The 243,793-nt window shown below is 43.1% G+C and overlaps 1 protein-coding gene and 2 non-coding genes across 3 annotated transcripts; 1 reads left to right on the forward strand and 2 right to left on the reverse strand.

The window, feature by feature from the left end:
* Positions 1-76,014: 76,014 nt before the first annotated feature.
* TRNAG-UCC (transfer RNA glycine (anticodon UCC)) lies at positions 76,015-76,083 on the reverse strand. The gene has a single exon. It is a non-coding gene; the product is annotated as a tRNA-Gly (tRNA).
* An 11,994-nt stretch (positions 76,084-88,077) lies between these two features.
* On the reverse strand, positions 88,078-88,148 carry TRNAG-UCC (transfer RNA glycine (anticodon UCC)). The gene has a single exon. It is a non-coding gene; the product is annotated as a tRNA-Gly (tRNA).
* A 13,804-nt stretch (positions 88,149-101,952) lies between these two features.
* Positions 101,953-222,774, forward strand: PTCH1 (patched 1). The gene is made up of 25 exons (XM_084834108.1): positions 101,953-103,922; positions 105,607-105,799; positions 149,035-149,224; positions 150,735-150,804; positions 150,914-151,005; positions 153,287-153,485; positions 158,585-158,706; positions 160,885-161,032; positions 161,996-162,127; positions 162,614-162,769; positions 163,599-163,697; positions 164,688-164,813; positions 184,630-184,748; positions 186,744-187,146; positions 189,082-189,391; positions 191,892-192,040; positions 196,450-196,624; positions 196,773-196,781; positions 199,681-199,961; positions 205,167-205,304; positions 206,192-206,334; positions 210,464-210,563; positions 212,743-212,997; positions 216,252-216,783; positions 218,695-222,774. Exons 1-24 carry the CDS (start codon positions 103,554-103,556, stop codon positions 216,780-216,782), a joined length of 4,509 nt encoding a protein of 1,502 aa, XP_084690234.1. The 5' UTR covers positions 101,953-103,553; the 3' UTR covers position 216,783; positions 218,695-222,774.
* The last annotated feature ends 21,019 nt before the right edge of the window (positions 222,775-243,793 follow it).

A 243,793-nucleotide genomic window follows, 5' to 3' on the forward strand; every position in this document is an offset into this window, starting at 1 on the left:
TGTCTTCTGGAACCACTGATGCATTTTCTATCTAGAATTAATTATCCTTAATCTGCTTAAATATTCTGTTGTTCGCTTATAATTCTCAAACTTGGCTGCTTGCATTTTCTACTCCTCCAATTTCATCTGCAAGCAGCTCAAGGAGTGGGTGAAATATGTGTAGACATAAAACATCATTCAGTGTTCCTGTTTGTGTACGTTTTTAAATTGTAAGTGAAAAAATGTATGCCCAGACAAGATGCTCCAGCCAACAGAAAACACATAAGACTGGATTCCAGTGGCTCACACTTGAATATTTTATACTTACAGTAATGTCAAAGAAAGGTTGTCTGGGCAGGAATATCATACCCCAAATTAGATCTTACTGACAGGTATGCTTGTGCTCTAGCTTCATCTTAGACATTCTGATTTTTCTTTTTCTTTAAGTTTAAAAAATAGGGGTGGAAGAGAGGATAAGCACTTTTGAATTATTTGCCAGGGAGAGAACTGCAAGGAAAGTCTTGAAAATATGCTGTCCTTAGACAGTATTTTTATCTTGCACTTCACCTTTTTTTATCCTATTCGCTTGACACTTATTTGTTTGCAATTATCTTATTTTTATTGCTTTAAATTATAATGAAGAATATCCTGCCTTCTTAGTGTTGTCCCAAATGCTAAACCAGTTGGCTGATGTGTCAAAGATCTAGAACTACTTCCCCCTGCTGTTCTGAAGTCGCTAAGGTGACGGAGAAGTATTTTCCTGCAATAATTTAAACCTCTCTCCCCGTCCCCCATCCCCGATCTACATTTCTAAACAAAATCTACATTTTGTTCCACATCTACAAGTTCATATGCAGCTCTGCTTTTTACACAAGTACCCTCGTTGACTGCAGAATTGATGTCCTAAATGTTTCCTGGCCAGGAGATACAATTATTATTAAATCTAAAATTTCTGAGTGAAAAAAATAAATACCCCAGACATGTTCTAAATATCATTGGGGGCATATTTGTCACAAATCCAGCCTTCTTTTTATCGTGTGAAGCAAGCATAGGACTTCATCCCCTCAGCCTGGTATCTCTGTCAAGCACAAAATTAAAACTTGAAAAATGTATTAAGGTATATTAAGTTTCTTATTGCTGTTTGTTTTAGCAAAATCCACACTCAGTTTACCTCGGCTTGTTTGTTTCAGCTCATAAATCTGTACTGCTATAGGTGCCAAATCAAATACTGCCTTGGGAACGAGAAAGTTATTACTATATCTCTTATCCCAAGAGCTGCTAGCAACAGTGATGCAAAACTTCTAATCCTCCATAGGTCTCCATGTGGTGTCTCAGGTGAGAAAATGAAGATGGAAACAAGCATTTTATTGTATCATTTTATCTTGTAAAAATAGCTGTCATTGGTTAAGGCACTCTAGAACCACATACAGTGTGTTCTGTCTCCCTGATCCAGACTGCTTTGTGCATTCTGGGCCACAACAGACATTCCTTTAAATTTGTTTCTAGCAGCTACGACTTGTTTAAATTTTTACTCTGGAAATCTTTACCCTGATCCAGATTGGGACCCTAGTGTGGGAGGTAGGGGGCCTTTTAAGATCCAGATTGGGGGCCCTGTACCTACTCTAAAGTAAAAATGAAAAAAGGCATAGCTGATAGATGAGGATTTAAAATAATGTCTGTTTTGGCTTTTAGATGCACACACAGAGTGGTTGAATGTGGAGACTCTCCACTGAAGTGAATGGGAGGAGGCCATCCCGTGCACTCAGTGGGATGTGTGAATGGAACACTTCTCTCCAATCAAGTGAGGGGCTGGCCCTCACTGATGGCAGAGGGATAAGCATGTTAGAATTTCCATATGCATATTCGAACTTCACACACACATGCTGTCATATTCTCTTTGTTCTCATTCCCCCTTTGGCTCAGAGGAAGACTCAGACCCCATCTACATGAGTCTTTTACTCTGGGGTGGCTGCAAGTCGAGGTCCCTCAGGACAGATGACATAGTTGTCACTTTGCAGCCATCCGTGGTTTTCTCCCGGAAACTGCGGATTTCCAAGGTGGCATTTTGCTGCAATTTTGGGGGGTTGCTGCAGATTTCCCCATTGTTGCCATGGGGAGCCATCTGTCCCTTCCCTAAACTGACTTTGCATTTTGCGGTGGGCATGTTGTAGGTGTGCACAGTGCTTGCGTTGCTCTGTGATGCCCCTTTACTCTCCCCATCCCTTCACAGCTGCTGAGTTACAGAGGCACAGAGAAGCGTTTTCAGTTATTTAATCACACTTTCGCACATTTTTGCAGTTTCGTTTCTTCGCAACGGTTGCTTTTGGACTCAGTGCCCAAGGGCCAGGGAGGGGGGTCTTGGTCCAGCCACCATTTCAGAGTGATGGGTAGTCACGTGCCGCTCACGCTTGTGAGTGTGAACCATCACGAGAGTCTCAGGCTGAGGAACTGACAAACAGATGGCATGAAAATGAAGGAGCACAGAACAATCAATTTTTAACTAACGAGAGAGGGAAAGACACAACAGAACCCATAAAATACAAAACAGCCAATGAAGTGTTGCGCCCCCACAGGACTGCACAGCTGAGCATTTAAGTATAATGGCAAAAAAAACCACAAAAGTCACAGAGAGTCTGTTACGGAAGTGCACAGTAAATCGCAAGTTTATCGCAGGGGATGCTAATTTGAAGCCGCATTGCTGTGCAGTTTCGACGGGGTGGGGGGTAAAAGTGGTGCCATGTAGATGGGCCCTTGGTGGTGAAGGAGGCATCATCTGGTAAGTCATCATCTCCTACTGTAGGACCTTCCAGGATAGAGGACATAGATTTACTGGATGCCTCAGACTTGGAGAGTACCCTCCCAATGCAGTCCTCACTACCCCGACACTGTAGGTGGGAGTGGCTGCAGAATCAGGCAGTGGCCCTTTTAGGGACACAAACAGCTCATCAGAGGGGTCCAAGTTAATAGTGGGTCCAGACCAGCATGCTTCATAAACTCTCAGAAGGCCTCTGCATTTGGCTGAGACAACAGCTCTTCTTGGGTGAGCTCCAGCCAAAACCTGCCATTCTAGCCCAGTCTCTTTTCTTGTGTTATGGTGCCACATAGCCTTACATGACTCTGTTATATCATATGTAACTCTGCCTTTTCAGTAAGTGCCACTGTTTCGAACCAGCCTCCCCTGAGAGCCTTGAGCCAAGCTAGGACAGGACATGGATGCACATATACATATACAGAGTGTAAATTGCTAGATTAAGGTGCATGTTCCAAAGAGAGATTAGACTAGAACATACAAGATAAAGATGGGAAAGGAAACTATCAGTCCTACAGTGATATTTGGATTGAAAGATGATACAGTGATACTTGGACTGCAGAAAAACTAAAATGTATTTTATACAGAGACATGTTTTATATAGAAACAGGGCTGGCATTAGGGGTCAACATCAATGGGCACTTGCTGGGACCACTACGGAACCCCAAATCCTTCTGCTCCTTCTCCTCATTGCTGTCATTGCCTGTTTGCCTGCCCTCTCCAAACATGTGACCCCTGACAACAGCAAGGAGGCGGAGCTTGTCTTGACCTCTCCTTCTGCACAGTGTTCAAGATTGGGCCCAGACAGAAAAGGCAAGTGAATGTGCAAGAGTGGCAAGGAAGTGAAGCTATGGCAAGGAGAAGGGCTTATTTGGGGAGGGGCCCCACTGAAGGCATCTTGCTCAAAGCCCCCCCCCCATCTGGAGCTGACAATGCATAGGAAGCTGCCCTATACTGTGTCAGAACATTGGCCCATCTAGTTCAATACTGTAGACACTGATTGGCCAAGGCTCTCCTTCTGTTGTATCATCGAGCTATTGCCCTTCTCTGTGTGTTAAATATATTTTATAGAGGAATGCACTGACCCCTAGATTTGACTCAGTCCCCAATTCTGTGCTATGGCAAACAGCCTGATTCTGCTTGGACCAATTTCAAGGGTATCCAGTTCTATTTGTGTACTGAACCCAAGCCAAAATTTGGGAATCAGAGTCTTCATGACTCCCATTGCCTATAATGGGAAATCAAAAAACAGTTGCAACGTTTTTTCCCCCTCTTTGTCAGAATTCGATTATATTTGCAGGCATAGTAGCCACTTAGGAGGGGATTATGCCTGCCAAACGTAAGAAAAATCAATGCAGGCCTTCTTGTCCTATGCACCTTTATATTTTGATTTTTTTTTTAAGGGAACTGCTGATAATTTCAGGCTTTGTTGGAATCCAGTGTGCACCCCTAGTATTTTAATACTACTAACCAGGGGCCAAAACCCTGTCATATTCTCATTTGGTTGTGGGCTGGAAGTCAGAGAGGATTTTGCTCCTCAGCAATGCCACCTCTCCTGGGGCCAATTACTCTCTTTTTCTTATATTGCATTGCTAAGCATGGCCCTAGCTAAATGGTGGCAAAACAGTGACACCAGTTGGAAGCTGGCCAGAGGCCAACCATTCTACAGGTGTAGATGTTGTGGAGATCTGAGTGGTTACCTTTAGTACTCTTTTGTTCTCATCCAATCACTGATGAATGTGTCAGATCCCACCCCATTCGCTTTCCTATTAATATCATAGATGTAGTAAATCAATGGCAAAAGCTCTTAGTACATTAAGACTGGCTTTCACCCAAGAAAGCTGAACTTGTTTTAACTTCTACTAAACCTGATGTGATCTAATTTTGTTTCAGGTATAAATATTGTCAATCAACGCTTAAAGTGGCAGATTAATGCATCTAATTCCAGGGCTGGGGTGGTGGGGCTGGTGCAGAGTGATAGAGTTTCCTGGTGTTTTTTTTAATAGTGCAGCTTTCCTTTTAAGGGCTCGCTTTATCTCAGATTCTGTAAATTTATAGTCCTTGTCATCTTCATGAAGACTGTAAGGAGATCACATTTTACAGATGAAAAAATAGATGTATGGAAATCACAAACGTAGCCTAAGGCTACACATGATGTCTCCATCTGAGCTAAGAAGAAGCATCCCTCCGCATGTGTCACAAAATTGTCAGAATAATCCTTCTGAGTAATCAGGTTATCATCAAACAGATACTAATAGAAAAAGAATACACTGTGAATATACCAGCTTTCCCCAACCTCGTGCCCTCCAGATGTTTTGGACTACAAGTCCTAGTATTCCTGAAGATTGGACATGCTGACTGGGGTTGATGGGAGTTGAAGTCCAAAACATTTAGAGGGCACCAGGTTGGGGAAGGCTGGAATATACTGTGACATCCACAAACCCACATACTGCTAAGTTTCCAAGATAAGCCAACTGCCTGTAAAATCTAGAAAACTACTGTAGGACATGAAACAACACATATCATTTTCAGCAGTGTACAACAATAATTAACTACGTTCATACAGGAGGAGGGTCACATGCAATAAAATCAATAAAGGGTGCAATCCTATGTATGTTTAGACAGAAAAAAGGCCTACAACTCCCAGCATGCCCCAGCCAGCCATGGGGCTGGGGCATGCTGGCTAGGGCATGCCAGGAGTTGTATGCCTTTTTTCTGTCTAAAATTGCATAGGATTGTGCCTAAAGTTGATCATAAAATCTATCATAAAATCAATAAAATCTATCATTAAAACTCATTAGGGCTTTTGTGTTCAAAAACCATATTATTAAAACGTATATTTCCACAATTCTGCATGGGTTTTGATAGGTTTCTCTTCTCATCCTGTTTTTTAATAAAGTCGGTAAAGGCATACCATATTTCAGGAAACATATCCGATTCCATTTGTTGTCTTTGTGCTCAGACTTGTCTAGTCAATTAATCTGCTAATAATAATTGCCCATACACTGTTATGTATTTACCAATAGGTCTTTAGAATCCCTCCAGCATTTTACAATTAATAAACTTGCTCCTACAAACAAAAAAGTAAGCATTTCCTTGTTTGGAATGTGGACATTTTGGCTGCTAAAAATTGATAACAGGGCTAATTTTGGATCAATTTGTATTTCTTTACTGTAAGACTACATTCCTTAAAGATGTCCATCTAGAATCTTTGCACATGTTGACATTGACACTACATGTGGAAATAGGTCTGTCACATCCCAAACCTTCTAGGTCTTTTACTTCAGATTTAAATATGCATAGATATCATACACAGCACAATTCTAAGCATGTTTACTCTGAAGTAAGTCCTTCTCTGCTCAATGGGATTTATGCTCTGGGAAATGTGGTCTGGACTGCAGCCTCAGTTAGTTAACTGCACATCGAATATTCATATTAAGGAACTCACTGTCAGAAATGGCCATGTTACGTGATGGTCATGTAAACATGAGAGGTCAACACTTTACACAATGTAGGACTCAGATGCCTTCAGAACTGTCCCCTTCCACATGAACCTGCCTGTGCCTGAGTTTTGTGGTCATCCTTGGAACCCCTTCTCTATGTCTTTCCACTAGGTAAGGAACGGTGAGATGGGTGATGACTGGGGATATAAGGCCTTCTTGGTTATGGCATCCTGACTCTGGGTCTGTCACCTGAGGGAGGTTTGCCTGATGCTTTGTCTGTTTTCTTTTGTTGTCAGGTGAAAACCTGTTTATTTGCCCAGGTCACTTATTTATTTATAAAATTTATATCCCACCCTTCATCACAAAACAATACCAGGGCAAGTCATATAATACACAATATATCATTATAAAACCAATACAAATGTACAGCAGTCAGTCAGTACCAACATTTCATATACACCACCCATAATGATCTTGCTATAATACATAGGCCCAACCATATAATCAAAAGGCCTGCTGAAATAGGATTGTTTTTGCCTAGCAATGAAAGCTGAATAACCTCCAGGGAGAAAGCATTCCACAGCTGGGATGCCACCACTGAGAAGGCCCCATTACAAAGGGCCCATCTACATGGGAGGTTTTCTCTGATGTTGCTGTGGCTTAAAGTTGTTAGTGACACATGACATTGTATCCACTCTGCAGCCACCCCAGAGTTTACCTGGGGGGAAGCCGTATTTTTGCAGAGTACTTTTAGTCTCTTGCTTTTCTTTAATTCTTCTCCCCTGCAGTTCAGCTGTTGTGTGCCCATCCCTCTGCTTTAAATTCAGTATGATCAGGGCATTCATAGGGGTGTGTCTTTCACCTGGTTGTGCCCTCCATAACCTAGGTAACTAAAGTAACTTAGATTGTGGGTTTATTGCTACAGTGCTTATACTCCTGTGCTTTTAATGTTGAGCAGAACAATTCCTAAGAGGAGAGGGAGATTCCATAGTGAAGAAGCTGCCACTTCCTAAGCCCTACCAGTTTTTATTGAAAAGTGAATATGTTGAAGCAGTTATTCAGTGGACTCAACACATGGCAAAGTCCATTTAAGGGTGCAATCCTATGGAGATAGGTGGCCGCCTCCGAACTTGGAGGCGACCACCTATCCAATGCAGGGCAGGAGAAGCACAGAGGGGATGTTTCCCTCTGTGCTCCTCCTGCCCTGCATTTGCGGCTAGATAGCCAGTGCTGGCTGTCTAGCCACAGGAAGGCTGAGCGAGGGAGGAGGCTACTGGACAACAAATAGGATGTGTTGTACCAGCATTTCTGCCCTCCCTGCCCCAAAACACCCCTTAGAATGCCCCATTTTGGCCGCTCCGCACTCCTCTGCTGAGTGCAGAGCTGCCCTGCGCTGCCTGAGAGGCAGCACAGAAGGGGCAGGAAGGTCAGTTTTCCAGGAACCGACCTCGGAGTGCAGGCTCCAAGGTTGGTTCCCAGAAAACCAGATATCTTATGGCCGTCTAGCTGCTGACTAGTGGCCATAAGATTGCTCCCTCCATTGACTTCACTATATCCATCAAAAATTAGTGAAAATTGTCATGACCATGAAATTTGTGTTGCATAACACATGCTGTGCTCTCCAGCTGATTTGATTTCCCCCACAACCCCGCCCCACCCAGGAACCTTTCAAAATATGATAAGAAAGGATTGGCCTTTGGACAGTTCACAGCACTGGAAAGAAAGTTGGACTGTGTTGATTTTTCCAGTTGCTCTATATCAGTCTTCCCCAACTGGTTGCCCTTCAGAAGTGTTAGACTATAGCTCCCATAATCCCCACCCAGCATGGCCATGGGAGTTGTAGTCCAACACATCTGGAGGGCACTTCTTTGGGGAAGGCTGCCGTACATCCTCACAGCTGCTTAAAAATTATCGCAAAAAAAAAACATTCCTAGAGTGTGTTCTCTGATCTTTGATCACCTGCTCAGCCAATTAGGTGTTGTTTGATTTATAAGAAAATGATAGAGGCTGGGTTGTTTGTGTCTGAGATGCTTTTCAAGCTCTGACTGGTTTAGTAAAGCACAGTGGAGTCATTACATATACTTTGACATTCAGCCCTTGATTTTGCTGAAGAGTCTCATTCCATGTTATTTTGACTAGATATTTTCTCTTCCAGCTGCTCCCAGCACATTTCTTGGCACATCTTCCTTTTGCTTCCATGGATCCAGAAGCTTGAAAACTGTGTGGAGTTGTCCCCACAAATACTCAACCACAGGCTGTCATACGCAGCTGATCCATTCACTTCTTATGGGAATGCCATGCTCACATCTGGTACCGGTGCAATGTTGTGCTTGCTTAAGTTGGAAAGTGTGTGTGTTTTAAAGCAACACCAAATGTATTGAGGACCTTAAAAAAAAAAAAAGCATTCCATAAACAAAAATACTGCATTTGATATGACATTCAGAGTAATGTTATAGCCACGTTAGTCTAACGTTCCATTCTTCAACATTTTCAGACTCAAGGTTCACATTTACCCCAGACCACAACATGAGAACTACTTTTTTACTTTGTTTACCATATTTTTTTTTCTCCTCTCTCCTTTTTCCTCCCATTCCTCCTTTCCCTCCCTCCCTCCCTCCCTCCCTCCCTCCCTCCCTCCCTCCCGCCCTGTCTGTCTGTCTGTCTTTCTTTCTTTCTTTCTTTCTTTCTTTCTTTCTTTCTTTCTTTCTTTCTTTCTCCTTTTCTAAAAATGTAGTGCTGCCACTGGTGCAACTCCACTATAGGTTCAGACACAACCCAGTGGTGGACCCCAATCCAGTGAAGACCAATGGTCTAATGCAGGGATGGGCAATTTGTGACCCTCCAGATGCTTCAGCCTAGAACACCCACCATCCTTCACCATTGGCTATGCTGGCTTGGGCAAGTTGCCCACTCTTGGTTTAATAGAACAATACAGGATGGATTTAGACATCATGATCAAGTGAGGAAAGCAGAGATATTAGTCATCTACTGGGCATCTACTTTTTCTTCTGGTATAATGTCTAAAGGAGGGAGTTAACACATTTTCCCCATGGAGAGATATGTTGGCACCTAACGCGTGGACAGATCACTCTAGGCAAGATTTATGATATCCAATCAGTGCCAGCTCCAGGTTTTGGAGGGTTCTTGGGCAAGTCACCTTCAATGGGCCCCCTCCCTCAGTGAGTCTACCTTCTTACCACCATTGTCATCAGCTACTATTGCTCCTCATCTCATCCTCTTTGTTAGCATTGTTACCACCTGGTTACTGGACAGGCAGAGAGCCATTGAGCAAGTAGGCTGTGGGCATCCACTGCCCCTCCTTCTTACCACCCCCATTGTCTGGGCCAGAGCAAGAGGCAGGTGAAGAAGCAGGTTGCAATGGTGAACAGGAGGAGCAACTCCAGGGGGTTCTTGTCATTGGGCCCGTGCTGAGGTGAAAGTGGATAGAGAGTTGTTTGCATTCATTGATCATAATACTAGAACCCCAGAACATACAATGAACCTGAATGGTGGGAGATTCAGGACAGATTAAATGAAGTCCTTTTTTACACAGCAGATAGGTAGATGATGGAATTTACTACCACAAGATGTAGTGATGGCCACCAACTTGGATGGCTTTAAATGGGGATTGACAAATTCATGGAGGATAAAGCTATCAATGGCTACTAGTCATGATGGTTATATATTACCTCCAGTATCAAAGACACTGTGCTTCCCAATGCCAGTTGCTGGGGAACATGAGCAGGAGGGTGCTATTTCACTGATGCCCTACTTGTGGGCTTCCTATGGGCATCTAGTTGGACACTGTGGGAACATAAGACTGGACTAGACAACACTTTGGTCTGATGCAGCATGGTGCTTCTTATATTCTTAAGTGTGCAAAGGATTGCAGCCTTACATTGCAACCCTATACATGTCACTGATTTCAATTGGACTTACTCCCAGATAGGTGGATATAGGATTTCAGCCTTACATTGCAATCCTAAACAATTATGTCTTCCCGAAAGTATGTCTCATTGAGTTTGCTGGGGCCTATCAGGTAAGTGGATATAGTTTGCTGGGGCCTTACTCTCAGGTAAGTGGGCAGTCTCAATCAGCTAAGATTTCTTTAATTGAGTGACAGTCTTATATTTGAGAAACTGCCTAGGGAGGTCTTCTGCCCTAAAAGATAGCCTAGAAAGATGTTCAGTAAATAAAATAAAAATCACACCCATATTTTTCATTGCTAAAGGTGTTGATGGATGACACTCCTTTACATTCCTGATTAATTAAGCAATGATAAAGGCTGTTCATAACTTTTCATCTGAACTAAGTATCGAAAGATCAGGACAGAGTTTTTAAAAGAGAAGTTGTGGAATACTACTCAGAAATGCTACTCAGTAGCACCTACTGAAATGCTGTAGAAATAATGTTTGCATCTCCAGACAGTGGAGGCTGGAAGCTTGGATGTCAGTGGGATGGTGAATCCACTCCAAGTTTCAGTTAGAACCAGTCAGAACTCTAAAGGAAGTTCTGGAAGCAGAATTCACCACCCCATTGACATCCAAGCCTCCAGCCTCCACTGTCTCCAGATATTATGTATGTTAAACTACACATAATGTACGTTTTAAATGATGGTAACACTGTTTTTAAAGCATAAGCATTTGGGTATCTGAAGACTGCCCACCATTTTTTAAAAACCATCTAAGATCAAGCTGCCACAAGCAGTTTATATATTTTACGATAACCCCCACTATTTATTTTGGACCGGGGAGGGCGGAGGGTGGGGGGAGAGGATTGGTCTGCTACAGCCTTCTGTGACCTAAACAAAGACAAGCAAAATCAATAATTAGCCTGCTGTATAGGAAACTTGCCACTGTATATTTCACAGAAATGCCATTTGTCTGACAGCTCGAAAAGTGATGAATCGCAGTTAACAAAAGCAAAACAAAAAGTTCAGTATTTCAGAGCAGATAATTGTAAGACAGACACATCTTTCTATACTTCCAGAGTTTTCTTTTAAATGAAGGGCAGGACTACATGTTACAAGGAAAATGCAGGTGTCTCCATTCCCATGTTTCCCTTGTAATGCTAATACAGGGGTGAGAGAACTGGCAGGCAAAAACTAGCAGGCAGGAGGAGAGGGGGTGCTTAAATCATCCCCTGCCCAGAATGGTTCTCCTCTACCAAAAAATATTCTTTCCCCACCCACCCTGGCACTGTTTTTTCCCCCAGCCAACCTCTGAGATTAGAAGAAGCCTGACTATGGGGGTGGGGGGAATCATCTCAGGAAGCCATTCGCAGGGAGAATCTGCAGGTGGAGAATGGTTTCTCCTATTGGCATCCAAGTAGTTGGTGATTAAGCTGGATTGGACTGGATAACTATTAAACCCCACTTGAACACAGAATGCGTACTCTTAATCGAAGAGGAAGATTTTGTGCAAATAGTTGGCAGAGCTATAAGCATCAGTACAACTGGTGCAGTCTTCTAGGCATCTTGTCTTCTGAGCCAGCACGGAGAAGGGAGGCAACCTTGAGATGTTCATGACTTCCAAATCATTTTCCAAGCATCAAGTGGGCAACCAACCACAGAGTTTGCTAAACTATTCCTATACTTATGACCTAGGTAGAAGGTGGGTCACCTCTCCACACACAAAACATCCCCATGTCAGCAGCTAACCAATCACATTTGAAAGCAGAGGCTTCAAAAACTGGCCCCTAATTTGGGTACAATCCAGTTAGGATGTTATGGAACATAATTGGTGTATTATAAAAGCCAGTTAATGATATCATATCCACACGTCGTGGTTCTGGAATCTCAGTCTCTGTTAACTGGACTCATTTTTTCATGTCATGGAGGCCTTGACCATTATTTCACTAGTCCCGAACAGCTAAGCAAAGCTTCTACTGTGCATCATCACCGGTCTGACACACATCACATGCGCGTGTGCACACACACACAGACTGGGCCTCAGCTTCACAAGATGGTTCCTTTGCACCATGATGGCTGAGGCCTCGTCCCAGCTACCAGAAGCAAGCTGATGATGACGTAACCCCGTCCATTCATATTGTTACTTGCATACATGCCATGTCCGAGCAGTGAGGAGCTGTAGGGATTCCAGCACCTGCCTAGGGTTAGGAACACCGGGAGCTGCCTTATACTAAGTCTAACCATTGCCCCATCTAGCCCAGTATTGTCAACGCTGACTGGCAGCAGCTCTCCAGAGTTTTAGGCAGGAATTTTTCCTGCCCTACCTAGAGATGCTGGGGATTGAACCTGGGACCTTCTTCATGCAAAGCAGGTGCTCTACCATTGAGCCACGTACCCTTTCCTAAGGAAAGTGACCTTTCCTTAAAGGAGGGCACTGGAGGCTTCTCGTGTTTCTGTGATATAAGGTTTATTTACACATATATACAGGCTGAGCATAAGAGTTCACAGCCTATAGTTCCCCATCAGGCTTCTAGGGAGCCTATAGTGCTGTAGGATTTCCTGCAGAGAGCAAAGCCAGATCTCTGACCCCTTTTCAGACCCAGTTCTGGCACAGATTGACTTCCAGCTGTACACACAGACCTCATTCTCCCCCTTTGTCAGGTTTTAAGAGGTATTGCCTCAAGGCAGCCACACTGATAACTCTGCTTACAGAAGTCTTTGAGTGAAGAATTACAGAGTTGGATAGGATCCTGAATCCCTTTATAATCATAAGCACTAGGCTGTAAGGACCCCTGAAAGGTCATTCAGACTAAGTCTAACCCCATAGTATTGATTGTCAGATACTTGTCAGAAAACATGTTTTTGCCAATATAATGTGCAATTCTGTCCTAAATCATGAACAAGATTGAAAACGCAATTGTCTCTACCCTCACCAAAAAATCACTTCTGCTAAACTGCAGTGAAAATGGTCTATAAAAAGGTATGTATAAACTCTTGCTACTTGATTAGGACTATAAGTCTTGTCCTCAGTGAAACTAGATTTGAACTCTATATACCCAAGTGATGTTTTGACCTGTAAAATATAGTCGACTGAGTTGCATGAACCATCTTGCTGTTATGTGGTTGGCCTGACCATGAGGCAAATGGGCTGAAAGCCTCCATATCAGGCAATGAACTTGCATCCCAGTTTGGTAGTTATCCATGGACGTTGCAGCAGAGGTGGTGCAAGAGGAGTAATAACAAGATGGTAGCAAGTATATGGACAAGGCCGGCCCTTACATTAGGCAGAGTGAGGCAGTCACCTCAGGCAGCAGATGTTGGGAGGCAGCAGCAAAGTGCTGGAGAAGAGAACTGCACACCAAGCAGCCTGCCCTGTGCCCCATAAGCTAGCCTGCTGTCTTCAAGTGTGGTGGAGGAGGGTAGTATTGAAGAAAGTTTCAACTGTCGGTCCAGTTGGCACTTGTACACAGGAGGGGTCACCATTTTGTTCTTTGCCTCAGGCAGTAAAATGTCTTGGGCCAGCCCTGCCTATTGAGGAAGAGATGCAAAGGGAAATCCCACAAATGGAGATATTGCAGATGTTATCTAGCTGATGCAAGATTCCTAGATTTATGAAGACTAGTTTGTATGCAAGAAGGTAATGGAAGAGGATACTGTATAATGTTTAATGAATACTACAATGTACTCCAACTGTTCTCTGCTTTCCAATGGTTCACAGAAGTTGGAAGGTGCCAAAACCTTCATTGAGTGACTCATCCAATCACCTGCTGCAGTGCTGGTTTGTCCACACCTCAACCTTGTGTTGATCAATCCATGCAATACAGTCCACAGCTGGCCACCCTTTTATATATGCATCCAAGCAAACCAGTGTCAAACCTTTTCCTAGTTCTGGTTGTTCTGATCCCTTTGCTTGAAGTTTATTTGTTAATTTATATACTCCATTATTTTAAATTGCACCCCAGCATAAGAGGATTGTGTTATTCAGCTAAAACTGGAATGAAAAAAAATCTAAAATGAAGAGCAATTAAAAAATAAAAGAAAGGTACTTATGAATTAAGTAGCTTGAGATTAGTTGCACAGGTAAGCCAAGCCACACACTGTACAGGAGGAGAAGAGAAACTTACTGCCAAGTTAGCCTAGGGAGAAATTCCTTTCCAATCCTACCATGGCAATCAGACACAAGTGGAGGCTGGTGGTTCCGATGTCAGTGCGGTGTTGAATCCGCTCCAGGTTTCAGTCAGAATCAGTCAGAACTATAAAGGAGCGATCCAAGATATAAAGCACCTCGGATAGCTCCTTTAGAGTTCTGATTGGTCACTGCCCCACTGACATCAGAGCCACCAGCCTCCACTGAGGCAGATCTGAGAATGAGCAAAGTATATCCACTGAGGGACTGCTTCTTATAAGGCCTTTCTTTGTACTCGGGTATAGATACAGGAAAATGGCAAGGAGGAAAGGATTGGACCTCTGTGGATTTAAAGGAACGTGTGTGTGCTCTTCACAACTGATGCATTATGTGTCTATTTTGTAACTGGATATCTATAATTGAGTATTTTGTGACAAGTGGCCAGGTTAAGGGTTACCTCACAAATGCTTGTTCATCACTGGATGACTGCAACATCAACAAGCGATGGCATGCATCTTTGAAGGAGCCATCAGATCTAATACTATATGTCATATTTACTGCATATCATGTCACCCAGTGTCATCTCAAGCACAACACTTTTCAGTGGCATCTCAGTTCTCTACGGCGCCTCATTTCTCAGGTGATGAGAAATGAAGTGATGTGGATGCATGTGTAAACCAGACACCGTCCTAAGGGAAATTTAATTGATCACATCTCCATACAATCCAGCATCCTGTCATGGGATGTTGATACAAAATAATAATTGCTGGAATCTGAAATGGTCCCACCTTATGATGTTGCCCAGACACAGGAAGTGGGAAATTGGGCAATAATTGATGAGGCTATTTGTTTTAACTGCAGGCGTTCTCAGATTCCAAAATGTTTGATAGACCACAAACTCATAATAATGTGTGTGATTACAAAGTCTTATGTTTGTAAGGGTGTTTTTTCCCCCCCATTTTTAGCCCAGGTTTACAGAGTGCCACAAAACCCAAACTAACTCTATAAAATGAGGTTGGCTGAGCTATAAACCCTGCAGGATCTTACATGGAACCAATTGTCACAAAATCTTTGTTACACAAAACCAAAAGGTTAACAAAATCTTCTCAGCCACAAAACAAAACAACAATCAATTTAACTTCAGGACTCGGTAAAAGCTGAGGATGTAATAAAATGTTTCTGAAAGCATGACTAGCCTTGGCTCTGAAAAATGTGAACCTAAATGATTTGTGAACTTTGTGCCCACATTTTTGCACAGTTCATGCCCATGGGAGTGTGCTAAATGTTTCACATTGACCAGTATTGTGTCTAAACACACAGGATGTATGAGAGGCTAAGCAAAATCTATCTGGATCTGATTTTTCCTTTAAGAATACATATATTTAAAAAAACAACTATCAAACTAGGGGATACACATACATAATCCCACATAGAATAAACACTATAGAAACAAAATTACTTTCTCAATGGAAACTTTGAAACAGATCCAGGACAATGGAAAATAACTTGAATACCTTTCCCTATATAACCTTGGCTACAAAATATAATTCAAATACAGGCAAACATTTTGCGGTATAACATCCTGGAGAAGTGAGCAAGATGATTCAGAGATAATTGCAGTTATCAACTTTCTCCTTCCGCCCACAAAAGTGACATCACCCTTAAACACATAGGCTTGAGACCAATAAAATTTGCCCCAAATGTCCACAGCCTCTGACCAGAGATACCTCACAAAAAGGACATTTCTTTTTCCATGTTATTGCTGCAGTATACTCCTATACCGGGGTGCAGAACCTCAACCCCAGGGGCAAATCTGGCCCACCTGGGGTCCCAATCCAGCCTCCAGGGTTCCACAGATGGCCACACCCCCTTCCCCTTTACCCCAACCACCGATAGTCTGGTGGATTCCTTGCTTTTGTGTAGCTTTTCCACATTCTAAAAGGCTGGAGCTCTTCTTCTAAGGCTTAGAGCCTTTCTACACAAGGCATTTATTGTGTGGTCATGATTCCTCACTCATGGTAGTTTGCAGGTGTTTTACAGGACGCCGTCATCCTCCAGGGCCCCTCCTGTGCTTTGCAACCATTTCAGCGTGTGTGTTTTTCTTCTAAAGAGGAAAGTCTGGTATATCCTGAATGGTGGCATGAAACCCTTGTGTATTTGCACAGTTCCGCTATACCACTGCACCAATATGGTTGTATAAACATATACTATGGTTGTGTAATGGAATATATAGAAAGACAGAGAAAGAAAAACCCTGGGGAAAAAAAAACATGTAAAGGAGCTGATCTTAATCCCACAAAGAGTCTTGAAGCAGAAGCCTTGGTAAAGATATGGGTTAAAAGCTTCATGTAGAAAAGCCCGTGTTAAACAGCTTTAAACAAAAGTATACTGGCATTTTTTTGTATTTTGGCCCCACCCCCACTTGCCTTTAGCTCCACCCACCCCAAGGGTTTCTCTGAAATGGACTTTGGTCCACGGGCTGAAAGAGGTTCAACATTCCGTCCCTATACCATGTTCCTAGTTCTCACAAGTGATGGCTTAGTGCTGAACACTCACTCCTGCGGTGAAAGCCAGCCAGTGACCTAGGCCAGGATAAGGAGGAAACAACATTGCAATTAATAAAATGTTCATAATAGTAGTTGATGTGTTAATAAGTGGCTTAGTAGCTGAAACACCAACCCAGAAGCGTATTTTTTAAAAGAGACATTTCTTTCACCAGGGGTGTGTCTCCATGACAACAGAAGGAGAAGCGGATTGTGGCTTACCTGGATGTTTCAAGGAACCAGCTTTGGTCCACATAGACTCCACAAATGAGCGCACCACTCCATTCTAAGTCACTTCACAGGAACATACTTCGGGGGGGCGGGTTAGAGTGAATGTCATCAGACTAGCAGGAGCTGCTCAACCAGTAAGAGAGGCTCCCCCACTTCCAGGCTCTACCCCCCTGTCTCCTTCCCCTGAAACTCACATAGTGTGAAGTTTCGAAGCTTCACATTAATTACTTCCTTACAGCAACAAAGCACACAATAAAGAAATGCAACATTGATAGTTAGGGAACAAGTCTCATTGACCACAATGGGAGTTACTTCTGAGGAGACACCTGCTTCCCCAACCTATGCCCGATTCCGCCAATTTTGTTTTTATTTCTTTCCCTCCCCTATCTCACTATCATGGATTTGCCAGCAAGTCCTATAGCAACTATCTCAGCATCTCACTAGTGTGCAATTGTGCAACAGTGGGATACTGGTTATTGCTGGCAAATGTGTGATAGTGAGATAGGGGGTGTAGGTATTGTCCAATGAAAGTGCTATTTTGCTTTAATGCATTACTTAAAAAAAAAAAAAAGAGCCCTACCTGGAGCACACCTATACTTTGCGGGGATGGCCACCAGAGTTTAGTGGTAGGCAAGGTGAAGTAAATGCCATGAGATAGCTCAAGAACTCTGCTGGACAGCCCTGAAATGGCAGAAACATCAGGGAAACACAGGCAAAGAAAACATTGGGGAAACACCCCTTGACGGGGTCAATGAGGTCACAGCCAGGTGAAAGACATGCCCCTGGGCAGGGAAATCATGCCAGAGTAAATGCAGAGGGTGGTGCACACCACAACAGAAGCGCGGACAAGCCAAATTAAGGAAAACAATCAGACTAACAGTTAGTCTCAGAAGAACTGTTTTTTTGGCACAAAACTCTGGGATGGCTGCAAGATGGCCATGATGTCATGTGCCCCAAATGACCTCCAAACACCGCAACCTCACAGGAAATCGCTTGTAGAGACACCTTCCAGGTTTTGCAGAACAGGATTTGCTGATACACTGTGTTCTCATTTATTTAAATTACTTCTTATGGCATTTAGTATAGGCGTGGGCAGCTTGTGGCTCTCTGGTTTTGGCCTATAACGCCCATCAGCCCTAGCCAGCATAGCCAGTGGTGAGGGATCAAGGGAGTTGTAGGTAAAAAAAAATATATGGAGGGCCACAACTTGCCCACCCCTGGTTTAGTGTAACAAAAACAAGTCCGTGCTTTTTGTCATGATGCCCATAAACAGGAACAGTATGGGAACATAGTATGTACTGAGGATGCACATCTCCTCATGGTTGCAGGCTCACTTCGCATGGAGAATAGAGCTTCTCTGGAATATCCAGAGGAAGCTTCGAAGTGGCCAACACTCCCTATCTCAGATCTGGGAAGCCTCAAGTTCAGGGCCATGTCCAGCTCTCCTAGAGTCTGAATCCAACCCTCTGGAATTCACCAAAGGACCACCACCCCTTCCCCAGGCTCCACCTGCCTTCTCCCAACCACTGACTGTTGGGTGGTTTCCCAGCCTTTCTGCAGGTTTTCCCCCCATTCTCAAAGGTTGAAATGCCTCTCCTAAGGCTTAGTTACTGGCAATAAGAGATTTAAGCTACAATATACTGGAGTTTTATTCCTTTTTAAATTTTTGGTCCCACCCCCTTTGCCTTTGCCCCTGCGCACCATTGGAATGTGGCCCCTGGGAGGTTCTCCAAAACTGAATTTGGCCATCAGGTGAAGGAGGTTCCTCACCCTGCCCTAACTGGTACCATTCAGGGAAGGGAACCATGAAACAGTGCTATGGTTCGAAGGAGCAAGGAGACTGGGAGAGTCGTAGATCATCTTTCTTTATCTTCCTTTAAGACAAAATAGAATCTGTTTTTCCTGCTGCAGTCACACACGGAGATCTTCTGTGGCTCCCTCACCCGAAGGTATGTGTGTGCTGCTATCACATTTCAAGCTGCTCAGCCCTGTGTCTTCCTTTTCTGAATAACTGGCATGTGCTTCTGATGATTTAACCCCTATCTCAGGTGATAGGGAAATTGTCTGTCTGGATAATGTTGTGCTGATGTTGCCTTTTTTATTGTTCTTCTGACAGCACTGCTCTGACACTCTTGCCTTCAGCGGTGTTCCGTGTGTTCTTTTATTTGCTCCAACTTGCAGCCCTCATGTAACAGCCATAGGTGTGGTCCCTTGCCAACATTTTTGAAATGATAGAAATATAGGTTGGGTCCTCTAAATGGGCTTATACATTGTATGGGTAGATTGTTACCAATACCTGTGTGTACAGCTCATATTTCAGGCACACCTAAAGCACTTATTCTTGCTACAGGGCAGCCCAGGAAACCAACTGATAATTATGCCATTCATGAAGGTGCAAAAGAACCCATCTTTCACTTCTGGTAAGAGCCACAGACAAGTCCCCCTGAGACTCATGTTGGCCTTGTGGGCAGTGTGTATCACATTATGCAGACAGTTAGATGTTGGTCCCATTCAGCCATGATGCCAAACGATAGTCTGACATTATGAGAATGAGTCCTCAGGATAGCAAGTCTCATGTGCTACCTCCTCCCTCTTCCTTTCTCTTCTCTCCTTGTGGGCTAAGATCAGTAACCTTCAATCTGGTTTGTTTCGCAGTAAAGCAAACCATAACCTTCAAGTTTGTCCAAATGAGCAAACAACAGTTTACATGTGCCTGCAATTTTGACTGCAAAGCAAACTTGATCCTGGTTTGCAGGCAAGCACAAACCGTAGTTTGCTCATTCAGATAAACTGGCAAAATATGGCTTACCGCTAAACCAAGGTCACATATTACCAATCACAGACAGCATATGAGGGGGAAGAGGGAGAGAAGCCAATGTGAGAGCCTGAGATTCCTCAGGGCTCATTATTATAGCTTGGTATTATTTTGGAATTAAACTTTCATCTCTGGTATAGTGTCAATATCTCACAAGACTTTTAGTCAAAGCATCCTTTAATGTCCAAGGAACCATCATTTGACATTATCAATAATATAATCCATGTTTATTAGGCTCTAATGCAGGGGTGCAAAAAGTGTGGCCCATAGGCCACACACAGCCTGTCAAGACATTTCTGGCGGCTTGCCAGAGGTCCCTGGATTTGCCACAGTGGCAGCAATGCCTGGGGTTCCTCTTGCTTGTGCTAGTAAGAGAAACCCAAAGGATTTCCTTGCTCGCACTAACAAGAAAAACCCTTCTCTTATCTCTCATGACAGATCAGAGGTAAGGGAAAGGATTCCATTGCTAGTGCTAGCAAGAGAAACCCCAGGCTTGTGTGCATATTTGTGTATATGAGCATGCTTGTGTATACACATGCATGTGTACCCCCTGGCACTGCCTGATCTGGGCCTTCGGGCCAAAAGATTGTGCACGCGCGCCCACGCACGCACACACACACACTTCTCTAATGCATATAGATATGACATATTCAAAGAGTACAAATAACACATCCCCCTAATGGAAGCTAGGGCCATTTTAGCAGATGGAAGAGGAAAAGTGAAATAAAGAGTGTCACATATTGAGCTAATCCCAGAATTAAATGATGCCTTTCTAAATACTTTGATATTGGATAGGCAATTTCATGCATGAACCCCTTCAGGATTCTGAGTAGACCCTCTTGTTCTAAATAATAAAGGACAATGTACATGCAGGGCAGGGTTAAGCAGTTCGCTAAGTATGCTAAAGCACAGAGTTCAAATTGGACACTCTTCTACAGTGGGATTATCTAACAGGCTGGAGAGCGTGCATGGCTAACTCCCTGCACTGTTCCATTATCATATGGTAGGGAAGCAGAGGCCTTGTTCCCAAGGCAGCCATACATCTCATGGTGTCCCTCATTGCTAATAAATTATGTTTATCCCTGTCTTTCTGAGGTGGCTTTGGAAAGACCCACCTGTTCCTACCTCTCAGCTATCCAAGCCATTCACCATTTGGAGAGCAGATGGGACTCTGCCAAATGCAGCCTATTTATCATAATAGATGACACTTCAGAGTGTATGTTCCCAGTTGTGGGGGAAATTTAGCAGCTATTCTCCCAGTTGTGTGACCTAACCTTACAATATAGCTCAGTGCAAGAACGCCTTCTCACCCTCTATATACCTATACTCAGCTCAGCCAAACCACTCATCCCCCTTTTATTACAAACGTATTTCTGTCAGTCTAGTGATGGAGAGAAATAAGCACTCTGCAATAATATTTAAGAACCACAAATGTAAAGCAATAGGGGCCAAAGGTGCTAAGCACAAGTTAACACACCAAAACCTTCATATGACCAAGAGCCACAGAATGTCTATAGCTATCTCTGTCTCTCTCTGTCTCTCTCTCTCCAGTAGCTGCCACCACAGCTTCCAACGATGCTATTGCTCCTTGCCACCCTCCTCCAGCCATCCCACAGTGCCTGGGGACTAGGCTTTGCTATCTCCTCTGGTTTATTGATAGGAAGAGGGAGATCGGGGAATGCAAGGAGAAATAATTATTTATTGCATATGAATGCAATATCTATTGTATTCATATGCAATACATATTGCATATATTTATTTAATATAAATTGCATATATAGAGTTATCTAGTGTAAGTGTAAATGCACATATTAGACTTTCAAGGCTTTTGTTGCTGTTGAGAAAAGCAGCTTTGAAGAGGGTGGCTGAGAGCGGAAAAACAGCCTCCCCTTCCACATTCCAAATCATCTGCCCTAGCAATCTATTAAACTTGCAGTGCAAACCCTAGAGCAACAACAGGGAACAATACATTGGCCAGGTTCGTACAATCAGTGGTGGAAAACACACAGTATGGGTTGGTTCCCCAGTGCTTGCCACTCACACACCTGGCATTTGCTTGATTGCCCACTCCGCATCGCAGGTTGACATGTTGTCCAAACCTGGTGTGAGGGGCGGCACGGGTGGCTTCTAACCCACCGCACAGCCTCTACTACAAGCCATGGGTCGTGGAGTGGGTTAGAAGCCACCCCCGCCACGCTGTGTGCTGGGTTTGGATGGCACTGCAACCTGCAGCACGGGTGATCAAGCAAGTGGTGGGCATGCACAGGGCCGAGGCAAACAACCCATACTGTGTGGTTTCCCCCGCTGATCATGCGAAACCGTCCATTGTTGCTGGGAAAATTCATTTCCCCCCAGCTACTGTGAGGACTGCAGCTAAGCTCAGATGGAAAAGGGGCATCTGAGGGGGGGGTGGCAGGTGATGTCAGCATCCCTGCTAATAAAAAAAAAAGTGCCACCACTGCATCCCTGCAAGCCCTGGCTCCACTGCCCCACTGCCCCCACCTGACTGCATCCCTGCAGTTTCCCATCTGTGATCAGAAAAACAGCAGGGATCCCACCAGGGGGCAGAGCTTGGAGGCTCCACATGGCACATAGGAACCCTCTCTGGCCCAGATTAGGCCTACAGGCTCGACATGCCCCTCCCATGGGCTACAAGGTAAAAAGCTGCGGGGGGGGGGCAATTTGGAGCAGAGAGAGGGTTAAGTGTCCACTCCTCCTCTGCTCTCAGTTTGCTCTCTATGAAGCTGCTTTTCTGAAGAGTAACAAAGTAGGGGCTCTGATACAGGCATTTGCATGCAGGGACTTTTGAGCCCTAGTTTGGCCTGCTGTGGTGGGATGGTTCCTGCAGTCAAAACATTTCCCTATGTATGTGTATAACCCTGAAGAGCTGTGTATGCTGAAGAGCATGGTATGGGTTGGCTGTGTGTTAATATACTGTACTTGCATTTATACATTTAATGAGTGTCAGATGTTTTTCCTGTCATAGCTGCACAAAAAGCACTGTTTCTGTAATCATAAATTTTAAAACGAGAGAGAACAGTGGTTTACTGTTACTTAATAATTCACTGATTTTAGCCTTCCTTTCTTGCCCTGTAATGCCCAACATCCGCTACTAAATTCATGCCATCAGTTATGTCTCTCTTCCCACACAGCTGAGCCAGTTCTTAACAAGGGTGTGGCAAGAAGCATAAAATGGTCCCATAACCATATTAAAAAGAGAAGCGCCATGCTTCCTGGTGTTCCCCCACTTCTCAACCTTAGCCAGCTTCTGTAACCTCTCATTATGTACAGTAATTGTGTCTAAAGCTCTCCATAATAACAATTCACGATGCCCACGGTGAGCAGATGCGATGTCCATTTTCTTGAAAATGGAAGTATTCAGCAGCAATCAAGACTCACTCCTTCTATGCAAAGGCTACAGCGCAGTGGTAGGGCACACGCTTTGCATACGGAAGGTCCCAGGTTCAATTCCTGGCATCTCCACGTAAGGCTGGGAAAGACTCCTGTCCAAAAGCCCAGAGAGCTGCTGCCAGGTAGACAATATTGAGCTAGACGGACCAAAGGTCTGTCTTTGCATCAGACAGTTTCCTATGTTCCTATATTCCTTCCTGGAGATGACATTGACTTATTGACATTATTATTGTCTTATTATTGTCTCCCAATTATTGTCTCCCAAAGCAGCACACATCAATAAAAAGAGAGACAGACTTATAAAATAGAATGACAAGACACACAAGGGAGGAAGAGTGGAAGGAAAAAGTAAAGGAGGCAGATCAGTTTTTCAAAGCACGAACAAGTTAAGTAGAGACTGGTGGCTCCGATTTCAGTGGGGCTGTAAATCCATTCTGAGTTTCAGTTAGAACCTGCCAGAACTCTAAAGGAGCTATCCAACCTAGTTCAGCACCTCGGATAGTGCTGGAAGTGTGGGTGCAACTCAGCTAGCTTCAAAGAGAAAAGAAGTCTGATGTCCCTGGATGGAAAAATGATAGAGGGGAAGACCTCCAAGCTTCCTAGACTGTCTTCTGTTCTGTGCTGACCTTCCTTCCAGTGCTAGACTGATACTCTTAAGTATCAGTCCTCACTTCCTATGGCCCTACTTCGTCACGATCTTGCCTCTCAGAGAGGAGACATCTCTTTGGGTCTTCCTCCAACTTGAGTTGGGGACCCTCCTATACAACATGTATTTCCTGCAATAAAATGCAAGCTTTCTTATTCCTTTGACCTAGGGGTTTCTCTGTGACAATGGAAGGAGATGGAAGAAGAAGCCAATCATGGCTTACCCAAATTTTTCAAGGAGCCAGCTTTGCTCTGTGCAGGGCTCCACGAGCGAGTGTATCGCACCAGTAAAAGTCGCTTCACAGAACATACTTCCAGGTAGGGTGGGGGATTGGAGTGATGGGCAGGGGATGCTCAACCAATAAGAGAGGCTCCCCCCTTCCAGGCTCACCCCCCCTTTCATCCAGGTTTCCTCCTGTCACTACATAAATCTCTCTCTCTCTCTCTCTCTCTGTCTTCCCCCACCACCCCAGCATTATTTACTCCGTTAAAGAACAATCTCTAAAGGAACACAGTGTGCTCCTTCCAGTGAAAGTGACGATGCTGGGAACAATCTCCTTTTCCTCCACCCCCGGGTGCCCTCAGCATTATTTACTCCCTTAAAGAACAATCACTAAAAGAACACAATGTTCTTTCTGCCCTGATAAGTTGATGTTGCAACCAATAGAAGCTTTAAAGCTTTGACATTAAGGCACCTACATGTGTTATTTTGATTCATGGGAATCTAGTAACTCCAGGTGTGTGCATTTTGGGGGCAAGCCACATTGACCACAATGGGAGTTACTTCTGAATAGACACACATATGTTTGTGCTGGGAAAGATAAGAGGGGAAACAAAGGGATGGGGAAACAAGCCTCCTTTCCAACCCGATGCTGTGCAGGATCTGGTGATCGAAGGTGGAAGTAGTTACTTCCGAATGGCAATAAACCAAACAGAGAACTGCACCTTTGGGAAAGAACTTCATAGCCTTTAGGGAATTAGTGCTTTAAAATCTGCTTTTTCAGTTGAGGGGGATCTCTATAAATGCTGGTGTGTGCATTCAGGGGACAAGCCTCATTGACCTTAATGGGAGCTACTTCTGAGTAGACACTAATTGGTTTGGCTGGGAAACACAGGGACAGCAGACATCACTCAACCAGGGTCACAGTGAAAGGCACACCCCTGGGCAGGGCTAGTATACCCAAGGGAGACGCAGGGGTTGGGGCACATAGCAACTATACCAAGGGGAACCCAACTTAAGGAAAAGAAGCAGTCTCAGGAAATCTGGTTTTTCCATGATAAGATCCGGGGTGGCTGCTGGATGGCCATGACATCACATATCCCTAACAACCTCCAAACGCAGCCAGCTCAGAGTAAATTGCTCATGGAGACCCCCCCCCTCAAGTCTCCAGTGTGATTTATCCAGGGTACAGTGTGCTCCTTCAGCTAGGGTTCTACACAGCTCAGCCCTTGTCAGGTTCTCACTGTTCTGCCAATAGATACGTCCTTTAGAGTTCTGGTTGGTTCTGACTGAACCAACCGGCCACCCAATCAAGGAGAAGACGAGGATGAAACTTTTGAAAAGCAAATAGCCAAATGTTTCAAGGAAGCATGATGTAGTAATGGGGGACTTCAATTTCCCTGATATTTGTTGGGAGACAAATTCTGCAAAATATGGACCCTCCAGGAAATTCCTGACTTGTGTGGCGGATAACTTCCTCCTACAGAAAGTAGAGGAAGGAACTAGAGGATCAGCTATCCTTGACTTGATCCTAACCAACAGAGGTGACTTAGTGGATAAAGCAGCAGTTACAGGAACTCTGGGGGAAAGTGACCATGTTATACTTGAGTTCTTAGTTCTAAAGGAAGCAAAAGCCAAGTGTACCCAATGCGTACCCTGGATTTTAGGAAAGCTGATTTTAATAAACTCAGAACAATGATAAATAAGGTCCCATGGCAAGCGACTAGTGAGAAAAGGAGTCCAAGATGAGTGGGTGTTTTAAAAAAAGGAAATTCTCAAGGCACAATTACAAACAATTCCAACAAGAAAAAAAGGTGGAAGACAACAGAAGAAGCCAATGTGGCTTCACAAAAAGCTTAGAGATGACCTGAAAACAAAAAAGGACACATATACGAAGTGGAAGGAAGGCCAAGCAACAAGGGAAGAGTACAGGCAGGTAGCACAGGATTGCAGGGATGGCATCAGGAAGGCTAAAGCTGAGAACAAGCTGAGGTTAGCAAGGGATGCTAAAAGCAACAAAAAAAGCTTTCTTCAGCGACATGTATAGTAAAAGGCAGAGGAAAGAAATGGTGGTTCACCTATTAAATAAGGATGGCAAAATGATAACAGATGACAAAGAAAAGGCAGAAGTGCTCAATTCCTACTTTGGCTCAGTCTTCTTCCAAAAGAGGATCTATGACCCCCCTGGAAAGGCGAAGTAGAGGCTGAAGAGGTAGGATTGCAGCTTGAGATCGATTGACATATGGTCAAGGAACACCTAATTACTTTGAATGAGTTCAGATCTCCAGGGCCAGATGAACTGCATCCTAGAGTAATAAAGGAACTGGCAGAAGAACTCTCAGAACCGCTGTCTATTATCTTTGAGAAATCATGGAGGATGGGTGAAGTGGCAGATGACTGGAGGAGGGCTAATGTTGTCCCTATCTTCAAAATAGGGACAACATTAGCCCTGGAAACTACAGACAGTCAGTCTGACACCAATGCCTGGGAAAATTCTGGAGCAGGTTATAAAGCATTCCATCTGTAAGCACCTTGAAAACAATGCAGTGATTAATCGAAGCCAACATGGATTTAGCAAGAACAAATCCTGCCAGACAAATCTGATCTCATTTTTTGATCAAGTGACCTCCCTTGTGGACTGTGGGAATGCTGTGGACATCATATATCTCGACTTCAGCAAAGCTTTCAAACAAAGTGCCCCATGATATCCTGACGAGCAAACTAGCTCAAAGTGGGCTAGATAAAATAACGATCCGGTGGATCCACAGTTGGCTACAGAATCAGACTCAAAGAGTGATTATCAATGGCATCTTCTCAAACTGGGGAGAGGTAACGAATGGGGTACCACAGCGCTCAGTCCTGGGCCCAGTGCTCTTCAACATTTGTATTAATGACTTGGAGGTGGTGGTGCAGGGTATGCTGATCAAATTTGCAGATGACACAAAATTGGGCAGGATAGCTAATACTTTGGAAGACAGAAACAAAATTCAAAGTGATCTTGATAGACTGGAGTGCTGGGCAGAAAACAACAGAATGAAATTTAATAGGGATAAATGCCAAGTTCTGTACCTTGGCATTTATCACAAGCTGAATATGAGCCAACAATGTGATGTGGCTGCAAAAAAAGGCAAATGCTATTTTGGGCTGCATTCATAGAAGCATAGCTTCCAAATCCCGGGAAGTACTAGTTCCCCTCTACTCAGCATTGGTTAGGCCTCATCTGGAGTACTGTGTCCAGTTCTGGGCACCGAACTTTAAGAAGGATGCAGACAAACTGGAGAGGGTTCAGAGGAGGGCAACAAAGATGATCAGGGGACTGGAAACAAAGCCCTATGAAGAGAGACTGAAAGAACTGGGCATGTTTAGCCTTGAGAAGAGAAGACTGAGGGGAGATATGATAGCGCTCTTCAAGTACTTGAAAAGTTGTCACAGAGAGGAAGGCCAGGCCAGGATCTCTTCTCGATCATCCCAGAGTGCAGGACACGGAATAATGGGCTCAAGTTACAGGAAGCCAGATCCTGGGTGAACAACAGGAAAAACCTCCTGACTGTTAGAGCAATACGACAATGGAACCAATTCCCTAGGGAGGTGGTGGGCTCTCCCACACTGGAGGCATTCAAGATGAGGCTGGACAGCCACTTTTCAGGGATGCTCTGCCCTGGATTCCTGCATTGAGCAGGGGGTTGGACTTGATGGTCTTGTAGACCCCTTCCAACCCTACTAGTCTATGATTCTATGATTGAAACCCAGAATGGATTTACCGCTCCACCAAAATTGGAGCCACCAGCTTCCACCAGTGAGCATGCACTTCAGGTCAGGCTGATCTTCCCTTCTGGTGTCCCTGCTTGGATAGCAATTGGTGGCTCTTGTTCCATTGGCTGATGGATGGGGCCAGAGTGTTCTTTCCCCTTCCTTCTTCAGTTCCAGGGGGCAACTGACAGTTGGAGCTGAGGGAGGGGGAAGGAAGTGCCCTGCAAGTGCTCCTTCTCTGACCAGTGGATGGGCCAGGTTGGTTCCTGTGCCCCAGCTGATGTTATTTCTGGGAAGCAGAGGGTGCAGCCTCCAGTGCCCTTAGGCTGCCTGGCTGATGGCTAGACACTTACCTCATTAAATGAACAGCAGTCTGACCGTAACCATGTTAACCTTGGAAGCAAAGGCCACTTCAGATACTGTGCTTTTAAAGTGTACACAGTCAACCCATACAGCTAAAATGGAAAGGGTGGATGCAGCGAACACAATCATTGCCAACATGTATATCATCCAGATATATTCCTCAGAGAGCTGGGATTGGCTGCTGCATATCCTCAGTGATGTACCTGAGTTTATTATTGTTGCTGGATAATGTGTAAATTCGCCCATGGGTAGAACTACACATTATCTTTGCAAATGCATGTTCCCAAACCTGTATGTGCTGAGATATCGGGGGGGGGGGGGACACACACACACTTACAGAGGAGAATCAGTAGATGGGACATGTATAGATTCTCCACTGCAAATGCCCCCACCCCACCCTAAACTGGGTTTACTGCAACCCCTTCCACATAAACTGCTGCACATATCCTTCTGAAATTTTGCAGGTTTCTTACCAAGGGCCACCTCGATGCCATTGGTCATTTTCAGAAGAACGGTCCACAAGGAACATAAAGGGAATAAGTGTGCCCTTTTTTGGATACCCACATGTAAATGCTCTTGCACAAAAGCCTCTGCACCTATTCATCTGAAACTTGGCTTGATCCCTTCAGAAGTGGCACTTATCCCTGCAAACATCAACCAATTCTTCCAATAAATAAAAAAAGTTATCAGCAATTCCATTTTACAAAAAATCTAAATATAAAGGTGGATAGCACAAAAACTTCTGAATCTATGTTTCTGATATATGGCAAGTGCCATCCTTTCCTAAAGGGCTACTAAGCCTACTAATTTTATCTGCTTTTGACAAAAAGAAAAAAAAAAGTTAGAGCCATTTTTTATTTCCAGTGATAGTCAGCGGGAGGCACAAAGCCTCGGATTTCTGAATCTCAACTCGGGTTTGGGACCCAAGTCGAAGCAGGCAGCCTCCAAATTGGTCTGAGCAGAATCAGTGCATTTTCACCAAATCAAGTTCCAAGCTTAATATTGTTGATGCAGACCTCTAATGTTAAATGTAACGTGTACTTTAGCTCTAACTATGTAACATGTACTTTGCGCCAAAGTAGACACTACATGGGAGATTTGTGATCCACACAGCTGCTTTTCTGTCAAATTAAAAAGGGGTTAACTTAAGTGGATATTGCAAAAAGTTGTGTAGTTTGGCACTTCGTCTCCAGGAAAAAGAGCTTGCTGGTTTTAAAGGGTTTGTTTGTTTATGAAGACAGTGGTTATATGGATATGTGATGAATGTGTAAAGATTATTTTTGGATCATGACCTGAACTTCATGAATAAGGCACGTGCTGAAATGGGTGGCAGTCTGGCATTCCATTGGAGTACAGAGCATAGAGAGGAGACCATCTCGTCAGGAGTAACTCCCACTGTGGTCAGTGAGGTCCTCTGGGTTAAAATGGAGGGCTAGTTTCCCTCTTTGTGTCCTCCCCCCCGCCCCGCCCACTCCCATTGTGCTCAGTGAGGCTTGCTCCTGAGATGCAGGTGCATCTGGACTTTCAGGGGAAAGGAGAAAGGTGTGTGTGGGGGGAAATGGGGAAAACCTCTCTTCACAGCAAAGCTGATTCCTTTTTAAAAATCCTGTACTCCTACATTAGCTTCTCCTTCCGTTGTCCTGGCCAAGGAGGCGGGAGCACTGATGAGGTAATCAGACCCAACCCAGACTCCACTCAGACTCCACCCAGCCATCAAGAAAATAATTTGATTAGAGCTCAGTGGAAACAGCCCAAAGCCCCAGGCTACAGCGATGATAAGCCGGGTCTTTAAGGGCTGTGGTAACTGGAAAAGGAGAAGATGCGATCGGGGAGGCATCGCAACCAAGTTGCAAACAGAGTGAAGCCGATAGCGCGGAAACATGCCCCTAGACCTCGGCCTGGTTTTGAAGAAGGACAACACACTGGAGCTTTGTACTTTTTGTACTCAGAAATAATACAGCTTGCTACTTTTGAATAACTGTGCATCATCATTTATTAGGTGTGGCATACATGGTTTCCTCCTCCCATTTGATCCTCACAACAACCCTGTGAGGTAGGTTAGGCTGAGAGACTGTGACTGGACCAGGGTCCCCCAGTGAGCTTCCTGGCTGAGTAGGGATTTGAATGGGGGCATACTGATGCTTTTGCTATTTGTTTTTGAATTTAATATAAGTTGCTCGCCCTCTTTTTTTCTTTGAGTCATGTCTGAAGGCAGTCTTTTTCTCTCCTCTGATTTTTCCTGTACGGTACCATCAGTACCTGGTGCTGTCATAGGGTGGCCATGTGTCCTCTTTTACAGGGGACAGCCCTCTATCTGAAGGGCTGTCCAGTCTAAGTCCGGTATAAAGATATAGCACCAGAAGAAGGAAGAGCTGGGCCTTGGTGTTGTTTACCAACAGCATTTGGACAGGAAACTGAGCAAGGCACACAGGCCACCGGGTCACACTTTTCCACATGAAGGGTTTGTATCCAGTGTTAGCCCTTCTTAGAGTAGATCCATTTATATAAACATGTAGTGTTAGTTTGGAGTGCAATTTGATTGTTTTCTCCTGTATTATATGATCACAAGTGGGACCTACAATAAAATATTGCCATGTGGAGTGCTCCTGTTCAGTGTTTCAGTCAATCAGACACGCCTTCCTCTCACATAGTTTTCCTTTCTTTGGCTTTCACAATTAAATGCCACATTTCCCCTGCTCTAAAAAAAACCAACTGAAAGTGCTGGTTAGATACAGGAGTGAAACTGGAGGGTCACACCGTCAGCTACAGAACCCATAAATGTCCGTGACTAGGGAATGACAAAGGTACAATAAATGCCTTGTGTAGAAAAGCCCAATCCGTATGACTGTCCTAAGGGAGAGGGCAAGTCAAGTGGAGGCTGCTACTCCTGCTCTCTGTTTTTGTCACTGCTGCCCACTCACTTGGAGAGAATGGTGAAGAGGCAGTAACAGCAAAGAGGAAGATGCCCAGGGGGCTCTGGGGGTCAGCTGTGAGCCCCCTGCTAGGGTGTGAGCCCCAGCAGCTACCTAACAATGCAGACTGCTGATGCTGGCCCAGAGGCTATGCATTCTGTGTGAAAGAGAAGCAATGAGGAAGGACCTGCTGCGCTGTAGTGGTCCTGGGGTATAAAAGCTGCACACATCACCACATCCTGTTGCATGCCCTTGACTGACACACTTTTGATCCAATCAACATGTGTAAAACTGGATTCTGTGCACATGTTGATGCAACTCCCATGACTACTGATGCACATGGTAAGTACCAATCCATGCATCCTAATGTGGTTGGGAATTTGCACCCTGACTAGCTAAACCAAATACAAAATACAAGGTATGTTTCTGTGATGCCAGGAATGTTTCTTGTTATGAATGCTGTGGAACCAACAGATCAGTCCACCCATCAAAGAGAGAGAGAGAGAGACTGACAATGAAGAATCAAATAAAAACCAAAAATAACCCAAGCTGAGCCTTGAACGGCTCTGTGCTTTGTACTAAGCTAATGCAATTAAATGAACTTTAAACAGACCAACTGTATGCAAACAGCTACATTCTTCTATAATTTAATGCTTTGGGAATTCATTTGGGGAGAAGAAGAAAAAGAGGAGTAACCCATGAGCTCTCTGAATGCAATTAAGTGCTAATAACACTGAATGACATCATGCTGTATGACTTCTTCAATTAGAAAACCAAATTGCTGCTCCCTTAATCATTCCCACTTGTTAATTTCTTCCCTAGAAGTTTTAGCACACTTAAACCACTTTTTTTTGCCTCTGGAATGGAAGTATTTCTAATTCTTACATCTTTTAAAGAAACAAAATTTTGTTCAAATTCAAACTGTATTCACAGGAATGGGGAGGAGACTGTTCTGTGAAAGAACTTAATGTTGTCCAGGCAAAAAGAAAAAGAAACCAATAAAAATGGCTATGACACTTAAGGCGTAAGATCTAAAGAAAGGCCATGTGCATGCAGGAAGAACCATATACCCAACAAGAGACTTACAGATTGTTTTGCTACTGTACTTCCCATTGCAGAAAGCTCCAGATTCCCATGAAGCCTTACAAACAGTCATGAACATAACCCCAGACAGAACTCACTACAGTAGGATCACAGAATCATAGAGGTGGCAGGGACTTCAAAGGTAATCTAGTCTGACCTCCTGCCAATGCAGGAAATCCATTGCTACAGAATCCCTGATGAATGGCCATCCAGCCTCTGCTTAAAAGCCTTCCGAGGCAGATTGTCCAACAGTTGAACAGGTTGTACTACCAGGAGCTTCTTCCTAATGATTAATTGAAATCCTCTTCCTTGTAAGTTGAACCCATTGGTTCAGGTCCTACCCTTTAGAGCAACAGAGAACCAGTTTGCTCCATCATCTAATGTGGTGGCCTTTCAAATATTTGAAGATAGGCATCCTGTCACCTCTGAATCATCTCTTCTCCAGGTTAAACATAACCAACTCCTTCAATCTCCCCTCGCAGGACTTGGTCCACTACTAGCAGCAATCATGGAGCCTTGATGACTGACATGGTTATATGGCACTTTTATAGGTGGGAAAATGAGTTGAAAGTTAAAAATGAGTTGAAAAGACAAACTAGGCCATCCATGGCTGAGAAGGGATTTTGGCTTAGGTCTCCCAAGATATAATTAATCCAATACAGCATGATCCACTGGATTATTATACTGGCTAGGAGTGGAACTGATGTTGCAAAACTGTCTTGAGGATGCAGCTCTTAATCTTCATATCATGGCATGTCTTGCCACACAATCAGATTTCTTGAAAAATAAACGTAGAGATTTTACATTTACAGTTGTTAGGAAGTATCCTCATGCCTTACCCATGAAGATTGTATTTCCATTTCAGGAATGTTGCATTTTCAAAGGACTCCTCTGAGCTCTTGAATCTGTGATAATATGACACTTCCACCAGATGGTATATATTCACTGCCATTATGCATGATTGTAATGTGGTTGTGTGTCACAAGCACCTATTTTACATCTCCTGTGAGATTATTAATGATGACCAATACAACTCCCAGTTCCTGTACCATTTTATGAATTCTTTGGTTACTGTATACTCTCCCACGTTCTGCAATGGCTGTACAATATACACCAGGCTTATGGTGTTGCTGGGGCACACTGGGACAGGGTCCAGGTGCTTGCCCAACAGCCAGTGCTCTGACGTCACCAACTGGGGCAGCCCCTTTTCCCTTTCCCTCCTTACTTTGTGAGCTGTGAGCTAAGCAACAGATATCACAGTGCCCACCTTTTTTGCTAGCTGAGAGAGCTCTAAGCCAATCCCACCACACCTTTCTCCGGGACCGTGTAAAAGCCAGAATGGAATGGAATAGGCTGGAATGGCCCCTTTATTAAAAATAATAATAATAACATGCCAAAAAATCACATGCTTTAGAGACACTTGAGAACAATATTTTAAGAGTGAAACCCTTACAATATTATATTATTATTAACTCCATAATGCCCAGAACACATCCAGACCGAAACAGAATGGCCTGGAACACCAATTTCCAAGTGAGCCAACCCAACCAAATTCACCAGTCACACGTGAATAGATGTGAGTGATATAATAAGCCACACACCTTCCAGAGAAACCATTTTCCAGTATCTGTTCCGGGCAGTAGTCCATATTCTGGAAAACAGCCTGGAACATCAACTTCCAAGTGAGCCAAATGAACCAAATACACCAGTCACACATGACTGGATAGTAGCGATCCAATAAGCTACAAAACCTCCACAGAAACCACATTCCAGTATGCGTTCCAGGCAATAGTCCAGAAAATGGCCCAAAATGGCAACTTCCAAGTGAGCTAATTCTCTAGCCACACATAAATGTGTGGATGCAGTGAACCACCAAACTTGAACAGAAACCACATTTTGGCACCTGTTCCAGGCAATAGTACATATTATGGAAAATGGCTGAGAACAGCAAATTCCAAGTGAGCCAAGTCAACAAAATTCTCCAGCCACATAACTGGATGGGCGGGATGCAATGAGCCACAAAAGTCCACAGAAACCACATTTTGATACCACGTTATGGGCAATAGTCTGTATTTTGGAAAAGGGCCTTCAAGAGCAACTTCCAAGTAAGCCAAACCAACCAAATTCACCAGGCTCACATGACTGGATGGGAAACATCCACTGAAACCATGTTCTGGTATCTGTTCTGGGCAATAAACAGTATTCTGGGAAAACAGAATGCCAATTTCCCAGCAAGCCAAATCAAACTCACTGACAATGATAAGCCATAAAACATCCCCAGAAACTGCATTCTGGTATCTGTTGCAGGCAATAAACCATGTTCTGCCAAAATGGTCTGGAATGCCAATTTCCCAGATGGTAAAACCAACAAAATTCATTCATTGCACCTGACTGAAAATTATCTGTGATTTTAAATAAACTCGTTCTGGGCAATAGGCAGTTTAGGAGGTCAGAAAACCTGTTTGCTATGCATCTTTGTCAAGAAAATTGGCATACTGTGTTGAATCATATGGGAATATACAGCCTGAAATGTTCAAGTTTAAAGTCCCCTAAACAATTAAACTTACCACTATCCCACTTACACACTCACGGAAAGATTAGGGCTACATGCTGCAGTTGTTTTCAGTGGTAAATTAGTCAAATTACAAGGGCACAGGAGTGCACCTTTAGTTGAGTTGCAAAACAAAGGTCCCGCCATTATTAGCCTCAAAATTCTACTGCTTATAAAAATGACACTTTTTGAGCAACTAACATGGAACTTTGCATTAATGATCTACCTGATGAGATACATCAGGTACTGCCCCAAACAGGTACTGGAATGTGGTTTCTGTGGAAGTTTGTGCCTCGTTGCATCATGCCCATCTAGTTATGTGTGGCTGGTGAATTTGGTTTATTTGGCTCACGTGGAATTTGCCATTCCAGGCCCTTTAAAAAAAATAATAAAGGGGCCATTCCGGCCTGCTCTGTTTCAATTTTTACACTATCCCTCTTTATTCACCTCTTCTTCCTCCTCTCTTTCTTTCATTTCCACTTCGCTATTGGCTACTGGTGAGTCTGCGCAGTGTAAAAAAGGGACTCATTCTGGCATAGCCTGCCACCACTGCACCAGCAGCACTGGCTGTAGCTGTGAAATGATGCATAGGCATTTATTTATTTATTTATTCATTCATTCATTCATTCATTCATTCTTTCATTTCATTTCTATACTGCCCAATAGCCGAAGCTCTCTTTTCTCAAATTTGTGGGCCAAATTCTCCAGATAGAACTCTTCAATAGTGCAATCCTATGCATGTCTACTCAGAAGTGAACTCCATTGAGTTCAATGGGACTTACTCCCAGGAAAATGTGTGTAAGATTGCAGCCTGAGCAAAACTTAAACCCTGAAGTGGGGCAGCGGGGAGGGGAGAAGCTGGCTTGATTCTATTTTAGGCAACAGCTTTTGCTCTGCCGCTTTAAGAAGTTGGGTTCCATCTGGGACATATCCAAATCCTGCATTCACGGAACTCTGAGCAAGGCAAGAGATCAAAAGTTCATTTTTATTCTATAGTTGTGGAAGGGGTGTGTTATAATAGCTCCTGAACTTCAGAATTTATCACCTCACCACTGATGTACACTCATCAAGAAACATTGTATTTTAAAAAGCAGCAAAGAGCCACTAGGGTACCTCCTCCTCTACTAGCACCACCACCACAATTTTGTGAACCATTAGTTTGTTTGTCATTCTTTCAGGTTGTGAAATCCCCCCTTCCTGTGCTCAAGTATGCAACACAAGCTTGTTGTTGGGGCATAGCTATGCTCTGTATGCATCATGTGCAGATGTGATAGGTTAATATCATTGTTGGATCAGGATTTGCAGCAAAGGATAAAAATGTGCCCAGAGCATACTTTGTTTGTGCCGAAAGGCCCTGACAACAACTTCAGTCGGCTGCTAATGTCAAAAGTAGAAGAATGCATGACACATTCACAAGTGATCTGAAGTCCTCAGTAGTGTTTAAAATATAGGGAGGTGAACTGTAAAATGTTACAACACAGCCATTGTCAATGGCTTGAAGGCAGTTTAAATGTGAAGGAGGTTTTATTATATACAGTATTATAAGAACTTGGACAGGCTATAAATACAAAGTAGGTGAACTGGTTTTGATGAAGCAGGAACATGACCTGAAATTGAGTTTTGATCACATTTTACATCTCCACATAGTTTTCACCAGAAAGGGGTTATTCCCAGGTTATTTCCAACCTAGTCAAAACAAGATTTCCTGTACTGCCTTGTAAGGAAACCTATTTAATGAACAGCAACATTTTTTCTACCTTGTACTGAAGATTAAGTAGGCTGGGTTTGCAGTTTTCATTTGAGCTACTTGATCTGAGGGCCAGTTTACACTGCATGCAAATGTCAAGGCTGGCCCAAGACATTTTGCTGCTTGAGGCAGAGCAGTAAATGGCACTCCCTCACCCACTCAAGTCAAGGTGTATAATACTCAAAGCCAACCATGTCATTTCGGCACTGGAGGCAGAAAATCCCACAAGCACCTCTCTCCATACAGGGCAACAACAAAAATACAGTAACAACAAACTAACAGTTTTCTGCCTTTTCATGCCACCCAAAATCTGCTCCCTCAGGAGGCCACTTCACTCAGTCTAATAGTAGAGCCAGTCCTGGTGATTGAATATTGATGTACATCAGAGAAAAAGGAGCCAGAAAAACATGAGGGAGGGAGGGAGGGAAGAAGAAAAGCTCAAGAGAAAAAGAGGAGCAGGAGCGGGAAAGAAGGAAGGAAGGGAAAAAAGAAAGAGGAGCCAGAAAGAATTTACTTATTGACTTTCAGCAACCATTTGGCTTTACAGAAGATGGACATGTTCGTCTGCTTGGATTCTCTGTATTTATTAGTGTTTTTAAATGGTTGTTTTAAATCAGGGGCAGGCAATGTAGTACTCACAGATACCAATGCACCCCTGGATATGCATGAATGCACCACTAATTTCCGTTGGTGCTGAAAATTGTGGGTTCAAAGGCGTCATTTAGTGCACTGGGGCTCAAACCCCTACCTCTGCCTTGTACACAGTCTTTGAGGCAGGTTCCTGGTCCTTTGCCACACCTCCCATTGCAGCCTGAACCTAGTTTGCTTGACTTTCTGAAGGACCAGAGCAGTGGCTGAATTGGAGGTAAAGCCCTGGAGGCCCTGCCTTGAAACACACCCTTTAGTGCTTTATGGGACTTCCCAGACTGAAAAATGGGATAGATGCAGTGGAGGCTGGTGGCTCTGATGTCAGTGGGGCAGTGAATCTGCTCCGGGTTTCAGTCAGAACCAGTCAGAACTCTAAAGGAGCTATCCAAGGTGCTGAATCCTAACCACAAAATAGATTCAGCACCTTGGATAGCTCCTTTGGAGCTCTGAATGGAGCCCAGAGTGGATTTACCACCCCACTGATATCAGAGCCACCAGCCTCCACTGGATAGATAATAATAATAAATGACATAATAATTTTTAAAATAGGACACAGAGACACAAATTTAGCTGGCTCAGTGGGTATCACTCCAAATTATTTTTAGTTTAATCATTTCAATTCAATCTACGGTATAAAGTGCTTCGCTGGGAAAGATTGAAGGCAAAAGGAGAAGGGGCGGCAGAGGATGAGATGGCTAGATAGCATCACCGATGCAATGAATATGAACTTGAGCACGCTCCGGGAGAGAGCGCAGGACAGGAAGGCCTGGCGTGCTATGGTCCATGGGGTCACGAAGAGTCAGACACGACTGAACGACTGAACAACAACAACAACATAAAGTGCTTCATTGTTTTTCAGGTATGGTACTTTATTGTGGAGGGTAGGGTGGGGTTGTACTGAACTGCAATTTAAGAATTTCACTCTTGGATCCATAGCTAATTGTGAGAATAGGACCAGGTCTTCCAGGTTACGGTTTCACATTAACAACTCTGACATTTCCTTTTGCCTTTTCCAACTGTGCGTCAGACATTTGTTGTAAAATATACAGTCAAGTCAGCAGAGTTACAATGGGTGGTGACTTCATCAAATCTTAGATGTTAAGACCCACCTTTAAGATTTATAAGCATGAAAACACAACATACATAGAACTTTGGCAAGGTTTGTTTTTTCCCACAGAAATGTGATAGTTTGACAATATGTCCCTAATTTGTAGAGTAAAATTTATGAAAAGGTTAAACTTTCCAGAGATGCTCAGAATCAGTAAACAAAGGTCATGAACTCTTCTGGCCTGAGAACAGCTGCATGTGGACAGTTCATCGGAGGGTGCTGTAGAGACTTCCTGTTTCCTTCTCCTTGGTTGATGTGCCTCAAATAGGGCTGCACCAGTTTTTTGAGAATGAATTTTTTGAGCCAATCCAGGGGGAGGGGGGAGGAATGAAATGTCCCCCTACCCCCCACCCCCAAACAGTAGTGTTTCATTGTTGATCACAGTAATCTGTGGCTCTTCTTTCCTTGTTTTCCTGCTGCTTCAGTACAATGTGGTTTCCCAGGCTTGCTTCTTCACCAAGTAATTCCAGTTAATCAGGAATCACAAAGATCGCTGTTCCACCATACATCCTATTCTGGCATTCAGTCAGACAACTAACAATTGCATGGAACAGGAGAGCAAGGCTGCACCTGCCGGCCCTACTCCCACCATCGCATCTCCAACATCCTCATCTCCTCACTGTCCATGCTTTTGAGGGAATGCCAACGTATGTATCATCTGTTGGGAATACTGCAGCCTTGTCTGCAAGTTACAGGAAGGGGGCAGTTTTGCAGTTAGTTAGTTAATGCATGGGAACTTTGGGCATAGCTAGCCCTAGGAACTCTATAGCCTACAATGTGGTTTCCTATGATTTTGCTCCTCCCCACCCACACCCCCGCTCTCTGACCTCCTCCATTGCTGAGAGCACAGGTGCTTGTTCTCTCACACTCCTGCCGGTGTTATAGAACACAAAGAAATGGACTGAACAAACTCTATTTGAAACTCTATGCTGTGCCTGCATTTTTATGCAAGAAACTGTGAATAAACCATTTTACCTTTTCTTCACTCAGGAAGGGTGTGGTCTTTCTATTTTCTGTTTGTTTGTTTGTTTTTAGCATTGTTTCCATGTGACACTGGTAAATGCTCATTCTGTTCTGCCTTTTGTTTTTTCACCGCTAACTGCCTTTTTAAAAGGAGGCAGCAATACCAAATAATTCCCATCAGCTTCCCCCAGTGATGTGGATCCCTGAGCGGTCAGAGTTAAACATCACAGGGAGAGCCTATGAAGGTAGAGCAGGTGCCCCACCTATGGACATTCCTCCCAACACATGGACGTCAGGGGAGCAGGGCCAACAGAAATGTGTCAATGGGGCCGGCAGGCACAGCCCCAATCTCCCACTCCACGTGAATTTTAATAGCAAGACTGACTGCCCAAAAAATAGGACTATAGTCAGTCTGTTTGTGCTACATGATAATGAGCCTTTTTACCTGAGTGATTTATTGCACACTCATTATTGGCCACTCACAGAAATGAATCCTTTACATGATGTCGTCAAGCTCCAGGACATGCACCACGCTTTCCCTCCTTTATCCTGCTTTCAAAAAGATCGGAGATAAAACAACAAGGGATGTTAATCTGTTCTGTCAGCCGTGTGCAAAGCACTATTATCACAGCACCAGTTAGTGGCTGTAAAATGAAACATAGAGAAACATATAGAATTTGCTGAAAAAGGACTTTCCTTGATTCAAACCATGACTGCCCATAAAGGAGCCAGTCGTAATCCTGCAAAGAATCTAGAAGCAGAAGCCCCAGTAATGTTGCGGGGTAAAAAACCCAGTGTGGAGAAGCCCAATGAGCAAATGAAAATAATGTATTTCTCTCACTTTAAATTGGTATGGGGAGGAGTTGGAATGCATCCCAACAATTTCTGCCCACTTCTCAAAGATCAGTATAATGAAAGATACCCCTCCCTCACTTCAGCTCCATCCTTAGTTCTGTGAACTGACCATTACCCATAATAGGAGGCCAATATGCTTTTTGAGATATTCTTTGAAACTAGGCTTTTATTGCACTTAGCCTTTATTATTTACCTTTCTCCTTACCACAGAAAGGAGGAAAAGACAGGATAGCTGCACAATGCCTTCTGAGTGTTGGTGCTAGGAACCCCCTGCCAAAATGCACCTCTGCTTCCCTATCAAACCCTCCCTCACCAATCCAGGGATGTCCCAGAGTTTATGTTTAAGATCTGAGCTCAAGTAAAATTCCAGCCAGAGTCCTGAGGTTGGAAAAGATGGAGATGTTCTGGTGGTCCCTGGGCCCAGAAACTTGGTGTACAAGCTGTTCTGGATGGGACTACACTACCCCTGAAAGAGCAGGCGCACAGCCTGGGAGGGCTCTTGGATTCAACATGGTCACAATGTCCAGGTGGACTCAGTGGCTTGGAGTACCTTCATCCATCTTCTGCTAGTTTGCTCCTAAACAGCGATAGCCTGGTTACTAGGATACATGCTTTGGTAAACTCCAGGTTTTGATTACCTCAATGCATTTTAAGTGGAGCAACCCACGAAGATGCTTTAGAAGCTTCAAGTAGTACAGAATTTGGCAGCTAGAATTCTGGCTGATTTGTCTAGGGCAGGGGAGGGCAGCATCCAGCCCATGGGCAGCATCCAGCCCGTGGAGGTTGTTCATCTGGTCCCCGGAGGCTTGTCTCACCCCCTCCTCTCCCCAGCCCATTCCCCTCCCCCAGCCCTGCCCCCTGGCCTGGAGACTAACTGTGGGGGTGGGGGGTTGTGAGGAGACAGGAATCCCTTTCTTACCTCTGCTTTGTGATCAGAGGTAACAAAGGGATCCATGTGCATTCCTCTTCCCCTCCTATTGGAAGGCAAATGGCACCCAGGGGATTTCCCTTGTTACTTCTGATCACAGATTGGAGATAAGAAGGGGATTATGAGAACACTGGCTTCACCCTCCCTACGTCCTCTCCCCCAGTGTGAGACCCATGTGCAGCAAAGCCAGTTCCCGGTGGGCACACCAGGAGAATCGCCCTACTCACATGCCCGCCAGGGACCAAATGCCCTGTTCCCTCTCCCCAGTGAGGGAATATGCAGGGCAGGCTTTGCTGCACACAAGCCTCCTCCCATTGGAGAAGACCCACGCACACTGAAGCCCAGTTTCCAGCAGATGCACCAGGAGGATCATCCTTCCGACATGTCCACGGGGGACCAGATGACCTCAAGGGGCTCAGCTCTGCCCCCTGACATCACTTGTCCAGCCGAGAGCTGGGTGGGGAGTCATTCTAGTTGCCTGCCCTTGGTCTAGACTTTTGTTTTAATTCCTCTTAATTGTACATGGATTGATGTTTCATTGTGTTTTTATTATAACATATGTGTAATTTTATGTTTGGATACCACGGTGGAATTCACTTTGGTGGGTGAAATGTGGACTACACATTTTTAAAATAAATAATAAATAAAACTTAAGGCACTAGGGGCCTCTGAGGTTTGGTTTTTAATTCCTCCCATTAAAGGTTTTGCACCTGCTATCAACGAAGGTCTACTTATAGCCATATTTTGTTGCACATAAGTCATTTGAGAAATTCTAGCCCATTACATTAGGTAGAAATGTTTTCTTTTTGCAGAATTGTCCCTCTGAAATGCATGTGACATCTCCAAAATAACTGGTTTGATGATGGCTTCTCTTTTTGCTGTGATAAGCCACTGATGTTTTGCTGTGGTAAGCAACTGGGACAGTACAGAGGGTGAATGATTGCCTCTTGACTCATCATTGGCCCGAACCCCACCTTGTAGCTAACAAGAGCCTTTTAGTCCCAGTCAAACACCTCATCATACCTGCCTTCAGGAAAAAGGGGGATTTTTCAGAAAAACATAAGCTGCAAGGCATATCTGTTTTCTGCTGACTCCCTCTCACTCCAGGATAAAGTGACTGGGTTCAGACAACACAATAATCCACACTCAAGGATTGAGTATGGGTTGAGTGAGGGTTGTTGCTGAACCATGGGTTGTTGAAATGTGGGTTATTCTGTTGTCTGAACCCAGCTGCACTAACAAACCATGGTTTGTTAACCATGGACAACCCATGAAGAGAACCCATGGTTTGTTGCTGGGTTGTGAACTGTGGGTTTTTCCATGGTTACCAAACTATGGTTTGTTATACAGGCTTCAGACAACACGATAACCTATGTTTCACCAACAACCCATGGTTCAATGAAAACCCACACTCAACCCATATTCAACCCTTGAGTTTGGGTTATCATGTTGTCTAAACCCAGCCAGTATGTTCTCCTGGGCTTTGAGTCTCAGCTGGCTATGAATTAGCTATCAGTGAGGATGGCTTCTGTTTTAGCCTTTATACATTGTTTGTTCTAGATTGGCCCCACCAACAAATCTAGTGTCTGAGTGCACATCCTGTATATTAATAGCAAAGTCATACTCCAAGTGTGGATCCTTATGTAGCCAGGTACACCACCACCCCACACACAAGAGGGAGATACCAGCAGGCTTAGGGGATCCCAAGATTTGCAGAAGAAGAAAAAGAAAACATTAAAGGGGAACATCCAAAGGAGGCAGGAATACCCAAAAGCCCAATGAGGACTGAGGGTGTCAGTGGATATGGAATGCTAACTGGCTTTTGGAGAAGAGGAATGGAATGGAGTATCCTGGAAGAGACATGGTTGGCTGGCTGGCTGGAACCTGAACAAGAACATTCCATGCTGCCACATTTTGTTGCAGTTCCCACTTGTATTTTTAAACTCTGATCATGAAAGGATAGAGAATTATATTAGAACTGTTAGCATCCACTTAAGGCTAGGTTCCCTTAAAGGTGGGCATGCATAAAAGGAACCACGCTTTTATGCTGGGAATGGGGGGGGGGGCGTAATCTTCACAACAATGGAATGAGAAGCGCATAGGAGTATTACCCGCATTTTCATGGAATTGGCTTTGCTCTGTCAGGGACACATGAAGCAAGATAAGCCGAATGTAGCGTACCTTTAAAATCTGGTTTTCAGGGGTCATACAATCCTGGAACATACTTCTGGGTGGTGGTGGCGAGGACTGAATGTTATCAACCTAGCAGGGGCTGCTCAACCAATAAGAGAGGCTTGTTTCCCACCCCTGTCCAGGCTCACCCCTGCTACTAAGTTATTATGAATGGAGAGCAACTAATTTTCCCCACGTGAGCAGATTTCCCTGAAGAAGCCAAAATCCCTGGTTCTCCAGTGCAACATCTGATGGCTCCTGCTGAGAGCTCCCCCCCACCCCAATGTTGTCCCATTCCAGCTGGGAATAACTCTGCTGCGGAGTTATTGCTTCCACCACCACCCCCTTTTTCCTTCTCCCTGCTCACAATAAGAAGCTCCTGTAAACCCAAAAGATCGTTACTGTGATAAAGCAGAGAAGGGACTTTTCATAACAACAGAGACACTACAAAACATCAAAGAAGCACAACATCGCAATAGCGATTTAAAAGAGCAGGGGAGGCAAAAGAGCACTTTAGGGTGAGTTGCTAAATTTAGCTTTTAATCCTTTCACTCAGGGGAGCAAGATTTATTTCTTACGTCTGAGTAAACATGCACAGAAGGGGGAGTTATGTTAATGATTAAAAGCAGGCTACCTAAGGTGAATGAGTGTCCCCACTACTGCAGTAATGTGAGGGGTCGCTGCTGTGCTCCTGGGGATTTTTTCAAAGGGAAAAACTATTTCCACTGGGGAAACAAGAGGGAATGGGGCATCCCACCCCCTTGACCACATCACTGCCAGGTCATAGAGACCAGGATTTAATGTGCCCAGGATTTAATGTGTGTCTGGGGGGGGACATGGCACACTGTGGTAAAACCATCAGGGAGCTGCTTTCAATTAAAAAAAAGTAGTTTCAGAAAATGTGGCTTTTCAAGAGGGAAGCGGCTGGTTGGCAGCGGATTGGTGACAACATAATCTGTCATGAAGGAATTCAGACAGCTCTAACTTCGCAATAAATTGCTCGTGAAGACAGCCCCTGGTTTAACTGTAAGAGCAGTTACATATATATTTACTGAGCATAATGAGAATACAATAATATTAAATTTTCCCCTTCATGGATCACTGCCTTGTTGTGGCGAAGGGGCTTGCGTAACTCAGTGAAGCCATAAGCTATGCCGTGCAGGGCCACCCAAGACGGACAGGTCATGGCAGAGAGTTCTGACAAAATGTGGTCCACTGGAGAAGGAAATGGCAACCCACTCCAGTATTCTTGCCAAGAAAACCCCAAGGAACGTATCACAAGGCTAAAAGAGATGACACCGAAAGATGAGCCCCTCAGGTTGGAAGGTGTCCAATATACTACTGGGGAAGAGCAGAGGGTATTTCCAAGTAGCGCCAGAAAGAGTGAAGCGGCTGGGCCAAAGCTGAAAGGACACTCAGATGTGGATGTGTCTGGTGGTGAAAAGAAAATCCGATGCTGTAAAGAACAATATTGTTTAGGAACCTGGAATGTCAGATCAATGAATCAAGGTAAGCTGGAGGTGGTCAAACATGAGATGGCAAGATTGAATATTGACACCTTGGGAATCAGCGAACTAAAATGGACAAGCATGGGTGAATTTAATTCAGGTGACCATTATATCTACTACTGTGGGCAAGAATCCCTTAGAAGAAATGGCGTAGCACTCATAGTCAATAAAAGGGTGGGAAAAGCAGTACTGGGGTACAATCTCAAAAACGACAGAATGATCTCAGTACGAATCCAAGGCAAACCATTCAACATCACAGTAATTCAAGTCTATGCCCCAACCACTGATGCCGAAGAAGCTGAGGTTGATCGGTTCTATGAAGACCTACAACACCTTCTAGAACTAACACCAAAAAAAGATGTCCTCTTCATCATAGGGGATTGGAATGCTAAAGCAGGAAGTCAAGAAATCACTGGGATAACAGGCAGGCATGGCCTTGGTGTACAAAATGAAACAGGACAAAAGCTAATCGAGTTTTGCCAAGAGAACACGCTGATCATAGCAAACACTCTTTTCCAACAGCACAAGAGGCGACTCTACACATGGACATCACCAGATGGTCAATATCAAAATCAGATTGATTATGTCCTTTGCAGCCAAAGATGGAAAAGCTCTATACAGTCAGTAAAAACAAGACCTGGAGCTGACTGTGGCTCAGATCATGAGCTTCTTATTGCAAAATTTCGGCTTACATTGAAACACGTAGGGAAAACCACTAAACCATTCAGGTATGACCTAAATCCTATCCCTTATGAATATACAGTGGAGGTGGGGAATAGATTTAAGGGATTAGACCTGATAGAGTGCCTGAGGAACTATGGATGGAGTTCCATAACATTGTTCAGGAGGCAGCAACTAAATCCATTCTAAAGAAAAAGAAATGCAAGAAGCCAACTGGCTGTCTGATGAGGCTTTACAAGTAGCTGAGGAAAGAAGGGAAGCGAAAAGCAAGGGAGAAAGGGGAAGATATATCCTACTGAATGCAGATTTCCAGAGAATAGCAAGGAGAGACAAGAAGGCCTTCTTAAATGAACAATGCAAAGAACTCGAGGAAAACAATAGAATGGGAAAGACTAGAGATCTTTTCAAGAAAATCGGAGATCTCAAGGGAATGTTTTGTGCAAAGACGGGCATGATAAAGGACAAAGAAGGCAGGGACCTAACAGAAGCAGATGAGATTAAGAAGAGGTGGAAAGAATACACAGAAGAACTATACAGGAAAGATCTGAATGTCCCTGATAGCCATTAGAGTGCAGCCACTGAACTTGAGCCGGACATCCTAGAGAGTGAAGTCAAGTGGGCCTTAGGAAGCATGACTAACAACAAAGCTAGCGGAGATGACAGTATTCCAGCTGAGCTATTTAAAATCCTAAAAGATGATGCTGTTAAAGTGCTGCACTCAACATGCCAACAAATTTGGAACACTCAACAATGACCAGAAGACTGGAAAAGGTCAGTTTACATTCCAATTCCAAAGAAGGGCAATGCCAAAGAGTGTTCAAACTACCGTACAATTGCGCTCATTTCACATGCCAGCAAGGTTATGCTCAAAATTCTACAAGCTAGGCTTCAGCAGTATGTGAACCGAGAACTACTGGAAGTAAAAGCTGGGTTTCAAAGAGGCAGAGGAACTAGAGATCAAATTGCCAAAATTCGCTGGATCATGGAGAAAGCAAGAGAATTCCAGAAAAACGTCTATTTCTGCTTCATTGACTACGCTAAAGGCTTTGATTGTGTGGATCACAACAAACTGTGGCAAATTCTTAAAGAGATGGGAGTACCCGACCACCTTACCTGTCTCCTGAGAAACCTGTACAAGGGTCAAGAAGCAACAGTAAGAATCAGACATGGAACAACCGATTGGTTCAAAATTGGGAAAGGAGTACGACAAAGCTGCATATTGTCACCCTGCTTATTTAACTTATATGCAGAGTACATCATGAGAAACACCAGGTTGGATGAATCACAGGTCGGAATTAAGATTGCTGGGAGAATTATCCACCACCTCAGACACGCAGACGATACCACCCTAATGGCAGAAAGCTAAGAGGATCTCAAGAGCCTCTTGTTGATGGTGAAAGGGGAGAGTGCAAAAGCTGGTTTGAAACTCAACATTAAAAAAACGAAGATCATGGCATCTGGCCCCATCACTTCCTGGCATATAGAAAGGGAAGAAATGGAAGCAGTGACAGAGTTTATTTTCTTGGGCTCCAAGATCACCGCAGATTGTGACTGTAGCCATGAAATTAAAAGACGCTTGCTCATTGGGAGAAAAGCTATGGCAAACCTAGACAGCATTGTAAGAAGCAGAGACATCACCTTGCCGACAAAGGTCTGTCTAATCAAAGCTATGGTTTTCCCAGTAGTAATGTATGGCTGTGAGAGCTGGACTATAAGGAAGGCTGAGCGCCGAAGAATTGATGCTTTCGAACAGTGGTGCTGGAGAAGACTCTTACGAGTCCCCTGGACTGCAGGGAGGTCAAATCAGTCCATCCTAAAGGAAATCAACCCTGACTGCTCATTGGAAGGACAGATACTAAAGCTGAAGCTCAAATATTTTGGCCACCTAATGCGAAAAGTCACTGGAAAAGACCCTGATGCTGGGAAAGATTGAAGGCAAAGGGAGAAGGGGACAGCAGAGGATGAGATGGCTAGATAGCATCACCGATGCAATGAACATGAACTTGAGCACACTCCGGGAGAGAGCGGAGGACAGGAAGGCCTGGCGTGCTATGGTCCATGGGGTCACGAAGAGTCGGACACGACTTAACGACTGAACAACAACAAATATTAAATTTATGCTTTTTGACTGATAAATATTGGACAAAAATTAATCAGAGACACATTTCTTTTGTGTCATTAAAGTGGTTAGGGATTCTGTTAGGAGTGCTTTCTATGTGTTCCTGGAAAGCATGTCAATAATACTAAATAAATATAATTTATGCTAATCTTTATTTGAATTGTAAAGCAACGGAAAGCAATGTAACAAAGGGATCTTTTAAAAAAGAATTTCAGAGAAAAAGTAGGCATTAGTGGTTTATTTGAACAGGACTGAGCAAATAACTGCAATTACTTTGAAGGATTTTAAAGAAGCAGGCAGGAAAGAGTATTTGTAAGGGGAAAGTATTGGTACAATTCAGTGTAATCATAAATGCTGTAAAATTTCACAGAGTTGTAATTGTTAGCTAAAGCTGCGATCTATACTTTCTTGGAAGTAAGCCCTACTGAGCTAAAGATATTTACTTCTGTGTAAACGTGCGTAGGAGTGCTCTGTTTTATTCACCCTTGAACATACTTGTCTATAGAGCACACACTCACAGATACATTTGTATTTTGGATACACTGCTGTTTTTACCATGACTCGCATATAATGATGAATGGGTATTGAAGCATTTGATTATGAGTAAGATCACGCTTGGTTTTTAGGCAAATGTTAACAAAGCTACTTTAAAAAGTCCAGTCAAGTCCTAGCAAATCACTGAAACTTGTCTTCTTTGCAATGACTGTGGGTGGGCAATGCTGAGCTGTTTATGTATGCTGGCCAGGAGACAACACTCGGAATTCCAACTGCTGGGAACCAGATGAGAAGGTACTACGTATTGCAATCAGACCACGGATGAGGAACTGGATAGAAAGCAATGCAAACAAGAAGGACAGATCACAGTTATGTATTATGGTAGATTTAGAAACCTGCACACATAGACACACAAGATGGGCACAGTCCTGCTTTTGTCATTATTTGTACAACCATTTCCAATAAGCTTCATTTTTTAATAAGGTTGAGGTAGTCCTGTAGGGTGTGTAAGAGAGTGTAGCAACCATGGGAGGATGAACGAGGGCAGCCTTCCTCAACCTTGTGCCCTCCAGATGTTTTAGACTACAGCTTCCAGGTAGGGATGTACAAATATTTCATTTCAGTTTGAAACAATCGGAACTTGCCCTGTTCGCAACCCCGAATGGGAGCGCATTTTTTGGAAAAAGCGCACACGTTGCTGAACTTGCAATCACATTTGTAAAATGTATACTTAAAAAAAAAATAATTGCACTTTGAAATGGGCATTTTAGTCAATGGGGAAAAGTGCTCACTTTTGAAAAATATGCATGGGGGTGTCATGCACTCTTGCTGTTTGAGCTAAAAAAACACACAGGTTGCACATGGAAATGGGTGCTTCCGCATCTCTGCTTCTCCCATCTCTACTTCCAGGATTCCTGACTGTTGGCTATGCTGGCTGAGCCTGATGGGAGTTGAAGTCCAAAACATCTGGGAAGCACGAAGTTGGGGAAGGCTGTACTAGAGTATCTACAGTATTATCTAGACAGCATTTGGTAGTTAGTCTCTTTCATTTCTTTGACGTAGACTTTCCAGCTGATAGACATGGGGGAACAACATTTTACATTGCCATGTTGTGAGGATGCGGTTGGCAAAGAAAAGGTGTCTGTGGAAATAGAGGGCAGGGAACAATTAGGCTTCAGCTATTAACTTACCACCTTACACTGAGTCAGATTGTTGGTCCTTCCAGTCAAGTATGGTCTTCTACTCAGACTGGCACCAGCTCTCCAGAGGGCAGAAAAGACCCTTTCTCCCATAGAAGACTCTCCTCAGAAAAGACCCTTTCTCCCAAAGAAGACTCTCCTCAGAAAAGACCCTTTCTCCCAAAGAAGACTCTCCTCAGAAAGGCCCTTTCTCCCACAGTTGCCTGCCACACCTTGCTCAGAAGGGGCACCCAGCGAAGGGCACCTGAAGAAGATTTCACAATCCAAATAGGTACATGTGGAAATAGGCAGTCCTTCAGGTGCCCTGGTTCCGAGCCATGAAGGGCCTTAAAGATCAAAAACAGCACCTTGACTTGGATCCAGAAACAGACTCGGAGTCAGTGAAGACTGTGAAGCACTGGCATGATTTGTTCATATTGCCCAATCCCAGTAAGCAGTCACCTATGTAGAAATCTCTATGATTGCCATAGACTCGAAGCTATAAATCTTAATGAAGTGAACATTTTTGGAGAGGGATATAAAACCTCTGAACTAATGGTGGAACATTAGAAAAACTTCCAGAGCTAAAGCCATTTTCTAGCCCAGGGGTGGGCAAGTTGTGGCCCTCCAGATGTTTTGGCCTATAACTCCCATCAGGCCTATCCAGCATAGCCAATGGTAAGCGATCACGGGAGTTGTAAATCAAAACATCTGGAGGCCACAAGTTACCCATCCCTATTCGAGCCAAATAGGATTACAATGAGATCTTCATAGGAATATATGTCACTCCGTGATTATTGGTGATAGTGGGACATGCTGACCACAGTTACACTGTGGTTTGAGGGTTCAGACATTTGAAACCTCAAATATATCATACATACCATTTGTCCTTAAATTAAGCAGCTTGAACAGAATTATTTTCAAAAAAATCAAAACAGAAATCAAAGTAAACCTCCCAGTTTTCTAAAGCACACCCTTTTTTGTATGTAGTCTTTGACTGCACCAGTATATTACATTTTTGAATAGTTCATGTTTCACAGGGAAATGAAAATACTTCACTTAGGAGTTACTGGCAGCAAATAATTTCCAAGGGTCATTTGTTAGGTCAATTTCTAGGTATATGCTCAAGAGACTTTTAAAACAGTTTGTAAACTGTAAAAACCTGACAATTGTAGCCTTCACTTTACTGGGATTTTTTCCTTCTTATGACCCAAACAGCATTCAGAAATCCCATTCTCATTCACCAAAGGAAGAAATCAATCAATCATATCCCAGGATTGTTTAAGAAAGAGTGAATTAAAAACAGGATAAAAATAGCTCTATAGGTCATAGAAGCAGAAGAATAGCTGAAGTTGTAAAGGAATTGTTTGTCCTCCTTATAAAAGTCTGATTTACAAATTTTCTGCATTAGCATGCTTAACAAAAGCTGGTAGAAAGCTTAGTGATATAAGGGTGCAATCCTATGCACGTTTAGACTGAAAAAAGTCCTACAGTTCCCAGCATGCACCAGCCAGTATGGCTGGCTGGGGAATGCTGGGAGTTGTAGGGCTTTTTTTCTTCTAAACATGCATATGATCGCAGCCTAAAAGGGTGCTTCCAGAATGAGGGCTCCTACTGTGAACAATCCAAAGCTATTTTGCTTCTTCCTTAACAATTTTTTTCTGGTAAGAAAAAAAGATGGAAGAAGTAGTGAGAAACATGGGAGGATTAAAAATGGATGACAATTATGTTTGGACTTCCTGTGAATTCCATGAATGAGGTAGGGCAACTGCATGATAAAAGCCTAATCTGGAAGCATCCTAAAACCAGAAAAGACATCTGACACAGAGGCAGGCAGACTGGTACCAGCTAGATGTTTTGGACTATAACCCCATAAATCCCAGCCAGCATGGCCAATGGTCAGGGATTATGGGAGTTGTAGTTCAAAACATCTGGAAGGTAACAGGTTGCCAATCTATCAGAGATTATGTTATTCCAAGAGTTAACTAACCTGTTTCAATGTAGAAAAACAACAGAGTAAGTCTGTAAGTCTTTTCTACCAGGTCTCCAAAGGAAGATAATTTTTCAGGATAAGAAGCATCCATGCTTCACAAAAACTTTATGACCCAGCAAGTTTATGATGAAGCTATGCAATTTAAGACTCAATTTATATTTACAATGGGTGTGTTCCAGGGAAGCTCCTCACACACACACACACACACACACACACACACACACACATGCTCCTGGGGGGTTGCTGTCTTTATATTTCAGCCAGCACCACTATTTAACCACAAACCACTTTTTAAGCACAGGAGAATTCAGAATATTGTATGGCGGTCTGCTGAATCAGAAAGTCAACAAATCTTATGTATGGGACTTGGATCACAGCCCTTGTCTTATAAGGCATTTTGCCACCACATTCATTAGCTTTTTAAACATTTAGCCCACTCTTTCCCAAAGGCCCTCGATGAGCTGCAACATTTTTAAAATATCAAAACAAATCATCAACTAATAACTATAGATGCACAAGGAGATTATGAAACTTAGAATCCAAACCTCCCTCTTCAACCCAGAACCAAGTTCAAGCCAAGCACATTCAAATTATTTTGATCTTATTAAAACATTAATATCCTGCCCCTCTGGTGCAAAAGCACCACTCAGCTTACAACATTTAAAAATTAAGTTTTCTCAAAACAAGGATATAAAACAATCAATCAAGGAGACAAGAGTCAGAAGTTAAAACCAAAACATACAAATCTTCTCCACCACAGATAACACACGTTTGGACAGCTCTACCAAAAGCATCCAAAGCAGGGTACAACATAAAACGAAAGCCAAGAGACTGAATGTTAGTTGGAGTCTCTGAGATGTTTCAGACCCTGTAAAATAGGTATAAAAGCTTTACACACAGATGCTAGCCATAGCATATTACACTTTTTAAAAGCCTTGCAACAGCAAATTATTTCAAAGACCACTTGTGATTCTGCCATCCTTTGAAGGAGGGCTTTCCTAATTCTTTTATATAGAGTTAAAACTAATCAGAGTCTAAGGAATGAATTCCTAAAACACATAACTGAAAAGCTTAAAATGCAGAGGAGACGTCTGTTCAGCACTGGGCAAGGAACAGAAGAGAGCTGGGTAGCTGTGATTATTGTTGGTGTATGCAATTTATTGGATTATTTTGGTATTAATTTCCCATTGCTGGCCCCTGCAGAACATGCTACATTTTCATTTCCAAATTTTGAAAGGGTTAGGAAAGGCTTTCTGACTATCTTGATAGTGCAGCATGCTACTACTGCTTCATAAAATTGCTGTAAAAGTTGTTCAAGATTAGAGAGAATGAAATACCCAATTTTATGACTTAGGCCCTTTGTAAGTGTCTATAAAACATCACAATATACAGCTAGTGAAGTCCGGACAGGCTTCCTTGCCACCCGTCTTCCTTGCTTTAAAAAGGGAAGCTGGAATCATTTAACATCTGTTTTATTTTTGTTTTCTAGGAAACAACTTTATAACAAATGATTGAATAAAGCGATTATAAACCAGGGCAAAAAGAAGAAAAGAAATTCTTCCTACTTGGAATATGAAAATAATAATTTTGGGGGTAGGGAGAACATTGTTAGTAAGTATATCACGTATGTTCTTTTCTGTGTCCTGGAAAAGAATGTTCCTGATTGTTCCATGATATAACTACCCAGAGAATGTAAAATAAATGCAGCACAACTTCTCTGAAAACCTAGCAGGGTATCTTTAAGGAGAGAACTGTGTAGATATATAGATGAATTGGTGTATCTGGATACATAAACATTCAGCAAATGTAATTTGTTTCTCATGGTTGCAATCCCAGCCTCAAGTAATGACTGGGATACCAAGTTCAAGGAAGTGGTTCCAGAGAGCTCAGGGGACCCGCTAGTCCTGCAACATTGGGTACTTCTAGACGGGGTTTGTAGCACTAACAATCAGAAGACATTATGCCACTATTCCATTTTTTCTCCCTTAATGGTTTTTCCACAGTAAGAAACAAGATGGAAGGAGTGGTTGGTAAACATTGGGAGGGTGATTATTTATTTATTCATTTATTTACAATATTTATATACCGGTCCACATCAAAGATTTTGGAGTGTTGAACAAAATAAAATAATAAAACCCCATAATTAAAACAAAACATTTCAAAAGAACAGATTCTGAACTTAATAAACTGTACCTGGTAATTCAGGGAAGGCCTCTTGAAATAACAATGTCTTCAGGAGATGCCAAAAGCAACACAATGTTGTTCCCTCCAAAGGCAGGGAATTCCACAGGAAGGGGGACACCACGTGAAAGCTCTTTTCCTTGTGGAGTCCAACCAGACCATAGGTCCATGTGGAACCACCAGCAGAAGAATACACCATCTAGACCCCCAGTAAAATTGTGTAAATGAGGCAGGGCAATGGCATCATAAAAACCTTATCTGGAAGCAAAGTCCACAGAGGAGCTGGATATGGACCAAAGAAATCCCTATGGCTGGACAGGTTGTTCCAGCAGTTTTTGCTCCAACACGGAATGGAGGTTCTCCAGGAGTAAGTGGGCCAGCTGGCAACTGAAAAGAAAGCCCCGTAAGCCTGATTTGAAGCCACCAAAACTGCTAGTGAATACCCAACTTGGTTGTTTATTTATTTATTACATTTCTACACCGCCCAGTAGCAAAAGCTCTCTGGGCAGTTCAGAATAATTAAAACCATAAAATACTACTTGGTTCCATGACTATCAGTCTTGACATTGAAATGAGACCATGCACAGGCGAGGTAGTGGTTTCTGCAAACTCAGGGGACTCCCCAGGGATGCAGAAATATATTTGTTTGTAAATTTAAAGAAAAATCCCAAGGAACAGCCTGTCAAGAACTGAGCATGCTCCAACAGCCATAGAATGTAGATAGCATTTGAGCATCAGTTGAAAAGAAGGGGGCATGGGGGGCAGGAATTAGCTTGCTCAAGCTCCTAACAGCTTGCATATCATGATGTTCAAAATACCCCCTTTACTATATAGGGAGACTTCAGAAAGGGGACAGAAAAAAAGGATATCCTCTTCCTTTCACTTGCCAGAAATATCCTGCCACCCACTCCCACCCCTCAATGTATAGTAATAAAGCACTCAGGTTCAGGCTAGATGGCACCCCAAATCCTGAGCCCCTTAGCTGTAAAGCACAATCGAGGAAGTTTTCAGCAAGGTAGAAAAGAAAAAGCATGTCCTTTTCCCTTCCCTCCTGAAATCCCTCCCCACTGCAAGCCCTGAATAGCACTTTAAGTCTCCTGTTCCAGACTGAAAGGAGCCCTGAACATGGTACCACTCTGTTGCAAGTCCCTACTTCTTTCTAATACTAGACTTAGTGATCCCATGACTTATCAGTTTGGCAGTGAAACAGGGCCACCCACAAACAAAGTAGGGGTTTCTGCACACTCAAGGGACTCCCCAGGGAGGCACAAACAGAATTATATTTGTTTGTAAAAGGAAAGGAAAGGGAAAGGGAGGGGAAGGCCCTAAAATGGCCTGAGGAAGGCTGAGCACGCTCAGTAGCCTCCAAGAGACACAGGATGGTGGGGGGTAGTTGAGCATCAGTTGAAAAAAAAAAGACAGAGGGAAACAGAGGTGGGAGAAGGAAGGGAACTGGCTTTCTCAAACCCATAACCATTTATTATAGTATCCTGGAAGGGGTGATTACAGTGAGCAGGATGCCAATTGTGTGCTTTAAAACCCTTTTTCTCTTTCCTATTCTCCAGAACCGTCCATTCCCCTGCTTCTTAACAATAAGATACTCAAGAGTCCTTTATTGCTATACAGCACATCAGGGAAGGTTTGGGGCTCATGGAAAAGGGAAAGAAGATATACTTCCTTCCTCTCTGGCTTCCTGAAACATCCCCCTGCCCTCTCTGCAAGCCACAAATAGTGCAAGACTCCTAAATAAAAAACATTTCTGTTATAGGCTGGGGATACAGGGCATTACTACGTGAGACTTTTATTGTGTGATTGTCATTCCTCACTCGCAGTTGTTTACCTCCAGTTTTGCTCCTGTTTTTTAAGAGCTCTTCCGTGCAGGATTTTGGAGCAGAGAAAAAGTACTTTTTTTTCTTCATCCCAAAGCAAAGTGCAAGTCCTTATAGTGTAATTATGTTATTCCACTACACCACAGGGTCACCTAGAGGTTATGTAGCAGAAAGTACAGAAAGGCAAGAAATCTTTATGTGAAGATCTGATCTCAATTCTGTGATGAAACCAGATGTAGATACAGCGGGTCAACAGTCTCATCTAGAATAGCTCACAGTGAAATATTTTGTTGCAGGTCACCCTCAGTGGTGCACTTGGATCATTTTAGACTCTAGACTTAATGGTCTTACAGGGCGGGGGGGAGCTCTGGACGGTGTTCTTACTGAGGCATCCCTCCTGAGTTGGGTTGCATCCAATAGCGTCTGTCCTCCAACAAAATTGCATCCACTAGCAGAACGGATTCCTCTTCCCTTCACAACTTCAAATCTTCGAAGATCATGCCTGAATAAGAAAAGAAAAAAAAACATTGCAGAGAAACCCCGATTCTTCGAGGATAACGCCTTAATTTTAAAAAAAACATCCAGAGCGGGGGATAGGAGGGGGTAAAACTTAGTCTCATTTGAAGGGATACAACAACCCCCTGCTCAGTGCAGGAAGCCTGATTCCCAGACAGTCGCCCATCCAACTACTGACTGGGGCCGACCCCGCTTAGCATCCGAGATCAGACAAGCGCGCGCAGGAAAACAGCAGGAAAACAGCACAGCGCGCTCGAGTGTGAACCAAGCTCGTGCATTCAATGAAGCACTGCAATGGGGAAAATGGGTGAGTGTGAATAATCACGTTTTAATGTGAGAGCATTTAACCCGATGGGGCACCAAATTCATTGCGATTGTGGGCGCAATGTAGATCAGCCCTCGGTCTGACTGAAACCCAGAGCGGATTTACCACCCCACTAACATTGGAGCCACCAGCCTCCACTGACCTGTATTGTTTCACTTACCTCAAAATGTGGCAAGTCAGCCTGGCTGTGTTTGGGGGCCCTCCTGCTCATTCTGCTGAGGGGGGCCCGGACAACCGCCCAAAAATCCTGCCATAAGTGAACCTCTGTCCCCGCTTGCTGTTTTATATTCAGGGGAAAAATGCATTTTTAGCATCACCTCATTGTTGTTGTTTTTAAAGAATAGAATTGTACGTTAGAATTTTAACTAAGGTTGCAGTACTAAATACTGGATGTAAACCTTCAACAAGATTTACTTAATTTCTGAGTGAACACATTTAAGATCCAGCATTAACGTAAAAATAAATACAGATGATGCTGTTCGGGAAGGTTTAATATGCGAGCTAGATTTTGCAAGCCCCTGCAAAATCTTCTTTGCCCAACCAAATATATTTTTTCCCTAGTGCCACCAGTTTACCAAATGAAGGAGGAGAAAAGCTTTAAAGTTGAAAAGAAACTCAGAACAAATACACTTTTTGCAGAAAGCAGTCCTGGTTTCCTGGGATCATAGAAGGTTTGCGGTGTACAGTAGCTGATTTGTTAATGAATGCCGAAAGGAGCTGCTTTATGAGAGGCATCCTATAGTTAACACTACACTTTATTTTGCAACTGTGCATAAAGAATAAGAACCACTTAAGCTGGTTGTTCTCTCCTCAGACACCAGATAATCTTTGAGAAACATTTTATGGGGCATCTTTTGAAGGAAAGTGCATTAGTCTCTTTGAAGGAAAAATTGGGTGACCTTGAAAATAAGTGTATTCATGAGAAGTATGAGCAGAGGTTTTCATTATTCCTTAAGCCCTCCCTTCAGAGAGACAAAACATCCACCCTCCATTGCAGATCCACAATGCCAAGTTGCCAGGCAACTGAGCTTTTATGGTGGGTCGCCAGGACAACTGATATAAACAAATTCATAAATCCCATTACCTAGTTAAATACTAAGTCTGTGATATAAAAAGGAGAATGAGTCGGAAAAAGTATAATACTAAATGGAGGGTGTCAAGATTTCAACAAAAAAATGTTATGATGATAATGTAGGTTTAAAGGATTTTGACTGATATTACTACTGAATGCAGGATGTTACAAATAATCCCATGGGCTGAAAGATAAATCATCATTCAGTCCATGTATTTTACCTATATTGATCTCTGGGAAATGGACACACTAGATCTGTTACTTCCATCCCTGCTCTTCTTTTCTTTTCTTTTTTTAATTGTTTAGCAGAAACCTTTGGACATGGGATGAATTTTTAAATATATATATAAATAAAGCCATCATAATAAAGCCAAATTCTCCTTGGAAGAAACTGCTTAGCTGAATGCAATGCCATTAAAATATAGATGCACCAAAAGCAAAATCTCTATATGCACACTCTGCACCAGTGGTCTGAGACTTTTGTGAAATCTGTTCATCTTTGTTTTGCATTGAGGTTGTTGGTTTTTTAGCCAAAGTCAACAAGGTTTTGGTAAAATAGATGAATAAGTCCAGATAACAACAGGACACATTTCCCCACTCCTGGACACAGGAAAACAACCTCCCCTGAGTTGAAGGCTGCAGCAGCAACTGGGAAAACAAGAGCAACCGCAGCTGAGCATTCCCTCCAGGACAGTGGTCTGTGTGATCTCTCCAAAGGACTGGAGGATTCTTACAACACAACAAAACTGGAATATGAGGAGTCTCTTGCACAGTGGAATCACACAATGGCTCAAGATGGTCCCTCTTGTCCATGAGATTTTTTACACCAGCTTCCTCCAGCCTGGTGCCCTCCAGATGTATTGGACTGTAACTCCCATCATCCCCAGCCAGCATGGCTATTGACCCTATTGTAAATATTTTCTGTTGATAATCTGTTAATTTAAGCACATCATCTTGAAATATCTTCCTTGCACTTAGAAACTGGAATCTTTCTGTCCTGGATTCTCCCTCCAAGTTTTCAGACATATTTATCTGTTTTCTCTACTATTTTTCACAACTCTGTGAAATGCTGTTTATTCTGTTCCAGACTGCATTTGACTTATGTTAGAAATTCACTTCTGCCTTATCAGTAAGACCAATGGGGAAATAGATTTATTTTATTTATTTATTTATTTATGTCTAATGAGAAATTGCAAACTGGGGCTTTTCTTTTAAAATGTTTTGGCTAGCCATACCTCCTAGTTCAATAGTGTTAATAATGAATATGCAGGAACTGTCAGTTTTTGTACTGGATGAGTTACTGCTTCACTGTTTATGCCCATAGCTGGCTGTGATCAAATAGGGTTTTTTTTAGCCCAAGTTGGATAAGTAAAAACTGATTTACTTCCATGCATTTTTCTTTGATTAAAACAACAACAAAAAAGAGCGTTTCATGCCACACGCTTACAGCTCCTTTCAAAATGTCTTCCAATTTTTAAACAGTGTAGATAGCAAAACTAGACACAATATGTCAGTTAAGTTCAACTTCTCACCGATTTTGATGTGCAAAATGCATCATAGCTCATTTTGTTAATCATTGGGCTCTTTGTTCAGGCTTCATGTTCCCACTTTTCACTAAGCCCAAGTTTTCTGGTAGGTGGGCCAGGGGGCATTTGCAGATGGGTTCACCCGTTGAGGGATAGCAATGGAAAGGCGATGGAAGAAACAGCATAAGAAACATCACAAGACTTGGTGCTGAATCCAAATCTCAGAGGAGGTCCTCAGAAGAGAATGGGGTAGAAGAAGGCTAGGGCAGTCATCCTCATCCAGGAACTAGCCAATAGCTTGAGGGATCAAATTAGCCACCTACCAGCCTAATAATCAGGCTACCTGGAAGTGAGGTACAGACATTCCAGCAAATACTGGATGTGGATTCCAGACACCACCACAAGGGGGAGTGCTCAAATGTGAGAGGCAGGAAGTGATAGGTGACAGCAAATTGCAGGGCATATTCCAAGAACAATTCCACTCTACTTAAAAATGGGAGCAGAGCACTTAAAAGTATAAATATATTTACCATACTTATAACCGGAACTTACATGAGGTTGCCAGTGGTCTTCCCTCCAAGGGGATCCACACCTACTTAGCTCCAGGATTGCTGTGGCATCAAGTACTCCAAGACTGGGCCTGAGGAGGTGGGGGTGCACTCATAAGCATAAATGGCTCCTGTAAGCCTTGATGGTGCCCCCTTTCCACAAGCAAGTACAGCTTTAAAGCAAAAGGCAATGCTTAATAAATCACTGATCCCTCATTCTGTTAGGGGTGAAGTGCCAGATGTGGAGGATGAGGGCACTAGAGAAGACAAGAACATAGGAAGCTGTCTTATACTGAGTCAGACCACGGATCGCTCTAGCTCAGTATTGTTAACATAGGCTGAATCTACACATAGCAGTTATACCATTATCATACCATTATCATAACTATTGGTGCCCATTGGTGTCATGTGTACCAATAATTATGATAACGGTATGATAACTGTATAACTGCTATGTGTAGATTCAACCATAGTCTGGCAGAAGCTCTCTAGGGTTTCAGGTGAGAGTGTTTCCTGCCCTACCTGGGGTGCCAGGGATGAAACCTGGGACCTTCCACATACAAAGCATGTGCTCTACCACTGAGCTACGCCCTCCCCATAAGATGTGGGACCCCAGAACTGTGTATAGTTCTGAACACTTATTGCATTGTTGGCTAATCTATCCCTTCCTGGAAGGATGGAGCCTTTCTCAGCCCTTGTAATTGAAACAAACTCATTTACTTAGCTAACTTGGATAGCTTTAAAAGGGGATTAGAGAAAGTCATGGAGAATAAGGCTCTCAATGGCTACAGGTCATGATGGTGATATACTTCCTTCAGGGCTTCCCAGAGGCATCTGGTTGGCCATAGTGGGAAAAAGGATGGTGGAGTGGATTGGCTGTTGGTCTGGTCCATCAGGGCTCTTCTTGTGTTCTTATGTTACTTTAGACCAGGGGTGGGGACAGCATGGCCCTCCAGATATTGTTGGACTGCAATTCCCATCAGACCCAATCAACCTAGCCAATAATGAGATGATGGGAATTGCAGCCCAACACCATCTGGAGGGCCACGTTCTCCATCCCTGCTTTAGACCCATTTCAGAAAAACACAAGGCCAGCAAATGACAAGTTTTAAAATATCACTTTAAAAACACATTTAAAGCAAACATCCACTTAGGTCCAAACTAAACCTTCAGCTAATCTTGCATAGTGGAGCTATGTGTCATATTTTTCATTACCTTCAATGTAAATGAACACAGCCGTGATTTAGATCAGGACCACAGCACTCTGGGAGAGGAGTTAAACCTTCCCCACAACTCATTTTTCCCCAAAATCCTCCCCTTAGGGGTTGGGGTAAAAGAAGACGAGGAGAATCCAAATTGGCAAGTGTTCTTGTTGAGCCACTCGTACAATTCTGAATCAATAATTACAAAAGAAAATGTTCAGATCACTGAATCCCTAAGATAAATAAGCCCATCATTTCAGAAAAACCCTTTTGTTATCTCAAAGGAATGTCACAATTTGCCTTACTATTAGCTTAAAGCAAGAGAGGATAGAAGGTAGTTTGGGATCTACTGGTAGATCTCTGGGTGATTTTCAGGTCAGAAAGGCTTTTTGACTCCTACACACCTGACAACAGCAACAATAAATTGACTCCCCTCGCCCCCCAAAATTAGGCTGTGGAAGTGAAGAGTGCCTGAGGCAGGAGTGGATTTTATGTGCAAGGACCGTGAGATCCATTCAGTTCTGGTAATCAGTACAAATCCCTGTGCTTACTCAGCAGCTGCTCAGAGGCACACTGGTCCCATCTAATAGGGGATTTACTCCAGCCGTACTGTAGCTCCCTGACGATCATGGCACATGACATATACTCCTCTGTGCAGCAAGCACGTGTTTTAATGCTATAAACCCTGCTTATTCGCAGACTTGTTCTGCGACCGATTTTCCTGTTGCGGCAGCTTCAGTGTCGTTTGGGAGTCTGTGTGACTTCAACTGGCTTTGGCGTGGACTGGAAGTAACTCATTGCCTTCAGTTGCACTTCACTGAGCATTGGAGCAGTCTGAGGGGACGAGATAATTCCTTTGCCTGTTGGTTTAAATCTTCGCTCATCTGGAGGTGCACAGAAGGTCAATAAGTTTAAATGGTGATCATCCCCTTAGTCCCACAGAGAAACGGTGGAGGCAAGGAGAGGAGTAGGCTAAATTTGTGCACTCGGAAGTAACTCATTGCCTTCAATTGCACTTCACTGAGCTGGGGCTGGAACCAACCCATGGACCTTATTCTGAAGTCTTATAACTAACGTCCTCCCCAATAACATCCCATGCTAATTTGTCTCTCCCTTCACCCCCATTAGACAATATACTCCGTTTGCTTTGCATTGATGACTTTAAACCAGGGAGGGGCTGGGAGCAAGGCCCCGCACATTCGCTGCACCACACCTACACAGTTGATGCCGTTCCCTTCTACTCGTGGGACTCCACCCACCCAACCCTGAACCAATGCAGCTTCAGGTGCCGTTTGCCCCATGAACGTTGGTTTTTGTCAATGTATACACCGCTTTACCGGCTCCGTGCGCTGCAGAAGGAGCTAATTCAATTTCTTGAAAATCTCCTTTGAAATGGAATCATGTTGGAAAGCAGCTCCATGTAGATGGGGACACTGCTCTTTAATTCCAGGTGTCTGTATTTTGCACCTGGCTCCAACTGGTGGATCTCGGGGTTCTAGTAAAACATAAGTAGATCCTGCAAGCCTGAGGTTTGTCTTTCCCTGGTTTAAAGTCATCAATGCAAAGCAAACGGAGTATATTGTCTAATGGGGGTGAAGGGAGAGACAAATTAGCATGGGATGTTATTGGGGAGGACGTTAGTTATAAGACTTCAGAATAAGGTCCATGGGTTGGTTCCAGGATCTGCCTTCTGTGATAGAAAAGACCCTCTGCCCAATTTTTGTGAATCCCCCCTCCCACACACACCATAGCTCACCCACTTCTGCAGGGTCTCCTGACTCTCTGGGTAGTATTTTCAGAGGGCTGGAGAGGTTGCCATGAGAAGGAAGGGGCAGAGAAGTCCACTTCCACCAGCACAGTTGATCCAGCATAAATCTGGTTCCAACCCATTGTGAATATAATTTCAGGCTTTTCCAAATTTATAACCACACAGACACTCAAATGATGGAGACCGCACAACACTTCGATGAATTTCCCCAAGCTATTCTGAAGCCACGGCATTTCCCATGGGCTTCTTTCTCTCTGCCACAACCATTGCTAACTAATCTAACACAGAATTGTTTGCGGGGTTTTTCACTGTACTTTTCATTGTTGGCATATATTATTTATCTTCCATTTTTCTCATGCTCTTTAGAAAACCAAGTCATAACTGAATCAGTCTTACAGATATTTTACCAAAGTGCTTCCATCTGATTTCCCAACAATAGCACGAATGGCTACAATTTATTCTGGCACAATCTTCTGATTCTCCCAGCTTCACAAGTCAGGCATACATGATAACAAATGGGGTGATGGGCTGTGTAAAAAGAACTCTAAGCAGACTAGAAAAATAGAGGTAACTAAATACTTCACATTTTACATCCTTAATGTTGTTTGGATAAGAATAAAGTGAAAAGCCCATAGTTCTAACTGGCGTTTGTCCACAGAAATAAACCACCAAGCAGTTTGGCCCAATTCCGCATGTGCTGGGTTGTTGTTTTTTTCCTCCCCTGCCCAGAGGCCTAGTTACAAATGCATTAGTGAACTAGTGCAAGAAAGTTTATATTGCAAACTGGCACAAAAAGGGTGAACATACGCTCTCTTTAACATCCTCCTCCCCCTTTTAGTAAATATATGACCAAGGAATATTATATATACTAACCATGAAGAGTTCTTGCCCTGTTCCTAGTTGCTTCCTCTGATGTAGGGTGCTTTTATTGGGAGATCACCCTGCCTCATTCATGGAATTTTACAGGGGGTCCAGACATCATCATCTCCCATTTTGTAAACCTCTCGTGTTTTCCACCACTTAGTCAGTCTTGCCACAAAATATCCATGGAGGAGGAAAGAATGGAATCACTGACAAAACCTTTTGATTAGTAAAACTAGGAGCCCTCTGTCTGGAAGCAGAGTTAAGTATAAATTGACTTATAATTGATTATAAGTCAATTTGGGGACAGGGGTATTGAATAGCGAAAGCAAGAGAAAGGGGCTATGTCTATTGAGCATCTTCCCAAAGCTGTTGTATGGTATTGTGCCCACATGTTTTCCATTAGCTATAGCACAAGCCACCTGACCAGAAAAGGGGGTTCTTTTCTCCATCTGAGCACTATTTCACACACTGTATTTACTTACTTACTTACTTATTTACAGCATTCGTATACTGCTCCACTTCAGGAAGGGAGAATAGAAGTAAGATGGTAATGTCACCACATACTAAATTTACTTCCTCTGAAACCAAAATACAAGTTTAATTAATAGTTTCATTTTTATCCTCCTCCTACAGAAAGCTTGAGGTTCCCCTCACCCTTGTATCCCCACAACAGCCCTTTAAGGTAAGTTAGGCTGAGAGATCATGGCTGGCCCAGGGTCTTTCAGCAAGTGGGGATCTGAATCTAGTCTTCTTTAGTCTTAGGTTGCTTTCAGATGGAGGCTTCCTAGCACTGCCAGTCTTACGACATTGTGCAGCTCTTCTGTCTTTTCTTCCTTAATTGATTTTTTATGGTAAGAAAAAGGAAAAACATGAGAGGATTATAAGTGGAAGACAATGATGTCTGAGTACAGTGGTGGTGAGAAGGGTGGGCCTAGGCAAATAGGGAACCCTAACACTATTGAAAGAGAAAAATAAAGGTTTGGTGTGAGCTTGAAAGTGGGGATAAGAGAAAGGTTTTCACGGAGGCTTGTCCAAGCAACCGGTGGTGTGATCAGGCTAATCCTAGTGCACTGTTACTATAACAAAAAGGGATGGTGAGATGGGGTTACCTGTAGCTAAATATGCATACACACCCATTCCCTGCACTTTGAGGGTGATCCCTTCCCCTTAGGGTGGTTTGGTGTCCTCTTCTACAGTCCTTTGTAGCACTGCCAGAGGACTATCTTCTACTTTGAAGACATCCTCTGTTTGAGGGCTGGCCTGTCCAAGTCCAGTATAAAGATAAAGAGCAATCAAAAGGGAGAGCTGGGCCTTGAAGTGGCCCACTGACAGCACCTGAGCAAGGCACACAGGCTGCGTGGTCACATTTTTCCATACAATAGATTGTATCCAGTTTTAGTCCTTCTTAGAGAGTAGACCCATTGAAATAAATGGGACATAAGTTGACTAACGTGTAGTGTTAGTCTGGAGTGCAACTAGATTCTTTTCTCCTGTATTATATGGGAGATATTGTGTGTGTGTGTGTGTGTGTGTGTGTGTGTGTACATATATATATATATATATATATATATATATATATATATATAATATTATTCCACAAGTGGGACCTGCAATAAAATACTGTAGTGTGGAGTGCTCCTGTTCAGTGTTTCAGTCAGACATGGGGTGTTTCTACATTGGAATTGGTGGGCGAGTCTTGCCCTCACGCCTGTCAGATCCATTCCCATCCTCAATGACTTCGTCATCCTGACCGCATGCATCCCCAGCAACTGAAAACAAACGCCCACAGCAGGCAGACACAGCGGTTTCTCCCGCTATTGGAGAATTTCACGGGGAGGTCATGGTGCTCCTGTTCCGTGGGCTGGAAAAAATACCACATTTATTGTGTTTGGGGAAAACATGTGATAGGCTGGGGAAATTGTGGGAGACACCCTGGAGGGTAACAGCGTCATCTAAAGAGCCCACAAACTTCCGTGACAGAGCCATCTCAATAGCAGGATAAAAGCTCCATGTGAATTACCTCATGCCCTCCTCCACATTAATCCATTCCACTCCCCCTCTCACAGAGTTTCTTTCTTACCCTAGGCAAGTAGCCTGTGGGGATTCTGAGCAAAAGGTGGTGGAGCAGAACAACAGTGTTCTGTGCCTTTTAGTGATTCTATCTGAGCTTACACAGGCCAGCAAGGCAACCAGATCTCTCTAGGCTTGTGGGGGATGAACAGAGGACATACCAGGCCACAGAACTATGAAGTTTGCCACGCTCCCAAAAAACGGGTTGGAATCCTGCTGATGGTGGGAGAATAGGAGAGTAAGGTGGTTTCAGTAGCTGTGGTCCCAGTATGTTACTGGTACAACAGCCATGAATGGAACTGATGTAGCGAACTGGCACACTGAGGGCCGTGGGCTCTCTTCAACCATTTTGACAAAGGCTTCAACATCACAAATGATGTCACAGCCAACATAACAAAGCCACAAAGTGGCTACAGGAAGGGAACATTTGGATGCAAAGTCGAGTCTTTATTTTGCCTTTTAGGGAGGCAAGGCAAATGTCAATTGTTGCTCAGGAACCCATCAGAATATCTCCAGGAGATATCCATATTTTGCCTCTCAAGAAAAGCAAACATACTATAAAGTTTCTACAAGGGACAGTTCCAAAGTGTAGCTGAGACACAAATTCCATCCAAATTTTTAAAAATCCTTTTATTTCTCATTCCCACCCCCACTCCCTATTCCTTTCCATTGGAATGAAAAATTGAAACAGCCTGGAACAGTCTGTACAGGTCACAGGAAGGTTACAGGAAGCAGGGAAAAGAGAAAGCGAGCAGTTAGTCTGATTGTCTTTTAATTACTTATAAAATAGGGAACCTTTGCCCTATCTATCTGAAATTCATCAGGTCTCATACTCTGATGGGTAGTAGAATTCTTGAAAATGTCATGCCTTTTGGATGGAAAGCACAGATGTTACAGGCAAGAGAAAAGCTGTTGGGTCACTCATTGAAAACAATGGAAATAGGCTGTGTGCCTTTTAAAAGTACCTTTAAAATAGGGACCCTTTGTCCTATCTGTCTTAAATTTGGCAGGTCTGATGCCTTGAAAGATTAGTAGAGTGCCTGAAAACTTCATGAAGTTTTAATGGAAAATACCAACTTTGCAGGCAGCTGAGACTGGCTGGATCTTCCACTGAAAGCAATAAGAATAACAAAAAATAATGAACTAGTTCTGGATCAGATATGAAAATGGATAAAAAAGCAAACAAATGAATAACAAAACAAACACAACTTTTAATAACGAAAATGAATGAAGTAATTTTACCAAAGTTGTAATTTTTTTTTCTTGCACACCCTAGTAGTAAATGGTCCCACCTGAATGAAGTATGACAATGTTCATGTGCTGATTCATCATGAGGCCTACAGCATGTCTCGTATAAACCACATGGACATTTAAAGCAATTTATTGCCACACTCTGCACAAAAAGGAGCACATTTCACTTAGTATGTGTTAAACAGAAAGAAAAATAACTGTGATGTTTCTACAAGGCTCCTATTGTTTTTCCTGTACAGAAGCAGAGTGATTCCTCAAGGTTTGGTTTATTTGCTCACACTTCAGGAATTCCAGAGCCACCATGGGCCCAGGATAAAACCCAAGAGAATAGATATACAATAGACAACAGAACCGAATAACACTCTGCTTACAGACAAAAATTACTTGGTTACTTGGTGTGAAATGTAAATAAAATGTCTTCATTTGTATGAAAAGAGCATCTTCAAAGGCATTTGATGCTTTGCAACACCAACACAAAATGAGATGACAAGTATCTTTCCTTTTTTTATCAGAATCATTTTGCTGTGCTGTCTAAATAATAGTAGTTAAAGAAGATGAAAGCACACAGCATCTATTGGCTCCAGGAAATGTTTGCGGGAAGCTTATGTATCTTTTATCTAACATTTATTAACCTTGGATTAGAGGAACAGCCTCTTGTCATTATGGAGGCTGTTCTGTTTGTGGCCATCAGCACTGAAGCTAGTGAAACTTTCAATTACAGGATGACCACCCGGGAGTACACACACTGCGTATGTCCCCATCTCTTGGGGCACCACCCTGGGAGGATGGTCTGAAAACATGACGTTCAGTTCAAAAATACACATCATGTGCATGCGCGTGCGCAGACACACATACACAGGAAAGAAGATCTATGCTTTTAAGCAACCAACTACACAGACATTTTCTGGCCCTGGAGTGGTTTCAAGATCAATAAAACCAGGGTGGCCTCAAACATAATTTTAGTCTACTGGAAAGTGGGTGGTTAGTAGGGTTGCTATTAAACACCTATCATCCTGGTGCCTACCTCAGATATATCCAGCTTTGATCTCACAAATCAAACTAGAACTCTCAATTTTGAGAGGCTGCCCAGAGGTGGAAAGAAAAGCATTTCTGAATATATTTACGTTGCCTCTTGACTTCCACCACATGCTCTGCTCATGCTCTGCTCTCAGCAGGGTGTTCCAGAGCCTTATACTCAGCTTCTTGGCCAAGTTACTTGCGTCTGAGCTTGATTTCAGGCTGACTTCTGTGAAACTGGTGTTGGAGCAGAAAACTGTGGATTCTTAAGAGTGGTTTTGTGTTTGGGAGGCTCAGATCCAGTGCCCGCTTTAGGTTTTCTAGGGACCATGGGCAAGACATCCTCAACAGGTCCTCTCGTCAGTGAATCTACCTTCTCACCACCATTGTCATCAGCTGCTTCTGCCTCTCATTCCCTTTTCGTCACTGATACCACTTTCTTGCTTAACAAGCAGAGAGCCAGGGAGCAAGTAGGCCGTGGCGTCTACTGCTCCTTCAGCAGCACCATTGTCTGGGCCAGGGAGAGAGGCAGCTGACCAAGCAGGTTTCAATGGTGGAGAGAAGGAGCAACTCCAGGGGGCTTTTTTCAGTGGGTCCCTGTTGCCTTGTACTTAGGTTCTTGGGCAAGTTACTTTTCATTTAGTCTCACCTGTTTGCCTTCTGGAAAATGGGTGTTTAGTGACTAGCCGCAGCCACTATGGCAGCCATTTTGTTACTAGCCACAACACTCTCAAAATTCCAAAGATGCCCACTGACCAAAAAGGGTTGGGGACCCCTGACCTATTGAGTCCCTGGTGGGTCACTCGACAAGGCTTACAGGTTGTCTTTCAGCTTGCTGGTTTATAGTTTGTGCTGACCTGACATAGGGAAGCACATCTTTACACTACTAGTTGAAAAACTGGAGATTCCAGTATCAGCTTGGAATCGTACTGCAATCATACTGGAACTAGATACAAGTTTCTGCATGAGCAAATGATGTGATGTCTCACAATAACTTTGCTACATGTACAGTTGCAACTGTACAGCTGCAACTGTACAGCTGCAACTGTACAGCATTCACAACTCACAAAACAGGGCAGTATTCCATTTCACTGTGAATCTACAAACACATTCATTGTTAATCTACATTTTCCCCACATTTGTGTGATATCCCTGGCCAACTTGCAGACAATCCTAGGAAAAATAGGGGGACATGTGGAGAAATTTGTTTTCTGACCATGAAAGGACCACACACAAGGTCCCATGTGGAATACACTCTGGTCCATCTTCAAAACATAAAAGGCATTTTTTCTGCTATGCTTGCAGGCTGGTTTAATTAAACATAGGCACTAGGAAACAAAATGTGGCTGTTCAACACTGAAATACTATTGTACTAGTAAGCACTACATTGTAGCAACTGGGGCATAACCGTTTTAAGAATCTATGTATTAGATTGATATTTTGGCTTCCAAACTGTTACAGCAGTTACTGGATTGACTGGCACTTACAAAACCTTTTACAGTGTTCAGTCAAACATTTTGTAGTGGTGTTATGTGATGCCAGAGCTGACAAGTACATCCTCTTATGTGTTTGATGTGTCTGTTATGAAATTACACTTGTATATTGGCAATACTTGCTAATGAAACTGTTTCAAATGTAAGTCTGCAGGTCTTTTGCCAGTAAATGTGTAATAATTACTAATTACAGGAAGACCAGGTCTCTTGCCCAGGGCTTCACGTAAACTTAAAGCCAAGTCTGAGATTCTCCTCAGTTCATTCCTTTGAGGTATACAGAACATGATAATAAGGGTTCAGAAGGCCGCAGTAGCTTACAGGTCAAAGTTGTACCACACCTGAGTTGTACCCTGTTCCTATTTTCATAGAGGGAGCAAGAGCAGAGGATGCATCTGTAAATCTAACTGGAGAAATTTGGTGAATGGCATCTTGAAAACTTGTCCTTCAATTATACATTGTACCTTGCCAATGATTGCTGTGCAAACTGGACTTAAATGAGGTAGCAGAGCTCACTCAGACTCATCCCCAGAACAGTTCCACAATGCCATGGTTCGGTCTTGGAATATGTGAAGTAGCAAGGTTGGGCCAATACATTTTGCTGCCTGTGGTGGAGCAGCAAAGGGTGCCCGAGACACCCAAGTCAAGATGAAGAGTACCCAAAGCCAGCCAAGTTATTTTGGCACATGAGGCAGAAAACCCCTCAAGCACCACTCCTCATCCCTGGCAGTAAAAATACAATAATAACAAAATTAAATAACTAATAACTTGCTGTCTTTCATGACACCCAAAATCTGCTACCTGAGGTGGCCAGCCACCTCACTTGGCTGAATGGTAGGACCGGCCCTTTGGAGTGACAATAAAGAGAAGGAGTGCTTCTAGGGAGAAATTTATTTCATTGTTTAATTGTATTTTTATTATGGTATTGTATTTATTTACTGTTTTTTTGCAAGCTGCCCTGGCAGGCTACAAATGTCTGAAATAAGTAAATAATGGTGCAATCCTATGTATGTTTAGACTGGAAAAAAACATGCAAAGGATTGTGCCCTAAACTACACATGAATCCCTGTCTTTCTGCAGGTTGGCACCAAACACCTGTAAAGAGGACAATTGGAAGTTTCAAGTGGGAAAAAATGTGCGAGTAGGGTACTGAATCCTTCCTCTGTCCACCACTTTTCTTCCACAGCAACTCTCCCAAGTCATTCCCCCCACCCACCCCAGCCATGCTAATTTCTGGTCTCAGTCTGACAGAAAAACAGCTGTGGAGAGGAGGCTATGGGGAGAAGTAATGGTCTGAGGAAGGGCAGAAGAAATAGCGGAGAGGAAGGCTTAAAATATACATTTCCCTGTTTTACAAATGTTTTGTGGTGAATTTTAAGTATCTTCATCTGCTGCTGTTAATGCATAATACCCTCTCTGGCCTTGAAATGTATAGTCTACTTTTCCCTAACCATTAAATAGCCCAGACGTGGCCAGAAGATAGATCTGGTTCTACTGGTAGATCTCTGGGAGATTTGCAGTAGATCTGCAAGGATTTCTGACTTCCAATTTTATCATAACAGCAGCAACAAAATGACTCCACACTGCCCTAAATTATACTGCAGAAATGAAGAAAGCTGGGTTCAGATGACACAACACATTGCAGTTGCTCCTTGAATATTCAAACTGACCGCCCACATGCGTCGCAGCTGGGGATGTACAGAAGTCACTTACCTGTTCGCGGATTATGTTGATGGTGGGGGGGAGGCGTTCCGTCCCTCCCCCGGAATCCTCGCCGGCGGGGGAGGCACTCCACGCCTCTGCCCCGGAATCCTGGCCGGCCGGCTCCGCTCCACAGGGATTCTGCGGAGCTGCCGGCCGGCTCCGCCAGCAGCCGGACATCCGGCCGCTGGCTAGCAGGGATGCAAATGGCGGCGGCCGTAGCCACCGCCGTTTGCGTCCCTGCAGTCAGCCATGATAGGCTACGTAAATGTTTATGTAGCCTATCACGTCTGACTTAAAAAAACAACAACACGCGTATGCAAATTTGAGTTCCTTATTTTGGCACGTCTTAGTCTACGTCAAGATTTACAGACGCTACGCTATTTGTGTTCCCCTTATTTTCGCCGTTTTAGTCTACGTAAATCTTGACGTAGACTAAGACGTGCCAAAATAAGGAACGCACATGGCGGCGGCCGTGGCTGCCGCCATTTTCGTACGCACGGGGTTTTTTTTTTTAAAAGTCAGACGTGATAGGCTACGTAAACATTTACGTAGCCTATCACGTTTTTTTTTTTAAACCTAGCCGTGATAGGCTACGTAAATCTTTACGTAGCATATCACGTCTTTTTTTTTTTTTTAACTGGAAATGTCGGCGGTGGCAGCCGGTCAGAAGACCGGCCACCGCCACCGCCACTGCCGCAGCCGCCGCCACCCGGAAGATCTGCCCCAGGTAAGTCTCGTCCCGGGGGGGCGGGGGGCAGGCTGTTCCGCCACTGATTTTGGGGGGCCGAATGTGCTGGCATTTGGCCTCCCCGAGATCCGTGGCGGAATTCTCTGACTCGCAGCCCGCCATGGCTTATTTAGCCCACCATGGCTTATTGTTTGATCATGTGAACTGGCCTAAAGTCTGGCTTACACACAGCTACTTTTGATGTAATAAATGTAATGTGTAGCCAGACTCTGCGTTTCTGATCATTTTATTAACGATGTGATACCTACCACTGAACTGATTCAGCAGTAAAGGAGCTGGAAGGAGCAGTAAGGGACTTTCTGCCAAAGGCATTTATACTCTCTAAATAAGGTGGACAATGCAAAAGCAAAAGGGTCCAGAGATTGATTAGTACCAGGCAGAATAAAATATATGTGGCTGTGCTGATCCAAAAAGTCTCTCTTGACCAGGGATTTACAGTTGCAGAGGGAATGGGAAGTTTGTATGAGGTGTGCAACTGACAGTGTCAATTGCCCAGTGCTCTGCAGAGGAGGCCTTCCTCAGAGGCACAAAAAGAGTATTTTGGTATAGTCTAGCAGGGCAACATATCTTCTTGAGATGATTTTGTGCCCCTGAGGAAGATTTCCTTTCCAGTAAAATATGTTGGGCAACTGACATGTTTATGAAAGTTCCTCGTATATTTGGGCACCATTTTGAGACTTGCCTCAGTTGTTGTTTTGCTGTTGTGATTTTCTTTCTTTCCCCAAAGTAATAAAGTCATATGAAACTTCTGACCAGGCAGCTATCATCCACCTTTATATGCACTTACATATTTTATTTAGATAAATATTTTATTTATGAACCAGAAAGCTTAAGCATTTTGGAATTTGGTCCTGAAAGCAAATGTGGTTTTCATTCACTGTATGTCTTGTATTATCTACAACCACAGCAACATCACCCGTTAATTTGGTTAAGACAAAAGAAGTCAAGAATTGGGCTTAATCAGTTTCCATTCCTCATCTTTATCATGTTTATTAACTGAAGACTGTTAATGAAATAATACTGCATAGATCACTTAGGAGTCAAGTCTGAAAGGGACTCATTAGTTGACAAGGATTTATAGAGAACTAGTACAAAAGAAATGCATTTATAAATGAAACAAGCTTATAAAACTGTAACTGGCACTAAAGGGGAACACAACCATTTTGTAAAAGGAGGACTTGCATGTGACCCAGTGAGCTCATTTCCTAAGGAAATTGTTGCAGGGGGTGTCAGCAACAGAAAACCATGCTCTGTTTTGGACATCCAGACCTGGCAGCAAGTGCAATCATGAATGAGTGCTAAGCCAACAAAAGGAGACATATTCACATTAGTATTTACAATATGATCCTTCAGTGCATGCAGAGATGTTGCCACCTTCAGTCACCACCTCTAAAGCCTTTCATTTGAAGAAAAACCATAATTGAAGAATGTAATTTGGGATATGCTGTCTAGTACCATAATTGCAGAGAATGGAGAGTTATGATGAACGTTTAAACAGGAGGCATAATGTTCTTTGCTAAGAATTATACCCTTTTGTGAACTCTTTTTCAGCTGACATTTGAAATTTTCCTTTATACTATATGGATTGAAGGGAAGTGCTTACTTTAACATTAAATTAATGTAAATGACTTAATAGCACTCAACTTTGGCTGGATTGGGCCCTGAGTTGTTATCCTTGCGGATTTGGGGAAAAGTTAGTGCCTATCTTTTTCTGTTGGTGCTTTCAGACGGAGGGCTCCTAGCCCTAACAATCAAGAAGGCATTGTGCAGCTATTCTGTCTTTTTTTTTTTTTTTTTCTTTAACTGTTTTAACATGGTAACAAAACATGGGAAAACATGGGAGGTCTACAAGTGGAAGGTGATGTCATCTGGATCACCCATTAAATTTTTTGTGAATGAGGCAAAATGATCATAGAATAGTCATAGAATAGTAGGGTTGGAAGGGGCCTACAAGACCATCGAGTCTTGTGATGGCAGAGGAGAATAATCAGGCTGGCCTTCGTACATTGTTTGAGGCTACAGACTACTGCCACTATGCATGCTGTGTTTTTATGTGGCTATTGTGTGGCTATCCATCATACGTTTCCATTAGAGGTGTGCAATGACCCCTCTGCCCCCAGCCACCTTGAACTTGGACCCCAATTTGGCACTTCAGAAAACAGACTAATTTTGCTCAGAATGATTCAGATTTCATCTGCTTTGTGTGTGTGTGCATGCGTGTGCATGTGCATGTTTTAATATCTATAACTGGGGGGGGGGTCCTCTTAGTCAGAATTGGATAATAATTTCAGACACAGTCACCCCTTGGGGGGGGGTTACCTCTTCCAAGTGTCAGAAAAATAGGTGCAGGAGATTTTGTGCTACATGCCTTTATATTTTTTCAGGGGAGCTGCAAATTATGTTTCTATTTCTTGGCAATTTTGATATAAACTGCAGGAATAGTTGCCCCTTCTGAAGAGATCAAGCCTGCCAAATTTCAGAATGATAGCTGTAGTAGCCTTGACATTTTCAGGATCTCCAAAAGAAGACACATTCATCCCCTTATGTTCCTTGTGAACCACTGTTCTGAAAATGACAGACAACCTAGAGGCATCCCTAAGTAAGAAACCTGCAAAGTTTCAGAAGGATAGGTGTTGCAGTTCATGTGGAAGGAGAGTACTCCATTTGGTGGGAGGAGTGATTTGCTCCCCCCTTTTCTCCCTCCACTGGTTTGTTTGTTTTTGAGGGGGTTTTGGCAATTTGTATGAAAATAGCACACATCCTCGATGTGTCTTCAGGCAAGAAACCTGCAAAGTTTCAGAAGGATAAGTTCAGGGGCTAGGGAGGTATCATGCTTTAAAACCAGTTTAAGGCTTTTTTCATAATGAAGCCAGGTGGCATTGGAAGAATGGCCATCTCACAGTCCTATCCTTCCCCTAGCCCAGACAAAACCTGAAGCCAGGGCATCCCACCCCAACACACAAGAAAAACATATCAGTTCACTTCCTACTCCCAAGCAACGACATTGTAGAACTGAGAGAAATGAAAGGCAGTGAGAATTGTATTCAAACATTCAATTCCTCCCCCAAAGCGCAGTGATTGGAGACAGAGGTAAAACATGTCCTAGAATGAGGACTTGTCAGCCACTCAGCTGCACTCCCTCCATCCCCCTTCCCCTGCTCAGCAGTTTAGAGAAACAAAACGTAAAGATGCTATACTTTTGCAGAGGACCAAGAAAAGGTCCCCACATCTCCCATGTCTTTGAAACATGAGACACTAATGAAGCCTCTTTCTGGAGCAGATTTGGTTCTGTAGCCTTCAGAGGGAAGCCTGTTTTGATTCAGGAACAGAACCAGATTGAAGTGGGCCAATTCTGCTTATGCTTCATCCAGAACCGATGCACACCCCTAGTTTCTATGCCTTCTTAGTCTGGTTCATCCATCCCATAAAGAAAGCTGCTGGCTGCAAAACCATATGTCATAATAAATCAGTAACAGCCTGATCCTGTGCATGATTACTTGAAAGTAAATCATGTTGATATCAGTGAGACTTCTGAGTAAACAACATATAATCAAATGCATACCTCAAAGCTGGTATAACACTTTAGTCCAGGGCTACCCAGATGCCCACACATTTACTGAATGTGGGTGGGGTGGGGGGAGGAATGGAATTGGGCCATAAGCAAAGCCACACTGAAGTTGATGTCTCTATGCCCTCGGCAGCTGTGCATTCAGTGTCAAAGTGAAAGGAGGCTTATTTGCATACAGATGTGGGCGTGTACAGCTATTCCATAGAGCAGGAACCCAGGCCGATCAGGGCATGGCTTCCTGACCAATCAGGGTTGCTACTCCTTTTGAGGAGCCCTCCTACACATGTACCTCTATACTTGCCTAGACCCCATTTCACTTGCCCTGAACAGGTGCCCACTAGGGGCTTGGCCAGCAGCTTAGTCACCATTCCTTAGCCAGCCCACCTATTTCCTTGAGACTTGTAAACTTCTGGAATCCTTCTGTGTACTGCTATGTGTTGGCTAATAGGGAGGAAAAATCACCTTGGGGGCTAACAATGAAAATTCAAGCACACTTGCAAATCGGCACAGGTAGTAATCCAACTAAGAGGTTCTGCATAATTAAAGGAAGTCTGCAAGCAGCCAGGATTGGTCAGGACTTGGAGCATTTCTACGCCAGGCTAAACTCCTGCAACTTTACCAGGGCTTTCTGCTTCTGTTTTCTTTGCAGGATTTGGACAGGCTCCTTTACAGAGTGAGCACATGATGTGGAATTGAAAACTTCCTTTCCTTGTGATGCTCTATATGTTCAATGAAACAGCACCATCTGGTGGCTGAATTATAGTGCTAGGCTGGCATTACATGCTGCCAATATTGCACAATTAAGGTATATTACAGCTTATCTCCGATCTTTTTGAAAGCGGATAACTGGGGAAAAGTGCAGGAGACATCCTGGAGGTTGACGATGTCATGTATACAACCCACAAACTTCCGTGAGTTGCCGATCATGAGCATGCAATAAATTGTTCGTGTAGAGAAGCCCTTGGTCTGACTTCTGAAACAACTGTACATCATGAAGGTATTCGTAACTTATGAAATTACTCTATTTAGAATATACTAGGAACATAGGAAGCTGCTATACATTGAGTCAGACCATTGGCCCATCTCACCAGTGTGGACAACAAAGTGGATCTCCAGGGTTTCAGGAGGAAATTTTCCCAACCCTCTCTCTGGAGATGCCAGGGATTGAACCTGGGACCTTCTGCATGGAAAGCAGGTGCTCTGCCACTGAGCCACGGCCCCTCCCTGTTAAATATTTAAAGCTAACAGTTATCTGATTCTGGTTTCCTTTAAGTGGACTCCACCCAAACAATACACAGACAACCACTCTGCTTTAACTCAGAATATATTTTCTAACACAGAAAAAGCAATGTCTGTTCAGAAACTAGGTTGTATCCAGTGTTAGTCTAACTTCAGTCCCATCCATTTCAACAGGTCTACTCTAAGCAGGATGAACTTTAGTTAGATTTTCTTAGAATTGGAAGGGGCCATTTAGACCATCAAGTCCAATCCCCTGCTCAGTGCAGGAAGCCAGTTTAAAGCAACCCTGGCTGCTGTGCAGTCTCTGCTTGAATACCTCCAGGGATGGAGAGCCCACCACCTCCCTAGGCAGTTGGTTCCATTGTCCGACTGCTCTAACCATTAGGCAGTTTTTTCTGATGTTCAACCAAAACCTGCTTTCCTGTGGCTTAAGCCTGTTACTTCATGTCCTATAGTCTTGGATGAAAGAGAATAGGTTGTGGCCCTCTTCTGTGTGACAACCCTTTGGTACTTGAAAAGTGCTATCACATCCCCCCCTCAGTCTTGTCTTCTCAAGGCTAAACATACCAGTGCCTTCCATCTTTCCTTGTAGGACTTCATTTCTAGTCCCCTAATCATCTTTGTTGCCCTTCTCTAAATGCATTCCAATTTATCTGAATCCTTCTTAAAGTGTGGTGAGGGCTGGCCGTAGGATAAACAGTACCCTAGGTGAGGAATGCTTTTGGTACCTCCGTAGTCCATTTTGCAGGGCCAGAGAGGATTTATGGGGCCTGGTGCAGGTGTGATGTCCATTGACAATGACATTGCTCAAAACCTTGATGTCTCAACCATTGTGCTACACTTTGCACAAGCTACATTTCGAAAAGCCACATTCTGAGCAGTAGTAGTGCACTATGCAACACAGCAGAACTATCACAGGTTTGACTTATAATATTTTTTGTTTTGTAGCAGTTCCTATCTTTTGCTAAGTATTCTTTATTTTAGAATATCCATTTGTGAAGGTTTGAGGCCTACAGAGGCAAGGAGGAAAAAAAAGTCAGGCCTAGAGGCCTGGGGGTTTTTTTGTTGGGAGGGGGTTACCCTGAAAAAAGGAGTTTCATTTCCCCAGTTAAGTTTCATTTTCCTGAGTTAGGTTTCATTTCTCCAAGTTTCAAACAGTACTTTCAGTTCTGGGAAAGGAGGGGATAAAAAGGGAGAGCGAGCCAGTGAGAAGGAGAGAGGAAGACCAGAGCATAAAGAAAAGATAGGAAGAAGCCACCTGGAGAAGTCTAGATGCAGCTAGGGTAAAGGAACTTGCATTTTTGCAGCTTTTATTTTCTCTTAGTGCCTTTTGTATCACTCAGCTTTATTCTGTAAATACCTTTAGATGCAATTTGCTTGCTTTAATTTACCAGTAAATTGTTGGGGTTAAAACCTAAGTGTCTGAAGTGGTAAGTTTACCGCCTAAACCCCATGTTACTGGGAAGGGGAAGTTTAAAAGAAGGAAGGGGGGACTCTCAAGGAGGCAAGAGATACTTAAGGAGTTGCTCAGGGGGTGCAGCAGGTCATAAGGGGAACCCTGACACCATTATTTTTATCTTTAAAAATAATAAAGAAAATTTATAAATAAAAGGGTATCAAGCTGACCTATTACCACCTACAGCTTTATTTTATTATTATTTATATATAGTGTTTATAGTATTTGAAGTGCTAAGTGCTTGGTAATGTTGCCTCAAAATAAATCTGTGTTCCACTGATTTTTACCTAGCACAAATGACACCAAAGGGGAAACTGAAAAAGAAACATACGAATTGAAAGATCATTATGTAGTTAGTACCCAAACAACCTGTAGAACCTTGAAAGAAAGGTTACAGACACTTGCTTTTTGCCCTCACTCACTGCAGACAGTACATTAAAAAAACACAGCCACTGAGCTTAACTTCGTGCCCCCCTCAGTTCGGTGCCCTGGGCAACAGCCCAGCTTGCCCACCCCAAAGGCCAGCCCTGAGTGTGGTATCCAGAACTGGATACAGTGTTTGAGGTAAGGTCTGACCAACTATTGCTTCCCATGATTTTGAAACTATACTTCTGTTGATGCAACCTAAAATTGAATTTCCCTTTTTTGCAACCATATCACACTGCTGACTCATATTCAACTTGTGATTGAGTACAACTCCAAGATCCTTTACACACATACTATTGCCAAGCCAGGTATCTCCCACCTCATACCTGTGCATTTGATTTCTTTTTCCTAAATGAAGAACATTGTACTTGTCTTTGTTAAATTATATTCTGTGATTTTCTGCCCAGTGTTCTAACCTATTATGATCAATTTGAATTTTGTTCCTGTCTTCTAAGGTATTAGCTGTCCTGCCCAATTTTGTGTCATCTGCAAATTTGAAAAGCATTTCACCCACCTCTTCCTCCAAGTCATAAATACAAATGTTGAAGAGTACAGGGCTTGGACAGAGCCCTGCAGCAGCCCTCTGCATACATCCCTCAAGTTTGTTGAGGAACCATTGATGAGCACTCTTTGTGTATGGTTCTTCAGCCAGCTGTGGATCCACCTAGTAGAAGTGCCAACCAGCCCACACTTAACTGGCTTGCTAATTTTGTCCCTGCCCAATCCCTGTGATCGTCAGAGGGAGTACTGCTGAGGGTGCCACATGTTTCTGAGGTTCGCCTCTGGAGCACTTGCAGTAGAGCATTTACTGCATCCACCCTCTGGAACACTTCACCAGTTGACATTAGACACCCCCCCCCCCCAGTTCTCATGTAAAGACGTATTTTAAAACTTATCTATTTACACAGGCTTTCCCTGAAGCCAGCTATGGTTTGTAGCACACAGTAGAGAATGCGGTTTTATTGCTTATTAATTTGTACTGTGTTGTTTTTATTGTTATATTTATTGGTGCTTTATGTCATTGCATTTTATGTTCACTGTTTTGATACCTTTGTGGAATGTGATATAATAATAATAATAATAATAATAATAATAATAATAATAGGATATCCTGGGGCACTTTATCAAATGCCTTGCTGAATTCAAGATATATTATGTCCACAGCATTTCCACAATCTACTAAGAAAGTTACCTGATCGGAAAATAAAATAAGATAATAAGTCTGGCAGGACTTGTTCTTGACTAATCCATGCTGGCTTAGTGATCCTTGTGTTAATGGCAAGGCGTCTACAGATCAAATGGTTTATAATCTGCTCTAGAATCTTCCCAAGTATTGATAATCAGATGTTTTGGATTACAACGCCCAGCATTCTTGACCACTAGCCATGCTGGCCAAGGCTGAAGGAAGCTATTCCAAAACATCTGTAGGGCACCAGGTTGGGAAAGGCTGTGTTAGATCAATAGATGCCTTTGAGGTTCTTATATTGAACTAATGAAGGATACTGGTGTAGTTCCTCTTAGAATCATAGAATACTAGGGTTGGAAGGGGTCTATAAGACCATTGAGTCCAACCCTCTTCTGTGAGATCCTCCTGCACCCTTCCTCCACATGTTCTTACGGGAAGGCCTAACTTTCCACCATGAACTTGCAGGAAAAAAGGACAAAGACATTCTTTCTTTCCCATAAAAATAATATTTTTTTAAAAAAACCTTTAAAACAATTTCAATAACATTCTATTAATCCCACATTTATTTCACCACACTGTCCTTTCAGTAGGGCTTTATGCCTACTGACTGTTAAAAAGCAGCCTTTACCTTACAAAGCTGCAGTTTAGTTTCATAAAGCACTAAGCTGAAGCAACTGTTGAAAACCACTCAACCACTGTTAGCCAAATATACGCATTAATCAGAGCTATTTACCTCTTAATGTCTGGAACTGGAAGTCCTAAGAAGATCCTGGTATATTTTTTGTTTAGTTTTGCTTTCCCACCCATTATTGTTAACCCATAGTGTCTTCTGCTTCTTCACTGGAGAAAACTGTGTCCTTGAATTGTGTCAAATCCCAAATTATTATACACACTGCTGACTCCAGGTTTTGGAGGGCCCTTGGGCAAGACACAGTCAGTGAGTCTACCTTCTCATCACCATTGTCACCAGCTGCAATTGTTCCTCATCCTCCTTCTCATCATTGCTATATCTTGCTTGATTGCCAGGCAGATTGCTAGGGAGCAAGTAGGCAGTGGCATCTATTGCTTCTCCTTCTCACCACTACTGTTGTCTGGGCCAGAGTGAGAGGCAGGTGAACAAGCAGGTTGTAATGGTGAAGAGGAGGAGCAAGTCCCAGGAGGTCTTGTCAGTGGGCCCCTGTTGGGGTAGGGGCCCTTAGCAGGTGCCCAACCATGCCTATGCTTGATACCAACCCTGATCGTATCAGTCCCAAGGAACAGATAGGACAAGCCCTACCATTAGGTAGAGTGAAGTAGCTGTTTCAGGTGGCAGATTGCTGGGAGGTGCAGAATGGATATTGCTCTATGTGCCATGTGACCTACTCTGTGCCCCCTAAGCTAGCCTTCAGGTGCAGTGGAGGACCCTGTCCTGTCACTACTGTTGAAATTAACTGCCAGTCAGGTCACCTTTTGTACATTGACCTGGGAGTGGGGGCACATTTTGTCCTTTGTCTCAGGCAGCAAAATGTTTTGCTCCAGCACAGGCAACAGGCAAAGCCTAATAAGTGCTCCTGAAGGTTTCAGCAGTTTGGTGGTTTTTGTTTTCAACTTTTGATAACCTCCGAACATCCAGGTTCCTGCTGGGACAGGAAGTGTCTTGCTGAAATGTAATTGAACCGAACACACAAGTTCAGTCCACAAAGATCTGCTTATACTTTTTCATGTAGTCCATGAAAGGCAACCTGATATTTTGGAGTACAACTCCCATCAAGCCTACCCAGAATGGCCAATGATCAGGAATATGAGCATTGTAGTCCAAAACATATGGAGAGCAATGAGGTTGCCTACCACTTATGGTTCTGAATGACATGGAAGCAGGGGATGTTTCCAGATGGAGGACTCCTAGCACTACCCATCAAAAGGTACCATGCACCTATTCTGTTTTCCTCCTTAATGTGTTTGTTTTTCCTCATATGAAAAAAAGTTGGAAGAACTGGTGGGATAACACAGGAGGGTTACAAACTGAAGATGTCATCATCTGGACCCCATGTGTGAGGCAGGGCAACTGCAGGATAAAGACCTTGTCTGGAAGCACCCAGTATTTCTAGTGTTCAACTGTTCCTGTGTGTGGCCAAATCATACCTAAAAAGAAAAAAGCACATGAAAAACAAACATGAATGTGCACATAAACACATTTGCACAGGTTGCATCAGAACAGACCTAAGGTTACTTCATCCCTCGATAAGCTGCACCTGGCTTGGATATTTACTGATGTCTCACATGAGAATACATGTGTGAAAGCAGACATTTACTCTCAAAATCTGTAACACAGGAGTTCGCTACTGGCAGGATCATGTGGAGAAATTAATGTATGAAGCTGCCTTATGCTGGGTCAGACCTTCAGCTTTGGCTACTCTCTGACTGACAGTAGTTCTCCAGGGTCTCTGGAAAAGTTATTTTTTAGCGAGAGATCTTTTTAAACAAAGAAAAGAAAAGGAATTGAACCTGGGACTTCATGCATACAGATGTACTCTACCATTGAACTCTGAGACTTTCTACATGACGCTTTTATTGTGCGCTTTTGATTGCTCGCTCACAGTAGTTTGTGGGTCCTTTACATGTCATCCTTCTCCAGGGCCTCTCCCATGTTTTGCAATCATTACTGTGGTTTTTTTCATAACAAAGAAAGTCTGGTATCATTTAGAAATGGTGGAATGCGCATCTCGTGGAATTGCACAATTCCACCATACCAAAGCATCATCTGCTGGTTGTATGATGAAATGTATAGAAAGGCAGAGAAAGAAAATCCATGGAAAAAAAGCATGTGTAAAGGAGCCAAGCTTAATCCCGCAAAGAATCCAGAAGCAGAAGCCTTGGTAAAGGTGCGGGATAAAAGCCTAATGTTGAAATGCCTTTTGATTTCCTGTAAGGCAGCCTTCCCCCAAATGGATGCTCTTCAAATGTGTTGGAATACAACTTCCATCATCCCCAGCCGGCATGGCCAATGCTGTAAGGAACGGGAAACTAAGGTTTCATTGCATTATCAAGCATTAAGTTTGGCAGTATTAGGTCTGGGCAGGGGTTGGGGGGGGAGGAAGTATAGCAGAGCAGAATATCAACGTTCAAGAAAACCCAGTGGGCTTGAATCATAACATTAGGACTGTAGTTTGATGCACAGCAAGAAACAATGGGATGATCTGGAAATAAACAAGAGGATTCCAGGCCAAGCCACCCCTTGCCAGTCAAGAATGAGTGTTTTCTGCCTTTTGCCTGGGTTCACATGCAAGCACGGCTGGGATTGCTGAAGGGAGATCACAGTCACATTTCTCAGGTACCCCTGAACAAGAGAAGATCCTAGCATTATTTTTTGAATTATTTATGTATTTTGGGGATTGTAGTAAATGAAACAAGAAGAAAATGTTTTATTAAATTAAATCATGAAAAACCTGTTTTAAGCCGCAAGATTTATAGTGTTGTGTAAAAATAATGGGAAAACTAGAGAACCAGGAAGCTGATTTGTTGGTGATCCTCCTGGGGACATCCCAAAGCATCACCACAGGGACCACCACAGAAAAGGCCCTTTGTTATATTCTAGCTGTCTTGTTGACAGGACCTAGAATAGGGCCTTCAGATGCCTATTGAGCTATGGAAAAGCCATTCCCAAACAATCAGTACTCCGCCAAGAGGGAAGTGCAAAATACTCATGGATCTTGAACTTGTTTATTAATCTATCTATCTATCTATCTATCTATCTCCAAACATAACCTTTCTTTCCAGTAATGAAGCATAACATTTGCTTTTGGTTTCTGCTCCACAGTTGTTACTGTTCTTTTGTTTGTTGATGTTTTAAAATAATTTAAAATGTTGTTTTGTACACTGCCTTGAGGGCTTTATGGCTGAAAGGTGGTCTATAAATATTTAAGGAATAAGTATGAACTTGCAAGTTCTTACAGTTGAGAAAAACTGTCCCTTCCCTTGAAAAGTGCATTTCACAGAGATTTTGAATATCTATCCGTCTGTATATCTATATCTATGTTTCTATGTATCTATTGATTATTTAAAGGCAGGCAGATTGTTTTGACTAAAATTGTTTAAACAGTTGACAGTTGGTTTATATAAAATTTACTTCTACATAATGTGCTTATGATCAAGATGCCAAGATGATTTCAAAGTAATTATTTCAAGCTATAGCCTTCTAACTACTTGTTTAGGGTACGAGAAGGTTATTTTAGAGCAGGGATGGGCCCTGCTTCCCTCCCTCCAGAACTGGCTGGTGGCGGTGGCACTGCAGAGAGGGAAATTGGCAACTGAGGGACCAGATTACCTGTGGCAGCTTCCAAGAGCCACAGATGCCCCTCCTGCTGCTGTCATCACCAACACCAGCAGCCAATTCTGCTGGGACACAGGGTGCCCAGAGACATGCAATTCTGCTGGGAGTCAGGGCATGCAGGGATGGCTGTCCTCACATACCCTGTTTCTCCACAGCAATCCTGATCAAGATTGCTGTGTGTGTTTAGAGAGTGAGGCTTCAATAGCACCAGGAAGGCACTCAAGAGAGTAGTGGAAGCCCAGCTCCAGGCACACTTAAGGGAAATTGTTTTTCTAGACCCATTTCTGGGTTCAGTTTTGGTACCAAATTGGTCTTGGCCGCCCTGATGAAAGACCTTTATTGAGAGATGATAGGGCAAATGCAACCTTGTTACTCTTGATCGATCTCTCCATAACTTTTGATACCGTTGACCATGGTATCCTTTTGGACAACTCCATGAGCTGGGAGGTAGGGGACGCTGTTTTACAGTGGTTCCTTTCTTACTTGTGAGGCCACTTGCAGCAAGTAGCATTGGGTGATTATTTTTTGCCCCCCTACCACTTGTGCCAAGAAGTGCCACAAGGTACCATCTTGACCCCAATGCTATTGAACATCTGTATGAAGCCATTGAGAATGGCCATTAGAAGATTTGGATTATGGTGTCATCAGAGCTCCTGGTAAAATGTGTCCCAGTATTAGAAGGTGGAAATGTCAGTCACTCAATTGCACTCCCTCCCTCCCCCCCTATAGTGGTTAGAGAAATAGAAACAAAAGATGCTATTTGGAGACATAGGGCTTTTCTACATGAGGCATTTATCATGCACTTGTCATTCCCTCCTCATGGTTGTTTACAGGTTTTTTAGATGACAATGTGACCCTCCAGCCTCGCTTCTCTGTCTAACCAGCACTTTCCACAAGTTTCTTTAGAGCAGGAAAAATGTGACATTTAAATGTGAAAGTGAAAGAAAGCACAATTTTCTCTTTTGTATTTGCAATATTCCACTATACTACAGTGCCACCTAGAGGTTATGTAGCAGAAAAGCAGGAAAGGAAACACTCCTGTGTAGTGCTCAGATCTTAATTCTGCAATGAAACTGAAAATAGATACAGCAGATTAACAGCCGATTAACAGCCTCATGTAGAAAAGCGCATAAAGTATGGCATGTCTCCAGAACAGAAGGCTCTGACGAAGCTTCATTTTGGGGCAGCTTCTGTTGGCTTTGCAGGGAAACCCACTTAGCTTCAGGACGCAAGATATCGAGACCAAAGTGGCCTGCTTCTACTCGGGCTTTGGACTTTGTCCAATTCTGATGCACAAGAGTGGTATACCACTTGCTTCACCTGTGTAGTGTCACAAGACACAATGTAGAAATGACATAACAGTGGTGTCCCAGGTAGTTATAACAACATGTTGTAATACCCCATGCATCTGATGAAGTGGGATATCATCAAGGGGTGAGCAGAAGGTAGATCTCCAGATGTTTTGGACTTCCCAGCTGAACAGAGCAGAGCAGAGGAAGCTGCTCCAGCTGGTCTTGGGACTATAGAAGCAAGCAAATTTCCAGAGAGCGAGAGAACAGGGAGAGCAAGCAGGAATTGGCCAGGGGAGTTCGGCAGGGTCGGCCCCTAACATTTTTTTATTTTTTATTTTTTATTATTATTTTTATATTTATTTATTTATTTAAATTTCCCCCCACTTTTAAAATTTTTTATATGTTACACACACTTCCATTCCAGTGGGACTCTGTTTTTAACCTGCAGTATGTAGCGGACCAGGCACAGGCTACTCTAAAACAACCAGAAAGCTAGACACAAAAAGGGGAAAGAGACTATGGAAGGACAAGACTCTCCAGTGGTGGTGACCTGCAAGGTGTGTGCCATGTTTGTTTCCTTCCCAAAGCTTCTTTGAAGCTTTGGGAAGGAAACTCAAGAACTTTGGGGCCCAGATAGTTTTCTCATCCATCCTTCCAGTAGTTAGAAGAGGGATAGAAAGGGAAAGAAAAATACTCTGGGTGAATGACTGGCTATGAAGGTGGTGCTGACGAGAGAGATTTGGATTCTGGGACCACAGGCTATACTTCCTGGAAGATGGACTGTTGGCAAGGGATGGGTTGCACCTCACAAAGGCTGGGAAGAATGTGTTTGGCCACAGCATGAAGAACTTTATCAGGAGAGCTTTAAACTGAATCCTATGGGGAAGGGAGATGTAAAGTTGGGTGTAACAATGGACAAAGGCTCACGCACTGCAATGGAGAGAATTGCTCTAATAGTGCTTAATAAAAGTCTTCACAAACATGTAGGGACAAAGCCAGACCATGAAGCACATGGTCTTCAGTGTCTATATACTAATGCCCAGAGTATGGGAAACAAACAGAACCAACTTGAACTCTTAATACAGGAGGGAAATTATGACTTGATAGGTATAACTGAGACTTGGTGGGATGACCCTCATGACTGGAATACAGCAATTGAAGGATATAAGTTGTTCAAAAAGAACAGAAGGAACAGAAAGGGAGGTGGGGTTGCACTATATGTGAAAAATACATATCCCTGCACAGAAATACAGGAGGATGATCTTGGTAGCCCCATTAGGAGCGTCTGGGTTAAAATAAATGGAGCAAAGAATAAAAGGAACCTGGTGGTTGGAGTCTACTACCGGCCACCCAATCAAGGAGAAGACAAGGATGAAACTTTTGAAAAGCAAATAGCCAACGTTTCAAGGAGGCATGATGTAGTAGTAATGGGGGACTTCAAATTCCCCGATATTTGTTGGGAGACAAATTCTGCAAAACATGGACCCTCCAGGAAATTCCTGACTTGTGTGGTGGATAACTTCCTCCTACAGAAAGTAGAGGAAGGAACTAGAAGATTGGCTATCCTTGACTTGATCCTAACCAACAGAGATGACTTAGTGGATAAAGTAGCAGGACGGGTGAAGTGCCAGATGACTGGGGGGGGGGGCTAATGTTGTCCCTGTCTTCAAAAAGGGTAAAAAAGAGGAACCTGGGAACTACAGACCAGTCAGTCTGACATCAATCCCTGGGAAAATTCTGGAGCAGATGATAAAGCAATCCATCTGGAAGCACCTTGAAAACAATGCAGTGATTACTCAAAGCCAAACAAATCCTGCCAGATGAATCTGATCTCATTTTTGGATCAAGTAACCTGCCTTGTGGACTGTGGGAATGCTGTGGACATCATATACCTCGACTTCAGCAAAGCTTTCGACAAAATGCCCCATGATCTCCTGATGAGCAAACTAGCTCAAAGTGGGCTAGATGAAACAACGATCCGGTGGATCCACAGTTGGCCACGGAATCGGACTCCAAGAGTGCTTTTCAATGGGATCTTCTCAAACTGGGGAGTGGTAAAGAGCAGGGTACCGCAGGGCTCAGTCCTGGGCCCAGTGCTTTTCAACATTTTTATTAATGACTTGGAAGAGGAGGTGCAGGGAATGCCAATCAAATTTGCAGATGACACAAAATTGGGCGGGATAGCTAATACTTTGGAAGACAGAAACAAAATTCAAAGTGATCTTGATAGACTGGAGTGCTGGGCAGAAAACGACAGAATGAAATGTAATAGGGATAAATGCCAAATTCTGCACCTAGGAAAAAGAAAGCAAATGCACAGTTACAAGATGGAGGATACATGGCTCAACAATACTACAAGTGAGAAGGATCTTGGAATTGTTGTCGATCACAAGCTGAATATGAGCCAACAATGTGATATGGCTACAAAAAAGGCAAATGCTATTTTGGGCTGCATTAATAGAAGCATAGCTTTCAAATCCCAGGAAGTACTAGTTCCCCTCTACTCAGCACTGGTTAGGCCTCATCTGGAGTACTGTGTCCAGTTCTGGGCACCGTACTTTAAGAAGGATGCAGACAAGCTGGAGAGGGTTCAGAGAAGGGCAACAAAGATGATCAGGGGACTGGAAACAAAGCCCTGTGAAGACAGACTGAAAGAACTGGGCATGTTTAGCCTTGAGAAGAGAAGACTGAGGGGGGATAGGATAGCGCTCTTCAAGTACTTGAAAGGTTGTCACAGAGAGGAAGCCCAGGATCTCTTCTCGATCATCCCAGAGTGCAGGACACGGAATAATGGGCTCAAGTGACAGGGAGCCAGATTCCGGCTGGACATCAGGAAAAACCTCCTGACTGTTAGAGCAATACGACAATGGAACCAATTACCTGGGGAGGTGGTGGGCTCTCCCACACTGGAGGCCTTCAAGATGAGGCTGGACAGCCACCTGTCAGGGATGCTCTGACTTGGATTCCTGCATTGAGCAGGGGGTTGGACTCGATGGCCTTGTAGGCCCCTTCCAACCCTACTATTCTATGATTCCATCACCCCCTGCCGGCATGGCCAATGGTCAGGAATGCATTTCTACATTAGTACTAGATCATTTATTTAGACCCAACATTTGTGTTTGTTTGCAAAGTTTTTGTATAAGAACAGGGTCGAGACTGACTAGACACCCAACAGAGCCATAGGAATATTAGAAGCTGCCTTGTCCTGAGTCAGACCATTGGCCCATCCAGCCCAGTTTTGTTAGCACTGACTGGCAGCAGCGGCTCTCCAGGGTTCCAGGCAGGATTCTTTCCTTGCCCTGCCTGGAGATGCCAGGGATTGAACCTGGGACCTTCTGCATGGAAAGCAGGTGCTCTGCCACTGAGCTATGGCCCTTCCCCACATGCCAAAACTATTGCATGGGTCTGAGCTGTCACTTCCAGCATGGCTGACCCATGCAAGCAGAGAGTGCATCCCAGAATTCATGGCAATAATGCAGAAGGTTCTGGGGCACCCTCTCCATTCATGTGGCTACCTGCACCCAAACAATAAAAGAAAAGCTTGTGGTGGCATTGTAGCCGAAGGAACTTCCCAACTTTTTTCTCTTTCGGCAACGTAACCTTTGTTCTCTTTTACAGATGGAGAACCGAGGTTGAGAGAATCTTCCATTTTCCCCATCATCACTCACTGCCGCTTTCTCTTTCACAGAGGCCGTGGGGACTAACTGTTCTGTTAAGAAGAGCAGCAGGATCTGTTCTGAGGAGCCTGTCATCTGTTCAAGCCCCCCCCCCCGAGGCTTTTCCTGCTGTGGTGATAAGAAGCCAGCAGATTCCAACAGTGCCCAGGAGGCTGACGCCCCAGCCCACTCTGGAAGGCCAACAAATTCCAGCCTCATTGCAGCCACTTCCACAGTCAGGGTGCCGGACTATTCCTCGAAGGCCCTCCAAGGCCTGTTTCTGAACTGTGAGCAGCCCATGGCAGCAATTCCATCTGCTCAGACCAGAGTGTCATCTTGTAACTAAGATCTAGTGCCTGTGCTTGCTTTTTTCCCTCCTCAGTCCCAATCCCTTTTCCTTTTGTGTCATGTCTTTTAAAGTCCCTGAGGGCAGGGACTGTCTTATTATTAATCTTTGTAAGGTCATCCGGGAGCTTTTTCAGCTGAAAAGTGAGGTAAAAACGCTTTGATTGGTAGACAGGCAGACAGACAGACTTGGCCTAGGCTACCTAATGAAAGGACTTCCGCCTGGGAATCCCTGTCCAGATATATCTACAGGATTCAACCAGTTCACTGTGAAGGACTTTGTTACTGCCAATAACAATAATTCAGCAACATGATGCTTACAGAAATCTTCTCAGAACAAAGCTTTATGTTTTCACATTTCTGAAACAGCAACCTTCCACATTTGAGCCACAGAGAGATTTTTATAACAAGGATGTTGCTCCTGTTGAACAAATCACGTTAAGTTTGTTGGCTGTGATCAAACTAACAGGAAACATACTGCTGAAGTGGTACCTCAAATAATTCCTTCCAGATTTCAGAATGATACATTGTTAACTAGTTACCTCAAGACAGTTCTGATTCCCATATTTGCATCTGTGAAATAAGATGTACTTTAAAACACACACACATCCTATCATAACACTATTGTAACCTCCAGGTTAGATTACTGCAAAGCACTCTATGTGGCACTGTCTTAGAAGATGGTTCAGAAGCTGCAGCTTGTGAAAGTGTGACAGCCAGATTGATAGCACGTAACAGGGACCAGAAGGTCCGAACATATAACATTGATTCTGGGCCACTTGCACTGGCTGCCTATAAATTTCCAAGCCCAATTCAAAATGCTGGTTTTGTTCTATAAAGCCTTACACAGGTAGGGACCACCTCTCCCAGCATGAACCTACCCATATCTTTTGCTCATCATCTAAGGCCTTCCTCTGGGTATTTCCTCTGAGGGAAGCTTGAAAGGTGGCAACAGGGAGAAAGCCTTCTCAATGGTGCCCCCCGCCCAATTATGAAATGATCTCCCCCATGAGGCCCACCTGGTGCCAACATTGTTAACTTTTTGGCACCAAGTTAAGACCTTTCTCTCAGGCATTTGGCAGCATATGGTAAGGTTTTCAGTTGGGTCCTGGGATTTCTTAGTGTTGATTGTTAAAATTGTTTAGATATGTGTGCAGGTATATTGTCTGCTTATATGTTTGTATATCAATGTGTATGTGTGTGTGTATATATATATATATATATATATAATGTGCAATATTGTATTTTTAAGGTTTTAATCTTTGTAAACCCCCCAGAGAGCTTCCAATTTAATGTTAGGCAATGTATACCATACAATATACGTTTCTTCTCTCCCCCACTCTCAAAAATCAAAACCATAAATGAATTACTGTGGCTGAACAGACAAAAGTCATGATTAGATAGATATCTTCTATCACTGGGCTAGTCATTTTTCTTTGTATTATATGTTTGCCACCTTGGAGGCAATACCTTCCTAGTGAACCTTAGGGAAAAAATGGCAAGGATTAACATAAATCCTGCAGGGCCAAACATTTGTAAACCACGCACTGTGTGGAATGGGTAAACATTTCAGCAGAGGGAAAAGCTCTGGTCCCCCTTTTCTCTTCATTTTACATTCAACCCTGTATTTATTTTAACAAGGGGACTGCATTCCAGCACCTGCCCCCCCTTTCACATCTTGCAAGAAAAAAAGGGGGGGGGGAAACCCAGCACATTATTTTGCTTCTCAACTGGACAAGAAAGGAACTGATGAGGCTAACATGAAGTATGCACAAGATGAAAGAAAATCTGTATGTTCTGTTAAGATGGGTGATGATTTCAAATGAACATAGAGAGAAAAAGAGAGAGACAGAGAAAGGACTGTTGGGGAGGGAGGCAAAGAGAGAGAGCCTGTTGCGGCCACTTTGTCGATTTCATGCCCGGGACCCGCTCCAGGGACCGTCTCGGAGAGGCCGCCTCCCTGTTTACCCAGGAGGGGCTGTGCTGATAGCACGTTACTTTGGTTTACTTTGCTTTCCTTGAGTTTATTGTAAAAAGGGTAAAGTTTTTCGGATCCATCACGTGACCCTGACAGGTCCTGCCTATTGAGAAAGCCAAGACCACCCACATGGAGAGGACGATGGAGCGCTTAATAGAAACAGGCATGCAATTGTGAGACTTCTCCGCACTCTGCGGACTGCCTGCAACCTAGAAGGATTATTATTATTATTATTTTACACTTTCTGTTCCTTTCGGAGACGCGGGGGGAGGGGGCACGGAGTGGCTGGGGAGAGGTTTGAAGGCAAGCAGGAAAGGATCAGGAAAAAAGCAATTTGATGTACTCCTATCAAAGCCCTCTGCCTCGGCGGCGGCGACGGCAACACTGAATGAAATTGACCAACCCCACCAGGAACTCACCCTGCCCCATCGAGGGGCTTAAGGGGGAGATGGTAAGTAAAAGATGCAACGAAGAACGATCGCGGGGGGCGGCCTCTGATCCGGAAAATAAGACGGGGGGGGGGGATCCGTGGATGTGCGCGTGAACTGAGGCGGAGATCCTGGCAGATGGCAAATCCTTTAGCGAGGTGGCATCGGATTCAGTGGTGGAACTGGTGGGGAGCTGTGGGGGGGGGGGCGGGTGGAGGAGAGAGAATGTAACAAGAGGAAGGAAATCCAGGGCGGCTTTTTGCAGGGAAGAGAGACTGAGGGGATGCCTCGCCTCACTCCTGTCACCGCGCGCGCGCGCGCGCGCACACACACACACACACCAACTTCTCTTTTTCCGGTGGCGGTGAGGGCTGCTGCCGCTGGGGGGTGGCAGGGATGGAATTGATCGGTGATAATTCACGTCCAGGGGGGTCCCTTGGATCCCATTTTCACGCTTGGAAAGGTCGCCACCTTGCTTTCCGCTAACCAGTCCCCCCTGGGCTACTGATTCCGGGCGAGAAAGGGTGTGTGTGTGTGAGAGGGAGGGAGGGAGGAACAGACGGAAAGAGGGGCTCCTTTATGGAAGTGAAAATTGTTGAACTGAGCTTTAGATTTTGTTTTGTTTACGGAGGGGGGTGGGCTGGAAAACAAGTCGTATTATCTCTTGGCTTTGCCTTCTCCTCCATCCGCCCCCGCCCTCCAATAGTGTTCGTATTAGGTCTCTGCCTGCAGAAGACTACAAAATGTGTACTGGCCACTTTGGGAGACCTTTCCCATGAGCTAGCATCAGCCCCTCAGACCTCGGTGAGACGACTCCAGGGTAAGCAGCTTGGAGCAGCTCGCTTTTGTCTTTGCCAGGGACGCAAATCCACAAACCACGCGTATGGAAATCAGATCCATTCAAATCAGAATGAGGCTTGAGGACTGAGGTGCTGCTGGCCATCATCAGACAAATATTATTCTGGTCCTCTTTCCGGATGTGTGTTCTTCGAGGGCACTGTGAGATCAGCAGAGCTAGTTAGACGCGGGGGCCGGGAGTGTGTGTGTGTGTGTGGGGGGGGGGAGGTTATCCAGCCACGGTTCACTGCTCGTTAGTAGCAGTGATCTTTTGAACTTCATCTTTAGGAGCCTCCCATGTTTTACAGCTTAGTACTTAACAACCTCCTCCTCGACAGAAAGGAGCATTTCATCGTGAAACCTGAAGCCAAAGTTTGTGAGGTAATACAAAACCAGAGATTAAAAGGACATCCTTACTGGTTGTTTGAATTCCTCTTATTTAATACCTGATGCCCTACTCGCCAACCTCCAATCGGCACGTTACATACATGAGATTCATATTTTATATACCTTAGTCGTGGTAACATGTGAAAATGCGTTTGTGAACAGCGAGGATACAGGAATAGGTGGGAATTGGGATCCCCTGTAGCAGCAGCAGCAGCAGCAACTCCTTTAGCAGTGTTGAAGTTGGCCCTGAGATGAAAGGGTCTTGGAGGTTAGACATGCCTTGGTTTTTTTTGTGCAACCTGATCCTATCTGTGTCTGCTGGGAAGCAAGTCCCATTGTGTTCAATAGCACTTACTCCCAAGTAAAGATGAATAAGACTTTGATAGTGAAAAGTGCTTTACAAATACAATATGGTATTTATTTATTTTATCCTTACAACAGTCCCAATAACAGGTCATTGTTCCCATTTTACAGATGGGATACTGAGGTTTGGGCTGACCATCTAAGCATACTTGGTAGACAGTCAATTCTATTGAAATCAATTAGAATTCCAAGTAAGTATGTTTAGGATGGAGTGTTAGAGACAGTGACTTCTCCTGGGCCACCCAGTGAGTTCTGTGGGTGCCCTCAGGGCTTGGAGCCCGGTGTCTCCTGGGTCTTTGTCCAGCTCCCTAGACCACACTGTCAGTCCGGGTGGTTTGGGAACCATTTAAAACATTCTAAATAGTGGAGCCTCACAACCAAACTTTGGCTTCAGTGCAACCTGTCTTCCTTCTTGGCTGTTGGTATCACTGCTAGAACAGGAAAGTTTTTAACACGGACTTGTATTCCCATCCTTATTTTTGTTTTCCTCAAGCAAACTGAGTGTCCACAGTTTACAGGGCCCGGTGTGTTCAGTGGGTGTACCTATGTTCCAAATCCATCAGAAATCAATGGATGTTTTGTCTGTAGAAGCTTCCATAGGACAATCTGGGCTTTCTTCCTGGAAAATGGATGTAAAAAAATACATCTGGCATTACAGATTCAAAGTAGTTAAAAATAAAACCAGGTCAGGGGAGCATCCTCATAGCCTTGGGTTAATGGACAACATGCACATTCCTAAGTAAGGGTCTCTTTAAACAAAGCTTCTCATTTCTGGGATTGTTTATTTGCAAACTGTGACATGGGATTCTAATAATCTTACAAGGGATTGGAAAAGGAGGTTCATTTTGCATGGGAGCACTGGGGGGGGGAGAAACCCCCTTCTTTTTTCCCTTTTCCTAATTGTTTTCAGGACACAGCAGATTGAAAATGACAAGGCAGATCCCTATGAATTAAAATTTCTCAGTCTTCTCTGATGTTATCCTTATCATGTGTGTGTTTGTGTGTGTGTGTGCGCACGCACCTACCTTTTATTTTTTCTGCTTTTACCACAGTGTATAAAGCCCTATTGAGAGATGGAGGCGTGATGTGTAAACCGGATTAGCAGCGGTATGAAAGAAAGGCAGACACTGAGTCTGAATTGTTTTACTTCCTTTTCATTTCCAATGCCTATATCTCCAATAAATGTGTTGATCCTGCAGTGAGTCAAAGGGATTGTGTTGTTAGGGGTCATCCCCATCTTCCCCAAATATGACCAGACTCCATGAAAACTAATAACCCGCCTTCTGCCAAATGGGAGGCAGGGTGAGTGAGCAAGATAGTGACTGTCCTCAGGAAAGTGACTACCCACTGGCTGGTGTAACTTCCACCTTCTCTTTCAGCCAAGCACAGATCTACTGCTGTTAGGCATTGTTAAGAGAGCCACAAATCCTTCTTCCCCCGCAGTTTTTGTATCTGCAAACCTGCTGCAGAACATGGTACTAAAATTCTAGGCTGGATTGTTCCAGACTGCAGGTGAAGGCAGGAGGCAGAGAGAAACATCTCTCCTCTTTTTCCTCCTAATTGCTTCCAATGCAATTAAAAGTGCAGTTCTGGGGAGCATTAAAAGTATGAGCACCACCACCCCACCTGCAGTCTGAAAGTATACAAAATTCTGTTCACACTTAATTTACCACTTTCATTCTGTGTGATGCACAGCTCAGCTCTAGGTGGTGATTGGTCCCAGGAATATAATGTGAGCCCACCTGCCTTTCAGCCTGTGTCAACTGATGAGGGCCATTTTAACTTATGCATTCAGCAGTTTAAAGCAGCAAATATTTTCCTGGCTACAGATTAAGGGTGTTCAATGTTTGAAAGCTTTGCTACCCAGAAGAAAACAAAGAGGAGAGGGGAACCCACTAACTTTCCCTACACACAGAAAAATTGTAAGGGGGGGGGAGATGGGTGTTCCCATCACCTTGACATCTTAATTCTCTGTATGCAGTGAGTTTTTTCCATGGAAAAGCATCAACAATGTGATTCCCCACCTATAAATCAAAGTGGTACAGTCCAGGAAATAAAAACATTGCTATTTAATTCCCATGATCCTGATGGTGCTAGAAAGCAGTGTATAATTTTCATAGGCTTTTCACTTTACTAGGGACTCTAATGTGGGCTTTGCTTCCTCCCTCTCTCCCTTTTCCTTTCATTCTTGCAAATCCAGGAGATAAGTGACTGCCTGACATCAGCTAAGCCATCATTATTTAACTTACACTTACAAGCATTTTATGGCTCTTCATTTAGGGAGGCCCACAGCTATAACGTTTAAACTAGACAGAAGATTGGATCTACCTCTCTTCTCAATTTTATTCTGGTGTGTCTGAGTGAGAATATATGAAGTTTTGTCACACCTGAGGCAAGCAGGGATAAAGTTAGAAATATTGACTTTGGACTTGGGTTGGCCAAATATATGCCCATCCCGCAAACCCACACATTTTTCCATGGGTTATATCTCAGTGCTTATCATGTGAAGACAGATAATGTGAAGGGTTTAAAAAAAGAAGCAGAAAGAAACAGTGCCTCTGAGAATGTGCAGAACACCAAATAACCACACCCAAGTAGCCAAAACCAACTTTTGGTCCTGGAGGTTAGGGAAAGGAGCTCCCAAGCCAGAAGGCTAATTTCCAGGAAGACTTGGGTCTAGTTCTTCTCATATTAAAAACAACAACCACTGTTTATTTCTTAATACAGTCTAGAGGTTGTAAGACTTTTTTTTTAAAAGACTGAGCTTCTAGTCCTCATTATAGTAAGACCATTTTGTGTAAGGCAGAGTAGCTGAGGGAGGCCTTTGCACGTAGGCAGAAGGTATGCCCCTGTATACCAGCCCTATGGGGGATTACACTCTAGAGTAGCACCTCTCAACCTTTTCTAATCCCATCCACCTTTAATCCCAAACAACATGGGCCCCACTGTTTTGTTAGAATATCTTTCTCCTCCTTCTCTTTGTAATCACATGCAAAGGAGGACAGCACTCCTGTACATTAAACATTGCACAATAGAGTTGATTAGGTCTGGTGCAGCATGTTAGAACAACTACAGTGGCCAAAAATCCCATCTAATCCCATAATCTAATACAAAGGAGCCGTGTCTTCCTTTCTATCTGTAACTCTTCCACTTCCTCCTCTTTTTTAAAAAAACATCTAAACATCTTGAGGACTAGAAGCTCCATTTTTCAAAAATAACAATCCAACACTCTCTTGATTATATGAATATACACATTGTGATGGTTTTATTGAGAACAGCCAATCTCAAACCTTCCTGGAAACCCAGCTTAGATCAGAGTGAGACCCTCCTGTAGATACCGACTCACCATCCCTATGGGTTCACTAATAGTCATCTCCACCTTAAGGCCTTCTGATGCCATTTCCCATGCTCCTTAGCACAGGGGCCTCCTATCCTGATGAACCCCATCCTGCCTTTCGGTGAACCTGTGGCTCTCTGGGACTTTGGTGGCACATTCGCCCACAGATCTCTGCAGGGTGACATGCCTGCTCCCCTGTGTGTATGTGCTGTAGATCCCTCATTTGCTCCTTTGTGGCATGCGAAGCAGCTCTCTATTAAAGGAGATCAGGGGTAATTAGCCGCATTATTTTGACAAGTTGGCTCGAGCAGTTCCCTTTCTTGCACTACCAAGGAGGGGACAGAGAAGGAAGGTGGGAGGGGGTTAAGCTGAGTGTGGCTTGATTCATGCAGTTTGGGGGCCTTTCCCAAGCCCTGGCTTGCACTTTGCAAAATGCCTCTCTTGAAACTGCATCTGCTGCTGCAGCAGCCACTAAGAATGCTGAAGTAGAAGCCAGCCAAACAAAGGTGGGAGAGGCAGCCAATGTTTCTTAACCTAACAAACAACAATAACAAAAATTATTTGGACTGTACCAGTCAGCTTTGTTCAATGATACTAAAAAGCAGTTATTTGCACTGGAAATGTACACATATGTGTCTTTCTCTGTGTGTACATATGTGAACAGCAAAAACACACATGCACACAGAGGCATATCTAAAACTGCCCAGTACAGATTTTGTCGTCTTAAGCCCATTATATTAGTATGCATGCTTATTTGGAAGTAAATTCAATCCTAGCCAGTGTGCCTTGACTGGGGTGGTGTGGGGGGCAATCAAATTTATTTGGAATCAATTTACTATTGGAAGAGTGGGACTTGCTTCCAAGTAAACAGGCCTGGGATTGAGCTGCCAGAGTTGCACATTTGCTAGGGTACCACCTTTGGTACCCTAGTAATGGGTAATTGGAATGCTTGAATGTTTTTACTCCATCAGGCACTGATATTCCCTTATCTAGTTTCTAATTTTTATTTTTTTTAATGAACCATGTTAGCTTGTAGCAGGAAGACAAATAGCATGCTGCTATATAAATGATGTGATGGACTGGGGCAAGAGCTTTTCTGAACAACAGACCCTACTTTGTCCTATGCCTTAAGTAGATTGGGGGAATGGTTGAGTCAAGCCATGGTCACTGCCAGGTTCAAACCTCACTAGAGAAACACATCTACTATCTGGAAGGCCTATCCACACATTCCAGAAGTATATATAGTAATAGGCAGTCCCAGTTTAGGGTCTGAAGACACATAATGCAGCATTCAACCTGGGTCTGACCAGTGAGAGACCACCTGGGATGGGAACCCATAAAGAAATCACAGTGAGAGAAATACACTCTGCACATGCTTAGAGGAACTTTGGTATTGATTATCCATTCCCAGGTATAATATCTTCACTTAGCCCAGGGATATCCTGGAGTTGCCTGAGCTTTGACCAACACTGGCACAAAGAAACCCCCAAGAGGAAGGAAAATAAACTGTTCATGAGGTGAGAGGCCATATATTCCAATATTTGTCCCTCTCTCTCTCTCTCTCTCTCTCACACACACACACACACACACACACAGGCATTTAGTTGACCCAGATCTCTCTTCAGTCCCATCTCTGCCAGGGACCAACTGGCTCTATTACTATGTCTTAGCTCTAGTCCCCTCAATAAGTGGGAAGCGGGATTTAGCTCTGGGTTGTTGTAGTAAGAGGCAGGACTTTATTATTATTATTATTATATTTATTTCTATACTGCCCAATAGCCGAAGCTCTCTGGGCGGTTCATAAAAGCTGCCTGTAGGGAAAGCTTTGCAAATTAGAATGCCCTATTTAAATGTTAAAGAGAGAAAGAAGGAAAATATACATTAAATAATATAAATAAAGAGCAATCCTACACATGATTTAATACAGTGGGCCTAACTTCCAGTAAACATAGCAACTGGATCAGGTCTCCACCTGCCTATTAAATGGTACACAATATACACAAGCACAACCAAAAATATATAAAGGCGCTGTAGTCACTTGACTTGTAACTGTTTCATGTACTGCCTCCCCCACCCCCTATTAAGGCAGGTGGTTTATTTCAATGTCGTCTCGTGTATGAATGTAACCGGATGCTGAAAGGCCCTGCTGCAGCCTTCTTTATGCTCTATCGAAACCCTGGCAACACCGAGCCACCTAGGAGGACTTCTCTATGGTGGTACATGTGCGTGCGTGCGAGCGTACAAGACGTTGTTTATTTGCGCGCTGCTGGAAGGGTGATTGTGGCGCCAGAGCTGGTTTCTAATGACCTGCAGATCCTGCCCTACAAGATGATATATAAGATCTGGAGCGGGAGCCCTGCGAGAGGAGGCCTGCTGGAGAGTGACCGCCGTGTATGCCTGCCCTTGGAGGCTTTCTTTGCAGTCCTCCGGCCACGTGGAAGGGGGGCAAGGGGTAAAGAACGCCAGTCCGAATCCGTGCAACCAACGTGTTCTTCGAAAGGCCTCCGTCCCTATATTTGTGCGCGCGCGCGCGCGTGTGTAAAGGCGGATCTTTCTAAAATCCGGAGAACCTGGTGATTCGTTGAAGTCGGGGGGGGGGGGGGGAATACCCTGCTGTCCAGGCGCAGCTACATGCATATTAAAGGTAACAATGCATACAAATGTAAATAAGGAGGACAGATTGATTAGGAGCAACATTATCGCTGTGAATACCGCAGCCCCCTTTCGCGTGCATCAGCAATAAGGAGAATTGGGGGCATTCCCCCCCCCCCGCTCTGACCACCCAAGTTGAGACGAGACTTTTACACTGACACTTCTTCCTTTGGAGAGAGGGAGAAAATATCACAGAAACAAGGCCAATTAGATCCCTTCGGTAATTCATCTCTTGTGTATAAAACGAACCAGACCACAGGGAGAGAGGGGGCCGGCGGGGCGGATATTAAGATAAAGCTTGTTAAATCCGAGCCTCCAGATTGAGTTTTGGAACCAACTTTTTTTTTTTTTTTTTTTACACACAAACACACACAGGAAGAGGGCTTTAGAAAGGCAGGAAGGGGCAGAAAGGGCCCTGCGATGTGGAGCCACGGGGAATGAGCCCAAGACGACAGAAGCGTGCGTGCCCCAGTCCGGCTTTAGAGCTCGACGCCTATATTTACTCTGAAGTAAGTCCCATTCCAGGATCGAGAACGTCTGGATGCCTCAAGACTCTTTGTTGTTGAGGATGCCTCTTGTGACCCGTAGAACAAAAAGTTACTAAAGAGTCCGACACGGGACGACGCTGGTGACATCACCTAATGGATGCAAAGGCTGGTGTATTCACCCTCCCATGAGATCATCCTGCCTAGTGCAACTACACACGACCAGTTTTCTCCCCCGGATTCTTCTGCATCTAGCCAAATCTCCGTGTCGTCGTTATTTTGTTTGTTTTTGTCTTCCCTGACTCTCCCCACCCGCCTCCACCCTTCCTGCGGTTTTACTCCATACATCAAGTCTTGGACAAGAAGATTGGGAAATACCCTATAACCACAAATCGCGTGATTTCCACTGCACGGAGCGGTCATTTTAATCCGCATTAAGTGATTGACGTACAAGAAACTGGAATATTCCACACCACTTCACTCAGAATAAAAGGCCGCTACCTTGTGCATTTGTCCTATTTAGCTTTGCTCTTCCTTGCCACAACGCTTTTCTTATTCGCTTGCTGTAACGCACAGGCAGCTCCTTATTCTGGCATAAGTGCCCCGAGTCCATTCCATCCGTGTGGTTCCCAGTCAGTATTTCCGATTCAAGAAAGGAGTTTGTGTGCAGCCGTTTAGGAATTGTTCGCTGGAAGACGGCTGTGTGAATGCAATCCTCAGTGTGCTTACCTGGGAGTAAGACATAGGAATAAACCACATAGGAAGCTGCTCTATACCAGTCCGGACCATCGGTCCATCTAACTCAGCAATTGTGTCGACACTGACTGGCAGCGGCCCTCCAGGATTCTTTCCGGGGATTGAACCTAGGACTTTTTTTTTTTGCATGCGAAGCAGGTCCTCTACGGCTGAGCTATCTCTCTTCCCCAATTAAAACCACTCTGGGGATTCTTGTAGAGTCAGTGCGAACAGGATCGGGCTGCAGACCTGCTGCACTTCGCAAACCACTTACTCTGCATTAATTCCGTAGACTTTATATGGGACTCATCCTGATTCCAGTAGGCATAGACAACCGGCAGATTGTTAAGTGTCTTTAGTCCACCACGGTGGTACTCGCGACTTCGCCGTTACTTCGAAGTAACGCCGTTAGTAAAGGTGTAACAAGCACACCTCTCTCTCCAAATCAAGTTCCACTGGGAGAACATTGCAGCCAATATTAGCCCTACTTCAGTGGAGGCTGATGGCTCCGGTGTCAGTGGGGCAGTGAATCCGCTCCGGGTTACGGTCAGAACTCTAAAGGAGTTACCCAAGGTGCTCCACACCTTAGATAGCTCCTTTAGAGTTCTGATTGAAACCCGGAGCGGATTCATCGGCCTGCTGACATCGGAGCCACCAACCTCCACTGCCCTACCTAGAGTAGACCCACTGAATGGGACTTAAGTCAGACTAACACTGGAGATAACTAACTCATGGGGTACAACCCACTGTTGCTGTGTCTGCTCCGGAGTTAGTAGTTTGCGGATCGTGGCCTTAGTCTGATTCCCACCGCGACGTTAATGCTCCTCTTGAGACGTTTGTACAACAGTAGCTGGACGTGATCGTTTGTGTGTGGCGAGCAGCTGGGCTGCCGCCTCTTCTCTAGGCTCACAGGTGCCTTTGGAAGGAACTAAACTCCTTTGGATCTGAGCGCGCTTTTTACGCGTCCGCGCTGGGTGCTGAAGCAGGCGGAGCGGGAAGGATGAGACCTCCACCAGAGAGCCTTCGGCATCTCCACACCGATTACACTGCAGAGAAGACGGCTAGAGTGAACCCACGTGTATTTTTGAGAGAGGCGGCGGCGCGGGGGGTGCGGAGGGAATCTGGTCATCCGGGCACGACTGCCGGGCTGGCTAATCACCACCCCCAAGATGTAGCCCAGAACTGAATGGAAACGTCCTTTCCCCTCCCGCCATTGGGCAGCTGGAATAGACGCGGTTTGCTATTGGGCAACGTACAGAGGAGAGACCTCCTTCAGGAATGTACTATGGCTTGCCTGGTATTTTCCTCTCCTGGAGGGGTGGGGGGAGAGAGACGGTTAGCCGCGGCTCCCTTCCCCTGCGCTCCGCCGCTAAGCCCGCGCTCTTGCTCGTAGCTGGATTAGGCGCTCGCAACTTCCTCTGCCTGACTTCGGCTCTGTTTGGGCGCCGCTACATTAAGGGGCGGTAGCAGCGCCAAATTTCGTGCGGAGGGGAAGCCCGGCCTTGTTTGCACAACCCACAGCCAGCCAGTCACGTGAAACCCTTGGCCCGCCTCCATGGCCTTCCCCTTTTCTCTGAATGTGCGGTCCTTTCACTCCCCCCGCTCCCCCGTTTTTCCTTCAATGAATACGCACAAGCTTTCTCCTTAAAGCAACACTCCCCCATTTCACTCCTTCAATCAACACCAAACTCTTGTAACTTTTCGGAGCTGAAAACTGGGGGGGGGGGCGGGGGAGAGAGAGAATGAACGAACTGAGGGAGAGAAGGAAGCTAAGGAAGGATGTGGGGGGACATACGACACGATGATCTTGCATTCTTCAGGCAGAATTCTTTCCACCACGCTCTTAAAAATCCTTCCACGGGAGGTGGTGAGGATCAAAGAACCAGGACAGGGACGTGCGAAATTTCGCTCATAAACAGCAGTATACATTAAACTTTTGACCAAAAATGGAAAACGCACACACACACATATATATATACTCGACATCATTTACGGGTACGGTAATCGCGTTTCCACTGTGGGAAATTTAAAGTTACACTAAACTCTTTTAAGTTACACTAAATAAAGCGCACGCGACCAGCTTTGATAAAGTCTGTTTGGAACGCTTAAAACAACAACAGTGGTTGATTTTAAATACACAGAAATATAGTTAGTGAAAACTTTCTAAAATGGTCTAGCGTTTTAAAGTATCCGCCAGCTGCACTTTTGCTCTTAAGGATTATTAAGCTGGAATTCCTCTTGGGTCTAAGCGAGCAACTTGGCTACTTCAGGTTTTAAATCTCTTATTTCAAGTATTAAGGTTTCATTGTGGTCTTTTTCTTAATGCAGCTGGTTGTTTTCTTGTTCGGGAAGGAAGGCTTCTCTTTGGTTCAAAAAGGGAGAGGGAGGGAGTTCAGGCTGTGCGCACCGCAGTATCAACCACCCTGTCATTATTTGTGCAAGCCTGGAATTCAGCTTGGACCTCCCAGTATTCGTTGCAGCTTGAGGCCAAAGTGCCTTCAAAAGGATTTTCTTTTAAGGGCTTCGGAAATCGTTTCTTCTCTCTATCTCCTTCTCCCACCCCACTTCGTCTTAATGAAAAAATAATCTATATTTTAGTATACGAGTCGCAAAGAAATTCTGTAGATCTTGTCGAAGAAAATAAAAAGCGTCTCCCTCTCTTTCAAGTTCTTCTCCTAAAACACACACACACACACACACACACACACACATCCCAGCAACAACAACAACAAACCTTTCTTGAAAAGGAAGGAGGGGGAGAAAAAATGAGGGGGGGGAGAAAAGAGAAGCATTCCTTAATAGAAGTATTGCATGCAAAGAAGGCTGGATCTCTTTAAGGCTCCCCCGAAGATGCACACACAAGGGTTGCCTGCCTGGGTGGTCTCTCTACTTTGGTGAGCTGTTGCTAAGCAGCTAATAATAGTCATGTTTGCTGAGTAATTTCTGCCCTCTTTGAGCCAATCGCAGCCCAGAAAACCAAGCCATCTGACAGCCCCAGGGGCGGGATTTCAGCTCTTTTCTCCCCCCCTCTCCCGTTCACCCCTCCTCCTCCTCTTTATCCAAATGGAGAGAGTTCCTTTTTTCTCTCCCCCTTCTTCAACTCATCTATTGAAGCGAGGGAGCTGCTGCTGCTAGCTGCTGCCTACCCGCCGAGTAAGAAAGAGTGAGCGACACACGCATCGAGAGGGAGCCCGGAGCGAGCGTAAGAGACAGCTCTGCACCCAGACAGAATGATACAGCAGCACGCCGAGACGGAGCAGCAGCAGCAGCACTGAGGTCAAGGCTCGCTCCAGTCCTCCTTTGCTTTGGCGAGAAAAAGCGACCGGGGGGGAGTCTGGGTTTTCTTCCAGCGGCCGGACGGTGAAGAGCCTGGAGAACAATTCACGCCGGAGGGGCGGAGAGGTGGGGGGAAGGCGAGCCCGCTGAGATTCCCTGGCCCCGCTCTCACTTTCGCACACTGGATGTGGGACGCGGCCGCGGCGGAGACCTCCGGATCATCGCGAAATGTTGCAATGGAAGGCTCGGGGACTGACTCGCCGGGAGCAGCTACAGCAGCCGCCGGAGCAGCCAACGCGGTATGAAGAGGTGTTCTGTCAGCAGCTGCAGCAGCAGAGAATCTCCGCCAAGCCCGCCAGCCCCCGGTCCCCCTGGATCCCCCCGAAGCGGCAGCTCCAGCGCGCTGGGGCGACCCGCAGAGGACCCAGCCCCTGGGTCGCCGGAACAACAGCGGCGGCTGCCCCGGCTGTGCGGCGGCAACATGGCCTCAGCTGTTAATGCCTCGGAGCCGGAGAACGGCTGCAGAGAGCCAGATCGGCCGGGGAGAAGCGGCAGCAGGAGGCGGAGAAGGGCCGGCGGCGGGAGCAGACGCGCCGCGCCGCCTGATCTGGAATATCTGCAGCGGCCGAGCTACTGCGATGCGGGGTTCGCCTTGGAGCAGATAGCGAAGGTGCTTGACCGAGCTCTCGCCTCTTCCTCGCCGGAATTTCTTTTTTTCTCCCAAACGGTGGCGGCGGCGGCGGCGAAAAGGGACGGATCACCAGTAAAAGGCTGGGGGAAAGTTATGCATGTGTGCAGGGGGTGTGTGGATATCCGCGTCTTCTTAGTGGTAGAGACGCCAGCCCTCCTTTTCCTCCTCCTCCTCCTCCCCCCCCTCCTGTGTTGTACCCGCTTTTCCTGGAGTGTGTGTTTGCGCTTTGCAATTCTCTAATTAAACTTAGCCGGGATGGCTTCTGTGTGTGTGTGTGTGTGACTGAGACAGAGAGAGTGTTGCCCTCTGTTACCCCTTGGTGATCGCTGGGTCTTTTCTCCCCACCACTCCATTTCTTTCTTTCTCTCCTTTGATTCCCTTCGGCTTTGATTTTCTGTCCAAGCGCTGCAAAAGTTTCGAAGAAGAAAATGAGTCTTGACGCTTCGCCTTCCTCCGCGCCAACCCCCACTTTGCTCGTATTCCCCGGGTTTCAGTGTAAGAATCTGCCGTTTCCTTAGGAAAGCAATCACACCGAACGTCGTGTTTCACCTCCAGCGGCGGAGAGGAGGGTGAAAGTTGCAAACGAATTGCTACCTTAAATCTTCCCCATTCTGGTCAAGAGTGAACATCTCTCTCTCTCTCCCAGCCCCCCCCCCCCCAACTCGGCTCCCCGCTTCGCCTTGATCCTCGAGGAAAGTAACAAGTCTGGCAAAGTTACCTTTTCAGGAGACAGGGAAGACCAGAGAGAGAGAGAGAGAGATGTTCAAAGGGGACACCATTGCTTTCCTTCATCGATAGTTTTGTTTCAGTGAGCAGAGCTTTTTGTTGTTATTTAGGCTTGGGGGGGGGGCGGGGGAGCAAAAAACCCAAGTGGCTGCCCCCTTCGGTTCGCAGCGATTGTCGTAATTTAGATGTCTGCTCTGCTTTCCTAATTCAAATCACACTGCGTCTCCCAACACGTATGGCAATACATAACTATAGCTTAGGATATTAACAGCCCGGTGGACCACGTGGGGACACGCATTTACTAGGAAGGTTGGGGCTCAGGAGCCGGGAAGACAAGTAATGGCTGGAGACTATTTGTGATTAAGTAGGCTTACCATTCCCTCCCCCAGTAAGCCCTCCCCTGCCCTTCCACCCTACCAGCTTAGCTTGACAGGTCTGTTTAGATTCGCGTGTTCTGTTTATTCCTCCCAACGTTCGCCCGCTTTTTCGGCTCGAATGAAATTTTGACCAATGGAACCGATAGGGGTGACTTGGTCAGGAGGAGGCAGTGATAGGTTGCTTAGATAAGGGAGCGTGTTCGGCCTGTCTTATTCAAACCGAGCTCCGGCTGTGATGTAATCCAGCAGTCTGTGCTGATTTATGAATAAGGAGAGCCATCAGCAAAAACACACCGTGTTTCGCTTTGCACGTGAGCAACCCCGTGAGTGAGCAAGTGACTTGGAGCTGCAACTGAGATTTGCAGCTATGACTACCAGATGCCCTGGTCTGTCATGTTACTGTCAGTACAGTACAGTGCACACGAAACACATCCTGTTTGGTGCGTGCATATTGTTCTAGTTCAATTGCAAAACGCGCGCGCGCACATAGAGGCCAGCATGTATTGTGTATTTGATGCTTCGCAAGGCCCTTCGTTTATAAATCTTTCCTTTCATTGCAGGGAAAGGCTACTGGAAGAAAAGCACCGCTGTGGCTAAGAGCAAAGTTTCAGAGACTGTTATTTAAACTGGGCTGTTACATTCAAAAAAACTGCGGGAAATTTTTGGTGGTTGGCCTTCTGATATTCGGGGCTTTTGCTGTGGGATTAAGAGCAGCCAATCTCGAAACCAATGTAGAGGAGCTTTGGGTAGAAGGTAAGGTTTGATCCCTGTCCTTATTGCTTATTCTCCCCAAACTGCAGTGTATTGACTGTGTGTTTTAGTTTGCACCTTTAAAAAAAAAAAAGTCTTCCCCCACAAAGGGGGAATGGCTGGTCGTTCAGCAGTGTTGGCTGGAGGCCAGATGGACTGCATAGAGAGCTGTAATCCATTCTGGAGGGTAATGTTTTGTGAGGTGCAATTGGAGGGGGGAGAGGGAGGGGGAAGTACAGTGTGTGGTAAAAGAAAAGAAAGAAGACACCCTCACTGTGTACCCCACAAAATGAGTCCACCACAGTCTCCCTCTGTCTCTGCCTGTGTGTCCTGTGAGAAGAAGATCATGGTGTCAGGGCAGAGGGTGGGTTGTGTGAGTTGACTATTTCTTTCCTCTCAACTGCATGAAAGGAAAGTCTGTCTGGAAAGTAGCCCACCCCGTCCGCCATTTTGTGTGTGTGCGCGCGCGTGTGTCCCGTTAGCAGCAGCAGCAGCAGCAGCAGGAACAGGCGGAACGTGATCAGCACAGCTCGGTAGGGCTGTGCTTGTGTGTGGTCCTGTTTTTTTGGACAGCTTTCAGATTTGAGGGGGGGAAAACATTTGTCTCAAGGTAAAAAAAAATAAAAAATTGGAAAACTGAAGCACAGACTGGAACACATGTTGGAATGTTTGCAAAGCAGATTACTGGTCTCCCTCAATGGGGGTGGGGGGCTCAGTTAATGGAGGGGGGGCGTCATTTTTTATTTTTAAAGGTGAAAGATGATTTTTAAACAAGAGAAATAATGCTGTTTTGGAGGTTTAAAAATGTTAATTGATCTATATCAACATTTATTTATAGTCAACAAGGCAGAAACGTAGGCTAGGTTAAGAGTAAAATTGTTACATTTATTTAAACTTCACTGATTTTCATGAGTGGCATTTGCGAAGTGGATTGAGAGACTGTTTTGGTGGCCTTATCCTCTGAAGCTTTTCATGGCAATATTTTTAAGAAAACATTTTAAGGGATTCTTTCCTCGGTTAGAGTTTTACACAAAAATAGGTATTTGGGATGAATGCCATTTTTTGGGATTTGCATCACAGGAAGAGAGTACAAACTCTTTAAATGCAATCCGAGTATTTATTCAGAAATAAATTAAAGTGGATTCAATGGATCTCATTCCAAAGTAAGTGTGCAGCCCTGCTTTCTCATGTTTAAGTAAAATAGTACTAGCTTAGTAAAGACATGTGCTGTGGCATGTGGTATTAATACTAACTCTATTGATCACCATGAAGTTTATTAAAATTGATTGATGAAAGAGTTTGGTAGTGCACAATGATAATATGACAGTCTTTGTAATGATCATTACAGAGGGGCTATATGTATGTTCAGAAAGCTAGACCTAGATCACTAGGTCTTAAAAGAATATCTCCCCACATCCTACACCAGACAAAAGGAAGCCTTGCTTGCTTCATGAAGAGCGAGGACAGGAGAGCTAGATTCCAATGGCAAAGGTACCATTGAGATTAACAAGAACCATTTTAAAGAGTTTTTAGAAAAGGCAGTAATCTTGTAGATTTATGCATAAGGGATCTTATGTGTACATTCAGGCAATGTTAGCTGTAATTGATCAAGTACTGCAGGCCTAGTAAAGTGGCTAGTTAATGTAGGTGTTCTAGAATTAATGAAGAAATTAAATCAAGATTTTCCAAAGCTTGGTGGTTGACAGATATTTCCTTCCCACTTGTGGAAAGGAACATGAGAGGTGAGAGCAGTTAGGAGGACATTGTAGTGGCTTGGGTACTCTATAGCAAACCCAATCCTAGTTGCATGAATGGCAAATAGTAGATAAAATAGCGGAATCCTGATCAGATGTTTGTGTGGGTAGACTGTATGAACAGTGTCTTACACTGCATGAGAGTGTCTCACACTGGATCTGTAAAGGGCTATGAGGGCATAAACGTTGGGAAGTCTTAAGTGAAAAGTTAAGATGTGGACATCCTCCAATGATCCAGGGGTAGGGATAATTATTGAGGTGGGCCAAGTTTGCAGATGACACCAAATCATTCAGGTTGATGAAAATCCAAGCAAGAATGCACGAGCTCCAAAATGATATTTTTCAAACTGGGTGAATGGGCAACAAGATGGCAAATGCATTTCAGCATAAGTCAGTGTAAAGTGATGCACCTAGGGGCAACCGCTCCCTCACTTTACCTATAAACTGATGGGGTCTGAAGTGGTCATAACTAACCGTGGTGGTCACGGTGGATGAAGCTCAATGAAGCTTCAGTGAAGCTCAATGAAGCAATCAACCCAGTATGCAGCAACTGTGGGAAAAGCAAATTCCATATTTGAGGAGGGGTGGGGGCTTCATTAGGAAAGAGATCAGAAATGCAATTGCCAGTATCATAATGCTCTTAAACAAATCTATGGTATGGCCAAACATGTTGGAATATTGTGTATAGTTCTGGTTGCTACAACTCAAAAAGGATATTGTAGAGGTGGGGAAAAGTACAGAAAGGACAACCAAAATGACCAGGGAACCGGAGCACCTCCACTGTGAGGAAAAGCTACAACGTTTTGAGCTTTTTGGTTTAGAAAGCCGGGCAGCTTAGAGGTAGGGACATCATATAGGTTAATAAAATTAAATATGGTATTGAGAAAGTATATAGAGATATTCTTCCCCCACTCTTATAATACGAGCACCCTGGATCATCCAATTAAACAAGATTGGCAGGCGATCCAGGAGAGACAAAAGGAAGCCCTTCTTTGCACAGCACAGCGTTACTTTATGGCAGTCTCCCCCATGATGGCTGGGAACAGTAGTGCAGTGGCAAATTCAGAAGTGCAGGATCCCCTCCTGACAGTCACAGCCACGCCCCCTTCTAAGATTATACAACCATGTAAGATATACAGCTGGGATCCAAAAACAGTGCAGCTGAGAGTAAGGAAGTGGTATTTCAATTGGATGCCTGAGAAAAAATGCAGGGGTGTTAAAATATTTTTTCACTCACTCAAACACAAACATTTTAGGTTTTCAAAATATGATACTCAAACTTCACCCTCTCAGTTCAGCCCTCATGGACAGATCCTTTCTCATTTAAACAGCCCCCTTGCACATTCCCTTAGCGCCCCAACATTACCCATTAGCCTTCCCTAAGCTCCTTCATTATATCTCCCCCTCCCCCTCCAACAGAAGCGTCCACATACTCAGCTGGATTGAACTACACACACACACACACACACACACACACAGTGGTGTAGTGGTAAATTTGGAAATGCAGGCACTCATTGTGACAGTCTCCAAGGGCAGTCCAAAAATTTCAGGCAACTGTGTCGATCCATATCAACAAACCAGTTCTAGGAGTTTTCATCTCCACCAGCAGCATGTCTTCGGTAAAGCAAATAGGTCTTAATTGCCCATTCCAGTCCAAGTCATCCCAAAGACTTTGCATTCCAACATGGAACAATATATTGTTGCTTGAAAATTCATTCCCCCCACAGCTACAGTGAGGATTGCAGCTAAGCTCAGAGGGAAGAGGGAATTCTGAGGGGGTGGCAGATGATACCAGAGCCCCTGCTAATGAAAAAGTGCCAGGACTGCATCCCTGTGAGCCCTGCCTCTACTACACCACTGGCTAGGAATGATGGGAGTTGTAGTCCAGCACATCTGGAGGCCACCAGGTTGGAGAAGGCTGCTTTATAGAATTCACTGCCACAAGATGTGGTGATGGCCACAAGCTTCGACAGATTTTAAAGTGGATTAGACAAATTCATAGAGGAAAGATCTCTCAATGGCTACCCGTTGTGATGGCTATATGCAATCTGAAATTGATTGGGAGCAACAACAGGAAAGGACTATTGCCTTCATGTTCTGCTTGGGTTATCTGAGAAGCAACTGGTTGGCCACTGTGGTGAAACTGGATGCTGGAATAGATGGACCGTTGGTCTGATCTGACAGGACTCTTCTTACATTCTTATGATTATTGTTTGCATAGAAATGTGGATGTGGAAGCCACGGTAGCAGATGTCCTTAGATGCTGATTGAAATGTTGCTCTTATTATCAGTTTTCATAGTCTGTGCTTTTTATTCAGCCCCCTTCAGTGGAGCTTGAACAAGTCAATTCTTTCCGCTCTTAATTTACAGTAGGTTAATATCTTGGCCAAATGTTAAAATGCTATTTCTAGCTATTTTAGGCTGCAGTCCTGAACTAATTTGCATGTTCATAAATCTAGCTGACTGCAAATGGGCTTACAAGAATGCAAATAGATTTAGGTCTGAAGTCGACTTGTCTTGGCTGACTTGAATAATTCATCATTTAAGATTGATGGCCCTATCTCTTACCGCCTACTTTTCCTGACAGTTTAATGCCTGCAACGTCCTGATTACTGTAGTGACAATTCCTCTGTGATGGAATGCATAATATAAATATTACTCTTGGGAGAAGAAGAAAAATATGATTCACAAAATAACTGCTTGGTTTGCCACTGTTCTGACCTCTTCATGTTACTCCTCCACTTCTTTCTGTTATCAAAGCTAGATGAAGTTAACCTCAATAATTTCTATTATTGAATACACTTAAGGTGCAATCCTATGCATGTTTAGACAGAAAAAAAGGCCTACAACTCCCAGCATTCCCCAGCCAGTCATGCTGACTGGGGAATGCTGGGAGTTGTAGGACTTTTTTTGTCTAAACTTGCATAGGATTGCGCCCTTAGCCAGGATGTTTTATGCAGTTTATTAAATCTCAAAATGCCACCCAACATAAAATGTGTAATTCTAAATTTAGAAGTCCATGTGTCTCTAAGGGAGCAATCCTATGGCCGCTAGACAGTGGCTAGATGGCCATAGGATATGCTGTTATCCAGGAACCGACCTCCAAGCCCGTGCTTCGAGGTTGGTTCCCAGAGAACCGAACTCCCCCCACGCAAGAGGAGCATGGAGTGGCCGGAAAGTGGCGTGGCTGGGGGGCGTTCTGGGGTGGGGACAGCATAGCTGCCTGTATGACACATCCTATGTATCGTACAGCAGCCTCCTTTCCTGCTCTGTGCTCCTGCAACTAGACAGCTGCAATCAGCTGTCTAGCAGAAAAGGCAGGGCAGGAGGAGTGCAGAGGGAACGATCCCCTCTGTGCTTTTCCTGCCTTGCTTTGGATAGGTGGTTGCCTCTGAGTTCAGAGGTGGCCACCTAACTTGATAGGATTGCGCCCTAAGAGGGTTAATTAAAACAGTTAGGCACTTAATTTAAATTGGTTCCAACTTTCTTTTAGCCTACAGTGCCAGAGGCAGCAATAGCAAAATGTCTGGTGATATTGTGTGTGTTTGTCCTCAGCAGAGAGCACTATATAAACATTATGGCCATGAGCAGGGGTGATATGCAAATAAACTAGATGAGTAGCAGTTGCATATTTCCATGGGTAAAAGTATAAACAGAAGAAAGTACAAAGTGGAGAACTGAGTGGGAGAAGTTGGCTTGGAAAATACGGCTCTTACTTTGTGTAAGTGCTGAAAATGAGAAAATCCATGTTTGTTGTTGCTGTCTGCATGGATGCAAAGCATCTAATCCAGCCTTTGCCAACCTGGTGTCTTCCAGACGTTTTGGACTTCAGCTCCCATCAGCTCTACCTAGCATGGACAATGGTCAGGAATGCTTGGAGTTGAAGTCCAAAACATCTGGAAAACACCAGGTTGAGGAAGACTGGTCTAATGCATTGGGAATGTCTTGAGTGCAAGCTCCTCCCAGGTGAATGGAATTTCTTGCATAGTGTCTATTCTTTTGAGCAGGGCTTGCATTGGAGATGTTCCAGTATACTGTGTAATATGAAGGAGGTCATGCCTGCGTTAAGATAAAAGATGGAAGTTTTGTGCTTCAAATGCCCAGTGAAGCTGTTCTTTTTGTACAGGCATTATAGTATCACTAAATCAGTATTGGACGAAAGCAGCATACTGAAGATCACAGGGTGACTTCACACATTACAGGGGGAAGGGAGTAGGAGAGGGAAGTGCAAGTGCTTTTAGGAATGGCTGCTCTCCCACATGGTAAGATGCATGACTCCAGATGTAAAAATAGCTCATTATTTCACCAAGGAAAAATGAAGAAGTTATTCTTTTGCATCAGAAGTCTGAAAAGATGAAGCATAGTTTACATGTATGTTCTCCATGTCTGTTGTTGCTGTCTGCATGGATGCAGAACATCTAATCCAGCCTTTCCCAACCTGGTGCCCTCCAGAAGTTTTGGACTTCAATTCCCATCAGCTTCAGCCAGCATGGACAATGGCATGCAATACTAGTTTTGGGGAAGCTTAGTTAGCCCTTAACAGCAATATTATATTCATAGGAGAGTTTAAAGGATGGAATTTTTTCACCCTTTTTCAATTGTTGCTGTTGTGGATTCGAAACCCTACTTTCCCCATGACTGGGTGAGCATGGAATAAGGGGATATGGGGACCGTCTGCATTAATTGACCCAGGCATATGGAGTATGATGTTGTGTAGAAAGAGGAGGGCTGCACTCCTCAAAAGCATCCTAGTCCCACTGAAAACTCTAGAATAATCCAATGGGTAACCATCACATCCTATTAACATTATCTCTGAAGGAAGCTCCATTCATTTCAGTGGGACTTCTTCCCAAGGCAGTGTGCATAGGATTGCGCTGTGAATTGTGTAACCCTGTAGTGACTTCATAGGTACTATGGGACTAGTCTTCTCTAGATTGCTGTCCTTGAGTCAATTTAAAACTATGGGCAGCAGCTGGTTCTGTCAGAGTGAGTGTGGCTTATTGTGTTGTGTGAATCCAGAGTGAGAAAGTATTACAAGGCAGTGGGTGGGGGGGAGAGAAACCCCAACCCCATTTCCCCTGACCTATTACTATCACTGCTTCTCCCCTCCCACTGCCTGGAGTTGTCTTTTACCTCTTGGTTAGCAGTTGAAAGGCAGGGGCACCCCAACGCCTTAGGCCCTGGGACTGGAAGTTTCTGACCTCAACTCTTTACTGGAGAAAATGTATTGAGGCTATTGATCTCTTTTCCCTGTCTGAAAGTTTGAATATGCTGAACAGTATTGGCCAAATAAGGTGAATGCTTCAAATGACTTAAAATAGATGTCCATGGCCGTTGCAATAAAGACACTTTATTTTTGTTGTTAAAGCTTTTTGAAAATTATTGCCTCTCAAGAAATTGTCAGTATTTATATTAGAGAACAGTCTGTTTCGTGTAATGTCTGATGGACTATTAGGGAACATGATGTCAGAAGGTATCGCACCCTTAAAGACTGCTGCAAGTGAACTATAAGCTTACAAAATCCCAACTGAAACTTCATTGTGAGAATAAAGTTTGAATGAGTTTTAAGATCCTCCAGACTCTAAAGTGAATGATTAGCAGTGTATGTTTAAAGCTATTAGAGTTGAAATATTTATATAAGGGCTACAAAAACCCACCTGGTGGGTACGTTCTCAGAAAATGGTGGTGGGGGAAGCAGAGACCAAAAAGAAGCAGTACTCAAAATCATTCTTCTAATGTTCTTTTCCTACCTTCCAACTTGTGCCAATACTCTTGGACTTCTATAAACCTAGTGGTACTGAGTGGCTTCCTCCTGAATCACTTCTTGGCAGTGTCTTGCATGAAATATATAATATTTGTTTATATAATATTTTAAGGAACCCTTTTCTTGATCTTAAAGCTGCCACTCAAAATATTTCATTTTCCCCCTGCATGCCCCAAGGTTGCATTTAGTTTGGGCTGCAATCCTAAACACACTTGCTATGGATTAAGCCCAACTGGACACAGTGGGACCTTCCTCTGAGTAAAAATGCATAGGATTGTTCTGTCAGTCACATTGCCATTTGGTATCTCATAATTCAACATTTCATAGTTCCCCACATTAAGAGATCATTTTACCTCCCATCTCCTCTCACACTATTATTAAATTTTCTTCCGAGACCTTTAGAAAGTTTAATCTTAGAAAGATTTATGCAAGTATCTGCATTTTTCCCTTTGAAAGCCTTTGTATTAATTAAGAGTGCTTCCAAATGCTACCTTCTCCCAGTGATGGTAGTCTAGCCTTGACTACTGCAATCTGTTGTACTGGGACTGATACACACTGTGTGTGTGTGTGTGTGTGTGTGTAGGCTGCCTTTCAGTGTTACCCTTACAAGGCAACTTGCAGCATGTAAGAACACAAAATTGAAGACCTTTCAAAAATGTCAGTTGGTTCAAAAAGGAGTGGCTGGGTTACAGGGAAGACTTCTTGTCAGTACTGAAATGGCTACATTTCTTAGCTCAGTTCAAGTTAGTTGGTGTTACCCTGTTCCTAAGCTGTATACAGCTTTAGAGGATATCTCAAGGACTGCCCACTCCCATATGAACTTGCCCCCAGATTAAGTTCATCCAGTGGGACCCTTCTTTGAGTTCCTTACCTGCTGAGATATGGGGTTGGGGATCAGGCACCAGGCCTCTATTCTGTAGTGCCACCTTGTCTGTGGAATGCCCACCCTACCTCCATATGCCTGGTGTTGACACTTAAATCCTTCTGGCATCAGGGGGAAAAAATGTTTTTTTCCCTGGCTTCTAATTCATTATGAGCCTTTCTGTATGAGGTTTTCTTGTGTGCTCATGATTGCTCGTTTATGGCAATGTCCAGGTCCTTTACATGATGTCATCCTCCTCCAGGGCCTCTTGTGTGCTTTGCAACCATTATCGCTTCCCCCCCCCCCCCGCCACAAGGAAAGTGTGGTGTTCTTTCTGAATGGCGTTTAGAAGCCTTGTGTAATTGTGCAATTCCACTACACCACAGTGCCACCTAGCAGTTGTGTAATGCAATATATAGAAAAGCAGAGAAAGAAAACCCCTGGGGGAAAAAAACACATGTAAAGGAGCCTATCTTAATCCCACAAATAATCCAGAAGCACAAGCCTCGGTAAAGGTGAGGGTTAAAAGCCTAATGTAGAAAAGCCCTATGTCAGTGTATTTTGTGTTTTATTGCTGCTGTCTTTTATTCTTTAATTATATGGATTTTTATTTCTGCTGTAACAATGTTATATGTGAGTACTTGTTTGGAAACCTGCTGGGCAGGGAGAATGTATGTGTGGGGGGAGGGGAGAGAAAGGGATGTCCATGGCAGAACAAGAGAAAGAAAAGTGGTGCCACCCACTTTTGGCTCTGACCTCATCCACTGTCAGCATGCACTTCCCAACAGATTACTGCTGAGGTAATGCAGCCTTTGACAGAGAAAAGCTTCCCCAACCCTGTCAAGATCCACCTATTATATTATATATTATATTATTTATTTATTTCATTTCTATACCACCCAATAGCCGAAGCTCTCTGGGCGGTTCACAAAAATTAAAACCAAACAACACACAATAAAACAATTTAAAATATATAGAACATTAAAACCACAATATAACAATACAATCACAATAAAACCTAGCAGCAGTGCAGGAGTTTAAAATACAGATTTAAAACAGCAAAGATAAAAATTTAGAAAGCTAAAATGATAAAATGCCTGGGAAAATAAAAAGGTCTTCACCTGGCGCCGAAAGGAATACAATATAGGTGCCAGGCGAACCCCACTAGGGAGCTCATTCCAGAGCCGGGGTGCCACAACAGAAAAAGCCCTCCTCCTAGTAGCCACCCGCCTCACTTCCTTTGGCAGGGGCTCACGGAGAAGGGCCACTGATGATGATCTTAAGGTCTGGGCAGGCACATATGGGAAGAGGCGATCCTTCAGGTAACCTGGCCCCAAGCCGTTAAGGGCTTTGAATGTTAACACCAGCACTTTGAATCGGGCCCGGAAATGGACTGGTAGCCAGTGTAGCTGGAAAAGTACTGGCGTAATATGAGCTCGCAGGCCAGTCCCTGTTAACAATCTTGCTGCCCTATTTTGGACCAGCTGAAGTTTCCGGACCGTTTTCAAAGGCAGCCCCACGTATAATGCATTGCAGTAATCCAGACGAGAAGTTATCAGAGCATGGATAACTGTAGCTAGGCTATCTCTGTCCAGATAAGGGCGTAGTTGGTATACCATATTACCAGTTGGGCTCACTGGATATTGGAGCAAGTTCCCTTTTCGTGGGGTGGGACAGAAAAACCTGACTGTTCTTGGTTTAAACTGCATTTTTGCCTAGCTTTCTGTAGCTATTTCAGAAGCTTCCAGTGACTTAGCAGACAAGGAGGAGGGCATGCTGTCTGAAGAAGAGATGGACACGGCTACTCCAAATGCGAACAGACTACTCCCAGTAGACTTGTCCGCGGTCCTTCTGCCAAAGGTGTACTGCTGCTGCACCTTACAGCTCATGGAAGACAAGCTGGAAAGTGAGTCTAGTAGCCACCTTTGTCTGAAAGGGGCAAGGCAGTGTTTCCCCACGGAGCTTCAAAGAACCAGTCCATTCCTTTCTCTGAGTCCTTCAACAAGATCTGAAAGGCAGTATGGGCTAAGCCAGCCAGGAGCAGGACATCCAATTCCTTGACTAATAAAATATATTTACTACCTTGGACCATCATGGACCAGCTTAAGGTGTGCCTGCTGGACACCATGGATTTGGAAGATGGGCCAAAGTTGTGAAAACAAGTAGGGGTAATTAGAGGCCACAGCAGTTGACTTCAGGGTATCTCTCACAAACTCTGTATTTGCCAGAGCTGTTTAACTTTGGGTGGAAGAACTGGCAGCATCCAGCTCTGCTTCCTTCGCTAAAGGCTCCAAGAAATGACAGTCCTCCTGTTGCTAGTCAGGTCTATAAAGGGCTGACTTCTTCCTTTTGCACATATATGGCAGAAGACTATCTCAGATGCCTGGGTTCAGCAATCAGTTCCCCAAGGCTATGCACTCAAGCTTGAACGTTGCTCTTGGAACAAATTCCTGGCCACTCTGAAGTCCAAGAACTCAACCAAGCACTGAATATTTCAGCATCTACTGGACATTCAGGCTAAAGAGCCTGTTCTACAGGACCAGAGGAGAGCAGGGGTTTACTCAATTTTTTTCCCTTGGAAAAAAAAGAATGGGGACATGAGAACTATTTTGAACCTGAAGTGGCTAAGCAAGTTCCTTCTCAAGAAAAGAGAACTTCAAATCACAATTCTGAAATCCATAGCAGCAGCAGATTCAAGGAGGACTGCTTAACGGCATAGAATAGAATCATAGAATAGTAGGGTTGGAAGGGGCCTATAAGACCATTGAGTCCAACCCCCTGCTCAATGCAGGAATCCAAGTCAAAGCATCCCTGACAGATGGCTGTCCGTAGACCTCTTTAAGTCATACCTTCATGTGCTGATCAGATCCAAACACCAGAAGTGTCTACAGTTCACATATCACAAGAGGCATCTCCAGCACAGAGCAATGTCCTTCATACTCATTTTGGCACCCAAGATCCTGATGCCAGTAGTGGCTCAACTAAGACAGATGGGAACCTGGACAACATTCTAGCCTGATTCAAGATTAGAAACAAGGCATTAAGGGATGTTTAGTTTCTATCTCAGGGAACAGAGGTTTTTAGTCGATGTGTCTCAGGGAACACAGGTTTGCAGACAGCCCAATGAGCTCTTCTGCAAGCTATCACAGCATCAGGAGCACCTGGGAGTGTCCCTGGACATAGTAGAACAAGACAGGTACCTGATGAAAGATCAGTAGATCAAGATCTGCCACCTAGCCTTGGAAGCATGGAGAACACAAAAGATGGACCGTATGAGCCTAGCTCAACTCTAAGGATTGATGGCACTCTGCCAGAAGTTGGTTGTGAGGGCTTAATTACACACCAGGCACTTACAGTGCTCTCTAATACCCTTTCAGGGGTAGCATGCAGGATGCACATCAAAGTGCACATCTCCAAGGACCTCTGAATATCCTTGGATTGATGGCTGGCACTTCATTGATTTTCTTGGAGAATGTTGCTCTTGACTCCAGAAAGGACTGTCATCTTGCCAGTGGTTCTGTTTCACCTGGCAGGTTTTTTATGTGTTTTTATAGCAACATTTTAAATGCGTAAACTGCTCTGAAACCAATTTGGTGAAGTGCATTATGTTGTTTTGAAAACACCTAGCATGTTGTAGCTTACCCATTCAGTTTCCTTCACACTTCTATACAATACAGGAACGATGAGGGATATTTTCCCAAGACAGTTGTAACACAAATATTTCAGTTAATTTAATCATTTTGGTTGCACATTTAAGGTATCAGATTTGATAGAAAGCCGTGGGTCAGGGGAAGAAAAAGCAAGTAATAAATTACAGAAGTTGAGTTGTCAGAAAGCACCCTTTATCATCCAATAATGGAAAGATGTTCAGCAATTTATTAATATTCATATGCTACTTAATATAATAAAATCTCTAAGCGATTCACATATAAACATTTGAAAATGTTGAAAATTCAATTCGTTAGCTCACGCAAATTATCCCTGTATGCTCAGAGTACAATTAAATTTAAGTGTCAGGTTCTTAAGATCCATGTATCTTGTCTTTTTTTAACGTATAAATGGTGTTCAGCAGTTGTTCTCTGCCCTTTTGGAATTAATTCTGAAAGAGAGAAAGGTGTCCCTTGTGCAAGTGTTTTGAAACAGTTGGCTGCTGCAGCTGGAGAAAGTTTTATGGACTGACTTAGTAACAATACTGGTTTAATAAACCATAGTTTATTAACCTAAGAATGACTGTCTGCATTCTCCCATGACCCTTTCCTTACCTCAACCACATAGCCCTGCATGGTTCGGTTTAGATACTCCACTAACTATTTTGTAATATGCAAAAATGTAGCTACATAGTTAAACAACAAGTTCTATGTGCTGTGTGTGTGTGTAGGTAACATCTTGCTACTTGTGAGTAGCAAGGAAGTTTGCAGCTGCTGTGGATAGAAACTGAGATTAGATGTACAAGAAGAAGCAAAAGGAGAAAAGTGTGCTGAAGATTGTTTGCTGAGGCTGCACTGTGTTGAACCATGTGTAGCTCTGTCCATAGTGCTGTGAGTGATGTAATTTTGTAACATTCTTGGGCAGAGTTGCTACCCACTTTCATCAACAATGTGCCATCTGCGTCACACAGGGCTATAGAAGCTATAGACCTCCAGTTAGGTCACTGGAATCCTTACCCCCCAATCCCTTAGGATTATCTTGCTGGGTAAACCACACACTCACCATTTTATAACTGTTCACAGGTGATATGGAAGTAAAAATTCAATTACTACATGAGAGATGCTGAGCATCAGTCCCTTTGGTGTTCCTAATGTGGCCAGTGGCACGTTTACCATTCTTCATGCAAGTTATTGAACTATTTTCAGGACTAGGGAGCTGATTCCCATTGTCGGATAAAGGGGCTGACTTGGCAGTGGTTAGGCTAGGGAGGTATGAGAAATTCATTTCAGTTCATTTTAAATCAGGCTTTACCCAGTTTTCACCTCCTGGAGTGCACACAGCTTGAACGCAATCTGAGGTTGAAGTCTGTACACTTCCATGTTTGCAGTGTGATTTGCAGACCAAAAAAAGTGCACTTGACAGCCTACGTACATTTGAAAAATGTACATGAAGAAATGCATAGTTTTCGAAAAATATGAACAAGCATGCTTTAATCAATGGGAGAAGTGTTTGTATGTTTCAAAGATGCATACAATTGATGCATACATTTGGGAAAATATGCATGAGAATATGCAAAAAGATTCATATGAAAAGAAAAAAGATAGCAACCTGATCTGGACACAAGATGGAACGAGCTTTGAAGTGGAATCTGGAGCTCGAGTTTTGCTTGTACACACATCCCAGGCTAGGCACTTGTCTGTTGTTGATCTCTCCCACCATCCCTGTTCAGATCAGCAGTGTAGATGTAGGAGTATCAGAGTACAGAAAAGTGGTGTTCAGCACCTTGCAGCAGAGTAGAGTGTTGAATTTACCATATGCCTATATTTTCAGTATCGGAAAGATGGTGAGAGTCACTGACTAATGCAGAAGACTTGGATGACATAGATGTTTAGGCTGTCTGGGCTGGGATAAGGAAAGCTGTTTTGGCTTGCAAGAGGATTTCGGAGGGCAAGCAGTGACATATGAGAAGGGGAGCTGGGAGCTCAGGCTGAGGAAGGGCAGGGTTCTGTTGGATTTCGGGCAAGATATGAAAGGGTAGCAATTGGAGTTGGATGGTAATGGGCATCTTTAGAAATGGACCAGTGATCTTCCTGCTTTCCTTGCCACCAAAAATCTTAACTGTGACCCCAGCTGAGGGTGGAGTTTGGTCTTCCAACCCATTCATGTTTGACATGCCTGTCCAATACCAGATGGCATTGAGCCATTAACCAAAAGCTGAGTGTGTGCAGACAGTTTCCCCTTTTATATTCCAGATCAGCAAATACTGACTGTGCCAAACAAGTAGATACTACTTATGTAATTGGTAAGACTGGAAACAAATGAAAGAAATACATAGATGTGCAATATCCTGGCTGTTCAGGCGGGCATTTGGGGTGGGTTAGGGTTTTTTAGAGCAGTGCTGGGTTTGTTTGTTTGTTTGTTTTTTGTTCAGTTGATTATGTAAATTTTTTATTAGTATTGTACGCCACCTAGAGTGGCCGGGTAGCCAGCCAGATGCGTGGCTAATAAATCAAATACATAAATAAACAAATATTTGAGGTTCCCAGGTTCTCTTCCCCTCAAGTACTGCATCAGATGCCTCCAAGCCTTAAGAATCCAAATAAACAGGGTTCCACAATGTCACTTGCCACAGTGAGTGCTCAGATAGCCTCTGATAAGTGTGATGAGCCCTAGGCAGCACCCCTGCCATGGAGCTGTAGTGCAGAGGGGAATTATCAGAGGAAGCCTGGGCTTTCTTTCAGGTCTGTGTTTGTTGGGTCTGAGCTGGAGAGGGAGAGGTGTGTCACTTTGGCTCTGTACTTCCCAAGCGCATGGCTAGTAATGACAGAGCCAAAGAGGGACGAGGGCTTGGTTTTCTGCACTCTGTGCAAGTCCCCCACCCTCTTCCTCATCCTGAAGCTTGGAGATGGACAGGGGAGCCCAGGTTGTCCTTAAATTTGCAATGCATTTTGGAGGGACAAATCCTCACCCCCTTGGGGAAAGGACACGGTCCTGGCAACAACTGTGCTTGGATTGGCTGCTAAGCCTAGCTGAAATGTGTGGACTCCCTGGAAATATATTTTCATTGCTTTGGGTGTTTGTGGATAAGTGATGTTTGTGGATAAGTGATGTTACGTCTTTCTATATAGCCTGAGTCCCTAAAGATGCAGTAAGTACCCCCGAATAACCACATTGCTTTGTTCTTAATATTTTAAAAGTAAGGATTTACTTCCTTGAAATCAGTAAAAAGTAAAGCAGCTTTTTGGCTTCATACAGGTTCAGTCCCACCCCTCATGTCACAACTGAATTTTATTGGTTGGAGAACATTAAAAAGGGCTTCAAACCTCTGCTTTAGCAATACAGCTTGTTGAATAGGCTTGGGCTAATCACTGTGTCTCAACCAAATCCACATTTGTGGATGAGATGGAATAAGAATGGTAAATCACTATTACATAAAAATACTGTACATGATAACTACTACTTCTGTATTCAACCTGAACTGATGGACTATTTACCAAGTGGTAATTTACCATGACTTCTAAACTTATTTACTGCATATATATTCCCTGTTTTCCTCCAAGTAGCTTAAAATGGCATACATGGTCCCCCACCCCACCCCCGTTTATCTTCCTAACAAACTGTGCAGTAGGTTAGGCCAAGAGACAGTGAACTGGTTCAGACATAACGACAATCCAGAGTATGAGTTATTGCCTTACCCAGAGTTTACCCATGAGTTTTGTCTGCCAGACGATCATGCAAAGTTCAGGTTATTTCCATTCCTGGGTTGTTTGATTCCCTCCTCCGTCACCCACTCCCTCCCTCTGTGCTAAATGCCTTTGCAGTGCTGTAGTACTAAAATGTAGAGCAGTTGAGTTGTTTCCTACTCTTGCTTGCCACCTCTAGCCTGGTGAAAAAAATCCATGAACATTCCATGGTTCTGGGTTTGCATGTAACAACAACCAGAGTTAAAAAAAAACCAGAGTTCACAACCCAACAACAGGCCATGGGTTCTCTTTCTTGGTTGTTATTAACAACCCATGGTTAACCCATAGTTCTGGGTTTCCACGTAATAACCACCCAGGATTCAACAAGCCATAGTGAACCCATACTCCGGATTGTTATTATGTGTGAACCAGGTCAGTGAGTGGCTCAAGTGGTAGGCCTGTTGTTCTTAGTGTCCCACAAATTGCTGAGAATAATTTTACCACACATCTACTGACATTCAAAAAATGGGTCGCTTAGGATTGAGGCAGGGGGGGCAGTTTACATGCAAATTGTGGTAAATTATTTAGAAACAGCACAAACACAACTGTATTTATAGGACTGGTAGCTGGCCACAGGGTTGCATGCTCTCTTTCCTGAGCCATTAATTACTTAAGAGGATTGATATCTCAACACTTATTGTTTGTTACGGATTTCTATACCACTCATTAACCAAAAATCTCTGGGCAGTTCATAAAATAAAACTTCAAATCATAAAATAGTAAAACATATTATAAGAACTATATGTTTAAAGCAGAATAAAATCAAAGATAAAAACCAGCTGCAGTGCAAAGATCTTAAAACTAATGCAGCTTTTAAAGTTGAAGGATTAAAAAGCATGGTAAAACAAAGTCTTCACCTGATGCCGAAAAGACCACAATGTAGGCACGAGGTGAGCCTCTCTGGGTAGGGCATTCCACAACCAGGATGCCACCACTGAAGAGGCCCTCCCCTTAGTAGCCACTTGCCTCACCTCATTCAGTGGGGGCACCTGGAGAACAGCCTAGAACTGGAACAGAACTGGAGATCATCAGTAAGGATGATCTTAGGATCTGGCAGGTATATATGGAAGGAGACAATCCTTCAGGTAACGACTTTAGGTGGCTGCTAACATAAAGTTTAAAAACAATTTTAAAAATCTCTATCTTCTTCCCATATGAATTCACTGCTTCCTCCCCTTTATAGCCTTATGTTTTAGTTCTTACATCTGCATCTATAGTCCTATTCACATGTAGTGCATTTCGGTGTTGAATCAGGAGCACAGCCGTGCTTTTAGCCTCACCCCTGAAGTCACGTCTACTTCTTCCAACATCCACATGTTGAGCGCAGTTGGCTGCAAAGGAACCCCAATGTGTAAGCCACATGTTGGGGTTCCTTTGCAGACAACTGTTCTTAATATGCAGATGTTGGAGGAAAGAGACACAACATCAGGGGTGGAGTTAAAAGCATGGCCCCACTCCTGCTTCACCATGGAAATGCCCTCCACATGCATATTGCATGAATAGGGCTTATGTTAACTGTGGTTAACATTAACCAGGATTTGAAGTTGGTTAAAAACCCTGGTGAAATGTAGACCCTTCCCAGTGTTAGCTGTGGTTAACTTCAGTGCAGGCATATCAGCCAACTGTGATTAACATGAGAAGGTGAAGGATGGCGAAATTCAAATGTGAGAGGAAAGGGGCTGGAGTAGGGAGCATGTGATCTCATGTCCACTAGGTCAACTAAGATATGAAAGGGAATATAGCTCGTTGGTAGAGCACATTCTTTGCATGTAGAAGATTCCAGGTTCAGTCCTCTGCCATTAGAGGATCAATGGTAGCAGGGTTCAGAAAGACCTCTGTTCAATACCTTGGAGAGTTCTGTTAGTCAGAATAGATAGGACTGGGCTAGATGAGTTAATGGTCTGACTCGATGTAACGCAGCTTCCTATGTTCATATGCTAGGAGACAGCTGCACCAGCCATTGGTAAATGACTGCATCAGCCATTGGTAAATGATCTACAGTTTACAGGTGGCGATTTTTTTAATGGATCATTTACTTCCACCATTTTAAGCATCTGTTACAGGAAATTACTTAACAAGGAGAGTTAAACTGCAAGATGATATGGTGGCTATCATTTAAATTTGAAAATGTGAACGTTTTTTATTTTCTATGTCTAGTGTTCTGTGGTCAGTTTCTGGAACAGACTGGGTTGATTTCCTTTTCTGCTTTCAGGAATGTATTCATAGTTGTTTATGAAACAGAGGAAAGTAATATTACCTTCAATGCATTCCTTCACCTCCACTTTCTGTGCTCCTGTATGTGGTACTTGTGTTCAACAGAATGTTTGCAGAAGGCGATTGAGAGGGTACTTTGTTACTGAGATCTAACTTGTTTAGTGCATATACCAGCTGGTTGTTTTTTGGTTCTGATGCATATCAGCAACATAATATCTGCTTGGTTACCATCCCCCCCCCCCCGCCCCCAATGCAGCGGTCTTCTCTCTCATGGATTCTCCCATGGAGGCTTTGTGAAAAACACCTTGTCAGATGCACATCCCTACCAATCTCATCTTCATGCATTTCCTCCCTTGACACCTTCTATTACTAAACAGTTCTTTTTTGGTGGAGTTGGGGATTAGGGTACTTCTCAGTTCATTCCTACTAGAGTCTTTGACCAACAGGTTTGAAAGTGCAACTGGATCCTTTGGTTATGTGCTCAACTGTTAGGAGACTCCAAAATATGACAACTTCCAGATGTCTGAACTGACTGATCCTTTTGTTTAGATTATGCTCCAAAGCTGATGCCTAGATTAGTGCTGGCTGGATGAAGCTATGGGAGATTTGTCTGGTTTTCACAATGCCATGTTTATATTTCACATGGATTTCTCCTTCAAAGCTGACCTTTCTGTGACCTGCTGGAACCATGTTCACTAGGATGCCAACTTGGCCACAACAGCCTTCTTTTTCACATCTGTGGGTAGATTGGGGACTCATGGTCTTGGATATGTTACCCCACTGATATAAGTTGCATTTCTAAACCCATCCCCAACCTGTTGAGATTATGTTGCTGTAGAGACTCACTTTTCCTTGGATTCCATATTGCACCAAAATGCTGATAACCTTTCATTTGACAAGTTTGCAATACACTGAAATAATATGAAGTTGCACTGGACTGGTTGTGGGAGATACTAAAATATCTGGATAATACAAATCTAATATCAGATAAAACCTCTTGCTGGGTTATGTGGGCAGGAACTACCAGGTGGTATATAGTAAATTCAAATAGTTGACTGCATTCAGGTATTTCGGAGATGTATATAATGGAGGGTTTGATAATAAAGTCATGTTCTGCTTTACATTTTGCTTCTTTTGATTATTTCCTTGTATATTAAGCAACATACTACTGTTTCCACTTTGTGTGCATCATATAAGTTGCCTTGTTGGCAAAGCTTATCTAAGCAAATTGTCTCTTCTTTGTTACCAGATTTGCTTGTTACTTTGTATGCCAAGAGTAGAACAGCCCCTGTTTACACTATGGCAGGGGTAGACAACCTGGTGTCCTCCAGTTGTTTTGGATTACAACTCCCATTAGCCACAGCCAATATGGCCAGTGGTCAGGGATTATGGGAGTTGTAGCCCCAAACATCTGGAGGGCGATGGGCTGCCTTCCCCTGCACCATGGGCATGATCCAGACAAAGTTGAGTATTTTAAAGTCTCATTGATTGCAATGGGTTACTTAGGATGACGTTTAAATATCTCACTGAAATGGGACTTTTTTCTCTTTTTTAAATTGCTGTATCATGTCATGTGTTTCTTTTTTAGCAGACTGATTTCATCCATATCAGTCACTCCATGCATTTTGATAGGAAGAATGAGATCTAAATTTAGCAAAAAGTTGGAGATGACTGGTGCAGGGTGATATATCAATTTAGCAGATTGGCGAGGGACCAGCTTGAGTTGATAGAACGACTATACTGGTGGGTTTTTTAGTTCTTATTTTTGTTTGGTAATTTCAAACAGTATAGTTCAGGTCTTTAAACAAATATACCAGTGGGGACAGATGAAGGGAACTGGCCATAACGGCTACAGGTTTATTGAACCCAAGACATTATTCCCTCTTTAAAAATACAAGTTTTTCTCTGATGTCTCTGAGACTTCCATGTACTGTACAAGCAGGTATCCACAGGTAGAAGCGGATGTTTTTAAGTTGCATATTCAATGGCATGCACCCAAATACTTGTAAGCCCTTCTTCATTCATTGGACAATAAAAATATATCTGAAAGAAATAGACTCTCGGTTCCCATTTCTGTTTACTGAAGCAGCATATTTGCGCTAGTTCAGTCAATAATCAAAAGTGAAGTGCAGCACATCAGGAATGAGCACTGTTAAGTCAACTTGCAGGGTTTTCCCCCTCCCCTTAAATCATTGCTTAAGGGCTTCTGGCCTCTAGCTCAGGAATCCTGCCCAAAAATGCCAGATGTATTACACAGTCAAGTCTTGCAATGTAAACAGTGCTCTGTGCCATGAGAGCAGGGTGGTCCATCTCTCTCTCTCTCTTTTTTTTTTTTTAAAGAGAAGGGGGAAAAATCTCTCTACTCTGAAAAGAGCACAGTAGTTGTAGTGTTGTTTGAGTTCTTGGCTGCACAGCTAGGTTTCTGTAGCTGCAAAAGCCCAGATAAATTAATACTTTGGACTGGCAAGGAGTATCAACTGAAACCGAGATGCTGGAAAGCAAAATGTGGCATTGATCATGCTCAGTTAATTCAAACAATGATATTTTTAGGAATTTTTTTAGTAATATAAAATGAATTAACAATAAATAAATTAACTACTTAAAATTGTTATTACAGTGCAGATGTATGTGTAATCATAATGTATTAACTCAGCTGCAGATAATAAGTAAATGTAAACAACACTGTTCCATTGGAGAGATTTTATGTGGTGGCAATGGGCCCATATTGAGCCTACCCACAGAATCAGAAGACTGGCTTTTGCCTACATCAGTTAATTGTAAAGAAGAGTCCTGCTGGATCAGACCTAAAGCCTGTCTAGTCCAGCATTGTGTTCCTCACAGTGGCCAACCAGATGCTCCTGGGAAGCAGTAGTTCCTCAGTGATTGGTATTCAGGAGGTTCCATCTAGCCACCACAACTGGTTGCTACTGATAATCTTATCCTCCATGAATTTGTCCATCCTCCCTTTAAAGCCATCTAAATTGGTGGCTGTCACCACATCTAGCAGTAGCACACTCTTCCATAGTTAAATGCATGTTTCTTTATTTCTAAGAAGTCCAAGATTTTTTTCCATATCATTTTAAAATGAGGTTAAACCAATATAACATATTAAAAACAACATCTAAACAAGTGAATTGTTAGCACTGTTCCTTTTGCCTTACTGTGAATTAGAATTTTAGTAATTTTGGAAGGAGATAAGGCAACATATGGGGAATTGGAAGCAGCAGAGTTGTAGGATTTCTCACAGCCTCATGCCCATTGAGAGAAACCTTGGATGGATTACTGCATAATCTGGATCTGGGACCTTATTAAGTAATCCATGGATTAAAAGATTGATGTCTCACCTTGAGTCTGAGAAAGACTTCCTGCCTCCAAGATGGCTAACAGTTTAAAAGACGGGTGCAGAACCTCAGACCAGGTGACAAATCCCAGGTTGGGTTAGCCAACTTCCCCAGATGGCCATGCCCCCTTCCACCGATCAGTTTTTGGTTTCTGAGCTTTTGTGCAGATTTGTTCCCCTATTCCAAAAGGTTGAAGTGCCTCTTCTAAGACTTTATTACTGGCAGTAAGTGCTTTAAGCTAAAATATGCTGGTGTTCTGGTATTTTGGACTCATCTCTTTTGCCTTTGGCCCTGCCTCTTTGCCTTCAACCCCACCCACCACTGGAATGCAGCCCCCAAAAGCCTCTCTGAAATGGAATTCAGTCGTCAGGCAGTCCCCTGGTTTAAAACCACATCCACAAATCCATTTGCCAAGGGCGAGTGCCCCCAGTCTCCTGGGAAGCAACATCACACCAGATCCCCATGCTGGAGATCCCATTTCCACTGAGTTTTCAAGGAGAAGAAATGGCAAGAGTCCCTTCTGAAGAGCAAGAGAGCCTCCTGCAGTTTGTTACCTGGAGTTTATTCCCTTCTGCATATCCTGCACAAAGGTGAGATAGCCCTGTCTCTCTTCCCCAAGCTCTTAGTGCATTCTGTAGGGCACAGGGGAAGAGATTGGTGATGATCACAAGTAATAGCTGGCTAATCAGCCAAGCCAACATTTGTGAACCCCTGACAACACTAAACAGCTACAGCTAATAAGAACCTGCAACACATCAGGATCTTCATAAACCATAAAAGACAACAGGAATACAAGAAAGCAATATCAAACAAGTACTCCCCAAATACCACTGTGGTGTGATTGGTTAGAGTGTTGGAGTGGGACTTGGGAGACCCAGGTTCTAGTCCACACTCGTCAACTTTGGGCCTGTCACTGAATCTCCACCTAACCTACTTCATAGGGTTGTTGTGAGGATAAAAATGAAGAAAAGGAGGACCATGTAAGCCACCTTGGGCTCCCTGCAAGAGGGAAAAAAGGCAGGATATAAATGTAATAATAAATACATATAAATAAATAAATGCTTCACAAAAGAGCCATGTCTTAAGCTACATGGCAAAAGGCCAGCGGAGATGGAGGTACAGCTGTGGTGCCATGACAGGGACAGTCCTGTCCCACAAACCCACCCACTGCACCTCAGATGGGGGAGGGACCATCGAGAAATGCCTCTGATGTGGATCTTAGTGTTTGGGTGGGCATATATGAGTGGACGTAGATCAGAAGCTATCTCAGTCCCAGACCATTTAGGGCAGTCCTCCCCAACCTCATGCTCTCCAGATGTGGGTTGGACTGCAGCTCCCATGATTCCCAGCCAGCATGGCCATTGGCTGTGTTGGATGGTGATGATGAGAATGATAGTCTAACATATTGGGAGGCACCAGCTTGGAGAAGGCTGATTTAGGGTTTTAAAGGTAAAACCATCATTTTGAATTGGGCCCAGAAGCAAATTGGTAACTGGGGAAGATGGTATAGTAATGGAGTAATATGCTCCATGTGCCTCACCCCAGTCAGGTACTCTGATCAGGGCTGGTGTCAAGGTTGAGCATGGCCAGGCACCTGCCAAGGGCCCACACCCTAGCAGGGGCTGGCTGACAAGATCTCCCTGGACTTGCTCCTCCTCTTCACCATTACAACCTGCTTGTTCACCTGCCTCTCACTCTGGCTCAGACAACAGTGGCGGTGAGAAAGAGGGGCAATAGATGCCACTGCCTACTTGCTCCCTGACTCTCTGCCTGTCTAGAACTATTGCATGAATTTGGGTGCTTGTAATACAGTGTCTTGCCTTATTAGAGAGCTGATGCAGAGAGTAAGCAAATGCCCAATACATACACCTGGGGAAAAACAACCAAGTGTGGAATCATTTTCAAAGCTAGTTTCGGGTTATCTAATGGGAAATCTCTAGTTATATCAGAGCTTCCTTTGGGGAGTGGAAACATGAATGGGTTTGTTAGAACATATTTGTATGTGATTAATAATATTAATTACCTGCAGGAAAGGAAGCCAAGTGCCAACTAGGGTTTAGTCATCTCAGATAAAGACAGCTTTGGAGGAAATTAGACTTCAACATGAAATAATTTTACCCTGGTTTTCCCTTTCTGTCACTGTTACCATGACTTCCAAAAATGTTACACCAAGTTTCAGTTTAACCATGTACAAGATGGCTCAGCAGCCTGTATTTCTATTGTGAAAAGGAAGAGTGCCATTATTGGTGTGTGAGTGTCCATGTTTTGGTCTTGTGTAATTGTTGACTTGCATCTTATTCCAATTTCACTTCTTTTCATATTTAATTCTGTTTTTAATTCATTCGAGTTTTGCACCAGCTTCAGTCAATTACCTCCTGGGAAGTTATTCCTAGCTTACACTAGTACAAAAGGCCCTTTATGGTTGCACATTGGTGCACTCCAGGAAAGTAAATCCATGAGAAATGATACTGTGGTGTCAGTTTGAAGCAAGCGTAAGGTTTGAAAACAAAAATAAAAATCACTTGGAAGCTTGTAAAAAGTATCAATTCAGGAGAATTCTGATCTGGCTTAACTATCTATTAACTATTTTTTTCCCTAGAAATTTGGAAAACTAGGATGACCTCCCTTCCCTTCCCTTCCCTTCCCTTCCCTTCCCTTCTTCCTTCCTTCCTTCCTTCCTTCCTTCCTTCCTTTCTTTCTTTTAAATAGGCTACAGTTTCACATGGCTTGCAAAAGAAATCTCTCTCCCGTTTTGTTTCCCACACCAATTGATTTATCATTTTGCTTGCAAGCAGACTCAGAATGTTAGGGCAGGAACACACTCACTTTTTTCTCGTAACTTTTTTGTTGCAGACCGAAACCAGTTGACTTGAATAAATTTTTCTGTGCACTGAATGAAGCCAGCAACGTGGAAAAATCTTGCCGTTCAGGGCTGTCTGAATGTACATTTCAGCCACACAGTAAGCTGCATTTGTAGGCAGTGGACTGCTAAATACAACCATTTTTTCGCAGCAGAGAGTTAGACAGGTGATTAGCATAATTAGCACAGAGTAGGCTATACATATGGTAATGCTAAGTGTGTAAATGCCAGCTGCGGTGTAAAATTTATGTCAGGGGTCGACAGGGCTGTGCGAAAGTATTGTGTTACAGCTGCAGGTCAAAGCTTGCATTGCTTGGCTCCTTTTCTCCTGTTGGTGAATGTGCTAAACAGAGGAGAAAGACAGGCAGAAATATAACAGATAAGGCTTTGACTGAACAGCCTAGTTCTGTGCAAGTGGCGGTTGCTCTTTAAAAAAACGCACACGTGCACAGCACACACACACAGTCTCTCCACTTTTTTCTATAAGGTTGTTGTTGGTCTTTGCTCTTCTGCATACAGTTTTCAGATATGTTACTGGTTTCGTTGTGCCATGGCTTATGGTGGGGGGGGGGGGAATGAAGAGAATTTCATAACTGTAGATTTAAACATAGCTGAATGTTTACCTTCCTCCCCTGGCCCTCACATTCCAACCATCACTTTCTCTCTCTTTAAAAGAAGTCTGTGGTAGTTATTGCACTTAAGGGGCTTGGAATTAAACGGTCTTGAAGGTGACAGCATTATATGCAATAAAATCTCAACAGTGCAACAATCTTCAAGCTCCATGACTGGATTTTAGAAGGAGTGCCAAAAAAGTTCCTCTGTGGTTTTGTGTGTGGGTTGCTATATTTATTCCCCAGGTTCCTCCCACCTCCTAAACCACTAAATTCTTTCTAAATTAAAAATGACTAATGCAGGTTTTGTGTGAATGTGTTTTAAAAATTATTAAAGGAAACCAGTCCTGATTGCATACATATCAAAAATGGCTGATGGGAAAATCTGTAAATCTCTTTGTTGCTGTCAGCTGTTTCATTCACATATTTCTGATTTGCAACTTTCTTCTTTTGTGCCTCTTTTTTGTGTAGTTGACTATAAGGAGTGGTGGTGTTGACAGAATATAGTTCACACCACACTGACCTTGTGATGAAACTTCCTCACAGCCACAGGGGGTCCTTATGAATCGGCCCCTAATCCAGCTAATCCTGATCGCAACAAAATCATGAAAGTGGCTCCCAGTGATGTGTGTTTCCCTGCACAGATGCAGAGAGAAGGAACAGTGCTGAAAATAAATCAGTCCAGTGTGATGTTCCTTGCAGGCTGGGGGAGCCTGTGTGTGAAGCTGAAGACTTCCATTGTGTTCTGCCCCATGCGGCCTCAAGTGGAAAGCCAATGAAAAGGGGACTTGGCTGTATAATGGTGAGAAGAGTGCTTAGAGCGAAGAGGTGATGTCAGTTCCACAGAAGCTGAGAGAAGGGAGCTGGGGTTAATGTTATGCAACAAGCTGAATGCTCTGGCACAGTGTATATGAGTACTTGTGATTTGTGTGTGAGAGAGACAGAGATTCTAGAGGTTGCAGCTAAGAAATTTAGCTTTGTATATTTTGCCTTTACAGATTCCAGAGCTGGGTTGCATACTTTGTTCTTATAGATAGGTGGATTCATTTAGTAAAATAAGGGTGGAATCCTATGCATGTTTAGACAGAGAAAAGGGCTACAACTCCCAGCATTCCCCAGCCAGCCTTGCTGAACACATGTTGTTCTACAATTAATATTAGGCTGTCTTAAAATGCATCTGAAAAGAACTTCTGAAATACACTTTGCATTAATTATCACACGCACACATTGGTTCGTAAAGTATGAAAAATGGGTCCTTTGACAGAAACAAGCTCCATCCTGGGAGATGGTGCCCAAGAAGAAAGATCAAGATGGAGGGAGCTGTGACAGGCCACAGGTTTGGGGGTGGGAATGGGGGTGGGGGACTGCTGACCTGACCTGATTGTGTCCAACAGTGAGAGCAGTTCTGCTTCAAAGCCATAAAAAAAAAAAAAAGCTGCTTAGGCAACAACAGATGGTACAGCAAGCAGCTGGTAGAGAATAATTGAAAGAAACTGTACCATAATATGCTCATTCCTTTTCATTTCGATGGATGTTAAGTTTTCCTGTGTTTTTCAAATGCCTTTTTGGAAATAGTTATAGAAAGAAAGAAAGAAAGAAAGAAAGAAAGAAAGAAAGAATCTTTGCATTCTACTCAGGTACTATGCATCTTTTAAAAAGTATTTTCAAAACCTCTGCTATTTGCTATAAGTATCCTGGTGATACAGCGTAGAAGACATTCAAATACTGCTTTTAACCATTCAATAAAATAATTACACATTCACAGAAAGGCTACTCAGAGGTTAACTGAGAAGTTGGGTCTAGGGGGAAGCTTATTGCCATGGTAGAAAGCAGTATCTTTCCCGTTATTTTCCCAGAAGGGTGTGTGTTTAAAAATTTCATGTATGGTAGAAAGGATTAATCCTTCTTTGCTCTTAAGTTCTCCCGGTAGTCAATGAAAACATTCTTCAGTGGGATTTTTCCCCGTTAGAGGTGAGGATTTCACATGTAATTGGTTGCACATATAAGCTTATTGAAATTAGTGTATTTATATACCAGGAAAACGTGATCTCAACTTGCTGGTCAAAAAAATCTAATTGACTACAGGGAGATTTTAGAGCAAATAAGATGAATCTTTGTACCGCATATGAAGCTTTTTGTTTAATTTGTAAAGATTTCTTAACTGCTGTTCCACTAAAGAAATGGAATCCCCAGTTTCTAACTACTGTACCAGAATCCTCTCCAGTTATCCATTCTATTATGCCTTTATTATATGTCCCAATATGTACCAGCATTAGGCACAATATGGCCTGACTACCACTGTATTATAATATCCCTCTCAGTCTGCTTCATGGTCATTTTCCCCTACCAGAACAGGCCAACTCGAATGGGACCCTTCTCTTTGGAAAAGGAGAGTTTGCTCTTTGTGATTCTCTGTTCATTCTTACTTTGCTCTGTATCTCCAAAGCATCCCCAAGTGCATCTGAAGTGCACACACTTAGGTGTACACTTTGGCTTATGCAGGAGGCCTAGCCATGCTGTTGCTGAAGATATAGGCAGGCCACAGGAAGCAGAACAGTGGAAGAGTCGGAGTGAAGATGTTACACCTAGATAATCTCTTTTGGAGGACTCACCTTTGCTGGGTAAACTGTAGTTTCTAGGGAGAGGCAGGAGTGGGTCTCTCTGCAAGAGTAAGGAGGGATTGCTGGGAGGCGGGGCATTCTCCTTCACTCAGTCACTGCCTCACTCATTCATGACTGATTATGTAATTTATATCATGCCTTTCTGCCAAAAATGGAGCCCAGTCTTAGGTCATGTCTTTCAATGCACAGATACTCAATTTCACATAGGTCAGCCATCCCCATCCTGGTGCCCTCCAGATGTGTTGGACTACAAGTCTCAGGATTCCTGAACATTGGCCATGCTGACTGGAGCTGATGGGGGTTGAAGTTCAAAACATCTGGTGGGCACCAAGTTGGAGCAGGCTTGCATAAGCCATTGGAAATGTGATCAGATGGTGAATATCTTTTGGAAATATTTGTTCCTTCTTGAGTCTTAACCGAGGTCATCTTTGCAATGTCTTATCATGGATGTGAATAGTCTAAGCCAGGGTTCCCCACCCCGTTTGGACCCATGGGCACATTTGGGGATTTGAGAAACTCCTGTGGATAATGACTCTCATGGCTCCCACAGAAGATGCAGCTAGTCACGTAATGGCTGCCGTGGGGGCCTGGCTAGTCAAAAGTGAGCTAAAGAGGGACAGAGAGAAATAGTGAGGCTAGAGGCTGGGCGGGGGGAGAAACAGAATGGTTGAGGTGGGGAGAGAAATAGCAACACTAGAGGCTGAGAGGGAGGGGGAAACAGCAAGGCAAAGGGGTAGAGAAAGAGCAAGACTAGAGGTGAGGAGGAGGAGACACAGTGAGCTAAAGAGGAGGGGGAAGAGCAAGACTGGGAAGGGAGAGAAAGAAGGCTGCCCTGAAATTTTCCAACATTTTTCTTAAAACAATTTTTTGAAGGGGTCAGGAAGGAGAAAGCTTCATGAGTGCTGTTGGAGGGTCCCCACAGGCATCATGGCACCTGCCACACTGGGGACCACTGGTCTAAGCTTTTAAAAACATGTTATGAACCTTTGTAATGTGTCATGATACCCTGCAGAACCCCAATCACCTCTCCCTGCTCCCTCCACCGGCAAAATAAAAAAGTAAGAACTGGTAATAAGTCATTTATTTAGCAATTACAACATATAAAGGCAAAGATTTATACCATTTAATAATTATAGTCTAGAATATGAAGTGCCTGGGGTGGGCAGTTGTAAAATGTTGTAAAACCCATGAAAGTTTATGCCAGAATAAATGTGTTAGTCTTGAAGGTGCCACAAGACTCTTTGTTGGTTTTTCTGCAATAGATTAACACAGCTACTCTCTGGAAATTGTTATCTTCTAATTTCCCAGACTTCCCTGATCTCAGAATGGCATAGGGCGGTATGCTGAAATTTGGGTAGTTCAAAAGAGGTGACACTGCAGAAAGAGAGGCAGTACAGCTTTCTTGACCTGCACAGTTTCACTTTTATGTAGCTCCACCGACTTTCCCAAGTTCTCTGCTTGAAGACTGCTTTAAAAGAAGTTTTCTCTTATTCTCAAAAGGAAATAGTCATGTTACCACTGAGCAGGAGTTACAATGTCTAGTATTGTAGACGTTGCAGACATAGTCCAAATTCTATGTAAGAGCTCTGCCTGATGGAACTACCTGTTTTTCTGTCAACCTGTGATTGGAAAGTCTAGGTGCAAAGCTGCACTGGAATGAGATGATTTGCTGGGGAGAAGGAGCAGACAGGAGAAATGGTGCTTAATCCCTTCCCACAGCTGAAGCTGTCTACCTGGGGTTCCAGATGGCATGTTTCTGCTAGCAGACCCCATCAACAGGTTAAAATGAAAAGCATAGTTCTGCATGTCTCTCTGAATGTCAAGCGAAAAAAACACCCTGAACTACAGACCTCCCCTTATAGTTCGCTGTACCTGTGCTTAAAGATGCTACAAACAGATGTACCTACACAAAGCCACAAAACATACTGGACTCCAGTATAATGTCCTGCTACAGGCAAATATTTTGGAATCATGCTGCCAGTCGCTTTTGGAAACCCACGTGTGGTAGTTTTCTGCACCTACAAACATTCAGAGAGGGTAAGAGGCCCCTGAGAGCTTTCACTGGGTGACAAGTAAGAGTTTCATGCAAGAAATGCAAATTAGCTTCCAGATATTAATGGTTCGATCCACCTACATGCAATTGCCTGTGTATTTTATATGCATCTTCAGGCACTTCATTGATTCATATAACAAGAGCCAATACAAGACACCTGAAGAGAAATACTCCAGTTTTCTGTTAACATAAGCTGGACAAATTAATTAGCAGTATATTTTTGTTTTATCAGTCAATTGGTGATTCAAGGTTAAGGTTTAAGATTGCATGAAGGATGATTTCCCCCTCACACACACTGATTTGTTCTGTCCATAGACACCTCTGGCTTTTGCAGCATGATGTCAACTGCTTTATGGCTTTAATGCTACATAAATGCTTGATAAGATTTGTGAGGCAGCTGGAACTCTGACAATGAAGAATGATACAATGTAAAGGAGGAAGAATTGAGAATTAAATCACTTGAAAGGCAGTGTCAATCTGGCCATTTTCAAATGATCGAAGAGAAAATATAAAACCAAAATTACTAGAGCTTGTAAATGTTCTGAAATTCAGGATTTTGTTTATTCTTTATGATCAAATATTACTTAGTTTTGTGTAGGGTGCTTCCTGTTTATGGTATTGAAAAACACTTTTTATGCATCAGTAAGGTACAGAGTGTGGCTGTAGGGCTTGGTAACGGGATACAGAGCCTTTCACCTCTAGGTCACAGGTTCAAATATGCCTCAGGTTAGAAATAACTAAAAGCTGTTGCCACCTGGCAGCTGTTCAAGGGCCTGGGAAATAATATGATGGTCTTAATGCAACCTTTTGTGGGCAGGTGTCCACATCAGAGCTAGTAATCCTTGTGCTTGTTGTAAAAGATAAGGGTGGTATTTAACAACTGGGCCTCCTTTGGAGATAGAGGACTATGACTGGTTATGGTGGTAGGAGATGGAGTTGAAATAAATATCACTTATATTATAATAACAGATTATCAGTCATGGATGTACACGACGTGGTTGCTTTTGAGTGCCAGTTGCTCAAATATACTTGTAGAGCAAACCAGAAATTTATCTGTACTACTCTGAACTAGTGTGAGGCAATTCTGTGTATTTTGGGCATGTACATGCCCCATTTACACACAAAGCAAGGCTGGAGTGTCTACATCTCACATAGAAAGGAGCAGGTGGAGGGAGGAATGAAACACAGCCCCTCTCCCAACTTACTAGCTGCGCTCTGCTGCTTTAAGTAATTTTCTTCCTGCTTGGCTCACTTCTGGATCAGGGCCTGCCCTACCATTAGGGAGAGCGAGGAGGCCTCAGGCAGCTGATTTTGGGTGACTTGAAAATGCACCAAATTGCTTGTTAATGAATTTAAGATTGCTGTAATTTTACTGCAAAGGAAATGGAAGAGGGCTTGTAGATTTTTTATTTTTATTTTTTGCCTCAGGTGCCATCCCTCAAGGGGGAAAGTCTTGCCCTGGAGGCTAATGGATTTGGATGGATTCCAGAGGGTGATTTGCTGCCTAATGTGGTTGATCCTTTCGTCAAAGCTCTGGTTGACCTGTGGAATGCAAAGATGTCCTGGACTGTTGACACAATAACTCCAGTTACCTTTCTTGTTGGAGCAGAGCCTGAGCAGCTCCTTGATGTGCACCTGAACTGAGGGCAATGAAACCGGTAGATACCTATAACACAAGTGAAGGAAAACTCATGACAAATCCAATAGAGCTCATACTCAAGTTCATTATTGAGTCTACTTTGTGGTGATGAGATATGGTGGTGGTGTGTCCTACTTTAGAGAGGACAGTCCTCTATTTGAAGGGCTGTCAGAAGGCAGTCCTCTGTTTGAAGGCATCCTCTGTTAAAAGAGTCATCAACCAGTCCAAGTCTGCTTTAAAGATAAAGAACCATAAGAAGGGAGAGCAGGGAAATACCCATCAACAGTTAGCACCAACACTTGGTCACAATCTTCCCTAATTTGGAAAGTATTGTATTAAATTATAGGAATTATTTCTATCTATCTATCTATCTATCTATCTATCTATCTATCTATCTATCTATAGATTAGCATATATAAATTTTATGCAAACTGGTGTCCTTTTTTGTCCTCTTTTGCAGGGTGTGTGTGTGATACATTTCCTCTTTTTTTGGTGATGAATAACTGGCCGCCCTACAGTGAGAGGAAATTATTTCTCTTGACCACCACTGCATCCTCACAATGTCACCCAGCCGAGCTTTTCCAAGTGGTTCATGGCCTTTTAAAATATGGCCCAAAACATTTTTCCAACCTGTGTTGGACTGCAGTTCCCATAATTCCCAGACAGCATAGCCCTCAGCTGAAGAAAATTATGGGAATTGCAGTCCAACACATCTGGAGGGTGTCAGGTTGGGGAACACTGATGCAGTTGGACTCTTGGTAGATCACTGTGATGTGTTTGTGAGACATTTTGAAAATAGCTTGCATCTGCCATGTTTTAGAGTCCACAGTTATGGAAGATCAATCTATGGAGGTGTCCAGAGTACTGTTTTATTGGCTAGCTTTCAGTTTGTAAGGCCTGGTAATGTGGACGAGGTTTGGGTTCATAAATCATGTGTTCAGTGGGAGCTTTTCTACATCAGTCTGTTAATCACTGTATCTACTGTCAGTTTCATCGCAGAATTGAGATCCAAGCTCTACACAAATAACTTTTCCTTTCCTGCTTTTCCGCTACATAATCTCTAGGTGGTGCTGTGCTATAGCAGAATAGTGCAAATACACAAGTCGTTCTTTCACTTTCAGAAATAATACCCCATTTTCCCTGTTCTAAAAACAAACCAGGAAAGTGCTCTCAAAAAACAGAAGCGAAACTGGAGGATCACAGCATCATCTAAAGAATCCATATGCAACCATGAGTAAGGAATCAACGAGTGCATAATAAATGCCTCATGTAGAGAAGCTCTGGATCCTTGCCCTTCATAGCTTATTACATACAGCTGGCAGGAATATAACAAGTAAGTGGATCCAGGAGGTGTTAAATTTCTCTTTGAGAGAGGGAATGATCCCAGCATCTTTAAAAGAGGTGGTAGGGCAACCATTCCTAAAGGAACCTTCCATGGACCTGGATGATCTTACTAATTACAGGCTGGGAGGAAATGTTCCATATAGGGTGGTGGCCACTCTTGGATAACATTGATTTTCTGGAACCATTTCGGTTGGAGGTTAGGTCTAGTCATGGCATTGAAACTGTCCTGATCACGCTTTGGGATGACATTTGATGGGAGAATGACAGGGAGAATGTGACCCTGTTGATTCTCCTAGATCTCTTAGTGGCCATCAAACTTGGTATCCTTCTGGGATGGCTGTTTGAATTGGGTGTGGGCAGTATAGCCTTGTGGTGGTTCCACTAATATCTGGATGGCCATTTCCAGAAGGTGGCTGGGGGATTTCTGCTTGAGCCCACAGCATTTGTGGTTTGAGGTCCCACAGGGTTATGTTCTATTTGTCTTCATGAAACCACCAATGAGGTCATCCCTCAGGGAGGGGCTGTGGTTCAGCAGTAGAGCCATGCTTTGCATGCAGACCATCCCAGGTTTGGTCTCCAGGTAGGGTAGTAAAAGCTGCTGCCAATCAGTGTCAACACTAATGGGCTAGATGCACCAGTGGTCTGACTCAGTATTATGTCACTTTCTATGTTCCAATTCTGGATTTTGGAGTGTGACGTCATTAGTATGCTGATGGCATGCAGCTCTCTCTCTCCTTTTCATCTTATTCAGGTGAGGCAGTGGGAGTGCTGGGTTGGTGTTTTGATGACAGCCAACGCCCCCCCCTTAATCCAGACAAGACAGAGGCACTATTAGTGGGTGGTTCTTCTGTCTAGATGACTGGCATTCAACCTTGGGGGGGTTGCATTCCTTTTAAAGCAGGGATACATAACTGTTTTGGCCCTGTGAGCCACATGCAGTGTCTGAGGGCCTAGGGGTTGCACATGCATGTGCAAGCACACACACACACACACACACACACACTCATTCACACAATATCTCTGTCTCTCTCTTACTTCTCCTCAAAACCCAGAAGCAGGTTCTCTCAGTGCTGGTTCCCAGAACATCCTCAGCAGAAACTAGATGGTAATTTTGGCAGTGGTGGTGTGTGGGTCATGTAGTCCACAAAAAATGCCTTGGGTGGCTGCATGTGGTCCATGGGCCACGGGTTGTGCACCTCTGCCCTAAAGGATTGGGTTTCTAGGTTGGGTGTACTCTTGGATTGATCAGTAGAAGTGCTTGGACTCAGAATAGTTCACATGTCTGTTTTACTGTATAATACATATTGGATACATTAGGGCTGCAAATTATTATGGAAAGCACTAACATTACAACCTGGCCATTACTGTACATGAGACCTTGAATGGATATTAGGATAAGCCTGTAATAACCAATATAATCTGTCAAGATGAAATATTTGTACGTTAGCAAGATACTTTGGAGCACTTGTTTAGCTTCCTTCTGTGCTGTAGCCATGAAGAAGAGAACATCTGAAATGTGGTCTCAAACAGTATTTACTTTTTTCAAGAGCTCTGCATTCAGGATTGATCAACATGACCAAGAGGCATCTGGTGACCTCCAGAAATCCACTTGAAAGTGTTGCACATGTCTGCCTGCCACTAGTAAGGCAGCAATGTATGGGGCCACCATGCCTATGTTTACAGTTTCAGTCCACTCCCACTAACCTTCACAAAGGATGTTTTGTGGTGATGTGAACAAGCAAGATCCAGTGCTTGCATGCAACTGTCTCACAATGTGAACAGCAATTTCAAGCCTATTTCCATCAGTTACCACATGCCTCTTAATTATGAAAATTATACATATGAATATAGAATTATATCTGAGAATAAACCTCCCCATCACCCCTAGGCATACATGTAAGCCTGCTGAGATATTTGGGTGGGGTCCTGTTCTATATGCTTCTGAAGTCAGAAGAAGGGCTGATAGCAACATGGCTTGGGACCCCAAGACTATGGATGTCAGAGAAATCTGCAACAGAACCAAATGAGTTTGGATTTGCATGCATCCGACCCACAGATTCTGCAGCGGACCAGCTTCCCCTCATTGGACAGATTCCATGGACTTGCAGACCGGTTTTCTAACTTTCCTGAATTTTGCAAAAATTTCATTGTAGAAAAATATGCAAAATAAAAAACCTAGCCAAAATGTGTATTTCCCTCATAGGCTAAAGGGTGAAAAATATACCTTTGGGGGGATTTGCGTATTTTTGCATTTGTGCAAATTTGGAAACAAAAAAAAAATCTGATTCTGTTGATGGGCGGATCATGGAATGAAAGGCACATGACAATCCACAAAAAACTGGTGTAACGAATTTTACGCAATCCATACATCCCTACCCAGCACCTCAAAGAATGTATGAGCCTACCTGGTCCCTGAGGTCAGCTTTAGAGGTCCTTCTCCGTGTATCCCCAACAGAAAAAAGTTCAGGCAATGTCAGTTCAGGAACAGTCCTTTTCTGTGATAGCCCTGCATTCCCCAAGTAATGCTTTAACCAAGGAAGCTTGCCTGGTACCAGGCAAAGATGTACTTCTTTTCCCAGGCATTTGGACATTAGTTATGGACCAATTGTTGTGGGCTGGTTTTGTGGTGTTCGTTCTAGACTGTGTGTGTATGTGTATGGGGTGGGGGTGGGTGGCCGGATTTTGTGTATTGTGGATGAACACATTTCATATTGCATTGTTTTTAGATTATGTTTTCTTGTTCATATTTTTATTTGTATTATTGTGCAGATTATGGTTTGATTTTGGGTTTTTCTGTTATATTATGATTTCTCATTTGGGACTGTAAGTCCCTTTGAGTCACTTTCCTACTTTTTGCAGTAGGAAGCAACACATTAAATAAAATAATAATAATAACAACAACAACAACATAGGAAGTAGGACCTTCTCAGTTGCAGTGCTACACTTATGGAACTCCATCTTTAAGGAAGCCCACTATACTTGTCTCTTTATTTTTTATTTTAATAAAACTTATTAAAACTTTCTAGTTCTTCCAGACTTTAGTCATTTTTAAGTCTTCTCATGCGGCTTTTATCAATGAGTTCTGTTATTGGCCCACTGGTTGTTAGCATTTGAATTAGCTACTGTAAGTTTTGTTTAAAACTGTGTGAGTTACCTTGAAGTCCCAAGAGGGCCAAACAGGATATAAACTGAAATAATAAAATCAGAGCTAGTTTTCTCCAACCAAGTCTTCAATTGGTTTACTGATAGGGGAGGGCAGGATATTACTCTCCAAACTTGTTCAGTAAGGGATTGTAGTAGCTTCTGAAAATTACCTTTTTTGCTAACAGAGTAATTAACACTGTGCAGCCAATGACTAGAAAGCAATGGTTTAAAGCCAACATGATGTGGTGGTAATAATATGACTAATTCAACTAGATGTAAATGTAAGATGAGGCTGCAACCCAGTGCTGGGTCCAGGTTTTGGTCAGGGCCCTTGAGCAAAATACCCTCAATGGGCCCCCTCCCATTTTTGTGAACCGCCCAGACAGCTTCGGCTATTGGGCAGTATAGAAATAAATAAATAAAATAAAATTGGTTAGTTCTTGATCTGCTCCAAAGTTAAGTGGGCTGTGCCTGTGCCCTAAAGTTACGAGGACTCGTGTAAAGATGGCTAGGATGCCAGCAGGTGGCTCTAGAGATTCCAAGAATGTCTTCATATGTTCTTGTTACAAGTGTACCAAACTTAGGTCTATATTCTACACTTGGTGTTATATTTATAGTTATCTTTATGATTCATTATTTGGATTTGCATTATCACTATGTAAAATGGATATACTTTATATGGATACTGTCTGACATTACACTGTACAATTAAAAAAGAAAAGAAAAGGTACTCTGCCATTGTTTCCCATCTCGGTGGAAGAAAGATGCGGAAGAGAAAAAAATGAAGCCACTATTATTTTAGTATTTATAGGATTTTCTGCAATGACTTTTGTTTGCTGTATGCAGTAACTATTTGCATAGTGCCTATTTTATGGTCAGTACACAGTCGCTCTGCATTTTCCAGGATGCTACGCAGTTTCCACCATGCTCATAGAAACAGCTCACCTGAATTACTTGAGTAGAGGCCATGAGTCCCCATGCCATGATGAATGTTCCAATTAGTATTGGGGCATGGTATGCTAAACTGAAATTTGTGCTTGGGCCTAACAATTCACATCACTCATTTGCCATGGACATGGTATATTCTGAGCAGGGGGAAAGGCTATGCCCAGGATGGTTGTGTGAATTTGCACTACTAAGCAAGTATGGATAAGCTTCTATGCTAACCTATTATATATTAAGATCTTCCTCAGAAGCTCTGCTTCATGTATCTCCACTGTCTGAAGTATGGTGGGAAGTTAGTTCCTTGGGACAAGAATTTCTCAGCTGTGGCACCAAGGGAGGTTCACCCTCAGCTTCATCCCTGTTGGCCTTTCAGTGAGTAAAGCGAATTTTATTCCAGAGAGCATTTGAGGGTATTTAACTGTCTACTAGTTTTCTGCTAACTCTGATGACTGTATTTTAGGTATTTAATGTTTCTCCTGTTTAAATTTTATGATAACTGTTGAGTTAATGTGTAATGTGGATCTTATTATTATTTTGTTAACCGTTTGGGGGTGTTTTTAATTATATGGTAGGTTAGAAATCTTTTAATAATAGAGCTCTCCTCCAGGAGTGATCAGAATGTGTTCTGTGTGTGTGTGTGTGTGTGTGTGTGTTGGGGGGAGGGTGTGTTAGTCATCTTGGGTGTATAATAATAACTCCCTTCAGTAGAGGAGCCTGGATGACTCTTTCACTCTTGGAAAAGCAGGAGCAGAGATTTTGAGGCAACAAATACACATTTCTAGAGCTACCAGAGTACATCATTGGATCCTTACACCATATGGGGCTTAAAGAAATGAATTAAAACAAGTAGAAAATCCTCCCCCGCCCCCTTTAAACTATTTGTGTGTCTTGAAAGGTTGTTTCTGAAGGATATTAATTTCTATTTTTAAGCATCCAATTTTTAAATACATTGCAGCATTTAATGTCTCTCAAAAACAAGCTGCCATGTATAAATTTTATTCATAATTCTCAGGTACTAAAATATGCTGTGCCAATTGGTCAAATTCATTTTCATAGTTTTAAAAAAACATTTTATTCCCATCCGTTTAGTTGTCATACACTTTTCGGTTTTATGGAAGAAAGGAAGAGGCCAGCTTTTCTTGCTGTGATGCAATGCTGATTAGCTAAATTTGCCTTGTTAAGTGAGATTAATATAGTTTGACAGCACCTTGAGTAAGAAGCAATAATTTCTGTTGATACTAAACAGTTGGTCACTTTCAGCACAAATGAGGAATGCTGTCTTTTGTCTTCCATAAGATTTGACCTCTTGGCTGAAATTAGTGTTAGATTCCGGTAATTCCAGAAATAAAATGATGTATGGATTTGGGAATGTATGGTAGAGCATGTATGTATTCCACACATAGGGATGTGGAGATGTTTTGTCATTTTAACTCTAGGCTGGAATACCAAAATGACATGGTGCATACACAAGCTGAATGAAAAGCGTTGCTAAAATCACATAGGATATTATCTGGTGAAGGCAAAATGCTTAGTTTAAAACACACTATTTTAAGATAGAGTTTAAAATCAGGCATGAATTAACAATTATACAATATTTTTGTTGGTTTTCATATATAAAATATTGCATCCTTTGTTCTCTGTGTTAATAAGTGACAAGTGTGTGCACACGTATACACACATACATACACAGTTCCTTCATATCTAGGAGTATTGGCTTTGCTCATTATTGGCTTTACTACTTATGTACTAGTATATTCAGCTGGAATTCAGTTACTGGGCTTTACAAGAATAAGGTTGGATTCAGCAGAACTGTGGTCCAAATGTTTCCAAATATCAGACCTATCTTCTCTTGCTAGTGGCTGTTCCTGACATGGATTTGACTTCACTCCAGTTAGAAGCTGAGTATGTTTGCATTTGACTAGCAGACAATGTCCTATGATAGGTTGAAAAGTTAATCAAGAACTTTCTTTCGGATTTTGCTTTTTTTAACCATATGGTCAACTCCCATACTGCATAAATGCATTCATTGACTTAGGCTGGACAGCAAAGGTCAGAAAAGCTATTCTCAATAGCCTCACAAATGGAAAATATCCAGGGATGGTTCCAGATGGACAGCTGCTAGTGCTAATAAATCATTGCTCTTCTACTGTATGCCACAAGTGGAATTGCAATTAACTTTCCACACTATTGTGCATTTGTTGTGTATGTTCCACTATGTTCTGTTCACACCAGCACCTTTAGTGTTACTCTTTCATCTTTTCTAAGGGGTCTGGCTTTGATGTGGGTAGTGACTTATTGGGCAGCTGAACTTCTCACAGCTCAGCACACATTCATTATACCTTTCGCAGTGGGTGCCATTTTTATCACCTGTTTATTTTATATCAATCTATTAAATAATGCTAAAACAGCTATATATTATCTATACTGTGTGTGTGTGTGTGTGTGAGAGAGAGAGAGAGAGAGAGAGAGAGAGAGAGAGAATAGCGAAATACCACTGAAATGAAAGAGTGTTATACCATAATACAACAAAACCCTTTCCATTCCGCACCATTTTAGCAAGGTATTTAACATTGTTGACTGGAAAGGTTTTTAAATAATTTTGTTAACATTTGCATTATAGGGGTATAGTGGTATGCTTCTATAATTCTATAATACTCTTTTCTTTAAAGTAGTATTATAGCCCCATAGAGGTGAGCATTCATGGCCCTCCAGATATTTTGGTCTACAACTCCCATCAGACCTAGCCAGCATAACCAATGGTGTGATAAGATGGGAACTGTAGGCCAAAACACCTGGAGGGCCATTGTGATAAAGTGCTATAACCCTATACTTATTATTTTAAAAATAATTTTAAAAAGACCTTTCCAGTCACTGCCATTAACCACCTTGCTAAAATGGTGACGAATGGAAAGGATTTTTAATTGTTTTAAAACTTATTGCATTATAGCATTATAGGGGTATAGCTCTTTAGGGTATAGCGGTTATTTGCTATTATTTCAGTTTTTAAACACATAGCCAGGAAACTGCACGCTACTAAAAGATCGATTAAAAATAATTGCACAATACTAAAAATACCTGCATGCTGCTCAAAGATCAATTAAAAATAAAATAGGTGATAAATATGGTGCCCACTACAAATTATACTGAATGTGTGCTGAAGTATGATAGGCTCACCTGCCTGAGAGGCCACTGCTTACATTGAAATCACACCTCTAAAAAATTTATTTATTTATTTATTTCATTTCTATACCGCCCAATAGCCGACGCTCTAAAAAGGCAAAAGTAGCCCTAATGGCATCTAAACTGTGGAGATTGTGTTACTCTAATGTCCTTCTCAAAGTTGGACTTCCTATGGTAAGAAAACGGCTCTGGGAAAACACAGGAGGATTACAAATGGATGATGACATTGTGTGGATCTCTTGTACATGTGAGTGAATGAGCCATGATGATTCCACAATAAATCCCAGAGGTGCTTCCAGATGAAGTTTTGTTGCGCAATTGTCCCACCTCATTCACAGAATTTTACAGGATGTCCAGGTGACAGTGGCCTGTTCAATTTGTAACCTTCCCATGCTTTCCCACTGCTTCTTCAGCGTTTTCTCTTGCCAAAAAAGAATCGGTTAAGGAGAGAGAGACTGAATAGCTATACAATGCATTTGATGGTTAGTGTCAGGGTGGACACTGAGCCCATAGAATCCCAGAGTAGTTCTGATTCGGAGGAAGAGCAGTCGCTCCTGGGAGAGGAGCGCGCCCCTTTTTCCCAGGGCCCGCAGCTGACAGAGTTTCCTCCCACCCACATTCCTAGATTAGAAAGCAGTCCAGGGAGTGACCCAGCACAGATAGCAGACTAGTTGGATGCGCAGCGCAGACGCAGAGAGCGGCGCCAAATGGAGAGCGCGAAAAGGAGGCATAGCGCCCGGTTGGCGCTCAAAGAATGGTTGCGCCCAGAGGATCCAAGGGAAAAGGGGAGGGATTCTCCCTAGTCCTTATATTCAGGGGTCTGCCAGTAATTGCTTTTCAAATGGGGACCAACTTTTCCAACTTAGGGCATAGGGATGCTGCTGGTCAGATCTAGTTGCTACCTGTAGAGCTGTTAAGTTATAAAAGAAGAATAAAGCTTTGAAAAGAATCCCTTTGTCTGTGTCTGGACTTGGCTACTGGATTAGACTGAGAGCCCTCCAAGGAGCCCTTGACAGTTAGCGCTAGGAGCCTTCTGTCTGAAAGCACCCCAGCCTTCTGTGGATTAAAAAAATACACACCCAAAAAACCTTTAAACCCTTTTTAGGTATACACTATAATCCAAGTTCATATTTTTGATGGGAGTATGAAGGCCAACAGCAGCCAGCCTGGGGCCTGAACCAGATAGAAGTGCCAATCCTATGAAGTTGCACATCCATGTGGCATCTATAGATTGCAGACTTTGCCACTGTTCTGATTGTGATGGCTTTATAAAGGTCAACTGCAGTTATGCAGAAGGCAGGGGCATGCAGTTCCCCTGCAGAGGCCCTGGCTCAGATAGCTGGCACCTTCACAGGGTTCTAATCCATCCATAAGTCTAGCAGTGGCTCTTCATGCTCTTGTGGGCGATTGCAAGTTGTGCACGTGCACACTTCATTTATTTCATTTCATTTATTGCATTTCTATACTGCCTATAGCCAAATCTCTCTGGGCAGTTTACAAAGATTAAAAACCTTAAAAATACAAGACTGTACATAATATAAAAAAGAACATTGACATACAAGCATATAAACAGACAGCACACTGAGAGACCCATATATTGAAACAATTTTTAACAATCAACAATAAGAAAAATCCAGGACCTGATTAAAACCTGATCATATGCTGCCAAATGCCTGAGAGAAGAGGAAAGTCTTAACCTGCCGCCAAAAAAATAACATTGTTGGCACCAGGCAGGCCTCGTCGAGGAGATTATTCCAAAATTGGGGGGCCACACCGAGAAGGCCCTCTCCCTTATTGCTGCCTTCTGAGCCTCCCAGGGAGGAGGCACATGGAGGAGGGACTTTGATGATGAACGTACTGTATGAGTAGGTTCAGGCCAGGAGCTATGCTCCATCAGGTATTGTGGTCCTGAGCCAGATGCCAGATATGTCAAATGGACCACAAATGTCCCATAGATAGTTGTTGCATATGACATTAAAAAGTGTGTTTGAGCCTCTCGCATGCTATTTGTGTACTACATTTGAATAGCGTGTGTGTGTGTGTGGAGCGGGGGCGGGGATAGAACATGAGAAATCCAACATACATTCTAGATATGTGCACTATAGACCAAGTTTTAAGTACAAATCAGTTAAAGCTTTGACATGTAAAAATGCCCTTAGCTTTTGTGATTGGTGTCCCATCAATTTATATAGGGCTATGGGGAAGAGAGGGCAAATGTTGAAGACTGCCTCAGTTCATTGCTTTCAATAAAAGAAACTATTGAGTATTTACAGTATGTTAAAGAGAGAGAGAGAGAGAGAGAGATGTATGGTATGGTTATAACACCATCATATATGGAATGGTTCAAGTATTTAAAGGATGCTTTGAAAATTCTAATGTGTTCTCCCCTAAAATTATTGGCTTGGCTCCAAAGGGCACTTCAGCTCTGTCAGAGAAAGGTCACTGGTTTCTGCAGATTTCCCCTCATTCCACATTGCATGCCAGCTGCATCCTTTCATGCTGCATTGCCTGCCATTCTGGAGGGTTCCCCATCCCTCAGGAAGGGATGGGGGAAAGAGAGGGCAGAAAAGCTCTGGTGCATCCGTGGAACACAATGCACAGTTCTTAGGATCCAAACCATTGGGAATTTTAATGTTAATGTATAACCCCCTTCCTTGCTCCATTTTTACTTTTGTTTTATTTTTTCCCACTAACAGTACAATCCTATATATGTCTACTCTGAAGTAGGTCCCAAGTGGATTTGTTTTAGCTCCCTTTAGATTGGGCTGCATAGTGATTGCATTTCTGTCCCTTCAGCATGCTCCTTGCCATATTAATTCTTGCCTTGGAATCCAAATTTTGGTACGTTGGAGTTCACTGGAGCCATTTTAGACTCTTGGAGCTGATTGCTTAAATGTAGCTGACTCTGTTCCTCTGAACCTGCACCGTTATGTGACCTTAACTTAACAGTATTTTTATGTTTTAACTAGCAGCAGCAAGACATACTAATGCTCATTTACCCTTTCCCTCCTACCTCCTTTTTATGGAAGATAAACATTTCCCCTTCTGCCATTGCCAAATTATTTAGGAGAAGAGTGTAAATTGAAGCCATTTATCTTGAAATGTGCCATTGCAGCAGACTGTTTATACAAGTGTAAGAAATTGTAACATAGAAATATTTGGTCTGGTCTGAAAGGAAACGGTTTCTTTTCTTTCTTTCTTTTTAATAAACTTTCTACATGTGGAAATTTCAGTATGGTACTGAAAGAACACGTGTCTAGCAGGAATCAACTTAAGACGTTGCTCTGTTTGTGGAATCGAAACAATGATTTAAAAATAAATAAATAAAGAGAATGTGTGTCTTTTGCTGCGCTGTAGATGAAATTAACTCTCTTCAAAGTTGCTTCAGCTCTTAACTGGCTACAGAACATTCCATGCATATGGGAAAGTTTATTGGTGGCCTGTGAGCTCTTAGAATGTGAATCCAGAGTAAGTTATTGTTGGCTGATCCCAGGTTGTAAATATTTGTCTGTCAGTTGGTGGACGAGTGAGTCGGGAGTTAAGTTACACGCGGCAGAAGATTGGAGAAGAGGCCATGTTTAATCCCCAACTCATGATTCAGACACCACAAGAAGACTGCGCTAATGTACTAACAACAGAAGCACTCAGACAGCACCTTGATTCTGCACTTCAGGCCAGCAGGGTACACGTATATATGTACAACAGGTAAGGTGGGAGATGGAAGGTTCTTTCCCCTTCCTCGTGCCAGGAGTTAAGACATTACAAAAAATACTGACAAGCTGATGTGAGAGTGTTATGTTTCCACTTTGTGAGTTCCACTGTAACTCACAAAGCAGAACTGATACACGGAATGTGCACAAGCTTCAAATATGCATGCAGCATATATGCAGCCTGTCCTGAGCAAGTTTCCTATATTGTGAGAGCACAATAAATGGAAACCGAGTGTACTTGCACATCTACTTTTCAATATTTACAGCCCTACTAGTTTTCCTGGAGGTCCACTTTGAAAGAAGCGAGAGGAAATCAGCCAGGGTCTCAACCCCACCCCTGCCTAATTCTTTTAGGCACTGCTATCTAATTCCTCTCTAGCATCTCAGTTGGCAACTGGGGGGCGGGGGGAGAAGGGATAGGCAGCACCTTTGGGTAGTAGATTTAGCCCAGCCATCTCCAGGTGCTGACCCCAGTTTACAATGTCTGGGGTTATTGTGTTTGAGAAAATAAACATGTACGCCTATAGATTTGCTATTGACTTAAAAGAAAACAGAATTTGCCCCTTATCTTCATGAAGTGTTTTTAAAGGCTTATGCTTTTGAATTTGTTGGGCTGCTGACATGTATAAATATAGGCTTGTGGGAGTCAGTAATATTAAACAAAGGTTTTAGTTAAGTTTAATAGCACAGCCTTGGATCTAATCTTTAGGTCCTTACAGTGTGTTATCTTGCAAAGTCAAAAACACTTTTTGATAGAGTGTAGAGAAATATACAACATAAAATCTGCCTAACACACTGATGGGGTTGGTGCCAGGAAGTCCTTTGAATCTCACCACTTGTTAAGACAATGGTCACTCCAAATAATTGTCTGTCTGCAACATTCCAAATTTATTTCCAAAAAGTCTCAGTTGGTGTCTGATGATATGAGAGAGTGAGGTGCAATCACTTACATGGCTCTAAAGGGAACGGGAAACATGTTAATTTAACAATAGAACTGAAAAGGACCAGAAGGCCATCAAGTCCAACTACTATTGCCTCTATAATTCTTCAGGGGTTTTGCCCTATACAGCTTAACTAATATAATTCAAATTGTAGTATGCAACAGGAGTGAACACAAGGTGTATCTTGCAAAAAATGATGGCAGCAAAAGAGTCCCATAGGAGCCAAGCAGCAAGTTACAAACAAATTGTAATAACCCCTCACTAGGGAGAATCAATAAACTTGGGCACATGCAGAAATTGTGTTCTCCACAGTTCCTTCTTGCTTCAAGCCCTGTTTACAAAGTACTGCTCTCTCTAGCAAGCAGAAACTACCCAGTTTGGGCTATCACATAATAGGTCCCCTATTTAGTAAAAGTTAAGAATGAACTTCCTTTGTGGTTTGCAGTTTCCCTAAAACTGGGCCATCTACATGGGTGATATGCACATTGAATAATGTTTGTATTTATGAAAAAAAGAAAAGAATCAACATGATTTGCTCTTCTTCTTTTTTTCTTTTTTTTACAGACAATGGAAATTGGAACACTTATGCCACAAGTCAGGGGAGCCTATCACAGAAACAGGTTATATGGACAAGGTACAGGCAATATGTTGTATTTTTTATGTTTTTGTGTATATTCCTCTATTACAGTCTCATCATGAACTCCTTGTAATTTCCTAATTGCGTTTTTTTTTAACTTTGGCAGATTATAGAACACCTTTACCCTTGCTTAATTATCACACCTTTGGACTGCTTCTGGGAAGGTGCAAAGTTACAATCAGGGACTGCATATCTACCGTAAGTGGTGATTGTTGTTTTCTACAATTTGTAACAATTTAAACTGTATGGTAGTATTTAGCATTGCTGTTGTTTGCTGTGATGCTACATTGCCAACAAAACATCACAGTCACAGATATGCATGTTTGACACTTGTCAAATGTATACACACATGTAGATTTGACAAGGTCATCTTGTCATTTTATAATAGATGTGTAGTATCAAGACCAATGGCCTGTTGAGACATTTGTAAGTCTCTCCATTCCCATAAATGTAGCTACATAGGGGAAGTAATATCTGATCCAGCATGCCAGCAGATACAGCTGGAACAATTTCATGTAAGAGTAGCAGCTGCTACACTCATGTACATTGCCACTGAGAAATAATGTTGGGTCAATTGTTGCTTCCTCCATGCAGCTGCTATATCATCAGGGCTGGTTGGGCTGCTCCATATTGACCAATTTATAAAGAATAGGTCAGATCCAGACTTAGTTAGTTGAACTTACTTCCCATTGAAATAAATGGGATGTTAGCCATGCAGTGTCCCATTAATTTCAATGGGAACTAAGTTCAACTAACTTAATTGGGTGGGATAGCTAATACTCTGGAAGACAGAAACAAAATTCAAAGTGATCTTGATAGGCTGGAGCACTGGGCTGAAAACAACAGAAGTGTTGTGGAAGTGGTTTGAGCACACATTCTCCTCCCTGAAAACAAAAGCCTCCAAAGGCAATAAATAAGTGTTTAAGCTGCTTTCATTATACTTGAGAATGCCTATGTGTCTTTACCCTTATGTGGTAGTACCAATGATTATTTGAGGGGAAATAAACTTTGCTCTCTCTTCATGCCTTTAGTTCAAAAGTACAATAGTACTGAAGGCCCAACAATTCTCTTTAAATGAAAGTATGAAATGAAATTGTCACCCTGAATTAAAGAAATAATAGTAATCTCAAGAAGAAACTAATCCTTTGTTGATAAGCTCTCTCAATGACATTAGGTATCTCTTTTGTTATATACAATGTAATGTGTTAATCAAAGAGTTCATTTTTAATCAGTTTAGACATTTTTGGTTAATTATGCTAGACTTAGCTATTTTGTGTTACTGGCTTTGCCCTGGTTTGCATGTCTCTGTAAAAGCAATTTGCAATAGCCATCTCTTCATGGCTATTGCAAATTGCTTTTAAAGAGACATGCGAACCAGGGCAAAGACAGTAACCAGGGCAAAGACCTTCAGTTGAGTTTTTTAGATGGGGGAATAAGAGGGTTTGTGTTTTCTGATTGGTAGACTTTGAATAATGATTTAAGCCTGGTTAAGCAGATACAGTCGTTTGAACCACAAAATAAGGCAGCCAAATGCCTTTATGGTCTGTCCCCATCACACAAAATCAAACATGTAAGTGGACAGTTACGATGGTGGCAGCGGCGGAGGAGTTTGCAAGACTATTGCTAAGTTGACAGGGGTTGAAGGAGCACCAGGCTGTTAAGAAGTATTAAAAATCAGAATGTTGTTGATTACACGTGAAACATATTTAAAGGAAAGCAATTCCTAATGGGATACAAAATTCTGTCTTTCTCGAACATCCTCCTTCCTTTCATTTATATGGGTTTGAATCATTTTTCTTGCTTGGTTGATTTCGTGTTCTTTAAATTGGAATATTTAATTAAGAAATTGATAATCTGAGTTTTAACTGCATATAAAGGCCATTTCAGATATGAAGTTTCTTGTCAGTTTGGACACCCGTGGTCACACATGTGGACCCAACATGATATAGATCCAGTGTAATGTAGCAGTTGGATATTCAAGGATATTGGCCAACCCCAATCTCAGTAATTTCTCCAGCAACTTGAAAAGGTATTCCTACAATCATAGAAGTTGCTACTAGGCAATATTTGTTATCACCAGATTGAAACATTACATTAGTACATATGGGCCTTTACTTTGGAATGGAATGGGACTGCTCACACATGAACAAGAAATTTAATGTCTGAAAATCAGCTCTAGAATATGGCTTCTCAGCAATCTTCTCCAACAGAGGCTAACTTACCACTGAAATCACTAGGGCAAGCAGCACAGTCCTAAGCGTGCTTAATCAGAAGTAAAATTTTCTGATTTTCGTGGACTTTGTTCCCAAGTAAGTGTGCTTAAGGTTAACATGGACTGGATTATATCCAGAGTTTGTTTTCATTTTGGATGTATATGAGTGGGGGTGGAGGAGGTGAGGTAAATATTTGTGTGAGTCAGTGTGAAGGTTGTTGATGCCTTTCCATCGTTCTGCTCCTATTTTTGTTGTTGTTTTTACAGAGGGAAACCCCATTTGCAGTGGACAAACTTTGACCCCTTAGAATTCTTAGAAGAGTTAAAGAAAATAAACTCCCAAGTAGATACCTGGGAGGAAATGCTGAATAAGGCAGAAGTTGGTCATGGGTATATGGATCGACCTTGCCTGAATCCTGATGATCCCGACTGTCCAATCACAGCTCCCAACAAAAATTCAACCAAAGTAAGTTAATTTATCTTTTGTTGGCTAAGGATGCAGTCCTATGCATGTTTAGAGAAAGACCTACAACTTCCAGCATGCCTCAGCCAGCATGGCTGACTGGGGCATGCTGGTAGTTATAGGACTTTTCTCTATCTAAACATGCATAGGATTGCACCTTCACTCAGGAAAATGTGGTAGAAATGGCTACACCATATCATATCCTACATTCCCCTGTTCTCAACAATATTATTCAGTTTCAGGATAATGTCCATTCTTTTAAGTCATGTGTGGGCAATATCTTGCCTAGAGCTCTTGTTAGCGCCTGACAATAATAGCTTTCATATTTCCCCCCACCCCTAAAAGTTTCTATCCCTAATGATCACACAAATAATTTATAATGTGATTTATTTCTTTCTTTCTTTCTTTCTTTCTTTCTTTCTTTCTTTCTATCTGAAGGTTCAAAAACTCAAAAGCAAATGAAGATACGATAAACAAAAGATAAAATAGTTTCCATGTATGATGTACTTTGACCTCTTTAGTATAAGAGAGCAGTATATAAATTAGACAAGTAAATGCTGGCATGGCCATCTGTGCAGAGCAAGTTGACCAGTCTTAAGAGTTTTTATTTAAGAATTCCTTTCAGCCAGACTTCTGAAAATATACTTGTTTATACAAGCTTTCCCTGGCTTGTAACTGATTGTGACTCTGCTCTGTTCAATTGTTTCTTTTTATTTATTTGTTGTTGTTGTAAGTTGTAACTGTTTATTGTCACATTGAATTATATATGTATCCTAACAATGGTATTTAGTATTTTTGTATGTAAACCGCTTAGATGTTTTATTATATTAAGCGGTATATAAATATGATTAATAAATAAAATAATCAATCCATCAATGGTTTCCCAGCATTTTGATCTGGCACTCTGGGTTGTATTAAGTGGTGTCATTCTGTTATAGCAAAGCTTCTATCGCTTGCAGATACTCCACTTGTGCAAGTGTCAAATCCAATACTTCACTTCCACAAGCTTTTGCACAAGCTAGTGCACAACTAATTACAGCTTTGTTTCTTTGTTTCTTTTAAAATGTTTTAATTATTTTAACATGGTGTTTTATTCTTTTATCTTTGCAGTTCACCGCTCCAAATCTTTTGATGTGGAGCAGTATATAAATATTGTAAATAAATAAATAAAACCCTGTTAGGCTTGGTGTTGCTTGCACTAGTTGTGCTAGTTGTCCCACTAATGGTTGCACAACTGCTAGTCGAGCAGTGCCTTGTACTTTTTTGGCTAGCATAACATTGGATGCAACCCTCCTATTGGAATTTCCATTGCATACATGTATTTGTGGATTGCTAACTACTTTCTGCATGTGTTCATGGATCTTCATTTGCTTGTTACTCCAAGTTCTGCTGCAGGATGTGTATTACTTTTTTTCATTTTTAAATGTGGGCATGATGATAAAGGGGTTGGTAAGGCACTCTTGGAAAAGGGATTAAGGGTGCAATCCTATGCATGTTTAAACAGAAAAAAGTCCTACAAGGCTTTTTTCTGTCTAAACATGCATAAGATTGTACCCTAATTTGGTCAATATGGGTCTTCTCCTGACAGTATTGATTTTGCTGGTATTTTAGTGACCTGCAGTTCTATCTGTCCAGTTTTGTTTGTGTCCTCCTGTAGAGCAAGGGATTTTAGGATATGAACGTGACTAGGTTTGCAAAGCCACCAAGCCAGTTCACACAACCATGTCTGTCAAGCAATAACTGCAGCTGTCATTTGAAATGATAATTACAAATCCGCTTCCATTTACAGAGCTGTAGTGCTGCAGTATCAGTGAAGGTAAACTTTAGTAGTAACCTTAATAACTCCCCATCTCAGCCTTCCCCAGTCTGGTGCCCTCCAGATGTGTTAGACTACATGCTGGCTGGGGATCCTGGGAGTTGTCATCCAGTACATCTGGAGGGCATCAGTTTGAGGAAGGCTTCTCTAGCTGTTCATATGAATTGGTTCTGTGTTTTGGCTCAGTAACAGGATTTCTAATAGAGGGTCTTTTTGATTTAAACTACAGATTGTAATATTTTTCATTGGCATGTGGTATGTCCATGAATGAAGAGAGGGAAGGAATGGGGAGGAGAGTGAATGGGCAATATCCAATGTGATACTACTGCTAACGAAAATTACTTGCACTAGGGTAAATGACCTCTAGTGCAATGCCAATCACACTGACTGATGCGATGGGTTTCCCTGGAAAGCCCATCGTGCCAGCAGGTGCTGTTGGTGTCGTGCAACATTTACACTCGCACAATGTAATTTACTTTGGTAGTGGTAGTGTCACATTAGATACTGCCCAATGTGTCTTTAAAAACCAAAAGTATTTGGCCAAAGAAATTCAAATTTGCAATCAGAATTCATTGTGCATATTCAGAACAACTGACTTCTACTTAATTTTCATGGATTATTATGTCTGTGGTATTGCCTTTGTTTCATAGTTTCAGTGGCTTGGATCCAAAGTGGCCCTTGTGCAAACAGAAGTCCCTTCCACCCACACTAAGGGTGGGTTGGCAATTTCTCCCCCTTCCCCATCTGCAGCCTCCTGCGCCAAATTGCACACCATTCTGGAGATTTTCCCTAACTCTCAGGCACACCTTTGGTGTGTGTGTGTGTGTGTGTGTGTGTGTGTGTGGAGGGGGGGGGCAGCACAGCAGGAAGGGAGCAGAAAAGAATATTGATGGATGATACTGATACTGGATGCTGTGATGAATGGCTATGTTCAGCACCATGAATTCCAAGATGAATTCCCTTCCCTGTGATTGCTAAGCTTGAAGTCAAAATAGGCCCTTTTCTTGCTTCCACCTCCACATATTTTGTTTGGTCTGCAATCTTGAGACAGAAGTAGTTTATTTCTGTGTCAGATGTCCATACTCAATGAAAGGCAGCAGAAATGTGACCCTGTAGATTCTGTGAATCCCCCACCCCTCAATAATATGTATTATTTATTTGTTACATTTATATCCCACCTTTACTCCAAGAAGCCCAAGGTGGTATACATTTATCCTCACAACATCCCTGTGAGATAGGGGAGGCTGAGGGTCAGTGACTGGCCCAAGGTCACCCAGTGAGCTTCATGGCTCAATGGGGACTAGAACTTGGGTCTCCCGAGTCCTAGTCCAACTCTTTAACCACTACACCAGCTCTCAATGTAATCTCATGTTATGAAAGTAAACATTAAGAACTGTGATTAGATTTGGTTTCTTGGTAAATGGGGAAAGTTCTGGTAGTTTTGGTCATCTTGTCCACCTTTTATGGGAGCTGCCAGGGAAACCTAGCATGATACAGCATTTTTGGGGTGACTGCCCCCACTTGCTGCTCACACTAACACATTTGAACTAGAATAAGAAAGAATATACTAAAGAACAAGGTTCTGTTATTGTACATCTCTTCTGGGGATTCAGTGTGCTAGAAGATCTGTTCGACCTGAGTGAAGTTGGCCAAGCAAATTCTACGTTGGCCATTAATTGGTCAACTTCAATAGAAGTTTTGATTAAATTAAAGAATAGTAGGATAATACTTTACATTTGTATGGCAAGGCTGTTGTTTCTGGTACTGTTCGTAGTGGGATATTAGAATGGGCATTTCAGATGGTATGACAACTGTATTTTCAAGGAGTGTTTCACCCCCAATACTAAGTTTGATAACTGAAATCAGTGTAGCCCTGATGTTCTTAGGAGCCCAAGATCCTGTGTAGGTGTACATTTCCACATATGTCCTTACCATAAAGTGTCTTCAATATTTGCCATCTTCTAAAATAATTTTTAAAGCTCATACTTGAAGTGAACTAGTTGTTTCTTTTCTTTAGCAATCTCAGTTATATATTTTGCAGCAACCTCACACACTTTTAAATGTTGGGAGTTTTTGAAATCAGTTCAGCTTATGTTCTAATCTACCCTTTGTATTTATATTATAAAAAAATTAAACAAAAATAATGGAGGGAGCAATCCTGTGGCCACTAGACACTGTCTAGAGAGCCATAGGATTTTTTGCCAAGGCTCTGAACTCGGTTCCCAGAAACCGTGCTCCCCGCCCACTCCCCCTCCCCCTCCCCTTCATAGCCAGTGCAGTTCTGTCTGTGTTGGCTACATCTCCACACTCGGAAACAGAGCTCGGAAGTGGTGAAAAGGTGTGTGGAGGTCCCGGGGGCAGCGAGGGGAGGAGACTGCTGAACCTGTGTTATGCATCTTCCTATGTGCTGTGTGGCCTCCCCCCATCCCACTCCAAAGCTCTCTGGCTAGACAGGCAAAATTGTCCATCTAGCCAAAAATGCAGAGTGGCTGGAGCATGGAGGCAAGGATTGCCTCTGTGCTCCAGTTGCCCTGCATTGGATAGTCAACAGCTTCTGAGTTCGGAGGCTGACGACTATCTCCATAGGAATGCACCCTAAGCAAGCCAGACATCACATTCTAGAAAGTTTGCAATAGTTTTACTACACATCTATAGAATAACCATTTTCTAGTCAGATGGAATATCTGACAAATTATATGACCAGGAAAAGTGTAAACCATATAGTCAGCAAATTCCTTTTAAGGGTGGAATTATAATTTTATGTTATTGCAAAATGTTATATGGTGGATATAATAAGACCTAAACTCTAACAGTTTGGAAGACACTGTGGTTTGGGATTATTTATCTCACTTAAATCTATAGATTAACTTTTAGTGTTGGGATCTGGATTCTTGAGAGATTGGGACAGATAGGAAAATGGCTCACTTCACTAAAGGCTTAGCCACACCACCAGTGTGGACTTTCCTTCTTTCCTCTGCTTGTTTCCCTGCTGGTTTTCTGCTGCCTCTTAGGAAGTGTGGTAGGAAAAAGGGGAAATCCATAGCTACTCCTGGCTGCCGGATTGAGTCCCAGGAGGAACAGAGGGGGTGTGATTTGATAAGGACTTATTTGGATCTTCCTGTTCCCTTTCAGAGCTTTCTGCCAGAGCAGAGCTTGCTGCAGGATTCCTATGGACTACCACACTTGTGTTCCTTGGGTCTCTAAACTAATGTCACTGAGGCTATATAATTTATCTTGTGCTTTTTAATTGCCCGATGGGTCTATAACATCTTTGTTTATATTTTAGCCTCTTGATGTGGCCCTTGTTTTAAGTGGTGGATGTTATGGACTGTCCAAAAAATACATGCATTGGCAAGAAGAGCTGATTGTTGGTGGCACAGTTAAAAACGGTACTGGGAAACTTGTCAGGTAAGCACTCCTGGGCCGGCAATGCAATATATTCTTGTCTGATACATTCTCTTTGCCGCCTGGGGCGGAGGGGTGAGAGGGAATTTCTTGCATACATTTTTCCATGTTTAATTGTTTTCCTGAATCAGCAGTCCTACTACATAGTATTTTAATGTTGAATATTTTGTGTTGGTTACATATCCTTTCTGTAAATAAATATAAAAATGCACTTCCACTTTGGGTGTCACTCATTCTAGAGTTACTGCTTCAGTTCTGATTCAGTAGGGCAGGGATGGCCAGCTGGTAGTCTGCAAGATTTTTTTGCTCACATTCCACTTTATAAGGAAAAGAAGCAACGACTCGCTGGATTGTAGCCAGTCATGACCATCTGCTAATAGAAAGCTCTTTGATCCAGCAGAAGCTTCCATCAATGGAATGGGGAGAGAGGTGATTTTTGCCAGTTCCCTCTCCCCCTGCACCACTTCCCATGCTGTTCTGAAGGGTTCCACCATCCTCTGGAGCAGATTTGGGTGGTGGGGAGGGGGAGGCAGAGTTGGCCAAAATTGTGTCCTTCCCTGATCCACTGATGGAAGCCTCTGCTGGATGAAAGAGCCTTCAGTCAATGAAGGGGCACCACTGGATACAATCCTCTGTGTTTATTTGATATACATTTTGTTGAATTTCTGCCTCATGCACATTTTGGAGAAGCAAAGGACTACTGCCACCTGCTTCCTCAGAAATCCCCCTCAAGAAGCATGCCCATTTCTCAGATGTACACACACTCATTGATGACCTCTTAGATGTGCACTCTGTAGTGCTAGGAGCTGCCATCTTCACTAATATAGCCTTACCATAAGTGAAAAGGTCAGATAGTTTGGGCTCCTGGATTAATATCTGGAGAACAGGGTGTACCCCAAGAATACCGAAGTTGGTCATCCCCGCAGTAAGGAGATGCCCAACCTGCTCAGTCACTGAGGTCATCAGAGAGTTTGCTCCTGATAGTTCCACATGGACCTATGGCCTGACTTGTGTCCACCAGGAGAAGAGCCTTCAGAGTGGTGGCCCCCTTTCTTGGAATTCCTTGCCCCTGGAGATCAGGCAGGCACCTCTTGAAAACAGCACTGTTCCAGGAGGCATTCCTTAATTGACTAGTTATGGTTTTTATTGGCATTGTGTTTTTTAAGCAAGTATAATTTTAATGTGATGTTTTAGTCTTTTTATTCTTTTACTGTTTTATGCTCCAAAATCTGTTCTAGATATGGAGCGGTATATAAATATTGTAAATAAATAAATAAGGAAGTGCGGGGGACTGGACTCATAACTTTCTAAGTTCCAGTGCATCTGCACCAGTATTGTTTTTACAGATTATATGTTTAAATTTCATGTTGAGCATGTGCCTATAAGAATAAAAGGTCTGTGGCATAATTGTATTTATTTGCAGCTTCATTTTTTCTTTATTGCCTTTCTAACAAATATTGAAGGTGGCTTTCAGTCAAAATAAAACAATGGTTACCAAAAATGCATGGAAGAATATGAACATGTGAAGCTGTCTTGTGCTCAGTCATACCATTGATCCATCTAGCCCAATACCACCAACTTGCAGCAGACCTCCAAGGTCTCCAGCAGAGAACTTTCCCAGTGCTGCTGGGAAGGAGGAGGGGGCTGTAGCTCAGTGGTAGAGCACCTGCTTTGCATGCAGAAGGTCCCAGGTTCGATCCCTAGCTTCTCCAAATAGGGCTAGGAAATAATCCTGCCTGAAATCCTGGAGAGCCACTGCCAGTCAGTGTCAACATTACTGGGCTAGATGGACCAAGGGTCTGAGTCAATGTAAGGCAGCTTCTGATGTTCTAGCTAATGAAAGTTCCTTTTGGCCACCACTTTAGATGGCTTTAAAAGGGGATTGGACAAATTCCTGGAGGAGAAGGCTATCAGTGGCTACTAGTCCTGATGGCTATATGCTGCTTCCAGTATCGGAGGTAGTATGCCTATGTACACCAGTTGCTGGGGAACATGGGTGGGAAGGTGCTGTTGCACTCATGTCCTGCTTGTGGGTTTCCCATGGGAGCTGGCTGGTCACTGTGTGAACAGAATGCTGGACTAGATGGACCCTTGGTGTGATCCAGGAGGACTCTTCTTAAGTTTTTACATTTACCATTACTCACTTGAAAAACATGAGTTGTATGCCCTTTTCTTTTGCAGTGCCCAGGCTTTACAGACCATGTTTCAGCTAATGACTCCTAAGCAAATGTATGAGCACTTCAAGGGCTATGACTACGTTTCACACATCAACTGGAATGAGGACAAAGCAGCTGCAGTTCTGGAAGCCTGGCAGAGGATGTATGTTGAGGTAAAATAGAAACTTACTTGAAGAACCATTTATTGTTTACCTTCAGTGTAGCCTAGTATGGGTTGCCAGTGCATTCCTTCAATGAAGTCCCTTAAGGTATGACTTATTGTCAGGATGGATGTGAGCTCAGCTTAAAACACAAATTTATTTAGAACAGCAAAGAATTTAAAGTTCCTGATTTACCTTCCTTTCTGTCTAAATGGAAAAACTGCCAACCTCTGCTATGAGTGACAATAAAGAGAAGTACACCTTTGTTTTAACTAATGGGTTTTAAAAACCGGCACCCTCTCTTCTGATTTGCTGGTCTGGCAGTGAATTGCCTTAGCTTAAAGAGTTAGGCTGGTTTTAAAAACACTTGGTCAGTGTGATTATCCAAAGCAAAGGTGTCTGGAACACATTAGCCAGCCATAGAATCTGTTCACAGCTGCAGTCCCATTGGTGAGGTCATGTGACATTATCTGGCCTTTGTTTCCCAGGCGTTGACCTCTGCTGAGCTGCTTGTGACCTCTCTGAAGTGTCCAGCCAATGGAGAAAGAGAGGATTGCTCTTAAGAATTTGTTGTTTTAGGTTAGAGGCACAACTGATACAACAACAAATCAGTTGTAGACTTATGGATAGAGAAAGCAGGAAAGGAGTGGGGGAGCAGGGGAGAGTGAGCCATGAACCTTCTACAATTTCACTATTTTAAATTAATTGCAATTTTCCTCTCCTCTGAGGCACACATTTTTATTTGATCTGTAGCAGCCTGCTGTGCCTCTGTACCAAGTATGTCAATTATGTAACAAAGGGTCAATGGCACCTCCTTTACAGAGTGAGTGTGTGTGTGTATGAGAGAGAGAGAGAGAGAGAGAGAAATAAAACCTGGTTTTAAACTATATCCACTGCAGGAATGTATCAGTCCACTGCAGGAATGTATCATATTGTCCCCCTTTGTGTACTCACGCTTCCAATCTTTTTGTACAGGTTGTTCATCAAAGTGTTGCACAAAACTCTACTCAGAAGGTGCTTTCCTTCACTACAACTACTTTGGAGGACATCCTAAAATCATTTTCTGATGTCAGCGTTATCAGAGTTGCCAGCGGCTACCTGTTAATGGTAAAATGGATAGAAGATTCATTTTATGCTTCACGATGTACTTGTGCATTGTTTCATAGTAAGCCGTCATCATAGGAATCATTCTTGTCATGTTCTTGAACAGCTCTGAAATCTGTAGTTTTGTGCCACTTGTTCATTTGTGTAATCTGTCTGAGGGCGGATCTGTGGTTCATTAGGGGGAACATGCACTCTGCATGGATGGGCTCACAAGACTGATCTCTGTGGTTTTCAGTTAAATGATAACAGAACTGGGAAGACGTCTGCCTGAGAACTTGTAGAGCTGAGTTTTAGACCTACTGACAGCAGGACCAGGCAAGAGGAGCCATTGGTCTGCCTCAGTGCAAAGCAGCACCTTACAATACCTTTGTTCTGCCAAAATGTATTTTGTAGGTGAATGTTTTGTTTAGAAAAGGGAAACACTTAATATGTAGCTTGCTCTGATGTTTTGGTTTATTAAAAAAAAAAACTCTTCTGTTCTGCTTGCAGCTTGCCTACGCCTGTTTAACCATGCTGCGGTGGGACTGTGCGAAGTCCCAGGGTGCCGTGGGGCTGGCCGGAGTCTTGTTGGTTGCACTCTCAGTAGCTGCAGGATTGGGGCTGTGCTCATTGATTGGGATTTCCTTTAATGCTGCCACAACTCAGGTATTAAAGGAACAATGTAACAAATTGTTGGCCAGAATAAATCATATGAAATGGGGCGGTGGGGAGGGGAGGCTGGAATATAAAGAGCTCTGAAATAATCATTTTTTAGTACTTGCAGTTGTACCTGTGTTGGCATGCCAAGCAGTTAACATTTAATACGTTTAAACTGAGAGAATATACTACCTGTGGTTATTCAGGACATAGATCTGAATAGGGAAAGTGTTTCGATGGGATTTTTATTTACATTTCACACATATAGCTGAACTGCCCTTTTAGTATTGGATATGTATGAGTAGAAGCATCCAACAAGCTACAAGTGGCAGAAGGGTGTCTTTATCCTTTGCTTTTGGATTTTGAAAGTAACTGGTGATTGTCTTAAGCTTTGTAATTAACAGTCATTACAACAAAAGGGTAAAATGTTGCATTGGAGAGCTGGGCTAAAATCTCCAATCAGCCCAGAGGTTTAGGTTGGCCTTCAACAAGCACTATTTCAGAGGGTCCTAGGCTCCTTTGCTTCCTCTCCACAGGTAAAAGGTATCAATTAACTGAGAGAAACTGCATTAAAATAAAGATAGTGGGTTCTTAAAATAAAGATAGTGGGTTAACAGTAAATCTAATTCACATTTTCAGTGAAACCAAAGTTTTCATCAAATGTTCATAGCCTGATGCAAAAGATCAGGATCTTCGCTAACAGGCATATATCCATGTTTAGATATAAACAGAAATCCAGGTGTAAGAATATACAATATTATCTTAGTTAGTTGACTAATATTCTGGTAGGACATAAAACTCTTATAATGTCTTTGATTCCTGTTTCCTTTTTATGCAGGTTTTACCCTTTCTTGCTCTAGGAGTTGGTGTAGATGATGTCTTCCTTTTGGCACATGCATTTAGTGAAACTGGGCAGAACAAGAGAATTCCATTTGAGGTGAAGGAAAATTACATGGTGCAATTCTTTCAGTCCTAGGGATGTGTATAATTCATAATGCAGGGGACCAGGATTGTGTCTTCTTTATTTTTTGTCTTGGGTGGAATTTCTAAGAAATTTTTGCTGAAAAGGGACTTCTTTATCAGTTTCCCATTCCATATAGACACGTTTTTGGAGAGGGCAATGAGGTACTGGAGAAGTGGGTTACTGCTGGAAAGGAACTGCAGGTCCTTTGTAGAGTCTTCACTCATCCAGCTGCTTTCATTTCTGTCTGGTTCTGATAGGGGATAGAGGAGTTTTCAGAGCAGGTCAGACCTAAGGGAAAAGGCCACCCCTGGCACCACTGGATTCACAGAGTGCTTCTTACATCTATTCTTAGGGTATTTCAAGACAGACGGCTCCTAACAATACTAATAAAAAGGCATTTTGTCTGTCTTTTCCCCCTTAATTGATTTTTTTCCTATAAGAAAAGAGATGGAAGAAGCAGTGTGAAAACACTGGAGGGTTACAAATGGAAGACTACGTCATCTGGATCTTCCATAAAATTCCATGTTTGAGGCAGGACTATTGTAGGATCAAAGCCTTGTCTGGAAACACCCTTAGTGCTTATTTGATAGAATTAAGGCTTAATACATGATTATTTATGTCTTGTAAATGATTTAAATTAAAACCCTGATGGACTGACACTTCCCTTTTTTTTGCATTGTGAAGTCAGGCTAATCCTACTAGAGTCTGTCTTGCTAAATCGCTGGTAGGTAGTTCATGCCAAAAGCTATTGCACTGCAGAATTATATTTTGAACACATGTATTTTTAATGCCAGTACGACCACATTACTATGGTAGAGTCATCCCTTTGTCTATGCAAAGTATTGATTGTATCCTGCAGATAGACATGCACAGTCTTGATTTCCAGTGTGTAACACTCTGTCTTTTGTATGTTGCATTCTGTTTAATTCCTCATGTATTCTACAACTTCATATGTATTTTCAGGATAGAACAGGGGAATGTTTGAAACGCACTGGGGCAAGTGTAGCCCTTACATCTATCAGTAATGTTACTGCATTCTTCATGGCTGCCTTAATTCCCATTCCTGCTCTACGGGCATTTTCACTCCAAGTAAGTTCATAAAGCTTGTTCAGTGTTGGTACTGTTATGCTGGCTGTAGTCTGACATTTTCATTTGAGAGCCAGTATGGACCAGGGGTTCGTGCTTATTTATTTATTTATTTATTACATTTATATCCCGCCTTTTTTCCTCCAAGAAACTCAAGGCGGTGTACATACTCCTCCTCCTCTCCATTTTATCCTCACAACAACATCCCTGTGAGGTGGGTTGGGCTGAGATTCTGTGACTGGCCCAAAGTCACCCAGTGACCTTCTATGGCCAAGTGGGGACTAGAACCTGGATCTCCCAACTCCCAGTCCAGCACTCTAGCCACTACACCACACTGGCTCTAACGGGGGACATTGGAGAAATTCCCTATAACTGGATGGTTGTTCCTGGACTGAAATGATCTACATCACAGTTAGATCAGTGCTAGTATAGAAAACAAAATCCAGCACCTTGAGTCACATCAGAGGTGTATAAGCTAGAGAGCATATTTAATTTTAAATATGCTTACTTTTACATACATGCTTATGGGGAAACTGCCCTTATTCTTAACTTTGCCCTTATTCTACAGTGCTTTTGTTTAAAAACTGATGTGTTTTTAAAAGTTGATTCAGCCTTGAAAACTCTTGATACATGGACTTAGAAATCATGAGTTGAAAGTGAGAAACTTTGGCTTCTTTTAGTGTATGTACTTTAAGAGGTTTGAAAATGTGTTGATTAATTTCTCTGCAGTTTGAGGAGTAGAAATGTACTTTTTTAGACAAAAGGTGGGGTTTAACAAGGAGTCTATGGGCTACAGAAGTACCTTGGGTCCCCCATCCCTATATTAGTAACTGTGTCGTATGACAAGAAGGCAAAACAGCATTCTACCATCAGGCCTGTCATGAACCTGCTCACCTGATGGGATTTGTGCACTCCCTTTTATACAGGGTCTTGTGGATCCTGACTAAAATCTACTTCTCTGGGATATTGAACAGAGGTAATTAGCTACCACCAAACCTCTGAAACAGCTTTCTCCCCCAACATAGGGGTCACCATTGGAGAGATCACTAAGAGGAAAATATTGTGGGTGGTAGGTCTGTTATCTCCACTTTTAACCAGTGTGGTCTTTCAATAGAAGTACCCACTTCTATTCAGGCCAGTTATGTTACTCAAACGTCTAGGAACATGGGGTTACATTTGAGCTTCTAGAGCAGGGGTATTGAACCACTTTCATCCCAAGGGCCGAATTCCATTTCAGAGAAACTTCTGGGGACCACATTCTGTGGTGGGCAGGGCTAAAGGCAAAGGGTGGGGGGGGAATACAAAAAATACCAGCGAGTTGTAGCTTAAAGCTCATACTGCCAGGAACTAAGCCTTAGGAGAGGCATTTCAACCTTTAAGAATGGGGGAAAACTGCACAAATGCCTGGAAATCACCAAAGAATGGGGGGGGGCGGAAGGGGAAAGGGGGCATGGCTATCTGGGAAGCCCTGGAAGGCCGGATTGGAACCCCAGGAGTGATAGATTTGGCCCCTGGACCTGAGGTTCCCTACTCCCTGTTGTAGAACGACTACAGTCTACACAGCCCAAAATATTTGTATTGGTAAAACACAAAAGAGAAAAAGGCATCAACAAGCGCCAGTAGTTTAGGAATGAAAATAAAGATGATTCAATCAAAACTCTTCTTGACTTTGATGGTCTTTTGCTGAGCTGGACCTAAAGACTTTAGAAAGTTTAGGGCACCATCCTATGCAAGTTTAGAATGAAAAAGTTCCAACAACTCCCAGCATGCTCCAGCTGGCATAGCTGACTGTGGGATGCTGGAAGTTCTAGGACTTTTTTCTGTCTAAACGTGCATAGGGTTGCATCCTTACTACATAAGAATCAGCATTCATGTTCTCAGAGGTGGATTGGAGCCATGATGTTTAGCATTTCCCCTAGACTGGTGATTTCTCTCTCTCTCTCTCTCTCCTTCCTCTCTTTTATACACAATCAGTGGCTTAATTACTAAAGGCACATGGGCACCAAAGGAATCAAATTACTACCCATCAGGATGGTGAGTTTGCTTAACTGTCACCATTTAACTAGGCTTTTATCTGTCTGGAAGGTTCATTTTGATTTCAGGAACTTGGGCTTTTCCTGAGATGTGACTAAATCCTGTATGCTCTCATAGCAACCTTGGAGTCACTTTTGGATTTACAGCTTGTATGGCATATCAAAATGCACCCAGAACGGAGTTTCTCCATCACAAGGTCGTGTTATCTAGCTGCATAAAATATATATGAAATGCCCCCCCCACGCACACACACACTTACCCTGATTCTGAAATTTCAGTGTACAACATCCCATTTTATCAGTTATATTTAAAAGGATTGGATTATGGATAATGCTGTCCTATATGCATGTATTTAGTAGTTCGTGGTCTGCTGCCTTCCTTCTTGCAAATATCTGTGATGTTTGTGAGAGTAGTGGTCCCATGAACTTTAGGAGCATCAAGGGAGCAGGGTTTCAGAGCTAGGCAATGCAAATTACTTATTTGAAAAGTTCGTCCCAAAAAAAGGAAAGGTAGCTGTGTTAGCCATATGAAAAATTCCAGAATTCGTATCGGCATAATAACTTTATTAGGCCAACTCAAAAGGGCACAAAAATGTGAAAGCATTCAAGATCTCCAGATCTCTTAATCAGGCCAGATGTTACAAAAAGCAGGTGGGAAGAATTGGCGGCGGGGGCGGGGACTGATCATGTTGAAGTCATGAAGTCTGCATGGTCAGAGTCTTAAGATGAAATGGTGTTGGAGGGGGCTGCAGACTGGCTGTACCAGGTGATGTAATGGTTTCATGTTGTGCCTGGGACTGCCCCTAGGACTGCTAGGAACAAGAAACAAACGATGGATAATGCCCTATTTTGAAAATATAAATTCCAGCTGTTACTTGGAACTGTCTCCATCTTCAGGTAAAGCATACAGATTTTGTGGTTCTTTACTTGCTTACTCAGGCTTTTGCATACTGTTTGGAAGTATTTTGATACCAATTCTGATATTGACTCTTAGTAGGAGCTTATCAGTTCAGATATTGATTCTTAGTGGGAGCTGTCCACCAGAGATGAATTCATGTGTTGTGTGTAGGGATGTGTGGATTGTGTAAAATCTATTCTGTCTGTGTTTCACAGGTTGTCAGGTGCCTTTCATTCCACTGTCTGCCCTTTGATAGAACTGGGTTTTTGAACAATTTGAATTGTTTCCAAATTTGCACAAATTTGCACATGGAATAATGTGTAAATGCCCACAAAATCCACAAATCCCCCCCCCCAAATGCACATTTTCACACTTTCACACATTTTTGGCTGGGTTTTTAAAATTTTTGCGTATTTTTCTATGACAAAATTTATGCAAAATTCCTGAAGGTTAGAAGAACAGTCCGCACGTCTGCAGAATCCACCCGACAGGAAAAGCTGGTCCACTGTGGAATCCGTAGGTTGGATTCATAAAAAATGCGAATTCATTTGGTTCCATTGCGGATTTCTCCAACATCCCTAGTTGTGTGTTATGAGCTACAATAATTGCAGTTTGACAATTAATTGATACCTAGGTGGTGCCTGGGATGGAGTGTCAACCATCCTATATCTTTCTTTGATATAGAACCCCCACCCCATGACTAGCAATAATCAGGTGGGAGGTGAGTGTTGCCCTTACCCTGGTTATGATCCCAAATAAGTGAAATTATGGTTTAGCTTATTACTGTAAGCTGTGCTCCCTGCTTGGTACACTAACACTTAACTATTGTTAACACAAACAATTGTTTGCAAGCCCACTTCAAACCATGGTTTTGCATTCTGGATTGCAGCTAATTCTTAAAAATAGTTTAGTTGTTCAGATGGAACAGTTAATCATGGTTATGCATTGGCTGCATTAGGGTGGCTTAATAAGCCAAGAAGTGAACAAGCTTCATACCATCACATGCAACAGCTTTGCTCTTCCCTTCATATGAATGAAGAAACAAGCCAGGAAGCTGCAGTTAACTATATCTTTCTTTGATATAGAACTTCGGTTGATGGCTTCCGAACAAGCCAACATAGGGAAGCCAACTTTAAACCATGGCTTCATATATTCTGGCTTGTTTTTAAGCCATTCACCATAGTTTTCCTGGTTCAAATGTAACAGAAAGCTGTGGTTAACTGTGACTTCCTTGCTTGTTTCCCCACTTGCATGAAGGGAGGAGCAAAGCAGATGCAGGAAGCTCATTCATATTTTGGCTTATTAAGCCAAAATTTGATCATATGAACTTGACCATTGTGTTTCCATAGGGTCAAAGTATGAAGCTGCTAAAATCTGTTATGAAGTTGCCAGGCAACACAGTTAATTGCTTCTGATCACCTTGACCAATTGCCCAGTAATAGAGACCCAATCACATTTTTGTTAGCATCAGAACTGAACATATGAACTCACTCTGAGGACTGATTCATTTATATGAATAACAGCTCATATTTGTAGTCCAGCCATGTCAGTAGTGGGTAGTTCCTGCTGCATCTTCTGTGGGTACTTTTCTCCTAAGCTACTCTGTTCATATGAATATTCCAGAAGTATGAGCTGCCATTGATACAAATCAGAGTTGATTCACAGTATATGCATGGTCTCTGATTTGATACTTACGGTATAATAGTGAAAAATATTGGCCTTGTAAGTTAGAGCTTTCTCTTTCTTGGGGCTATGGTATGCCCATGGTACTGTGTATAACAATGTTTGTGCTGCTTTCACATTCATTATTACTACCTCAGCATATTTGTTTCATACCTACCTTCCAATACATGCAGAGAGCTTTCTGTCACTGGATGTGACAGATTTTCATGAGCTCATGAAGTAGTTTCCCTTGCCTGAGCTGATAAAACAGAGCCCTACAACATGCATGGACTTATGTTTCTGGATCACAACCAGTATCTCTTCAATAAAGACCTTCTGCCATCTGTTATCTCCCCCTCCCCCTGCCCAAGAACGGTAGTGTCCATCTCACAGTGTGTGAGTGTGCACATGCACCATATTTTTCTGCTGTCTAGCTATAATCATGATGTTATATTTTTTCCATAGACAAAATTAAAAGGCACTGATGGATACTGCTTCTACTAGGGAAGAGCTCTCTGAAGAGAGCTCTGGGAGGTTGTCCTTTGGCATTGCTCCAACACAGGAACGATTTATAGCACACTCTGACCTTGGTAAAGACTTTGGTAACTGTACTTTCTCAGCAGTCATTTTTCTTCTCTTGTTGTCTGCTTCACCAATCATTTTTCACTCTACTTGACCCTTGACCTAACTAGAGGAAGCAAGAATTACAATTTTTCATAATACCTGTTGCAACTATTGTGATTTTTTGGAGACTTGAGTACTGCAGTTTGTAAGCAGTGCCGTAAAAAGGAGTTGCTATTCACTGCGTGAAGTTGAGCTTTCCTTGTGATCTCTTTTCACTGTTATAAGCTCATGCCCAGACTCTGGTGTCCACAAGCCAAAGTAGGAGAGGCACTGTATACAAGCATGTAATCCTTGGCAAATGCATCTTGTTGGATTATGAATAGTCCCATGACTTTTTCTCTTGTTAGACTATTGAATGCTTACTACTTTATCCTTTCCTCCATCCTTGTAAGTTGATCTGCTAGACAATCAATAATTCTGCTGTAAAAGAAATCAGTATTTGAAATGAATACATCTGTTTTCAAGTCTGTCAGTCTTCTGAAAGGAAGAAAAAAAAATCTAATGAAGCATATTCTCAATAAGGCTTTGCATTGGCCCAGTTTGCACATCACGGTAACCCACAATTTATTGTGAATGAGCCCAAACAAGCCCGATTGCTCCCTCTGTGAGCAAGAGCTCTAAACAACCCATGGCCATGGATTATTATTTATTTATTTATTTATTTATTCATTCATTCATTTCATTTCTATACCGCCCAATAGCCGAAGCTCTCTGGGCGGTTCACAAAAATTAAAACCAAACAACACACAATAAAACAATTTAAAATATATAGAACATTAAAACCACAATATAACAATACAACCACAATAAAACCTAGCAGCAGTACAGGAGTTTAAAATACAGATTTAAAACAGCAAAGATAAAAATTTAGAAAGCTAAAATGCCTGGGAAAATAAAAAGGTCTTCACCTGGCGCTGAAAGGAGTACAATGTAGGCGCCAGCTGAACCTCACTAGGGAGCTCATTCCAGAGCCGGGGTGCCACAACAGAAAAAGCCCTCCTCCTAGTAGCCACCCGCCTCACTTCCTTTGGCAGGGGCTCACGGAGAAGGGCCGCTGATGATGATCTTAAGGTCTGGGCAGGCACATATGGGAGGAGGCGATCCTTCAGGTAACCTGGCCCCAAGCCGTTAAGGGCTTTGAATGTTAACACCAGCACTTTGAATCGGGCCCGGAAATGGACTGGCAGCCAGTGCAGCTGGAAAAGTACTGGCGTAATATGAGCTCGCAGGCCAGTCCCTGTTAACAATCTTGCTGCCCTATTTTGGACCAGCTGAAGTTTCCGGACCGTTTTCAAAGGCAGCCCCACGTATAACGCATTGCAGTAATCCAGACGAGAAGTTATCAGAGCATGGATAACTGTAGCTAGGCTATCTCTGTCCAGATAAGGGCGTAGTTGGTATACCAGCCTAAGCTGATAAAAAGTGCTCCGTGCCACTGAGTTCACCTGTGCCTCAAGTAACAGTTCTGGATCCAAGAGCACCCCCAAACTACGAACCTGATCCTTTAGGGGGAGTGCAACCCCCTCCAGAACAGGTTGAATATCACCTAGCCGGGCAGACGAACCACCCACTAACAGTACCTCCGTCTTGTCTGGATTGAGTTTCAGTTTATTAGCCCTCATCCAGTCCATTACCGTGCCCAGGCACTGGTTCAGAACAGCCACTGCCTCACCTGGTTTTGATGAGAAAGAGAGGATGTTCTGTCCATGGTTTGATTAGCGTTATGTGGGAACCCCACCCACCCCCAATACTCAAAGTGAAGTACTTCAGTTTTGCAAACTTATAAACCAGTCTCTAGCATAGCGTTGGTTTATAGCAGCCTTCCCCAGCCTGGTGTCTTCGAGACATTTGAGTCTTCAACTCCCATCAGCCACAGACAGCATGGCCAGTGTTTGGGAATGCTGGGAGTTGTAGTTCAAAACATCTGACAGGCACCAGGTTGGGGAAGGCTGGTCTCTGGGAACATCACCTCATTCTTGTGCATTGTAGTTGTCCTTTGTTGCCTTATCTTCCCCATTCTGGGGGAGGGGGGACTGGCTGAGTGGGTAAGGGTAGTGGTGAATGCCTCTTTATGGCAAATGGTGATTCCATCTTGCTTAAAAGAGGTGGTATTAAGACCTCTGTGAAAAAGAACCTCCATGAACCCCACTGTATTGAATAATTTCCAGCTGGTCTCCAGTATTCCATTCTTGGCAAGATGCCTGGAGCATATGATGGCTTCTCAGCTCCAGAGATTTGTGGAAGAGGCAGATTATCTAGATTCATTTCAATCTGGCTTCAGGTCTAGTTATTGGACAAAGGCTGCTTTGGTTGCCTTAGCAGACGATCTACTCCAGGAATTGGACTGGGGGAGTGTGTCCCAGTTGGTTCTGCTGGACCTGTCAGTGACCTTTGATACCATCAACCATGGTATCCTTCTGAGGCATCTATCTGAGACGGGACTAGCTCCAGTTCTTCTTGGAAGGGCAATTTCATGCTGGAGGATTCCTGTTTGACACCATGGCTGTTGGCCTGTGGTGTCCCTCAAGGCTCCATCTTATCCCCCATGCTATTGAAAATACACTTGAAATGGCTGGGAGGGGCTGTCCAGAGTATTGTGGTTCAGTACCACCAGTACACTCATTGACACCCAACTGTATATCTCCTTTCCATCTAAATCCAAGGAAACTGTTCTCATTCCATATCAGTGTCTGGTGTTGATAATGGATTGGATGAGGGAGAACAAATTTAATCTTAATCCAGACAAGACAGAGGTGCTCCTTGTTAGTCAAAAGGCAGATCAGGATATAGGGACTGAACCTGTGCTGGATGGGTTACACTTCCCCCTGAAGTCTCAGGCTTGCAGTTCGGGTGTACTTTTGGACTTGGCCCTGAACCTGGATGCCCAGGTCATGGCGATGGCCAGGAGTGTGTTTGCCCACCTGAGACAAGTGTGCCAATTGCTCCTGTTCCTAGAGGCATCTGATCTGGCCATGGTCACACATGCCTTAGTGACATCGCATTTGGACCACTGAAACATACTCTAACAGGGGACTGCTTTTGAAAACTGTTCAGAAACTTCAGCTAGTCCAGAATGCTGCTGCCAGACTATTGACCAGATCCAGTTACACGGTGTGTGTGACTCGCTTGTTACAATAGCATTGCTGGTTACTGGTCTGTTTCCAGGCAGAATTCAAAATGCTGGTTATGACCTTTAAAGCCCTATACAGCTTGGGGCTTGTAACCTGAAAGACCACCTTCTCCCATATGAGCCTGCCCAGGTTTTAAGATCTTTGGGCGAGGACTTTCTTTCCTTAGCATCGCCTTCAAAGGCATGATTAGTGATGATGAGAGAGGGCCTTTTTGGTGGTTGCTCCCAGGTAGGGATGGGTGAACTCAGCGGGGTCTGGGTCAAGCACCACTCAGTGGACCCCTGCTGGCCTCCCACTTCCTCACCGAGCTGCCATTTTGCAGAAAAATGGCAGCTTGATCTTGTTTGTAAATGCCCATCTGTGCAAATGGTGGCCAGAAATGGCCCCTTTACAGCTGCCATTTGCGCAGATGGATGTTTACGCACAAGAACAAGCCACCATTTTCCTGCAAAATGGTGGCTCAGTGAGGAAGCACGCGGCCGCACACCAAGCTGGGCAAATGGGGGGATTCCTGGACTAGTATCCAGGAGGCCAAGACAGTGATTTCTCACTGGGCTTCAAGCTCCAGCCAGACGCCTGCGACTCGGGATGGATGGGCGCTTCCCTGTCTGGGTTCTACACCTGCCCAGCCCCTGTCCCTGCTCACATGCCCTGGGACCCATGCTCAAGCCCCACGCCTATTTGCCAAGCTGCGCACACTTATTTGGGCTCCATCCTCCAGCACAGTGATCGCCATGTTGCGAAAAAACATGGCGATCACAAAAATGCACACACAGACTTATATGCAAAATGGTGCTGTGAATCACCCATATACCCAAGATTACAGGCGTAAATGGGCTACTTAAACCTGTAATCTTACACCTGTAATCTTACACCTGTAATCTTACACCTGTAATTCACAGCACCATTTTGCGTATAAGTCTATGTGTGCATTTTTGCAATCGCCATGTTTTTTCTTAACATGGCAATCACTGTGCTGGAGGATGCAGCCCAAATAAGTGCGGGTGGCTCAGAGAGCATGGGGGGCAGGTTCGAGTGGGGCAGGGGCTCGGCAGGAATGGCTCGGGGGGATGCAGGTGGTCCGCTGGACTCCCGGACCGAAACAGGTGCCTGTGCCATTCCCTACCTGTGACATCCCTACTCCCAGGCTATGGCACTCCCTGCCAAGGGAAGCTAGGTTGGCTCCCTCTCTGCTGTCTTTCAACCAGCAGGCAGAGATGTTTCTGTTCAAGCAGACCTTCAGCTTATAAAATGGTCTGTTGAGTAGGATGCTGTTTTTATTCTGTTATTTTGGCGTTTTTATATGTGTTTTTAATGTATTTGTTTTATTATTATTTTTAACTATGGGCTTTTAAAAAAAAATTGGTTTTTTTATCATTGTTAGCTGCCTTGACTGCCATTTTCTTGGTAGAAAGGTGGGGTATAAATCAAACAGATAAATAAATTTACATGCATCTGGTCATAATTTGCTATTTCTCTCATAAATAATAGCCACATTTTTGTGCACCACTCCCATTTGTCACAGCAGATCTTAGTGCTAAACCACTTTTTACACTTGTATTTTTTAAAAAAGTTTGTCCTTCAGAGCTGGTAGCTGTTGCACTGAAACCTAAGTAAAGCAATAATGTATGAACACTATACTCACATGCTGTGATACAAACATGTCATGCTAATCACATTCCACGTGGCATGTAGAATAATATGCAAAGGTCTTATATTTAGAATCTATAATGTATTTTCTATTTTTGTTTTATTTATTACATTTCTATACCGCCCAATAGCCAAAGCTTTCTGGGCAGTTTGCAAAGATTAAAAACATTAAAAATACAGTATACAGAGATTAAAAAGCATTTTTAAATAATTATTGAGTATATTAGAAAAAACAAACAGAAGCAAAAACAAATCTTTTATTTCCAGCACTTGGTATATCTCTGATTTGTTCCTTATAGCTTTGCCAGGTGTAGCCAAATTCAGGTGATACATTTAATTGCAGCATTAGAAATTAGCTGGCTGTGCCAGTTGCTTTTAGGTGGTCTGCTTTTAAATGCGGATTTCTCCACATTTACTGTCCTTCACCCTGTCTTTGTCTCATTCAGATTTGTTTAATGAAAAAATCCTGTCTGTCTCGGAAATCTTCCGCCACCACATTAAGAAAGCACAGAAATATAGCAGCCTCTCCCCCGCCCCACTGCTTTTTCTTTTCAGCAATGTTTACTTCTGTTCATTTAGACAGGAGTCTACTAGCAGATGGGCTTAAACAGAATGTTGCTTTGACCTTCCTCTATCTTTGTTCACTTTCCGCGAGACATTATAAGATAACAATCAAAGCTTCATTGGCTTTTGAGGCTCCATATGTGTAAAATAATCCATCTGCTGAGAGAGAATAAATGGCTTCCTGACAGGGTGAAAACCTAACTTTCAGTCTTGCATATCAGCACTTATTTCTGAACTTCTGTTTCAAGCAAGGTGGTACATTCTCTATACCACCAGGCTGTTGATTTAGCTCAGTTCAAATGACGATCAAAGGAAGTGCTGATGTTTCAAATGTGAGTGGTGGATCTTTCTGAAACTTTCACTGGCTTTACTTTTGTTGTTCAATAGCCAGTGTGCAAGTCAGATTCTCAGATGTAATTATCTGTGTAGCTATACTTTTATTTTGTGCATATTTATCAGCTCTCCCCTACCCCTGCTGAGTACTAGAGATGTACGAAAGTCACTTACCTTTTCGCAGCTTGGCTTCGTGGTGGGGGGGAGGCGCTTCGCTTTTCCCCCCGAAGTTCAGGCGAGGGAGGGGAGGCGTCCCGCCTCGCCCGGCCAAAATTCAGGCTGGGGAGAAGCGCCCCGTCTCCCCGGCCGTGAAACAAAAAGTGGAGAAAAAAAACAAACCCCGTGATAGGCTACGTAACGATTAACGTAGCCTATCACGGCTAGATTTCCAAAGTCAGCCGTGATAGGCTACGTTAATCGTTACGTAGCCTATCATGGGTTTTGTTTTGTTTTTTTACTTTATTTTGTAATGGCAGCGGCGGCAGCCGGTCGGAAGACCAGCCGCTGCCCCCGCCAAAACGCCTCCGAAACACTGCCGGGACCCGCCGCCGAGAGGGACATTCGAAGGAGGTAAGTCCCATCCCGGGGTGGGGCGGGGGGGCGGAGAATTTCACCGCCAATTTCGGGGGGCCGAATGCGTTGGCATTCGGCCTCACCGAGATTCGTGGAGAAATTCTCAGAAATTCTCTGCCATCTCTATGACAGTTGTAAATATTTGCACACATGTACTACTTGTGCAAATTTTCAGAAATAACACTTTATATTGCTGTTTTGCCAAGAGGGAAAATCCTGCTAAAGATGATACTAGGGAGGCAAGGGAAGAAACCTATTGGTTGTGTGCGTGTTTTTAAACTCATCCAGTCTAGCTAATTTTATAAGATTTGTTCAGTCTGGAAACAAGTGGAAGTTACCGGCCACCCAATCAAGGAGAAGACAAGGATGAAACTTTTGAAAAGCAAATAGCCAACGTTTTAAGGAAGCATGATGTAGTAGTAATGGGGGACTTCAATTTCCCCGATATTTGTTGGGAGACAAATTCTGCACAACATGGCCCCGCCAGGAAATTCCTGACTTGTGTGGCGGATAACTTCCTCCTACAGAAAGTAGAGAAAGGAACTAGAGGATTGGCTATCCTTGACTTGATCCTAACCAACAGAGATGACTTAGTGGATAAAGTAGCAGTTACAGGAACTCTGGGGGAAAGCGACCATGTTGTACTTCAGTTCTTGGTTCTAAGGGAAGCAAAAGCTGAGTGTAATCAAACGCGTACCCTGGATTTTAGGAAAGCTGATTTTAATAAACTCAGAACAATGATAAGTAAGGTCCCATGGCAAGCGACTCCAGTGAGAAAAGGAGTCTAAGATGGGTGGGAGCTTTTAAAAAAGGAAATTCTCAAGGCACAATTACAAACAATTCCAACAAGAAGAAAAGGTGGAAAACAACAGAAGAAGCCAATGTGGCTTCACAAAAAGCTTAGAGATGACCTAACAAAAAACGACACATATAGGAAGTGGAAAGAAGGCCAAGTAACAAAGGAAGAGTACAGGTAGGTAGCACAGAATTGCAGGGATGGCGTCAGGAAGGCTAAAGCTGAGAACATGCTGAGGTTAGTGAGGGATGCTAAAAGCAACAAAAAAGCTTTCTTCAGCTATGTGCATAGTAAAAGGCAGAGGTAAGAAATGGTGGTTCACCTATTAAATAAGGATGGCAAAATGATAACAGATGACAAAGAAAAGGCAGAGGTGCTCAATTCCTACTTTGGCTCAGTCTTCTCCCAAAAGAGACCCCCCTGGCAAATGCAAAGTACAGGCTGAAGGGGCAGGATTGCAGCTTGAGATCAATAGGCATATGGTCAAGGAACACCTAATTATTTTGAATGAGCTCAAATCTCCAGGGCCAGATGAACTGCATCCTAGAGTAATAAAGGAACTGGCAGAAGAACTCTCAGAACCACTGTCTATTCTCTTTGAGAAATCGTGGAGGACGAGTGAAGTCCCAGATGACTGGAGGAGGGCTAATGTTGTCCCTATCTTCAAAAAGGGCAAAAGGGAGGAACCTGGGAACTACAGACCAGTCAGTCTGACATCAGTCCTTGGGGAAATTCTGGAGCAGATGATAAAGCAATCCATCTGTAAGCACCTTGAAAACAATGCAGTGATTACTCAAAGCCAACATGAATTTGTCAAGAACAAATCCTGCCAGACGAATCTGATCTCATTTTTTGATCAAGTAACCTCCCTTGTGGACCGTGGGAATGCTGTAGACATAATATACCTCGACTCCAGCTAAGCTTTCGACAAAGTGCCCCATGATATCCTGATGAGCAGACTAGCTCAAAGTGGGCTAAATGAAACAACAATCCGGTGGATCCACAGTTGGCTACAGAATCGGACTCAAAGAGTGCTTATCAATGGGACCTTCTCAAACTGGGGAGAGGTAATGAGCGGGGTACCGCAGGGCTCAGTCCTGGGCCCAGTGCTCTTCAACATTTTTGTGAATTACTTGGAGGAGGAGGTGCAGGGAATGCTGATCAAATTTGCAGATGACACAAAATTGGGCGGGATAGCTAATACTTTGGAAGACAGAAACAAAATTCAAAGTGATCTTGATAGACTGAAACGCTAGGCAGAAAACAACAGAATGACATTTAATAGGGATAAATGCCAAGTTCTGCACCTAGGAAAAAGAAACCAAATGCACAGTTACAAGATGGGGGATACGTGGCTCAACAACACTACAAGTGAGAAGGATCTTGGAATTGTTGTTGATCACAAGCAAAATATGAGCCAACAATGTGATGTGGCTGCAAAAAAAGGCAAATGCTCTTTTAGGCTGCATTAACAGAAGCATAGCTTCCAAATCCCGGGAAGTACTAGTTCCCCTCTACTCAGCACTGGTTAGGCCTCATCTGGAGTACTGTGTCCAGTTCTGGGCACCACACTTTAAGAAGGATGCAGACAAACTGGAGAGGGTTCAGAGGAGGGCAACAAAGATGATCAGGGGACTGGAAACAAAGCCCTATGAGGAGAGACTGAAAGAACTGGGCATGTTTAGCCTTGAAGAGAAGACTGAGGGGAGATATGATAGCGCTCAAGTACTTGAAAGGTTGTCACAGAGAGGAAGGCCAAGATCTCTTCTCGATCATCCCAGAGTGCAGGACACGGAATAATGGGCTCAAGTTATAGGAAGCCAGATTCCAGCTGAACACCAGGAAAAACTTCCTGACTGTTAGAGCAATATGACAACGGAACCAATTACCTAGGGGAGGTGGTGGGCTCTCCCACACTGAAGTCATTCAAGACGAGGCTGGAAAGCCATCTGTCAGGGATGCTCTGCCTTGGATTCCTGCACTGAGCAGGGGGTTGGACTCGATGGCCTTGTAGGCCCCTTCCAACCCTACTACTCTATGATTGATTCTATGATTTTAGAAAAATTTACAGAATATTATATACTTAATCCAGGACTGAATTTTGTTCTTGGCATGTAGGAAAATTGTAAGTATGGACCAAGGTAAAAGTGAAACTGTATTTGCACCAGCATCTTACATAATGTTTTAACACTTAACTGGTCACGATGTATGCCTAGCACAGAAGTGTTTGCATTTATCTGTAGTAAATACTGTGTTGAAAAGACAATTTAGAGCTTGTTCAGGTAATACTTCTCTCCCTTGTAATTCAGGACATTTTAGGATAACGCTCTCCCCACCTGCACCCCCGATGCTCATGCACACACATACACATTTCAGAACATCCAGATCCTCTTTGGCTTGTGCACTTTCTCCCTGCCCCCCCCCCCACTTCAGAACCTCTACACACACACACACACACACACACACACACACTGCATATAGAATGTAATGCCTTAAATGGGAGATTTATCTCCCATGTATCCATTTATCTGAATGTGAGATCTTCCTGATCACAGTGTCTGGATAACAGGGTAAGGGAGCTCTCGTATTAAATTAAGCATAATATCTCTTGCTTCAAGCATTACATTCCGCGCACTGAGTTTGCACACCAGCTTGAGACTGGTTCCCACTTTCATAATTTCTAGAAGCTGGGGGTGGATAGGGTTCTGGATATCTTCTGAGAAGGTCTTTTGTCAACACAATAACCAGGTTTCTTGCCACAGAATAACAACTTAAATTCACCCAGATCAATTCCCACCCTCTTTTTTCCCCTCCTAAGCTGTCCAGCAAAGAATATGACATAGTCTCCTTCCTGTAGTGAGAGCCTTCATGCAAACATAAATGACTGTATCTCCTTCTCTGTGTATGCTTGGTTAATGATGCACAGTATCCCATTTGTCTTTAAGAAATACATGTACTTAGCGGGAGAAACAATGCAGGCTGTTCAGACTCATTTGTTATCTTACTCCTAGCTTTAACTGAAATATCTAAATCTGCCCTCTACACCCAGCTCCTTAAGCTTCTTTGTTCCTGTCATAAGGTCTTTAATTTTGCTTGTAAAGTCGGGGGGGGGGGTGAGAAGGGAGGAAAATACAACACTTGAATGCCACTAGAAGGGAGTAGCATATAGATAGCAGTAGGGTGAAAGACTGCACGACAGGCCTCCTCATCTGCTCATCATCTCTTGCTATACAATACACCCGCTCCCCTTGGGTGGTCTGCAAGGAATGGCAAATAGCAGCGCATACCTTGGTCAGGGCCCCAATCTCACTAGGCTTTCTCCCTCAGTGACTCCAGCACAGTCTTCCATTATTTTATTTCAGTTAACACATGCAACAGTGGCAGCAGCCACATTTTGAAGCAGCAGATTACCGAGAGGTTCATTTGATTAAAAAAGAAATTCTGTTTATAAATGGGAGTTGTATACAGAATTTCTGTACACAATTTTCTGAATGTTTTTTGTGGGTGGGTGGGTGGGTGGGTGTGTTTTGATGTTTTCAAATAAATTGAGCCCTTTCTTTCTATGCTGGCAACTAAGCCACAACTCATTCACACATTCCTGGATTAAGGCCTCAGCCCCAGCTTTGTTGATTTCCAAGGGAGGATGTTTGAGGCCCTCCAGTTCGCCCTTCTCTCTGATGGTTGCTTTATGTGAGAGGGAAGGGTGACATGAGGGGCCTTTCCCATTCCTAGCAACACTGGGGTTGAGTAGTTTTTCAGCAGATTCTGCTGACCTTTCCTACTGATCTGTTCCAATTCTTTGTACTGGGGCTACATTTTCATTAAAAGATAGCTTTACATTTATAGTTGAGTGAAGGTTGTTCACCATAATCAAGGAAATTGCTAATGACATGAAATTATCATGCACCTCAGTACCAAAACACAATATTTAGCAAGCCCATGGAGCACTAAACAGAACAGAATAGTATTAGAGGGAGAATGCAGTGAGTGCTGGGGGTGGAGGAATTGATAATGGGTTGTTTTGAAGGCACCGGCATAGAGGTCCAGCTCCAGGTTTGAGGAGCCCTTGGCAAAGTGTCCTCTGGTGGACCTGCTCCTACGTGGGTGAGCCCTGTTGAGCTTCCTTGGCAATGGTTGGCAGCAGGTCTTCCAAATAGCAGTGGGCAGCTGTGGGCCACCATTTTATTTTCCCACCATGCCCCAGAACAATGCTACATCAGAGGCATTGTAGAAAATTAAAATGGTGTCTCCCAGAGCCAGCTGCTTATTGAGGTGCTGGGGAAAACTTTAATTAATTAATTAATTAATTACATTTCTTAATCGCCCATCTGGCCAGTCAGCCGGCCACTCTGGGCAATGTACAACGGTACAATTTAAAACGGTAAAATTATACATTAAAACATTATTTAAAAATACCCTAACCCACCCCAAATTCCTGCCTGAGTAACCAAGTTTTCAGTGTGTGGCAGAAGCTCATTAAAGAGTGGGCATGGCGGAGTTCCCTAGGGAGGAAGTTCCACAGAGTGGAGGCCACCACAGAGAAGGCCCTCTCCCTCGTCCTCACCAGCCTGGCTGATGGGACAGTGAGAAGGCCATCCGAGGCTGGTCTTGATAAGCGGCCTGTCTGGTGTTGCTGGAGGCGCTCCTTCAGATAGGCTGGGCCGGAACCGTATAGGGTTTTAAAGGTCAAAACCAACGCCTTGAATTTGGCTCAGAAAAGAACTGGTAACCAGAGCAACTCCTTCAGCACCAGAGTGATGTGATCACGCCGGCGGCTGCCTTTAAGGAGGGCCCAGAGGTAGTGTCACTGTCAGCGATGGGTTCTGCTGGGGCCCTGGCAGCTGCCCAAGGATGCCACATGCTGATGCCTGGCCTGCTAACATATTTAGACATGTAGTGAGATGGAGGTTCACAATAACCTGAAAAACATATGGAAAATGGCTTAAAGCATTAGAAAGCCTCAGTGTTGCTGTGCGTCTTTGAGGCACAGCATTCCTGTGACTATTCACTTTAAACAGGCAAACAAACAAATGTGATGACTCTGCCATCCCTGCTGTCATCCCTTCTTTGAGGGCTTTCATGTGGGCTATAGGGTTGCTGATTTTTGAATCAGCCCCTATAGCTGGCCCTTAGCAGCAGTCTGATTTGCAGCAATTAGCGGCAATAATGTTTATCTCCACACTAAGGCATGGTCTGAAGGCACATGATGTAGTGTTCTTGCTAATGTCAAGCAGGTCTGGTCAGTGCTTGAATGGGAGAACTCCTGGGAGACTTATCTACACAACCCTGAATTCCATCAAGGAAGAATAGCCAGATATATAAATATAATAAATACATGAAAAGCTTAATCTGTTATATTCTGCACATCATACCTGTTAAAGGTCAGTCGTCGTCTTCTTCTTCTTCTGATCTGTCAGCAGCCCTAGTAAGTAGGCATCTGTTTAGGATAGTTTATGTACAAGATATCCATTTGGAACATGAATTCTGCTTGCAGAATTGGGAGGAAACTTGGAGAGGTTATCTAACCCAGCCACCTGCCCTGAAGCAGGACACTTAAAGCAAGTAAAACTTGTGCACACTGAACTGAAAACCTCCAAGGGAGGCGATTCTACAACTTTCTATAGGGGCCTTAATCAGAATCTGAATTCATAGCTAGGTTCCCTTTCCTAATACTTAACCTTAAATACATCTACCTTCCCTGGTTTTAAGCATTGCTCTGTCCTATCTTCAACTCAGCTGCTTTAAAAATATCTAGAATGGGGACCCCAGCACAATTCGGTAGCTGCTTCATGGTTTGAAACAGCATGAAAATCCACCCAAAGCCATTCTTTACCTGCCCTTTGTCCCTTGTGAGAAATCTTACAGGTACCATCTTCAAGGAGGATAAGGCTGCTAGTCATGATGTCTATATATTATCTCCTGTATCAGTATACCTCTTAATACCAGTTGCTGGGGAACATGACCAGGACAGTGCTATTGCACTCATAGCCTGCTTTGGACTTCTCATAGATATTTGTATGGTAGTTGTGGGAGTAGAATACTGGACTAGGTAGGCCTTTGCTCTGATCCAGCAGTGCTCTTACATTTTCTCATGGAACAAAATGCGATTCCTGGATGGGGAGCAATTATTTTTGAAGACTACACTGACAATAATTGGAGCAGCTGCTTTTGTGTTTTTCATTATTATAAAATGGGAAACTTGTTTATCCTTCAGGGGTTTAATACTAGTATCTATCTGGGTGAAACTATAATTTGAAGGGGAGATGTTTATTAAGCAATATGAGCCCAGAAAACTATACAATTATTTTGGACCTATTTTAAAAATGGGTTGTAGATATTTTCTCCACCAAAGTGATGAAATCATTGACCAAAATAATACAACAAAACACTTATTATATGTCCTAGGCATAGTTTCTTGTATAAAATGTTGATCCCTACCCCACCCCGGCTTTGGAAACAAAATAGTACTAAGAAGCATCAATGGGTTCCCATTAGTGGTTCCTTGGTGCCTTAGGAGTCTTTTTGCTTGGCTCCCCTTCAAAACTTTAAAAACCACCAAAGAATCTAGTGAGATAAGAGATTACTGTGAAAGGTTGGGAAAGATCCCCGCGAAATTTTTAGAGAACATCAGGGAGAGGGTGCTGTGAAATACAAGGACCACACAGGGTGGCTGATGGAAGATCTTAACTGACCTTTCTTTCTAAACTCTTTCCGTTTTTTAATTTCAAAAACTAAGTCTTGGTCGATACCTCCCCTGCTAAATAGCAGTTCATGTCTCTGAAGAGTTGCTCCTTGCTAGGGGGAAGAGGGTTATAAATCATGGACTGGTTAGATCAGTGGATCTCTTTCCTGAAAGAGTGAAGTAGTGGTTAATTGGGCTTTCAAGTATGGTTTCCATCAATGGCCACCTCTCCAGCTACATTGCCCAGTTGTCTGTCTTGAGCTCTGAGCTTAGTCTCCTGATTTTTTTTTAAGCTATGCTAAAATAAATAAAATATGCAAATAGCTTTTTTTCCTTCCTCATAACCTTACAAAGTGTATCTTTGTTTTTCCTCCATCCTGAGGAATGGAGGTTGAGGTGTACTGACATGTGCAGGGCCTCTATCAGATGACTGGAATCATATGCAATTTAATATAACAATAAAACCATATGCAATTTAATATAACAATAACTAATTATATAGGGCACTATCTAATGCGACACTACCTCTAATGTAAATTATGTTGCACTAGCGTAAACAACTTCTGTCACAACACCAATAGCACTCGCTGCCATGAGGGGAAGCCCTTTGTGCCAGCAAGCGCTAGTGCAACATAATTTATGTTGATGGTAGTGTTGCATTGGATACTGCCCACAGTAAATGTCCCATGATGATATAGGAATGCTATAATACTCCTTTCATTATTTTCATCAAAATCCTGAACATGAATGAGCCAACATAGCAAATACAGCTGCCAAATGAAAAAAGTGTTGTTTTTGTATTAATTAAAACCCCTTGTTGTACATGCATCAAGCTTGCTGATGTTCTTTCCCTTTCTCTGCTTGGTTATATAGGCTGCTGTAGTTGTGGTATTCAACTTTGCCATGGTTCTGCTAATTTTTCCTGCTATTTTGAGTATGGATCTGTACCGCCGTGAAGACCGGAGATTGGATATATTCTGCTGCTTTACAAGGTGAGGTGGTTTGACTACTGCATAATTTTGAATGGATATTTTGCCATTGACTGCATGGATTGTACACACATTCTTAGGGTGGAATCACATTATCACTTTCAAACCTCCTGTGCATCAATGGCATGGAGAGCCAGTTGTCTGTAGACTCTGGGTGAGCGGAGAACTGAGCAGTGTGGCACCACTAAAAAGGTAAAGGTAAAGGTGTCCCCAACCAGTCGTGTCCGACTCTAGGGTGTTGTGCTCATCTCCATTTCTAAGCCGAAGAGCCAGCGCTGTCCGAAGACACCTCCGTGGTCATGTGGCCGGCATGACTGAACACCGAGGTGCACGGAACGCTGTTACCTTTCCTGCCGAAGCGGTACCTATTTATCTACTTGCAGTTTCTTGCTTTCGAACTGCTAGGTTGGCAGAAGCTGGGACTGAAGACGGGAGCTCACTCCGTCACGCAGCACTCGGGTCTCGAACTGCTGTCCTGCTGACCTTCCAGTCTGGAATTCAGCATCTTAACCACTAAGCCACCGCGGCACCACTAGTGTTCATTATTTCCTAGGACTTGGAATTTGCCGGTACTTGAATTGCTACACAGCTGGAAAGTACAGATGACCAGTTTTCCTCATGGTTAGATCAACCCTGTGGAAAGCTCTAAAACCAGCCACAACACAGTGACTAGGTTCATACAATCGCGTGTGCTGGCAGCCATTTTGAGTATTCAGCCCTCAGTGGGGGCTTCCCATGTTTTGTCATGTCATTCAAACCCAGGCAGCAGGGGTTGTTTGAGAGTTAAACAACCCTCAAATAACCCTACAGCAGCCATCCAGGTTCGGATGTCACAATAAATTATGGCAACCTCCCACCGCAGTACTATGATCATGCCCAGTAAGTCAGGGGTGGGCAGCCTGTGGCCATCCAGATGTTTTGGCCTATAACTCCTATCAGCCCACATCACTAGCTATGCTGGCTAGGGCTGATGGAAGTTGTAAGCCAAAACACCTGGAGTGCCACAAGTTGCCCGCCCCAGCAGTAAATAGTTGTATAATTCCATTCTTACAATGATCAGAACTCTAAACTATTAACTGCATGCTTTCTCGTGAATGGTAGACTAAGCCTAGCATCTACTCTCTTCTGTAGTTTTTGTTTTTCTCTCAGCCAGTGTTACCAGTTGTAACCTCTTGCATATTTGCAATCAAACAGAAATTTGCTTCCCAATGGAAATACAGCTGCTGAAGGCTTATTTTAGAAAATAAAAACAGCAAGGCTACCAGCTTTAAATAGTTAATCAGTGCAATTAATCAACTATAGGTTTGATTGTGATTAAAATTTGCTCCTAATTAAATGGTGAGCATGATAAAAAGAAATATTCTGATTTTTTGGATTTTTGAAGGACAAGCTACCCAGCAAGACACACAGATGTGCTGGCTCAGTTATCCCTGTACCACATTTATTGGAGATAATAAGGATGGGGGAAGAATCCATAAATGAGTTTTCCCTCCAGTTTCTATTTACGGATAGCACATGGTTTGCTTTTCAGGATGAAACCATCATGGCTTTCTTTTGAACAATTAGGCTGCTTCACATATGACACATTCCTATATGGCTATCACTTTCTTCATAGCAAAGCTACATGTACATTGCATGTAATATGACAAGTGTACATGTGTCCATTTAGCTGAGTGTATTACACACATTGGAAGCCCTGGCCAGATGTTGTTTCCTTCTGCATGTACATGTAGCAAAATAAGATAGAATACTGCTTGTCACATATGATTTTGTACAAGCACTTTTTCCTATATGATTCATATTTCCAGATTTTATGAAAAATAAAATATTATTGATGTTGTTTCCTTCCAGCAATATGTGTTCTCCTGTACTTGCTAAAAAAGCCCATGTGTGTTGATGATACTTGATATAGAAATACATCATTACAAATAAATAATCTGCCATAAATGTTCTGGTTACAATCATAGTGCATAAGTACTTTCCCCACTTTTCTTTCAGCCCATGTGTCAGCAGAGTAATTCAGATTGAACCTCAAGCATACGCAGAAGCTGGTGACAACACACGCTACAGCCCTCCACCTCCCTACAGCAGCCACAGTTTTGCACATGAAACTCAAATCACAATGCAGTCCACAGTCCAGCTGCGCACTGAATACGACCCTCACACCCAGGTTTACTATACCACAGCAGAACCTCGTTCAGAAATATCGGTGCAGCCAGTCACAGTGACACAAGATAATCTCAGCTGCCAGAGCCCAGAAAGCACAAGTTCAACCAGGGATCTCCTTTCCCAATTTTCAGAATCTACATTGCATTGTCTTGAGCCACCCTGTACAAAATGGACACTCGCCTCTTTTGCTGAAAAGCAGTATGCTCCTTTCCTATTAAAACCAAAAGCAAAGGTAACATCTGTTTGTTTTGCAATAGGAACACTGCATGTCCCACCCTTCTTTGAGGATAGCTTGATTATATCCACCAGTGGTAGCCCATTCAGTTGTAGGAGGAGGCATCATTTGATGACATGGGGGGATGAAAATGCATCTTCCCTAAGAGCCCCCAAATTCCTTGGCTACTTATCTAAAGATTCAGGTTGAAAGTTCAGGCTGGATTCTGCCTCCATATACAGATCCTGGGTCCTGATTATCTCCTCTGGTATGAACCTTTTTGGTAGTTAAGATCTGCAGTTGAGGCTTTGTTTCAAATTCCATCCTATGTGGAGGTCAGATTGGGCTCTGTAATAAGCAGGGCCATTTCTGCTGTGGCCCCAATGCTATAGAATGCCTTTCCTGAGTCCTAGCTGTCTTTTCTCCTCCAAAAAGCTTTTGAGATTTTGATTAACTTAGTTGTTGTTTGTTGTTTGTACTGATGACTTTATTGATTTTAGTTGGTCTTATGTGTATTAAACTTTTTATCTTTGTATAAACCATTTTGGAGGTTTTTATGAAAAATGGTATAGAATATTTTAAAAGAAAAAAAATACCTCTGAAGTTTTAGTCTTGCTAACCTCTAGTCTTTTGTGGCTGCTCAGTTCTCCTGTTATTTTCTCTCTAATCCCTTTTCTCCCCTCCCATCCTCAACAACAGGTTGTATGAGGTTGTATATCTGTCCATTCACATAATCTCTACTATTCTTAACCACTCTGGCACTTCTGCATGTACAGCCATGGCCAGGCTGATGCATGACTGCCTGAATCTTGTCCTTAACCAAACCAGTTAGACATCTTTGCTGAATTATCCTATGAGGGAAACTTCCTTTGCAATACTGTTAACATCTGGCATACCCAGAGATACATAGAATTGGTGTACTTTTAATTTTGCATGTTTAATGAAATCTTAGTGAACTGGTCTAAGGAAAGAGACATAGACCTGGTTCTCATGCAATGACAACTGAGGCGTGATCACTCCCGCTGCCAGCAGGAGCAGCTAAACAACCCAGGAACACTCTGTCCCTGGGTTGTTTATCATGACGTCAAGACCTGAAACTCTGACTTGTCTCTCCTGCAGTGCTTGCTAGGGGAGAGGCTTATCAAGGGAAAGACAAGCCAGAGTTCCAAGTGCTGACATCATGCTAACCAAGCCAGGGACGGAGCATCTCTGGATTGTTTAGCCACACCCACTGGCAGGAGGAGCCAAGCAGGAGAGATTGGCTCATTCACAACAAGCCAGGAGTTTAAAACAACAACAACAACAACTGGGTTGTCGTTGCATGCAAACTGGGCCATAGTTTCCTGAAATACCAGGTCTTAAAATGTGTCAGATTTAATACAGTTTAATGAGCCGGTCAAATGGGTCTGTGTACGTTAACTGCATGCTGCCTTGCTATACTGGTGAGGCAGTTATGTCCCATAGTTTCATAAACTTAGTCCTGGCTTCAGTCATTTTGCAAACAAAAAGGGCCACTATCGAGTGAAGTGCCCTTCAGACTAGTTCAATGTAGCATGAAGACACGGGCTGAAATATTTCATATTGCTGGTTCCCATGAAAATAGCCAACTGGACGTGAGGGGGGACATCAGCATGGACAAATAGGCCAGAAAATGAGTGGCCTGAGAGGGATTTGTTGTCTTGGTGCTCAACTCAAACCATTGAGGCAATGAGCTGGGGTGTTAGGCACTGAGTCTATTGGCACTGCTGAGAGTAATTTACAGAAGATGGGAAATCACATGCATAAGCCATGGGGCTGCATGCTGGAAGAAATAGTTCCATGTTTCCCTTAATAACACTTCAGGAAGATGCAGCCTGAAGTAGGTTGTAGCATGAAACTCTTCTAAATGCTGTCACTTGTGTAAGATGATTATGTTGTTGTTGCTATTGTTGTTGCTGTTGTTATTATTTGCAGATCGTGGTCATTTTTCTTTTTCTGGGCTTACTTGGCCTCAGTGTTTATGGAACTACCCGTGTGAGAGATGGCCTGGACCTTACAGACATTGTGCCACGGGAAACACGGGAATATGACTTCATTGCGGCCCAATTCAAGTATTTCTCATTCTACCACATGTACGTAGTTACGCAGAAAGCGGATTATCCCAACGTCCAGCACTTACTTTATGAACTTCACAAAAGTTTCAGCAACGTGACGTATGTTTTGTTGGAAGAAAACAAGCAGCTTCCCAAAATGTGGTTGCACTACTTTAGAGACTGGCTGCAAGGTAAACTAACACAGCAACTGACACAAATATTCCATAAATGTACTTTCCTCTCTCTATTTCTTTCATCGCAGTAGTAAAATTCTTTCTTTTTTCCTCATGCAGAATCCTTTTACATTTTATTTATTGGGATTCCTTTCCTAAGGAAAGTTAATTATAAACTCCTTTCAAGTTGATTGTCACTGATTTCATATGAGTTAACCATTTATTTATTTAGGATGCAATCCTATGCATGTTTAAACAGAACAAAGTCCTACAACTCCCAGCCAGCCATGCTGAGTGTTGTAGGATTTGTTCTGTCTAAGCATGCATAGGATTGCACCCTAAATTGGTTAGATTTATAGCCTGTCCTATTCTAAGGGTTCAGGGCATGTTACACTGAATATATACAAGCTTATAACATAAACCCATACTCCCAATCATTTAATGTATTTGAATGACTTTAAAAATAACTTTATAGGAAGGAGAGATATGTATTTTTCCACTTCCTAAGTTTGTCTTATTCCACGTACCCTCAGCAACCAAAGTTTTCTTAGTGGGTGTTTTGAAGCCTTGCAGATGGTATTAGAATAACTAGATGTCAATAGGTGCTCTGTACTTCTGGCCAGGTGCTGGAGGACTGTTTGTGCCATGTCTGGCAGGCTTGCTCCATTTGCAGCTTTTGTTCTGAATCTGTTTGGCTTACGGAATGAGGGTTTTTTTTTAAATGGCATCTTTCTACATCGGGGGGGCAAACTTTAAAGGAAACAGAGGAAGAGTTTGTAAGTGTGAATGAGCATCCAGAGCCTAGGGCTTTGTCATTCAGGCCATGTTTTCTCTTCCAACGCTCTTATCTCTTTATAGCTGTAGCTAACCTATCAGATCTGTAATGATGGTTTTGATTACAGCCTCTCAATGCAGCTGTGAGGTGGGTCGTGGATTTCCCTCCCCCCCCTTCCCTCTTTCTCCCCCTTCCCTTCCCTTCCTTAGACATGTGGTTCGTTCATCTGTGCTCACACAGACTCCTTGTGCTGGGCTGTGGCTTCCTGTTCTAAATCTGATCCAAATTTGTGCTGTGAGGTATTTTTTGCCCACCCTCCCCTTTGCAAGGGGTGGCAAAGAGGAAAATAACAGTTGAGACTGAATAGGTGTTGGCTGTGATCTTTACACGTGCTGGCAGCAGATCCCACAACTTGTATTAGCTACACAAGTTGAACAGATGGAACAAATTGACAAAATCGTGTTCACTCATGCTGTGCTCAAGAAGGAGCTGAGTTGCTGTTTGAAGTTTGAAAGTTGGAGTGTGGGTTTCTTTTTCCTCCAGCTTTGCGGTGGAATTTCTGGTCATGTTGTCGTGTAACCTATGGCTTCAGCACCTAGCGGTAGCTGAAACAACAAAGTGCTGGATGTCTCCTCCCCATAGTGTCATTCATTTTAGGACCATGAGCAAGTACAGCTTCATTTTAGACAATGGTCTGAATTCCTTCCAGGCTGTTATTACAGTCAACGGGCATCATCCACCAGGAACATCTTTTGTACAACTCCTGCTTGTGCAGGATAAATTGGTAGATTGTGCACAATAGAATGAAGCTAGGGATGACATTCCTTACTCAGGGGGAGTGAATTCTTTTCCTGCAGTTACGTTTTGCAAATTACAGCTCTTCCTGCCAATGCATTGTGGGAGTCAGAGCAATGTTCCTTTCAATGGGTGTCCATCCTCCTTTTCCCTATTAGCACAGCATATCCAGGACATAACCCTTGTACTGCTTACCTGATTTCTAGTACAACGCATGGAGCTTTAACACAGCCATTTTTTGTGTTAGAAGGTTTCTTACCAAAGGGCCAGTTCGAACTTAAAGGGGTTTTCCCCCCTCCCATGTGTAAACATGACTGTCTAAATGCACAGCTATTTAAGTCTTTCAAAACACAATACACACGTGGAGTTCCTGCTATTTCCCCCTCCCCTCCCCCTTAGATATAAGCCATGTGTGCAGCCACACACAGTAGTATTATGATGTCAGAATATTTTCACGTGTGGTGGAGTTTAGCTAAGTGGGTGTGGGAGGACTGGGCCAGTTCTGAGGCAGCAGCAGGACTGTCTCGAACTCCAGCCTGGCAGTCTTCCACAGACTAGCTGGAAGGTGGGAAAGACAGGCTATGCGAGCTCTGGAGCTCTGGGAGGCTGGTGTCTCAGGCCTATGGCATCATCCCAAACATCTGCTTGGGAGGCAGGTGACAGCACTCCAGCCAGGCTCTGCTTGTTCCAGGGCTATGGGGAGGAGGCAAGAGTGGACAGAAGTAAGAGTCAAAAAGTGCTCTAGGAAAGTGGTGGTGATGTTGCACATAGCTTGTCAGCACTTAACTTGAGGGCTGAAAACTGCAAAGTCCTGCAGCCTCTCCATTAAGAGTCTAAAAGGAAAGTTTTGCTGCTTTTCTTTCTCTCTTTTTATTTACAAGCTGGATGAATGATGTCCTTAAAAAAAAAAAAATACCAAAAAACACCTGTCCTTTCACCTTCCAACAGGGCTTCAGGAAGCTTTTGACAGTGACTGGAAATCTGGGAAGATCACACTCAACAATTACAAAAATGGATCTGAAGATGCTGTTCTGGCTTACAAGCTTCTGGTTCAAACTATTTCAGGCATTCGGGATAAACCCATTAATACTAGCCAGGTACTTAAAAAATAACATTATGGCTCTATTTAAATGGAATAATGCGGATGATGAGTATTTATTTATTTATTTTCCATTATTTACTGTTAAAGTCCTAATGTCAGTGGTTAACTTAAAGTTAACTTGAGTGGTTGACCCAATAGCTCTGAGGTGCCCTCTCTTGCATGCTAGAGTCTATGGGTGTTTCTACATTAAGCAAAAAAACCACAAAAAAACACATCCTTTCCAGAGCTTCCTGCTTTCAGTTTTTTTGCAGGATTAGGAAGGGTTTCTTTACACAGCAGCCACATGGTTTGAACTGAGGGAGTGCCTCCCTCCCTCCCTGGCATGTGTGCAAAGGGGAGGGGAGTCTTGTTTTCGTAGCTTAACTTCTGCTGTACTGTTTTCTTGCAGCCCCCCGGAAACCTCTGACTTACTTCTGAGTAGACATAAAATGTAAGACTGTGCTATAAGTCTGCAACCCTTGGCACACGTACTTGGAAGTAAGCCCCATTGAACCTAATAGGGTGCTCTGAAACAACAGAGGATGTTGCTTCTGAGCTTGGTGGGGTGGGAGATCAGATGTGTCTCCCTTCATTGCAGGGAGGCATTTTACCCTCTTCTTCCTCCAGTTGAGAAATGCAGAGACAGGGGATGCAATCAGCAGGTGATTCTTGCCCTTGCTGCTGTCAAATCTCATCCTGACTGCGCCCCCAACAACTGAAAACAAACATCCACAGCAGGCAGACACAGCGGTTTCTTCCACTATTGGAGAATATAACGGTGAGGTCATGGTGCTCCTGTTCCATGGGCTGGAAAAAATACCACATTTTCTGCGTTTGGGGAAAACACAAGATAGGCTGGAGGAAATGGTGGGAGACATCCTGTAGGGTAATGGTGTCATCTAAAGAGCCTGCAAACTTCTGAGAGAGAGCCATCTCAATAGCAGGATAAAAGCTCCGAGTGATGAACCTCTGTGCATCTCCTTGGTATGCCAGAGCTCTATGGACAGTGACACAGAAGGAATGACGGCTTGAACAACGGTGCCAGAAAACGCTTTATGAAACCCACCGTGCACAGGGAAGAGGCAATACTCCATGACAACAGTGCCACCGCTGCACCTGCGTCATGCTTCCTAGAGAAGCTATTCCTAAGGCTTATTACTACCTGACCACAGGAATGAGCCCATTGAATCTATGGTGGCCTGCTGTGATAGGCTTTCTAGGCACTTTGTTAAAATCACTTGAATCTCCTCCCAATTGGATACCATATTATGTACAGATCTATGCATGTGCCCACTGCTTCCACTGATTGTGGTTGCTAGGCTAAGTTCCAGTTGAGTTCAGCTGAGGAAGTGGACAGAATCTTTGGGAATGTCTGGCTGCTGCCAAGTGTGCACTTTTGCACTTGAACCATGCCCTTCTTGGCTGTTTGTATCCAACCGGCTTATGCTGACTGGTTTGGTCATGCAGTGATCAATACATTTCTTTGGTGGTGGGGTGGGGTACTTGCTGCCCTCTTGAAGGAGACAACGGCGAGACCTCTTTTGAGGAAACCATCTGTGGATCCTCTCAGCCTGAATAATTACTAGCCAGTTTTCAATATACCTGTTTTTGGCAAATGGGTGATGGCAGTATGGCTCTGGGAACTCCTGGATGAAATGGATTATGTACATCCATGTCAATGTAGCTCTATGCCTGGTTGGAGAATATAGACTTTGTTGGTCATCCGAGCAGATGACCTACACCAAGAAACAGATGCCAAAATGCAAAGTAGAACAGAGAACTTCAAAGAGTAGGTGTCTCTTCTATTGGGGAGGTTTGATGCTACCATCATAGATGCTGCCATTAGATGTTAGATGTTGACGCTACCATCGTGGATGCTGCAGTTAGATGTTAGGTGCTACAGCTTCTGTGCCACATATGCTGATGTTGCTAGCTGTTTGGACCAGCAGCAATTCGCCTAGAGACTAGCTCACAGTCCCTGCACAAATTGCAATTCAGACATGTCAGCACTTTGTGCCTCTGGCAAATCTCTCTTTAGATCTGTAGATGGCAACGCAGTGCCTGCAGGCACCACACTGCACACTATGGGCTCTCCACTTGGTTTCCAGGACCCTGGCCACACTCCAGATTTTAAAAAAAAATGTTTTGGGGAAAAAACCCATACTTAACTGCGGCAACTGAAAGCAGCAGAGCTCTGGCCTCCCACTGCCTAGCCTGTCTCTTTTTCTTTGCCCAGAATGCCTCTGCACCCCACCTGGGCCCAGAGAGTTCTTCAGCAGAAGGGGAGTGGGGCAGCTGCAGTCTGGAGCTATGCTGCTTTCCAGAAGGCCCAAACTGGGAGCAAACCCTGTTTGGGGTACATTTGTGGAAGGGGTGGGAGCAGGGAGCAACCTAGAGGTGGCAGTTCGAAAAATTGGTGTGTGTGTGTGGGGGGGGGGAGAGACAAGAGAGCATTGGGAAAGCTGGGGGTGGTGGTGGAGGAGAAGAGGGATTTAGAAAAGCTAGGTGGGAACATCTGAGCACATACTTTGTGGGGCGGGTGAGACAGATGTATGGTCTTTGTATGATGGATGAATGTATGGGTGTGTGTGTGTGTGCGTGTGTGTTGGCAATGTTGGGTGGTCTGTGTGTGTATTTTGTGTTTAGCAGGAAATGATTTGAGGGTCATCTTCCTATTTGGGGGAAATAAATTTGTGGGAAATAATTTTAGAATAATTAATATATAGGTGATGGGGGAAATTGGTCTGTCTTTCTGTGAAAGAGGTGTTTGCTGGAGCAGAAAACTGGTGGTTGAGAGGAGTGTGTTTGTCTTCCAGCATCACACTAGTTTTCCTATCTATGACATGGCAGTTTTGTTGCAGTAGTAAATTCTGCGATTGCAAAATTCTGCCTCATTGCAGCCCTTTTTTTTGCTCCCCCCACCCCCATGGCTGTTTTTGTTTGTTTTGTTATGGTACCCACAACACTTTCCCAGGAATCTAAATGTGCCCACGGGCCCAAAAGAGTTGGAAACCCCTGGTCTAGATATAGAAGGACCCTTAAAGAAGACATTCAAAAGTCTGTAAGGGGAAATATATAATTCTTAAACCCACCTCCGAATGGTAGATCACTCAATTTTATTAGAAAATAACATTCCAACGATTTTCCAAGAGCTGCCTATTTTCTTCCCTTCCTCCTTTTTTCGGGTTGGGGGGGACTCAGAAGCAAGATTTAGAGTACTTTGAACAAAGCCATACTGGGTCTTTAAAAACCCAATATCACTTTGTTCAGCATGCAGTGTGTTGCCAGGTATGAATGACTGCCTTCATCAAGGAATCCTACAAGAGGAGAGAAAATCATAGTCAGGTGCCCCAGTTGATTTATTACATTTTTTTGGCAGCAAATACCAAGTACACTATGGAACAAATATTATTGGCCCATGGCTCCTGATATCGTTCCCTCTGCCTAGAAGGCATAGAAGTCTACTGCTGTAACCACAGGCCCTGCAAGCTGCACTCTGCAGTTCTAAAGACAATCTGAAGACATACAGTTGCTGCATATCCTGTGGATTAAGTGAATCCAGATCTCTAGATTCCAGCTTTTTTTTTAAAGACTGCTGTCACTGTTGTTTTTCATATAATTAGAAAGACCTGAAAATGAGCATTGGGGCAGAATGAAAAATAAACAAAAGAAATTTAAAAAAATGGTGGTGGTGTTTTTCCTTCCTGGCACCTTCTGTATGTTGCTCCATTTGTATGGCAAGACAGTCTTTGTTCCAAAATCCTAGAATATCTGATTCAAACTCCCCAAATTCATTTGCCCATGTGACCTCAGCAAGAGTGCACTCATCTGGTTTTTGGTGCTGGGCATTTTCTGAATACATAGGTCATAGGAGGCAAGTGTTAGCAAAATTTATACAGATGTTGTTTTATTTTTATAGCTCTCCTCCATTTACTGGGTGGCATTTCCTTCAGTGTTAACAACATAGGTTAACTGCACACAGACGTCTATAGGACTCTTGCCAGATTCTTTTTCTTTTCTCCCCCCCACCCCTTTCAAAAAAACACCTTTAAATATGTTTCTCCAACTTGGTCGTTTCCCTTCTTGGCTGCAGACAGCTTTTTAGAATTCAGGTTTGATTGGCTAGGTCTTCATCTGGAACCTTCTTCTGATTTTAATGTTTTCTAATGAATTGCATGCAAAGCATTTTACGCTACACAAAATGGCTTGAAAAGTTTGGATATAAAAAAATGTTGTTTTCTCCCATATGATCAACAGTAGTTTCGTCTATGGCGACCCTGTTAAGCATAAAGTTTCTGACACAAGCTTTGATTCTGTTTTACATACTGTTATGTGGTGTGTCTTCTAGTCTTTCTCTGTGTTAAAAACTTGAGCAAGAGCCTTAAAGTCAAATTCCATTCTGAAAGACTTCTATTCTTTTTGCAGTTGGCTAAACAGCGCCTGGTGGATGCAGATGGAATCATTAACCCTAAGGCTTTCTACATCTACCTGACAGCCTGGGCTAGCAATGACCCTGTGGCTTACGCTGCCTCTCAAGCCAACATCCGGCCCCACCGTCCAGAATGGGTCCATGATAAAGCAGACTATATGCCAGTAACCAGTAAGGAACATTTCACTTTAATGTCTTATGGTTTATATAAGTGCCTCAGCTCTTCTCTCAAGGCCCAGCAGTTCTCCAGTCAGTTGACACTGCACAGAACTCAGACCATAAACAGAACAATATATTGTGTTACTTTGCAAAAACTCAGGAGACAGATGTGGTTGTGTAACGTAGTAGAAGAATGCCATACCTCAGTAGCCGTTCATCATTTTGAAAAATGAATTCTTTAATAGTTTATATCAGAGGTCTGATGCTTGCATTAGGCATTTAATTTTAATGCGGCACACTCATTTTATGTGTAAGGGAAGCCTTCAATTCCCATGACGTGCTTGCTGCCTTTGCAAATGCAGAGGGTTTTTTTATCATTGGGAATTATATCATGTTTATTTTAAATCTGTCAGCCCAGCAAGCAAAGAATTTCTGGCAAATTAGGTCATTCTCCAACACCTGCATTGTGCCGAAGTTGTTTAGGTGCAAAAGAAATCTGTATACAAGAGTATCCTCTTTCCTTGCAATCCTTCCTTGGTCACCCTCTTGCATTCCAAATGGCGATACCAATTTGATTTTATTTGCTTTTCCACTGGATTTATTGGGTGGGCTGCTAGCTGGTTATTGGGTAGCAGGAGTGAGGAGAGAAGAGGACTGGTGTTCTTGGAAATACAATTGGATAATAAGTAAACTGTGCGTCACTGTATCCAAATCCTAAAGCTCTTGGGCACAGAGCCAAGCCTTGTCTTAATGAAAATTTATAGTTGAGATTATAATAGGGCAAATCATGTTTAGCAAGTCAACTGAATGACCCTGCAGGGTCTGGAACACACAGCAGCAGAAACTAAATGCTAGTTGTGGAAAGGGGTGGCAGCTGGAAATAGATTGCATAGTGGACTTAGCATTGCTTTCATAAAAGAGCATGGAAAATGTGGGTGTGTCATGTCATTAAAGGATAAAAATTATGCATTTCCTGAATCAACCATTTGAAGTGGTTAATCTTTCTTTGATTGACTGGAACATGCTCTAAAGCTCATTTTCCATAACCAGGGAAAATGTAACAAATGTACTGGCCAGCTTTATCTTTCGAAGTATTTAACTGATTACAAATGCTGGCCCTGCCTCACTGCTTCATTTTATGTTGTTGGAATTCCAATGCTGTCAGCTATGCAATGATTTCAAAAGTATTACCCATACAACAGAGTAGTACAAAAGTTCTTGAGGTCTTGTCATTCTCTCTCTAGTCCAGATTTTAGATCCATCCATTTAATCTCCAGTTGTTGGCTAGCTGCCACTCTGGTTAGGCCTATACACACTCCTGTCCGCAAATGGTACTGTAGGAGATGCAATGGAATGGATATTTGAAAACCCTTTTTATACATAAGTTGCATATTAAAATACTCTTAACGTAAGTACTTGATGCCTTGACAGTTTTGAGCAGAAATAATAGAATTAATGTTAGGCTATGGTGCCCTATACATTTATTCCGTGTTAACAGCAGGCATTCAAGATGCAAGGGAGTGGGCAGTTCTGAATCAGTCTATGATAATTAAAGAGGATGGGCTGGTTCGCACATCACAATAAGCCACCATGGGTTAATTAACTTACTGTTCTTTAACCCTCAAACAACTCACAACGCCCAGGTTTGCATGTCATGACAACCCGCAGCATACCCCTGCCATGGCTTGTATATTCAAAATGGCAGCCGGCACACATCTCGGAGCCCCGCAGGTTAATTAACTTATGGTGGCTTATCATGACATGCGAACCAGCCCAATGTGTGTCTGTCTATCTATCTGTCAGCGCCACAGCACCAAGACCATTAAATCTAGACACTTGAAAGTTGGCATGCGTACTAAAGGGACTCTAACGGTGTGTACCTTGAGTTTATTTTGTTTTTAGAATGCATTAATTAATTTTAATTAATTTTAATGTTTCCATGTGGTTGAAGCCTGCAGTAACATCATCAGCCACTGGGAGCAGATGTTTCTAACTAGCACATAGCTTTGTAGTCCATACAGTTTTAGGCCAGATTAGGAGGCTCAGAGTTATGCGCCTTCCCCCCTACTTTTGGTGAGCCTCCCCTGCCCCAGGGAGTGGAATGGACAGATCCGTGCCCTCAGAGGGCTAGAGGGGTGCACTAGGGGAGGGACCATACCTAGGGGTGCCAGCAGGCATGGTTTCATTCAGACGGGGCAGGCACAGTGTGTCCAACTATGATAGCTGTGTATGCTTTCTTGAAGGCTTTCCTGTATCAAACTAAGGGCCATTCCAACCTGTGCAAAGCTTGGTCTGTTCGCTAGTGTACAATAATGATGAAGAACCTTGCAGAATCTTAAAGACTAGGATTTATTGTGGCATGAGCATTGAAGGATGAATCCACAAAAGCTTGCACCACAATTAATCTGATAGTCTTCAAAGTGCTACAGGACTGTTGGTTTTTCCTGCAGCAGACTAACGTGGCTACCCCTCTGAAAGTTCTTACAGTGTACGATAATGATAGTGTTAAAACATAGTGTGTGATAAAAGGCCAACCCTGGAGGTTCTGACCAACCCTGGGACAAGAAAGACATTCCAGCTACAAAGAGCAGTGGTTTTAGGAATTATTTATTATTTATTATTAAATTTATTAATCGCCCATCTGGCTGGTCACCCAGCCACTCTGGGCGATGTACAACATACCATAAAACAATTTAAAACAATAAAATTCTACCATAAAAATTTTTTATGCCACTATTTCCCGTGAGGGTGTTCTTTGGGGTTTCTTTGTAACTTCCAAATGTATAGCATGATATTACCACAATGGGAAGGCTTGCCTGAATGAAATCTGACATGAACCATACCTCTATATAATGCAGTGGATTGTTGTTCTGCATTTCGTTGGCATATCTGAACATACCATTTGATGAAAATTCATATACTTCAGCATTCTAGCACAGGGAAGTGAAAATGCTGCATTTATCTCTGTTTCACTTTGTATTCAGATATATATTTCCTAAAATATAGTTATGTTAACAATATTATTATTACTACTACTACTACTATTATTATTATTATTTTCTCCCCAGTCCCAGAAGCTGAGCCTATTGAATATGCTCAGTTTCCTTTCTACCTCAATGGACTGCGTGATACTTCTGATTTTGTGGAAGCTATTGAGAAAGTGAGAGCAATCTGCGATAACTACACCAGCCTTGGTGTTCCCAGTTACCCAAATGGATACCCGTTCCTCTTTTGGGAACAATACATTGGCCTTCGTCATTGGCTCCTCTTGTCCATTAGTGTGGTTCTGGCCTGCACGTTTCTGGTGTGTGCCCTCTTCCTTCTGAATCCCTGGACGGCTGGGATCATTGTAAGTCTTTGTTAAAGTCAAATTCCTTTCAACATAGCTCTTGCTACAGTCGGGAAGGTTTTGTTTATGTCTGGACTACTGATGAAGTATGCATACTGCATCATTCATGATATATTTATTCAACTTGAGGGGGGTAGGGTTCATGGTAAAGGTATAAGCTTTAATAACCTTAATCCTTGGCCCTACTCTATTAGCTGAAGTTTAAAAATAAAAATAAAGGTGTCTAAACTTTTGCCCTTATTCTCATACCTAGAAGAAAAATGAAGAAAAAAAATTAAATGTCTTCTATAAAATATTATATTATTGTAAACAGCCAAGTAATTTTTATGACAATATTTTTTATTTTGAGTTTTTGGACCTGTCCATAAACAATTCATTGTTGTTCAGTCATTCAGTCGTGTCCGACTCTTCGTGACCCCATGGACCATAGCACGCCAGGCCTTCCTGTCCTGCGTGCTCTCCCGGAGTGTGCTCAGGTTCATATTCATTGCATCGGTGATGCTATCTAGCCATCTCATCCTCTGCCGTCCCCTTCTCCTTTTGCCTTCAGTCTTTCCCAGCATCAGGGTCTTTTCCAGAGAGTTTTCTCTTCGCATTAGGTGGCCAAAATATTTGAGCTTCTGCTTCAGTATCTGTCCTTGCAATGAGCACTCAGGGTTGATTTCCTTTAGGATGGACTGATTTGACCTCCTTGCAGTCCAGGGGACTCGTAAGAGTCTTCTCCAGCACCACAGTTCGAAAGCATCAATTCTTCGGCGCTCAGCCTTCCTTATAGTCCAGCTCTCACAGCCATACATTACTACTGGGAAAACCATAGCTTTGATTAGACGGACCTTTGTTGGCAAGGTGATGTCTCTGCTTCTTACTATGCTGTCTAGGTTTGCCATAGCTTTCCTCCCAAGGAGCAAGCGTCTTTTAATTTCATGGCTACAGTCACCGTCTGCGGTGATCTTGGAGCCCAAGAAAGTAAAATCTGTCACTGCTTCCATTTCTTCCCCTTCTATATGCCAGGAAGTGATAGGGCCAGATGCCATGATCTTAGTTTTTTTAATGTTGAGTTTCAAACCAGCTTTTACACTCTCCTCTTTCACCCTCAACAAGAGGCTCTTGAGATCCTCTTCACTTTCTGCCATTAGGGTGGTATCGTCTGCATATCGGAGGTTGTTGATAATTCTCCCAGCAATCTTAATTCCGACCTCTGATTCATCCAACCCGGCATTTCTCATGATGTACTCTGCATATAAGTTAAATAAGCAGGTCGACAATATGCAGCCTTGTCGTACTCCTTTCCCAATTTTGAACCACTCGGTTGTTCCATGTCCGGTTCTTACTGTTGCTTCTTGACCCTCGTACAGGTTTCTCAGGAGACAGGTAAGGTGGTCTGGTACTCCCATCTCTTTAAGAATTTGCCAGAGTTTGTTGTGATCCACACAATCAAAGGCTTTAGCGTAGTCAATGAAGCAGAAATAGACGTTTTTCTGGAATTCTCTTGCTTTCTCCATGATGCAGCGAATGTTGGCGATTTGATCTCTAGTTCCTCTGCCTCTTCGAAACCCAGCTTGTACTTCCGGTAGTTCTCGGTTCGCATACTGCTGAAGCCTAGCTTGTAGGATTTTGAGCATCACCTTGCTGGCATGTGAAATGAGCGCAATTGTGCGGTAGTTTGAACACTCTTTGGCGTTGCCCTTCTTTGGAATTGGAATGTAAACTGACCTTTTCCAGTCTTGCGGCCATTGCTGAGTGTTCCAAATTTGTTGGCATATTGAGTGCAGCACTTTAACAGCATCATCTTTTAGGATTTTAAATAGCTCAGCTGGAAGACTGTCATCTCTGCTAGCTTTGTTGTTACTAATGCTTCCTAAGGCCCACTTGACTTCACTCTCGAGGATGTCCGGCTCAAGTTCAGTGACCGCACTATCATGGCTATCAAGGACATTACTATCATGGCTATCAAGGACAATAAGATCTTTCCTGTATAGTTCTTCTGTGTATTCTTTCCACCTCTTCTTAATCTCATCTGCTTCTGTGAGGTCCCTGCCTTCTTTGTCCTTTATCATGCCCGTCTTTGCACAAAACGTTCCCTTGAGATCTCCAATTTTCTTGAAGAGATCTCTAGTCTTTCCCATTCTGTTGTTTTCCTTGATTTCTTTGCATTGTTCATTTAAGAAGGCCTTCTTGTCTCTCCTTGCTATTCTCTGGAACTCTGCATTCAGTTGGGTATATCTTCCCCTTTCTCCCTTGCTTTTTGCTTCCCTTCTTTCCTCAGCTACTTGTAAAGCCTCATCAGACAGCCACTTTGCTTTCTTGCATTTCTTTTTCTTTGGGATGGATTTCGTTGCTGCCTCCTGAACAATGTTACGGACCTCCGTCCATAGTTCCTCAGGCACTCTGTCTATCAGGTCTAATCCCTGAAATCTATTCCTCACCTCCACTGTATATTCATAAGGGATATGATTTAGGTCATACCTGAATGGTTTAGTGGTTTTCCCTACGTTCTTCAATTTAAGCCGAAATTTTGCAAGAAGCAGCTCATGATCTGAGCCACAGTCAGCTCCAGGTCTTGTTTTTACTGACTGTATGGAGCTTCTCCATCTTTGGCTGCAAAGGACATAATCAATCTGATTTCGATATTGACCATCTGGTGATGTCCATGTGTAGAGTTGTCTCTTGTGCTGTTGGAAAAGAGTGTTTGCTATGATCAGCGTGTTCTCTTGGCAAAACTCTATTAGCTTTTGTCCTGCTTCATTTTGTACACCAAGGCCATGCCTGCCTGTTATCCTGGTGATTTCTTGACTTCCTACTTTAGCATTCCAATCCCCTATGATGAAGAGGACATCTTTTTTTGGTGTTAGTTCTAGAAGGTGTTGGAGGTCTTCATAGAACCGATCAACCTCAGCTTCTTCGGCATCAGTGGTTGGGGCATAGACTTGAATTACTGTGATGTTGAATGGTTTGCCTTGGATTCGTACTGAGATCATTCTATCATTTTTAAGATTGTACCCCAGTACTGCTTTTCCTACCCTTTTGTTGACTATGAGTGCTACTCCATTTCTTCTAAGGGATTCTTGGCCACAATAGTAGATATAATGGTCACCTGAATTAAATTCGCCCATTCCTGTCTATTTTAGTTCGCTGATTCCCAAGATGTCGATGTTCAATCTTGCCATCTCATGTTTGACCACCTCCAGCTTACCTTGATTCATTGATCTAACATTCCAGGTTCCTAAACAGTATTGTTCTTTACAGCATCGGATTTTCTTTTCACCACCAGACACATCCACAGCTGAGTGTCCTTTCGGGTTTGGCCCAGCCACTTCACTCTTTCTGGCGCTACTTGGAAATACCCTCTGCTCTTCCCCAGTAGTATATTGGACACCTTCCGACCTGAGGGGCTCATCTTCCGGCGTCATATCTTTTAGCCTTGTGATACGTTCCATGGGGTTTTCTTGGCAAGAATACTGGAGTGGGTTGCCATTTCCTTCTCCAGTGGACCACATGGTTGTATCTAATGTTAGTCTAATTTAAGTCCATTCATTTGAATGGGTCTACTCTAAGTAGGACATATATTGGATATAACCTGTTGTTTGTTGTGTTCTGGAAATAACTGTGGTACCGTACGTTTAGGAAAGAAGCCCCATGGACTTCATGCAAGTGGCTTAAGAATCATAGCTCAGTCCTATACAACCTTTTTGCAAGTGAGTCCCAAGGGTGATCAGAGATGCTCCCCAAAGTGAGGTCCTCCTTGACACTTCTGTGCAGCTACTTTACCTGTTGAGCTCCAGAGGTGCTCACTGACTAGGCACAACAGCTACACAAGATCCCAGAGTCCGAATATCTCACCACCCCAATGGGACTTTGCTGCTGGCATGATCCTAAGTTGTGTGCACTGTACTGTTTCCACGTGAGATTGTCAGTGTGAACAATTGCCAGTTTGGCCACACCCTAACCAGTGCTGGGTTTGGATGGGGGAGAAGAGTGCAGCACAAAGTTGCAGGGTATAGGAAAAATAAAATGATGAACATAAATTGTATAGACTAGGCTTTTATATGTTGTGGGAAGCACTGGACATCAGTACACAGGCATTCTTTTCAAATGGAATGTTGATGTTATTCTGTGTAAACTTTATGAACTTCCCTCTAGCTTATAAAATGGTAGAAGTAGAAAGCAATTACCAGGTTTGGGTCCTATAGATTGTACAGAAGGTACTTTAAAAGGTAAATGTTTAGTCTAGAGTAGCTTTCAAAGGACATAGGCTACGTATGTTATCATTCATGAGTTATTAGCTTATAAAATAATTTATTGTAGTGCCTACAGGAGGTGGGGTTTGCTTACAGAAAAGGATTTCACCGTTTCAGGCTTTCTTCTTATTTTCAGTTCTCTCTAATGTGATTCCTATTTTGTGTTTCCCCTCCCCACTGCCTTTAATTTTTTTACAAGATAGATGAAGAAAAATAAAACTCCTATCCTTAACTTCTACTGTTTGTTTTATCCATGTCAATACCTTCAAGTTCTTCAAAGCTAAGAGGCCCTTTGTAACCTGATATGCATCAGCTGATTATAGCATTCAGCGTTTTCTATGCATTAACTAATCAGGAGTCATCTTCACTTACTCTGTAATTTGGTCAAAAGGCTGGGGGAGGGGAACGCTCAAATCCTGTATCTTTCCTTGGATTAACCACTATACTTGAACTATGTTAAGTGGAGGTGGAATGTTGGCAAGAAGCAAAGATTGACCAACCAGATTTCAGATTGTATTGCCAAATTATAAGCAAAACAAGCACACGCGCACGCACACACACACACACATATATATAGGGCAGTATCCAACAGGGTGCTAGGCTAGCGCAATGTAATTTATGTAAGCTGTTGCACCCTGTTGAATATTACCCTTTGATTAACACTTGCCTTCAAAGGAAATAATTAAACTGGAGTCTCTAAAGGGTGTAGATCAGTCTTCTCCAACCTGGTACCCTCCAGATGTTTTGGACTTCAACTCCTATCGGCCTATTGGACCGCGGTAGCCAGTGGTCAGGAATACTGGGAGCTGCAGTCCAAAACAGCATTCTAGAGGACACCAAGTTGGAGAAGGCTGGTGTAGAAGCTTAATTCAGCAATTTAAGCATAAAGAAAAACCCTAGCAGTTTACCTTTTCATTTTTTTTCTCTCTACCAGCTTATTGGCTAACCACTATTTGAATCCTTTTAGGTGGTGGTGCTGGCTCTGATGACAGTGGAACTCTTTGGCATGATGGGTTTGATTGGGATAAAGCTGAGTGCAGTGCCTGTAGTCATCCTGATTGCTTCTGTTGGAATCGGAGTGGAGTTTACTGTTCACATTGCCTTGGTAGGTAGAATCTGGGTAGCGTTTTTTAATAGCACAAAAATTAAGCAAGTTCAGCTGCTTGATATGTCAGTTTGGCTTAATTCTCTCAGAACTGTATGTGTTCAGAATGCAGATATGAGGAAGGGTCTCATGTTGGAGTACTCTATCATGACAAAAATATCTTACACTTGGAAAGCTAGCTTCTCCAGAAGATGGTTAAGCTAGATTCTTCTCCATTTAAACATGCAGCTCCCACCCACCCACATTCTGAAATAGTACTATCACAGGCTGATTGTATGTTGTACTTGTTTCTGAGCATTTGCATTGATCAGGGTGGGTAACCTTTTTGAGTTGCGCAGTAGTAATTCTCGTAATATCTCTATCTAAATCTATACCTACTGGAAGCAACCACAAAACAGATAAAGAACTTCTAGGGCACAATCCTACGCATGTTTAGACAGAAAAAAGTCCTACAACTCCCAGCATTGCTTGGCCACAATAGAGTTGTTGAACTTTTTTCTGTCTAAACATGCATAGGATTGCCCCCTTAGTCTGTGAACAGGCATTTGTATATAAATAACCATGGTCATGCTTATTATTCTACTTTAGCTGGGACTGATGTGTAGAGTGCCTTTAACTCATAACTGTGTATTCATAGCTCGCCTTTAAACATCTGAGATTGGGAAGGGGCCTCCAATCAGATAGCATGACTTCCAGGTAGTGATGGATCCTAGCATCTCTCATTTTATAAATTAAATTTTCTGTCAGACTACAAAATCAAAGTCTTCCTTAAATTCTAATTAGTGGATGGGTTTAAATTGTACAACCTTTTTCTCCTCTGGGGAAAACCAAGAAACCATATAAGCTGTACACACTAATCTGATGGCATGAACACCATTCTTTTCCAGGCATTTCTGACTGCAATAGGAGACAAGAATCGCAGGGCTGTCCTCGCCTTAGAGCACATGTTTGCACCTGTGTTGGATGGAGCTGTGTCTACTCTGCTTGGTGTATTAATGCTTGCAGGATCTGAGTTTGACTTTATTGTCAGGTAAAACGTGTGCATTCTGCCTTTCCCCACACAGAGCCTTTATCTGATTAGTCAAAAGTTCCTACAATTGGATAATCAGAAATGTGGTTAAGAAAAGTGCTATTACAATTGGATTACACTTTAAAATTGGATTACATTGGGGCACCCCAGTGAATTTGGGTTGTCAAAATATCAGATAAATGAGATTCCTTTCACAGGAACATTATTGTGCATTTCTGTTTACCTGCTGCTGTTGTAATGCTTTGCATTATGTGCTGTGCTTGCTTATCTCATGGCTCCACTTTCACTCTGCTTTATTAACTGCTACTTACATTTTAGTAGCTGTTCCCATTTACATTGCAGGCACTGGATTTTGTTCCTGAAAAAAAATGATTCCAACTCAGAAAGGATCTTCTGCAGCCTATAGTTTGTTCAATAGCAAAATTAAGTTAGTCCCAAAGAGCCTGTATTGTCCAGTGGTTAGCTGGAGGTGACCTTTAACCTAACCACTCTTTGAAACTATTTACATGCAGAGTACTTTGAGTGGAGAAGCCTGAAAAACTATAAACATCCTGAAACTGAAACTTTCCTTCCCCCACTTTCCTCCCCTCACCCCTGTTTGAAGGTTATGGAAAACTTTGGCTGACCAAAAAAAAAAGTCCAGTGTAAAATGTGGGCAGGCAGGCACCTACAACATCACCAAATGTAACATAAAATCCATAAAGTAAAGCCCAAAGGCCTTTCTGTCTGAAGCTAAAGGGAGCCTGTTTTCTTGCGTATTTAATTAAGAATGTGAATTTGGCAGAATTGGGAGGGAATTTGAGAGAAGTGGTGAAATGGATCCTATTTTCCTCCTAACAGTTTCTGCAAAGTTGCTGTGAGGAAAAGCAGCCATCTCTTTGTAGGTTTGCATGGCAAATAAACAATGCAATAGAACAAAATAGTAGGAGCCACAAATTAGAATGGGCTCTTCAGACTGACATGAGCTAGATTGATAAATGATGAACAGTAAACATCAATACAAGAATTAAAACCTGTAAAATGGTAGTAAAGAGGAGAACAGCATTGTGGAAGCATCTATTATAGAAGTATCTCAAGATGTTATGAAATCATACCCTCTTTCTACATTCACCCTAGTATATAAGCTAGTTTTAAACCTGGTTCCACTACAAGTCCCCTCTGTCGCACTCTTTCCCCCACCCACCCCTGTTCATAGATATCTCCCTGCACCACTTCTCACCTAGGCTTTTACGTACAGTTCCCCCTCCCGCCAAAAAAGACTTACCTCCAGCATGAGGTAACTGGGCATACAGCAGTTAAGGGCACAAATCCAGCATTTGGAAAACTGTGGACCTTAGCTGTGCTTATAGGGCTGTTTCCAAAAAGTCATGTCAATTTTTTTTTATGCCCTCCTGCTGATATCCTACAGCACATCTACCCCCAATTGGATCTGGAGAGCTGTGAGCAGGATCTTATTCATGGAACATGGTCCTCTTGGGTCTCAGCATTCTCCCCCGCCCCTCGCACTTTATCCTGTGGCACTTGCATCCTCTGAAAACCTGCTCCAGAGGTTTGTGGGACCCTCTGGAACAGCATGAGAGGTGGAGTGTGATGGTGCTGCAGGGAAAATGGGCAATTGGCACAAATTGCTACTTACTTCCATGAGGAGAAGCCTCTGCGGGATCCAAAAGTGAATCCAACTCACTGTGCCGTAGGGATGTGTGCGTGTTTGAGACAGTGAGTGAGTACTGGCAGAGCTAGACTTCCTAGTGAGGTAGCTGCACCATGTGGCAAATGATGGGTGTGGGGGAAGCAGCAGCCAGGCAGAGTGGTGAAAAAGTGGCAAGGCCTTGGAGGACAGAGCAGTGTCCAACACATTACTTGCCATGCACCCCCCAATCTAGCTCACTTCCCCCAGACACTGTAGAAGACATTGTCCCCTCATCCATGTTGAAATGACTTTCAGGTGCCAACTTCTGCCACCTCGAGCAACAAAATGTCTTGGCCTGGCCCTGGAACAGCTGAAGAAAGTTTGGGGTCGTCTATGAGGCACTGCTGATGTGCAGACCCCTTCCATTTCAGTGGGGCTTCTGCTTTTGTACTACTGAAAAATAATGAACAGTACACATTGCCAGTGTCCTAGTGGATTTAATCTACTGTCCAACAGGAATGAGATGTTTTCTTTAAAAATATAAAAATGGGTATTTCAGCACTTTAAAACTTCAGGCAGTACTTGCTTGGCCACCTCATTTTGCAGCACAATCTGCGGTTAGTTTTTCTGGTTTTTTGAAGATGGATCTAAAGTAAATGAGCAAAACTTGGGCATTTTTTCAAGGGCTGATGAGGCTCCAAACCTCTGGCAAGGAATAGGTTTTTACCCCAACTGCATGTCTGGGTAGAAGTTTTATATACTCAAAGTGGTCAGATCTATAATCAGCCTGTTTATTCTTGAGCTAGACTGATGAGATGCAAATGTCCCCAGCGCTTCTTGTTGCTGGTATTTTCCAGTATAAAGCTGTGTTAGTTTACATTAGTGTAAGAGATTAGTTTGTTGATCCCACACCCCACGCCCCCTTCTGTTAATGCACACCAGAAATTCCCAGATGTAATCCTGGATGATAGCTGTAGCTTTCCATGTTGATAGATTTGATCAGATGAGTGTTTCCTGTTTAAACCATGTAGCCAACAGTGACATAGCATCTTCCCCTTCTGCCCTTTCACCTTCAGACTATTGCCTAAGACCCAAAGTCCCCCAATCCATTAGCTATAAAATGCATCTTTGAGCTTCACCTCTGTGTTTCGCCTGCCCTCCTCCTACGCTGGACACCATCTCGTCAGGCTTTCCTCTTGCTGGCAGGTTTGTCATCTTAGAGCTCCTTCACACGGAGCTTTTATCCTGTGACTGACATTGCTCCTTCACAGAGGTTTGCGGGCTGTTTACATGATCCCATGATCATTCAAGGCATCTCCTGCACTAAATGTCCTTTGTTCCGTTTTTAAATAGATCGCAGATAATGAGCTATCAAATTACCCCCCCACACCTTCTGCTTCAGTTTCCTCTGTGAAAAGAGTAAAAGCGGCAAGAAGAGGAGTGAGATCAATGAAAGATAATGGAAGACTCAGATACGGGGAGAAGGAGGGGGAAGGGAGTGGGGGGAAAGGAAGCACGTGAAAAAGGGAGTCGTGATCCTGCATTTAAAATGGAAGCAGAAAGCTCTGTTTTAAATGCAGGATTTTAGGCTGGTGTAGAGTTGCCCTTATTCATGAAAGATACGAGACCTTAGCCCTCAATGGTGGGAAAGAACAACCACTTGTGCACTCTCTTCTTCTTCCATAGTACTTCAGCCTTTATGTTTGAATTGGCTGACACAAAACAAGAGCATTCAGAGATGCTAAATTGTTCAACAAAAGATTAGCCTGCAATGCAGCTCTGCTATTGTAGAGTGCTCTTACTCAGTACAATGCTCAAGCTTACCACAGAATGGCCTGCATTTTCTTTGCAAAAAGCTGGTTCCTGTGTCTAAAAAGGTTGCAATTTGAGCTATTTGGTAAAACTGGAACTCACAGAATTCAAGGCGGAAAGTTGTGATTAATGAATGGCGAGGGAAAGCCTTACCTGATACACTAGAGATTTAATTAGAGATTCTGCTGTTAGGCGCAGAAGCATTTCACAGTGGATTAGCTGCTGGGAGAAGTGGGCTTCTTTTTCCTTCTAGGCTAAATTGTTTAAATTCTACACCCTTCACTTCATTTGTTTGCTTCTGCTGGGTTTTCGCTAATGGGGGCCCCTTTTCATTGTATTTGTGCTTTCAGTCTGTTCAGTCATTCAGTTCACATTCCATATTTTTGTGTTTGTGTAACACATTCATAAATAACATTACATGCTGGAAGATTTCGGTAAATTAACAAGCTTTTTTTTCTTTCCTTTTTTGAACTAACACTTTGGGTTGTGGAATGTAGCCTCTCTAATCTCAAAGGTAAAAAGAAAAATAATGCATACTGACTTTGTACATTAAACAAAAACAATTTTGAATGTTATGTTGGTACGATTGTTTCCAAACTTTAATAAAATATGTTTTATTTTTGATTTGTGTTTTTAATATTTAACACACTTTCTGCTTTTAACGTTTAATATATTAAAATCTTTCAGGTATTTCTTTGCTGTTTTGGCAATTTTAACCATCTTGGGTGCTTTGAATGGATTGGTGCTACTTCCTGTTCTCCTTTCCCTGTTTGGACCATATCCTGAGGTCAGTATTTTATTCCTTGGAAATTATAGTTATTCTTTTTTTCAGCTGCTATTATGATTTTATGTATTTTACACATGTGCTACTTTTAATTATTTTGCATTGTAATACTTGGCACTTTAGTACAGAAACAGATTTTTTTTTCTCATTGAAAATAAGTCTAAGTATCTGACATCCAGTTTGGTTGTACAGATCTTAATTCTTTAACTGCTTGATGCTGAAAAGCAGACGCTGGTGTAGTTCCTGGCCTTAAGAACACATTTGTTATCAGGCAACAAAGATGTCAATGTATAAAGGAGCCATTTTTCTCTCCTAATACCCAAATCCATTCATGTGTTTATTTTTATCAGAACAGACCACCAAGATACAAATCATACTACAGCTTGTAAACTATAGGTTACAAGCCTGGAAAACAAGACGTTCCCAAACTTTAAGATATATATTATTGGATGCCACAATCAGGTCCCTGTTGTAGAGCTCTTTGTAGGCAGGTGCTTCCCCATTTTCCTCTAAGAGCCAGGGAATGCTCCTCTCATGTAGTGCGAGAGTCCCATACGTACGTGGACTATTCTTTTTTTAAAATAAAAGAGAAAGGAAGCCCCTGTGAACATGGTAAGGATGTTGAGCATTTGATCAGCAGCACTTGTAAAGGTGAGCACCCCTGATAGGATGCTTGCAAGAGGGACTGTGCTCTCACTCATGCTGTGAGCTACTTCTGCTCCCACCGCCTAGTTCGGTCTACCTCAACCTGGTGCCTTCCAGGTGTGTTGGTTCATAACTCCCATCATCCCCAGTCAGCAGTGGCCATGCTGGCTGGGATAATGAGAGTTGTAGTCTGACACATCTGGAGAGCACCAGGTTGGGGAAGGCTGGACTGAGTCCTCTATCCCAAGGCCCCCTAGGAACTTACCATTGGGGCAGGGGAAGGCAGGGATGATGACAGCAGAGGCAGTTTTCAGGTGCTTCCAGACCCAGGCAGTGCACCTGGCAGAATTCCAGCATCCCGATAGGGAAATGATGCTCTGTGTACAATTCCCATTGTGTGCAGAGTGCCATTTGTCCTGGTCAAATCCCTGGCTGAAGATGCTCTGCTGAGAATAGCCAGCTCTACTGTCACTGACTTCCCCTTGCCCCAAGGTTAGTCTGGGGGACGGGGCTTTGGGACCAAGGCAGGGAGAGGTGGTGGCGAGCATTCTAGGAGTGATTGCACTGAACATTTGCAAAGCCCTTTGGCTTTTGTAAGTGTTTGCTTGAACATGCAGAGATGCTTAGCCCCTTCCGGGGCAAGTGCAGGGATACTTCTGAATCCCTAGCACATAGATCTTTTCACCCTGCCCAGAGAGTCATGAATTCTGTGTTAAAATGCCAGAAACCCAAATTATATATTACTGGAATGATGAATAAAAATTAAACAGATTTACAGATTTCATTCCATTTGCATATTTGTTTTCAGTAGCAGAATTTGTTTGAGGTTCTTTTACATTCTGTATGGTGCCATGAGATCCTAGTGATATAGGGCGGGATGCAAATGCTTTTTTAAAAAAATAATAAATAAACAATTATTCTTTCTAATTAATTTGTCATCAGCCAAGAAAAGAGCATGGGGAGAGGGACTGTAAATAATTTGAGACCGATAGTAGGAAGAGAAAAATCCCATTATACCTCACGTGATGGAGGGGCAAGTTGCAGGGCCTCCAATGCTGAATGAGGTTCATGTGTGGTTACATATGGGAGGGGGAAATACTTAGATGCTATGCACCTTGGATAGCTCCTTTAGAATTCTGACTGGTTCTGACTGAAACCTGGAGTGGGTTCTATGCCCCACTGACATCTGAGCCACCAGCCTCCACTGGTGTTTAGGTCTTTAAAGGTAAGCATCAGCACCTTGAACTGGACTCAGAAATTAACTGGTCATGCAGATGGAATAAAATCAGTTACAAATTCCATCCACCTGCATCCAGTCAAAAGTCTGACAGCTGCATTTTAGAGCAGCTGAAGTTTCTGAATACTTTTCAAAGGTAAAGATATTGTATGTATATAATATAAGCCAAAAGGACAGATTCACGTATCACAAGCAGTGACATTCTTCGACAGTGAGATATGTGTTTCTTCTTCAGGACCTGGGAATCAGCCTAAGGTTTTTATGGACATCCATTAAGAGTTGTTGAACTGTCCTTCTTAGGTTTCTCCAGCGGATGGAAGGAGCAGGTTACCTACCCCTTCTTCTGAGGCTCCCCCAAACATTGTGAGGTTTGCCATACCACCAAGGCATGGTCAGAATGGATCAGATTCTTCTGATTCTGAGTACAGTTCTCAGACCACCGTATCAGGAATCAGCGAGGAGGTCCATCAGTATGAGGCCACCCAAAGACCTGGCGCCCCAGTCCACCAAGTAAGAGTTGAAGCAACTGAAAATCCAGTATTTGCCAGATCCACTGTAAGTAAACCCCAGTCCTACCTGTTTTCTTGTCAAGCTATCCCATATAGTCTTAACATTCAGCTGCTTTACTGGTTTGACAGAAGCTGCCACACATATGTGGAGCCATGCATCCCAGATTGGTGTATGTTTTAGAGTAGTGCTTGGTCTGAAACTTCATGCATGCGGCAGAGTAACAATGAGATGTCAGGCTGAGCTCCAAAACATGTCAGTGTAATTTAGAGTTGGTTTATACAAAAAGAAGAGCCCATTTTATCTTTGTGGTTGTGCACTTGAGAAACGTTTTTGTTTGAATCCCTCAGTTGCATGGGAACACCTACAAGCATTCCTATGATGGCAGTTGCCACAGTCAGGGAAATGGCTGCAGCAGCTTATTCACAGTTCAGTGTCTTTACAAAGCTGTATATTTGAGTACATGATTGCAAGGAGAGAATGAATGCTGCCTCTTTTGTGACCTGACCCTTAATTATCTTTATTTCTGGCCCTACTTGGTACAAATCTCAAAAGCATTTCCGGAAAGGAAGTGTTGGAACCAATTCAGTACTGAACAAATGTAGACATGTTTCATTTGCATATTTTTTCCTCAAGTTGCAGAGTTTTGGAGTAGGGGGATGGGATTGGTATGGCTCTGGTGATATTGGCTCTCTTCACACCTTGGTTTTTTAGCAGGATCGTTCTTTAATCATTGGTTTTCACTGGAGCTTTAAACGACGATGCTGCTCTCCTGCTGCTGTCTCACAATTTCCCCTCCCTCTTCCTGTGTTATCTGAGAATGGGGAAAACCCAGCACTTTCTCTGCTTGTGATTGAAATTGCCATTTCTCCTCTGTGTATTTCCCCTTTTGTGCTTTGTCCCACTTTGTGTGGGGGTGTGCTAAGGAGTGTTGCTGGGTGGTGTTGAATAACATTGTCATGACAACAAATCGGTGGGAGAGTGGGGGGAGGTAATTGACCACGTTTCAAGTGACCGTTTCTGCCTCTCTCCCATTCCACTATGGGTGCTTGAACTGTAAAGCGGTTAACCATCCCAAATGCTTCTCCAAGATCCCCCCGAACACTGCAATGCTTACTTCTGAATAAACCCATTGGCTGTAAGGCTTTCCTTTCCTGGGAGTAAGTGCCATTGAAATCTGTGTGGCTTGCTTCTGAGTAGGCATGCATAGGAGTCAATTGTAAGTCTACTTAGAGTAGCAGTCTTAAGGTCTCCCATCCCCTTCAGTGCATTTACTTTGAACCTCCCCCTCCTATTAACTTCACCGACTGCTTCTTCTCCCTTTTGCTCACCAGATTGATAGGCCTTTTTCCTCCCAGGGTGGATGGGGGAGTCTTCCTTCTCAGCCACACAGGAGAAAGGCTTGATAGTTATGATTTCAATGGGTTTTAAAAGTGCCCCTTCTCCTCCCCTGAATAAATTAATCATGCAGAGCTTGGAATGGTCATTTTTAATGGTTTCCTTTTTGGGTGTGGATTTGTTTTAGATAAGGCAGTAATGCTGAGGTGGTTTTCCATAGTACCCCCTCCCACCTAACCAGCCACTATCTCTTCTCCTAGCCCACCTTGCTGGGTCATTGGGAAGCCAGAATAAGAGGGAAGAGCAACAATAGCACGGAGAGGGGAAGCAAGCTGGGTCTAAAGAAGAAGGTATTCCCCATGAAATGGTCACCTGGGGCTGCTAGGGATGGCTTGGTGCATTGACTGTATACAGGTCCATTTGTGGGTTTCTTATTTCTGTAGCTGGGAACCCGGAAATCGGTATACCCTTCAAACTCACTAGTGCAAGCAATATACTGTATTTAGTTCCATCACACACTGACATATTTAGCAGAGAAGGACTAGCAGCACCAGCAACCTCAGGGTAAGCCACCACGAAGACTCTCTCTCCCTCGCCACAAAGTCGGAGGGAGGAGGGGACCAGCTCCCATAGCCCACTATTCAGGTCACTAGAAAGGCTTCCAACTTCCCTCCTGCTGTGGAAGAGTGGAGGGATGGGCAGAGCCATCAATCATGTTACAGGAACCAATGATCAGGGGAGGGGGCATGGGGCCAGTAGCCCCCTTCTGTCCTGATTGTTCCGTGCAGCTCTGTCCAGCCATGAAAAGGTATAGAGCGGAGAGAAGCACTATGAGAGATGCCTGTATTACAGGACCAGTGTAAATCCCAGAAAGGATCTGGAATCAAAGGGACCAGTTTGTAGTGGGATAAAATGCCAGGTGTGAAGTGAGCCATTGCCCTTAGTCCGAAGGACCGGAATTTGGCAGTAGCTTTGGTAAAATAAATAATGGGAAACTGAGTGGCTTAAAAAAAATAAGAAATCCATCCAAGACATAGGATGGCATACACCATGAATAGTTCATCAAAGTTGTACTAACGCATATCCTATTCTGAAATAACCAAGTACCCAGATGTTTGTCTTTGGACAAGTAAAATGTAGAGTGAAAAAATTATTCCCTCCTCTCTCTCCCTCCACCCTTACAATCTAATGCTGCATCTGGGATGAAATGCAAATAAGTAGAGGCCTAAAAATAGGTACAAGCAGAACCACATTTTAAGTTGGTCACAGTTGTTTGATTTATGTGGCTGTTGTGCTTCACGCTTTTTACTAAGATCCAAAAACCTAGATTCTTACAACTGACATCCCATATTCTTTACATCCCACTAACATCCTGTGTACACATACCCTAGCTGAACCATAGCTTCTGCCAAAACCCAACAGTGTTTTGTTAGGAAGCTACTTGAGAAAGTGTTTCCATCCACTCTCTTGAAAGATACTGATAATTATGTTGGAAGCATAGGATTACACACTGCTAAGTTTGTGGGAAGTGTGTCTGCACACATGTACAAACCGTCTTGTGTTCTACTAGGAACATCGGAAGCTGCCTCATACCGAGTCAGACCATTGGTTTATCTAACCCAGTATTGCTGACACTGACTGGCAGCAGCTCTCCTATATTCCAGGCAAGAATTTTTCCAGCCCTTCCTGGAGATGCAAGGATTGAACCTGGGACCTTCGGCATGCAAAGCATGTGCTCTATCACTGAGCCACAAACCCTACTGTGATATATACTTTGCTGCTTGTTATGATTTTCAGAAATCACAGTGTAGTGAAAGCACCAGTAAACCTCCAAAATAACACTGTCAGAATTACTCTGGGAATGCATGATTTGTTGTCATACTGTGGAAGAGTCTCATCCAGAAGGTGCAACTATTTGTTTTCACAGTTGCATTCAAAGGTTTTGCTGCCTGTTTCATTTCCAGGTGGTTCAGCCAGAGATGAGATATGCTCAGCCAAGTCCAAGACTGCAGACTAACCAAGAGCCTGGATCCCAACAAACGTGGCATCAAAATAAGAAACCCAAAAGAGAACCAAGGGATGGACTCCGGCCACCCCCTTATCGGCCACGCAGGGATGCTTTTGAAACGCCTACTGATGGGCATTCTTGTCCTAATAATAGGGACTTTTCTAGCCAGAGAGCTCGGTCTCAGAACATCAGAAACCCTGCCTTCACTGCCATGGGCACTTCAGTGCCACCTTACTGCCAGCCGATCACTACTGTGACTGCCTCCGCTTCAGTTACCGTTGCTGTGCATCCTGCTGTGCACAGCCACAATACTCGTGGAGGAGGCTTTCCATCCTATGAGGGATACCATGAAACTGACCATGGACAATTTGAGGACCCTCATGTGCCTTTCAATGTCCGGTGTGAGAGGAGGAACTCTAAAGTAGAAGTAATAGAACTGCAAGATGTTGAATGTGAAGAAAGAACTCGTGGCAACAGCTCAGATTAAGGTAAAGCTTTTAATCCCAGCTGGGTAACATTGCCTATTCCAGGTGGAAGCATGCAGAAATCTAAAATCATGTTCATATAGATTTCCTATTCTGGGAGCCTGTTCTAGCTTCCAAAAATCAATAGCTCTAACTAACTACAGAAAAGGATTTCAGAAAATATGCAGAAAAAATGTAAGTATGGTGGATCTGGACTCTCAGTTGAGTTGGTCAGGAACCTGTGGCCTTCTAGATATTGTTGGACTACAACTCCCATAATCCCTGACCATTAGCCATGCTCGCTGGGGCTGATAGGAGTTGGAGTCAAATTACATCCGGTGGGCCACAGATTCCCCAGCTATCTCTAGGCAATATCCTAAGCAATAGTCTCCCCAGGTTATATCCGGGTGGTGGCCAGTGAGGTGGTGCGCTGGGAAGCAAGAGGCTTCTTGTTCTTACTGAGGATAACCTAGTAGCCCCCATGCCTCTGCTCCACCTTGCAGTGCTCCCCTGGTACGTGTGTTGGGTCTCCCTCAGTTGCAGCAGCTCAGTGGTGGTACACTCTTGCTTCCTGGCACACAACCTTTCTGGCTGCCACTGAATGAACTCCACAGGTACAGTAGCATGCATGAAGGTTTGAAGACCCTATTGCAGCATTCTGTCTGTGATTATTAGATCCATCCCTGCCATTTTTTGTAAGGAATACAATGGGATGGGGGTGAGAATTGGGGTGTACTTAATTAGGCCAGAATGCCACAGCAGGATCTTGACCTCTGGTGCATAATAGTGCTGTGCACCAGGGCCTGGAGACTTCACTCTAGACTCATTTCAGATGAGACTGGGATGGTCTGGCATCTGGTCCAAAATGGAGCCTACATGGGTGGAGACGTCAAATTTGCTGTGCGCACTCCCAATGTTGGACACAGCTGGCAAGTCTAGGGCCACAATCTGTAATGCTGAACTATAATTAAGCATTATGTGCACAGATCTTGGACCCATGAACTTTCTTCCCTCTCCTCTTCCATGGTGGGCATAAAGAGATAGGAAGCATGCACTTCCATTTTCAATTAATGGTGGTTTGTTATGTCCAAACTGGAAACTGTGGTTAGTGTTAATTATGAGACAAGCCAGGATCGTTAACCTTGGTTTGATTGTGCTTGCATCAATAAACTCTAGTTAGCACTATCCCCAGTTTGTCTGGGTTTGGACATAACAACAAACTGTGGTTATTTCAAAACAGAAGCAAATGCTTCTGATCTCCCAGGGGAATGCATGAGCCTGGGGCTCATGCACATAATGCTAAACAAAGCTTAGGAAGAGCAGTTGTTCACTGGATCTACTGAAGGGAGAACAAAGAAGCAATAGGCTTAAAGAATAGGAAAGTAGACGTAGAAAAAACGTATTTACTGTAAGACCATTTTAATGGTTGAAAAACTAAATTAAAGGGACTGTGGAGTTGCTTTCCTTGGTTATCTATGAAAAGCCTAGATAGGCATAGATTAGCTTGCCTTAGAATAGTTGCATAGACTGAATTCCCTGTGATTCTCTTTCACATCTAGGATTCAAGAGGTAGTGAATATAGGAAAATCCAGGCTTCAGATTTTTAGTGGTACTCATTTACTTCAGAAGTCAGTACTAACTTGAGAAAAGGACGACCTGCATCTATCAGTTGTGATAGCAAACTTGGGCAAAGGTGCATCATGTTAGATACCTAGAAATGGAAATATTGACAATTTACAAGGTGTTTTTTTTTTTTTTAATCCTGTTTAAACCATTTGGCCACAGGAAGCCACGGACATTGCTGGAAAAAGAACATAGGCCTCATAGCTTTTAATTGCAGGACTTGTCAGATGGCTTGGGGCTGAGGTGATTTATTTATCTTTGCTGAACTTTAGGTGAACAGTGGGGCTCCTTTTTTTGTCTCTATTTGTACAGGGAAATAACTGAAGCAAAGAAGAGGCCAAAGATGGGAAACCTCCTCTTTCCAGAACTGCTTGAAGAGAAACTGCTTGAAGTTATGGAAAAGGACAATGCTGCATCAAGACAACAGTTCCCTGTTACTGTAACCTATTGTATTATTTTGTGAAATATTTCTATAAATATTTAAAAGATGTACACATGTGTAATATACAAGAGAAACCATGTAAAGTAGTATAATCTGGAGTTGTTTTAACTCCTGTTTAACAGAGTGGGGACTATTGTTTTTACTCTGTACTTTATTGTACATTGATCTCTGTGCCACAACTAAGCTTAATCTAGTCGTAAATTTCAGCATATGTTGCTGCTGCTTAAGTATTGTATAATTTACGTGTATAATTCTATGCAAATATTGCTAATGTATTAGGATTTTTTTTTGGTAAAGATTTGTGTGTGTGTGTTAAAGTATTTTTAAATTTCCATATCACAGCCCTGTGGTAGTATGAAATGTTTCTGTTAACTTTCAAACACGCTATGCGTGATAATTTTTTTCTTTTTCTGGTGTGTGTGTGTGTGTGTTTTATGAGCAGATATGAAGAGCAGTGGGTTAACCTTAGTGAGTGAAGTAAGCATTATTGTGTGTGGGGTTTGTTTTGACATGCATGTTTGCGCACTGACTTTGTGGAGCACAGACTATCGTGAACATCTGACACATGCCTCACTGAAATGAATGTGCAAGTACATAGCTGTTATGCCACTTCAATCCATAATCAATGGCTTATTTGCAAGAGAGATTTCCCAAAATGATTGTGCTCACTGTGGTAACCAGCTAAGGCTGCAATCTGGCACACATTTACTTGTGAAGACTTGACATTGAAATTAGTGGGACTTCCATGTGTGCAACTGTATGCAAGCTTGCACGCAGTCTTGTAGAGAACTAGTGAAAATATTACTGGAGCTTAACCGCCGCTACTGATGCCATCAAAGGGCAGACATAAAGCAGAAGAATGGAGAGTTTCAGAATCAGTATTTGTGGGTTGTAGTTTTGTCACTTCAGTTGTACTGCGTTTGGCTTTTTAAGGAAATTACTTAACCTGCCTGTGCCTCTCTGCATATCCATATAATGGCTAGAATTGTATCTCCTAGTAGTGATGGAGTGGCTTTTCATCCTTATAAATCACATGACCAAAACAATAAGAAGACTTTCTTGAAGCTAAAGGCTCTGAAAGCCAACTAGTGAAAGCCTTGGCAAATACTGATAATTGCATTTTGATCATCATAATAGAGAAAGTCATTGCTGCATGCTGAACATCATATAGGTATTCTGAACATAGTTGGCATAGTTGATATTCTTCATACTCATAGTTTTGTGAAAACTTCAAATAAATAAAGGGCAGCTTCCATTTAAATGGTAATTAAATTGATTTTTAATGCATCCAAGCTACTAACAGTGGATGCTTATGTCATGAACTGTTCCTTTTTCAAATAAATTATACTGGCATTTTTAATAATGAAAATATGCCATAAATTAGTAATAGCAGAACAGAAAGTAACTTTTTCATTTAACACTCATCCTTTTATATTCTTTACCCATCCCATTCTTTCTCAGAGCGAGGGACTAACCAATAGACATATTTAAAACCATCAGTGACAGAGAAAAGGGTCAGCACCAAACAAAATCATGAAAATCATACTGAGATGTATACATAAAATTTAATAAAACAGTAAAATGCCCAGTGCATTTCAGTGAAGAACATCTTCAGGGCACAAGAAAACTAGGAAAATTGTATTATTGTGCCCCTAAAGAAATGCATTGTGTTTTTTACTATTTTATTAACTATATTTTTTCAGTACCATTTTGAAGCAGTACTCCTTTTTGGGATTTCTTTTAAAACAAACCCATTTTGTATCTGGACAAATATGCAAAGGGCACAAAGTCAGCACAGTCAACCTACCCTCTTTGTTTAACACAGCATGTTATCTAGATGCAGCAAAAAAAGGCTGGTGATGTACATTCTCTGTACTGGCAACCAGGCTCATATAAAGGGGAAACTCCTGCATTTCTCCCATGAGAAGGTGCATGAGCTCTCTGTCTAGCAGGAGCACATATATCACCTCAAGGGGGACCTGTGGCATTTTCCCTTTATATAAGAGCTAGAAGCATGTATAAATAAGATGCAAAGCACTCACAGTTCTTCTCTGGCCACTTCAGGTTAATGTGAGGCCACCCATATAACTGAAGTGGAATGATCTTGTGATATTTGAAAGCCATTTTTTGATGGTGTGCAGCCCGTCAGGTACTCCTGATGCTCTTAGACAAGTCCCATTAATTTCAGTGAGGCATCAGCAGATGTTCCCAACTGAATTTGTTTCCAAATTCTCCTTATTGATGAGTTGGCTAATTCACTCCAGACAAGCTGATCCAGAAAGGAGGCCCTATGTACAGACCTCACCAAACTGGCCCATAGGGGTTCTTTAGGAAAAATGTACGTTCTTCCACCAGTAAATGGTTTTGCATCAGACCAATGTAATGATCACGAGATGTTTCAGTTACAGAGGGGGTTCCTGCCAATTTGTCTCAACTTTGAGGAATCCCAGTGTGTCACAGTCAAATGCCCGGTGGCCCATATTGGGCTGACCGGAGGTGTCTGTTTCAACAGTTAGACCTTCCACTTCAGCATTATTTGAGTTGAGATACGCTCCTCCCATGCTCAGCTTTTGCTTGCAGATCTTCATTTAGCCCTGCTAGATATCTGTCATTGTAATGTGTGAAGCAATATGCCCTTTTCTGTTCCTGGCTTTGAAAATGCTTTGATGCGAGACAGCTGCTTACATATATCTAATGTGAACTTTTGTAAGAAAGCAAAAAGTCATGCCATTATTTAAGTAGTACATAAGTTACTCTTTAATAGGGCAGCAAAGCTCAATCTACTGGTCCAGTTTCCTGTCATAACATGAAAACACTTGGTGGCAAAAAGTCACCAGACCCCAGCTGAGCACTGGCAGTGTGGTGATATCAGAATTTTTTTAAAAAACAAAAACCCTCTGCAACAGAACTGTATGATACTAATTGCGAGCTACCCCAAGTGCTGGAGCATCAGTGGTCACAATGGTTTACCCCTGGAATTGCTTTGGGGCCTATCAGTCAGTCCTACTCTAGTCCCGTTAAAAGAAAACCAGGAAGAGAATGAGAAAGAGCATTGATGTTCAATAGCCCCTTCACCTTAGCCTTCCCATGTATGTGTGTATGTATGGGTGCACATGTGAATGAGAGAGATTTCCCTTGTGGGGTGCCTGCTCCTTGGTACATAGTATAGACCATTTTCTCTTCTTGTCACATTGGCAAAAGGAGATCTCAGTGGCTGGCTGTTTTTGTTTTTAACTTTAATTGTTGTTGATATTTATATTTTTGTATCATAAGAATGTTTTCTTACAGTATTTGTCATGCCAGTTTATAACAAACACAATGCAGGGATTTTATTTCTATTGGAAACACTATTACAGTTATGTTTTCACTTTTTAATTGAATTTTATTTGTATAGAATGCTTACTAATGTTAAATAGGAAGAGAGTATATAACATTTACATTAAGGATTCGTTTTGTAGCTTTTTAGAGCAAGGAGTTAAAAGGAAAAAAAAAATTCAGACTGGGTCTCATTGTCTGCCTGTTTTTTGTTTTTTAGCAGAAATGGGTTTGTGTTTCAGTTACAAAGATAAAAGTATGCCATATAATTTATTTATATGAAAATTTATTTTTGTAGTGTACATAGTAGTCCTCAATTCTTTTGACAGAATTATATTTTTAAAGAGTTTATATGTAATGATGATACCATTATGTTTTGGAACATTGCTGAGACATAAATACAATGCACATTTTTCATGACAAATCCCATTTGCAAACGAAGAAAAGGTTAACAGTGTTAAAAGAGAGTGTGGATATTTCATGTCATTCTGAACTGTTTTAGGTTTACCATTTTGTGCTCTAGTGTGGTTCTCAATTTTAAATCATGAGTGAAAATTTGTACAAACTCTCTAAACATTAATGTTCAAACACTGATAGAAATTCTAACATGAATAAAAACTATTATAACTTATTGCTTACGTATTTCCTTGTTTGTGGAATGTTTATTTAAAAAGCAGAGGCTTGCATCTTTTGCATTTTGAGCCAGTCAGCCTAGCAGGAACTTTACTATTGGTAACCTTTCACTGTGCAGTATGAAATATTTACTGAGGGGTTTTAATTTTTCTGCATAAATGCTGTTTCATAAAGTTGTGCCCGATTCTTGGTGTATGCCAGGGTGCAGAATCTTAGGCTTTGGGGGCCAAATCCAGTCTGCCTGAGGCCCTGATCTAGCCCTCTGGGGTTGCCCAGGTGGCCACACCCCCTTTCCCCCAACCACCAATCATCTGATGATTTCCCAGCTTTTGTGTGGTATTTTCACTGTTCTAAAACACTGAAATTCCTCTCCTAAGACTTAGTTATTGGCAGCAACTAATCATTAAGCTACAAAATGCTGGGATTTTTGGTATTTTGGCCTTGCTCACCACTGGAATGTGGTTTTCCAGAGCTTTTCCAAAATACAGTTTGGCCCCAGGCTGAAAAAGGTTCAACACCCGTCGTGTATGATCACAGTTCTCCTTGGTTGACTGGCTGGAGGCTGCTCTACTGCCCAGAGATGTAGAAAGTTCAAATTCTCTGTAGACTGCATCAGATTCTCTGGCACTATACCCAGAAGAGTAGCGGGGTTAGTTTGTATCAGAAAAAAATCAGTAGAGAGTCTTCTGGCACTTTAAAGACTAAGATGGTGGCATAAGCTTTCATAGATCAGAGTCCATGTTCTCCAGCATCTGACAAAGCCAGGTGTGCACTACTACACTCTTGTATAGGTAGTGGGAATGACTGCAAGACTTAGCAGGCCTCATCTTTTATTTATCACACACAGAACTGAAGAACTTAGCAACAGCTCCACCCACTGCTCCTACTCCCAACTCTACAGGAGCTGCCAAGGTTCAAAACAATAACTAACCCACAGTACCCCCCCACCCCCCGAATACATCATACACAAAAGCTTATGCCATCAGTTTAGGCTTCTTTCATTGTTATCCTTTGGGCCCCTGGCAAAGTCCATCCAGTTCTCTTGAGTTTTTAATGGCATTTGCTTTCCTTTTATAGTTTATCTCTCTCTTCCCTTCACCTTTTACTTGCGTATGTTACCTGCTGTTTTTAATTTGCTATGTTCTTTGTTTTTATTGATATTGTTGTTAACTGCCCTGAGGCGTCAGCAATCAGGCAGGATCTAACTCTTGGTATGAATACAACATAAATATTTTTGGTTAGACTCAAAGGAGCAACAAGGACATTGCTTCTAGTATCAGAGAAGTACTGCTCTGGGATTCAGATGGTGAGCATGAGAGTAGTGCAAGTTGATAGATGAAAGCAGGAAGGAACACAGGAGAGTAAATTATCAAGCGGGTGAGAAGTATTTTTGAGGAGCACAGAAGGTATTGCTAGATGGAAGTAGAATGGGAAGACAAGAAGTGGAGCATCAGTTGCTTACTCCCATCTCTTTAAAAATAGCACAGGTGAAGGATAAACATGACACAAAACTGGGCGGGATAGCTAATACCCTGGAAGACAGAAACAGAATTCAAAGTGATGTTGATAGGCTGGAGCTCTGGGCAGAAAACAGCAGAATGACATTTAATAGGGATCAATGTCAAGTTCTGCACCTAGGAAAAAGAAACTAAATGCTTAGTTACAAGATGGGGGATACTTGGCTCAACAATACTACAAGCGAGAAGGATCTTGGAACTGTTATATATCACAAGCTGAATATGAACCAACAATGTGATGTGGCTGCAAAAAAGGCAAATGCTCTTTTGGGTTGCATTAATAGAAGTATAGCTTCCAAATGACGTGAAGTACTAGTCCCCCTCTACTCAGCACTGATTAGGCCTCACCTTGAGTACTGTGTCCAGTTCTGGGTGCCACATTTTAAGAAGGATGCAGACAAACTGGAGAGGGTTCAGAGGAGGGCAACAAAGATGATCAGGGGACTGGAAACAAAGCCCTATGAGGAGAGGCTGAAAGAACTGGGCATGTTTAGAAGAGAGGACTGAGGGGATATAGGATAGCACTGTTCAAGTACTTGAAGGGTTGTCACAGAGAGGAAGGCCAGGATCTCTTCTCGATGATCTCAGAGTGCAGAACACGGAATAATGGGCTCATGTTACAGGAAGCCAGATTCCAGCTGAACATCAGGAAAAACTTCCTGACTGTTAGAGCAATACAACAATGGAACCAATTACCTAGGGAGGCGGTGAGCTCTCCCACATTCAAGATGAGGCTGGACAACCATCTGTCAGGAATGCTCTGACAGATTCCTGCATTGAGCAGGGGGTTGGACTCAATGGTCTTATGGGCCCCTTCCAACCCTACTATTCTATGATACCTATCAATTATACTCTAGACTCGTGTGGCACTTTAAAGACTAGCAAGTATTTAAAAGTACCTCAGGATTCTTCTGGTGGTTGTGGTTGCGTTGTAATAGAATAGCATGGCTATGCGTGTGGAATATGTCCCTTATACCTGTTGATCTTTTTATCTGTGCATTTACACTTCTGGAGAGGTATGAAGGCCCAGTATTTCCCTTTTTAGTTGTTGTTCAGTCGTTAAGTCATGTCCGACTCTTCATGACCCCATGGACCATAGCACGCCAGGCCTTCCTGTCCTCTGCTCTCTCTCAGAGTGTACTCAAGTTCATATTCATTGCATCAGTGATGCTATCTAGCCATCTCATCCTCTGCCGTCCCCTTCTCCTTTTGCCTTCAATCTTTCCCAGCATCAGGGTCTTTTCCAGTGAGTTTTCGCTTCGCATTAGGTGGCCAAAATATTTGAGCTTCAGCTTCAGTCTCTGTCCTTCCAATGAGCAGTCAGGGTTGATTTCCTTTAGGATTGACTGATTTGACCTCCTTGCAGTCCAGAGGACTCGTAAGAGTCATCTTCAGTACCATGGTTCGAACGCAACAATTCTTTGGCGCTCAGCCTTCCTTATAGTCCAGCTCTCACAGCCATACATTACTACTGGGAAAACCATAGCTTTGATTATACGGACCTTTGTCGGCAAGGTGATGTCTCTGCTTCTTACTATGCTGTCTAGGTTTGCCATAGCTTTCCTCCCCAGGAGCAAGCATCTTTTAATTTCATGGCTACAGTCACTGTCTGCGGTGATCTTGGAGCCCAAGGAAATACAATCTGTCACTGCTTCCATTTCTTCCCCTTCCATATGCCAGGAAGTGATGGGGCCAGATGCCATGATCTTCGTTTTTGTAATGTTGAGTTTCAAACCAGCTTTTGCAATCTCCACTTTCACCCTCAACAAGAGGCTCTTTAGATCCTCTTCGCTTTCTGCCTTTAGGGTGGTATCGTCTGCGTGTCTGAGGTTGTTGATAATTCTCCCGGCAATCTTAATTCCGACCTGTGATTCATCCAACCCAGCGTTTCTCATGATGCTTCAGCTTCATTATCTGTCCTTCCAATGACCACTCAGGGTTGATTTCCTTTAGGATGGACTGATTTGACCTCCCCTGGACTGCAAGGAGGTCAAATCAGTCCATCCTAAAGGAAATCAACCCTGAGTGGTCATTGGAAGGACAGATAATGAAGCTGAAGCTCCAATATTTTGGCCACCTAATGCGAAGAGAAAACTCCCTGGAAAAGACCCTGATGCTGGGAAAGACTGAAGGCAAAAGGAGAAGGGGACGGCAGAGGATGAGATGGCTAGATAGCATCACGGATGCAATGAATATGAACTTGAGCACGCTCCGGGAGAGAGCGCAGGACAGGAAGGCCTGGCGTGCTATGGTCCATGGGGTCACGAAGAGTCGGACACGACTGAACGACTGAACAACAACAACTCTGCATATAAGTTAAATAAGCAGGTCGACAATATGCAGCCTTGTCGTACTCCTTTCCCAATTTTGAACCAATCGGTTGTTCCATGTCTGGTTCTTACTGTTGCTTCTTGACCCTCGTACAGGTTTCTCAGGACACAGGTAAGGTGGTCTGGTACTCCCATCTCTTTAAGAATTTGCCACAGTTTGTTGTGATCCACGCAATCAAAGGCTTTAGCGTAGTCAATGAAGCAGAAATAGACGTTTTTCTGGAATTCTCTTGCTTTCTCCATGATCCAGCAAATTTTGGCAATTTGATCTCTAGTTCCTCTGCCTCTTCGAAACTCAGCTTGTACTTCCGGTAGTTCTCGGTTCACATACTGCTGAAGCCTAGCTTGTAGGATTTTGAGCAGAACCTTGCTGGCATGTGAAATGAGCGCAATTGTACAGTAGTTTGAACATTCTTTGGCATTGCCCCTTTGCTTTCTTGCATTTCTTTTTCTTTGAGATGGATTGAGTTGCTGCCTCCTGAACAATTTTACGGACCTCCATCCATAGTTCCTCAGGCACTCTGTCTATCAGGTCTAATCCCTGAAATCTATTCCTCACCTCCACTGTATATTCAGAAGGGATATGATTTAGGTCATACCTGAATGGTTTAGTGGTTTTCCCTACGTTCTTCAATTTAAGCCGAAATTTTGCAACCAGAAGCTCATGATCTGAGCCACAGTCAGCTCCAGGTCTTGTTTTTACTGACTGTATAGAGCTTCTCCATCTTTGGCTGCAAAGGACATAATCAATCTGATTTCGATATTGACCATCTGCTGATGTTCATGTGTAGAGTTACCTCTTGTGCTGTTGGAAAAGAGTGATTGCTATGATCAGTGTGTTCTCTTGGCAAAACTCTATTAGCCTTTGTCCTGCTTCATTTTGTACACCAAGGCCATGCTTGCCTGTTATCCCGGTGATTTCTTGACTTCCTACTTTAGCATTCCAATCCCCTATGATGAAGAGGACATCTTTTTTTGGTGTTAGTTCTAGAAGGTGTTGTAGGTTTTCATAGAACCGATCAAACTCAGCTTCTTTGGCCTCAGTGGTTGGGGCATAGACTTGAATTACTGTGATGTTGAATGGTTTGCCTTGGATTCGTACTGAGATCATTCTATCGTTTTTGAGATTGTACCCCAGTACTACTTTTCCCACCCTTATATGAGTGCTACTCCATTTCTTCTAAGGGATTCTTGCCCACAGTAGTAGATATAATGGTCACCTGAATTAAATTCACCCATGCTTGTCCATTTTAGTTCGCTGATCCCCAAGATGTCGATGTTCAATCTTGCCATCTCATGTTTGACCACCTCCAGCTTACCTTGATTCATTGATCTGACATTCCAGGTTCCTAAACAATATTGTTCTTGACAGCATCGGATTTTCTTTTCACCACCAGACACATCCACAGCTGAGTGTCCTTTTGGCTTTGGCCCAGCTGCTTCACTCTTTCTGGCGCTACTTGGAAATACCCTCTGCTCTTCCCAGTAGTATATTGGACACCTTGTGACCTGAAGGGCTCATCTTCCGGTGTCATATCTTTTAGCCTTGTGATACATTCCATAGGGTTTTCTTGGCAAGAATACTGGAGTGGGTTGCCATTTCCTTCTCCAGTGGACCACATTTTGTCAGAACTCTCTGCCATGACCTGTCTGTCTTGGGTGGCCCTGCACGGCATAGCTTATGGCTTCACTGAGTTACGTAAGCCCCTTTGCCACAACAAGGCAGTGATCCATGAAGGGGTCCCTTTTTAGACTTAGGCTGTAATCCTATATACATTTACCTGGATGTAAGTGCCATGGAACTCAATGGGACTTACTTCTGGATAGACATGTACAGGACTGCACTGTTAATGACTGTTGAGATGAATACAAAGTGACTCTAAATTTAGTTTTGTCCACATAAACAGCTAATAGTGTTCACTTCATGTGAGTTCTTGAGGAAAACTGATTAGCTTTTGGGGAGCCTCCAGCTTGCCTCTGATGGTGACTAGATGTAAATGACTGCTCAAAAGCAGGAGATGGAACCACACATTTAAAAAAAACAATTAGAGGAATGATATGCAGAAAAGAGGAAAGGATTGTGACAACTGCCCAGCTTCTGTGGGGCCACGGCCAGCCTGCACCTCTTAGTTCATCCTAATTTCTGGGTGAGGGGAACTCCAAAACTGGGTTCAGATGACCACATACAACCCACATGGTGCAGTAGAGGTTGTAGGGTGAGTACGAAGCCTGCAACGCAGGCCAGGTTTGGACGAGACACCAACCCGTGCTGCAGCGCGGATAATTATATAAATGGTGGTCATGCATATGGGGGCAGGAGAAAAGCCACAATGGCTTCTTCTCCCTGAACAATCATCCAAACACTCCCAAGAGTTGCAAGTGAATTTCTGACCTGGGAGGGGGCAATTATTAGCTAATTCCCCTCTCACCACTGAGCACGTTCAACCTGTTTTCTTCTTACCTCCCCTTGGTCAAAGTGTGTAGTATGAAAGTCCAGTCTGGCATGCAGGCGAAAGATCTTTATGTTGTCAAAAATACACAGTCAGCCCTCAGGTTCCCAATTAAGAAGCATTATTGAGATTAGGGATGAAGGTATAAGTGATGAGGGGGAATACAGATAGCATTAAAAAGAAACTAGTTTTATTCTCTGAGGACGCAATCCTATGCATGTTTAGACAGAAAAAAGCCCTACAACTCCCAGCATGGAATGCTGGAAGTTGTAGGATGTTTTTCTGACTAAACATGTCTTGGATAGTGCCTAGAGAGAGCAATCCTATGGCTGCTAGGCAGAGGCTTGACGGCCATAGGATATCTGGTTTTCCAGGAACCGACCTCAGAGCCTGCGCTCCGAGGTCGGTTCCTGGAGAACCGACCTCCCCACACTTCCATGCTGCCTTGGAGGCAGCGCGGAACAGCCCTGTGCTCAGCACTAACAAGAGGAGTGTGGAGCAGCCGAAATGCGGCGTTCCTGAAGGGCTTTCTGAGGCAGGGAGGGCAGAAATGCCTGTACGACACATCCAATGTGTCATACAGCAGCCTCCTCCCCTGCTCCGCCCTCCCACGTCTAGACAGCTGACTAGACAGCGAAAATGCAGGGCAGGAGAAGTGCGGAGGGAATGATCCCCTCCGTGCTTCTCCTGCCCTGCATTGGATGAGCAGTCGCCTCCGAGTTCGGAGGTGGCCGCCTATCTGCATAGGATTGCGCCCTAAGTAATCCAAGATAGACATTCTTAAAGAGAAACCTAAAACTTACTTGCAAGGAACAAGGATTACCCATGAAGGATATTCAGAAGATGACCAGTTTTCATAGGGAATAATCCCCATTTTTAACTGTGTGTGGAATTAGAGGAGGAGGTGGATCCTCCAGTCAGGTATGGCTGTGTGGGCTTGGGCACAACTGTAGGGGTTTCTTCACATGGAGCTTTTAACCTGCTATTGAGACTGCTCACTCATGGAAGTTTGTGGGCCCTTTAGACAACACAGTCAATCTCCAGGGTGTCTCCCACACTAAATGACTTTTATTCCATTTTTAACTAGATAGGAGATAATGAGCTATCAAATTACCCCACTTCTGTTCCACTTGTGCAAGAAGAGGAGCTAGATCAATGAAGCATATGGAAGATTCAGATAAGGGGGAGAAGGAGGGGGAAAGGGGGGGGGAAGGAAGCATGTGTAAAGGGTGTCTGTTGTGATCCTGCATTTAAAACAGAAGCAGAAAGCCCCATTTTAAATGAAGGATTTTAGGCTGATGTAGAGATGCACTAGGAGTAGAGTTTTGACACTTGAGACATGGTGTGTTTGACAAATACACAGAGCGGTAAAGGCTATTGACATCTTTCAACAACAAAGGAGGGTGGAAGTGAAAGGTGAGAATTGCGAGATTCCCAATCTATGTCTAGTAGACAAAACCATGTGCGTGTGTGTGTAGGCGGTGTGGGGGAGTAATTCCAGTTTGTATGCATGGAGAATGTGTGAAACATGACAGGTAAGTGGCTATGCATTAGGGAAGCTTGGCCATTGTGCCAGGGACATAGTATTTTTAAAGATAGAGAAATTTTATTCTTAGGCCTTTCTCCACAAGAATGTTGTATAAATTATTCTATCTCTGTCTCTCTCTCTGTGTCACACATACACACACACACACACACTACACTTTTCCAATCATTCTGTACATCTGGATTCGTATTAATGCTTGTATTATTAGTAATGTAGGCATAGTAGTAATGTAGGCATAGCGACAGATTAATCTGACCGATTTAATATATCAATGTTGTAAGATTCATGATTATTTATAAAGTACACTGCTGTCATATCCAAACTGAGGGTCTGCAGTGTGCAATTTAATTGCAGTGTGCAATTAAAAGAAAAACAGCACTTGGATCCACCCTGGAGAAGGCAAGATGCAGCACTGATATTAATATATCGGCAGTGACAACATTCCAAGGGAGGGTGAGTAAGGATGCAACGGGATTCTCTGATATGAGCCACACAAGAGCTGATGAGTGTGAGGGGAATTCCAGAAGCATTCCCATTGCCCAGAAACCACCGTTTGGTTTCTGAGTTGACTGGGCAAAGAGGGAATGGGAGACCGGAAGGCAGTATTAATGGGGCAGCTGACTGAAATGTTATATCCATACCTAGCTATACATATCTAGCTATGCTTCTTTTTGAGTAAGAATGAAACATGCTTCCAGTTTTAATCCAGGAAAAAGGACACCTAAGCCCTAAGTATTAAACATTGGGAGACACTGAGCCGGTTCATATGATCGAACAGCTCATCATGACTTATCTAAGCCATGGTGGGCAGTAGCAATGCATGTGCTTGCAGCCATTTTGAATGGTCAAGCAGCAGCTTGTATCATGCAAACCCAGGGACTGTGGGTTATGCAAGGATTAAACAACCCTCGCATAACCCAACAACAGACCATGGATTACGCGAGGGTTGTTTAACAGTGCCTGGGTTTACATGACATGACAAGCTGCAGATGTAGCTTGAATATTCAAAAACCACCCAGCACATACCCTACCTCATCGTGGCTTAAGCAAGCCACAGTGGGCAACAGTGCTCATGTGAATTGGGCCACAGCTACAGACCTGAAATGCTGTTTGGGAGGACTGCCTCTAGTGGTAGCTAGATGGAAGTCATCCCATGGTTAAAAAATAAAATACTTGATGCTAACTTAGGACATGGAGGGAGCAATCCTATGTGGATTGACGGTTGCCTCTGACCTTGGGGGCGACTGCCTATTCAGTGCAGGGTGGGAGGACTGGTGAGGAGCGGATCTCCTCCTCACTCCTCCCACCCTACTTTCTTCTGTCTAGCCGCGGGACCTCAGAGCGCAGGAAGCAGCGGCTGGACGACACATAGGATGTATCATACTGGCATTTCTGACTTCTCCGCCCTGCCCCCAGGAACGCCCTTTTTTTGCCGCTCCATGCTGCTGTTATGAGCACAGGGCCGATCTGCACTGCCTACAAGGCAGCACAGGAGGGGATGGGGGTTGGTTTTCCGGGAACCAACCTATCCTTTGGCCGCCTAGCCGCTGACGAGCGGCCATAGGTTGCGTCCTTAACCATGTGGTATACACCGATCAAAGTAAATGCAAGAAATTTGTTTCAGGATCAAACCACTCGATTCGATTTGGGAGTAGCTGAAAGAGCCCTAAGAACGTCAGGGAGACAAAATGGGACTAAGTAAGCAATCTGTAGCTTGAAAGCCTGAGGCAGAAACTGGTTCACGATGAGGATGATGAAATGGAAAATAAAATGGCCAGGCCTGATCAGCTGAAAATGCCAATATGGCCCTTCTAGTCACAATTATGGCTGAAATAATTCCTCCTAGCATCCTCAGACTGGAAAAAATATTAATTTGGAGACAGTTCCTTCCCTTCAGATTCTTTAATATTCCTTTTTAATGGTAACAAATATAACTCTTTGCTTTCCATTAAAGCCTACCTAGGTTTCTTATGAACATATTTTCTTACTTATAGTCTAATTAACTTTAGGTAAAAAAAAAATGTAATCAATTTTTTGTCAGAGACCAGAAATATTTGTTCAGGGCTAAAATAAACATGCAGCTAATTTTTTTTGGCATAATGTATATAGCGGCTTCAGGAATGCCGCTCATTGAGAAACGGCAGCAGCATTGATGTATAAACAGGTGTTCCCTTTTTAGCAATTCAGGTAAGTTACACCTCTGAGAAGAATCTGAAACAGAGGCTGTTTATATCTGAATAATCACATGCATGCCAAAGTTTAATTGCTTTTAATGACCCACACAAATAATGAGAACAATTCCTAGTCCCATAATTCATAGAATAAATTCCTGCTCTAATTGTTGCAGTCACAGTAGACCCCATTAGTGGAACAGGATGCATGCCAGGAAATGTGGCATAAATGGCTTAAAAATACTTTCCCATTCTAACAACACAGTTGATTTTAGCTAATAAAAGCTCTGGGGAAGTTGTGTATGTGCTCAGTTTCTGAAACCTGAAAACTTCAAGGGGGATATTGTCACGCCTGGTACAAGCAAGGTGAAATCTCCAGATTTGCAACAAAATTATGCAATAACAGGAGAAGGGGGTGGGTGTGAATTAGCACTTATTACTCTTGCTTATTTTGATGTATTTTTGCTGCTTTGTATAAAAAATTAAATAAAATAATTAATGGGGTGAGGGAAGCCCAGTGTCACAGACTCACTGTGAATACTTTGCATCAGGGTGGATGATCAAACCCTTTAAACAAGAATTTCATGGGAGACAGACCAGGATTAACAATTTACCATACTTTATTCATGAGAGAATGGAAAACAGATAACTATCAAGTTATTTTTGTTGGTGAATGCAGTATTACTTGAACCGCTTATAGTGTATTGGTCCTCTGGCTTGCCATACGAGGAAGTGCCTAAGGCCATGTTTCCATGAGAATGGAAGGAGAAGCTAATGGAGGAGTACCATTTGTTTTTTTTAAAAAAGGAATCAGCTTTGCTGTGAGCAGGGCTCGATGAGCAGGTTCTCCGCAGCAGTAAAAATCGCTTCACAGAAATACCTCCTGATGGGGGTGGGGGTTGGAGTGAATGTCATCTAACTGGCAGGGGCTGCTCAACCAATAAGAGTGGCTTTCCCCCTCTCCCCCTTTCTCCTTTCCCCTAAGGCTGCAGATGTACCTGCATTTCAGGAGTAAGCCTCAATGAGTACAATGGAAGTTATTTCCAAATAGACACACATAAACTTCTTCTGGGAAAGAAGCAGGGGAGAACACAGATGGAAACCAGCCCCCATTTTAACCCACAGGATCTCTATAAGGGAGGGTGGAAGTAGTTTCTTCCTAATGCAATAAACCAAACAATGGAGAATCGGAGCCTTGAGATCGCAGTTTACCACACTAAGGGAATTGGGCTTCAAATTGTGCCATGTCAGTTGAAGGGGATCTCTGTAAATTCTGTGGGCATTCAGAGGGCAAGCCTCATTGACCACAATGGGAGTTACTGCTGATGAAACACTAATGGGTTTGTTGTGGGAAAGAGCAGTAAACACAAAGACAGAAACAAGCCTCCATTTTAACCCACAGGATCTCTATAACGAAGGGTAGAAGTAGTTTCTTCCTAAAGCAATGAAACAAACAAAGGAGAATCGGAGCCTCAAGATCGCGCTGTGCCTTGTCAATTGAGGAGGTTCTCTGTAAGTTCTGTGGGCATTCAGAGGACAAGCCTCATTCAGCACCATGGGAGGAAACACCCCTGGGCCACAGTGAAAGGCACACCCCTGGGCAGGGCTAGCATACCCGAGGTCAATGCGAGGCTTGGGGCACACAGCAACTATACTGGGGAGAACCCAATTTAAGGAAAAAAATTGTACTTTAAGCAGTCTCAGGAAATCCAGTTTTTTTCTAATAAGTTCTGGGGTGGCTGCTCGAAGGTCACAATATCATGTGTCCCTAATGACCTCAACACACAGTCAGCTCAGAGTAAATTGCTGGTGGAAACACCCCCTAAGTCAGCTATGCTTGCAGTTTCCTGTTCAGACTTCCTTGCAGGACTATGCTGCATGGCCTGTTCTCAGAAAGCTTTATTTATTAAAGTTGTTGTTGGTTTGTATCCACTGTGTGGCCTTCTCTTCATTATATCCTTCACTTCTGTTCTGGGAGTTTCTTGCCTCTTCTTTTCTACAGAAACTTTCTAAACAGGAGATCTCAGATCCTCAATCCATTCCTAATCTAAGAAACCAGTCCAGCCTCACCTCTGACTAAGACTAAGTAGTCTAATTGATAAATCCCGACTACTCCATCCCCCAACATTCTGCCCTCCAGTAGTCCTAGGACACAATTGGATATACCCTAGTCAGCTTTTTGCTTTGTTCCTTCTGATTTTGTTTTGACCCCCTCCCCAGGCATTGTCTGTTTATTTAAGGTTGCAATAAGTTAAGTTCTAGGGCCAATCTACAGTTATGGGTTTTTTCGCTTCCAATGAGGTTTCATCGCCCGTCTTTCACACTATGCAGTACCCGCCTCAAATTGGAACCGGAATTTCCTGCTTCCGTGCTCCCGCTTTCAATACCCTGATATCCCAGTATTTCCCCTTAATGTGCTCTGATTTTCTGCCTTCGCTACCATATCTGGTCATAGTCCCCTCCCCTGCCTGTCCATATATGGTGGTGTTTGTATTTCTCTCCTGTCCAATCACAGCTCTTGACGGCCCCATGTTGTCTTCCAGCTACTGTTGGCATAGGTTCCTCAGCGCTCCCTGTTTCCTCAGCCGTAAGCAAAGGGCTTGATGTGCGCGCACTTGTCTGATCTCAGAAGCTGAGCAGGGTCGGCCCTGGTCAGTAGTTGGATGGGTCCACCTGGGAATCAGGCTTCCTGCACTGAGCAGGGGGTTGTTCTTGTCAGGGTGGACATTGAGCCCATAGAATCCCAGAGTAGTTCTGATTCTGAGGAAGAGGAGTCGCTCCTGGGAGAGGAGCGTGCTTCTCTTTCCCAGGGCCAACAGGTGATGGAGATTCCTCCCACCGGCATTCCTAGCTTAGAGAGCAGTCCTGGGAGTGACAGAGCGCAGGAAGCAGACTTGATGGATGCGTGTCGCCGACGCAGAGAGCGGCGCCAAATGGAGGGCGCAGAAAGGCGTAGTGGCTGGTTGGCACACAAACAACGGTTGTGCCCAGAGGATCCAAGGGAAAAGGGGAGGGACTCTTCCTAGCCCATACGTTCAGTGGCTGCCAGTGATTCCCTTTCAAACGGGGACCAACTGTTCCAACTTAGGGCATAGGTACTCTGCTGCTCATATCTAGTTGCTAATAGTAGAGTTGTTAAGTTATAAAGGAGGAATAAAGCTTTGAAAAGAATCCCTTTGTCTGTGTCTGGACTTGGCTACTGGATTAGATTGAGAGAGGCCTCCAAGGAGCCCTTGACAGTTCTATCCCTTCAAATGAGACTAAGTTTTACCCCCTCCTATCCCCCGCTTTGGATTTTTTTTAAAAAAAATTAAGGCGTTATCTTCGAAGAGTCATGGCTTCTCTGCGATTTTTTGTTTCTAATTCAGGCATGATCTTCAAAGAGTTGAAAATTCGAAGATTTGAAGCTTCAAATCTTCGAATTTTTGAATATTTGACAATCATGCCTGAATTAGAAAAAAAAATCACGGAGAAGCCACAATTCTTCGAAGATAACACCTTAATTTTTATTTGTCATCTTTATTGAGCTGTCCACCAGCTTGCTAGGGGGCAGGGGATTGCTCTCTAAATGACCTGTGCTTTATAACTGTAAACTGCACTGAGGGCATTTGCCAATTTGGCAATATATAAATTTAATTTTAAAAAAGAAAGAAAAATCATTAGGATTATGCTGCATATGTGTTTCCCTTGCTATTCCAATGATTCATCATCATTTATGGTATTTTTACATTGATTTTACACTGTGTAAAAATATGAATTTCCCTGTTCTTAATCCTTGGCCACCAAACTAATACCTAAAGTTAAGGTTGGGCACACTTCAGGCTTGCATAATCATCTTGGCTTTTTACTAGAACTTTGAGCTCCAACACAACTGACACCTGGTGCAAAAGACATACACTTAAAGAACTTGGATCCCAGGAATTTGTTTTGTTTACTAGGACTGAATAAAGATCACAATCCTTCCAACACAAAATTCCATTCCTGGTTACCCCAAGCTTTCTTCATTTCAGAAGTATAATTTAGGGGAAGATGAAGTCATCTTGTCTGTTGTTGTTAAACAATTGGAAGTCAGAAATCCTTGTTGATCTACTGCAAATCACCCAAAGATCTAGCAATAGACACAGATTTACCTTCTGCCCACCCCTGGAACAAACCAGGATACCAAAGCATGGGTAGATCCTGGTTTGTTTTAACTAACTAGAATTAGAATAGATCACAGTTCCCTGAATTTATATGTAAGAAGAAACTGTGATTTAATCATATATAAAAGCAGAAGCTTTCACGCTGGAAGAGAAGGAAAGGACAGCATGTCAGCATGAGGCTTGCAGTGGTGAATTTACAATAATCAACCATGGTTTCAATCGGGGTGGGCAACATTTAGCCCACGAGCTGCATGCATCTTCAGCCTTATTTGCACCTCTGCTTCTTCCCAAGTTGCTGTCACCGCATGGCCACTGACTTTCAGTGGTGTGGTGATAGCAGCAGCAAAAAAGGTACATTTTTACTTTAAAACAAGGTACACAGGGAGCACATACTTTATTTTCATGCAAATTTGCATGCGTGCACGTGTGCGTGCACACACACACACACACACCGTCTTTGGGGAGCACAATTTTGCATTAAAACAAGGCAGGCACGGAGTTTAAAGGAGAAAATGTAGGGTTTTTTTTGCCACTGCTGAATTTGCTGCTAAAATTCAGCAGTGATTTGGTAGCAGCGATTTCAGCAGTGTGTGTGTGGCCCCTGGTGTGTTCTGGGGATCAGAAATCCCAACCCCTGTACACTCTGAAATTCCCCACCCCTGGTTTAGATTGCCTAAACCAGCGCTGGACAGGCCTCAGGCTTGCAGGATCTACTTTGTTCTTAACTTGAATCCCAAAATGTATGCACCAGAGCCTGGAGCAAAACGCATGCACTTAGAATTTAAAAACTCCAAGCCCAGGAATTTTTTCTGTGCACCAGTCCAGAACTATGCGGAGCTCACAGTCCTTCCACACAAAAATCCACTCCTGGTTACCTTAATCTTTCTTCATTTCAGCAGTATAATTTAGGGTAGTGGGAGAGGAGAAGAATAATTTTGTGGCTGCTATAGTTAAATGATTAGCAGTCAGAAATCCTTGCTACTGCAACTCAACCAGAGATTAAAGCCAAACACCATGAGGCATACGTGGGCGCCTGCTAGGGCCCAAGCACCGTTTGGGGGGCACCCTTGATACCTTCCCTGGGCTGCACACGCACACACATGCCAAACACAGAGACACTTAGAAAAAATTGCTTGTTTTAGCACTTTGGTGCTCAGTGACTTCTAGAGTGGCCATATGTCCTACTTTGTGAAGGACAGTTCTCTGTTTGAAGGGCTGTCAGACAACAGTCCTCTATTTTAAGGCTTCTCTATTTGCAGAGCTGTTCAGTCCAAGTACAGTTTAAGATAAAGAACCATCAGAAGGGAGAGAAGGAAGGTGAAGTGGCCCATCATCACCAGGCTAGCACCTGGGCAGCAGACTGAGGAGGAACTAGGGTCACTTGGTCACTATCTTCCCCACTGTGTTGAAATGTATTGCATTTCTATTTAAATTATAGTAATTACTTCCATATTTGCATCTATACATACACATTAGCATATACAAATCTATTTCTCCGTCCCTCCCTTTTTTGGAGATACATTTCTTTAATAGCAATGTGTAAGGGCCACCCTAGCAACCTCTGGCAGCCATCTTTTTTGCCCCCAGTTTCCTGGCAGTTAATTCTGGAGCATTGTCATGAAAAAAAAGATGCCCCCCCCAACCCCATGTTTGCCATTTTTTTGTAGTCGTAATTTTTTCCTCCCAGAAGCCTACAGAATTACTTAACTTCCAGGGGACTAGAAACAAATCCAAGGTGGTGGCCAGAGCCTGATTGGCCCTGGACTGCCCCCATTAAAAAAAATAATGCTGACTAGAGCAGGGGTCCACTGATAGGAGATGACCCACAGGACAAGACTTTGCTGCAGGTCACCTCAAAGCTGGCACCAAACCTGGTCTAAACTGGGCAAGTAAGTGGAACAGAAGGCTAGTGTCCTTTTTGAGTCCCCAGTTACCAAATATGTGATCACCTTATTATTTATGAATTTATTTATTACATTTACATCCCACCTTTCTTCCGTCCTGGAATTCAAGGTGGCCACATGCAGTTCCCGGGTGGTCTCCCCTCCAAGCACTGATGAGACCCAGACCTACTTAACTTCAGCAAAGTTGCTGCCTTATGTGCCTTCAGACCATGCATGCTAGGCGAGCAAGGAAGGGGGAGTGACTGGGCTGAGTCTGACAGTTTTTCCTCCCAACCCCTTTCCCCCTACCTAACATTGCCACTATGCTAAGTCTTCAAGTTAGGAAGGGAAATGCATTTAAATAATTAGAAAATGCTCTTATTTTTTGTGGGGGTGGGTGGGAAGCAAGAGAGCAACAAAATAAATTGGGCAAGACAGAAACTGATCCTAGGTTAAGTAGTGTGTACACAATTTAAGAACATCTCTTATGCAACCCCAATGGTGTTGTTACCCCTTGAGGTGAACCCCTTTGATACTGGTAGTGAATCCAATCGACCTTTGAAAACTGTTTGCGCATGCACAGTAACTTTGCTGGATGACCAGAGCACATAATGGTGAGGAAATCATGTTCTCTCCATACTATGAACTAGTTTGCATGTCACGGTAGCAATTCCTGGTTTAACCAGAAATTGCAGGGTTGAGCAGAACACACAAACCATTTGTGCTTTTAATTAACAACCCAGGAATGCCCCATTCCTGTTTTGTGTGTGTGTGTGTGTGTGTGTGTGTGTGTGAGACATGCAAATCCGGAACTCTGGGTTGTTTATGGGTTAAACAACCAGAGTTAACTCAACCCAGAGTTAACTCAAAAGAGTTAGCCCATGGTTTGTTGATGGGTCAAACTCTGGGTTGTTTAACTCATAAACAATCCAAAATTTCCAGGTCCACACATCACAAAACAACTGAGGAATGGGGCATTGCTGGGTTAATTAGGGAACAATCCTACTGGCCTCAGTTGCATTCTTTTCTGACTATATTTTATTAACATATTACTCGGAGGCGACCACCTTTCCAATGCAGGGCAGGAGAAACACAGAGGCGATCGTCCCCTCCGTGCTTCAGCCGCCCTACATTTGTGGCTAGACAGCCGATTTCAGCTGTCTAGCCATGGGAAGGGGGAGCGGGGGAAGCAGCTGCCGGATGACATGTTGCATATGTCATACCGGCATTTCCACCTTCTCCACCCCGGAACGCCCCCTTCGCTGCTCCGTGCTCCTCTTCCAAGCATGGAGCACGGGGCCATTCTTCGCCACCTACAAGGCAGTGTGGGAGGTGGGGGAGATCAGTTCTCAGGGAACTGACCTCGGAGAGCGGGCTCCAAGGTTGGTTCCTGGAAACCGACGTATCCTATGGCCATCTAGCCGCTGACTAGTGGCTATAGGACTGCGCCCTTAAAAGAGGAGATAATGAGTGTGCTCCACTTGTCCATGCAATGCTTGGGTTAAACAACCCAGGAATTGCTGTTGTGATGTGCAAACTGAGTCTAAGTGTTGCTGTTGTGTAAGGAGTAAGGGTGGTGGAAGAAGAGTTGGATTGTGACACAGTTCATAGCCTGACTTTACCAAAGGCAGCATCACAATCAATTGTTTGCTGGTAATTGATTGTATAATTTACTGCTATTTTTATACTTGATAGTCATTTTAGACTTCTATGAAAAATGCTTTGACATGTCAGCCTAAAACATAGTATAAGTATAATCAATTTGTGCCATGATGCTATGTATGTTTCAGGAAGTTAGTGCCTTGCCTAAGAACTGCTCCTACATACATGTTGAGGTCAGCTTTGCACTTTGTAAAAAAACCTAATTTTAATAAGAAATGGTCCAAAGAGGCTTTGTGTGTGTGTGTGTGATTGGCCATTAAGCTATCTTCCATGGATAGTCATTAACAGGCTGCAATGCTCCACGGTAACCGTTACAGTCCATTGATTCAGTAGTCCACGAAGTACGAAGGATTTACACGTTCATCAGTTATGGTTCCTTGGGAACTGTTAAATGTTTTCAAACATTTCATTGCTGAACTAGGGCTACAAGGAATATCACTGAGATTTATATTAAATATTGTAGGAAATTATTTCCTACCACGGCCCATCACCCTTAGGACAGCAAAATCGTTTATAGCTTCAATACATTAAGAGATGTACAAGCAGTCCTATCTATCTATCTATCTATCTATCTATCTATCTATCTATCTATCTATCTATCTATCTATCTATCTATCTATTTAAAATATTTAGACCTCCCCACACATATACTTTTCCTCATATAGCAGTGTATCAGGTGGGTAAAATTCTTGTCTTAGTTGCATTCTTTTCTGACTATATTTTATGAATGTATTACTAAGTATTCAGCCATTCCCTGGGCAGTGCAAAGTCCAGGAGCAGCACATCGAGACTTAATTTCCTTTGGATAAGATAACAATGGAGGTGTGTAGTGCCTTTGCAATATCTATGTAATTTTCTAAGGGCACAATCCTATGCATGTTTAGACAGAGAAAAGGCATACATATCTCAGCATTCCCCAACCAGCAGGGCTGGCTGGGGAATGCTGGGAGATGTATGCCTCTACTCTGTCTAAACATGCATAGGATTGCACCCTAAGCAGAGTATAGTGGAAACAAGTAGACACTCCTACGGCAGGCAGCAAATTCATCCTCTTGCATACAATTCCTGGAGAGACTTCCTGCACTCCAAAGTGCTTCACCTTCAGAAAATGCAGAGCTCTAAACTCTCCCTCTCTCCTAATCATCCCCCCTTAACTGCCTCCAAACTGTTTCCTCCCACTGCCCAGGGGGTATCATATTCTCAAACTCAAATGGGTATTATATTCCAAATGCTGGATAAAGATTCCCAGAAAAAATACCTTCTCTCATTAGTTTTTACTGATCCCATTACCTTGGACTGTTAGAAATTCATTTGCCTGACAATGTGCCCCATTCCCAACCTCCATAACACCAAAAAACTACTTTACACTGAGTCAGACAACTGATCTGCCCAGTCCACTATTCTCTATTCTCTAACTGGCAGCAAATCTGTAACATATCCAAGAGACGCTCTTCCTAGCCTTGTTACCTTAGGTTACTGGGTAGGGAACATTTTTCAGCCAGAGGGCTGCATTCCCTCCTGGCTAACCTTCTGGGAGGCATATGACACTGAGGGGCCCCCACCCAACTTTCTCTCTTATCAACACACATTTATGCACACTCAAACATGCGCGTGTGCGCACACACACACACTCATTATCTGACACAGCTCCCTCTTGGCCACTGTACAGCTATTTCCTGAGCAATGGGAAGGGGGAAGATCATAGGGATGACAGGCTTAAACCTCCCCTCCCCATGATTTCCCAACCCCTGCGGCTAAGGAGAGAGCTGAGCAGTGCTGCTTTGCCAGCCCAATCAGCTATGTGGAGCTGGTGGAGTATAAATATAGTATAATTTATACTATATTTATACTAAATATATAAATATATATTTATTTATATACTCCATTTATACTAAATTAATGGAGTATAACACTGAGTAAATTTGGTTTTTGTGTCATTTTTGAAATTGCTCACAACTTTATATTCAACCTGAAGAGTTAGAGTATGACTAATGGTCTCTTTTCATCTCCCTTTTCACTTAGGAGAGGTACCAGACAGGGATGTCCACTTTCTCCTTTGATATCTGATTCATATTTGGAACCACTGGCCTGTCCCATGACACAGAATAGTAGTACTTATGGCTTTGTGCATGATGTTTAGAATTTAAAATTATCCTTTACACTGATGATCTTTTATTGTTTTTCTTGGAACTCCAGTTGTGTGTTCTGGCTTTGATGCAGTTCATTAATACTTTTGGTAATTTCTCTGGCTATTCAATTAATTGGTCAAAATCTGAACTGATGCCGATTAAAGATACTATATCTTATAGCGTATTAGCTGATTGGCAGTTTCGATGGTGCCTGGATGCTGTTACCTATTTGGGAATACTTATTCCTAGAGACATATCTCAAATGGTGAAGCTTAATCTGACTATATTGAATAATGAGATCTCTTGGGATTTAGATAGATGGGCATCTTTAAAGCTGAGTTTGTGGGTCAAGGTAAATACACTCAAGCTGAATACTATACTTCAGATTGTTTATGTTATACGTGGGATTCCTCTATCTATACCTGGCAAATATTTTCAAAAAAATCAATACTTTGTTTTGTAAATTTTGCGGGGGTTCCTCTCCACCATGACTATCTTTGAAAAGCATGCAACTTCCAATTAAAGAAGGTGGGTTTGGTGTTTCCAGATCTTGCTTTATATCATTGGGCTGATTTGCTGACTTGTATTAAATTTTGGTCTTTTTCATTGAGATCATTTTCCATTTTGGTCAGGTTTGGAATCTTCTTGCCTGGACTCTCTCTCTAAATGGATGGCATTAGGTTGCATTCATACTAGAACAGATAGGGTTCCTCCCACAGTTACAACTGTTAGAGTTGTGTGATGGATAACATCTTGTCAAATACATTTTGATTCATTTTCTCATGTTAAATATGGGTAAATCCAGATTTAACAATTGGTAAGGAAATGTTTTTGTGGCAGATGTGGATGGATAAGGCCATTTTTACCTTGTATCAATTGGAGGTGTAACACAGCTAATGCTTCCTTTAAGCATATGTTTTTGCAATGCCTAGTAGTTGTCCCTTTTTTGGGGGGGTCATTATACGGCTCAATTTTGTATTGGAACACTCCTTAATATTTACTAATGTACATGCTCTTTTACATTATCTACCTACATGCTCTTTTAAATTATCTACCTGCTTCCTGGAAGTTAATGCATGGACAGTGCAAATGAATTCTCTGACTCTTCTGACAGCTAAAACACTGTTATTACAACACTGGAAGGATAAACACTCACTTTCTATAATGCAGTGGACTGAAGACCTTACAACA

The sequence above is a fragment of the Heloderma suspectum genome, chromosome 2 (assembly GCF_057233095.1).
Source record: "Heloderma suspectum isolate Gila_16-S chromosome 2, 16-S_ref, whole genome shotgun sequence".
Classification (NCBI taxonomy): domain Eukaryota; kingdom Metazoa; phylum Chordata; class Lepidosauria; order Squamata; family Helodermatidae; genus Heloderma; species Heloderma suspectum.

Excerpts from the sequence above, each read along its gene's own strand:
- PTCH1 (XM_084834108.1), top strand. The coding sequence starts at position 103,554 with ATGAAGAGGTGTTCTGTCAGCAGCTGCAGCAGCAGAGAATCTCCGCCA. Across the intron at positions 161,033-161,995 it reads GGCAGAGGATGTATGTTGAG|GTTGTTCATCAAAGTGTTGC; the intron begins GTAAAATAGAAA and ends CTTTTTGTACAG. Across the intron at positions 162,128-162,613 it reads CCAGCGGCTACCTGTTAATG|CTTGCCTACGCCTGTTTAAC; the intron begins GTAAAATGGATA and ends TTCTGCTTGCAG.